Raw genomic sequence first — 288,358 nt, forward strand, 5'->3', positions numbered from 1 at the left:
TTTCCGTAAAATGGTATGGAAAAGCACGAATGAACTTCTTGGCCAGCCCAATATCTCTTGGAACATCTGTTTTAACAGATAAAGGAGAAACTAGAGACCAGAGATGTTATAGTCTCACCCAGCTAATAAGTAGCACAGCCAGAACAAGAACTCCCAATGCTTACCAATAAGTTTGGGGTACCTTTTTATCTACAAGGGTGCAATAGAGGGGCTGCAGAAACAGATTATCTGTGACCAGTTTAAATCCAACAAACAATTACTGGGCTCACACTTTGCCCTCGATGAAATTAAAATCTAGCTGCAGAATTAACATGGCCAACTAAATAAAAATTGACAGAAGACACTCAACAGGACTTTAGGAGACCCTAGGATTCAGATGAGGGAGAAGGGGGGAGACTTTTCTGGTGGGGTTGAAATGGGACAATGCAACAACTTACTGGGAGCACACCTGGCCACGACAAAGAATCCCTCAGTTGTTCAGTGAGCCAAAACTATATTTAGAGCCTTCACAACCATCCTAGGTCATTAGAGTAGACTATGAACTTACTGGTCCCTTAAATTTTAATGAACCTGAGCCCTTTTAAAGGTGGCACTCACAGCAACTTTAGCTGTGAAACAATTAAAAGGTTAATGGTGTTTCTACTATAAATAGATTTATGAAAGGAGAATGCTGACTGAGTCATTTCCTGGTCCCAACTTGCTACTGTCAGTTGAATTCAAGCAAGATGTGCTTTACAAGAGATTTAAGGCATACCTTTTAATGGCTGCTGCCTATTGTGTTTCCTATTTCAAAATTCATTTCATATTGCATATAACATGCCTAAAGCCCAGTACAAATACTATTCTGTTATCACATAATAGGCCAGTGTGTATTGCTGTGTCTTGAGTTTCTACTTGTTTTATTTTACATGTGGTATTTCAGTCCATTGAAAGGAAACCCGTGTTCATTTTTGCTCATCCTGATACAGAGAGAGTTCAAAAGTTCAAAAGATAAGAAGTGGTTCTCAGCATGAACAAACCGTGAAAGGCATTAGAAAATAAATTTTTGATGTCAAGATACATTCCCAGTTTATTCACGCTGAGAACAGTTTTCTTATCTTTGGGACTTTGTAAGCTAGGACAGCCAAAATTTGTTTAAACTCCACAATAAATAAAAAAAAGCAATACAATTTGACTGTTATGCTATTGTCACATACCTTTGTCTATAAATCAAACCCTTTACAGTATAATGAAAATCTGGAAGTACTTCAAATAAGATTAGTGCTTTAAGCTCCAGAGGAAAAAAAAATTCAAAATTAGGTTGCCTTTCTCCTGATCCTGCTCAGAATCCACTACGGTAAACCATGAAAATAGTGCTCTTAATAATTCAGAGAAACCACACCTCAAGTCTCCTCGGATGGCCTCTTCCCTCAAGAGTAAAAGCCACTAAAGCTCAGAGTTACTGTCGATTCTTAATTAACCATATCAGTGAGGAAGAACACTTCACACCACTGAAAACTGTCCGCTGAAGAGTGACAGAAAACATTTCCCAGATCATGAGTTGACAAGCCACATAATTTATGTACCAGGAGCTGATTTTACAAACAGTTGGCTGGAAAAGTCTTTACTTATTCCGAACATGTCCTCCTCATTATCACAGGGTTATCAAATAGATTTCTTCAAGAAAACTAGAAAGCTTCACGCCAAATACGAATGACAGCTCAGATTGCTGGGACAGACAGAGAGTCAGCTAATCATATCTGAGGGACCTGGAAGTTATCTGTGAAATAGATGACTTTTGTGCTGGGAAGTTCATTGAGAGTAAAGGAAAGTGTGGAGAACACTGGGGGCCTCTGGGGGGTACCCTGGTGAGGGGAGAGTTCCAAGGGCATGGGAGCAATGATGGCAACACCATTTAACCACAGTATCTGTCACCCCATGGAAGATACTCCGCCCTTCCAACAGCCTCTGAGGCCTTGCCGTGCTCTGCTCTCTTCCTGTAATGGATGCTCTTCTGCTTTGATTCCTACCTCGCCTTCAAATGCCACCGCTTCCATGAAGCTTTCCATGATTTCCTCTCATGAGTTTGGTTTCTCCTTCCTTTTTAATTACATTCATACTTTGGTCTAAGTCCTTTATAGTACTTAACTATCCCACAACAAAGAACACAGTTTTAGAAGTTGCTTGGGGATGGGGACTTTATCTTGCCCATCTTGACAATCTCCACAGAACCAAGGAAAATGCCTTGGCGATTGTGAGTTGATCTTAAAGTATGCCCCATCTGTAATTAATGCTGCTGGAATAGGACAGCAGGAAGTCCTTTGTCCTGTCATGTCTGGCAATGGGAATAGTGAGGCTGAGAATGATGGCAGACACTAGTCCAGCACGAACTCAGACACATGCAACCACTCTCCAGGAGTCTCCACTTCTGGTCACCATAACCGCAAGTGACGGCTGCCACAGGTAAGCTCTCAACTAAAACAAGGTCTTCCATCAAGTGTGTCTGGGTAACTCTAAGTCAATTACTTTTCAGTAGCGACAGCCTCACTTTCCATGTTCCTCTTTTGTTTAACGTTCTTGAGGCCTTCCATGGCATTTACACTCCCTTTTTCCTTCATCTCAGGCAGTTTCTTAATCTCCTCCTTGGGTCCTTTTTCATCTGTCCTCCTGTCATATATTACAATTCCCCAGGTTCCTTCTTCGGTAATCTTTTCTCCTCACGTTTTATACATATTTGTCTCCTGCTACTTCAACACCCAAATATAGCTCTAGCCCAGGCCATTTTCCTAGCCTCAGGCCCTTCTGTGGAGCTTCCCCAGAATGTCTCCATCTGAGATCCTACAGACACATAAGTGCCCACAGCGTCACTGCCGAACTCACCTTCTTCTTGCCTTTCCTGTGTTTCTGATTTTCTCTGTTACCCAGAGGTCACCTCAAGTCTTCTTTCTCTCTCACTCCCTTTCTTCCACACATTCACCAACTCTTCTTTGGAATCTGTCCCTTCTTTTCATCACCACCACTATTCCCTTTGTTAATAAGACTCATACCACTTCTCCCCCTACTACTGAAGGAACCTCCTAATTAGGCTCCCTACCTCTGGCCTCTCCCCTCTCCAGGCCATTCTTCATTCAATAAACACAAATCTGACTAGGTCCCTCCCCTGCTTTCAGTCAGTCACTTCCTGGCTCCTCCCTGGTCTACTGCTAAATCCAAAGCTCTCAATTTGATATGTAAGGTCCTTCCTGAGCTCTAACCCCTCTCAGCTGCCCTAAACCCATTTCCTACTGTGGCTCCTTTTATATTCTTCCCTCCAGACATACCATTAAGAAAATGATTTATGGTTTTTCCTAAAGGAGAGGAGACCTCCTTCTTCCTGCACATGCTCTTCTCACCAACTAGAACCCACCAGCACCACCTTTATCATCTATCTAACCTTTACTCAATGAATCAGCTTAAGAAAAATACACTCTTGAAAACCTACACTGAGGCCCTGGATTCTTTCTTCCCTCCAACTAGGTTATATGTTCCATCTCTGCAACTCGTTTTTCTTTTGACAGGTTCTAGTCTGTTCATTGATCTCCCCCCAGGTCTATGAGTTGCTCAAGGACAGAGCGTCACCTTATCCTCTCTGTATCTCCAAAGCCCAGCAAAGTAGTTGACATTGACCAACTATTTGTTAAATGGAAGTAACAAGAAAAAAAATCAGCTACACATTAAGCAACTAGGTTAGTGATTTGATTTCAGCTTCAGTGGAGGAAAGACAGATACTTGGGATTTGAACATAGCCCCTTGAGTCAGCTCATTAAACCTCTGTGTTCATCTAGTTCCAGAGTTTCCCACCTATTGAAAAAGAATTGGAAAAACAAGTGCTGGATTTAGCAAAAGAGAACAAAACTAGATTTAAGCTTTAGCAAAGCTCACGATGTTGAAATTGGGAAGGAAAACGTTAGGGGTGTTGGGAGACAATTCTTCAAGGTCTCTTACATTTCTTCATACCTTGTGAAGATGCTTTGATGGCTTTTGTTCTAGAAGGATGTCTGTATATAGCAAACAGCTTTGGAAGATTTAGAGAGTGTGTCCTGCCAGGGCTGAGGACAGAGTTGTTTCCTGAGCAGGATAATAAAGACGATGTCTCCCTCTAAGGGCAAAAGTTGGGCAAGGTTGCTAACAGCCCCCTTATAAGGTTGGAGATTTTTTAAGGCCCAGGTTCCTCAGCTGCGACATAAATCCACTATGTACACATAGTATCCATTTGGGCCACTCCTCATTGCCCCATGGAATTGGGGGTGGGGGGGATGGAAGCCTATGCAAACATGAAGCTCACACTACCTGCTCTGGCTTGATTAATAAAGTCTTTTGTCTCTGACCAGGAGCCTCATATCTTCTGTCAGCAGCCATGTACTGTGGCAAACTAACTTGTTACCTTGAAGGTAGAGTAAAATCTTACACACTTCAGAGTTCCTGACAAGGAGAAGGGAACTAAAGGAAATTTTTTTAACTATTTGATAAATGTTTATGAAATTGAATACTACCAGAAAGATAAAATCTTAAATAGAGTATAATTAAGAGCAAGTTAAGAGCAAGAATCTACAGTCAAACAGTCTGGGTTCATAGCCTAGCTTTTAAAATTATTAACAATATAAACTCTCCTGAGCTTTATACCTTTATATGCAATTTCTCCAGAAAACCTTAACTTCTCTAGATCTCAATTTCCTCATTATAAAATGTGGATACCAGTATTACTCTCTGATAGGGTTGTTGTGAGGATTAAATGAGTTAAAATATGGAAAGTACTTAAATTGTTCCTGGCATTTAATAAATGCTATTTAAGAATAATATTCTGATGCTCAAACTTTACTCCATGGACAATCAAAGTTTTTAAGAAAGGAAATGATGCTAGTAAGTCTTTGTTTTAGAAACCAACTTTGATGAAAGTTAAACCATATATATAATAAAAATAAAGAGGATCCAGAGAATATGAAACAAGACTAACCAAGAGATGACTATAGCAGTCTATGAGTAAAAATAGCTTGGCTGGGCTTTAGTGCTGGCAATGGGGAAGAGGACTAATTCAAGAGATATTTCATTGCTGGTGTTTCTAGAATTTTGGTACCCAATAGGAATATAAAAATTAATTTCTAGTTATCCAATTGTCATATAAAAAGACCTTTCCATAATCATCCCACCTAAAGCTCATAATATAACTACAAGGTAAAGTGGGAGAAAAGTGACAGATAAAGGATTTCAAATACGAAGGGAGGGGAAGATGAGGGAAGTACCTCAGAGGGACAGAACGTTGATAACTAGGGATTATCTAAGGACATTTTGAGTCTGAACCCAATGGTGATGATAAATCTATCGTTGAAAATGCAAGTATGTAGCTCTGAAGAGAACGGGGCTAGATGTACAGATCTGGGTCTCACCAGAATAGAACATATGATAGAAGCCAGTGGAAAGGAAGCGATAAACCAGGTAAAGTATATAGAACGGGAAGAGGAATGAGGATAGAAGGTGAGAGAAAGCAGGGGCCAGTGCAGGAGAACTACAGATGATACGGAGTGTACAAAGGAAAGGAACAAGTGCAGCAGTGGAGAAGTGGGAAACAGGAATAGGCAGTAATATCACATACTACGGGAAAATGAGAGTAGGGCGAGTCCTGGAAAAAAAGGCAGCCTCTGAGAAGGAATTTCAGCCAGACTGCAGTGGTTTAAATGATCAATGATAAGATCACTGATAAGCATCAAAGAGCTGTTCTTGAGAAATTGAAGATGAAGGAGAGAAGCAAGGTCAAAACAGATCCACATATAGACACAAACATATAAACATGGAACAGAAAGAGATGTAGATAAGGTGACTTGGACACATTGGGGAGAAGAGAAAAAAATAGTAGAAAGTAAAGAGTTGGCAATAAAAGAAAGAAAAGAGATGACTAATATAGAAAAATTTTAAAGGTGGGATGTGGAACATATAGGGAAGGGATTACCTTGAAGAAAGTAGAAAGTTATTCCCATGAGACACCTAAGAAAGAAGTAAAGATACAGAAAACAACATTGAAGCTGAGAACAGGGAGCCTGACAAAATATTATATATTAAATAATATAATGTCAATCTCATCGATAAAGTATGGGTTGAAGTCGACTGCTAAAACTACATGGCCGAGGTGAGGCTCAGGTCCACTAGAAGCAATAGGAGAAAGAGTAAACTACTGCTAAATATAAGCAGGAGGGTCTGGGAGGCTGGTAATTTGAGACCCTAGGAAGCCTAGAAAGGAGAGGTCAAGGGCAGAGGGACCATCACAAGTAACAGTGATTATGAACAAGTCTCTGGGGTTGGAATGGGTCCAAAGCCCATCCCGCCACTTCTCAGCTGTGAAACTTCAGACAAGTTACTTAACCTCTCTCTCTGCCTCAGTGTCCTTATCTGAAAAATAGAGATGATAGTATTATCTACCTCAGAGGATTGTTGTTAGGATGAAAGATATCAATAAATACAAATTACTAGAAATAATGCCTTGCCCATGGAGAGAACACCCAGCCTTCTCTCCTTCACTTTATACTCAGTGTGGCTGACTTCATGAAAAAGGAAAATATTTTTGAACTAAATTACACTGAGTAAATGACAGACCACAGACCATTCTTAAATTATTTGTAAATTTAAAAGTGGACTGTTATTAGCCCCAGACGTCTCTAATTGGCTCAATTTCAGGCTTTCTCAGAAGTAAAAAACAAAACCAAAATAAAACAAATTCCAGCATGGTGTGATTCTGAATTATTAAACCTTTTTACCTTTCTCTACTTCTAAATTTATTCATTATTTGAAAATCTAAATCTCTGCCACTCTGACCACAAGTTTCTACATCAGCTACAGAAGGCTGAGGTTAAACAGCTCTACAGGCATGTGTTGGATGTGAGGGTCGAGTGGATAAACTGTATCAGATCAGGCACATTTTGGATTTGTATGTCAACCTGTATTGGATACCTACATTAGGGAATGGATGTGCGCTGTCTTAAACAGTTTAGGAGACTGTTGAGTCACAAAGTGACCATACCTTTTTAAAATCCCCCCCAAGTGTCAGAGAATACCAAGTATCTCAAGTCCCAGGAGCTTCAGCTACTGGATCTGCCTTTATAGACTTCTGCCTGTGTGATATCTGTCTGCAACACTCTCATGTTTACTACATCCATCATGTTGTATACAATAATTATGCAAGTGTTTACAAGAGAGCATCACAAAGGATAAATTTTAATAGAGTGTATTACAGCCAGTCATTTTCCTTTGATGTCTCAAAGATGTGGAGTAGAGTTTATTTCCATCTATTTAATCCTTGAGAAAACATTTGCAGAGTACCATTAACATAAGTAAACTCTTCAATACCCCTTTATCAAAATGCTATCACCGGGACTTCCCTGGTGGCGCAGTGGTTAAGAATCCGCCTACCAATGCAGGGGACACAGGTTCAATCCCTGGTCCTGGAAAAGTCCACATGCCTCGGAGCAACTAAGCCCATGCGCCACAAGTCCACATGCCTCGGAGCAACTGAGCCCGCATGCCACAACTACTGAAGCCCACGTGCCTAGAGCCGGTGCTCCGCAACAAGAGAAGCCACCGCAATGAGAAGCCCGCGCACCGCAACGAAGAGTAGCCCCCGCTGGCTGCAACTAGAGAAAGCCCGCGTGCAGCAACAAAGACCCAACGCAGCCAAAACTTAATTTTTTTTTAAATGCCATCACCGGTTACAACTCTCCAATTCGTAATATACTTGCCATGGATAGCTTTCCCTATTCCACAATTCCCAGTTTAAGCCGAGCCCATTGCTTTAAGTGTTTTAAGTGTCTACAGCCATGAGAGAGCAGGAAATTTCTTATGAAGAGTCTCAGTGAGGAGAAAAAGCAGATCTTCCTTGTGTGGAACGATCTTACCCACCGCAGGACAATCAGCACCCCAACCCGCCTCCATACCCAGCACCAAACGCCAACAGAACCCTATAGCTTTCACAACAGTCAAAAAAGCCCCACAGGTTCCTCAATACGCACTAGGTAGAAGGTACTAGCCAGCCTCCCACTGAGAACCCCCGGCACTGATTACAAAGAACTTCTTAGAAACACTGGCTGGGCCTAGGTGTTCTGAAAGGGATGATATTTGTTAAGAACTCCAGCACTGGAATTCAAACTACCTGGATCCAAATCTCACGAACTCTTGGAGTGTGAACGTAACCTGACTGTGTCTCTTTCTTCATCATAAACGGAGATGATAATGATGCCTACCTTGTAGGGCTATTTCCAGGATAATATGAAATAATACATGTAAAGTAGTTAGAAATTTGCCTAGCATCTAACTAAGAATTCAAAAAGATTAAGTATTCATTACCTGTGATTTCCAACGTGGAATTACATAGGAGGTACGTAGGCGCTCTTTGTGAAATACTGACTTTATGAATCTGCCTAACCTTAGTTATACGGGGTTTCCTAAAAGTGATAAGACAAGGTTATCAGATCAATTATCATTAGAGTTGGAGGACCTGTAAGTCATACATTACATCTTTTGCTTCATTAGTAAAATCTCCTTTGAAAAGGAGCTTACCTGTGGAGTAATGTACCATAATACAATGCATTACGTTTAGGCTGACTGTTATTTAGCTGCACAGTCATTTCCTCTTTTCAGTTGTCACCCCGGCTCCAAAATCTGCTCAAGTACAAGATCAGCTACACAAAATTTTTACCTGTGTTAATGACCTATAAGTGCCAGTCAGTAGGATGATGTGTTCTCATTAGTGGTCCTCATCTCATTAGAAGCCTGCTCTCACTGATAATGGACCTCAGAGGTCAATAAAAATCTCAGGAAGAATTCTCTTTAATTTAATAGATGGACAGGTGTGTGGAAGCCAAGTGCTATACATGGTTTTATTGCACATGCCTACAACGATTGCAAAGGCATCTGCAGAAACCTAGCACTAAATCCCAACATGGTTCCTGCTGAAGAAACCATTAACTCTAATACCAGGGTTTCCCATCCAGATTTCAGAAAGTACTAAGAGTCATCAGAGTGATCTCAATAACTCCAAAAAAGAGCATCTCTATTAAACACCCAAGAATTTATATTGGTTTTAATATCCAATCTCATCTCACCTGATAAATGAATGAGCTGCAGCAGCAGTGTCCTTTAAAAAAAAATGCAATGTCATCCTTCCAGCCTTTTCAACAAAAGTATCAATACTGAAACATGAGTTAAAATATCTAAGCAATATGAAAAGTGAGGTGGTATTTCAGTTGTTTTTCAGTGTCCCTCCCCCAAAGGAATTTTTCTGTTTCATGTGCATGGGCCAGCCAGGGTCCTAATAGGCCAGCCAGGGTCCACTTCAATAACAGCGCTTGTAAAAGTAAGAGCATGGCTAGCCAGCAAGCATGCTAAAAAAGCAGGTGCTAAAAAGTGGAGGTTTATGCATGTACAAGATACCCAAAGTAAGATGTGTTTCCTGAGATGAACTGGAGAGGAAACGCCTATTCAGATAAACAAGACACATCTTATCAATGTAAAATAAATCACCTACCCAGAAATTTCTTGCATTTCTGCCGAAAAACGTATTTACAAACTATGTAGGCAAGTTGTTCTGCGATACCACCTCACTGTGGCCATGTCTCAAGATTTATGGTTAGTGACATTTGCAGTAACCAGGTAGTAAATCGAATCTCACATGAGAAGAATGAAATATGGAAATGTAAAGTGAATCCAAGAATAGTATTTTTTTGACAAGAAAAAGTCAAGACCCAGAAAGGTATGGATGGCCTTGCGTACTCCTCTAAACCATTTTTCTACTATAAAGCATTCACATTTCAGAAAATCAAAGATGAAGCAAAGAAGTAGCAAAGACGTTTAAAGGTTCAAAATACCCTGGCGTCTATTCATAACCGCTCAGGAGCAGAAAGGAAAATCAGTTAAATTTGGCTTCTCTCTCAGACAGTTCGATGATGATCCCCTGATGCTACAGAATTTAATGCAAACTTCTTCCGCCGGTCAAGGCGACCGGGCAATTGGGAAAGATTCACACTTCCCCTGAGCTTCTCACTACAGCTCACACAGGGACCAAGAACGAGTATCTCCTCCCTTCTTCACTTCTAATCTGCAAATGAAACCATGACCCACCCTCAGAGGATGCGTTTCAGTCATCTTCCTACTCTTTAGTTCTCTCCTAACCGGGCTGGCATCTAAGTGGCTGCGCATTCAGCCCTTGACATTCTCTCTTCCCCAGCTCCTCACTTCGGCGAATGAGCCGGGGTTCGCCTCTCGTCAAACCTGTGGAATAATCCACTCCTTCGGACTCGGAGATACTTCTCAAAAAAAAAAAAAAAAAAAAAAAGACTCTCTCTCTCTCTCTCTCTCTCTCTCTATATATATATATATAAACTTTGGTCTCTAGAAAGGGCATGTCAAGTAACGATTTCATTCAAAACCCTTTCAGAAAGTGGAACTTATTATTAGCCAATTACTCTTCCAAACAGGAAATTAACACACACACACACACAATTTGCGGGAAAATTCTGTCAGGCGCTGAGAAAGTATGTCAGGTGGAAAGCACCCAGCCCCCCCGGGTCTTCGTCTCTGACCCGAGGACCCGTTGAGGACAGCGTTCCCGCCGCGCTCTGCCTGGGACTGCTCGCCGACCCCGCCCGGTGCCCGCCTGCCCCTCCTGCCCTCCATCCCTTCCGGGAGGGAACGGCTGCGGCCGCCAGGGCTGCGGCAGGTCTGGGGTGGGCGGAGGCATACGGGGTCGGCTCTCCCCCCACGTCCCGGAGCGCGCGGGCGCCACTTACATGCCCGGACGGAGATGAAGGGCTCTGCCTGGCGGCCAGCCGGCGGCCACCCAAGCTCACCAGAGCCACACCAGAGCCACAGTCGCCAGGTCACCTCCGCCGGGCGGAGCTGCTCCAGCCGCCACGCCGACTGCGCGCCGCGCGCCACTCCGGCTCCGCAAGTCCGAGCCCCGCGCAGAAGTTGAGCTCGCTGGGCGGGCAGAAGTTGGTGTGCGGGCTCGCGGGTCCAACGAGATGCGTCTCCCTGCGGAGGGCGCGAAAGCAGCTCGGCCCCACTAGGCATCACCCGCGACGCGGAGAGCGCAGGTGGAGCGCCTTGGCGACTCTCCGAGGCGCCCGGGGCCGCCGAGATGCGCGCCCCTGCTCCGCCGGGAGCGACTGGCAACCTGCGAGCCCAGCAGCCCCGCAGCTTCCTCAGCCTCGGTGCCATGGAAACGCGCTCGCCGCCCTCCGGGCCCGGCCCCTCCGGAGCGCTTAAAGAGACAGCCCCGCCGCCACCGCGGCTCGACTAGCTGTTGGGCGCCCCCCACCCCCGCGCCCTCCTCACCCGCTCCTCTCTCCCGCGCCGCCAGGAGGAGGCGCGGCGGGGGCTGGACGCTGGGGGCTGGAGGGGCAGCTAAGAAGATATTTAGGGGGCTCTGCTCAATCCTCCCGCCTAACCCTGCTACCTACCTCTTCCTACCCACCCACCCAAGACACACACCCAAACCTCGCCAAAGAGACGAAGCGGCTCTGGCTTCCCCTCACACACCAACCTGCTCAGAACCAAGCCAGCTGTACATCTGCCACAAACAGAGACCAAAGGAAGGCTGACTTTTCATTCTTGCTTGCTCCGCTCGCTCCCAACCCGAGTTTTGGGAGTCGGTCAGAACACAGGCCCGGGGGGGGGCGGGGGGGGCGAGGTCGGTTTGAAGTAGGAACCAAACAGCAGTTGATTGAGTCAAATCTCCTGCCAAATCGACAGTTGCAGGGCACATCGTCGGCTCATCCAGAAATCCTCGTTACTCCAAATGGGATCATCTCCCTTCAGTTTATTTGGCCACCGTCTATCTCACCCCCTTCAGGCACCAGAGTTATGAGAAGGAGCCAACCCTTTTCCAAACCTACTCCCTTCAAACCAGCTTCCTTCAAACCAGCTCCTCTTCCCCCAAATTTGCTGAGGAGCAGTCAGTTGCGAGCCCCCAGAGCCCTTCCAGAAGGGAACGGCGTCTGCTCGGAACGGGAGGCATAGGCTGCGGTGCTGGCCCGCCTGCCTGGGACGCATAGCCAAGCGCCGCGCGGTCGCCAGCAGCTCCGGCCCGAAGAGATGCCTCTGCCCGGCGCCAGCTGCTGTCTGGAAGACCACAAACCTCTGGAGTCTGATTCGTGAAAATAAAAATCTATGGTGCATTGTGCCCTCCAACAAGGACAGCCCGGCTCCGAAGCCATAATCTGTTCAGCCCTGCAGGAAACAGATCAATCTGCAGCGGGACAACTTTGTTCTCTGATTCCTAAACTTACCAAAAGTGGCTCTCCAATGACTCACTCATAGTCAAACATTTAAAGTGGTACCACCTGATTTCCTCAATCCTAGGAGCCTTAAAAGGATCTACCCCAAATGGTGTTTGGGGCTTCCCTTTGCCCTTCATAGCTGAATTAACCATCTGGCTCTTAGTTTCAGTCTTCTGAGCCATTGTTTTCCCTTCTTTTCTTTCTTCTTTTTCTGCAACTGAAGAAGCAACTGGGCATTTACAGGGGAGACTGGGGAACAAACTTTTGGGGTTTCTATGAAAAGAAAGAAAAAGATGAGGGTGCGTTAGAACCATTCCACTCCTGAATTATTTCGCATTCTGTGACTTTGCCCTCCTTGATTTGGGGAGCTGGAGCTCACACCACCCTGCAGTCTTCTCTATTTCTCCTAGACATATTTATTCTTTTTACTTTTTTTTAAATTGAAGTTAAAGTGAAAAATCATAAATATACAACTAGATGATATCTCTATCTTTTGACAGACGTCTTTAACAAACAGAATTTTGAAGCAATTTGCACAATAGAAATCATTATTTGAACCCCTTATTTTATAAAACAGGGATTCATTCTTTCTTTTTTTTCTAAATGCTTGTTATACATGAACCAAACCTTCTCCAATCACAGAGCGGATTTCGGGAAAGTGCTGACATCTGTTGTAGAAATGCATTGTCACTTGGCTAACTCTTAATTAGTTCTGATAATGACATGCCCAGCATGGGTCGCTGAAATACATTGATAATTTTAACATCTATTTTTAACTCTTAGTTTTAACTCCTCCTGAACCTCTTTGTCACCTTTGTTACCAAGTGACAAAGTTGAATGCTTAATTTCACATCCTCTTCTTTCTCCTCTCCCTCTTCTAGTGAGGTGCTAATGAACAGTGAAATGACCAAGGGCAGGCAGGGCACAGTGAGGGCGGAAATAAAGAAAAGGAAACTGGTAATTCACAGTAATGGTGATTCCTGAACTGTGTGTACTAACTACATAAGGTGAGGCTGTTTTTCTTCCCTTCTGGATGTAAGTAGAGGTGAAAAGATTAACTCTTTCCATTGATTCAACTTTTAGTTTGTCTTTGGATGAAACCTAAAGACTCCAGGTTATTTCAATATAGTTTGATCTTAATTGTTTTAATGAAAATGTATAGCACACCCAAAGATGACAGTATAGCTTAACTGTACCCTGAAATTCATATGATTTGCTAAGCCTTTCTTTGCTTCTGGAATAGTTTTAACTCCGTAGGGCTCTATCTTCAACTAATCTCATTCTCTCCTGGAGTGTAAAAAGTTTCTAATCATTTTTTTTCTTTATACTACAGAAAGCCTTGCATAAATAATAGACCTTCGTTATTACAAGGCTAAATTTTATGTAAGCCACAGCTGAAACTCAGAACTATTTTAAGAGCTAAAGAATAATGGGGAAATACAGGAATGTATGTAAATTATCTGATTGCATGGTTGTTTAATAAAGGGCATGCTTAGTTTGGGTACAGGGGAAGTGAATCAGTAAGTTGAAAATCCCAAATTAGAAAAATTTCCTTTTATGTACATTAGTTTAAAACCATGTTTATTATAGATGAATATTTAAAAGCACTTCGGATGTGACGCTAAATGTGATTAGTGTATATTTCATAAAGTGAGGTTGATTTCGAATTATTGTAGCATGGATAATAATATAACACAATGCCATGTAAGCAATTACCATTAAATGAAATATACTCTTCCAGCATAGGGATTTAAAATTTTCCATGAACTGGGAAGCCCTAATTTGAACTCAGCTCTCCTTCTGCAGTCTGTTCATACAATTTTAAAATAACTGGTAATTTGGTTTTATTGGCTGGTTATGCTATTCTCCTAAAAAAGGGTGCATTATGAAACCTGTTAGTTACAGTCTTACACAGTAAAAAAGCAATGCAGTTTGGTTTGGGGATGCTATGAACACACAATATGAAGCCAGATACAGACAAAACCATTCATTCAGCGTTTATTGCCCAACATGAAAGAAATTTTAAAATTTAACAAAGCAAGGGAATGAGCCACATACACAAAGAATCAACTTTTTAAATCAAGAGAGAGAGAAGTTTTGTGATGATGGCATCCGTTGCTCAGACATAAATTTCATGGAGGAAAAAAACAGACACATCATGAATTGGGTTTTATTTTTGTGAATGGTATTTTACACTGCCAACCTGAACAGGTTTTTAAAAATGGGTTTGATATAGCAGACAAATGTTCTCTCTGAGAAGAGCCCAAAGGATTTGGGGGAACCTCCGGTGGGAATGCCACATGCTACCCCACTCTCTCCAGACCTGCATCAAAGGAGTGATAAATCTAACTAGCTTCTCCCTTGTAAGGAGGTGCTGGGGTAAGCCAATTTCACGCTTTATATATGCTCGTTGTAAAAAGGAATGCTTACCTAAAAAGAAATAGATTCTGACCAGATGTTCCAAAATCTTCCTCAGCTGCTGCTTGAAGCTTTACAGTCCCCGCATACTTTATCTTCTCGTCTATCTTCTTCTAATTGAGAAATTGTTGATCCATGCAGTTCGACAGGCAGGCTGCTGCAAAAACCTTCCTGCCAAAGCTTTTCAGCCCTGCTCTCCTGCACACAAAAACTTCCAGTGTCTGTATGGGGACAGGAAAAGAGAACAGGCCACTTCATCTGGCAGGTGTTGTGGGTGGAAAGAGGAGGAGGTCAGAAAGCAATTCTTCAAAGGACAGATTCTGTCACCTGAAAGTGTAATAAATTGCCATTATAGAAATGCCTACAAGCACTAATGAGCCATGTACATTGAAATCTTGATGTCAGGCAAAATAGAATGAAATTCACCCAGGAACCAACTGGGATTGTCACACCAAGATGTGAATAATCATTCTTGCTTTGGTTTCATCTGCCACTAAATTTTGTCCCTACAAACCAATAGCTCTCCTTTTAAGGAAAGTGATAAATTTAGCATAAAACTCCTAAGATATCTGTCTAGTGATTAATACATAATTTCTCAGTACTGTGCTACTCATTGGCCATAAAGACTTGACCAATCAGATGGGCGTTATAATAGAATTACCAACTCCAGAATTATGTATATTTATTAGAACATAATTAGAAGATCAGCCCATATAAACATTTGACTTGTACTTTTTTGGAAACTGTACTTTACACAGCTAATTTCGTGTGTGTGTGTATGTGTGTATGTTAAAAAAAAAAACATGTAACATTAAATTTACTCTCTTAACCATTTTTAAATATACAGTTCAACATTGTTAAGTATATTTGCGTGGTTGTGCAATAGATTTCTAGAACTTTTTCACCTTGCAAAACTTAAACTCTATTCCCATTAAACAGGAATTCCCCCTTCACCTCTCTGCTCAGCCCTTGGCAAACAACTTTCTACTTTGTTTCTATGCTTTTGACTACTTTAGCCACTTCATGAGTAGAATCATACAGGTTTTGTTCTTTTATGACTGGCTTATTTCACTTAGCATAATGTCCTGAGGATTCATCCATGTTGTAGCATGTGACAGATTTCCTTCTTTTTTAAGGTTGCATAATATTCCATTGTAGGTATATGCCACATTTTGTTTATCCATTCATCTGTTGATGGACATTTGGGTTACTTCCACCTCTTGGCTGTTGTGAATAATGTTGCAATGAATGTGGGTGTGCAAGTATCTCTGCAAGATACTGCTTTAAATTCTTTCGGATATATACTCAGAAGTGGGATTGCTGGATCATATGGTAATTCTATTTTTGGTTTTTGGGGAAACCTCTATACTGTTATCCATAACAGTTGCACCTTTTTATACTTCCACCAACAGCGCACAAGAGTTCCAATTTCTCTACATCCTCGCCAACACTTATCTTCTATTCTTTTGACAGTCACCATCCTAACGGGTGTGAGATGATATCTCATTGTAACTTTTATTGCATTTCTCTTACAATTTGGGATGCTGAGCATTTTTTCATGTGTTTGTTGGCCATTTGTATATCTTCTTTAAAGAACTGTCTGTTAAATCCTTTGCCCATTTTTTATCAAGTAATTTGTTTTTGTTGTTGAATTGTAGAAGTTCCTTATATGTTTTAGATATTAACCCCTTATCAGATATAGGACTTGCAAAGATTTCCTCCCATTCCTTAGGTTGCCTTTCATTCTGTTGATTGTTTCCTATGATGCACAGAAATTCTTAAGCCTGATGTAGTCCCCTTTGTCTATTTTTATTTTTGTTGCCTGTGCTTTTGGCATCATGCCCAAGAAATCACTGCCAAATGTAATGCCTTAAAGTTTTCCCCCTTTGTTTTCTTCTAGGACTTTTATAGTTTTAGGTCTTATGCTTAGGTCTTTAATCGATTCTGAGTGAATTTTTGTATATGATGTGAGATAAGGGTTTAACTTCAGTCTCTTGTATGTGGATATTCAGTTTTCCTAGCACCGTTTGGTGAAGAGACTGCCCTTTCCCCATTGTGTAGTTATGGCATCCTTGTCAAAATTGTTTGGCCATATATGCAAGGGTTTACATCTGGGTTTTCTATTCTATTCCATTGGTCTATATATCTGTCTTCTTGCCAGAACCATACCATCTTCATTACTGTTGGTTTGTAGTATATTTTGAAGTCAGGAAATGTGAGGACTCCAACTTTGTTCTTTTTCAAGATTGCTTTGACTATCTGGGGTGACTTAAAGCTAATTTTTGTATGTAAAGAGCTTCTTTACTATTATTTGCATAAATCCCACTTTTCCTAACATTTTTTTTTTTCTGTCAAAGAAGAAAAAGTGAATACAAAAATCCCTTCCCTGGAAGCTTTTATTCTGAATTCCAATTTTTAATGTCTGAGTGCCTTGGGTAACTGATCAAATCCTAACAGCCACTGTCAATGCCTCTACAACTAACCATGCTAATGTTGAACAGATCTAATCCTAAAGAACACACACATGGAGCAACACAGCCTGCTGCGTGCTTCATAGTGGGCCCAGTTATTTAGGCCCTGGCTGCAATAAGCTACTCATACTGTGCCATTAGCTCGCCTTTTATAAACTAAGCATTCACAACCAGGAAAGATCAAAATCAATCATCGATAGTATAGAATTTTCCATTCCTCTCCAACTCAATATGGATAAACCAGAGGAGGGTTTCACAAGAATGAATCACGGAGCATAGTAGTGACGCATGAACCTCAGTGTAAATAAGGAAAAAATATCCCCCTAAGGAAAAATTATCAAAGCTAATATGGTCTTGAGCCTATCCATTTAAACCCCACATAAGAAGATAGGAAACATTGTCGGCTATTCTCTGGAAGGATAAGCCCAAGTTATAGCTGAGGCTCTAAATCACCAACCCAAAGCTAGTGTATTTGAAAGTTCATTATCCTCCACTTTCATACAAACACAGTACACGCTTGCTCCTGGAACATTTTCTGTAGTTTTGACTGTGTGTTTTCTGAAGCATATGAGACAGACAGCTTCAGCTACGGCGCTATGGTATACAAAGTGCAGTCAGCACACTATCAGGAAAGTGAAAAGACAACCCACAGAATGGGACAAAATATTTGCAAATCACATATCCGATAAGGAACTGGTAGCCAGTATATATAAATAATGCTTACCACGCAACAATAAAAATGGGGAGATGATTTGAATAGACATTTCTTGAAGAAGATGCATAAATATCCAATAAGCACATTGAAAAGATGCTCAATATCATTAGCCACTAAGGAAATGCAATTCAAAACCACAATGAGGTACAGCTTCACTCCTACTAGGATGGTCATAACCAAAGAGACAGTAACAAGTATTGACAATGATGTGGAGACATTTAAACCCTCACACATTGCTGGTGGGCATGTAAAATCATGAAGCCACTTTGGAAATAGTTTGGTAGTTCCTCCAATCATTAAACACAGAGTTACGATATGACCCAGCAATTCCACTGTAGGAGGATGAAAAACATATGTCCACACAAAAACTTGTACAAGAATATTTGTAATGGTGTTACTTATAAAAGCCAAAAAATGGAAAGAACCTAAATGTCCATTAGTTGATGAACAGATAAACAAAATGTGGCATATCCATACATCATAATATTATTCAGTCATAAAAAGGAATGGAGTATTGATATATTCTACAATATGGATGAACCTTGAAAACCTTATGCTAAGTGAAAGAAGCCAGATACAAAAGGCCACATACTTATTTATGATTCCAACTATATGAAAAGTACAGAATAGAAAAAGCCATAGAAACAGAATGTAAATTAGTGGTTACCAGGAGCTGGGAGACAGTGGGAAATGGAGAGTGTTCATGGGTACAGGGTTTCTTTCTGGAGTAATGAAAACACTCTGAAATTAGGTAGTGGTGACGGTTGTATAACTTTGTGAAAACATGAAAAAGCACTGAGTTGTATACTTATTCAAAGGGTAAATTTTATGACAGGTGAATTATATATATTTTTTAAGTGCTGTTTGCTGACCGGTGCCAAACTGCAACGTGTTTCATACTCGTCCCTGACGAGATGAGAAGCTTTTGCCAGAATGAAAGTAGACTGCATCACTAAGTGCACTATTTAGTTCAGCTGATATATTTTAATGGCAAGACTTTCCCAGTGAAGTAGCAGTCCATTGATTTCCTTCTGAGGTATGCTTGGGACCAGGTGATGAAGAGTTCACAGATCAGCTACTTTGAGTAAAGCTGCTGTAAGCTGCACGCCTGACTTCAAGAATGTGCCTGCCAACGGTTACATGACACACTGAGGAATGAATGAAGACATTCACAACTTCTGAGAGAAACCGTTCCAAACCCATGTCCTATGTATCAACTGCACGTGGTAACAAAACTTCCGTTCATCATGCCTCTATATGTGAGGCAATGAGTCCCATAAGAGAATTGAAGAAGGGGAAAGAGTGGAGGTTGGAAACTGGAGGGAGAAGGGAGGGTGGAGGGGGAGGAGAAGAAGGTAAGTAAATAATAAGGCAGGTGCTACATGCACAAAGAGTTTACTTTCTTCTATGGAAGTCAGACATGTGACTTGTCCTATGTGATTAGTATAACAAGTAGCAATAAAATATAGAGGAGAGGGCTTCCCAGGTGGCGCCGTGGTTGAGAGTCCGCCTGCCGATGCAGGGGACGCGGGTTCGTGCCCCGGTCCGGGAAGATCCCACATGCCGCGGAGCGGCTGGGCCCGTGAGCCATGGCCTCTGAGCCTGCGCGTCCGGAGCCTGTGCTCTGCAACGGGAGAGGCCACAACAGTGAGAGGCCCGCGTATCGCAAAAAAAAAAAAAAAAAAAAAACAAAATATAGAGGAGAAAGGGGTTAGTTTGGGGGAGGCTATGCTTTCTATATGGTCTGCAAAGCCTTCCAGAGGATGTATACGGGGTAGGTGATAAAAGATGATTAGGAGATCAGCAGGCACATACTTCTGAATACAAAAGACTAGAACCAGAGTAAATTAAACCAGAAGTCCTTACATATAAATTGGTGTTTGTCAAAGTGTGGCTTCCAAGCCAGCAGCATCAGCATTGCTTGCGATCTTGTTGGAAATAGTTCTCAGGTCCATCCCCGAACTACTGAATCAGCCAGTCTGGAGGTGAGCAATAGCAATTCGTTTTAACAAGCCCTTCAAATGATTCTGATGCACACTAAAGCTTGAAAACCACTGTTTTAGATAAACTAGCAACTAGTTTAAAAAATAGATGCTCTGTCCTGAAAAAAATATAGTGTTTCAGTTTAATACAGTGAATTGATCATAATATTTTACATCTGTTCCCTCCCCAAATTTTACTAAATGAAGAGTAAAGAAATGTTTTTAGTTACTATCCTCCAATACGAACGAGAGAGGAGACAACTAGTCAACTATTTCAAGAAGAGTTTGGAAGATAGAAGCCTGATGCAGGATTACTAACTGCATTGGTAGATAGAAGTCACAAAAGTTACAAGGTAGGTGCCTGTAAAAGGCAATGCCTAGGAGGAGAGAAGTGAGCTAGTTCCCCAGAGAGAACATCTGAGAAATCTGGTGCTTGAAGAAACCTGGAAGGAGTGAGTGATGCCTAAAATGAGGGGTATGCTTGTAAAATATATTGGGTAGTTGATGTTCCCTCTCCTTAGACCCCTCAAGACCCAGGTGATGTATTCTCTGAAAAAAATTGAATTACAGGGGTTTATCCTTGACACAGTGGAAAACAGAGGTTGGCAGAGGGCTAACGCAAGAGCACTAGGTGGAAAGTCCACAGAATAAACTGAAGCCCTCTCATGGCCCTTCTCACTTGTGGTCCCAGAAAACCTATATCCAACTGTATATCATGCACCATGCAGGAGGTTGGAGGACTGTTTTCTGGAGACCCCAGTAAAAAGGTCAGTGATTGATAATCTTCCAGTTAAGTCTACCACTTGACTACACCCACCCACAAAAGCAGAACTTCTTTCTAATAATCTTTGTAGTGCTTACTCTTAAACATAATCGGCTAAGGGTCACCAGATATAAAGAAAGCTTCCAGTATGTAGAGACCACATGAAAATAACAGATAAAAGAAACCTGAAAGAAAAGGAAAAAAAATCCCCTGCCTCCCAAATTATAAATATTATCTTAAGAAAGTGGATATATTACATTCACATACACAAAAAAGTGTTTTGCTATGGAAAAGGAACACTGTGAGAAATATCTTTTTGAAATTAAAAATAGGATAACTGCAGTGAAAAAACATTCCATAGAAAGGTTAGAGAAAATCAAGGAAATCTCTCAGAAGGTAAAAGGAGAGACAGACGGACAGAGACAGGGAGGAAGAGAGAGAAACTAGGAAATAAAAGGAAATAAAATGAGTGGATTAATCCAGGAGAAGCAGAAAGAGAGGAGAAGAGAAAACAAAGGTGAGGAATCATCAAACAAAAAAGCTTAAGAACCGGAAGACGTGAATCTCCAGATGGACCAAGTACACAGAGTTTGTGGGACAACAACTCACAGTGATGCATCATCTTGAAATTCCACAACAGCAGAGACAGAGAAAAACTTCTAAAAGGGACAGAGATAGTACAATACGAAGGACATCATTCAGAATAGCATTGGGCTTCTGAAAACAAATACCAAGTGATATAAAATAGGGGAATAATAACCTCAAGGTTTTGAGGGCAATGGTTTTCAACCTAGAATTCCATACTAATCTGAACTATCAATCAAGTTTAAGAGAAAGACATTTCAGACATACAAAAGCTCAAAAAAACTGACCACTCACATATACTTTCATAGGAAGCTAGTGGAGGATATATCCCAGCAAAATGAGGACGTGAGCTAAGAAAGGAAAATACGGAAACCAGAAAATATGGAAAAGAGTATTCTCAGGAAGGTGACAAAGGGAAGCTTTACAACCCAAGCTGTGAGCCAAAATTAAAAAGCCTCCTACAGCCAGCGAGTAAGTAGAGAATATAGGAAAAATCTCTGGAAGATAAAAGGGGAGGAGGGTCATTTAATGTGTTTGAGAGTTACAGAAATGATTTCTAGGCATTAGAACACTTGGGGAGAAAACTAACTACTGATCAATGAGAAAAAAAACACAAGAAAATTATTAACTGAAGGAAAAACAAAGTTTACTGAGAAAGTAAATATCCTGACATTATTTGGTGTAGTTGCAAACAATATGCCATCTATAAAATAATGCAAATATTGACACAGATTTGTGAAACAACTACTGAAGGCATAGTGGAAAGCAAGGTTTGGAGTGGGGTATAATGGATCCAAAATAGGGAGGAAGTCCATAAATACTGCCTAATATGATAAATTAAGAAATAATAGAATAGGCTACTCTATCAGATAGATGTATATGCATGGAAAAATAGGAGAATGTTATAGAACAGAAAGAGAAAGGAGAGGCAGGCTATTGTGTAGTGTGATCAGGCCTTTTCTATGTCGATATCTGCATTCTTAGAAGGAGGCAGTCACACCCAACCTGAGGGACCAATATTACAGACAGAAGTAAGAGCAAGTGTTAAGAATTTGAGACAAGAATAAACTTAGTGTGTTCTAGAAAGGCAAGAAGACTGGTAAGCATTGAATGAGGTCAACAGTATGGGGAACAGTAGATGAAACATATCCAAATGGGAGGAAAAGCACTGGAGCTTCACGACCTGCTGTGTCTAAGAAGATTCCATGATTCAAAGAAAAACAAAGCAATACCATATCTGTTTATTTTAGTTCACGGATTTCTCCTGCCCTGCATTCTTTTATCCTACCTTCTTTACCACTTTAGTACCATCAACCATTAACACCACCGGGCCCTGTAATTGTAGTAAACACTCAGAGGGAAGTTCTTTTGACTAATATATCTGAATCGTTTGCATGTCTGGGAATTAGTTTATTACCACATAAATCATGGCCTCTCTGTTTCTCTACTCCATTTTGCATTTCTCAATGTCATATTCATCATCCCAAGTTCCTATTTGCATTTGAAATAGTAGTAACCTACAAGATTTCACATTTTCTGAAAATACAAGACTCTTGTGTAGAGATTATAATGAGGCTGGCTGGGCAATGTTCTATTATTAGTAAGAATTGTGATTTTTAGAGTTGTGGGTTAATTGCTAATAACTGTATGCAGTGTTTTCCCTCAAGATGTTTTCTATTACAGTAATTAACTGAGCAGCTGGGAGAGCAGACATTAACCATTTGTCTTCACAGTAGCCCTCACTGGGGACTCTCCCCAAACCTCTGCACATGACTTTATTTGCTGTTTGATGGATAATGTAAGAGGGAACCATAAAAGATATAGGATCTTCATACTTTGGAATGAATATCCAATTTTAAACAATTGTTTCTTGTTGAAGGGATTCTTTCTCACACCTGTGATGAATAGATTACAAGAAACATAGAATGTATTTTAGATATATGGATTTATTTGACTAGTTTTTATGTGCCTATTTCTCTTCGTATCCTCACATAATGAAATTTTGTCACAGAGATTGGGTCAGAAGCCTCAGCTACACTGAAGACACCATTGGTTTATCTGTTTACAAATTAGATTGGACCAGTGAAAGCTGGCTGATACTGAAGAAATCTGTTAAGAGCCACCTTGCCTGATAGCCCTGTTCTTTTTCATGACACATGAATTCCCATTTGATTATCAATGCGGGATCCTGATTTTAGTATCCTGAATCTCCCTCTGGGACTCTCGGCGCTTCCTTGTGTGAATTCCTGTTTACTGTGTGATGTGGCCCTGCTCTCAAGACTATATGCCAATCTGATGCTTGACCCCAGGTTCTCCCAAGCAACTCTGCTGTTGTCTGGACTCCATCAATGCCAAGTTATTTTCTACATCATGCCTTTTGTTAATGCAAAGATATTCTTCTGTTTTGTTTTGTTTTTGTTTTTTATAGATAGGGAACATTTTATTTAACATTTTTTTAATGAAATGTCCCAAACCACAAGCAGAGACTAAGTACAAAAATAAATAAATAAAGCTGTGCTTTTAGGAAATCGTTAAGTATATAATAATTTTTTGTCTTCTCTCTCATTGAATAAAACAATACATTTACTACTGTTCAGATCTCATTGCTTTTTTACCTTGTTTTTCCAGAAGCTACAATTTTCTTTCTTCTTAAAATGACTCCATTTCTTTAAATCCAGAAAAGCTCTGGTTTTATACTGTCTTAAGTATTTGGTTGTAAGAGCCTCAATAGAAAGAATGCTATCTGACTTATATTAATTCCACAGAAGTCACACAAACAAGAGTAGCCAGGGCCCCTGGCAAATGAGGCAGAGGCCACAGCTTTCCTTCTCCTTCCGGAAGGATACGGGACGCTGACCTCTATGCTGTGGTCGCTGGAGGCTCAGCATAACTTACTGGGGCCACTCCCTCAGTGTCAGTGCTCAAAAGAGAGATCCACCTGCTAATTAGAGACCACGTCCTGGGCCTGAATTCTGCAAGTCTCAAAGGCCCACCTGGTACTAGGAAGAGTATCATACACTGAGGGTTTGAACCCAACACATCTGGAGGATAATGGGAGGGAAACTTCCACACAGACTTAAATAGTGGAAATCCCACAAGAGCCTGGGCCACTGGCTGGAATGACCCTGGAGACTGGATGACGAGACACTCAGAGTCAGGTAGAACTTGGAGTCTGGTTACAGAGACATTCAAGAGGGCAAATTGCAAAGTAGTTAGAGGCAAGAGATCAGATAGAGAAGTGTAAGACTGTGGTCTCAGGGCCAGCAAGAGCTTCAAAAAAGGTAAAGCAGTAACCTGGGTGCCCTCAAGGAAGTGGAGTTGCTCTGATGACTTGGTTGTGGATGAGGGAGCTCTGAGTCACTCTGCCTCTTCTTTTAGAAAATCTTGACTCCATAAGCTGGTGCTCTCTGTACATCATTCAAATCTAAATGATGCTATCTTCTTACTTTTTTATAAACAGTGCCTTGCAATGAAATGCTTTAATCAATCCTTTTTGATTTACTGGTTGGTTGAACCAATTTTGGAAAAGCCCTGCAAAACACGAATTAAAATACAAGTTGAATTTAGAAAGTATCAACTTGCATATTCCAAAGAAGATAAGCCCTTCTTAACTCAACCTCACAATTCTTCCTCATTGCAAACTCCTTCTCAATACACTCATAGCAATAGCTAATATTGGAAGGCCAAACAAACAAAATCTGCAACATTTTCTGTCCACTTAAAAAGAATTTCATATGCTAAAATCTGAGTTGATTTTTTTCATATTAATATCCAAGTGTTTCAATTTTACTCTCCACTTCCTCCATCTAAATTTATTGTGCGCTCCTTAAGATGAGAAATATCTTATTTATATCCTTCAGAGTACCAGACTGTATCAGGTGAGGTCATGTTGAGTGATTGAAATGTTTTACCTAAAACTAACGTTTTCTTAAGGCCAGCCTAGAGAACCATTTAACAAATGAGCTGATTTATACTGCCATTATTATGTTAGTTAACAGATAAAAAAAAGGACGCATAAGATAATAGCAATGCCTCTCTGGGCTAAAATATAAACACCATCCCACTTAAGAAATGAGAACCAAGGACAAGTCTTGGCATTTATTGAGTCCTTCATAAAACAAGAAAACACATGAGATTTTGCTATAATTCAGGAGCCATTCTTGTCAGTGCCTTCAAGGATAGAAATTAAGCTATATTAAAGCTTGTCTTGGCTCAATTATAGAATGAAAGTGAGGCATCTATGTCATGGTTCCAGGACAGGTTTCAAATCAGTTTGGATTCAGCGGCTTGGTCCTTATTAGGACTTCAGGGGACAGCCAAGAATTACATTTAATTCATTATCTTGCTCTGAAAGTGCTACAGTGGCTGCTACACAAATTGAAAGCAGCATTTACACGGGCTAATACCTACGGTAACGTTCCAATTTATCTTTTGGGCATTATCACCTCCCAGTGTCCCTCCTTGAAAGTTTGACATGTGCCCTGAATTCTCATTTTGTAGGATGATAGATATTCACCCTGAAGAGAACACTGAAGAACCATGTTAAAATGCTAAGAATGCTACCTGAAATGCATTTTCTTAAAATTTGAAAATAGCTACAGTCTTGTGGCAGAAATGGCGTTACATATATACTTGCCTTCTAGGCAGTCTAATCTTTCTGGGTGGAAGCTGTGAATGGATTGATTTAATTCATTGCTGTTGGACTCATGTCCAGCAGCCTGGTGTAGTTTCACAGTGGAATTATTGGTTCCCTTTGAGAAATATTCAAAACCACTGATTTTTGTTTTCCATTGTTCTTAAAAAGAGAAAAAATAATAGACACTATGTTTGTCTCTGTGATGTGAAAGTAAATATAACCTGTTGAAATTCAAGATAGGAAAATGTTTCTTTAGGAAACTAGGAGAGATGATACAGGAAGAAATGTTGCCCACATACAGAGTGATATCTAATAGTTCATGATCTCATTGTTTAGCATCCCCTTTTAGAGTGTGCATTAACAAAAACCCTGCATGGATATTAAATAGACAGTATAATCTTAGAGTGTTTTATGTAACTAGACACTAGCAATAGAGAATACTGTATTGACTCCCAGATTTCAGGCAATGGAACTTCAAGCGACTCATATTGATGCTTTATATTGACATAAAAACTTTCTTCCAAAAAGTACAAAGCACTTTCTTAAAATTGCCTTATTGGGTTTTGTAACAACTCAGCAATGCACAGTATCTGAGACCACGGTGTGTTGAGCTGAGATAATACCTTAAGTTTCCTGATTTCTAATTTAGTATTTCAAACATTTAATCATTAGACATCCTTTCAGTTTCCAACAATGCCAAAAATTATGCATTCTATACAAGACTTGAGAAAGGTTTTACTTCAGAGACGATCCTTTTAGAGTCCATAAACCAGTAAGTAAAAGTTTAAAAATCAATTGTAAGAATTCAAGTGACTTCTTCTTTCAGCCAAGGATGTAAGTCTATTATATTCCATCCCAAAGAAGAATAACACAAATGTTAAGGAGAGATGAACAAAATAAATATTTTCCAATAACTACACAAAATATTCCAAAAGTGTAGCACACTCTCCACTAATTCAAAATGCTTGACTAATCTTTTAACTGCAGAAAAATTTCACCAGACTTTAAAAAAGCTAAGGATCAGCCATATTAGGAAGTATTTAGGATCATTTTGATATAGACAGCAATTGGAAAAGTAGTTCTTTCTTTTGGAAAGTAATCATGTCATACTTTCTTATAACATTATTTCTAGCCTTTGACTTAACAACATGCAGTGTCTAAATTATAAAATCTGCCACCAGATGTAAGGAATGCATCCAGAAATGAACACTAAAAGAACAAACTCTATATACAGGTACAAGGTAAAAGGAGCCTTGGAGGTTCAAAAGCAAGGTATTTGAGTCAAGGCCTCAACCATTAATTTGCCTTCTTATTTTGTTGAGTTTAATACGATAAGCTGAGGTCTAACCAAATGCACTGCCCTCCTCTGCTCTTCTAGAATACATGTTCCCTTATTGCCCTCTTATTCACTTGGTCTTTTAAAGATATTTACATCAATGGGGAGGAAAAACACTTTCCTAGAGCTAGCAGCTGACGGTTAGCATCTCACTGAAATTTCACACAGAGGAGCATTAAGCAAGTTCTTTTACCTTCAATTTTGATAAGATGCATGATAGCCTCACCAACCCCTGCCATTACAATTTTGTTTACCCTTTGGACTAAAACACAGCAAAGAAGAAAAATGCATACATTTCGTTTAGGTTCAAATGACCTCACACTAGCACAATCATGTGCCATCTTTGCCTTTTCTAGATTCCATACACTTTTTCTTTCATTTGGAACAACAGTGTGTTTGGTTAATAACCACACTGTTTTCTGCTGTTAAGTGAACTGAAGTACCATTAACACATATTAAAGTACCATTGATTCCATTAGTGCCGACAAGCACTAAATCCCAATTTCTTTTTTAAATAAGCATTTAGACAAATGCAGATGTCCTTTATGAACAAGTAACATACTGAGCAACCCTTACTGCAAGAGTTTAATATATGAAGGATGTCTTAAAGAACAAGTTAGCATCTTAAGGAGCTGAAATGCTAGCACTTGGGTACCATGAAGGACAGGTGAAGGAATTAATATGAATTTTCTACACATACAGGAATCTATCCAAAGGGCCATTTTTTCTCTCTCAGATTAGAGTCATAATCACTCTTAACCTTCATATGTCTCTGCATTTGTATACTGTGACACAGATAATACCACAGTAGTGAAGACACGCAAGCTATAGAGTACAATAGACCAATTTATGAATGAAGAACCTAAACCCAGGAAATGGGCGTGGTTTAGATGAGCTCTTACTCTGCGGTTTAATCCTGGTCCCCATGATTAGATGCCCCCACAGAATAGCAGAGCACTTTCAACTCGAAAGAATCTCACAAGGAAGATAATTATGTGCCTGGCCATTAGGCCTTCTTGAAAGATGTGCCCATTCTAGGAAGCTTTTCCGTACCCAGAGAACTTAGAAATTTTCAGCATAAACCTTAGAGCCAAATTTGCACCAAAAACAAGTATGTTTCATCTTTTGTATTAATCTCACCCCTACGCACTGTTCCCCTTTTTCTCTTTGTTTTTCATCTCTTCTTTACCTATATCTAGTATGGACTGTGCTATTTGTATGTATTCCTTGAAATCTGTTTTTAATATTTTTTTCAAATAAAGATGAAGATAAAGATACAACAATGAGAGATATTAGGTTGTGCTTGCTCCTGAATTTGCATATTCTGGAACAGTGCCTGAAGGAAAGGAGATGCTCAGTAAACATTTGTTGAATAAATGAAAAAAATGGTAGATGACAGATAAGTAGAGATGGATGGATGTATAGATAGATAGATAGATAAAACCGGTAGGAAGCCAGGAGGGAAGGAAGGGTAGAAGGGAATGCCCGTGCATTTAGGTAGATGTACGGGCTCACAGCTGTGGAGATTTTATCCTACTTAAATGAGTTTGACAGAGTGGAGGGAGGATGGAAGCAGTAGAACACTGAATGAAATAGCTATGCAAAGTGAGTAAGTAGCCTTCTGCAGTTCTGTGGTTGCTAGACACAAGACTCTCTGTCAGAAACCAGGGCCTTTATTACTCACAGCAAAAGCAATAGCAAACATATCCGTATGTATGTGCTGGTTCCCTAAGCTCCAAATTCCACAGGGCTATACAGAGAGTCAGATAGAACCTGAACACGGAGTGGAGTGTGTCACAGGAGATGAACAACAAGCTTAGGGAATCCATCACTTTTATAGCAAGCACTTTTATATGGTCTGGAAGGAGAGCAGATGTGTCGTAGGACCTGTGATTCATTACCTTGCTTTCCAAGATTGCCACTTTTAGGATTCCCAGTCCAGGAAGATGAATAAAAAGGGCAGAGGCATAATGGAAGATACACCTGCTACAGTACGTAGTTTCAGAGATAAAATTGTGTTGAGCTACAATGTATGATCAAGAGATAAGCTGTGATTGTGTGTGCCATCGGAGCTAGAAGACATGCTGAGAGGTGATTGGCCAAATAGATGAATAATAGCAGAAAATTATCAGCACATTCATCATACGGAATAGCCTTAGACAACTTGGAATACAGAGTAATGTCTCCACTCAAAAAAAACAAAGTGTGTATTATGGATGATTTGTACACAGACATAGGCACATATGGAACGCATTGGAGTGTTATGTAGAGTGTGACAAGAGGTGCTGGCCTGGAGTGACAGGGGAGTGAGGGAGTGTCTTCGGGTATAATTGGTAGGTTGCTTCATTGGAAAACACTGAAGCTAAAGTTGAGTTTATTTCCTGGTTGTTCAAAGGAATGGTTCCATTGCAAAGGTTGGGGGAGTGAAGGTAAAGTTTGGGCATCTATGTCCACAAAGTAATGTTCTCTCACCAGACCTCTCTGGTGGCTCATGTGAGCTTTCTGCAGGAGGTTTTGCACTAAACCCCTCCCTGGACTCTCACTTCAGGGTTTTCAAGGTTGTCAGTATCTGCCTCCGTTCTTAAAGAAGCTTTGAAAATATTCTGAGTATATTCTCTTTAGGAAAAAAAAATGTGCCTCACTATGTTTGATTTTGACATGTAACTACTTTCTGAAGGATTTTGTTGGACAGCGGGGAGGCTGGAAAAGGAGACACAATAATGAAATTTAAAAAGAACACCTTTTTATCTCTCAGGGTTTTAGTGGCTTGGGTTCATCTCCTGAAATTCTAACTTCTTTTTGATATCCAAATCTTAATTTCAATTCATTGGCTTATCAAAAACAAAACAGAGACCATGCTCTTTCAGCTGAGGAATAAGCAGCAGGCTAAATGAATTTCTCTGCCTACTTCCCTTGAAGTTTTTGTGGTCTATAGTTAATACCTTGCTATTCAGCTTGCTTCAAACAAACAAACAAACAAACAAAAAACCCTCAAAACTACTATAGCTTCACACAGAAATTCAGGTGGAGTAACCGAAAAACTTTTACTACAAATCTTCCAGATTTGTATTTCTACACAGGTTTTTCTAGGTCCAGCATGCATCTGTCAGCGCATTTACTTTTTTACTTCCGTGGGCTGCACGTGTCATTTCCATCACTGTAGGTATGGGGGGGGGGGGCACATCCTAAGTAAGTTATAAGGGTCTCCCAGACTGTGCCTCTGTTCCTCGCTACTAACTTACTAGAAATGCATGAACCAAGCAGTTGTTTGGGTTTGAATTTTAAGATAAAATAATTACAAATCTCCAAGACATTCCACAGATACAATTTGATAAATATGCCCATATATGTTTACAATATGTTAGATGACTTCGTTCATTTAGCTGTAAATAAATAAATCTAATAGTAAAAATTCTAGAAAGAAGCAAACAAGAAGCTAATTATTATCCGTAGCACAAAATTAGGCTTCTTACTTCACTCATAAGTTTGCTTTTATCTTGAATCTCACTGAAAAGAGCCTTGAATGTCTTCACATGGCTGTAGACCTGGTGATCATTCTGTCTGGCATGGCTTTACTACTACTTAGCCAAGGGGTGCAAGGTCTTAAATTACTTTAATTTGTTTAAGTTTCAGAGCGTCTTCTTTCAAGTTATCCTCCAACTGAAACACCCTGAAGTGGAATGTCTCAGACAACAGGGTGAACACCTTCAAAAGTGCATGAAGTAAGAAAGGAGTAAACATCCGTATTTTCCATTTATACTTTTTCTAATTAATTATTGATAAATAACAAGCTCAGATAATAAACTACACAAAAGTTTGCTCCATACTTACTTAAGGGGAAAAAAATCTATAATAAGGCAAAAAAAAACCCACAAAAAACCCACGTCTACTTCTCTTTCTTTTTTAAAATTTTTATTGGAGTATAGTTGCTTTACAATGTTGTGTTAGTTTCTACTGCACAGCAAAGTGAATCAGCTATACGTATACACATATCCCCTCTCTTTTGGATTTCCTTCCCATTTAGGTCACCACAGAGCACTAAGTAGAGTTCCCTGTGCTATACAGTAGGTTCTCATTAGTTATCTACTTTATACATGCAGTATGAATAGTATATATATGGGTACATATAGTGTATCAATAGTGTATATATGTCTAATTCTCAAACATGCTGGTCAGAGGCCAGAGTGGCAAAAATCAGTGAAAATTAAGTCTTTCATTTCTTTACATAGGACAGTCTCAAATGACTATTTTCTTATTAACCCCTATGCAAAACTGAAGAAGGTAATAGTCATATGATGACCATTTCTATAATAGGTTTGGTCTCTATCCAATGGATAGGCTTTCGAAGGCCACCAAAACCAGTTAAACAATTGCTGAACTACAAAAATGAGCCTGCTACCCAGGGGGAGCCACGGGGATATGGGCCAGCAGGAGGCAGGGAGTGTATCTCTGGCTCGAGCTCTCTCCCTGTCTCTGGCTGCTTGGAGTTATAGGCAAAGGCCAGACTTTGAGCATCCCTCTGTTTTCACAGTGCTTTCTCTGGTATAGGGTTCCTCAACCTTGACACTATTGACATTCTGGGCAGGATAATACTTTATTGTATGGATCTGTGTAACAGCATCCCTGGGCTTTACCCACTAGAAGTCAATAGCATCTCATAAGTCATGACTATCTAAAATGTTTCCAGACATTGCCAGATGTACCCTAAGAGGAAAAATCCCCTGCCTTCCCCCACTTCAACCCCTACTACTGAGACCAACTGAGAGCTACTCTGTCCAGGTTTATTAACAGCTTCCTCCCATTGCCCCTTCAGTCCTAGGGGTAGTAACACACCCCTCATTGCCAACACTGCAGTGCCTCTCTATCCCTGGTTGGTTCCCTTTGCTTTGTAAATAGCCCTTTTGTAAAAATTCTCCTCAGTTGCCTCATCTGAGTGTATTATGTGTTTGCTCCTGGGATTCTGACTGATATACTCTCCATCCTCCTCCAATCCCACTAATCTACTTACTGTCCACCCCAGAAAACGTGTTCACTTTCTTTGAGTTCTTATACAAGTCCTGCTTATAAGAGAAACGAAGGCAGCATTAATTGAGAGCCCACTACCTGTCAGATACGGTGCTGGTGCTTACATATTGTGGTAAATATTAGTGGTTGATTGTCTCACCAGCATCCATTTTCTCCTTCCAAAAAGTACCTTAATTTGGGTTCAAGTCCCACCCCTCCCACATATGACCCAGGTGCTTCAGGCAGAGCTGGCCCTTCTGCTAGCTTCAGAGACTGATTATTCTAAGGATAATCCCTTTGTCCCTCAAGTGACGGGCACAGGAACCCAGGCCTTGAGCAGTCAGTGCACTGCATTAATTGAGAGTTTGACTCAAAAATGAGCACGTGTTACAATTTGGTCAAATGAGACAAGAAGAGAACCTTGATGGGAGTTCTGGGAAAGATATTTCCTCACTCCGAAGATAGAATCACCAAAAATGTCCTCTTTTTCTCTGAATTTTCTTTGTCTAGGACTCTTGCAGCCATCAGTACAGCTATGAAGAAGTCAGCATGGGCAGGAGGTCAAAGTCAGAGAATTACAAAAGATAAAAAAAAAAAAACAAAAATAGGGCTATCAATTCAACCATAATTAATCATTGCCAAGTTTCTGGACTTTCTCAATTATGTTATCCTATATATTAAAATTTTATTCATCTTGAAGAGCATCTGAGTTGGGTTGTCTGCCACTTGTAGCTAAAAGCCTCTTGGCTGAGACATTCATTCAATTCATTCAACAATTGCTTATAGACCAGTATAAGCACTCACTATAGACCAGGTCCAGTTCTGCAATGACCCAAAGAGACCAAAATTAATGAGTAGAGTTATGTAGTTAATTTTTATATTGCTCTAAGAGCTAGATGTAAGTGTCTGAGGCTGAGAGAAGAATTCTCAGCTGAGAGGTGTTAAATGACTTGTTTAAGGAGAACAAACTAGAGAGTGTTGGAACCGGATGAGGTCTGTCTGACCACATGGTCTTTCTAGTCCACGCCTCTCAGTGTGAATCATCCACATTAAACCATTCAGCTGCCACTTACTCTAGACCAGTGTGCATTCAGAAGAGACACAGTTAGATAACCCAGGAGTCTGGAGCAGTTTCCATGAGTTCAGGGGAGAGCTAAAATAGCTGTGGAGTTGCCCTCCCCTAAGGACTTGACCCAGCCTTGGTTCTCACTGATTCAGAGCTCTCTGAGTCCTGTCTATATTCTCCACTTCATAGCATCAGAGTAAGCCAACGGCTCTCAACCTTCTGCTTTCTTGTAGGGGCCAAGAGAACATCTGCAGCCTTTCCAAGTCACGTGGAACTTTGCACAATTATTACAAGCAGGACACAAACGTCCTGCTTCCACTTTTACTCTATTCCTATGTTCCAACGGGAGACCAGAGTACAGCTCTGCTTTCAGATTTCCTCTCAAAATGGCTGCCACTGTCCCAGATGTCCTCCGGGGTATTCAATCCAGAGAAAGAACGGCATTGCAACTATGTCTCACCAATTACCTCCCCTCATTTTTGTGTGTGTGTGTGTGTGGTACGCAGGCCTCTCACCGTTGTGGCCTCTCCCGTTGCGGAGCACAGGCTGCGGACGTGCAGGCTCAGCGGCCATAGCTCACGGGCCCCGCCGCTCCGCCGCAGGTGGGATCCTCCCAGACCGCGGCACAAACCCGTGTCCTTTAGCATTGGTAGGCGGACTCTCAACCACTACGCCACCAGGGAAGCCCCCACCTCCCCTCATTTTGTAGCCTTTTCTCCTTCCCTTTCCTACATGAGGTGAAAGGGGCCGGTTTTACACATCTTTGGGTTTGTCAAGTGTTTTTCTATTTCACATCCCCGACTTTGACCTTTGCTGGGACCACAGGGCGGACCGTGTGCAGAGAGAAAAGCAACTTTTCTGATAATATTCCTCATGAAGCATTCTAAAAATATTTCCCTCATATCATTACAAATGCCAAAATACTGACCAAGTGGAATTGTTTCCAAAATAAAATGAGGTTGTATAAATGCTGTTGATAAAATGTAAGGGACCGGGCTTCCCTGGTGGCGCAGTGGTTGAGAGTCCGCCTGCCGGTGCAAGGGACACGGGTTCCTGACCTGGCCCGCGAAGATCCCACATGCCGCGGAGCGGCGGGGCCCGTGAGCCATGGCCGCTGAGCCTGCGCGTCCGGAGGCTGTGCTCTGCAACGGGAGAGGCCACAACAGTGAGAGGCCCGCGTACCTCAAAAAAAAAAAAACACCATAAAACGTAAGCTCTCACAGTATCATTGTTAAGTCACAAAGGAAACAGTCACTTAGCCCTGTATTCCAACTCCAATATATTTCTGTACTGAAAATAAATTATGAAATTTAAAGATGCCAACTATATACTGCTATAGTCTGGAGTAAGAAACCACTCGATAGATTATATCAGTAAGTTATTAGTAAATCTTTGACTCATCGAATTACACTTTAGAGTGAGATGCTCTTATGGGTTCTCAGTCAGTGGCTCTCGGCCCTGGCTGTACAACAATCATATGGGGAGCATGGAAATCACACTAATGTCAGGCCCTTCAAACTAACGAGAATTAAGCGTTCCTTCTTGAGAAGAATGATATCACATGAAAGAAATAAAAGAATCTAAGAGTTATCAATACACAATTTTAACTTTTAAAGTTAGAGCTCCTCTGGAAAATCAGGACCTCCACATAGGTGAGTAAACTACAGTAAAAAACCTGAGGGCACTTGGCCAGGCTATAATCTTATTTTGGGGGCTGGAAAAATAAAAAGTGATTCTATCTAGACATAGTTTCATTCTTAGAGAAAGAAATATGAAGACTTTGCCAGATTTGTCCAAAGTTTTCCTCTATAACTCACATTCTACATTTCTTAGATTCCACCAGGACTCTCAAAGGCAGTGACGGTGTCCCTGCCGGAATCTCTGCCCTCTGACTCAGGCATCTCGGCATCAACACACACTTCTCTGCCCCTCACCCAAATGAAAGCACTACTTCAGACAAGTATGAAGTAGTTTCAGTTCCTCCTCACACTTAGATTGGCCTAACACATGAGCTGATCAAAAACACAGATGCCTGAGATAGAAATAGCCCTGTCTCCCTGGCTCCCAGGGCCAGAGATAAATGGGGTGGAGGCCAAAGCAGCAAAGGAGGTGCTGTTGGAACCAGCATCCCAGCAGCAAAATGAATTATCGCTGCCATCCAAAACGTGTCCAAAAGAAACCAGAGCTTAAGGGGAAAGGAAGCGGGTTTTTTTTTATCCCGTGACGCCATAGATGGTGGTGAAAACAGCTGTGCTTCCTCCCCTTAGAAAGTCATTTTAGCATTAGATTTTCCCTAAGGAGGAAGCAGATGGAGAGAAGCTTGACTTGCACATATGTGACTGCTGCTGGCTTTCTTACTGCTGTTACTGACCCCAGATTAGATGGAGAAACAGGGCTTTGGAGGAGGGAAAAGATGATTATTCAAGAGGCTCTTTTCAGACCTACTGACCTAAACCTCCAAGGATGCATTAATATTAGGGGTTAACTGTGTATTCTTTGAAACTCTTCTAAAGATGGTGGCAATCGGCTATCATTTTGTGTGAAATGATGATACCTCCTGATTCCCTAGTAAACATGACAGGCATGACAGGTGTAATAGGCAAGGTAGCTACAAAGATGAATAGCATAGGGTTCCTGGCCACAGAGAGGTTATAGTCAGGTTTTCTGGCAGCACAATGAATTGAATTATAGGCTATGTTTTGGCATAATAACCAGCATATTTTCTTTTTGCAGACGGAGTATTTCTCACCCTCACATTATCCTACAGAGAAGCACCAAGTCTGTGCTGTGCATATTACTGAGAAGAGTGACATAATTGGGTGAAAAAAGCAAAGAAGAAAAAAAGTCTTCCTTCTTTCTGACTTTGCTTCCAAAGATTTAAGCCTAAAGGACATAGTGAGCTCCTATAATGGATAAAATATTTGCTTCAAAGATAAAGATTCTCCTTTTCTTTCAGGGAGGAGAGATGAAAGGGGAAAGGATGAGGGCAGAGAGTTTAATGAGAAAGGGAAGAGAGGGCCAAATCCACTAAAGCCATGTGAACTGAAATATATTTCCAGCAAAGGGCAACTATGGCATTGTTCAGGCATCTGGGAGATGAATGGGAGCTGAATTTTCATCCTCAGACTACCAGGCCTGCAAAACATTCCACACTCTCAAGATAATGCTAACAGTTCCTGCCACTGGTAACTGCATCTGTAGAGGATTTCGCTTCATGGGCAACCAGCACTTTGTCAAGGGGAAACACAGCAGTTGACATCTGTCCCAATCCAGAGACTTAGCTTTTACCCTTCCTATGTGCTTCACATAAACATACCTTTGCTACATCCCAGAGAATGAGAGTGGGCACTGGTACCCAGCAGGGATTTAAGGAACCATAGGAAGTTTTCACACCTACTGTTTAGCAATACTTGGAAAAATCTGGTCAAAATCCTTACTCCCCTGAGTAAGGAGACTAGTAAATATATGCCATTATAGGCATTACAGAGAGAATGACATAAGCATGAGTAGAGTAGAATGGGAAAGAAAAAGAAAGGGTCATCCATGTTTCTGGGACAAGAAAAGGAACCACTTCTTTGAGGAAGTGACACTGGGCCCCAGTCTAGAAAGATGAGTGGGTAGAGGCCCTCCAGGTGGAGAGTGAAGCAAGAAGAGCATAGAATCCAGACCAGTAGAAGAGCCAGAACGTTGTATGAAATAAAACTCAAAAGAAGGAATATGGAAGTAGGGGTAAATCACATCAAACACATCCGAAATTTCCTAAGAATCTATTGGACATGAAAAGTGTCCTTTAGACTTAGCCATTAAGCACTGGATTTAGCCATAGGAGAGCACTGGTGACTCTTGTCAGAGCAATGTCAGTAGATGGCGAGGTTGGAAGATAGACTGTGCTGTACTGAAGAGTGAATGAGAGGAGACTGAACAGTGCACATGAAGAGCAGTGGTTCTCCAAGTGCATCCCCTGTACCAGCAGCATCAGTATCACAGGGCAACTCGTTACAAATGGAAATTCTCACACATACACACATATTCCCCAGCCAGTAATCTGGGGTTCACAAGCCCTCCAGATGACTCTGATACTTCCTAGGGTTTGAGAACCACTGATTCCTGTGAGGAACTTGAAGTGGTTATTTAATAATAGTGAGGAGGAATTTATACTAAGTCTTTACTTAAGAATATGGAGTGGGGATAAATTAAGAGTTTGGGGTTAGCAGGTACGAGCTACTATATATAGAATAGGTAAACAGCAAGGTCCTACTGTATAGCACAGGGAACTATATTCAATATCCTGTAATAAATCATAATGGAAACGAATATGAAAAAGAATATATATATACATATATATATATACATGTATAACTGAATCACCTTGCTGTACACCAGAAATTAACACAACATTGTAAATCAACTATACTTCAATTAAAAATTTTTTTAAAAGAATATGGGGGGTGAAACTTATATTAAGATCATCCTGATAACCAGTGAAATACTTTTTAATGATTTTTCATAACCGTTAAGGAAGCTCATCCAATAGATGAGATCAGTAATAGGTACATAAACCCAGGAAATTCCTAAGAACAGATAACTGAGGAGTTAAGGAACCCACCCCAAATCCAGGCAAGGTGACTCAGGGGAATTTCCAGATTGCAGACCTAAAATTTATTTGATTAAAGGTAATTGATGTTTGTCCTTTCTGGAAACAAGGATCTGAGTGTCCATATAAAGCTTTCTGGGCAGAGTGGAGGGGCAGGAGAGTGTGGGATGGTGGGGATTACTGGTAAGGAGATGGAGGTGAGCAGTAGTCCAGATGGTGGGGGTGGAGGAGAAGTGAGTGGTGATGAAGCCAAACTAGCAAGAGCTGAAGCAAGGACAGAACAGCTGAACGGCACTAATCAGTGTTAGGAGGGCCCCTACATTGTGGTCTGAGTCAAGGTCACCAGCCTAGAGCACCTGAGACAACTTAAGTCTACTCTGGGCATCTGGGCTGGATCTAGCATCATGTTCTGATTGCCCAGGACCCTACAGTTCCTACCTAAATGGCTCCAAGTTTGCCACACTAGTCTGTACTGTCTCTTCCCTGGGTCTCACCTCCCAAAGCCAGGCAGAGGAATGGCCGGTGGGTGGCTGTTTGCTGGTGGAACGGATGAACTTGTGCTTGTGTCAGTTGAGGTGTTCACAACATACATGTGAGATGCTTGGCAGGCCATGGAAAGATCCAGGGATGAAAAGAGATGGGTCAGAGGCTGGCGAGCATAGGCATGGAGGCTGGGAGCCATGAAACTGGCTCCTCCCCACAAGGAAAGTGAAGAATTCTAATCCTAACCTGGCCTTCTAGATTATAACGAAGGTACATTTGTCAAGGTAGGAACATTTGTCAAGGTAGGAAGACAGAACATATTTTGATCAATCATATATTAATTTATTACTCCTAAACATTTACATGGTACGTGGGCCCCGATTAGTACCCCCGTCTCAGCCCCACACGGTTAGGGGTGGGCCTGCTAATACCAGGGATGGTTAGTCATAGATATTCTTGTGATAAGAAATATTTTCTATTATAAATTAGTATATTGGCCTTCTTACTTGTAAAGAAATCCCTAGTGGGTCTCTTGATTGTGACCCACTTCCTCAGCATCTAGTCAATTGAGTCCCCTAGTCCTGTGTCCTTGAGAATGAGATCCAAACCACGGGCATCATATAAGACAATGGCACCCATGTGCTTTGCCTAAGTGCTGGCTGACATCTTGAACGACATTGATCTTGTCTATAAGTAGGGTAAGAAAGAAGGGCAGAAAAGAGGGATAAACTAAAGGAGAGCTGAAGCCAGATACAAAGAACTCTTCTTCCTAACACATAAAAAAGAAAAATGCCAGCCATTACTCAGCCTCATTTTTAAGGTTTTAGAATTAATGGTGAAAAACAAAAGTTCTGATGCATCAATCTGGAAAAAGCTGTTATCAAGTACTAAGTGTCCCTTAAATAAAATTATGGAAAATTGGAATAGAAATTCAATATATTGCACTAATAGAAAATTATTTAGGAGGCATAAAAGGAATGTGTTAGTATCTACCTGAACTCTAAAAATTAAGAATATCCTACTGAAACCATTTCTTTACTGCCTACCAGAGACCACTTAAAGTGACTAAAGCTGACAACATCTGTGGGAACTGTAGTGCTGTTAAGGCCGAGTGCATGTGGAATTGCCCCAGGGCTGAGGCAGGGGGCAGTGGAGATCAGTGACAACTCCTGCCAGCAGAGGCAGATCATCTGCACTGTTCTCCTCTGCAGACTCTCCAAGCTGAGATTGTTTTAAATGGGAATTGTTTATCATAACGGCAGAAAATTTTAATACTTTTCAAAGCCGAAAGGAAGCAGTTAGAACTTGTAACGTGTCAGAAGAGTACATTGGTCTCTGGCACACACAGCTTGAAAACACAATTTTTCCATCTGAGCTAAAACTCACAAGGAGTATTTTAGACCACAGCTCAGTTTCTCACAGATAAATATTTGGGCACTAGCGGCTACAGATTGATGGAATACCATCCCTATTTGTCAACTCTAATTTTTAGAAATATCCCCAATATTAGCTACTCTACCCTGTACCAATTTCATTTGAGAAAGTAAGCAGAGAGTAGAGAAAAAAAAGTAACAAATAGGAAAGGGGAAAAAAAGTATAGGCAATATAGTAACACTAATAATATCTCACACTTGGATATAAAGATTCTCCATTTAAAGGATCTTTACATAAGCCCGTTATTTGTTTGTTACAACTAGTGCATGAGGTTGATATTACTACATTCATTTTACTGAAATAAAAAATCTGCACCCAGAGTTAAATGACTTGTCCAAGATCACACAGAACAGCTGTGTGAAGATAGAGCCAGAATCAGTGAAATAATTTCCAGGCCTGCAGTCATAAGATTAATGGTGATGATACTTAACATGGTTTGATGGATTGTTATGGGTTGGGCATTATAACATTTAATCTTGCAAAGCAATGGGATAGGAATAGTCAATGTCTCAATTTCACAGACATGGGGATAGAGGCTAAGTAACTGAGTCACCCAAGCAGCAAAGAGTCAAGAAGCCAGAACTGGCCTGTTCTGCCTGCCTTTATTCATCATTACAGCCCCATGTGCGGTGCAGATAGGTGAAATTCACCTACCTATCTTTGGTTTTCAAACATTATGAAGGAACAAGCCATGGTCATCTTTTTCTTTTCCTTCACGTTAGTATTCTTTCCTGCGCCTCTACCTTTATTCCACACAAGTCAACCTCTAACCCTTTTAAAATAAAAAATAGCTTTCTTGGTGCACTTGGGCCAAACATCAACCTCTTCAACATTCCCGGCTAGAATTTTCAACCATCCATCCATTGCTCTACATTTCCCTCCAAGATCTTTTCTTTATACCCTAAGCAGTTAAATATGGAATCTTTTTAGAAATGCATTTTCCTATTCCGCTCTACATAGGCTCTGCAGAAAAGTCAGTGTAAGGTAGAGACTGCCGGTCACCTACCAATATCTCTAAGTCTTTCCTTCTTCCATACAAATAGAGAACTGGTTTCGTGACCAGCTAAAAGCTGTATTTCCAAGCATTCTCGAGATAGGGATGGTCATCAGACACAGTTTGGGTGAAGAAAATGTAAGCAGATGCCTGGAGATATCTGGAAGAGCTTTGCTTTCCTGATAAAGACACCACCCTTTCTCCATGTGGCTTTGTTCCTCCTCCACTTGTAATGCTCAGGAAAGGCTAGAGATCAAACATCTGGGATTCATGAGGTGACCAGGCGGATAAAAGTCATAAGCCAAAAATGCAGGAGCAGAAAGAGAGAAAGCATCTAGATTCTGATGTTAACGAGAGCCACTGTAAAAGTCCTGGCTGGCTGATCCTGGTCTATTTTCTATGAGAGAAAAAGAAACCTTCATTTGGATAATCGACTATGATCCCTTTTATGCAGTTGAAAATTATCTGACACAGTGTGTTAATGCTCAGATAATAGTGTAGCCACACCGGTACAACAACAACAAGAACAAATCTAATAGCAACGAAATCAACAGCAATTATGTCAGAAGAGTACACACTGTGGTCTCAGGGGTGTGAGTTTAGACTCCAAAAATGAGAAATCAAAGCAGATTCCTAAGGGTATGTGGGAAAAAGAGACATTTATTTATTTATTTATATTTACTAGGTCTTTATTGGAGTATAATTGCTTCACAACACTGTGTTAGTTTCTGTTGTACAGCAAAGTGAATCAGCCATATGCATACATATGTCCGCATATCCCCTCCCTCTTGAGCCTCCCTTCCACCCTCCCTATCCCACCCCTCTAGGTGGTCACAGAGCACCGAGCTGATCTCCCTGTGCTATGTGGCTGCTTCCCACTAGCTATCTATTTTACATTTGGTAGTGTATATATGTCGATGCTACTCAAAAAGAAACATTTATTGACAGAGATATAATGAATAGAGAAAACAAAGGGACATTACAAGAAAACACAAGTGTTAAAAAATGATGTAAAGTATACAACAAACATGTCTATTTTATTCCTACGTAATTTTCCTATGCATGTTTAAGGCCATAGAGGACTAAAGCAAATATCAATAAGCTAAATTCTCTGGGAAGAACTCTGCTTAAAGGCAAAATGAATTTTGGAAATGCTTCCACTGATGCCCTTAATTTCTTTCCTACTTCCCTACTGATTTCTGATAACCTCAGCCCCCTCCCAAACCTCATGACTTCTGATATATCAATAGTATCTTAAATGTGTGTCCTCTGGCTCGGCCGAGGAAAACACCCAAAACTCATTTGTTCCATTTTTCAAACCTTCAGGACTCTGCACTTTCCTAGGAAGGACATGGATATCCTAAAGCTCCCTAATATATTAATTAGAAAATATGCCCCCATCCTCCACTTGTGTAAAATATCCATGAACACTTAACACGTGACTAATCACAGGAGTTTCAAGGCACCCCAATGAGGCTTCCAGTTCCGATTTTAAGTGACCCTCTGTAGACAGCTGCCTATTCCCATTTGCAGAGCCAGCCCTGTCGCCAAAGGAAGCCATCATGCAGGTGATGATTTGACAAAATAGCATCCATCACTGACCCCTGTCCCATGGGCAAACTCCTTCAGGATACCCCAAAGTTGCCCTTTCCTAAACTTTTCCTTCTGAGCTCTGCATGGGTCTCTGGTGGCCACTGCGTAACTGCAAAACGCTCTTACTTTGGTCTTTTAGCATCTAATCCTAAGCTTAGAAAATCAGAATTTTCTATAATTCAATGCACCATTTTCCTTCACTGACTTTTGCATCGTGTTAGTTATTACACTTGTTTTTTGAGTCCCTTAGGATGTATGGATTAAAATGACTATGAGAGGAACTTTCATTTCTATTTAATTGTAAGTTACTGGTCATACAAGTGGCCTAGGTAATTGTTCACATGAGGTATTAAAAAAAAATCCATACTGTATTTTCCCAGACCTAAGCAGATCTGTATGATTTTCTCTTACTTTGATATGCACTTCTTTTTCACACAGACCCTGAACTAAATGACCTTGCCAGTCTAGTTTAAAGCTCTAACTGGGAAAAGAGTTTTTTGCTCTTGAGGTTCTTTTGTGACTTTAGCCTTTATTTTTTCAATTGATTAATGGATGAGAATTTTGAACATTCATTTAAAGTCCCTATGATGGATGATTTTAAAAAATCAAATAATTCTAATTCCATATGGTTCTTCTTAATGACTCTTTATAACTGCAGCTATTTTATCCATTGTTCCCACTTCTTTCTCCCTTCCAAGAATGAAATTCAGCATTTGCTAAAGCAAACTACCCGATGAACAATTACACTTAACGTGTATTTTCTCTTTTTCTGTCTCATAGTGTATTGAAGTTATGGATTCAGACAGAATCTCTTTGTAAATGTGGACAGCAGGCTGCACTCTGTCTTTTCGTGCTGTCATATTCCTTTGTTGATATCTCTGTTTTAAGATGAGTTTGCCCCATGCATCACCAATTGTCTTTTGTTTTCACGCTGCAGGGAAGACTGGGCTAATCCATATGTCACTATGAAACTTCAGGCCTCTCTGTTTGACAGGTAGCAAGGCTGACAGCAATCTATTGAAAATGCATTTCAGACTATCACTTTTTCAGTCTAATTTACTCTTAATAAAATGACTTTGAAGACAAGGGGTCCACTCTGTGTTGGTTTGCTTCTTTCAGGTAATTGCATTTTGAGAAAGATGCATTGACAGTTTTCACAAATATAAAATGATGAAATTCCTTTAGGAATAAAACAAGATAGCTTCACAATAAGTAGCATCTTTTAGCCTAAGTGATCCCAAAGCACTTTGGGAACTGTGGACATTCAGATGACTCCCTAGGGTAGGGAAGCATCTAGACATTCATCCAAGCTCTAGAGCAAGACACATTCTATTCTGTGCAGTGGAAAAACACAGCACCACCCCCCATGCACACACACCTTTGCAAAACAAGGAATATTTATGTACTCTATGTATATATATGTGCGTGTTACAATTGCTGGCCAGCCAAATTTTACAAAAGAGTATACATACGAAATATTATAAAAATATATACACTAAACTGAGTTAATATCAAATTATTTCTTAACATGTTTTCCTTTTAAAAATTCACTTCCTGCTGTGCATTTATTCATTTCTTTTGCCTCCAAAGAAGAATCAAAATAGTAAATTTTAACATCTATTGTTTCTTTACCCATTTTCCATCCCCTGGCAAAGTCTTTAATCAGTACCCAGATCTCCAAATTTGAAAGAACAAATCCTTATAGATATTTCCTCATATGAAGTTTTGACTAAATTTTGCCAGATAGACATTTGATCACCCAGTAAAAAATGTTAATTTATAAGGGGTGTGGTATTTTTTAAGCCACTGAAATATTAATAACAACAACAAACAACCCTCAAAGTCTCTTAAACTGTCATCAACAACATAATTGTTAATTATGTTGATTGAAGAAAACACTATCCCACAGTTAGAAGATAATACCAAGAAGATATGTTCATTTCATTAACTGTTTTAATCATTTAAATGGTCACTCATACTATTTTTGCTATATTAATGATAGCTAAATGTTGAAACGGAAAAAAATTACAGTTACATTTTAAAACTAGAGAAAATGGTTAATTTTACTCTTCTGTTTAACTAGGATGCTGGATGCATACATTTGTTTTCACTTAATCTTAATTATTACTTTGGGAAGAGGGAGCTATTGTATTTCTATTCTTGACATGATGTTCTGTAACAAGCAAAGCTTTAGCACTAAGAAAAGGACAGTGAAGGAAACACAAGTGAAAATGACAGTGTCCCTGAAAATATTCATGTTCCTCATTTTGTAATGTCCATCATAGTCTTTTATCCAGAATCTAAAGAGCAGAAAATAAAAAATAAAGATTGTTTACTGAGAAAGGTGTTCTCTCTCTCTCTCTCTCTCTTTCTCTCTCTCTCTCCCCCTCTCCTCTCCCTCTCCCTCTCCCTCTCTCTCTCTCCCCCTCTCCCTCTCTCTCTCTCCTCTCTCTCTCTCTCTCTCCCTCTCCCTCTCTCTCTCTCTCTCTCCTCTCTCTCCCTTTCTCTCTCTCTCCCTCTCTCTTTCTCTCTCTCTCTCTCCCTCTCTCTCTCTCTCTCTCTCTCTCTCTCTCGACAAAATCCAAAACCAAATATTCTGGGAGGTTCGAGTGGGAATTTTAATTTCTGTTGAACTGGCACCTGGGGCTCTGCTTTATCATCTCGTAGTAGTGAAACCTTCGGGCTTTCTTGAAGGTGTACTGAGGGCCGAACACTTGGAATATAATGTTTTGGTGCCATCTGGTGGATAGTTTTCAGGTTAGCAGCTTCACTTGAGAATCATGAATTGTTTCTGAGGAAGGACAGAGGGAAGGACCAGAGGAAGGAAGGAATTATTCATCTCCACTAGTCATATAATGTGGATCCCTCCATAAGACATGCTGGGAACTACTGGGAAGGAGGTGGAGAGGAGGTGGCAAGCAAGACATGGGCAGAGGGGAGCCAGTGATGATAAAACCAAACCAGCAAGAGTGAAGCGAGATAGGAGCAGCTGGACAGCCCTTATCAGCACCAGGAGGGGTCGCACGTCGTAGTCTGAGTTGAGGTAACAAGCCTAGAGCACCTGAGCTATCTGAGGTCTACTCTGGGCAGCCAGGCTGGCTCTGGGATCTGCAGGAGGGAGAGGTTGAATCTGAGGGGCTATAGGGCATGTCCAGTGAACGACTGGACAGCAGCCCTTGACTGTCAGTCTGTGATGACCCAGTTTTCACACAGGATAGGAACTGAGCCAGGAATGGGGAAATTAGAGGTAGGGTACTGGTGGGATAAAGTGTAAGTCAAAGCTAAAACTCCATTACCAAAAATCTTTGAGATCTGAAAGGTGATTTAACTCAAAATTCATGGTCTTCCCTGCTACTCTCAACCCAATCCTTAACAAAACAAAACAAAACAAAACTATTGCTAGCCTTCCTTTTTTCAATGATTGCAAACCATCCAGTTTCCAAGTCAGAAACATAGAGTCTGCTTAATGCCACCCCTGTTTCTCACCCCTCATATGGAGTCAATCCCAAAGTCCTGTTGATTTCACCCCTTAAACGTCTCTTGAATCCCCCCATCTCCCTGCATCACTGCCACCCCCTGGTTTAAGCAATGCCTCTCTCACCTGGCTGACTGAATAATCTACTTCTTCCAACTACTTCCACTTCTCTCGCTTCCAATCTGCTCCCCGCAGGGCAGCTAGGGTTGTATGTTCAAAATGAAATCTGAGCATGGGGCCACCCCTGCTTAAAATGCTTCATTTTAAAAGTCAGAACCCCTTGCCTTTAGGAAAACTATCTACCTCGGACATGTACAGCAAGACTCTGCATGACCAGGCCCCCACCTTTCCAGTCTTGCTCTGTACATTGCCCCACTCCGGTATGCTCAGATTTAGCCACTCAGGCCCTTATAGCCCATTCTTCTTCCTACCACAGGACTTTTGCATATGCTGCTCCTATTGCCTGGGCACTCCTCTCTTCCCGCTTCATCTAGTTAACTCTCATTTATCTTTCAGAACTTGGTTCAAAGTCACTAATTCTCCCCTGGCCTTTCAAATCAAAGCTCCCACTTTAAGCTGTAATAGCTCAAATTTCCATTCGTTTAGGTAAAAGTCACACTTGCAATTTTAATCTTAGAAACTATTTAAATATCTATCTCCCTCCCACCTGGAGAATATAATTCCCATGAGGGCAGAGACTGCATATATTTTGGTTCACCATTATATATCCTGGGACTAACACAGTCCCTGGATTAATAACAACTTGATAAAAAAAAAAAGAAAGAAAGAAGGGAGGGAGGAAGGGAAGAAGAAGAAAGGAATGGCAGGAAATTATTAGAAGTATTATATAGTGAAAAACGGTAAGTTTTTCAAAGATTGATGTACAAAATTAAAATTTTTCTTATGCAGACCATCCTGAACCTTCTTTATGATCCAATGTGTATTGTGAATGCCACCTATAACCCCTAACAACTAAGGGCCCTGCATAATGCAGTAGTTAGGCATGGTCCTGCCCAGGTCAGACAGCCAGATCTAATCCCATGTCCTGCCCTCTCCAGCTGGAAGAACTCAGGCCACTACCCTCACCTCTCTAAGGCTCAATGTCCTTATGCATAACAGAGGGATACTCATAGTACTTGCCTCACAAACTTGAGAAGAATAAATGAAGTAGTCCAAATGAAGCACTCAGGAAATCCTCAGTCAATACTAGCTTTAACTTTTACCTGTAATCAACCTCTGTTGTAACACACTGTCACTCATGAGTATTAGCTCCAGACACATTTCTTTTGCCTCTGGTTTCCCACTCCTTCCCCTTCCCACCATCTGGGCCTATCATGGTAAAACCCTCTTCAAATTCCAAGGCTTAATTCAAATGCTGCCTCCTTTCAGGAAGCCTTCAATGCCCCTTTCATAAAAATCCACATATATTTAGTTAATGAATCCTATGTTGGCCCATTCATACTTTGTAAACTCATGTATGGTACTTACAATAGGTACATGGGAAAAGCATCAAATTGTCAAATTTTCATTTAAAGAAACATTCTTAAAATGTATCTATAAAACAAATGTATCTATAGTATAAGGTGCCTAATTTGGAACTAGATAAATATGTCTTTTCATACAATCCTCTCAAACCTGTTATTTCCAACTGTGGTGATAATAATGACATTTTTAAAAACACTTACCATGTGCCAGCATGGAGCTGTTTTAAAACCTACCCCAGAGGACTGTCTGGGGAAGTAACAGGACAGAAGGCAATAGAGTCTGCTCTGTGGACCTCCAGAAGAAAAAAGAAAAAGAAAAGAAAACGGGGACTGAGGGAGTGAGGGAGAAAGTGGCAACTGGAAGACAAGGTACGGCTTGTACTGGTAAGTTCTCATGGGGGCACCGAAGGATATATAAAATGGCCAAGGAGTCATCCATACTTAACTGCCAGGCCCAGTGTGCACAATGCCATCTTACAGCAGTAGCAAACAAGGGAGAGCTTTCCTTCCCTCCTTTCCCATCTTTCAGATGAAAGCGAGGAGAAGATTGAACTATAAATCAAATTTGGAGTTTTTACTGGTATGTGGGATCAGACCATATTCAGAATTAAGATTATGTTTGCAACCTTGAAATCTGAAAAAGGTCTTAATATCTAAAATGAAGTCGAAAATTCATCCATCAGCCTGTGTTTTCAACCAGCAGCAGAAGAAGGACTTCTCTTCTAAATAAATTTTAAAAGGATAGTAGGAAGTTAAAATAAGGATGATTTCTAATTGTATCTCATGCATCTTGCTTGTTCATCATACCAGATATACACATATTATTTACTTTAATTCTCATAATACTGAAGTAGGCTTAGTATTATTAAGTACCATTCCCTGTTTTTTTGTGGTTTTTTTGCGGTACGCGGGCCTCTCACTGCTGTGGCCTCTCCCGTTGCAGAGCACAGGCTCAGGACGCGCAGGCTCAGCGGCCATGGCTCACGGGCCCAGCCGCTCCGCGGCATGTGGGATCTTCCCGGACCAGGGCACGAACCCGTGTTCCCTGCATCGGCAGGTGGACTCTCAACCACTGCGCCACCAGGGAAGCCCCCATTCCCATTTTAAACATGAAGAAACTGATGCATTGAGAGTTTACATGTTTCCTCAAGACTCACAGCAAATAAATGTGTGATTCATGGTCTGAACTCAGTAATTGAAACCAGGTTATGTTAAACCACTCTGCTATAGGTACCTCGATAAAATACTATCTTATGCAAGGAATTAAGCATTTTAAGTTTATTTTTTATATCCATAGTTCCTTGTCTTCCCTTAAAACGGGATTCTACACCAAAGTTCATCTTATTGGCTGACTGAAATTTTTGGAGGCTTCCCTGGAAATCTCAGTGCCTGGGATCCCACCTCCCTAGGGCACCATGAAGTCACCTCTCTCCTCTCCATCAACCCAGAGGCTGCCATGAGGCTGTGGGTAAAGATCTCTATTTCTATAGAGCGCACAAAATTATCTTCCTTTCTGAACCCAGGAAAATCCCTTTTTTTGTCTCGGGGAACCTATCTCTTCATCTAGTTCTCTTCTCCCAAGTAGGCTGGGGCCGGTAGTTCTTTGTACCAAAAGTTGGATTTCCTTTAGAAATTTGGACGTCTGGCTTCTCTGGGCTCACAAAACGAAACAAATCTGGGGCAGCGCAGCAGATGCCTTCTTTATGCAAACCACATGCCCTCCACTCACCACAGAGCCATCCAGCTCACTCCTCCCATCACTTTATCTGCCAGACCCTTCTAAGTGTTTGGATTTGTTCATCTTGGCTTAGACTTTTGGAAACAAAATCCAGGAAGGTTTGCTGTGACTTCTTTGGGGAGTGTCACAATCCTCCTTGGAAGGGATGAAGCAGAATAAACGACCTGACTTTCTGGATGACAGGGAGAAAAGATTCAGGGCAAGAGAGGGGGAAAAAAGTCTCAACATTTCTTCTACCTGCTACTTCTCCCTAGTAAAGGAAATGTACTTTCCTTCTTGTACTGCTGTGTTTCCTTTATGAAATGCACACCTGCACCCTGTGAAACGCAATGGCTATATTCAGCGTTGGGCAGCATAAAAAGCAGGTCTTCAGTAAATGTTTCCTGAATCAAGTGCCCCAGTAGATTAGTACAAAAGTATTTAAGATCGGCATCCATGCCTAAACACAGACAAGAATTTGTTCTATAAATGTTCTCTGTATCCAGACTCCCACAGTGCTAACAAGTTTGCCAACTCCCATCCTTTGCAGTTGCCAGGTATACAAATGAGAAAGACAGATTTGATCTGTGGGTAAATAATTAGTTCTCTGGGCCCTAGAACATTATTAATGTGTCATCTATACAGATCAAATCCACACAAAGTAACAAAGGATTCGGAAGAGTTTTGTGGGTAAATTCAGTAACCTGGCATTTCCTCTGGGTAAAGATGCTCCTGACTTGTCAATAAAATAAGGGCTTGCGGGCTGCCCAGTGGTCCCGGGCTCGCCTGGCTGAGGGGCGTGAGAAGGCTGGGAGGCGAACTCGACGAGAAGCCCCGCGCCCCAGTGAAAATCAACCCGGCTACAGCAAGCCGGGAGCTGGCTCTCTGTGAGGATGGAAGGGCCCGAGCTGCTACTCGACTCCAACATCCGCCTCTGGGTGGTCCTGCCCATCGTTATCATCACCTTCTTCGTGGGCATGATTCACCACTACGTGTCCATCCTGCTGCAGAGCGACAAGAAGCTCACCCAGGAACAAGTCTCCGACAGTCAAGCCCTCATTCGAAGCAGAGGCCTCAGGGAAAATGGAAAATACATTCCCAAACAGTCTCTCCTGGCACAAACATATTACTTCAACAACCCAGAGGATGGATTTTTCCAAAAAAACTAAAAGGAAGGATGTGCCTCCTTCTCCTGTGATTGACCTCCCTCCCCGCTATGCTCATAGACATGATGAAAGGCAACGCCATATGTGTCCTCCCTATGATTCTTATTGGTGGATGGCTCAACATGACGTTTTCAGGCTTTGTCACAACCAAGGTCCCGTTTCCACTGACCCTGCCTTTTAAGCCCATGCTACAGCAAGGAATTAAACTACTCACATTAGATGCCTCCTGGGTGAGTTCTGCATCCTGGTATTTCCTCCATGTCTTTAGGCTTCGGGGCATTTACTCTCTGATTTGGGGCCAAGATAATGTTGCTGACCAATCGCGGATGACGCAGGAACAGATGACTGGAGCAGCCATGGCCATGCCCGCAGACACCAACAAAGCTTTTAAGACGGTGGGAAGCTTTGGAGCCGACCGACCACCAGTGGGCACTAGATGGCGTCAAAGAGGAGCTCGTGGCTGAAGACCTCCACTTTGAAGGCATGTTCAAAAAGGAATTACAGACCTCTATTTTTTGAAGACCAAGCAGGGTTTAGCTGTGTCAGGAACTCAGAGTAGCGCTTAACCTTGTAACTTTTGTTTTGAGCTGGAGCCTCTCGGAATAAAAAGGGGGATGCGCGAGCTGGCGGGTGTGCAGCAAGGATTGTTCTTGTCTGAGCCGGCTTCCCCTTTATGTTTGAAACCAGAGGAAACATGAGGAGTGTGTGCTGGGTGACTTGCCCAGAAACAGCTATTTTTGAAATACTTTAAATTTCCCTTCTGGTGACTCGAGTAATAAAAGTAAGACAGAGGGGGGAAACTCAAGCTAGTGATAATGTATAAAACTTAGCAAAAATTCAGAAATTTCATAAAAAGTGTTGTCAATTAAACCTAATTATTATGTACCGTCATTCTGACTTCTAAACCATAGTAAACTCCTGTTTTTTTGGGATCCAAAAAGAAAAAGAAAGGCTCTGGTCTTCGGTTACATTTTCCACGTAATTCAATGTATGCATATATGACCCAAGAAAGAGAAAATGATAGAAAGGAAATGCCGAAAACAACGAGCGCTCTATAATATGAAGAAGTTTCAGAGGATCCATTGCCCTCACAGTTAATTATAGGCTGCCTCTCCAAGAATCCTCTCTAATGCTGGCTTTTGCTACCAGTCTAGATCAGCTGAGCAATACACTGCCAGCTCTCCAAACCACCTTCCTTCTTCCTTTTTTACTTTTTTCCACAGGACAAAAATACTTCAAGGATTAAATCATATGTGGCCTTTAAGAACAAATACTAGACCCATTATGTTTTCAGATCTCACTTGCTGTTTGGAAGCCCAGATTTTTACCATAGTAGTTGTACTGGCTTATCATCCGGGTTTGGTAAATACAGTAGTAGGTAATAATAATAACTGGCATTCATTGATTATCTATCAAGTGCTAAATATTTTGCACGTGTTTTAAATATTATATCACCAAGTCTCACAACAACTCCTGGGATCAAATCTCAAAAAGGCAAAGTGACTTGTTCCAAGTCTCACAGTAATTGAACTATGAGTTAAAAGCAACTCCTCTGCTTTTACCTCATGGTCCAATTCACATAGTATCCCTGAACCCAAGGCCTCCACAGGAGTCTTTAAAACACTCTACGGAGGCACAGAGAAGAGTTCCGGCATTATGGCTTTTGATTAAGGGATAGGAAGAAGATACTTTGTTCCTATACTTGCTTGAAGGAAGAAATGAAATCTGAAATGCAAGATCCGTAGGATTCATGGCAAAAAAGCAGTTTGAGTCAGGGAAGGCAACCCAATTACCTCTGATGTTAGCCTGAAGCCACGCCCTTGACTGAGGCTGGAAGTACACATAAGGTGCTTTCGTCTAATCATTTTAAAGTACTTAATTAGCATCGCCTAATTACACATTTTAGCATACATGACCCGTCTTTCATTTTATCTTAACTCAGAAACAAGAATTACTGAGGTCAGGGCTTCCCTGGTGGCGCAGTGGTTGAGAGTCCGCCTGCCGATGCAGGGGACATGGGTTCATGCCCTGGTCCGGGAGGATCCCACATGCCGTGGAGTGGCTGGGCCCATGAGCCATGGCCGCTGAGCCTGCGCGTCCTGTGCTCTGCAACGGGAGAGGCCACAGCAGTGAGAGGCCCGCGTACCGCAAAAAAAAAAAAAAAAAAAAATTACTGAGGTCTTCTGAGAACAGAAAAGAAAAAGAAAAGAAAATGAGATCCAAATTTTTTAAAATAACAGTTACAAAATGTCTTACTCAGAAAAGAGAGATTTATCATTATGTATGTGTAGGGATACTTTAAGCCTCAGAATAGGGAGAAAAGTGTCTAGGTTGAGATTCAAATGCAGGTTCTCTAAGTATTTCAAAGTTTGGACTGTGGTCTCTGGAGATACATGGCAGGTAGGTTCTTCTTTCACATGCAAATCTAGGTTGGGCCATCACATTTCCTGAATTGAGATTGAAAGGAGAATGAAGCTGGGGAAAAATGGGAAACTTTGGGCCAGATAAACAGTTGTTTCTCCCCAGACTAGAAAAAAAGTAATAGAAAAGAATTTCTCGAAATGGGCATCTCTTACCACTTGTATCAGGTCACCTGGGAGTGCTTATTAAAAATACAGCTGCCTAAATACCAACAGGCACAAAAGGGGAAATCGACAGTAACACATTCATAGTAGGGGACTTTAACACCCCACTTTCACCAATGGACACATCATCCAAAATGTAAATAAATAAGGAAACACAAGCTTTAAATGATACATTAAACAAGATGGACTTAATTGATATTTATAGGACACTCCATCCAAAAACAACAGAATACACATTTTTCTCAAGTGCTCATGGAACATTCTCCAGGATAGATCATATCTTGGGTCACAAATCAAGCCTTGGTAAATTTAAGAAAATTGAAATTGTATCAAGTATCTTTTCCGACCACAACGCCATGAGACTAGATATCAATTACAGGAAAAGATCTGTAAAAAATACAAACACATGGAGACTAAACAATACACTACTTAATAACGAAGTGATCACTGAAGAAATCAAAGAGGAAATAAAAAAATACCTAGACACAAATGACAATGGAGACACGACGACCCAAAACCTATGGGATGCAGCAAAAGCAGTTCTAAGAGGGAAGTTTGTAGCAATACAAGCCCACCTTAAGAAGCAGGAAGCATCTCGAATAAACAACCTAACCTTGCACCTAAAGCAATTAGAGAAAGAAGAACAAAAAAACCCCAAAGTTAGCAGGAGGAAAGAAATCATAAACATCAGATCAGAAATAAATGAAAAAGAAATGAAGGAAACAATAGCAAAGATCAATAAAACTAAAAGCTGGTTCTTTGAGAAGATAAAAAAATAGATAAACCATTAGCCAGACTCATCACGAAAAAAAGGGAGAAGATTCAAATCAATAGAATTAGAAATGAAAAAGGAAAAGTAACAACTGACACTGCAAAACTAAAACAGATCATGAGAGATTACTACAAGCAACTCTATGCCAATAAAATGGACAACCTGGAAGAAATGGACAAATTCTTAGAAATGCACAAACTTCCAAGATTGAATCAGGAAGAAATAGAAAATATGAACAGACCAATCACAAGCACTGAAATTGAAACTGTGATTAAAAATCTTCCAACAAACAAAAGCCCAGGACCAGATGGCTTCACAGGCGAATTCTATCAAACATTTACAGAAGAGCTAACACCTATCCTTCTCAAACTCTTCCAAAATATAGCAGAGGGAGGAACACTCCCAAACTCAGTCTACAAGGCCACCATCACCCTGATACCAACACCAGACAAAGATGTCACAAAGAAAGTAAACTACAGGTCAATATCACTGATGAACATAGATGCAAAAATCCTCAACAAAATACTAGCAAACAGAATCCAACAGCACATTAAAAGGATCATACATCATGATCAAGTGGGGTTCATTCCGGGAATGCAAGGATTCATCATATACGCAAATCTATCAATGTGATAAACCATATTAACAAATTGAAGGAGAAAAACCATATGATCATCTCAATAGATGCAGAGAAAGCTTTTGACAAAATTCAACACCCATTTATGATAAAAACCCTGCAGAAAGTAGGCATAGAGGGAACTTTCCTCAACATAATAAAGGCCATATATGACATGCCCACAGCCAACATCATCCTCAATGGTGAAAAACTGAAACCATATCCACTAAGATCAGCAACGAGACAAGGTTGCTCACTCTCACCACTCTTATTCAACATAGTTTTGGAAGTTTTAGCCACAGCAATCAGAGAAGAAAAGGAAATAAAAGGAATCCAAATCGGAAAAGAAGAAGTAAAGCTGTCACTGTCTGCAGATGACATGATACTATACATAGAGAATCCTAAAGATGGTACCAGAAAACTACTAGAGATAATCAATGAATTTGGTAAAGTTGCAGGACACAAAATTAATGCACAGAATTCTCTTGCATTCCTATACACTAATAATGAAGAATCTGAAAGAGAAATTAAGGAAACACTCCCGTTTACCATGGCAACAAAAAGAATAAAATATCTAGGAATAAACCTACCTAAGGAGACAAAAGACCTGTATGCAGAAAATTATAAGACACTGATGAAAGAAATTAAAGATGATACAAATAGATGGAGCGATATACCATGTTCTTGGATGGGAAGGATCAACATTGTGAAAATGACTCTACTACCCAAAGCAATCTATAGATTCAATGCAATCCTTATCAAACTACCACTGGCATTTTTCACAGAACTAGAACAAAAAATTTCACAATTTGTATGGAAACACAAAAGACCCTGAATAGCCAAAGCAATCTTGAGAAAGAAAAATGGAGCTGGAGGAATCAGGCTCCCTGACTTCAGACTATACTACAAAGCTACAGTAATCAAGACAGTATGGTAGTGGCACAAAAACAGAAATATAGATGAATGGAACAGGGTAGAAAGCCCAGAGATAAACCCACGCACATATGGTCACCTTATCTTTGATAAAGGAGGCAAGAATATACATTGAGAAAAGACAACCTCTTCAATAAGTGGTGCTGGGAAAACTGGACAGGTACATGTAAAAGTATGAGATTAGATCACTCGCTAATACCATACACAAAAATAAGCTCAAAATGGATTAAAAACCTAAATGTAAGGCCAGAAACTGTCAAACTCTTAGAGGAAAACATAGGCAGAACACCCTATGACATAAATCACAGCAAGATCTTTTCTGACCCACCTCCTAGAGTAATGGAAATAAAAACAAAAATAAACAAATGGGACCTAATGAAACTTCAAAGCTTTTGCACAGCAAAGGAAACCATAAAAGACAACCCTCAGAATGGGAGAAAATATTTTCAAATGAAGCAACTGACAAAGGATTAATCTCCAAAATTTACAAGCAGCTCATGCGGCTCAATAACAAAAAAACAAACAACCCAATCCAAAAATGGGCAGAAGACCTAAATAGACATTTCTCCAAAGAAGATATACAGACTGCCAACAAACACATGAAAGAATGCTCAACATCATTAATCATTAGAGAAATGCAAATCAAAACTACAATGAGATATCATCTCACACCAGTCAGAATGGCCATCATCAAAAAATCTAGAAACAATAAATGCTGGAGAGGGTGTGGAGAAAAGGGAACACTCTTGCACTGCTGGTGGGAATGTGAATTGGTTCAGCCACTATGGAGAACAGTATGGAGGTTCCTTAAAAAACTACAAATAGAACTACCATATGACCCAGCAATCCCACTACTAGGCATATACCCTGAGAAAACCAAAATTCAAAAAGAGTCATGTACCAAAATGTTCATTGCAGCTCTATTTACAATAGCCCGGAGATGGAAACAACCTAAGTGCCCATCATCGGATGAGTGGATAAAGAAGATGTGGCTCATATATACAATGGAATATTACTCAGCCATAAAAAGAAACGAAATTGAGCTATTTGTAATGAGGTGGATAGACCTAGAGTCTGTCATACAGAGTGAAGTCAGTCAGAAAGAGAAAGACAAATATCGTATGCTAACATATATATATGGAATTTAAGAAAAAAAATGTCATGAAGAACCTAAGGGTAAGACAGGAATAAAGACACAGACCTACTGGAGAACGGACTTGAGGATATAGGGAGGGGGAAGGGTGAGTTGTGACAAAGCGAGAGAGAGGCATGGACATATATACACTAACAAACGTAAGGTAGATAGGTAGTGGGAAGCAGCCTCATAGCACAGGGAGATCAGCTCGGTGCTTTGTGACCACCTAGAGAGGTGGGATAGGGAGGGTGGGAGGGAGGGAGGCGCAAGAGGGAAGAGATACAGGAACATATGTATATGTATAGCTGATTCACTTTGTTATAAAGCAGAAACTAACACACAATTATAAAGCAATTATACCCCAATAAAAATGTTAAAAAAAAAAATACAGCTGCCTAAGCTCCATCTTCAATGTTCTATATCCGGATCTCTGGGGGAGGGGCCTATGAAACAAAATTCTTAACCAGAACCTCCCTAGTGATTCTAATGCACAGTAAATTCTGAGAATCTCTGGTATAGAGAATATTTAGAACATTTATTGACTAGAATGGCTTGTCTCAAACCATATTTTGATAAATGGCAAAAATTAGTGTTGGTGATAACTCATGTTAAAATCAATTTTTGAAATATACATATCAGAAAAACACTGAACAGTTATTTGTCATCATTACATGATTGTCATTACATGACAATCTCCCCCATAAGGAACAGTGTGCAACATAAGAGAACACAAGGAAAGCTCATGAACAAAATCATGTGCGCGTAGATATGAAGAGTTGGATGTGCCGAGTTTTGATTAGACACAATTTGCTAACTACCCATTGCATTCTATCCATCCGTTTTTATTTGATTATGTATGGTTATGCATTTGAATGAACCAGCCCCAATTCTAGCGCTAAGGCCAAAAATAATGGTCAGTATCTGTAGAGCAATTCTCATTCTCATGTAAATCTCATGCTTCACACCCATGAGATTACGTAATTTCCACAACCCTCGGAGGTGGATTTCATCATTAGCCCCATTTTACAGATAAAGAAGCTAGGAATTAGACAAGTTAAATAATTTGGACATGCTCACACAGCCTAAGGAACTGTAGAGCTTGCACTCAAATCCAGTTCTGCCGACTCTAGCCTTAAGATGAACTTCCTCCTAAAAATAATTTCTCCCTCCGCTCTACCCCATTTCTCACTCTGAGCCATATATCACTGTGGAAATTCCACCATCCAGAATTCTTTTCTGGGGGGATGGTATTGCTAATCAAACACCAGAATTCTTCCTTTGCATTAAAACACTGATTGGCCAGGGATGCTAGCTGTCAGTCCTTCATACCTTACTGTGCGTGAGTCATCAGCGGGTCCTGCACCACTTGCTGAACTAGATGAAAGGGAAGTGCACTGAGGGGCAGAGGATGGAGGCGTGGTCACGGGGGCACTGCCTTGCTCAGGGAGGGGTGGCAGAATAAAACCCTCTTACTCCTGAGGAAAGTTTGCAGGTCCTGAGTGCTTGGGGTCCAGGGAAACGAGGTGAGAATCTGTAAATGTGCCTCCTGTGATTTGCCTAGGTCCTATTTGCGTGAAAGTAATGTTCTACTTTCAAACAATGTTTAAAGGACTTGGGCTTGAGACCTAGCTCTGCCATATTGCAAGTCGGTAAAGTTGGGCAAATCTGTCCCTATTGTTGGAACCCTCACTTGGGAGTCATGTTTTTTAAGGTCTGGACCTGTTTTTAACAGTCTTAGGGGAGCAAATGGCCCCATAATATGTAAGATACCATGGGAGTAGGCTAGCCTTATCTTAAGCCTGACTCATTTTTATGGAAACTTTCACTAAGATTTTATTGATGAGAACCCAACCTACTTTTTCAAGATTGTCCCGCATAGCTACCTAATCTTATCTCTCCTGTGTCTCTGCCAGTTGCCACATCCTATATTCCAAAATGAACAGTAGTAAGTAGAAGCTTCTGACATTTGCCTTTTCAAAACCTCATCTTTCTAACCTCCACAGCGTATAATGTTATCAAAAACAAAACAAAATTTTAAAAAATACATAGCCTAAAACCAATCTCAGCTTTTTTCAAATTATTTAGTTTTTATATAAGATACAGGAAACGTGGTTCCCTACAAGGGCCATAAAAGGATATAGCTAAGGAAAATACAGAATATAGTACTAGTAGTCTAAAGAATTAGCGGAGAATATAGAAGATCTCAAGTTTTAGGGTCAGATGGCCTGGGTTGAACCCCGTTTAACCATTTACTAGATGTACACTCTGGGGTAAATTACTACCTCCACACTTCAGTTTCCATGTCTGTATTATATACCCACTTAGGGTACTATGATGATTAAATGTGCTAATTAAACGTTTTTTTATAAAGCTTACAAGTAAGCTTTATACTAGTAAGAACTCAATAGAGTAAGAATTAAAGTAAGAACTCAATAGGTGGTGGCTAATATTATTAAGAGATATAAGCAAAGGACAAACAGCAATATTTCTTTCTCTTATCCCTCCCAGAGTTACATATCTTTATCCACTTACCAGGAAGAATTATGGAATACTCATAATAGTCTCCTTTCTCTACATGTCTTCTTATGAGACCGTGGGTAATCAAATGATCCATTTCAAAAAAAAATGAGACAATAGGAATAAAATTATCCTAGCAAGCTCATCTAATCTTTCTCAATTTCCTTTTCCATAAAAAGGAGCAGGAACACCTATCAGTGTTTTATAGATAAACTTAGTTCACATATGCAAAAATGCTTCCTAAATTACATGATACAGTATAAGTTATTTATTATTTGGGATAGAAGTGGCTGAAGATATAGGACATGGTTTTTTGTTTGTTTGTTTGTTTTTTGCGGTACGCGGGCCTCTCACTGCTGTGGCTTCTCCCGTTGCGGAGCACAGGCTCCGGACGCGCAGGTTCAGCGGCCATGGCTTATGGGCCCAGCCACTCCGCGGCATGTGGGACCTTCCCAGACCGGGGCACGAACCCGTGTCCCCTGCATCAGCAGGCGGACTCTCAACCACTGCGCCACCAGGGAAGCCCATAGGACGTGGTTTTAAATATGAGAACAAAGCACACTGAATAACTGCCTCATCAAAAAGTGGCATTTTCTGTATAACTTTATCCTTATTAATAACTCAAGGCTAACCTACATCACCTTTTTAAAAAAAACTTATCAATGGCAATGATAAATTATGAGATTAAAAATATATTAACCACTGGGAAAGAAGAATTATCACCACAGGGTCTCATTTCTTTATAATATAGTTTCCCAGGTATGTTTGATGAAGAGAAAATCACTCACCTGCCAGCACCTATATCAGCATTCTGGAATAGACCTTTGACCAACATCCTTCCCCCAAGAGACAACAGCTCCTTTAGTACTTAAAGATAACATGGACATTTGCTTAGCTTTTAATATTTAGATGAAAAAATTTCTGTCAAAGGGGTATTTTACTAGCACCAATTTGAAATCTTATTTATTTAATTGTTTTACAATATAATGAAATCTGGCAAAGTGAGCAGTTCTACAGAAGAATGCATTTTCATCTTATGTTTTTACCTAAAAAAAACAAAAAACCCACAAACCTAATACTAAATAAACCTCCTTCTAAAAAGGCTATCTTGTGTCTGTGCAGAGCCCAGGTGGGCTAGGTCCCTGACTAGGTCTTCACTAGGACTCACTTTGCCAGGCTGATGAGAATATTATAGACTGTACTTAAAACTTGAATGTTTATGTATCACAGTTTATTTATTGAAGGAGGTGAAATATTTTTAAACTCGCACTCTCGTTTTATAGAGGGCACAATTTTCCTTGGAGAGAAAGACTGTTACTAGAATGAAAATTAAAAGGTGTGATGATTTAAAAATAGCACAGTGGTGAAAAGAGCAAATTCTAGGGTCCCACTGCCAGGGTCTGAATCAGGCTCTGCATGCAATAGCTGTGTGACTTTAGGCGACTTTCTGAACCACTCTGTGCCTTGGCTCTCCCATCTTTAAACTCTTGTAGCATGTATACACAAACCCTTGTAGCATGTCATAGACTTAATCCTTAAGCTGAGTGGTTAAAGATAAAGAACACCAAGGGCAACAGTGAGAATTTATACACAAGCATGAACTCTTTGTGCAACCAATTCAACATGATACTTTTCCTTTCCACTAAGAAGGCAATAGCTTATTCAGCTTTGCTCAGTGTAGGCTTTTTAGTTAGTGTCTAATATTAGAGCTAGAGTAATTTCTTTTAGGAGAGAAGTGAGAGTCATTACCATGTGGTAGCATGTTTTAGTGGTGTTTATATACACAGTGTTTGCTCCTGCAAGCAGGTTTTGAACAAAGCTGTTTTCTTCCTGTTGGTTTCAAGAACGTCTACACTGAAAGAACTGTGAGCATTTATATGTTGTCTTCTGTGTGCCCTGCACTCTCTGAGAATTACATTTTACATTTCACAGGTAATCCTTCCTTCAAGGGGGGTAAACTCCTGCCCATGGACCAAATCGAGCTCACTGCCTATTTTTATATAGCCTACGAACTAAGTATGATTTTTATTAAATGGGTAGGGGAAAAAAATCTAAACAATAATGTTTCATGACACATGAAAATTAACATTTTGGTATTCATAAAAAAGTGTTATTATTCCTTTACATATTGTCTATTGTCCTGGGTGCTTTTGTGCTACAACAGCAGAGTTGAGTAGTTAGGACAGAAGTCATACGGCCACAAAGCCTAAAATATTTAGTGTCTGGCCCTTTAAGAAAATGTTGCTGACACCCCCCCCCCCACCATTTAGCCTAAATCTATCCTAGAAAGAAAGGAAGATTGGCACTCTAACAAGATCATAGCCAAGGTTTTCCTAAGTAGAAGATAAGCTGGTATTTATCTGATGACTGTAGAATAATCTGCTTCAAGAGAGAAGGTAAAGAGGACCAGTTCTTCGCCAACTGAGAACTTCCACTTGATTTTGCATCATAAGAATTTTCCCCAAACTGTCTTCCTTACAGTGGTAATTTGATCCTAATTATACAAAATGGGGACTTGCTTTGGTTATTCCATCATAATATCACAAAGACAGCAAGTCAGAAATTCAGGCAATAAAGAGCAAATCCAAGCCCGCCCCATATCCCAGGCAATTGATGACATGTTAAATGTCTGCCAGGTTCAAACCTCTTCTGGGAAAGTGGTGTAGAGAATCCCTCCCCTAGGAAGAATTGCCAGGATGGGAACCGTTTAACATTCATCAAGTCACCTTCTACTCTGTTCCAGGCATTACTCTGAATTCTGAGGCTACAGGGATGATCAGAAAAGCAATGACCCTGTTTTCATGGAACTTAAAATGCAATAGAGGCAACAAACAATAAACAAATGAATAAATAAGAAAAGGCTGAAAAGTGCTATAAAAACGCAGGGTATAAAATACTGTATGATTCTGCTTACATGAGGTATCTAGAATAGGCAAATTCAGAGAGACTGAAAGAGAATAGTGGTTGCCAGGGACTGGGGGGAGGTGGGAATGGGGAGTTTATATTTAGTGGATAGAGAGTTTCAGTTTTGCAAAATGAAAAGAGTTCTGGAGATGGATGGTGGTGATGGCTGTACAACAATATGAATGTACTTAAAACCACTGAACTGTACATTTAAAAATAGTTAAAATGGTAAATTTTATGCTATTTGTATTGTACCACAATTTTTTAAATTGGGAAAAAAAACACTAGAGATAAAGAGATGGTCCTAAAAGGGGAGGGGCAAAAAAGACAGGTCTCCTACAGAAAAAAAAAAAAAAAAAAAAGCACATTCAGTTTCTCATCAGAACACCAGATACTAGAAAATAATGAAGAAAAAAATCTATTCAAAATTCTGTGTTAAAATTATTTTCAACTTAAACTTCTATACTCAAATTATTAACTAACTGTGAAGGTGGAAGAAAGTCATTTTCAGGCAAACACATGCACAGGGAGAGTGATGGTGGCTGGCCAAGTGGCTGCTGCTCATGTTAATGTACTTTCGGCTTAAAAAATCACTTAGAATAGGTGATTTATTCACATGCTTTAAAAAATCAGAATTTATAAAAAGATATATGGTAAATCTCCCCTTCCAATGCTCACCTCCATTTTCTCAGGTGTTCTCACTGCTCCTTCCCAGATGGAACCACTGTTGTTGGATTCTCATGTAACTTCCAGAGTATCAGTATGCATGCATAAACACATCTGAATATAGATTATTTCTTTTTCTTCCCTTCCTTTAAATGCTTGGTTTAAAAGGGGTAATTAGGTATGGCCTGAGTAGCAGGAAGATTGAACCAGATGAAGAGGAGAACATTCCAGGGAGAGAAAAGAGAGAGAGAGACCAGAGGCTCCAGGACAGAAATTGGTGTCTTGTATCTAAGGATCAGAAGGAAGGTCAAAGTGATGGATGCAGAGTGGATGAGGGAGGGTGTGGCAGAAGAAAAGGAAGAAAAGGAAGAAGAATACATCATTCCCCCTAGAATAATAGTGCAGAGCTGTCCAACCCTGTCTTCAATGAGAAACTATCTACCATGGTAGCCATCCCTGCCCATTATGTGCCATTATGATAGTTGGACCTCAAAAAGAGGATCCCATGGACCCCAACTTGTTCCAGGAAATAGCCACCTCCAGAACACCCCTGCTCCCAACACTAAACACATCTTCCTCTTTAGAAATGTCCCTGGGTGGCTCACTTGCCCCCTGAAGCCAACCAAGGAATTATGAGTGTGCCTGGAGTCCAAGCAGCAAGTCCTCCTCACTTGCAAAAATCCCACCTCCAGAGAGTGTTTCCAGTCAGAGGCTGTGTTTCCTCTCTTTACTCTGTAAACGTATTCTCCTTTCTACCACCTTAGAACTCCTGCCGAAATGAAAGCAATGACAGATGGGTTCCCTTGCCCAGTTTATGAATCAACAGCCTTTGCTCATTTTGTCTCTGATGCAGGTTTGTCTTTGACATCATGAAACAGTTCCACCTTGAGCCTAAGTTCAGGTCCTATCTTACCCCACCTCCCAAGATGAAGAGGGAAGAGGGGAGAGAGAAATCAGAAGATGCTTTTTTATTTTATTTTATTTTATTTTAGTATTCTGTGTTTCTTAAACTCTACTATCTCCCAATACTATTTCCAAATATTTATTTTATTTTAGTCCCAAATTTGGCATTTAGAGAGTTCATTTTTTTTCTCAGACTGAAAAACTCTATTTTGTCCAATGCATACATAGACATAAACTCATGAAAGTTTCCAAGCTTTACTTAAATAGTTTTCTGATGTGGTTTCCATAAAGCAATACTATGACTCAGTGTTCATATTTAGAGAAATGATGATGATTTCTTTTAAAATTCTAATTATAGTATAAATGATCTAATTGCTATTCAAAATTAGACACATTATATGCCCAATTCAACATACTTCTTTAAAATATTGCCAAGGATTAAAATAAATTATAATGTACAGTGCATAATTTCACCTTAATTACGTATTTCTGTGATTAGTTTCCAGATTCACATTTCTGTTATCTTTGTAAACCATCTTCCTTCTCCACCATAATTCTTGCTTGATAAAGGGGTAATGCTGAAAAGATGAGACTCTTAAATTTTTAAAATGTTTTTTATTATTAAGTAATGGGTACTTATAAAAATTTAAAACAGTATGGAAGTGGGTAAGTAGGAGGTAACATTTGTCCCTGTCCCCATGAATTCTACTGCCATTAAGTAATCAAGATATGATATGTGTGTGTATTAAATTAAAATCAAGAGTGAGACTGGGAAGAGTTTAGCCAACTGTAAAATTAGAGAGCACACAGAATACACAAACCACCCTCATTTCTGACACCAACTGCAAGTTTGTGGGGATCCCAGAACCACCCTCAGTTTTGACAATTTCTAGATGGACTCACAGAACTCACTGGAAAATGTTATACTCACAGTTAAAGTTTATTACAGGGAAAGAATACAGATGAAAGTCAGTCAACAGAGGAAGCACACAGGGTGGAGTCCAGGGAAGTACCAAACATGGGGCTCCCACTGTCCTCTCCCCATGGAGTCAGGACACATTACTTTCCTGACACCAATATGCGACAAAACACATGGAGTGCTGCCAAAAAGGGAAAGTCAGCCAGGTCTCAGTGTCCAGAGTTTTTATTGGGGCTCCATTACATAGATACGATTGATGGGCTCACTGCCCATGTGGTTGTCTGACCCAGCATAATTCTAAATGACATTGCTGGGTTTTCTAGTGTGGCTGGCTCCACCCTAAGACTATCTGGGTATAGCCAGTGCCCACTGTGTAGCATAGTGCTAGACTATCTGGTGAACCAAGGCCCAGGAAAATAAAGACACTTTTTTCAGGCCTGTAATTCCAAGGGCTTAGTGATTACCTCCCAGAAGCCAAGGTCAAAGGCCAGAATGCTTTTTGAACAAGGTTAAATTCTTTACTACACAGGCTTCCTAGTGGAAAAAAAAAAAAAATTAGAGGAGCAAAGCATCCAAACTGATTATTTTCAATTAATTTCAGACATTATTTAATGATGTCCCTTAAAGGAGAGAACCAGTAACTGTCTTCTTGCCACCATACAGAGTGTCAGGGATAGTAGGGGAGAACATATTTATTTGTTTTATTCTTTTCCTCTTTGTCATAATAGGTCTCTATTCCATTTGATTCCCTTTCTCTCCTGCTCCACTTCCACTACTGTTAGTTCCGATTACTACGATTAGTCACTCTGAGGTAGGGATCACCTGTAGAAATACCCACAGAGGTGAGTAAAGGAGTGAAGCTCCCATTTGATATTGGTTCAGCGTTGATATACTTCATTTACATATTAAACACAAAAGAATATCCTTCTTTTCCATAAAGGAAATGGGTTTCCTCACTTTTCCACTAACCCCTCCTTTCTTCTTGAATGGTTTAGCTCTCTCAGCAAATATTTTATTTTCTTGCTTTTGATGGAGCTCGCAGAGAAATAGCTCTCTGCTACAATACAGTCAAAAGCTAGGGCATGTAGAATCTTGGCCCTGACTTTTACTCTCAGACTCAAGTCAACAATTCAGGGTTTGGGCTTCCCTGGTGGCGCAGTGGTTGGGAGTCTGCCTGCCGATGCAGGGGACACGGGTTCGTGCCCCGGTCTGGGAAGATCCCATGTGCCGCAGAGCGGCTGGGCCCGTGAGCCATGGCCGCTGAGCCTGCGCGTCCGGAGCCTGTGCTCCATGACAGGAGAGGCCACAGCAGGGAGAGGCCCACATACCGCAAAAATAAAAAATAAAAAAATAAAATTCAGGGTTTGGCAATGCGGTCCCTAAAGCACATATTCTCATCTAAAGCTTAGCTCTAGCTGACAGTTACAATAGTGAGAATCAGAGAGCAGTTTCCCAAGAAAGGTAGAAAATCTGAAATCACTCCATTCATTCATCTATGTGAAATTCACATAGCATAAAATTAACCATTTTGAAGTGAACAGTGGCTTTGAGTACTTTCACAATGCTATGCAGTCACTACCTCTATCTAGTTCTGAAACATTTCCATCACTCCAAAATAAAGCACCATACCCATTAAGCAATCACTCCCTGTTCCTCCTCCTTACAGCCACTAAAAACCACCAATCTGCTTTCTATTTCTACAGACTTATGTACGCCAGATATCTCATATACATGGAATCATATAGTATGTGATCTTTTCTGTCTGGCTCCTAAAATTACTCAATGTTAAATGTGGTCACAATACCAGAAAACAATGAACAACAACACTGGGTTAGATAAACCAAACACGTGTGAGGGAGAGTATGGCCCACTTGCTGCTAGTTAATAGCCTCTGCCCTGATACAAAGAGTGATAGAAGAGGGCTTCCCTGGTGGTGTAGTGCTTGAGAGTCCGCCTGCCGATGCAGGGGACACGGGTTCGTGCCCAGGTCCGGGCAGATCCCACATGCCGCGGAGTGGCTGGGCCCATGAGCCATGGCCGCTGAGACTGCGCGTCCGGAGCCTGTGTTCCACAATGGGAGAGGCCACAACAGTGAGAGGCCCGCATACCGCAAAAAAAAAAAAAAAAAAAAAAAAGTGATAGAAGGGATCATAGCTAGACATTGATTAAGAAGAAGGAGCCTGGAAAAGATGTTCTCTAGGAGGCCAAGTTATTAAGCTAGGTCACCAACGATTCACAAATCCGGTCAAGAACAATCAAGGACACAGAATTCAGTAGAGAGAGCCTGTTAGAATCATGGTTTAGACAGCCAAGCCAAGTCCAGTGTTCTAGAAAGTCCTGGAAAGTAGAGAATTCAGGAACTTTATTTGCAACAACTTTGTGTCTGTGTCAGGGGGTGCTGGAGACACAGTTTGAGGCCAGTGAATCCCCTCAATCAGAATGCGTAGGTTAAACAAAGCTTTTAAAAGGTGTTTTTAAGCACGTTATATGACCTCAAGGTTGTTGACCTGGTCATCTCATGCCAATCAGTAGCTCTGATTGTCAATCATGTAGACTCCAGACTTAAAAAGCATGCAGGATAAAAAGGGAAGATTATGGGGTAAAATAGAAATGTTAGGGATGATGCCAGTTGGAACTCAATGTGAAGCACAGCCTTGCTTTGATACTTAACATTTTAGTCTCAGTTTCTCCAACAGAAAAATGAGTGTAATTACCCATTGTGCTGGCTTGTTGTTAGAATGATGTATATTGTCTATGCAATATATGGTGCAAAATGAAAGGCAGTAGGTATGAATTATTATAATAATGAGACTGATATTGACGAACAATTTAAACCACTAATTTTAGGATAGACATTTGCTCTCGGACTTCCTCTCTGTTCCCTGCTGCGTGCAGGTGAAACATCATACACAGGTAAGGCAGTTCCTCAAAGGGTTTAGTAGGTCGTCATTATAAGGATAGAAATGTATCTTACAAATGGATATGAAGCAACTGTACCACTAGTTCAGGGGAATGGTCATGGGTTTTTTAATTAAATCTAAAGTAATTTTACTCATTGGAAAGGATGACAGATGGACAGTGTGACCCCCTGTAATCCTTTTTAGTTGTGGAAATGGCAGTTGGTTGGAGGGATTAGGCCTGTCAGTGTCACACTGCCAACTGGACAGATCTCAAATTTAGAAGGACAACTCTTGTGTCAGACTAAGTAGGTCAAATTTTTGTGGCTTTTCTATAAAGTCCTCTCTGCCAAACAGAAGGTGAAGATTCAGGGGCGCTTGTTGGTTTGACAAAATTTAGATTTAACTTTTTCAAATTCCTTTAGTAATTATGTCAAATTTTAATGGTAATAGAGAATTAAGTCAACATGTCCAGAGTACAAACAATATCTTGGTCTATTTTAAAGCAATTTTGCATCATAAAGAAAGAGATTTAAGACATGATACCAAGTCTCAACTATTATATAATCTTACATCATGTATTTTTTTTGAAAAATGCAGTGTGCTCTGTATAATGTGGAAATGAAGGGTAGGACCATCTTTCACTCCTTAAAATTCTATTTTATGATTAGCTTTGTGTACATTAATGATAAAAGTCTAACATCCTTTTCAGAAATTGCGTCTAGTGAGTTAAGGAGAAAAACGTCTGATTTCTAGAAATCAATATATCAAAGAAAAGAAAATCAGGTGTGAAACTGTCATTTCTCTCTCAAAAAAGGAAACCCATGGATTTGTCACGTGCAGTCCTTTCTTTAGGGATTTCTGTGGTCCTTGGGTGGATGTTGACAAGATGGATGTAGCACCTACAGGACAGATTGGGACCCAGTAATTTTAAGAAGCAGGGATCTTAAGGTGAGCCAGTTTCTGTTAGATCCTCGGCCTCAAGAAATTTATATGGCTATTGACTGGGCAGGGGTAGGAGCAAAACTGCGGGGAGTAAATTCCTAGTTTCTGATTGATTAACTGATTGATTGCTTGATTAGGCTAGGACTAGCAGGGGAGCAGGAAGCAGAAATTATTTAAACAAGTATTTCCAAAAATATAGCACTTACTACAGGTATTAAACAGGTAAAATTAGATCACATAATACATGTACATTAATAATTTTAATTAACCTCTCTATGACAAACGACACTGATTTTCTGTTTATATTGGTGATACATAATTTTGTTTTACATTTACTAGGCTAAGTGAAAAAAGTTTTATAAAACATGACAAAAATTATGAAGGTTGTATATGAATGACTGGTTTGTGAGACATTTATTTCAACTTAAATAGCAGATATCTTTTTTTTTTTTTTTTTTTTTTTTTCGGTACGCGGGCCTCTCACTGCTGTGACCTCTCCCATTGCGGAGCACAGGCTCCGGACGCACAGACTCAGCGGCCATGGCTCACAGGCCCAGCCGCTCCGCGGCATGTGGGATCTTCCCAGACCGGGGCACGAACCCGTGTCCTCTGCATCGGCAGGTGGACTCTCAACCACTGCGCCACCAGGGAAGCCCCAGATATCTTGTTTAACTGAAGCATGTCTAACCTTAAGAGGCACTGGGCATGTGAACTGACATTCCGAGATTCTGGGGTAAAAACCTGTCAGAACCACTGGATTTGGGGGGAGGTTGATTGGGATTTTTATCTTTGTGTATTTTAATTTTTATATCCTATGAATGTAGCCCAAAAGATAATAAACAGAAAAAGATATCATTTTCCCAATATCCAGGATGAAGATGAATCAGAAAACACCAGTACAACTTGATGCCTTTGAATATTAGCTAGAATGAGATATAATAGAAGTCAGCTACCATAGCACATGGTAGAAACAGCTACCATGGTAAATAGATATCTGTATCTACCAAACTGATATTTTGGTATTTGCTTAACAAATTTACACATTATGAACTGAGAATTATATCTACAGTAATATAAAATCAATTCCCAATTAAATACTATGTTTAATCTAATTCAATTATGTTAATCTTATTTCAAAAATGAATTCATGTGATGGCTTGAGATACAAACAATAGAACAGAATATTTAAAAGGTGGCTGAGAACACTGGCATAAAGGAAAGATGACATGAGTGGGGTGATGTACAGCTTGCATGCGGTGTGGTCCATGCTGGAAGCGGACTGCAAAGTTGGGTCTGAGCTTCCTAACAGCCAAAACAAGTACAACTGTATAATTAGTTACAGCAGGGGTGGCAAACTATGGCCCTTTGGCCAAATTCTATCTGCCAGCTGATTTTGTAAATAAACTTTCACTGGAACACAGCTGTGCTCATTTGTTTCTGTATTGTCTATAGCTCTTTGTGGGTTACAATGGCAGAACTGAGTAGCTACAACAGAGACAGTACCGCCTGCAAAGATGGAAATAGTTGAACTCTGGTCTTTAAGAAGAAGTTTGCCAACCCCTGAGTTACAATATTACAGTATCCAAGACATTTTTTAAAAATTCCCTGGCTCAGTGAATTTTTTAAAAACCTGTTTTTCATTATTAAAAGCCATTGATATTGATTAAAATTTTAATAAAATTGATATGATATTTTTGCCATGAAATTTACGTTTATTTTTCCATACCAATGGCTTAGTCTTAAAAGGGACTGCCTCCACAGGCCCAGATCTAAAACAAATCCGTTACCTAACAGTTATCCTTTACACAGAATTTTCAACTACAGTCTTCCACCTTTTAAGCTGCATCACATTAATCATTAATTTCAGAGGAAAGGAAATCTCTTATTGAAGGACATTTCCTTCTGCTCAGTCTTAAGGACAGATCAACAGCAACAGTCATATGATGAATTTAGGGCAATACACTGGAAGAAAAGGATGAGAATGTCAATAAAGCTTCTTTTAAAATCTTTCTATCTACTTGGACTTCAGAGAAGGCAGAAAGAGAGAGTAAAGTTCACAGTTCTAGCTGTGAATATGTGAAGTGTCCCTTCTTAGTTCTGACTTCTAGAAAACTAAATTTGAAGCCCACTTTACTACCTGAGCATACTTTTCTGATCCAAGAGTGGACCTGACATAGGCTGGATGGTCAGATTCTCTCTCCAGAGAATTGAGAAGAGACTGGGATGCTGGCGCTGAGACACATCGGCAGTGGCATCCAGAAAAAGGAGCCTCAAGCTTAAACACTGAAACTTCCCTGATGCCCGCCTCACTGAAGCCTGGTTGTTCAGATCTTCCTTAGATCCTGATCCTTTCCTAATGTCTGTTACTTGTATCCAAAGGAACTTTATTTAACTTGCCCAGATGGTACATTTTCAAATACTTAAGGATATTTATCATATCCCTCTAAACTTCCCTTCTCCACATAAAACATAATTAATCTTTTCTTCAAAATTATTCTCCTGGGGGAGAAAAATCCCAACCGTCTAAAGAAATGAATTTTTTAAAATAGACCTTAATCCCAAATCCAGACCCCAGCCTCTTTAAAATCTTGTGTGGAGAACTGAACACAATGCTTCAGGCATTGTGTGATTAGCAAAGAGTAGGACAAGACTATCACCTCCTTTATTCTAAACACTTTACTTCTCTTAATGCAGCCATAGGTCATATTTACTTTTTTTGATAGCTACATCATACTACTGACCTTACATTTAACTAAATCAAACTTGTTTTTATCATTAAAGCTGATACTCAATTTTGTTATTTTTTAATCCAAATATATAAGTGTGTATTTATCCCTAGCATATTTGATCCTATTAATATACTCATTTTTCCAGTTTGCCAAGACAACTTTGGATTAGTAATAACTAATTATATAGTTTCTGTGTGATAGAAAACATGTTAAGCATTTTATATCTTTTATATTATTGCATTTTTTCACAAAAATCTTACTGGAAATGTGTTTATTTGTTCCCAGCTTCCACCACTCTCTACCCCCTCACCCTTGGAAAGAAAAACATAACTCTTTTGATTGAAGTTAATTTTCTTAGTGGAGGTGAACAGCAATCTTACCATAATGGAATTATATAGATAACTGTATATTAAATAAATAAATAAGCTTCATGAAAAATGTGTCCATACTATGTAAATAGATAAGAACAGGTAGGAAGGTCATAATTAAAAAGATAATGAGATGCCAAAGGAAGAAGAAATAACTGATAAGCTGGACTTCATTAAAATTAAAAATTTTATGCTGCTAAAGACAGTGTCAAGATAACTTAGACAAGCTACAAACTGGGAGAAAATATTTGCAAAAGACACATCTGATAAAGGGCTGTTATCCAAAATATGCAAAGAACTTTTAAGAACTCAACAATAAAGAAAACAACCTGATTAAAAAATTAACCAAAAACCTTAACAGACACCTCACCACATATCTACATAGGACACATAAGCATTTGAAAAAATCCATACCATGTCTCATCAAGGAAATGAAAATTAAAACTATGAGATACCACTACATGCCTATTAGAATGGCCAAAATCCTGAGCACTGACAATACCAAATGCTGACAAGGATACGGAGCAACAGGAACTCTCACACATTGCTGGTTGGAATGCAAAATAGTATGGTCACTTTGAAGATAGTTTGGTGTTTTCTTACAAATCTAAACATATAATTTTATCATATCATCCAGCAATTGTGATCCTTGGTATCTACTCAAAGGAGCTGAAAACTTATGTCCACACAAAAACCTGCACATAGATGTTGATAGCAGCTTTATTGATAATTACCTGAACATGGAAGCAAGCAAGATGCCCTTCAGTCGGTGAATGGATAAACTGTGTGTATGTATATATATATATATATATATATATATAGACAATGGAATATTATTCAGCGCTAAAAAGAAAAGAGCTATCAAACTATGAAAAGACATGGAGGGAACTTAAATCATATTACTAAGTGAAAGAAGCCAATATGAAAAGGATATATACTGTATGATTCCAACTACATGACATTCTGAAAAAGGTAAAACTATGGAGACAGTAAAAAGATCAGTAGTTGCTAGGGATTGGGGAGAGGGAAGGGTGAATAGGCAGACCACAGAGGACTTTCAGGGCAGTGAAAATATTCTGTATGATACTATAATGATAGATACATGTCATTATACATTTGTCCAAACTAATAGACTAAGAGTGAACCCTAAGATAAACTATAGACTTCGGGTGATTTTGATATGTCAGTGTAGGCTCACCAGTTGTAACAAATGTTTGACTCAGGTGGGTAATGTTGATAAAGGGGGTGGCTATGTGTGTATGGGGACAGGGAGTATATGAAAAATCACTATACCTTCCTCTCAGTTTTGCTGTGACCCTAAAAATGCTCCAAAAATGAGGTACTTTTTATTAAAAAAAGAAAGGTAACGAGATTAAGAGAGGTTAGGTGACCTGGCCAAAGTTACAGAGCCAGCAAGTGGTGAAGCTGATCTTTAAAACTGAGTCTGACTCCAAATCCCATGCATCTAACTACTACTATGTTCTGGTGCCTCCAAAGTTTAGCCAAACAATTGCTTCCTAGATGTCAGTTTTCTTAATCGTTAAGTTTTCTAAGAAGATTTTCTATATATTCATTTATATCATTGATTTAAAAAAATACTATATAGAATAGAGCCCAGTGGCAAGCTTCTAGAAACCCTGTCTAAAGCTGACGTCTTTATTTTAATCAGTACCCCTGGGTACATTAAATTCATTTATTGAACTATTATCTACTCTGCATTTCACAAACTTTTCCATAAGGATGAAATAATTCTTTTTTTTTTTAAAAATAATTCTTTTCCAAACCCTTCTTTACATCGAGTTACATTACACCTGCTATTTTTCCTTGATAGAACAATCAAATTATCTGCCAAAAAGAAGTTGTATAACCTTTCTGGAAACCAATTTAAAAGTATATACCAAGGCTCACAAAAATCATCTTATAAAATCTCCCTTCAGGAATATATACCAAGAAAATAATCCAACATTATGTGCATAAATCTTTTTCTGGATTTTACATTCTTTTATATTTCTTCTATTTCTGTGTTATTTATAAAGGTTAAAAAAGCAAACATAAAAATAGAATTATAAATTACATTATAGCACAAAATGAGCTACTATACAGACTTTTAAACAATGATTTTGAAAAATATATATGGACATGGGCAAAATGTTCATGATAAGACAAATGAAAAATAAGGATGCAAATAGTATAATCTAATTTTATAAGTATATTTAACATGTATAAATAATGGTATTATATGTACGTGTAATAAATAAATAGACTTTCCTATGCTTCATTAGTTTGTAGATCTAATATATATTTTTTATATATATATATATATATATACACAAATTTGTATTACCTAGTCTCCTACAAAATTTTCCCTGAGTATTTCTGAGAGTAACCTGGAAGTATACATGAATATGTTCACTTTAACTACCACTATGCACTCCTTCACAATGTTTTCTTTGGGATTGCCCTACTGAGAACTGAAGTTTCTGCCAGGAATTGCCACCATTACCTTTTATCAGACACTATTCCCAAATGACTAAATAATGCTCAAAAAAAGAAAAGCTGTACACTCCCAACAGCCACAAAGGATAATAAGTTTCACCTTCCCCAAAATGTTCTAGATGCCTGTTTTCATGTATTATTTTCATGATGGTTTGCTGATTGTCTGGAACCTACAGTTCAGACTATTGGAAGACTTAGCAAATCACTGAATCCCAAAAACATTTGAACTCTCAGATATTTGACAAAGATTGTGACCTATATTTTCTCAGGATTTACGCTCAGCACTTGTTTGGACACTGAGCATCTCATGTATTTCATGGCATCAGTCAAGGAACAGTGTTGAGATTATATCACCAAGACATTTGTTCATTTGCCTGCAAGATATTTCTAAGATAATTATATCATTTATTCAAGCTTGTTCTTCCCAATAATTCACATCACTAATCATTTTTTCCATGAACCACTGGAAAGTAGTAGCTGGAATCACATCTTTTAAATTTTGGTAGAGCCCCATAGGAACGATGAGTACCATCTTGACCTTCTCTTTCTTAGCCATAAAGATATGAAATATTATTCTGCTCTGTACAGTTGTATAGGTTGTACACTGCTCGACAGAAGCAGCACAGTATCTAAGGGAGTATCATTTACATCCTAGTCACTATAGATTTATATAAAATGTTTCATTATAAATAAATCATTACACAATGGAAGTTATTATATATTGTTTTAAGAAGTACAATATCTCATAGAAGGAAGTGACTTTGTCTAATTTGCAAAAAGGCGTTGCATAGACCTTCAACAGCCCTAGGACTGATTGTAGTCACTTTTAAGTCCAACTTGGAATGGCCCTAGCTAACACTTGAGTAATGAAGAGAGACTGGGTTTATGTTGAATGACTCCACTAACTGAAACAGAGAGGGAAAGGAAGAAAAGGATAAACTACACTTCAGCATTGGAAATATGAGACTGGAACTCAGTAGAAAAGTAAAGTGTACAAGTCTAGGGAGTTGAATTTGTGAGAGTGAATGAGACTACCCAAACAGACGATGGGCAAGAATATACTCAGGAATAAGAAAATCAACAACTTGCCCCAAAGAGACAGAAAGGGGAAAATGTAGTGAGAAACACAAATAGAAAATGGTCAGGATATTAAGAGGACTAGAAGAAAAAGTATCATAGAAACAAAGGGAAACTCTTAAGAGAAATAGGCAATCAATACTATCAAGAGTAAAGATGAGTCAAGGGAAATAAGGATTGGAAAGAGGTCATTAGCTTCCATAAATACAAGGTCTTTGGTAGCTTCAGCAAGAGTAGATTCTATGCAGGGATTGGTGTGGAAATTAGATTGCAGTGAGTGAGGGAGGAATAAAAAGTGAGTAACTAGTGGTAATAAATGTAGCCTAGATTCTTAAGAAATCTGGTTTTGAATGAAGAGAGATTATTATTTCAAATGCAATTTCTCATGGAAAAAATGCTACATTAGAGGTTAATTTCCTAGGTCAGCCTACAGCACTTATCTAGTTCATAGTAAAATGCAGAAACTGCAGATTTATGATTCAAGCTGGAGGAGAGAAATGCTGTTGCAACACTTGTAATAAAACAAAACCAGAATAATAAATCTTAACAATAAACTGTTTTCTATGTGTCTTGAATGCTGGTAGGTGGGGAAGATATATTTAATTAAAGAATTATGACTTCGCAGATATTTTTATGTAAGGATTCTGATATGGACTTCCAGAAGATCTTAAGGTCTTAAAGTTTTCTTCACTGTGTTTAATTTCAGTTCTAAACAAATGATCATGCTTTACTTTGATTCTCTGTCACTGGCATTAGTTCCATAGTTTCCAGCTCTATTTGTCTCAAGATAGACTGTCTAAAGCCAGTCTCAAGATTAGTGTGGAGAACAGAAGTCTCTGTGACTCAAAGGCATTTATTTTTTTAAGGAGCTTCCTATCCAAGGTGACCAAATCTTGAAACAGCCTAGATTCCAATTTTTACTTAGAAAGAAAAGGGTAGAAAAAGCAAAATGGTGCAAGATGGGGTCAAAATTGCAAGTGAAGGAAGAGTGAGAAGAAAAGGGGCAGCATTCAATTGACCAAGAAATTAATTTTCCAGAATAGATGTCTATTAATAAGATAATAAGAGTCTCATAAGCTCTTACCATGCTGCTGCAATAAGATATTATACTTCAACTGACCATTGGGTAAAATGAAAAGTGATGAAACCTAGCTACCTCTATTGTCATGGAGAGAAAAGTCAACTGGCGAGGGTAACTTCTTGGATCTTAATGGTTTGTAAGCTACCGGAAAACTGGACTCTTTGAAGACAAAACTGAGTGTGGTAGTATTTGGAAGACTATAAATATGAGACATTACAAAAAAAAAAAAGAGTTGACCAAAGTAAATTACTTAAAATCTGCAATTACTGTACTACTGTTAAGGATCTCAACTTGAAAGCATTTAATGGGCCTGAAGATATTAACATCAACAGTTGCTATAGAATATATAATAAGAAATATTAAAGTAACAATTTAGAAGAGTCTGTCTTACTTCCCCTATCCTTCTCCCCATGCCATCTTCTCTCCCCCCACAAACAAACCCTCCAGTCTCAGATCCCTCACAGATGAATTCTACTTAATATTTAAGAAATAGATAATACTAGTTCTACACAAACTCTCAGAAAATAAAAGAGGAGGAAACACTTCTCAACTCATTTTATAAGGTCTGCATTATCCTAATCTTAAAACTTAATAAACGCATGATAAAAAAATTTATGCACCCATATCCTCATGAAAATAGATGTAAAAATCTTCAACAAAATATTAACAAATGGAATTCAGCAATATATAAAAAGATAATATAGCTTGACAACTGGCATCTTTCCCAGGAATGCACAATATTAACAAACTAAAAATGGAAAATCTTATGATCATATTAATAGATACAGAAAAAGCATTTATAAAATATAAGCCTATTTCTGATTTAAAATTCCCACCAAACTAAGAACGAAAGGGAACTTTCTTAATCTAACATAATATTTAATAGTGAAAGAGTAAAGATTTTTTTCTCTAAGATTGGGAACACGGCAAGGATATTCACTCTACCCTTACATTCAGCATTATACCCAGGGTCCTCGGCAGTATTATAAGGCAAGAAAAAGAGCTAAATGGCATATAAACTGGAAAGGAAGAAGTAAAACTGTCATTATTCACAGGCACCATGATTGTCTATGTAGGAAATCTTAAGTCATCTACAAAAAAATTGCTAGAACTAATAAATGAATTTGACAAGGTTGCAGGACACAAGCTCAGTAAATAAATCAATTATAATCTATATACTAACAAAGAACAATTGGAAACTGAAATTTTAAAATTTTGCAGTAGCATCAAAAATATAAAATACTTAGAGGTATATTAACAATAATGTGCAGAACACATACATTGAAAATTACAAAACATTGCTAGTAGAAATAAAAGAATCCCTAAGTAAGTGGGGAGATACCAATTTTGTTAAGGTGTCAATTCCCCCTAAATTGATCTGTAGATTTAGCACAATCTTAAACAAAATTGTAGCAGGCTCTTTGTTGTTGAAATTGACTAGTTCATTTTATAAGTAGTGTGAAAATAAAATGAAGGACAAAGTTGAAGGACTTTCACTGATGTAAGGATAGAAATATAGATCAATGGAACAGGAAAAAAATGTCCATAAATGGATCCACAGACATATGGACAATTGATTTTTGAAAAATATTTGAAGGCAACGCAAAAGGTAAAGGATAAAACTTTCAACAAGTGGTGCTGGAACAACTAGATAGCCATAAGCCAAAAATCAACCTTGATTGTTACTTCACAACATATACAAAAATTATAGTAAAATTTATCATAACCTAAACATAAGAGCTAAAACTATCAAACTTCTAAAATTAAACATAAAAGAAAATCTTTGAGGCACTGGTTTAGGCAAAGATTTCCTACTTAAGACTCAACAAGCATAAATCACAAAAGCCAAAAAAAATCAATAATTTGAACTTCATCAAAATTTTTAAAACTCTTACTTTTTATATCATTTTTTTCTTCCAGTTTTATTGAGATGCAGTTGACATACAGTGCTGTATAAGTTTAAGGTGAACAGCAGGATTTTACTTACATACATTATAAAATGATCACCACAATAAATTTAGTGAACGTCCATTTTCTCATATAGATACAAAATAAAAGGAAAAAAAATGTGAGAGTAGGATGGAGAGACGGGAGTTGGGAAGATGTTACCAGGCAGGCCCCCACAAACTGTTGCTGTAACCCCTGGAAAGAAGAAAACACAACAATATGAAGAGCTGCATGCTCCAGCTCCACCACCGCCACCAGTGGCTTCCTTCATCACAAATGAAGTAGACATGCGATATTACAATGATTTGCTGAATCTAATCTAATTCATTTCTGTGCCCTTGATACTGCATTGTATGCTGGAACAGGTTGTGGCAAGTGAAGAAGACCTTGTCCCACGGAGTCTGGCGGAGCCGCCTCCCAGAACAGATGGCCTGGACCACAGAATTGCAGCTCACATCATGTCCATTCTGCCCTCTCTCTGTCTGACAGAGAGGGAGAAAAAGAATCTCCATGAAATATTCTTATCTGAAGAGGAAAATGAAAGCAAACCAGTGCCCAGAGCCCCTCTCCTACTGAACTATCACGATGCCCTCGCCCACAAGAAATATGTGCTAAAGGACCTAAAGAATTTTGACCTGGTTCAAGTTGAGCAGAAGATGCAGTCTAAGTTGCCACTGTGGGAATTCCTTGAATTCCTTCTGCCCTCCGCCATGGAACAGCACAAAACGTCTAGCTACAATTCATGAGCTCATGCACTTTTGTACAAGTGAAGTTTTGAGCTGGAATGAAGTAGAACGAGCCTTCAAAGTGTTTACTTTTGAGAGCCTGAAACTCTCTGAGGTTGATGAAGAAGGGAAACTGAAGCATTCTAGAATGATGTATGGGACAGATTCTGAGATGTTCAACATACCATGGGACAACCCTGCTAAACAGATAAGGCAAAAGTACATCATGAAAATGAATACCCAAGAGACCAGACATCAAAAAGATAGTGGAATCAAAGACAGAATTTTATTTCTGGATCAGAATTGGTCAACATCTATGCCAGATGATGAGATCAACAAAGAACCTTCCAATCCTAGTCAGCCTGATACTAACAATATGAAGTATTCTGACCTGGATAATAGGAAATCCTTAGACTCTGATTACAGAGACCCATCAGCGCAGAACAGCTTGAAGTCGCAGCTCCAACCTGAGCCTTTGAAGCAGACCGTGAACAATGAGATCAAAGATAAAGCGGTCACAAATGCTGATCCTCTTGAAAAGAAACCCAAGAAGATGACTGTGGAAGCAGAGTTACAGGACATAAAGAAAATGCAGCAACGCAATCTAATGGACTTGAGTTTTACAACATTTTAAGCCAGAAGTTCTGCTTCAGGTTCTTCAAGAAGCCAATCAGCAATACAGGTGTATTGATTCTTATTACCACACCCAGGATAACTCTTTACTGTTGGTCTTTCCTAATCCAATGAATTTGCAACGTCTGCACTGTGAACATTGGAACATTGCTCTTCACTGTAATGTTGGATTCAGGAATTATTTGGAACTTGTTGCAAAATCCATTCAAGATTGGATCATAAAAGAAGAAGCTGTATATCAGGAAGTTAAATGGCTGAGGAAATCAGTAGGACCAAGAATGAGTTGGAAATAAAATCTGCTGGTACCAAAATTTCTTCTACTAGCAAAATTTATTCTATTAAAAAATCTAAAACTAAGTAACCAGTTGAACTTATACGTAAGTCCAAAGACATTCTATTTATTAATTTAATCAAGACAGTGAACATTTCAGGATTAAAAAGAGTTGTCCACAAAATTTCTGTGACTCTTCACTTTCCCTAAAAAGTAGAATAGCTGCATTCTAAATATGATGAAAATATTTGTTGTATATTGATTGATACTTGTCTTATATTGACCATACTTCCTGCCAGATCTGAAAGATTCAATCTATTCAGATCCAGTGTGATGCTGAGAAATGCCAAATGTCTTTATTTTGCTGGGATTGATAGGTTCGCCTATCTAAGTTTTGTTGGCAATACGTGAGTCAGATTCAGAGTCAGTATGTCTCTGTAAGAATCATTATGGCTTCCAAAGTGAGATTAAAACAAGACCTTCCTTAGAAGAGTAAACAAAATAGTCCCGAGACTAACTGGGAGTTAGAATTTAAAAATGAAGGAAAAACGGATTATTGGGGGCCTGTGACATGGACTCGACAGGATGTTGGATCAATAGATACTTTCATTTTTGTTCTTGTCAATTTTCATGGCTTTGATGCTGTCGGTCAGTGAAGAGGGTGAGAAAAAGAGGAAGGATACTCGATAAATAAGTGAAATGTTGAGGTAATTCATCTGGAAAATAAAGATATTTCACTGGGTTCGTAAAAAAAAAAAAAGAAAAGAAAAAATATTTCCCTTGTGATGAGAACTCTTAGGATTTACTCTCTTAACAAATTTTATATAGACATACAACAGTGTTAATTATATTAATCACATAGTACATTACATTCCTAGTACTTATTTATCTTATAATTGGAAGTTTGTACCTTATTGACTATATTCCCTATACTGTACATTTTGGCCCCATGATTCATTTATTTTTAACTGGAAGTTTGCTCCTCTTAATTTCCCTCACCTATTTCACTCATCCCTCTCCCTCCCCTCTGGCAACCAACTCTCTTTTTGCAGATAACATGATTGTCTAGAGCTAATAAATGAGTTTAGCAAGGTCATAGGATACAAGATAAACACACAAAAAAATCAATTACACATCTAACAAAGAACATGCAAGAAACAAAATTAAAAACACAATACCATTTGTAATTGCCCCAAAGAAAATGAAATACTTAAGTATATACTTAAAACATATAGAGAATCTATGTGCTGAAAATTACAAAATGCTGATGAAAGAAATCAAGGACCTAAACAAATGACATACTGTGTTCATGAATTAGAAGATTCAGTATAGTATAGATGTCAGTTATACTCAAATTGACCTATAGGTTTGATGCAATTCCTACTAAGATCCTAGCACATATTCCCATAGACTTAGACAAGATTATTCTAAAATTTATTTGGAAAAGCACATGCCTAGAATTGTTAAAGCAATCTTGACAAAGAAGAATAAAGTGCAAGGAATCACGTTATTCAATATTAAGGTATACCATATAGCTACAATAATCAAGACAATGTGGTATTGGTGGAGAGGTAGCCATATAGATCAGTGGAGCACAACAGAGAGCCCAGAAATAGACCCATACAAATATTTTTAACTGATTTTTGACTAGTTTGTTTTCTGTATCTGAGAGTCTGCTTCTTTTTGGTTATACTCACTAGTTTGTTGTATTTTTTAGATTCCGCATATAAGTGATATGATAAGGTATTTGTCTTTCTCTGTCTGATTTATTTCACTTAGCATAATGCCCTCCAAGTCCATCCATGTTGCTGCAAATGGCAAAATTTCATTCTTTTTTATGACAGAGTAGTATTCCATTGCATATATAAACCACATCTTATTTATCCAATCATCAGTTGATGGACACTTAGGTTGCTTCCATACCTTGGCAATTATAAATAATGCTGCTGTGAATATTAGGGTGTGTGTATCTTTTCAAATTAGTGTTTCTGATTTACTTTGGATACATACCCAGGAGTGGAATTGCTGGATCAATTAATATATTCTCATGGGGTAAAAACTGGGGTAAGAAACTCACATTGCACACCAGACTGCAGCTTATCACCCTACAGAGTCATTCTCTGAAATACTTAAGGGCAAGAAACAAGTGAATAGAGATTTATTTCCAGACATATTTCTTAAAGGCACCAACCTAGTTATTCCTCCCACTCTTCACCTCCACATTCAGGGTCAACATGTTTGGTTAGGCAAGACTATTCCCTACACCAATGCACTCAGACAAGAGGTGGGATGAAATCTAGACTACGCTCTATTCCTCAAGCTGTGTACCCAGGTGTTGCCTCTTCCTGTAGGCGCTGCCTTTGTCTCATTTTCACACGGGTGTTGTTTGGGCTGGAGGAGATTGGGGCTGCCAAATAAAGTTAGTTCCACCACCCAGTGTCCCTTAAATTGACCAAGTCTTCTCTAGCGCTCCAAGTCAGCATCATGTCTTCACTTACACAGACCACTGAGACAGCCTTCTATTTGCAATGCATACATACAAAATTATTTAGCGCAACATACAAAATATTTTGCAAAGGGGCCTCATCTCCCTTTGCTGTCCAACATGCAGCCTACGACCTAGTCACACAGGGCTATTTAACCATAATGTGCTCTTCTGTGCTTCAAGAAAATGGGGCAGAGGAAGCCCAAGGGAAATCTGGAGAATCTGAGGTCAAAGGGACCTGTGACCCAGTTCCTAGATAAAACCAAGGGAAGAGGCTTCAAGATGCCAGCGTAAAAATGTATGTTCGTGTATCTAAGCAGATAGGGCAGTAGACAGCCCTACAGGAGCAGCAGAATGTCTGAGAAGGTAGCTGAAGTAGATGAGAAAGAGGCAGACTCGAAGAAACCTATGTACAGAAACAAGCAGATTTTTTTTTTCCAGCAGTGACTTATGAGGGCCAATGTCCAAACAGCAGACAAACAAAACCATCTCAGCCGAAGACAGCAATGCAGAGCGCTAAAATGCAGAGGTCTCACTGCAATTAAACCCTAGAGCTCAGACCCAACCAGGGCAAGGGGTGTAGAGGCACTAAAGTGACGAAGGGTAAGTTCTCAGCACCAAATGAAATGGAGGTTTAATATAGATATTGATTATGTTATAGAAAAATAAAGTGGGAATTCTTGGACATCTGGGTTTGTGGGCTTAACTGAAAATCATTACTACATGATTCCTAGAACTTATTAATGTGCCTGGTACATAGCAGGTCCTCAATGATTGTTATTGAAAGAGTGAATAAATCTCATAATAATTATGTTAAGCCACCTCCAAGTTCTGAAATCCTGTTGTGGTTCATTTTCTCCGAATCCTCCAGTTTGCCACTAGGTGGCGTCCATTACCTGGAGTTCTTTCTTTCCTGGTTGCTACGGGGGTCTTTCTCCCCAGTGACCCACGGTTTCTTGTTTGCAGTTGGCCAACGTCTTTTACTTCACTAGACTTGTACATTTTCTTCTTCTGCAGAACTAGTGGGTTTTTTCCCTTTAATCTTTCCCAGGCTGCCTCTCTAACTGCTGAGGGGAAAGACTGAAGAATTTAGCTTCAGCTCGTTTAAATACCAGAGCAGATGCAGTAAACACGTCCGTTTCACTTTCTTAAAAATGTCCTTTGGACATAGATTTTGTAGTATTTTTCTCCCTTCTGCATGTATTTATCAGGTTTGTCTCACTTTTAAGCTCTTCATCCCTATTTCTTCATCAGAAGTAATATTCTATTTTAACTTTTTTTTTAAGTTTTCTATTTAGAACTGTTTGAATTTTGGACAAGAACATAAGAAAACAGTTATGAGAAATTCCAAAGAAACTAGACAATCCTAATTAGAAAACAACATTCTTGAAATGTAATTAAAAATTTTTGAACATTATATTTTTACCCTCCGAAAAACAAAACTGAGAGAAAAATCTCAGTTACTTGAAGGGGAACAAATGAAGGACTAGAAAGATCAGTGAAAAATCTTGGAAAAAGTAGAGAGAACAAAATAAAGCTTAAATATGTTGAATTCTTCTGGCCTGGACCCTGGTAGAACATACAGGTTATATCACTTAATTGTCAATGAGCTTTGTGGAATCTTGTAGTTTCTGAGGATTCTTGTCCTCATTCTAATCTACACACTCCGCTGAGGCATCATCCCAGGCAATTTTTGTCACCCACAGATTCCAATGCCTGAAGGCCATTCCCTGCTGACTCGAGCCATCTCTCGATCCCAGAACTTACTCCCCAGAAACAGACAACCTAGTACATCTCCGCCTGGATATCTCCCGTGGAACTGAAATTCAGTAGGCTCAAAGCTTGACTCCATCACCATCGCCCTCTGTAGTCCTGTCTGGGCAATGACATCACCATCCACTCAAGACAGAAACTTAGGAATTCCCCTCAAATCTTCCTCTTCTCCACCTCATATGTAGTCAATCAATCAGCCAGTTCCGTCATTTGTATCTACCCTACATCTCTTCTTCGCATCCTTTCCACTCTGTTCCTAATATCTTTCTTTTGGTTTAATATTCATCAGCTCTCACTAGGAGTAATGCTGCAAGCTCTTAAATTTCTCTGCCTCACCACCCTCCAACTGCTCATCCACTGTCCCCAGATTGGTCTTTCCAAAACATAAATGTGATCATGCAGCTAACTCCTCTGCTTAAAACCCTGTTCTATCCCTAGAATAAAAGCCCAAAGCCCCGAGTCAGCCCTTGCCTCCTATAATATCATCTACCACTGCTCCTGACCTGAACCCTGCATTCCAGCCTTCAAAACAACTTACATTCACAAAGGGGCCCTACTCTTTCATGTCCTGTGCTTTTATTAATGCTCACGTTACATCCTTTCTCCGGAATGTCCTCTTTCCTTCTTCTCCCATATTTATTTAGAAAACTCCTGATCATTCTTCAACATCCCCTCAATTGATCATTTCTTTCTCTGTTCCATCCTGGTATCTGGCATATAAATCTACTACAGTGCCATTATATTATAATGTCAATACTGCCAGTTCCCTGATAGGAGGGACTGCTTCTTATTTTTGTGTTGTCTAGTGACAAGCACTGTGCCTGGTCCTACTCAGAATATCTCAAACAATGAAAGAATGAGGAGGCAGGATATTAATGATCATAATTTACTGACTGCTTAATGAGACAAGCACTGTGCTCAAACCTTATAAACATTATCTCATTTAATTCTACAGCCCAATGAGGTAAGTTCGATAATTATTCTATTTTGCTGATGATAAGTTTTAGGAAGTTAAAAAATATATGCAAAATCAATATATGCAAAGGAAGGGCTCCGATTCTTTGTTTTGTTTCCTGACCAGAGCTCAAACTCTTAACCTCAAATGTAGGCCTCTTCCCCAAGGACTGAACACAGGAAATACTATTCTGACTGTCAAAAAACTTTTTAAAGTCATGGATTATGCAAGCTAGTCACTTGAGAGTTTTATACTGATTCCAAGAAAAAAGTAAGAGTGACTCTCAAGCATGGTTTGTGAACACTTCGTGAGGGAAGTCTTACTAATGCCCTTGGGCATTACCAGGAAGAAGGATGGTTTCTCTAAGAACAAGTAATCCCAAAGCAACTTCCGTCCCTTCTGGAAGACAGGATTACTTGACAGGAAAACCAGGGAACTAGAGTCGGTGTGGGGGGGGGTATGACTCCCCAGCATCCTCCCCAGCCCTGCCCCACTGCATAGCAGTCATGCCGTTCTGGGTGTTGACCGAAGCTTCAGGGATAAGCACCATTAGGTCTAAACCAGTGTTTCTCTAAGCCCTGGTGTGTAGGACCACCATCTGCAGTGCTTGATAAAAATTAATTTCCCATTTCCATGCCCAGAGATTCTGAATCAGTAGGTTTGGTGCCAAGGAATCTGCCCCCAGTGGAATCCGATAGACCACAGCCACACTTCAGAAATGTGTGCGCAAACCAACCATGAGTGCCCATCCTTTTGCCAATGGGTTAAGACAATCAGAATCAGGTTTTATCCTGGTAATGGTCACCGGTCTACGTGTAGGGGCTAGGGTGACCAGCTGTCCCTGCTAGCCCAGGATCTTCCTGGTTTTAGCACCAAAAGTCCCATATCCTGGGACTTTTTTTTATTCTATCCCTAGAATAAAAGCCCAAAGCCTCACTCCCAAGCACATCAGGATTGCTGGTCACTCTAAAGGTCATGTAGGAGGTTGTCCTAGTCAAACTGAAAGAACAGTCTTCTATTCACACTTTCTCCCCTTTCCACCCTCCCTCTGGACACAAACAAGGAAGCACACTCTCCCCACTGCTGTTGGCAGTCAGCGTATATCCACAAAGGAAACTGGCCTGAGGACAAGACATGGGAGAAGGTAAACTACAAACAGCAGAACAGAGTCTCAGCCCTGGTTGTGCTGTGCTTGGAGTCTTCCCTACCTCTGTGCACTAATAAATGTTCTTATTGTTTATTCCAGGCTGACTCAGAGTTTCACCCTTGCAGGCAAAAACATCCTAACCGATGCAGTTTGGCAAATTATGATGTTAGGAAGAAATATGACCAAGTCCCTTTCAGACAAAATGAAGATCTGAACTAAAAAACAACACATAGGGTAAATCTGTCACTTTTGAATGTGCATAAGTAATTCCTCTGGGTTCTGTCTTATTGAAAGTTATAGGGGAAATGTGTGAAAACCTGCATCAGTACGTAAAATATTCTCTGAAACTTGATACCATGGCCTAAATCTAACAAGATTAAATTTAATAGCCATAATTGTAAAGCCCTACTTTTAGGCCCAAAACGGTAATTAATTTCACCAGTACAACATGGCAGAAACATGACTTAGGAGCAGCGCGTGTGAAAGATTTAGGGATTTTGGTCGACTGTAAGCTCAATATAAGCCCAAGGTGTGATGTGTTTGCCAAAGATGCTAATTCGATTGCAGGCTGCCTTACTGGAAGTGTAACAAAGATTTCCCCCAGGCCACACCAGCCTCAGTAACTTTTTATAGAACAGGGCTTTTCTGCTTCTCCAACCACCTGTGTTCTCCTGTTCGGCCCATGAGAATTCTAGATGCCCTCCCCCGACCAAGTCTTTCTGGGACGTTTTTAGAATCTTATTGTAAACTTGTCCCTCTACTTTCTTTTTGGACATTATTTCTTTTTGGACAGCCTGGATTAATCTGGCTGTCTGCTTTTTACGTTCTTGTGTTTAAGCTACTAATCGCTGAAGAGAATCAGATATATGACAGCACCACGAACTCTTCTCGGTATCCCCAGCCAGGCCCTCTGCACTGTTCAGCAATCTTTCATGAGCCCCAGACAGAGCTGTGTCCTATTCCCCATTAATTTTCCCTCCTCTCCTCAAGACCCACACCTCACCTCTCCCGGGGATGGCCTAGCCTCTCTCTTCATGAAAACGTAACCTGCATTAAGATAGCCCTTGCTTTCATCGGCTCCCTCAGGACTTCAGCCCCATGATTTCCTGGACAACCGCATGGAGTGTCCACCCCAAACTGAGAGATACAGAGACCTGTAGAGGCCGATAAGCATCTCAAACCGGCATCTTCTGAGCATCTCCACGTGTTCCACGAACCCGTTTGGTCCCAGGGCTTCTGTCATTGCAGGGCCAGGAACCAAAGTGCCGGCAGGGGTCCTCTAGGTGCCAAGTAAGGCTGTGTCCAACTAACACTGTCAGCTGGTGCCCCCGTATCTCAAGAAGAAGAGCTCCTTCAGCTTGCTGCTAACAAACAGAGGAGCTGGAAGTGAATGCCTTTTCTCTTTTCCCATTCCCACCTTCACTCTCCCCTCCCCCACACCCACCAGGGGCAAAAAACACTTCTTCATCATTTCACCAAATAAAAAACTCTTCTGGAAACTGACTCATATAACTGACTGCTGCAGAGTCTGTTCCCGAATTTACCCATCGTTCCTAGGCGTGCCTCAGCCCAGCCATGAACACAACCCAGGCCCAAGATTAGTCTCCTGCCCTGGACAACTAGAGGCCAGTGAACAGAAAGTCAAGTTCCTGACTGCACCTTGGAGCCTCCCACCTCCGCAGATAGGGCTCTCCCTGGCTTCGCCACTGCTCTGTGTGTGACACCTCTCACCTCTTCAGAGTTTGTTTCTCTCCAGAATCTTCATCTTCTCTCTCTGGACTTTTTCTTTTTTTGGATCTAGACATCCTCAAGTCTTTCCAACCCCTCCAGAAATAATAAAACAAGAAATTAAAAAAGAAATCTCTTGACTCAGTAGCACAAACTAATAAAAATGTGTCCCAGAGTAGAATCTCATAGGAATCCACCTCCATAAATGAGCTCACATCTTTCTTTCTTCTTGGAGTATTGCTAGTGGGATTGGCTAAGCAGGGACAGTCTTTCGATGGAGGGGGTGTTGGGGGAAGGACAGAGGGCTCGATGTGAGGAGTACAGTGAAGTGAACAGAGAGAGAGGCCCAGGGTACATTTTCCTGCTTCTCCTCCTTCTTCAGTGCTGGAGTTGGGTCGCAGAAGAAGAGAACGTAAGCTCAGTCTCCGGAGCCTGATTGCCCCCAGGCAGGTGGGCACTGAGCGATCCCAGCTTGGCCAGCCCCTTCTGTGTGTTCCTGTGGTGGCTCAGCACTGACGCATCTTTGTTCCCTTTAGTTCCTGCTCCTGGGCCTCCACAGAAGGCCACCCTCACCCCAGCAAGGACCCTGATTCATAGCCTCTCTGCCATCAGCTTAGTTTTTCCAGTGTCACTATGTTGTAGCCCCCATTAGCTTTTGCCCAACTTTCCAATGTCCCCCAACCCTTCTCTCCTCAACCAATTTTGTGTTCCACCGCCACCCCAATCTATGGAAACCTTTCTCACTGAGGTCCCTGATGACCACCTTGTTGCCTAATTCAGTTAATGTTGTCTGGGGCCTTTATTCTTGAATTCTCGACAATATTCAATGCTGGCTTTATTCATCTTTTCTTGAAACTTTTCTTACTTGGCTCCCATGAAATCACTTGCTTTAGTCCCTCTTTCTACCTCCCAGGTCATTTAATCTCAGACTCCTGAGTTGTCATCTCTTATTTCCGTAAGTATTAGTGTTTCCAAAGACTCTGGTCTTTTCCCTGTATCTTACTCTCCTCCCCCCCGATCCTTGAGTGATTGCACCCAACCCCATGGTCTCAACCACCACCTACAGACCACCAACTTCCAAAGCTACATCTTTTATCAATCTCTCATCTGAGTTACGAAGCCATTTCCCCCCTAAATATATGTTAGAGGCTTCAAATTGAACCCCAAATCATGCTCCCTCCACCCCAGCCCTAGGCCTTCTCCTCCTGTGACCTGAACCGGTGTTAATGATACTGTGTTCAAGACCTGGGTGCCTTCTGCAACTCCTCTGTTTCTGCCACTCACCCACATTTCTTCTGTGGGTTAAAACCTCATGTCTTCTCTAAAGGTTCAAGTTCCACTGACTGAGTTTAATGCCTTTATCACTGTCTAGATGATGGTGATATACTCCTAAAATGTCTCCTTACCTCTATCTAATGCCCTACCCTCTCCCCACTACCTGGCTATTCTCACTATTACCAGATAACATTTTTTCTAATGATATGATCATCTCATTCTCTTGCTTCAAGTCCTTTAGTAGTGGCTTCTCACAGACTTCAAGACAAATGCCAAATCCTTTATCAGGAACTGTAAGGCTATTATCACCTGCTCTTGCTTCCCTTTCCAGCCTATTTATTTATCAGCACTCTCCAGCTCGGTCCTCATGCTATAGCAAAAAGAAGCTACAGTTCTCAGTACCATGAGAATTATCTAGCACCATGAATGAATAAATAAGTCATTGAATTGGAGAAAAAGCCTTCTTCCTTGTCTTAAAAAACATCAGCTTAACCCCAAACATCCTTGTTAATTGCATACCTGTATGTTTCTCCCAACACTAGATTGTGTGGTCACTAAAGGCAGTAGTGGGTTTTTTTTTTTTTTTCATATTTCTCTCTCTCTCATGCATAGCCTGGCCTGTTGTACTGTTCAATAAATGGATGGAAGCAAAAACAGAAGAGAGAGAAAAAGGGAGAAAAAGAGAGAAATAGAAAAGGCAGAAGTGCAAGAGAAAGAAAGAAGAGAAAATGGAAGTGAAAAAGAGAAGAAAGAAAGGAAGGGAGGAAGGGGAAAAGGGAGGAAAGAAAGAAGGAAGGAAGGATGGGAAGGATGGGAAGGAAGGAAGGGAGGGAGGAAGGAAAGACAGGCTGTCCTTAAATAAGGGCACTATTTTACAATTGCTTTCAAATAATATTCTGGTCTTGGCCTGACTCTGTTTTACAAACACACGAAGCCCCTAAAGCTTACCATATAATTTTTTAAGTCACGCAACCTTGTAAGAGAATTTCTGTTTGAGAGACAGAAAGAATACTTTGCCTTAAGCATCTAAGAATCTTTTTGGAAAGTAAGCATCTAAGCATTTGCAGACATCAGGGGATTTTTTGAAGAAAAGGAGAAAAGGAATTGAGCAGCATCATTAGCTTTGTGTCTCATTAATATCCAAACCAGGTATATCTTTAGCAAACAGGAGAGAGAATATTAAATTTCCCCTGTCTTCTAATTGACTATTCTAAGTACCCTAGACTCCCAATCTAGGCAGAATGAGGAGCCTGGAGTAAGAACTCCTGCAAGATTAAATAAGGTTAGATTCCCTTCTTCCAGGTTCCTCGTCTATAACTCACACCATGTAAGAGCCCTTTCCTTTTGTCTCAGGAGCTTCACCTTTCCTCCAGCTGATATGTGGGGCATAAGGCATCCTAGATAATGGGGAAGGGATTTGAGTGCCAAAGTGTCCGGGAAAATCCCCCATTGCTAAAAGGCCTGTCATTAGATGTCACCAGCTCATATAAAGATCAGAGGAACTTCCCAGGAGAAATTCCATGGACTACGGTGAAAATCCTTGGGATCAAGATAATGCGTTCTCTCTCCCAACAGCACTCATGTAAATTGGGAGCTCATAAGCTGATGTTAGGAGGAAAAATATTACATGTTTGACCTCTAAAGGCTTTGGCCAGAAATGTATACTTTCAAGAGGTTTGATTTGTTCATTGCTTATCTCTTGCTCATGAGGAAGAAATAGAGCTGAACGCTCACAAATGGCTCAGTGAACTACAATCAAATGGGATGAAACATGGCTGCAAACGGCATGAAGTGAGTGGCTCAAGTGAAGGAGGGGAATGGTTGGCAGGAGCCAGGGTGTCTTCACTGGGATGGAGAGGGCTTTGGACTTGACTCTGTAGGCAGTGAGAAACTACTCATGGCCGAGATATTAAGCTCAAAAGTGAAAGAGATCTAATTTTAGGAAGGGGATTCTGGCAGCAAGTAGAAGAAAGAGAATGAAGACCAGGAGATCAGTTAGGAGGTTTTGGCAATAATCCAAGGTAGGTATAATAGAGTCCAAATTTAAGCAGCAAAAATGAAGAGTGGTGGTGAAAAGCTGAAGGAGAGAAAGGGGGAAATTAAGTAAGAGAAATAGTCATGGTAGTAGGAGACCTTTTCCCGTACTTCACCTGACTCCAACCAAGTTGTCTAATTTCATTAGCTGCTCCCCAACCTTACAAGCATGCAGGGGAGCACATCTTTTCTACTCTCTACAAATCTCTGCATTTAAAGCAGAACTTCTCACCAGCATTGCCCATTAGCAGCATCTTTTGAACTTTTTAACATTAATGATTCCTGGGCACTGTGCCACTTTCTCTCCTTGTTGTCAGTTCGGTGGGGTACTCTTGGTCAGCAAAATCACTGCTTTAAAATGAAATCACATCAACAAATACATGCTCCAGACATTAAAAAGATGAACACTCCTTAACTCTTCAGGAGCCTTGCCACACCATGCCTTTTAAATTGTCCCAATACAAAAATAAGCAACATATTTGCCTGTTCAAATATGTGAAATGCACTTCCTGTTCTGTGGTTATGTATGGTGTTCTGTTGACTGCTTATGACACATTTTCTTTTGGATATAATTGAAATAAGAATCAGTGAAGAATAATGAAAAACAGAAACTTGCCAGATTACTAAAATGATTTCATATAAAATAACACACTTATTCAGTTACTCTCCCACCTGATGCCTGTCAGAATTACATCTGGTGAGTGTTAAACTCTGGGGCCTGTCTCTAGAGATTCTTATCCAAAAGGATTAGAGAAGGAGCCAGAAACTGAATTGTATTTAGCTTCCCCAGGTACTTCTGATGTGGGTGGCTCACAGGCCATGCTTTGGGAAACATGCATTCTCTGTCTTGTACTTGGTTCATAGTGTATCAGTAAAAGGTGTCCAACTTTTGCTTCATCTACAAAGATTTTTGACTCCTCCCTCACTGAATCCAGGTGTCATTAGTTTGGAAATCAGCCTCCTCAAAACCATAAAGAGACTGATGTCAGTGAGCACCATGGTGGCATGAAAAGCTCTTTTTATCCCTCTCCTCTTCAATCTATGACATGTGAAGGATCCAGAATCCAACAGAGATTCCTCTGCCCAGCCCACCAGGACACCAGAGAGGTCCACACATCTGTACACCTGAAGGTGGGTGGACTGAAATTCATGGACGAGGCAGACTGGGGAAGCAGTGCAGGCAGTGCCCAGAAGCCCAGCCTCCTGACTGCAGTGGCTGAGCTGCAGCCCCAGAGAACCCAGTAGCAGGAGAGGAAGAGGCACATGTTACTCCAGCCTCCTGGCTACATCGGAACCTGTGAGCACAGTGAGCTGGGCAGTGCAAGCAGCAGGGCCCATGACCCTGGTTCCTCCAGCTGGGGTACCACTTTCAACTCTAGTCCTCCACAACTGCCACTGCTGGCAGCACCCACAAACCCAACAACCCCAGATGTGGTAGAGGTACTGGTGACCCTGACTCTTCCCCCACCCTTCCCCTCCCCTTGCCATGGCATCAATGCCCTCAATCTAGGTGACCCTGGGTGCAGTGGAAGCTCCTGCCATCCCAGTGTCCCCAGCTGCAAAGCCAGCAACAGTAGTGACACTAGCAGCTGCAAGGCACCAGTGACCCAGAGGTACAGGCAATGATAATGATGACACCAGTGACACCTCTGGCAGAGGCAGTGGAAGGTGGAAAGTGCCAGTTCTCTAATATAGCCAGAGGCAGTTCAGGTAAGAAATCAAAACTTTGTGCTATAATGCCACCTGCTGAAAATCAAAAGAAAAGTTTTAATTACCAACCAGTTGAGTTGTTAGAATCAAAATTTTAAAAGCTTTATCTAAATAAGAAAGGTGTTTGCTGTTTCAAATGTACCAATTGAGGAACAACTCATCAAGCACCATGAAAAACCATGGTAACATAGTTATCACAAAAAGAAAACGACAGTTCTCCAGAAATCAAACTTAAAGTCACAGAATACTGCAATCTGACTGAAAGAAAATTCAAAATAGCTGTCATAAAGAAACTCAGTGAGCTACAAGAAAACTAAGAAAGGCAGTTCAGTGAGCTCAGGAGTAAAATTAATGCACAGAAGGAACACTTTACTGGAATGAGCTCTTAAAAAAAAAAAAAAAACACCAGAATTTCTGGAGCAGAATAACCCAATAAATGAGTTGAAGAATGCATTAGAAAGCATTGGAGAGAGGACCTTCAAGATGGTGGAGGAGTAACACATGGAGATCACCTTCCTCCCCACAAATACATCAAAAATACATCTACATGTGGAACAGCTCCTACAGAACACCTACTGTACGCTGGCAGAAGACCTCAGATTTCCCAAAAGGCAAGAAACTCCCCAGGTACTGGTCTGTGTGGCTGACAGGGTCTTGGTGCTCTGGCCGGGTGTCAGGCCTGAGCCACTGAGGAGGGAGAGCCAAGTTCAGGACATTGGTCCACCAGAGACCTCCCGGCCCCTTGTAATATCAGTTGGCAAGAGCCCTACCAGTGATCTCCGTCTCAACGCTAAGACCCAGCTCCACTCAACATCCAGCAAGCTCCAGTGCTGGACACCCCATGCCAAACAACCAGGAAGACAGGAACACAACACCACCCATTAGCAGAGAGGCTGCCTAAAATCATAATAAGATCATAGACACCCCAAAACCCACCATCGGATGCGGTCCTGCCCACCAGTAAGACAAGATCCAGCCTGATCCATCAGAACACAGGCAAGGGAGGGTGGGAGGGGGAAGCAAGATGGAGGAAATATGGAGATATATGTATACATATAGCTGATTCACTTTGTTATAACACACCACTGTAAAGCAACTATACTTTAATAAAGATGTTAAAAAAAAAAAAAAAGAACAGAGGCAAGAGTCCCCTCCAGCAGGAAGCCTACACAAGGCACTGAACCAACCTTACCCAATGGGGGCAGACAGCAAAAACAACAGGAACTATGAACTTGCAGGCTCTGAAAAGGAGACCCCAAACACAAAAAGTTAAGCAAAATGAGAAGACAGAGAAATACACAGTAGATGAAGGAGCAATGTAAAAATCCACCAGACCAAACAAATGAAGAGGAAATAGGCAGACTACCTGAAAAAGAATTCAGAGGAATGACAGTAAAGATGATCCAAAATCTTGGAAATAGAATGGAGAAAATACAAGAAACATTTAACAAGGACCTAGAAGAACTAAAGAGCAAACAAACAATGATGAACAACACAATAAAGGAAATTAAGAATTCTCTACAAGGAATCAATAGCAGAATAGCTGAGGCAGAAGAACGGATAAGTGACCTGGAAGATAAAATAGTGGAAATTACTGCAGAGCAGAAAAAAGAAAAAAGAATGAAAAGAACTGAGGACAGTCTCAGAGACTTCTGGGACAACATTAAATGCACCAATATTTGAATTATAGGGATCCCAGAAAAAGAAGAGAAAAAGAAAGGGACTGAGAAAATATTCGAGGAAATTATAGTTGAAAATTTCCCTAATATGGGAAAGGAAATAGTCAATCAAGCCCAGGAAGCACATAATAGGAACATACATATTGATAATTACCTTAAATGTAAATGGATTAAATTGTCCAACCAAAAGACATAGACTAGCTGAATGGATACAAAAACAAGACCCATATACATGTTGTCTACAAGAGACCCACTTCAGACCTAGGGACATATACAGACTGAAAGTGAGGGGTGGAAACAGAGATTCCATGCATATGGAAACCAAAAGAAAGCTGGAGTAGCAATTCTCATATCACACAAAATAGACTTTAAAATAAAGACTATTACAAGAAACAAAGAAGGACACTACATAATGATCAAGGAATCAAGCCAAGAAGATATAACAATTGTAAATATTTATGCATGCAATATAGGAGCACCTCAAAACATAAGGCAAATGCTAACAGCCATTAAAGGGGAAATTGACAGTAACATAATAATAGTAGGGAGCTTTAACACCCCACTTTCACCAATGGACAGGTCATCTAAAATGAAAATAAATAAGGAAACACAGCTTTAAATGACACATTAAACAAGATGGACTTAATTGATATTTATAGGACATTCCATCCAAACACAACAGAATACACTTTCTTCTCAAGTGCTCATAGAACATTCTTCAGGATAGATCATATCTTGGGTCACAAATCAAGCCTTGGTAAATTTAAGAAAATTGAAACCTTATCAAGTAACTTTTCTGACCATAATGTTATAAAACTAGATATCAATTACAGGGAAAAAAATGTAAAAAATACAAACACATGGAGGCTAAACAATACACTACTAAATAACCAAGAGATCACTGAAGACAACAAAGAGGAAATCAAAGAATACCTAGAAAAAATGACAATGAAAACACAATGAACCAAAAGCTATGGGATGCAGCAAAAGTAGTTCTAAGAGGGAAGATTATAGCAATACAATCCTCCCTCAAGAAATGAGAAACATCTCAAATAAACAACCTAATATTACATCTAAAGCACTTAGAGACAGAAGAACAAAAAAAGCAAAGATCTATAAAACTGAAAGCTGGTTCTTTGAGAAGATAAACAAAATTGATGAACCATTAGCCAGACTCATCAAGAAAAAAAGGGAAAAGACTCAAATCAATAGAATTAGAAATGAAAAGGGAGAAGTAACAACTGACACTGCAGAAATACAAAGCATCACAAAAGACTACTACAAGCAACTCTATGCCAATAAAATGGACAACCTGGAAGAAATGGACAAATTCTTAGAAAAGCACAACCTTCTGAGACTGAACCAGGAAGAAATAGAAAATATAACAGACCAATCACAAGCCCTGAAACTGAAACTGTGATTAAAAGTCTTCCAACAGACAAAAGCCCAGGACCAGATGGCTTCACAGGCAAATTCTATCAAACGTTTAGAGAAGAGCTAACACCTATCCTTCTCAAACTCTTCCAAAATAGTAGAGGGAGGAACACTCCCAAACTCATTCTAAGAGGCCACCATCACCCTGATACCAAAACCAGACAAAGATGTCACAAAAGAAGAAAACTATGGGCCAATATCACTGATGAACATAGATGCAAAAATCCTCAACAAAATACTAGCAAACAGAATCCAACAGCACATTAAAAGGACCATACACCATGATCAAGTGGGGTTTATCCCGGGAATGCGAGGATTCTTCAATATCCTCAAATCAATCAATGTGCTACACCATATTAACAAACTAAAGAATGAAAACCATATGATCATCTCAACAGATGCAGAAAAAGCTTTCAACAAAATTCAACACCCATTTATGATAAAAACCCTGCAGAAAGTACGCATAGAGGGAAATTACCTCAACATAATAAAGGCCGTATATGACAAACCCACAGCTAACATCGTTCTCAATGCTGAAAAACTGAAACTATTTCCACCAAGATCAGGAACAAGACAAGGTTGCCCACTCTCACTCCTATTATTGAACATAGTTTTGGAAGTTTTAGCCACAGAAATCAGAGAAGAAAAAGAAACAAAAGGAACCCAAATCGGAAAAGAAGAAGTAAAACTGTCACTGTTTGCAGATGACATGATACTATATATAGAGAACCCTAAAGATGCTACCAGAATACTACCAGAGCTAATCAATGAATTTGGTAAAGTAGCAGGATACAAAATTAATGCACAGAAATCTCTTGTATTCCTATACACTAATAATGAAGAATCTGAAAGAGAAATTAAGGAAACACTCCCATTTACCATGGCAACAAAAAGAACAAAATACCTAGGAATAAACATACCTAAGGAGACAAAAGACCTGTATGCAGAAAACTATAAGACACTGATGAAAGAAATTAAAGATGATACAAACAGATGGAGAGATATACCATGGTCTTGGATTGGAAGAATCCACATTGTGAAAATGACTATACTGCCCAAAGCAATCTACAGATTCAGTGCAATCCATATCAAACTACCAATGGAATTTTTCACAGAACCAGAACAAAAAATTGTACAATTTGTATGGAAACACAAAAGACCCTGAATAGCCAAAGCAATATTGAGAAAGAAAAACAGAACTGGAGGAATCAGGCTCCCTGACTCCAGACTAAACTACAAAGCTACAGTAATCAAGACAGTATGGTACTGGCACAAAAACAGAAAGATAGATCAATGGAACAGGATAGAAAGCCCAGAGATAAACCCACACACATATGGTCACTTTATCTTTGATAAAGGAAGCAAGAATGTACAATGGAGAAAAGACAGCCACTTCAATAAGTGGTGCTGGGAAAACTGGACAGCTACATGTAAAAGAATAAAATTAGAACACTTCCTAACACCATACACAAAAATAAACTCAAAATGGACTCAAGACCTAAATGTGAGTCCAGACACTATAAAACTCTTAGAGGAAAACATAGGCAGAACACTCTATGACATAAATCACAGCAAAATCCTTTTTGACCCACCTGCTAGAGAAAGGGAAATAAAAATAAAAATAAACAAATGAGACCTAATGAAACTTAAAAACTTTTGCACAGCAAAGGAAACCATAAACCAGACGAAAAGACAGCCCTCAGAATGGGAGAAAATATTTGCAAACGAAGCAACTGACAAAGGATTAATCTTCAAAATATACAAGGAACTCATACAGCTCAATATCAAAAAAACAAACAACCCAATCCAAAAATGGGCAGAAGACCTAAATAGACATTTCTCCACAGTAGATATACAGATTGCCGACAAATACATGAAAGGATGCTCAACATCACTAATCATTAGAGAAATGCAAATCAAAACTACAATGAGGTATCACCTCACACCAGTCAGAATGGCCATCATCAAAAAATCTACAAACCATAAATGCTGGATAGGGTGTAGAGAAAAGGGAACCCTCTTGCACTGTTGGTGGGAATGTAAATTGATACAGCCACTATGGAGAACAGTATGGAGGTTCCTTAAAAAGTAAAAATAGAACTACCATATGACCCAGCAATCTCACCACTGGGCATATACCCTGAGAAAACCATACTTCAAAAAGAGTCATGTACCAAAATATTCATTGCAGCTCTATTTACAATAGCCAGGACATGGAAACAACCTAAGTGTCCATCAACAGATGAATGGATAAAGATGTGGCACATATATACAATGGAACATTACTCAACCATAAAAAGAAACGAAATTGAGTTATTTGTAGTGAGTTGGATGGACCTAGAGTCTTTTGTACAGAGTGAAGTAAGTCAGAAAGAAAAACAAATACCACATGCTAACACATATATATGGAATGTAAAAAAAGAAAAAGGTTTTGAAGAACCTGGGGGCAGGACAGGAATAAAGATGCAGACATAGAGAATGGACTTGAGGACACGGGTAGCGGGAAGTGTAAGCTGGGATGAAGTGAGAGAGTGGCATGGACATATATACACTACCAAATGTGAAATAAATAGCTAGTGGGAAGCAGCTGCATAGCACAGGGAAATCAGCTCGGTGCTTTGTGACCACCTAGAGGGGTGGGATAGGGAGGGTGGGAGAGAGGCTCCAGAGGGAGGGCATATGGGGATATATGTATACATATAGCTGATTCACTTTGTGATGCAGCAGAAACTAACACACCACTGTAAAGCAATTATACTCCAATAAAGATGTTAAAAAAAAAACAAAAAAAAACATTGGAAATAGAGCAGACCATATGGAAGAGAATTAGTGAGCTCAAAGATAGAAATATAGAAATGATTCAGGTAAAAGAGGAGAGAGAACTATGATTTTTAAAAGTGAAGAAATTCTACAAGAACTATCCAACTCCATTACGAAAGGCAACAGAAGGATACTGGGAATCCCTGAAGGAGAGGAGAGGGAGAAGGGAGAGAGTTTATTTAAAGAAATAACAGTTAAAAACTTCCCAAACCTCATGAATTAACTAGATTTACAAGTCCATGAAGCTAAGAGATCATCTAATTTTCTAAATGCAAAAAATAACCTTCTCTAAGACATATTATATTAAAGCTGTTAAAAGTTATTGATAAAGACTTTTCAGTTTGGGTGGGGGGGGGAGGCAGTAACCTACAAAGGAACCCTATTAGGCCATTAGCAGATTTCTCAGCAGAGACTCTACATGTCAGGAGAGAGTGGAATGACACATCCAAATATTGAAAGATGTAAACTATCAGACAAGAATACTCTCTCCAGCAGTTATCCTTCAGATATGAAGGAGAAATAAAGGCTTTCTCAGACAGACAAAGGCTGAGTTCATCCCCACTAGACCTGTCTTATAAGAAATGTTGAAAGGAGATTTTCTATGGGAAATGAAAAGGTAAAAGTACACAAAACTATTAGTAAGTTGATAAATAGACAGAATCAGGAAACTGCAATTCTATATCAGAATAGATTGTTAAACACATAATTATAGCATAAAAGATAAAGGGAAAGAGGCAGTAAAAATTCTTTAATTTGGTAACAAATGCACAATATAAAAAGGGATAATTTGAGACAACAAAAACTTAAAGGGGGAAGAGTTAAAAGACAGAGCCCATTTGCCAAATGAAGATATGATACTATCTGCAGAAAAGGGACTATTTTATCTATGAGATATTTTATACAAACCTCATGGTAACCACAAAACATGAATTTAGAGCACAGACACAAAACATAAAAAGAGGAAACTGAGAAAAACATCATGAGAACCACTAAACTAGAAAGGCAGACAGAAACACAAGGAAAAAGAAACAATGGAGATATGGAGCAACCAGAAAACAAAAGATAAAATGACAGTACTAAGTCCTCACTTATCAGTAATCACCCTAAATGTAAATGGCTTGAATTCATCAATCAAAAGACATAGAATGGTTGTTTGGATTAAAAACAAGGCCCACCTATATGCTGCCTCTAGGAGACTCATCTCAGCTCCAAAGACAAACATAGGGTCAAAGTAAAGAGATAGAAGATGATACTCCAAGCAAATGGCAGCCAAAAGAAAACAGGTATATCCATACTCAGACAAAATACATGTCAAGCCAAAACAGGTAACACGAGACAAAAGTGGACATTACACAATGATAAAGGGGACAACCCATCAAGAAGCCATAACATTTATGAATACATATGCACCTAACATGAGAGCACCAAAATACATAAAGCAATTGTTAATAGACCTAAAGGGAGAAATTGACAGCAACACAATAATAATAGAGGACTTTAACACCCCACTTACATCAATGAATAGATCATCCAGACAGAAAGTCAACAAGGAAACAGCAGCCTTACGTGAAACATTATACCAGATGAACTTAATAGATTTATATAGAACATTCCATCCAAATGGAGCAAAGCACACATCCTTCTCAAGCACACATGGAACTTTCTCAAGAATAGACCATATGTTGGGACACAAAACAAGTCTCAAATTTAATAAGATTGATATCATATCAGGCACCATTTCTGATCACAATAATATGAAACTACAAATCAACTACAAGAAGAAAGCTGGACATTACACAAGTACATGGAGACTAGACAACATGCTATTGAACTATTGGGTCAATGAAGAAACCAAAAGAGATATTAAAAAAAATACCCGAAGACAAATAAAAATGAAAACATGATATACCAAAAATCTATGGGATACAGCAAGCAGTAGTACTTAGAAGGAAGTTTATAACAACAGGTTAACCTCAAGAAATAAGAAAAATCTCAAATAAACAATCTAACCTTAAACTAGAGGAACTACAAAAAGAAGAACAAATGAAGCCCAGTGTCAGTAGAAGGAAGGAAAAAATAAAAATCACAATGGAAATAGATGAAATAGAGACTAAAAAGACAACAGAAAACATCAATGAAACTCACAGCTGGTTCTTTAAAAAAAATAAACAAAATTGTCATAGCGTAAGCTAGACTTACTAAGAAAAGAAGGGACCCAGATAATAAAATCAAAAAAAAAAAAAGAGGAGAAATTACAAAGGATACCACAGAAATACAAAAGATTATAAGAGAATACTATGAACAGCTATATGCCCACAAATTGGACAACCTAGAAGAATGGATGAATTCTTATAATCAACCAACCTCTGACGACTAATTCATGAAGAAATAGAAAATCTGAATAGATCAATCATTAGGAGATTGAAATAGTAATCCAAACCTTACCAAAAAACAGAAGTTCAGAACCAGATGCCTTCACAGGTGAATTCTACCAAACATTCAAAGAAGATTTAATACATTATTCTTTTCAAACTCTTCCAAAAAAATTGAAGATGAGAGAACACTTCCTAACTCACTTTATGATTTATAACAAAATCAAACAAAGAGAGCATGAAAAAAGAAAATTCAGGCCAATATCTCTGATGAATATAGATGCAAAAACCTCAACAAAATATTAGCAAACTAAATACAACAATATATTAAAAGGATCATACACCATGATCAAGTGGGATTTATTCCAGGTTTCAATATCTACAAATCAGTTAATGTGATATACCACATTAACAAAACAAAGAATGAAAATCTTATGATCATCACAATAGAGGCACTGATGCATTTATGATAAAAATTCTCAATAAAGTGGGTACAGAAGAAATATATCTCAACCTAATAAAGGCCATATATGACAAATCCAAAGCTAACATCACACTCAAATGAAAAATTGAAAGCTATTTCTCCAAGATCAGAAACAAGATAAGGATGCCCACTCTCACCACTTTTACTCAACATAGTATTGGAAGTCCTAGCCACAGAAATTAATCAAGAAAAAGAAATAAAATGCATCTAAATTGGAAAGGAAGAAGCAAAACTCACTATCAGCAGATGACATGATTTTACATAAAGAAAAAACCTAAAGACCCCCACCAATAAACTATTAAAAATAATAAACTAATACAGTAAAGTTGCAGGGTACAAAGTCAATCTGCAAAAATCTGTTGCATTTCTATACAATAACAATGAACTAGCTGAAAGATAAAGAAAACAATCCCATTTACAGTCACAGCAAAAATAATAAAATACCAAGAATAAATTTAGCCAAGGAGGTGAAAGACCTGTACACCAAAAATTATAAGACACTGTTGAAAGGAACTGAATAAGACACAAATAAATGGAAAGATTTTCTGTGCTCATGGATTGGAATAATTAACATTGTTAAAATGTCCATATTACCTGTAGCAATCTACAGATTCAATGCAATCCCTATTAAAATCCCAACAACATTTTTCACAGAAGTAGAACAAAAAATCCTAAAATTTGTATGGAATGATAAAAGACCCTGAATAGCCAAAGCAATCTTTAAAATAAAGAACAAAGCTGAAAGTACACTTCCTGCTTTCAAATTATACTATGAAGCTATAGTAATAAAAACAGCATGGTATTGGAAGAAAAACAGACACACAGATCAGTGGAACAGAACTAAAGCCCAGAAATGAACCACACATATATGGATAATAAATTTATGACAAAGGAGCAAAGAACATACTATGGAGAAAGGACAGTCTCTTCCATAAATGGTGTTGGGAAAACTAGACAGCCACATGCACAAGAACAAAACTAGACCACAATCTTATACAATACACAAAAATTAACTCAACATGGATTAAAGACTTCAGTGTAAGACCTGAAACCACAAAACTCCTAGAGGAAAGCATAGGCAGTATACTCTGACATTGGTCTTAGCAATGTCTTTCTAGATATGTCTCCTCAGGCAAGGGAAACAAAAGCAAAAATAAACAAATGCGACTACATTAAAATAAAAAGCTTCTGCAGAGAAAAGGAAGCCATCAACAAAACAAAAAGACAACTTACTGAATGAAGATTTTTGCAAATCATATATCTGATAAGGTGTTGATATCCAAAATATATAAAGAACTCAAACAATCCAACTAAAAATGCGCAGAGGATCTGATTAGACATTTTTCCAAAGAAGACATACAGATGGCCAACAGGCACATGGAAAGATGTTAATCATCACTAATTATTAGGGAAATGATAATCAAAACCACCATGAGATATTTCTTCACACACGTTAGAATGGCTATTATCAAAAAGTCAAGAAACAGGGGCTTCCCTGGTGGTGCAGTGGTTGAGAGTCCGCCTGCCGATGCAGGGGACACGGGTTCATGCCCCAGTCCGGGAAGATCCCACATGCCGCGGAGCGGCTGGGCCCGTGAGCCATGGCCGCTGAGCTTGCGCGTCCGGAGCCTGTGCTCTGCAATGGGAGAGGCCACAACAGTAAGAGGCCCATGTACAGCAAAAAAAAAAAAAAAAAGTCAAGAAATAACAAGTGTTGGCAAGGATGTGGAGAGAAGGATGCCCTCATACACTGTTGATGGGAATGTAAATTGGTTCAGCCACTATGAAAAACAGTACGGAGATTCCTCAAAAATTAATAATACAACTACCGTATGACGCAGCTAGTTCACTTTTGGGTATTTATTCAAAGAATAAGAAAACACTAAGTTGAAAAGATCTATGCACACCTATGTTTACTGAAGCATTGTTTACAATAGCCAAGATATGGAAACAATCTAAGTGCCCATCAACAGTTGAATGGATATAGATAGATAGGTGTTGTATATACATATACACACACACACACAATGCTACTTAGCCATAATAAAGATAAAATCTTGCCTTTTGCAGCAACAGGGATGGACCTTGAGGGTATTATGCTAAAGTCAGATGGAAAAAGACAAATGCTGTATGATTTCATTCATATGAGGAATATAAAAATAAAATAAATAAATGAACAAACAAAATAAAACCAAATACATAGATACAGAGAGAATATAGTGGTTGCTAGAGGGTAAGGGGAATGGTGGGGGAGGGTGAAATGGGTAAAGGGGGTCAACTATATAGAGATAGATGGAAACTAAGCTTTTGGTGGTGAGCACACTATAATGTATACAGAATATCTAAATATCTAAATATTTAAATATTTAAATATTTAAATAAATATCTAAAATAAATATCTAAATATCTAAATATCATATTGTACATATGAAACATAACATTTAAACCAATGTTACCTCAATTTAAAAAACTGTAAAAGAAAATCTTTTGATATTCTATTTATTTGGGGGAGAAAATTATGACGTCTTATACTGTGGGTAGGGCTGCACGCTAGTTATAGAGATTGGGTGCATCTGTTCTCAGGCAGCTCTAATGCTAACTTTTCTGAGAGTGGGCTGGCTCTGGCCCCAACATGCGGTGATTTACAGAAAAAGCACTCCATGCTCATGGGGGGTCACACGAATACGGCATCTACCGTCAGACTTAGTCCAGGATCCAAGGGGTAACAAGTTGCGATTCATGACAAGGGTGGGTCTGAAGTCCAGGGCCGAAAGGTGGGTCAGGAACCAGATGAAATGGTCAGAAGATCCAGAGTGTAAAGAGGGAAACCAAGCACAAAAGAACTATAATAGCCTTGTGTGGACCCTAGAGTCATCTGCAGAACATAAACAAACAAAGAAACGAATGTCCAGATCTCCTCCCAGACTAACAAAATCAGTAACTCTGGAGGTGGAGCCATGAATATGCATTCTGAAAGTTCTCCAGGTAATTCTATGTGAAGCCAAGTTTGAGATTCACTCCTCTAAATATCTCCTTTCTCTGAATAACTTGTGGCCCTGAATGATGATGTTCATTGGCCTAGTTGCAAATGAAAAGGCTCAAATTCTAGTGCCTTTGGTTAATACCTATTAATCTTTCAAGACTCAGCTCCAATACTATGTCTGTAATATGTCTTTCCTGATTCCCAACCCAACCTCTTTGTTGCTCTGTGCTCTATTATACACAGTATATATATATATATATATATATATATATGGTTCTATCATAGCACCTATAAATCTCATGCACTTTATTTGTCTCTTCCATTTGGCTCCCAGGGGATATGATTTATGTGTCTTTGTATCCCCAGCCCACGTGGCATATAGTCTGGCACGTGACAGACCCTCAAAAAATGTTTATTGAATTCTTAAGAATTTATTTATTCTTAAATACATATTTAACCGCCATGTAACTTATTTTCAACAATTACAAAAGGAAGAGATTGAACTGCATTGTCTCTAAATCTTTATCCCTTTGAGATCTAAAATTCCTGATTGTTTTCCTCCCTATATCACAGAAAAAGTATATATATGATCCCAGAAATAATGCTTGAGGCTTGTGTTTCCCAAACTTTACATGCTACTTACCTGGGGATCTTCTTAAAATGCAAATTAAAATTTGGTAGGTCTGGGGTGAGGTTGAGATGCTGCATTTTTCATAAGCTCCCAGGTGATGTCGGTGCATCTGGTGAGTAGCACAATTTTAGGAGATGGAGACTGGTCGTAGCCCTTACTGGTGTGTTCACATCATACATTAGAAGGCAGATAAGGTTCTCCTCAGCACCAGACTCCTTGGGTTCAGATCCTGGCCCTGACACTTCTGTGAGACAAGGAATCATCTTAGCATATTTGCACCTCAACTTCCTCATCTGTAACACAGGGACAATGATAGAGTTTTTGTGAAAATAATGACATGATTCATGCAATCCTTATAATGGTGCTTCACGCATAGTAAACACAACACATGTGAACTCTACACTTTCACTCCTTTTCAGTCTGCTTGTTTCAGCAGTGATCAGTTCTATAGGCTCAGGAGCCCTGATATTTTTTAATCTTGAAAACAGTAGAGAGAAAATATTTTCCCTTCCTTACATTGAGAAGGTAAATACATCCACACACCCAGAAAGGATCAGAAGAGAGAAGAAAATTTAACTTGTCATTCTCCAGTAACATCATTCTCTGTCTTTTTACTCCATCGCTGCCCCAGTTGCAGCATTGAAAACATTGTGACATTTTACCATTTCAGAAAAGGTAAAATGCAGGGATTAAGATCCATGATAAAAAGAAATTTTGGCCAGAATATATGAACTGACAGTCAGTACAGCATAAATATCAGCACACACACACACACACTTTTTTTTTTTTTGCGGTACGCGGGCCTCTCACTGTTGTTGGCCTCTCCCGTTGCGGAGCACAGGCTCCGGACACACAGGCTCAGCGGCCATGGCTCACAGGCCTAGCCACTCCGCGGCATGTGGGATCTCCCCGGACCGGGGCACGAACCCGTGTCGCCTGCATCGGCAGGCGGACTCTCAACCACTGCACCACCAGGGAAGCCCACAAAGACACTTTTAATAGCAAGAGGCAAAGCTCATTTCCTGACACTAAGGTATAATTTAATAGCAAGCATAGGGCTCAGTTTCAGAGATGGAGGAAAGAATCAGAGAGAGAAAAGTAAAGGACAACAAAAACAGAAAATCTGACATTAGTAGCCCTCTGTCAGCATAAAAGGGAGAAAGAGAAAAGGAAGAAAGAGGTTCACAGCAATCATTATTGAGTCCTTACTATGTGCCAAGTGCTTCAGTATATGAGTTTTAAAAAAACAGTAACACTCTCCGTGGAAGATGTTAGGAACCTCATTTTAGAGATGAGGGACTTGGTGTAGGAGGGTTACACCTGCCAGACCTAGATTTGGCAGAGCTGAGATTTGAAACTGCTGCTGGTGGATACTCTACGACTCCAGTGAGTCCCATCTCCTGAAACAAACTTTGAAAGAATCTCCAGATCTGGGCTTTCTCAAGTTTAAATCAAGTTTAAGGTCACATAATAAATCACAAGCTAGGACAAAATGAAGTAGGAATGAATACATAAAACAGCTGAAATTATGCCAAAGATACATTCCACCTTTTAATAGCTTTCACCAAGAGTAAGTCCTGGGACCCAAACAAGTTAGTCAAACTTGTTACCTACCAGTCGGGTCAGCTTAGTTTACATTTCCCCTGGATTCCAGCCAGGTGCAGAATGGTATGCACTGTCCCTTCTTTTGCTTTAAGGTATATTTGGAGAAGAATGTCTGCCCTGCTGAGTGGTCCAAAGTACAAGACTCACCAGTAACTTGTATTCTGCCCCTGGCTTCTTCTTATATTGAAACAGAGGCTGTTTGGTTGCCGGCACTGCTTTGATTGGTGTAAATTCCATGGGGCCTCTGAGCCCTTGTTAAGTGAAGGAGGTTAACTCAGTGGCATTAAGAGAAATGCCAGGTTAATTCAGGGTCTTGAAAGATGGCTGATTTACACCCAGAGTTTAGTTAACCTAAAGTTCAGCCTATTTACTTATTTCTAAGCAAAACAGAATAGAGAGCCTGCCCTATTGGTTTGATCTCTATCTCACCATGAGTCAAGATCCTTTTTATATCCTGATTTATATACATTCACTGATTATATTACCTGCTTTTAATGCTGAACCTAACATGTTGCTTTTGGTTTTCACTACATTGAAAAAAAAAAACTTAGCCCTAGTTAAGACTTTCAGAGAGTCTATTTTTCATGCTTAGAAAAGTACAATTATTTCTTATTCAATTATAAGCTCCTGGATTAGAAGAAAGTCACTAATAGTGATACTGTTAAGGGGATCTAATAACTTGAACAATATTTCATCATTTAGGGGTCTCCTAAATAGTAAACTATTCAAATCTTTTCACTTTAACTTTTTTTTCCCACAGAATATATGAATAAAAGGAAAATAAGTTAGTCATATTCTATAATAATTAGTATGTCAGGAATTTCAACAGGCTGTAAAGAAGTACTTGAAATGGAAAATGACTGCAAATTCCAGGGTTTCTTTTTTTAACATATCCTAGGAATAAGGTATTCTAATGTATAGAGGATTATTGTCTATATTATATAGAGATTAAATATTGTCAAAGAATTACAATTTTCTAGATACTGAAGTGCCTTGGAAAATATAAATAATTTAATCTTTCTTTGATAAGTCAGAGGGTATTTAAAAATCTTACACATTTTTGGGGTCACAATAATAAATACCAATTATCACATTCTAACCTATTACTGCCAAAACACAAATGTCATTATTAAGAGAAATGCCAGGTTAATAGAGTGGCCAATAAACCATATTTTACTGTAACACACAATATTTTTTTTTAACACACAATATTTTGGAAGATGTGTCCACTCTTTGTATTTTCATTTAAACTGTATTATTAAGAAATAACTATTTTAGTGGTCATGAACCTCCACACTTTAGAACTAATCAAATGCAATTGCATATGATTTCTTGCCTCCTGCATGTCGTCATTACAAAAGGGGGATTTGGGGACTTTCCTGGCGGTCCTGTGGTTAAGATTCCATGCTTCCACTTCAGGGGGCATGGTACGATCCCTGGTCAGGGAACTAAGATCCCACATGCTGTGTAGTGCAGCCAAAACAAAAACGGCGGGGTAGGGGGAGGATTTGGCATGACAAATATATTCCTTATTCCTTACTAAAACCCATGTGACATGAAGAGCCAAACCAGTTATGAGCCACGTTTCAAATACACAAATGCAAATCTTAGAGATTCAACAATTTCTCATAAATCAATTCTCAACCTAAGGAGAGAAAACTTCCCATTCAACTTATAACTTGTAAGGAATCAACCAATTTTTCTATAGAAACTGGAAACAAACAGGTATACTTTTAAAATTATTTTAAGTCATTATGACTCCTGAGAGAAATGTGCTTTTGCAATATTACAAAAGGAACCTCAACTTTCTCATTTGGAGGATTTGGAGGATTTACCTGGTAACTAATATTGATATATTGACTATAAAATGCAGCTATTTTGTAAATGGACTGCATTAATGCAACCGGTAGCATTCACTGAATGCAATAAACATCCACCAAACTTTAAAACAGAAATAGTGACTGGAACATGCTCATCCATTATTTTCACAATAAAAACAGACATAGTCTTAACATTTCAGTCATAGAGAGATTTCTAAAATGTTAAATGCTTTTGTAATAAAAAATAATTGGGTGGGGGCTTCCCTGGTGGCACAGTGGTTGAGAGTCCGCCTGCCGATGCAGGGGACACGGGTTCGTGCCCCGGTCTGGGAGGATCCCACATGCCGCGGAGCGGCTGGGCCCGTGAGCCATGGCCGCTGAGCCTGCGCATCCGGAGCCTGTGCTCCGCAACGGGAGAGGCCACGACAGTGAGAGGCCCACGTACCGCAACAAAAATAAATAAATAATAATTGGGTGGGAAGCTGTTTTGAGGGTGGAGAATAATAAAAACATTCTGCACGTCAAATGGATCAAAGGGAAAAACTCTTGAAAACCACAGCCTCTTAATTATGGAACAATGATAAAAAAAAAAACCAGAATTGCTACATAATCATGGAAGAACTTCATGAAACCAGTTATCTGGGAAGTAGTTCTATAACTGTGCTCTCAGCAAGGTCTTCACAATTTATACAAATGTACTGGTTATAGTTCCACATCCCCATTGTCATCTACACTACTTATTTCTATCTTAGCTTCCTGAAGCCAATCTTCAAAATATATATATTTAAAAGTATGTTTATAATTTCAAACATCATCTTCTAAGAATATAATAATGTTTATATAACCAACTTAAAAAGATGTATTAGTTAACCAAAAGTTAAAAATAAAGCATATTAATATTACAATTTTTTCCCTATTCTTAGTTTTATTTTTGAATAAGCAAGTCATTCACATACTATAAGATTTAGAAGTTAATAATATTTTACAAACTTCTATATATTGTTGAGAGACATGACTATGCCCCAAGCAAGTCCTAAAAATAATAAACTTCCACTAATATCCTGTCTTGCTTTTCTTCCACATCCTGTTATAATATTTTAGCCCTCTAGTTTTAATTCTGCATCTGTATCTTCAGTATTTTGAGGCACTGCTTTAGCCAATATGCAGAATTTCATTATGACATGCTTTATAAACTGTGTAGCATTTAAATTTATATTTACAGACTTTATGCCATCTCTAGGAACTAAAATGGCTATCAAAATAAATTGCTTCTCCATCTCATTTGTGGCTAGAAGCCAACAGAATAGATAATACAGCTCTACCACATTTGCTGATTTGTTTGGTATTTGGCGTACGATAGCTTGAAAAGTTAATTACTTTTCATGAGTAGATGACTAAACTCTAGATTGCCAGCTCCTATGTTATGGGAATACTTGCATAGGAGAACAAGTATTCAGTACTGGGGCACAAAAAATTTGATAGAAAAAAGCATCACGTACAGAGGTTATTATAATACCTTGTTATTAGGGTTAAAATAGAAATGCGAGCCCAATGCTGGGTCAGCTCCACAGTGCTCTATTCCTCTCATATATCTCAGACCTGCTTCTATTACATTGCACCCAAGGAAGAAGGTAAGATACTACCCAAATAATTGAGAAATTATTAATAATTATAAATATGCTAAGTAAAGTAGAAGTGTATTTGGGAGTTCATAACTGAGAAAAACTCATCTGGTATGCCAGTGAAATTTAAAACAAGACCTGAAGGGAATGTAGGACAAAAGAAAATAGGGGAGAGAGGAATGTTCTAGGCAAAAAAAAAACCAGCCTGTGCAAAGGCCCTCAGGCAGGAAGAAAGGGCCCTGAGAAGCTACCTAGGAGCCTACGGCCTAGCATGTCCTCAGCACAATACACAGGGCTTCATTTAGAACCTAAAGAAGTGAAATGCAATGAAAACGTACTGTGTGCCTATCAGGGAATTTGACCACAGAGTCCGAGGCTGAGGTTTGACTAAACCTCTGGGTCTGGTCTTAATGAGTTTCAGTGGCGGTGGGGGGTTATACTCTCTTCAATCCCATAATCTTTGGGAGATGTGACAGAGCTAAAATCTCCTGCATTCTTTCCCTAAAAATAGGGTTTTATGAGCAGACATCTGGGGGAGAGTGAGGTCAGTCCCACTTGCTTCATGTTTGAGAAGTCAGAGGTGCTAGAACATCATGTTTAATGATGCAATCATTGATGATCAATTCCTTGATTAACTGTCTTGATATTAAGATTAAAACAAACTGAAGGAGAGCTACCTTCTAAATAGGAACAGAAAGCCTAAGAATAGAATGAAAGACAAATAAAGCAGCTATTCAAAGTCCTAAGTTGTCCAAACTTCCAATTAATTAAATGTGACAGAAAAAGTCATGGCAATGCTGCTACAGTTATTTATTTTTAATTTGTGTCTCCTACACTCCCAAAATCAATGGAAAAATCTCTAACGGCTGCACTGGTGTGATTACAGCAGAAAGCAGTTTCTAATTTTGAGTTCCTGCTTCTTATTATTCAGACAAGCTTTGGAATTTTTCTCCACAACTTCAATCTTGGTTGCTGCCCTGTTACTTAGCCAACATTGCATGATTTTAATTGAGTATGGCTGTATCTAAGAGGGAAAGGGCACCAACTTTGAAAAGCAAACATACCAGCATGGCTCAAGATTGCTAGCTGTTCTGCTGGCTGATACAAAATTTCTACAAATGTTGGAAACTGAATCACTATGGAATCAAAGTCCCCATTAAAATGCTCTATTTATCATGCTGAATCAATAGGATGCAATAAGTTAATACTGGTTTCCCAATGCAATGAATCATGAAATATTTTGAGGTTATATATTTAATTTCTTGTTCAGTTGAATTGTGAGTTTATCCAATGACTGCATAAGCACTCAATTAGCCTACTATTCTGTGTCCAGAATTCCTGGGACACTCTCCAACACATTTTTCTCTCCCATCAAAATAGTTTATTACTAGGAGGTTATATAACCTAACAGCTTAAGTGATTATTGAAACAAATTTCTTCTTTATGGAATTTAAAATATAAAAATATTTAAATTACAAAAACCTTTTCTTTTCTATAAATAGGTCAGCACCAGTCGCAACTCCAGTACTGTTAACAATAACAACAGTGACAAACAAACCTATATTGCACGGGATTCAAGACCTTGCTACTGCAAAGCCCTTCTCTCATTCTTCTTTGCCAATGGGATCCCATTTTGGGGGGCTTGCCCAAAAATTTGTTAAAAGAACAAAAAGGGAAAGAGAGGGGTGGGGGAGGAAGGAGGGAGATGGAGGAAGAGCAAGAAAGAAGGAAGGAAGGAAAGAAGGGAGGGAGGGAGGGAGGAAGGGAGGGAGGGAGGGAGAGAAGGAAGGAAGGAAGGAAGGAGAGAGAGAAGGAAAACAGACTTTTCCTTCCTGCCTGGCGCCCAGAAGTGGAGGCTGGCTATGAAGCAGCCATCCTGCAACATTGAGAGGAAACCTCCTATTACAGAAGACTGAAACAAGATGATCCGTGTCTTTGATGATTCCTTTTGAGCAGCTGTGCATCAGTTCTGGACTGCCTCCTCCCAAATTTCTTATTATCTGAGAAAAAAGTAACCCCTTTATGGTCAGGGAAGAGTGGCCAGGATTTGTGACATAGCTAAAAGAAATCCTCACTGGTAAAATACCACTCTACGTGTCCAGTGTGGTTGGGTTACACAAGTCCAGTAAGCATCATTTATTTGTATCCTACACCAGGGGTCTCCAACCCCCAGGGCACAGACCGGTGCCAGTCCGTGGCCTGTTAGAAACCAGGCCGCACAGCAGGAGGTGAGTGGCAGGTGAGTGAAGCTTCAGGAGGTGAGTGGCAGGTGAGTGAGCAAAGCTTCATCTGTTTTTACAGCCACTCCCCTTCGCTCGCATTACTGCCTGAGCTCAGCCTCCTGTCAGATCAGTGGCGGCATCACATTCTCACAGGAGCACGAACCCTAAGCATGTGAGGAATCTAGGTTGTGTTCTTCTCATGGGAATCTAATGCCTGATGATTTGAGGTAGAGATGAGGCGGTGATGCTAGCACTGGGGAGCAGCTGCAAATACAGATCATCATTAGCAAAGAGGTTTGACTGCACAGAGACCATAATAAATCAATTGCTTGCAGACTCATATCAAAACCCTATCAGTGAGTGGCAAGTGAAAACAAGTTCAGGGCTCCCATTGATTCTGCATTATGGTGAGTTGTATAATTATTTCATTATATATTACAATGTAATAATAATAGAAATAAAGTGCACAATAAATGTAATGTGCTTGAATCATCCAGAAACCATCCCCCTCACCCCCAGGTCCGTGGAAAAACTGTCTTCCACGAAACCGGTCCCTGGTGCCAAAATGGTTGGGGACCGCTGTCCTATACAACCGCATGGCCCTATAGCTGTCAGATGCTAAGCATGTTCTGAGGATTCAAAAATTAGTGAAATATGGATTCTGCCTTTCAGAAGCTTACAACCTACTGAGACAAATTTGTAAACAGATAGTTACAAAATAATGTTACCTGTGAAGTCAGGGTCTCATAAATGGTGTTCCCTGGGACAGCACTCAAGTTAAAAAATGGTCTGTCATCATATCAGTTTGGGAAATGTACTACATCTTCCCAATGTACTCTGGCATATTAAAGCCTCCGAGGAGTACTGTAAATAGCCTGTACAGCCATTTAACTTTCTTTGACCTACTGTTTCCTAAAACTATTTAATAATAAGACCCTTTCCCCCCCCCCCAAGCAGTACCTCCTATTATCCCACAGACTAGTTTAAAAAACACACTTGAGGAAATGTTGCACTAAGTGATTTAATAAAGTTATAACCTTAGTCCTATGGCAAGTGTTACTTGTGGAAATAATTCAACCATATTTAAATTAGTCACATATTAGTCCCATTTTTAAAAAATCATCTGTTGTGGTTTAAATTGTGTTCTCCTGAAAGACATGCTGACATCCTAACCCCTGGTACCTGTGTATGTGATCTAACTTGGAAATAGGGTCTGTGGAGATGTAATTAAGATACAAGTTAAGATGAGGTCATACTGGATTAGAGTGGGCTCTAAATCCAACCACTGGTGTCCTTATAAGAAGAACAAAGGATACCAGACGCATAGAATAGAAAGCCGTGTAAAGACAAAGGTAGAAATTGGAGAGATACAGCTGCAAACCAAGGAACGCCAAGGAATGCTGTCAACCACCAGAAGCGAGGAGACAGCCCTAGAACAGATCCTCCCTCTGAGCTCCCAAGAAAGACCCAAGCCGTCTGACACCTTGATTCGTACTTATGGCCCCCAGAACTGTGAGAAACTAAATTTCTATTGTTATAAGCCACCTAGTTTGTGGTACTTTGTTTCCTCAGCGCTAGGAAACTAACATACAATCATACTTCCTATTTGGCTTCTATCAATTCTATTTGTTTGATAAATTTGTCTTTGTATTTTCTCCGCAGTCTAGCGGCTGGATTGGGAAAAAGGAAGGGCTTGAAGTCCAAAAGAGTTTGAGCCCTGACTCAACTTATTTTGAACTCTGAATTTAGGCAAGTCACTCAGATGTTCCGATTCTCGGTTTTCTCAACTATGAAATAGGGATAGAAACTTTCATTCATTCATCAAGTCATCCATTCCTTTGGCAAGTACTGATTCAACAGATACTGTCTGCTAAGCACTGTGTAAGGCACACAGATAGATATTAAATAAGCAATTACTAAATTCTGCAAAGGTAAATCAGGTGTTAAGGGAGGGCATAATTTGACCACATAAGCTAACCTTGAGGTGGTTATGAGGATTCGATGAGAAGTATGTGAATGTGCTTTATAATCTGTACTTTAAATATAAACAAAGGTATTATTATAAGTATATAATAATATAAGTAGGATCAGACGGATTAAAGAGAATGGGTATCTCTGTTCCCTCTGGTCAAACTGGTAAATATTAAGTAAAAAAAAAATGTGTTGGTGGGATTTCAGAGGACTGGCAGGAGAAACTGTTGGAGATCATAAGAGGGAATCAAAGTATTTGAGAGATTTGTGAATTTATTCATCACTCATTCAGCAAAACAGACCTGGTCATGCTCCTCATGGAGTTTAGCCAAAGCCCACCAATCATGTATTGCAATTAAGTGAGATGGTTGATAATTGATCCTTTTTTCTTCCAAAAGGAGATAAAATGGATGTTCATGTTGACTCATTAAGTGGTATACATATAGGAAATAATATCAGTATATCAATAACAGGAAGGTAAAGTAGCTATTGGTGTTACATTGGGAAAATGTGTAATAGAACAGAACAGAATAAATTGTCTTATATCAAACATCTCTGAAGTCAGGCAGCTAAATATCTGAAAGTTCAAGCCACTGGTACCTGCATGATGATGGTGCAAAAATCTCCTCAGTGAGCATGTCAGGGGTCGTCGTCTGATTTCTTTTGGAATCAGCCAGCCACTGGAAAGACTCCCCCCTTGGCATCCAGAACACGTGACTCTCCCACTCTCATAAAGTAAGTAGCCAAGAGTTTTCCATGCAAGCACAAGTACTGTCCTATTAAAACTTTATGAACTGACATACAGTCGTCTTTCAGAAACCAGTCATGCAGTTATTCTACATGAAAATTCCCAACACAAAGGTTCATCCTCTAAATAAAGATGATACTGGAGTACAGAAAGAGTCACAGAGCCGGGGCTCTGGATATATACACTGACCACCTCAATCTACTGGCCCAACCCTCGGACTTTCCAGCTCAAGGGTCAATAATTTATCTTTCACTTTGTCCCCCCAAAGTTAAAAAAAGAACACACGAACAAATACTAAAACAATGATAATATGTGTTGGTGTAAATAAATACACAAAAGTTTATATTCCTACCTATTTCAAAAAAGGCTTTGGAGCTGGTTTTTTTTTAATACTTTTGATAATAAAATACTTAATTCTGCTATCACAGGACTTATATTAAGTCCTATAATATATTATAGGTTTTATTAAGAATATTAAGTTTTTAATATCACATATAAAAGTTTTAATATTATAACTAATATTTTTTCATGTTAATTCATGGTATAAATTTCTTAAAAAACTCATATTGGATTTCTTTCATCTATTCAAGATTCAAAGAAGAGTAACCATAGCTCCAAGCCTTGCCAGCAATAATTCAAAATAAACTACCTAATCAGCAAGAAGAGATTTGTTTCATGGACTCTGAGGGAATTCTAGTTAACAAGGCTCATACGCCTAATGGGCATCAAAAAATTGTGAGGAAAATATAGCAGCATGAATAGCATTTTAGTTATAATTATATCTACCTTAAAATATCTCAATTATATTTATTAATTACCCTAAGATCATCCATACTTCTGAAGCTTTTCTGCTATCGTATATTCTGGCCTCTAGATCCTCTTCTTTAACACTTCCATGGCGCTTCTCATAGGGTTGACTGGTCCAGCTGAAATTGAAGTGGGCAAATGGGGTTTGAATATGGGAAAGATATGATTGAACAACAAGAGACAATTTGAGAGCCTGAACATTCTACTCAGAGATGGCAAGTGTGTGTAAGAGAATATGGACATTTAGAGAAATCGCAAGGAATCACAACAGGATCTAGAAGGATCTAGAGACATATGTATATACACACACATATATACATTCAGCTAAGAGGCAAAATATGATATCTAATTACTGTTTCAAACCTCTAACTTCAGTTATAAAATGTTAGTGTTGAAAAGGTATAAGAGGTAATCTGTATACCTCATTTTTCTCAGTTTACAGTCGTCTTAGTCATTTCAGGCTGCTATAACAAACTACATAAACTGGTCGCTTAAACAACAAACATTTCTCATAGTCCCGGAGACTGGGAAGTCCAAGATCAAGGCACCTACAGATCCAGTTCTGGTGAGAGCCCACATCGCATTTGCAAAAGGCTGCCTTCTCACTGTCCTTGCAGGGCAGAGAGAGAAGGCTCTGTTGTCTCTTCCTCTTCTTATAAGGGCACCAACACTATCAGATTAGGACCTCACCCTGATGACCTTAATGAGCCTCCTCACAGTCCCTATCTCCAAATACAGTCACGAGGGGGGTTATGGGCACAACTTATGAATTTGAGGGGATACACACATTCAGTCCATAGCAACAGGTGTGTAACCAAGAGCAGGAAAGGTGAAATTGCTTGTTCAAGGTCACAGAGTACGCAGTTGGTTGGAAGTGGGCAAGCGAAAACCTGAATAGCCCATCGTTAGGACAGGAGCCTAGACATCACTGAGCTTGGAGAAGAGGGACTGACCTGGAAAGATTATGCTCCTGGAGAAAATTCTCCCCTTCTCTTTCCTTTTCTCCCTTCCATGGTCTACGTGCTCCTCTCAAACTACATCACCAGCCACTTAATTTCACTCCACATTGTACTTACTGATAGTGCAAGGGTTCATATTTGTTTGTTTTTTTTTACTGGAAACTAGCACATCAACTAACAGTAAATCTCAGCAATTTTTTACTCATCTGTGTATGTCCAACAATTATGAAGACACACTCTTTTATTTATTTGATTGCGTGATGAGAATCTAGAGGTTTTTCATTTGCTTTTTTTTCCTCCTGTGCATTAAAATTGTGCACTCTTCAAGGGGAAACGTAACTGAGAATGTATATGAACAAACTAAAGTTTGATTTAAACACTACCATTAGTTTTCTTCTATCGACTACTCATAACTGTTTTTTTTTTTAAAGTAAGTAATTTTTGAACTCAGTATCATCAATATAATAAAATAAAGGCACAGGGCTGGCGTGTTTTGTGGCCCTTCAGCCTGAAAGGTGTCTTGTCTTCTTACTTTTTCTCCTGAGGCTCAGTCTTTGAAGAGAACAAAGTAGTTCTGGAGTTTCTCTTCCTTCCCCAGAGTCATTATCTGAAGAGCAAAGAAAATAAAGCAGAATGTTGCTTCACCAAGGCACTCCTCAATCTTTCATGCTTATTTCATCTTGTGATAGTGGTGGCGTTGTTCCAGGCTACGGGGAAAATAGGCTCTTACATTAAGTGCTTAAGCAAAGAGTAATTTATTAATACTAACACAGATGAGTACATAGGCGCTAAAAGAAATAAACAAAAGGAAGAAGCCCTTTAGGCATGCTTGCAACAGTAAAGCACTATTCCCTCAAGGGCCACCCTAAGAAACAGTATTTTCTATCAGGCCCTTGTCTCTAAAATTTCACACCTTCTACTGCTTTTTCTCAGTGCCCCAGTTTATTCCTAGGTGAACTAGGCAGTCTCTGGTCAGTCACAACAGAAGATTAGTATTAGAAGTATGTAAAATAGGTTATTTACTGCCTCACCTCAAAATGACATAATTGCTCCCTGAAGATTATCAAATTTAACACTGGTTTAGTTTTTCAGCTTGCAATACAAATTCAATATAGAAATGCCTATCTGGTGATTCGTATCTCATCAATCACCAAGGAGAGAAAATTAGCCCAGCTATTTTTTTCTCAGATGTCGGACAACTATAATTTCCACACAAAATTTTCTATTTCAACACATTTTAAGTGGAAATCTTTCTAAAATGCGTAAGAAGTTTTCACAACTCTACCAATAGGGTAAATACAACATAATTTAAGTTGTTACTAATCTCAGGATTATCCAAGTGGGTCCTAGTCTTCCAGATTAAGACACTGCTTTGTCAAAGAGCAACATGGCCTCTCTTAAGTGAACTGCAGCAAGCCAGGCAGCTGCTAGGTAGAAAGGACTCCTATGAGTCTAGGCCAGTGGTTATCAGATACTTGGCACCAGGACCTTCAACTGACATGACTATTCTCAGAAGTTCTGGGAAAGATTCCTATTTAACTCCTCCAGAGCAAAGACTTGGCATGAGACCACAGCTACCCCAGAGTTACAGATGGGGCTGTCTCGTGATTCTGTGGGAAATTTGCTTCTTTACTTGGCACGTGCTGCACAGTATGTCATTTTCTGCCCACAGTTTGGTGAAAAGAGAACTCCTAGAAGCTCCTCTTTAAGCATGTACATGCAATGCAAAAGCTAGGCTTCTGAGTGCCAAGTATAACTGAATAAAGGACGAAGGAATAAGATCGTCTATTCTCTAAAAGTACCTTGCGTAATACAACCCAAAGAATGCGCTCTACCTTCAAGCCTATGGCTAGTTCAAATAAATGTAGTCATCACTACCCTTGAATTAAATGGATAATAAAAGGTTATAAACATGTTGTAAAATAATTCAAACTCAGTCATAGCAATGATTTTTCTATGTTTTGGGCAAAGGGTTAATCTCTGAAGAATACCAATAGTATAAATGGTTAAAATATCTATAAGAAAGATACTAATTCAAACCCCTTCGCCTACTTGGATATAGTTTTGTTGACAGATGTTGACAGAGATACTTAAGAAAACATTATGAACAAAAAGATGTATAAATGTTATAGTTCAAGTATAATTCATACACTTCCTTTCCCAAGTTTCTTCATTATACGCTAGCTTCAATTTTTTTTTAATAGTAGGTGTATTTTACAATACTTTGATCCTCTTCAATATTCTGGCATGACTCCCTTTTTCCTAATGAAGCCCATATTTTAGCATTCTTAAGTTTATATATTACAAATGTAAGAGTCAGGTCTCTCAGTTGCAAAATAACAGAAACCCTCCCAATTCAAAGTGGCTTAGTTCCTAAATGGGGAATTTATTGACTCATATAAACGGCCAGTCCAGGGATGCAGCAAACCTCAAATATAAAAGGATTTATGGGCTCAAAGAATTTCATTACAGTTCTCTCTCTCCATCTCTGTACTCCTTCTATATTTCTTTGTCTTCATTATTTAAGGAGATATTTTTCCCTTGGCAGTCAAGAAAGGCACCAGCAGCCTCAGGTCACAAACTCCAGGAAAGAAAACCATTGGCTCTTCTTGGGTTTCATAAAGTCATACCAGATACAGAAACAAAAGCATAGTTTCCTAATGGAACTCAAAGACAAAAGAAGCATGCTGGACAGTAAAATAAAAAACCCTACGAAATTACACTGCAAATTACAAATTAACTTTTTAAGACTCTACAGACAAACATAAGGGTTAGCTTTATCATTTTTAAATTTTAGTGAAAATATCAAATCAACAAGCAAATATTATATGACTGTGTATTATGCTTAAGGGATATAAATGTTATAAAAGTCAAAGTTTCAACCACTGAAGAATCATAGTCTAGTTGGTGGTTGACAAAATTTGATGCATGACAAACGAATGAATGGAAGATGGGATTTTAACCAAGTGCTAAATATTACAGCACATATTATAACCTTAATATTAATTCAGGAAAGAAAGGATGATTGTGGAGTAGAACAATCATTGAAAGTTTATAGAGATGGTGAAAACTATTTTATTTCATAAAAGATGGATTGTCATTGTTGGAAGAGGGTGGGAAAGAGTGAGGGTTGAAGGAAAAAGAATGAAATGGCTCCGAGGTGGGCATTCATATATGTAGAGACCTGATGGTAGACAACAGCCCACTCATAATGGAGAATTCATGTTGAGGATAAGGTAAGATGGTTACAGAGAAGTTAGCTGACGGAAGATTTTAAATACTGGGTTTGAATTTGAACTAGTTATAATTTCTCGATATGTAGGTTTACAGAAGAATAGAGAGGGAAATCCAGCTGCAGGTCATGATATAATTGGAGTTCAGAGGTTGGAATAATATTTCTGCTCTGAGACAGGGGCCGTCGCTTCCATTTATGCAGGTTGTAAGCTGTACAACACTAGTGGGCACCAACCACGTTGCAGTGTGAACAGTGCTTCTGAAAGTTGGGAAATACACTACCCTTATAAAAATATACAGTCCATCTAGATGACTTCAAGAAACAAAACATATCAATTTGAAGGGTTAGAAGATAGGTAGGTACTAGGTAGAAGTTACAGAGAAGGTTGAAGAGAAAAGTGGAGACCAGATTATGGAGTGCCTTGAATTCCAGGCTAAGAAATACAAACTTTATTCTGCGTTTAATGCAGGGAAATTGGGGAGCTATTGCAGGATTTTGACTAGAATAGTGAAGTAGCAATCAGTGTTTGAGGAAAATTAAATTTAGGCTACAGGTCCAGGATTGATTCAAGGGGGCAGAAATTAGCAAAATAGAGAACTATGAAAAGATCATTAGAGCAGTGCAGGAAAAAACTGGACCATAAGATAGAAAGCAAAGGAGATCTTTGGGAGGTATTTTAAAAAGAAAAAAAAGATAAAAAGAAAGAAAGGCAAGAAAGTGGAATTTTGTGAACCTCTTACAAAAGAAACATATGCCCTGGGACATATTATTATTATTTAGGTAGAGAATAAAGAACAGAAATTACGTTTCTTTCAAATCGCTCCCAGTGACTTTACTGTTGGCAGTTATATAGTTCTTTAGAGTTTACACAGTAATTTCAAATATATTATTCCATTTGGATAAAGATATTTTTTGAAATTATGAAACTAAGCACTGTCCTAAGCTTATATATAAAGGTAACATCTAAACTACAGAAATTTTTATCCATCACCTATGATAGAATGCAATTTAATATTGCAATGACAAACTTCCATGTGTTTATTTGGACCAGAAAAGAATGGGCAGTAATACCAGCATGTCTGAAACCAAACTTTCCATGTACTCTGGATCTTATTTCTTTCTGATCTCATTCTTCTTCAGGGACCTTGTTCCCTGTCTTTCCTCTTCCCATCCCTGATCTTCCCTTCAGCATTTTAGAAGAATATTCTTTAACCTATTTCCATTCTGAGTCATCTCTTCACTTTCCATCAATCTAAGCTGCTGACAGCGTAAGTATATGTTTCATGTCTCTACCTCCTCTGCATTGGCACTTCTCAATCCATCCCACCTCTGTAAGGTTTTCTCCCTGGAGATAACACAAACCTCCTATTTGCTATTTTTGTTGGACGTTTTTCAGTATTTACCATATTTGACCTCTTGGCAGTGGATGATAGTTTTCCTCTTCTTCATTCTTGAAACTCCTGCCTTGGGTTCCTGGTCTCATTCTGTTATCTTGCCTCTGTGACTTTGACTTTCTCCTGTCCTTTCATATTTATAATCCTCCTGGGTTCCATCCTTCACCCTCTACCCTTTCTTTTTATACACACTTTCTCTGGGGAATTTCATCCTCTCCTTCTAAAGCTTATATACTGACCACTGTCAATTCTGTATCTCCAATCCAAATCCAAAGCAGTATATTTACAATTGGATGACCCATATATGCTCCACAAAACATGTCCAGCACTAAACTTCTCACCGGTACCTCAAGTCTGCCTTTCTTTCCATACTCTCTTCAGAAATTATGGACCTGTTCACACAGGGATCTAAGGTAGAACACAGAGAACTGTCTTTGATTCCTTTCTTCTTCATCCTCCATGTGATGGTTAATTATATGTGTTAACAAAATTGGACCACAGGGTGCACAGATTTTGATTAAATATTATTTCTGGGTGTGTCTGTGAGGGTGTTGCTGGATGACGTTAAAATTTAAATTGGTAGTCTGAATAAAGTAGATTGAGCAAAACTACTTTCTATGGGGCTGCATGTTTGCCATCCTTCCTGAAATTATATTGATTTTTCATAGGAATTCTTCCTAATGACACTCTTGCACACAAATCCTTTTTTCAAGGTCCCTTTCTGAGGATTCCAAGTTAGAACAACAAGTTTTAATGGCTGGTTAATATTTTTATATACCATTTATACCAGAATTTAACTATTTCCCAATAGTTCAGTGTTTAGATTGTTTCTATTTTTTTCTACAATAACTAGCTTTGTAATGATTATCTTTGTATGCAAAAATGTTCTCATGTGTTCTAGATTGCTTTCCATGGATGTATTCCTAGAAGGGAAATTACCAAATCAAAAGGCATGAAGGCATATTTTACAGTGCTTGATCTATCTGTATTGCTTTCAAAAATATTTTTACCACAATATGCCAATCTTAATGTAAACATTTTAAAAAACTTATTTTATTAGTTATGAGATTATTAGCATTGTTTTCATTTCTTTGATCGCTGAGATTAAACATTTTCTTACATATTTACTGGTTGTTTACCTTCTGTTTATAAACTTTGCAATTTTAAATTATCCTAGTGTTTTTTAACAATATACATATAATTATATAACTTAAAGTTGTTAAATCTATGTCATTCATGCAATTATTTAATCTATGCAAATATTCTGTTTGCTTTTAAGTTTTTAAAAATTGCTTAAAATACAATAGTTTTGATTTTTGAGTAATCCAATCTATTTGTTTTCCTTTGTGATTTCTTCTAATGCTTCCCTACTCAGAAAGTTGTCCTGCAATTAAAATCAGATAAATTTTACCTTACATTTTTTTCTCGAATTTTTTCTCTCTTTCCTATGTCTCTCTTTAACATTTATCTTGTGAATCCCTCTGTTATTTACTTTGACACATGGCAGAGATCGAAAATAGATTCCATCTTGTGTGCCAGGTTTATTCACTCACTCAATAAAAATATATTCAGTGTTTACTATGTACCAGGCACAGTGTTAGGCACCATCGTTAGAGGCAAATGTTGAGAGGGATACTGAAGTCACATTTGAAGTCACTCAGTGGGAGAGTGCACTTAACTGATTGCCAATGGGAGAGAGAAGAGGGAGGGGAAATGTGTGGCCCCGTAGCCTAGTGCTAGGGATTTTGCCCTCTTTTTGCATGTTGTGCTATCAACTCACTCCTTGTAGAGAAACAGATCTTATGATCAGGGGATATGCTCAATAATGTTAAAAACTGCAAATGAGTCAAAAGCATAATTATCCTGAAAAGAATAAATAGGTTTTCAGGAGTAAGTAAAAATATCTGCTCCCCCCCCACCCCACTGCTTCATTTAATCACTCAAAAGTAGTAAGATATAACAAATTACCTTTTCTATAAGTATTTTAACATGGTTATAATCATATTGTTTGTACAATTTTATGTTCTACCTTTTCCATTTAACATTATAAAATATTTGCATATGCCATAAGCTTCTTAGTAAACACAATATCTGATAGTGATACCTAACAGGTTTCAATGGACAAATTACTCTTTTCAAAGCAGAGTTAGTTTCTTTTCTTAAATAAGTAGACATTTTTACAGGTTCTCTACTTGAGATATTATCAGACAACCATGCCCATTTTTTCAGGTGTACACATTTAATCCAAGTGAATTAATATAAGCACACACTACCTTACGTCCTCAAGCAAATTTCTTTTTCCTTTAGCCAGACAGTGTTTTCAATGTTCTTCTTTCTGGTAACTCTGAAGACCATTCATTCCATAATTTATTGAGCCTCTAAAATGCAAAATGATCTATAATAGGGCACTGCCTTAAGAAATCATGTTCCATATATTCCAATATATTTAAATGTAGCCCTTTACATTCTTAACCTACTCCTCTCTACTAGCTCCTTTCTAAAATTTTTAAGTGTATGGTAATCCAAAAACAAAACCCCAAACTCCAAAACCAAACTTCTTCTCAACCTAATTTCTTCCTCAAACTCCACCCAATCTATCTTCCTTCTCAGCCAAACATAACAAAAGCAGAGTCCACTCTTACTATTTCTCTCCCCTTAATTATCTATCACCCATTTATTCCCCAAGTACTGCAATCTTCCACCCCAACCCTAATCAGTTAACTTTACTTGACCTCTCTGTAACTCAATCAGAAAGACTCCCCTCTCTCTTCAAAGTACTCTCTTCCCAACACCTTTGCTTTCACTGTTACTTCTCTCACATACCTTGTTCTTAATCACCAATTCCTCCTTTTATCTCACTAGCCTTTGAATGTACAGTAGAAGCCCTTAACTCCAGGTAACTAATTCACAGGATTAGAGGAGACTCTTCCTCTCTCTGTAAATGGGTTCCTTCCCCACCACACTTCAGGGCTGAAGGCTACTGGCACAAAAAAGTGAACCTCCAATCCATCTGTGTATACTTACTGACCTATATGCTCAGTCAGTAGAGACAAATAGTTTATTCTAAAAACTGTTTATGCAATTACACTTGCTGTTTTTATCATGTAATTTAATCAAATGTTATATAAACTAATGAGATATGAGAGTAAAAAAAGAGTTGTTTCTATGAAAATTAATATGAGTGGTTTGGAAAAGCTTCATAATGGTTGGTAGCTTAAAGAAAATTTGCAGTCAAATTAGGTGAAAAACAAGGCCAAGAAAAATATTTTTCAAATCTAGACATATTTTACATTGAGTGACCTTACCATGCATGTGTCTTTAAGCTCTTGCACCACTCAACAAAGCTAAAACTGGAATCTGAATGATGCTCTATGGCTTAACAGACGAAGGTGAGCTCCAACCAACAATAGATCCGCACACAAAGCAAAAACCTTGACCCTGCATCAAGAGAGAATTAAAGGAAAGTAGATTTATGTGTTTTAAGATGTTTATGCATCATTTATTTTTCCCAGCTGTAACTGACTCTATTGATTAACCTGTCCCAGTTGCCTTGTCTAAGAGGCATTCGTTAGAAATATCTTGATTACATCACGAGGCCTCTTCTTTCCTTGCTTTGTGTCTCCTTGAGAAATTTAATTTCCAACCAGAGCTTCAGTTGAGCCTTTAGACAAATAACACCACAGCTGCAAGCTCTTCACAGAAGGGTCCAAGATTCATTCATCATCAAATCTTCACCTTCTGCTGCCCTCACTGCATTGTGTCTTGCACATAGTAACTACTTCAAAAATTATTGAGATTTAAAGCATAATGAAAACGTTAGTCCATAAGTTACAACCCAAGAATTAGAAATCTGGTTGAAATTGGTGTATTACAAGAAAACTCCTCTGTTTTGAAGTCATAATTTACCCCCTCTCAACAATTAAAGGAAAGAAACTCAATCGATAATTATAATCGGAAAACTATCAGTTTTAATTGGGTAGCTGAAGCTAATTTTAAAAATCAACTACAGTTTTCCAGAAATGTACAAACAAATTTGGTGGACAATGACAAGTACCACTACAGCTTTCAATTTTATCTAAATGAAGGCTAAAGTTTTGCTAATCTCTTGAATCCTGTGGGTTTATTCTCTCTGAAGCAATTTCCTCTAAGCTAGATAGGACAGATATGATTATCTCTTCCATTTGACAAATGAGAGAATTAATGGTTCCTGACTTACCCTTGACCTTATAGATAGTTTGTGACTTAAATGGGATTTGTACCCAGGCATTAGGCATCTTGAGTCACCTTTTAATTTTTCCTAAGCTCCTTCATAATTGGGCAGGAGAATCAGGAAGTAAATAGTGAAAAGCCAAACTTTTCTATCCACAATTATCACTCCTCTTTTTACCAGGCTGTCTAGGATTATGCCTTTAGAGTTCAGTCCTTTAACACATTTTCCCACAAAATTCTTGGGAGGAATAATAAGTTAATAATTCATTCTTTAACATCTTTCTATTAATTAATATATCCAATTTGCTTTCCTTCGATTAAGTAATTACCTGAGGAAAAGGAAAGGAAAGTAATGGGTATTTTGAGAAAGAATTTGTTTCTTTTTTTTTTTGCATTTTTAAAAATTGAGGTTTCTTGTCCCATTTCTTTTCAAACCCTTATCCTGATCTCCTGTTGAAGATGGAGCCATCTTTGGCTTCCAGGCATCATTCTCCATCTAAGATCAACAATGTGCTTACTACAAAGAAAACTAATGTTAATTGAAACTGTTTCTTGTTTCATTTTTTTCTTGCTATTTACATTTTGCCTATACCTGTTTGTGACTATCATTCTGTCCCTAGTCCATGAATGTTTTTCTCATGCTTTCAACAGGAAACTCTCATCATCATAATACAATTCCTAGTCACATATCGCCTTTTTTCTGGCATTCCTTTAATCCAACTCTTCCCCATCTCATAAACCTAAATTTACTTATCACTTGTGCTAGAATAACAAATACATCACACAAGCCAAACTTAATTAGCATATTTTCTGAAATTATGTGATGTTGAATGAAAAATTCTGCTAACGCACATAAAAATTAGTATAACTATTCAGACTACGAAGTTGTTTATACGCTGTCTCAGAAATAGCATTCCTGCGAATTTATCCTTAAAAAATATAATTAGCAGATGTGAAAACAAACAAAAAACCAAATACAGCATTTATAAAATACTCACTGTTAATTATTTTTAAAAAAAGCTATCCAAATGTCCAAATATAGGAGACCAGCTAAGTACATGTTACATCATTGAATAGGATAGATAGGTAGACATTTAAAAGTATAATGATTAAGACTATATAGGAAACCAAAATATTATAAATGTGGTGGTAATTAAAAAGCATTATATAAAACAATATGCTGTTTTATAATTTTAATTAAATAAAATATAACTATGCAGATCAGAAATAGATGGTAACACGCAAAAGTGGAAATAGTTGCTGTGCTAAATGAAGGAGTTGTTAGTGAAAATTTTTTTCAGAAATTATTATTGTCGCTACTTTGTTTTCTGTTTGCTTGACTTTTAGCTTTATTAATATTTTCAATTAATAAACAGTGTTAATTTCATGTAAAATTTTGAGGTTTAATTGACATATAATATTATATTAGGTTCACGTGTACAACATAATGATGTTATATTTATATATACTGTGAAATGGTCACTGCAATAAGTCTAATTATCATCCATCACCATACAAAGTTACAAACTTTTTTTTCTTCGTTTGATGAGAACGTTTAAGATTTATTCCCTTTGTGATTTTCAAATAAATAATACAATATTGACTACAGTCATCATACTGTACATTATATCCCCATGACTTATTTATTTTATAACTGCAAGTTTGTACCTCTTTATCCTCTTTACTCATTTGCCTCACCTGCCACCCACTTCTGCTCTGGCAGCTACCAATCTGTTCTCTGTATCATGAGTTTGGTTTTTTTTTCTGTTTTGTTTGTTCATTTGTTTTATTTCTTAGAGTCCATGTGTAAGTGAAATCACGTGGTATTTGTCTTTCTCTGTCTGGTTTATTTCACTTAGCCTAATACCCTCAAGGTCCATCAATGTTGTCACAAATGGCAAGTTTTCATTCTTTGTTAGGGCTTAGTAGTATTCCATTGCATATGATACCACATCTTCTTTATCCATTCATCTATCAATGCACACTTAGATTATTTCCATATCTTGGCTATTATAAATAATACTGCAATTATAGTGGGGTTGCAGAGATATTTTGAGTTAATGTTTTTATTTCCTTTGGACAAATACCCATGAGTAGAATTGCTGGATCATATGGTAGTTCTATTTTTAACTTTTTGAGGAACCTCCAAACTGTTTTCCATAGTGGCTGCACCAATTTACATTCCACCAACAGTACACAAGCGTCCCTTTTCTCCACATCCTCACCAATACTTGCTATTTCTTGTCTTTTTGATAAAGCCATTGTAACAGGTGTAGGATGGTATCTTATTTTGATTTTGATGTGCATTTCCCTGATGATTAGTGATGTTCAGCATCTTTTCATGTGCCTGTTGCCCATCTGTATGTCTTCTTTGGAAAAGTGTCTGTTCTGGTCCTCTGCCCATTTTTTAATTGGATTTTCTTCTGCTCTTGACTTGTATGAGTTCCTTATATATTTTCAATATTAACCTCTTATCATATATATGATTGGCAAATACTTTCTCCCATTCCATAGGTTGCCTTTTTCTTTTGTTGATGGTGTCCTTTACTGGGCAGAAACTTTTTAGTTTGATGTAGTTCCACTTGTTTATTTTTGCTTATGTTGCCTTTGCTTTTGGAGTCATACCCAAAAAATCACCGCCAAGACCAATGTCACTTATGTTTTCTTCTAGAAGGTTTATGGTTTCAGGTCTTACATTCGAATCTTTAATCCATTTTGACCTAATTCCTGTATATGGTGTAAGATAGTGATCTAGTTTCATACTTTTGTGTGTTGCTGTCCAATTTTCCCAACACCATTACTTAAGAAACTGTTTTTCCCCATTGTGTATCCTTAGTCCTTTGTCACAAATTAATTTATCATATATGCATGGGTTTATGTCTGAGGTCTCTATTCTGTTCTATTGATCTATGTATCTGTTTATATGCCAATACCATACTGCTTTGATTACTATAGCTTTGCAATACAGTTTGAAATCAGGGAGCATGGTGCCTCCAGCTTTGTTCTTGTTTCTCAAGATTGCTTTGGCTATCTCGGATCCTTTGTAGTCCATACAAATTTTACAATTGCTCTATTTCTGTAAAAAGTGCCATGGGGGCTTCCCTGGTGGCACAGTGGTTGAGAGTCTGCCTGCCAAGGCAGGGGACATGGGTTCGTGCCCCTGTCCGGGAAGATCCCACATGCCGCGGAGCAGCTGGGCCTGTGAGCCATGGCCACTGGGCCTGTGAGTCCAGAGCCTGTGCTCCACAACAGGAGAGGCCACAACAGTGAGAGGCCCATGTACCGCAAAAAAAAAAAAAAAAAAAAAAAAGTGCCATGGAATTTTGATAGAGATTGCAATGAATCTGTAGATAGCTTTGGGTAATACAGACATTTTAACAATGTTAAATGTTAACATCGTTAACATTTTTATCTTTATTTTTATCTATTCTTATCTTTTTGGTTAACTTTATTTGTAGGTATTCAGTGCAATCGTAAATGGTACTATTTTCTTAATTTCTCTTTCTGATAACTTATTTTAGAGTATAGAAATGCAACCAATATTTGTATACTGATTTTGTTCTCTATAACTTAGCTGGATTTGCTTATTAGTTCTAACAGTTTTTTTGGTAGAGTCTTCAGGGTTTTCTACATATAAAATCATGTCATCCACAAATAGTGACAGTTTTACCTCTTCCTTTCCAGTATGGATGCCTTTTATTTCCTTTTCTAACCTAATTGCTGTGACTAGGACTTCCAATATTATGTTGAATAAAAGTGGCAAGAGTGGGCACACTTCTCTTGTTCTGGATTTTAGAGCTGAAAGCTTTTCACCTTTCAGTATGATGTTAGCTGTGGGCTTGCCATGTGTATGTTTAGGAATGTTCCCTCTATACCTACTTTATTGAGACTGATTTTTTTAACCATAAATGGGTTTTGAATTTTGTCAAATGCTTTTTCTGCATCTATTGAGATGATCATATGATTTTTATCCTCCATTTTGTATCATGTTGATTGATTTGCAGATGTTGAATCATCCTTGCTTCCCTGGAATAAATCCCACTTGATCATGATGTATGATCCTTTTTATGTATTGTTGAATTCAGTTTGCTAGTATTTTGTTGAAGATGTTTACATCTATGTTCATCAGGCATATTGGCCTATAATTTTCTTCCTTTGTGGTGTCCTTGTCCATTTTAGGTATCAGAGTAATGCTGGCCTTGTAAAATGATTTTGGAAACATTCCCTCCTATTCAATTTTTTCAAAGAATTTGAGAAGGATAGGTATTAAATCTTTTTTGAATGTTTGGTAGAATTCATCAGTGAAACTGCCTAGTCCTGGACTTTGTTTTTTGAAAGGTTTTTGATTACTGTTTCATTCTCCTTACTAGTAATCAATCTATTCAGATCTTCTATTTCTTCATGATTCAGTCTTGGAAGATTGTATGTTTCTAGGAATTTATCCATTTCTTCTAGGTTGTCCATTTTAATGGCATATAGTTGCTTGTAGTAGTTTCTTATGATCCTTTGTTTATTGTGGTATCATTTGTAATTTCTCGTCTTTCATTTTTGATTTTATTTATTTTGGCCTATTTTTTTTCTTAGTGAGTCTTGCTAAAGGTTTGTCAATTTTGTTTATCTTTTCAAAGAACCAGCTTTTAGTTTTACTGATTTTTTTAAATTGTTTTTTTAGTTTCTGTTTAATTTATTTCTGCTCTAATCTTTATTATTTCCTTCCTTCTACTAACTTTGGGCTTCATTTGTTTTTCTTTTTCTAGTTCCTTTAGGTATAAAGTTGTTCATTTATTTGAGATTTTTGTTAGCTGAGGTAGGTCTGTATCACTATGAACTTCCCTCTTAGAACTGCTTTTGCTGCATTACATAGATTTTAGTATGTTGTATTTCCATATTCATTTGTCTTAAGGTATTTTTTTAAGTTTCTCCTTTGATTTCTTCATTGACGTATTGGTTGTTCAGTAGCATGTTGTTTAATCTCCACATATTTGTGAGTTTTTGCACTTTTCTCCTTGTAATTGGTTTCTGCTTTCAAATTATTATGGTTGGAAAAAATGCTTGAAATGATCTTCTTAAATATATTGAGACTTGTTTTGTGGCCTAAAATATAATCTATCCTAAAGAGTGTTCCATGTACATTTGAGAAGAATATGCACTTTGCTGCTTTTGGATGAAATGTTCTCTATACATCTATTAAATTCATCTGGTCTAATGTGTCATTTAAGGCAAATGTTTCCTTATAGATTATCAGCCTGGATGATCTATCCATCGATATAAGGGGGTATTAAAGTCCTCTATTCTTATTGTATTGCTGTCAATTTTGCCCTTTAGGTTTGTTAATATTTACTTTATATACTTAGGTGCTCTGATTTAGGTGCATAAATATTTACATATGTTATATCTTCTTATTCAATTGACCACTTTATCATTATGCAATGCCCATCTTTGTCTTTCAGTACAGCCTTTCTTTTAAACTCTATTTTGTCTGATGTAATTATAGCTACCCCAGCTTTCTTTTAGTTTCCATTTGCATAAAACATCTTTTTCCATCTGTTAACTTTGAGTCTGTGTGTCCTTACATCTGAAATGAGTCACTTGTAGGCAGCAGTTAGATGGATCTTTTTTTGTTTTTTAATCATTCAGCCACTTTGTGCTTTGATTGGAGCATTTGGTCCATTTATATTTAAAGTAATTATTGATAGTTATGTACTTATTGCCATTTTGTTAATTGTTTTCTATTTTGAAGTTCCTCTCTGTTTTGTTCTTCTTTTGCTCTATTCCTTTGTGGTTGGATGACTTTCTTTAGTGTTATGCTAAGATTCCTTTCTAATTTTTTTGTGTGTATAGGTTTTTTACTTTGAGGCTCACATATGACAGCCTGTGCTTGTGTATGTGTGTGTATATACTGATATATATATATATATATATCAGTCTTTCATAAGTTGATAGCAAGTTTGAACATATTCTAAAACTCCACATTTTTACTCTCTTCCAACACATTTTGTTTTTGATGTCACATTTCACTGTATATCCCTTAACTAATTATTGTAGTTATTGTTATTGTTATAACTTTTCTCTTTTAAACGTCATACTAGCTTTATATGATTAATCTACTATCTTTACTATATATTTACCTTTACCAGTGAGAGTTTTACTTTCACATGTTTTCTTGTTATGAATTAGTGCCCTTTCTTTTCAGCTTAAAGAATCCCCTTTAAAAGTTCTTGTAAGGTCAGTTTAGTGATTATTAACTCCTTTAGCTTTGCTTGTCTGAAAAACTCTGTCTCTCCTTCAATTCTGGATGATAAATTTGCTAGGTAAGGTATTCTGCTTGGAAGTTTTTTTATTTCAGCACTTTGAATATATCATGCTACTCTCTTCTGGCCTGCAAAGTTTCTGCTGAAAAATCTGCTGATAGTCTTATGGGGGTTTCCTTGGATGTAATAAGTATTTTTATCTTTATCATTAACTTACTATATCTTAATTATAATGTGTCTTGGTGTGGATTTCTTTGGTTTCATCTTATTTGGAACTCTCTGTGATTCCTAGACCAGCATATCTGTTTCCTTCCCCAGGTTAAGGAAGTTTTCAACAATTATTTTTTTCAAATAAGTTTTCTGCCCCCTTTCTCTCTCTCTCTTCTCCTTCTCCAACCCCTATAATGCAAATGTTATTCCACTTGATGTTGTCCCATAGGTCCATTAGGCTATCTTCAATTTTTAAATTTCTTTCTTTTTTGGGGAGGGTGCTGCTCCATTTAAGTTAGTTCCACTACCCTGTCTTCCAGGTTGCTGTTTCTGTTCTTTGCTTCATCTAGTCAGCTGTTGAAGCCCTCTAGTGTACTTTTTCAGTTCGGTTGTTGTTTTCGTCAGTTTTGTGACTTCTGTTTGGTACTTCCTTACATTTTCTGTCTCTTTGTTGAAGTTCTCACTGTTGTTGTTCTCATCCATTCTTCCCTCCAGTTTGGTGAGCATTTTTATGACCAGTACTTTGAACTCTTTATCAGGTAGATTACTTATCTCCATTTCAGTCCTTTTTCTGAGGTTTTATCTTATTATTTCTTTTGGAACATATTCCTCTGTTTCCTCATTTTGCTTGGTTTTTATGTATTAGGTGCAACAACTACCTTTCCCAGTCTTAAGGATTGGCCTTGTATAGGAGACGAACGTTTCTAGCTCAACCTTGTCCTAGCTCTTGGTTTTCTCTCAAACATTTTGATTGTCTGAGTAGCCTTATTTATTCTTGATAGGTCCCATTTGTTGAGCATGTGTGGAAAGGAGAAATCTCAGCCAGCCTGTTGGAAGCCAGACACTCAGGCAGCATTTTTTAAAGTATGCCAACATACACAGTCTTATGAATGGCACCTCATTTGTAAGCCCTGCTGGCCTCCAGACCAGGTGATCTGGAAGTGTCCCATGGGTTACAGTTGCAAAAATTGGGGCTTTAGATGAGTGTATAAGCTCCTTTCTGGGACGTACTAGTGAGCTGTAGTGAGGCCAAGGGAGAACGGAAAGATGGCTCCTCCTGCCTCATTCCTGAGAGCTCCTCTGTAGCCTCTAGATGTGTGGCAAACATGAAGCCTGACCCACAAGCTGACGCTCTGGGACAAGTAAACAGGCCTTTTTCACAGGCAGACTTGGGGTGTGTTTCAGTCTGATGTCTGTGCAGTGCCCTGGGACTGGTAGCCTGCCAAGAATTGTCTCTCCAATTGTTTCAGTCCTGTGGGGCCCAGAAATGCAAGCTCCAGCTACCAGAGCCAGGCAATCAAGGATCGTTTCCTGTGTGAATCACGTCTGCCTACAGCTTTAGCGAGGCAGCAGGGGAGTGCAGGGTCAAGGCATGCCCACCAGCTTTATCGAGGCAGTGAGAGAGCACAGGGTTGGGGAGCACCCGCTGTTTTTTGCAAGGGAGTGGGAGAGCATAGGCAAGGGACACACCCTCAGGCTTTAGTGGGGAAGCTGCAGAGGGCTGTGATTGCACATGCCTGTGGTGCTAGCAAGGTAGAGGGAGGGTGCAAAAACAGAGAGTGGGGGGTCAGGCCCCTGACCCTAATGCTTTAAGATTAGCAAATGAACCTCCTTCACATTCAGCCTACAAGCTTTTCAAGTTGCTGCTTTTGCGCTGGGTCCCTGGGAACGTTAGTTTGCACACAAGCCCTTTAAGAGTGGAATCTCAGTTCCCTACAGCCCTTTGGGTCTCCTGGATGTAAGCCCCATTTGTTTTCACAGCCAGACGTTTGGGGGGCTCTTCTCTCTGGTGCAGGTCCCAGGGGTTAGGGTGCCTGATGTGGTGCATGAGCACTTCATTTCTCAGGGAAAAGCTCCATATTTGTGAGATCCCTACAGATTGGGGCTCTCTGTGCAGGGGGTGGGGTTTCTGGTGAGATGTATCTCTCCCTCTCCTACCTGTCTCGATGTGGCTCTTTTATCCTTTGTTGTGGAGGAGCTGTTCAGCTAGTTTTCAAGTCTTTTTCAGAGGGACTTGTTCCATATGTGTGTCCATGGGAGGAGGCGAATTCAAGATCTTCTACACAGCCATCTTGAACTTTCTCTCAAGACTGTGGAAGGATTATTTTAGATTAGTATACTTTGTCTTCAAGAAGGAAAGTCCAATGTATTATATGTACATGGGTGGGTGGTGAGGAGTGAAGGGCACAGTCAAAGGCAAGGATTCTGGGAAACTAAAGGCAATCATTAGGATGTTGGATGCCAGGATTTGGAGTTGAACTAGAGAAGGAGCAGAATAACACAAGACAAATGTTTCTATTTCACAATTTTAATTTAAGCTGAACTTAATCCTGAGGTAACTCAATTCTTCTTATTTGAAAATTTGCTTTACTTTATTTCTAAGTAAAAACATTGATAGTCTCTTTATTTTGACTCAAAATGTTCCTGGAAACTAGAGCATAAAGAATGTTTATGAAGCAAGTTATGATTTCCTTTAGGAACAGTTCTGAAACTGAATATAGAATATCTGACCCAGGACTCAGCATTAGATACATCATAAATATGACCGGCCATGTCTCATGACGATTAAGAAATTACTATAAATACCTACATATAACATATAAAATTAAAATACCAATTCTAGAAAATGGTCATGGATAAACCAAACACCTCTTTAATACAAAGGACTCCAACAAACTATACGTTTAGAGGGGAACATTTAAAGATGTATGTTTCATTGGCCACTGATCTTTTCTGTGGTCCATCTGCTTATCTGAAGTGTCTGAGTTACTGAAGGCAGTGAGCTAGTGAAAAGCTGCCTGAACCAGGCAGCAGCAGATTGGGGAAGTTCGCTTCACTTCTGAGTCTCACAGTCCCCTTCCATTCATTCTAACATTCTATGGAACTAAACTACTTTCTAAAATTAATATGTTAGCTATAATAAACATTAAGCAACAAATTCAAAATAATTTCTTGTGCCATCTTAGAATTTGGAAGACTTTAGGGTATGTTGGAGGGTCCTGCTTTAGAAGGTTACAGAAGTTTGAAATGATAATTTCTGTTTCTTTAGCTACACATCGGTGGCAAGTAGAACCTTCTAAATCATTTTCCTCCATTATCAGAGTGCGTTCACAAAGTATTTACCAGTGGTGCTGATGGTGTGGTTTCTGTTATTGAAAAGCATTTTACTTTTCATCTAATCATCTACTTTCCCCTTTACTCTCCTCTAACTCCTTAAATAGTTCAAAGTTACCCACGTGGCAGCTTAGAGACAGACCAAAGCAAGGCACCAAGACACATTGAGTGGGGTTTCAATTGCTTTGTTAAGCGTTTAGCCACAGGCTTACCTTGTTAATCTGCTAACAATTGCCACCAGGTCATTAGCAAAATCTTGTAAAAAGGAGTTATAAAAACATCTCTCACAGAATCCTCAAAAAGACAGAATACCTTGAATGTAGCTTCCTTTATCCCTTGTAACAGGCAGGTATAGGTGGCATGCAGGAAGCCTGTGTGCTAATTAGGTGATAGCCAAAAGGCAGAGACAAAGAGTGAAGTTTCCTATAGAGAAAAAAAGATAGTTGATTTCAGCAATTTTCACATGAAAAGGTTAAAACTCATTTATTAATACCGAAACGCCATTTAAAATTTTATTTACTTATTTTTAATTGAGTATAATTGACATACAGCATCATATTAGTTTCAGAGGTACAATATAATGATTTTATATATGCATTTATTTGAAATGAGCACTACAATGTCTAGTTAACATCCATCACCACACCTAGTTATATATTTTTAAAATATTATTTAAAATTCATCATCTTAAGTGTTGATTTCTCTTGCAAATTAAAAAATATTGAATTCAATTTGTAAAGAGATTTAAATGAAAAATTTGCTCTAGGATCCTGAACATTATTAATTTAAAGTCATCTATTTTTATAAATTGGCTGTATCTCTTGACTATAATTTTCTTGCCTTCCCCTATTTGGAAAATGAACAAATTTTGTTAGAATGACAAATTTACTAAAACTGGAGAGAATACTAAGGTTCCCAAATGTTGCCTTAGCCCTTCTCAAATGTAAGATCTTGAATCTGTTTAATTTCTTCCTGTCTTAGGAATAAAACATTAAACTGGTGAAATTCCTCAAGATTTACAATTTTTAAATTTTACATACTATATTGTTAAATATATGGCATATAGAAATATAATTATATAATACTATTTTTTAAATGCTAGAAACAAAAATAAGATAGAACTTACAACAGAGCTAGCAAGACCAGAATGAATAGCTCATCTATTACAAGCTCTGCCCAAAGGCAATGTCATGTAAATTCAATTTATAGACGTTGAATAGCTTCCCCAATGTTGGCCTTTGAAAAGCATTACACTGATACTTTCAAGAAACTAGCAGCACACTCCAACCTGAAAAAGTAATACTATGAAGACGCTGCCATTAGTGATTTTATGTACTTCTACATACCCTTCTTGAATTTGAAATAATGGATAAGTTCAGTAATAATTTTTGTTCTCTTTCAAATTTTATGACTTCAATATTGAATTGTGTTTTATGACCTACACTTATTATATTCTGTAGAGTCAGCCAGCAGCTTTAGGCAAAGAATACCTTCGGAGTCTGAAATCAGACTTTGGGAAGAAATCAGAGGTTTAAAATGAGTAATCATGTATTTTGGAAGCATAGGAATTTTCCAAAGATTTTGAAAAACAACCAAATACTGCATACTGTGTAATATATGAGCAATAATTTCCCAATCCTCTAGACAGCTTCTTTTTCTTTTGTGGCTAGGATAATTATCTATTCATGTACGGGCAAGGATTGTTGCTATAAAACTTAACTTCTTCCAGAGCAGTTTTGGTAGTTTTTTTTGGAGGAAGAGTTTGTTTAGCAAATTGTACACTGACAACGGTGAGGAATTTTTAGTTACGAGGAATTCTGACAAGGTCACAGGAATTATCCAGTCTCAGTTTCCAGTCTTGAGTCACATTGAAAGAGTGAAATTTAAACAGTGGTAAATTCAATAACAAGTAACGTTACATAATATTTACATGACAGGACAAAAACTAAAACTTCAGACCTTTTTCTCTTTAAATTAGGTTCTCACGCTAATGGACCAGATATAATTTGTTTATATAACTTGCTTAAAAAGAATGAGAACCTGGCTTCTATAGGAGAAAGAGATCGAAAGAGGAAGATTCTGACCTGGGTTATAATCCTGTTGCGCTCCTAGCTTTCAAGAAGGTCTTAGAGCTATCACAGTACTTTGATAAGCTTTGCTTTCTTTATTTACCAATATGTGAGCCAAATATTTAACCTGGCTGTGATGAGATAGTAAATGAAAGCATTTAAAAAATATAATGTAAGTTATTTATTAGGGAAAAGCACATGCCAGGCACATTTAGTTTTCATGGTAATATAAACGTCACAGGCTGGCTAGGTTGTAAATTTGGTTACTTTTATGGCTTTTAACACTAAAAAATTTCTGCACCAGGGGCTGTCTTTAAGTTGTATTTGTGGCTAAACAGATCTACCCTCATTTTGAGTACTCACTGGCCATTATTAATAGTGATAACTAAAATCTGGTTGAAGTATCTTAAAAAGTATGCAGTATGTGATAAATTCCATGACATGACTGAGGCATTTGACAAATATTTACTTTTTTAGAATTTAGGTCAAGAGCAGAAACAAAATTATAATTTATGCATAACCTCAATTTTTTTCCCTCAAGTACATAGAAAGAACAAATGTACTACGGATTTTCTTTGAAGAGGTTTGTAGTTACTATGTTTGTTTTACTTGTGTTTACATAGGGAAACTTTGTTGGCCTTTAAAATGTAACTTAGCTGTGTAACTGATGTATTTTTGCCAACAATAAAACAAATACATATGACAAAATAAATGCATACTTATTTCAGCCCGTAAGATTTGTTTTAAAATTATTTTATTTGCAGACAGGGGAAACATACGAGATCATTTCTTTCCCCTCTGCCAAAGACAAGCTGATTTCCCCAACCCACGTGTACAGTTGAGCAGTAAGTCTAGCATGCTAGCGCGCTCGAGTCTCCGGACTTGTGTCTTGCCATCTATGGGGACACACGCATCCGTGATAGTGCACTGGATGGGGCAAGACTCAGTAGGCAAGGCATCTCCGGTTCACAAGAAAATTGTGCTGACCGTGTAGCTATCCCGTGTGCCTGCCGCATCTGCCCACTGGACAGGGAAAAAAAGGGTGCTTGGTGTAGTGTACACAGCTGTTCCTATCCACTCTCTCCCACTTTATACACTGTACTCCTCTCCCCACGTGCGTTCCAAGGGCAGGATCACAAACACACACACACCCGTATCTCTCCCAGCCGTCACCCGGGACGCGTCTCCCGCGCACTCCGATCTCCCCGCCGCTGGCTCCGCGGCCTCTCCCAGCCACCACCACTCCACATGGGCGTAACCCCGCGCCAGGCGGCCGCGCGGCCCACGGAGGCCCTAGCCGGCCCCCGCGTTCGAGGGAAGGCGCGGCCCCGGGGTCGGACGGACAAAGCGGGCGTCCAATCGAGCCCGGCACTGCCTCCCCGAAGGGAGGGAGGGGCGGCTCTGACGGGCCCAATGAGCGGGGAGCCCGAGTGGGACTTCCTCCCGGAATCCCGTTGGCCAGAATAGCTGGGCCGTGGGTGACACGTAAGTTAAGTGGGAGGCGGCGGCGGCCGAGGCTCCGCAGCCCCGTCAGTGACACCGGCCCGCCGTCCCCCCAAACCCGGCCGGGGCAGCCGGCCCCCACCCAACTACTCACCCCCGCGGGCCGCGCGCTGAGGCGCCGCCTGGAGCCCGGCTCCCTTTGTTGGGCGCGCACCCCTTCCTTTTGGTGGCAACAAAGTCGCGCAGTGGGAGCTGCCGCGAGGGGGCGGGGAGCGGCAGGGGCGGGACTCCGAGCGCCGCCGGGGGCAGCCGGGCCAAAAAGTGGGGAGGAGGGAACAAGGCAGGCGGCATCTGCGGACCGGCGCGAGGACAGCCCGCTCAGAAGTATGCGGAGGGCCCCCTCCCGGGCCCAGGCACTCAAGGAGAGTCAGCCTCGCCAAAGTTTGGCGGCGGTGGCTGCCCCGGCGGCGTCGATGGCTGCACGCCCCGCGGCGCGCGGAGGCTGAGCGGGCGCCACTTACCCTCCGGCCCAGCTTTTGTGTCTCGCGTCTCCTCCTCATGCTGCGTCCGGCCACCTCCTGCCGCGGCCGCTGCTGAGGCGCCCGCTCGGGCCGAGGGGAGGAAGGGACGGCGGCGGCGAGGACGGCCGCGGCGCGGGGTCCCGACGGGACTATGGGAAACGGGATGTGCTCCCGAAAGCAGAAGCGGATCTTCCAGACGCTGCTACTGCTGACCGTGGTGTTCGGCTTTCTCTATGGCGCGATGCTCTACTACGAGCTGCAGACACAGCTGCGGAAAGCCGAAGCGGTGGCACTCAAGTACCAGCAGCACCAGGAGTCCCTTTCCGCCCAGTTACAAGGTACGGTTAACGGGACGCGCGCGGCCGGTGGCCAACTTTGCCCCGCGCCTCCCGCCCTGACTGGAAAAGTGGTTTTGATGAGCTGTTGGCACCGCGGGCACCACCTCTGACCTTCAGGGACATCAGAGGCAAGCCCCGCCGGACCCCGGAGTGTCAGAGATGACACATCCGCATCCTCCCGCTTCCTCCGGTGGTTACATTTGAAATTGGCAGCGCCAGCCCAGGTTCCACTGGGCGATGGATGGGCGGGTACACACTGAGTCTTTTACCCCAGCCCTTGTCAAAGGCCCGGCTGCAACCCGGGCAGACAAACCAGGATCCCTGCCTCCGCTCCTGCCAGCCCATCCGGAGGGGCATGGTTTCCTGGTTTCTAGGCATTTGCTTTCCACTTGACGTTGTCAGTAGCCTAAGAAATGGGGAGTTTGGCCGAGATTTCTCAAACTGCTGTTTCTTCAAGGGAAATTAAGCCATGACCTGGTGGTCCAAACTAATGGCCCAGTCGAATGGAGCCTAGACCTGCTAGTTGCTTATCTCTGTTAACTCAGTAGTGTGACTTTAGAGATGTTGGATGTGTTGGAAAAGTCCACGCTACTGTTCACCATACTGCAGGTATGTTTTTGGAAAAAGAAAAAAAAAACTTTATTAAACTGAGTAACTTTCAGTTTGTCCCGGAGAGGTGCAAGAGGAGAAACCTGGTTTTTCACTTTGCCAGACACACAGCAAACACAACGTGAGCAATACCTGCAGAAAGACGGAAAGCTCCTATCCTTCTATTTTAGAATCCCATTTAACGTAAATTTCAGGAACATAAATGATGCATGACTGCAAAGTAAGCACCATGTGGCCTTGTTAAGAGCAGAGTCATCCTTTACATATTTTTTGAAAACTTTTTCTTATACTTGTGGTTAGTTTTCAACACTTATGCAGTCCTCTCCCCACCAAAAAAAGTAATAATAGTAAAGGGCTCTGAGTAGTGAAATGTTGACAGTCCTTGCTGATCATGCAAATATAGCTTATTTCATATTTCTAGGAAGATACAAGCTGCATGGATAGTTTCTGTCATTGTATATTTATACAAATATAAAACAGATACCTTTTCGTTGCTTTAGCTATTTTGAATGTTTTCTGATTCTTGGTCTTATTTGCTTTTCCCAACTTAGAAACAAAGGAAGTATTTTTAGCTTACTGAAGCTGTATAGCCACAGGCAATGAAAATACATGAGCTGGGCTTTGTTCAAAAGGAAAATCTGTTTTGATTCAGTCTTACTTTAAAAATGTTTTTCTTTAAAACTTGTTGAAATTTACCCATGAGTTATTGTTGGTATGCAAAATATGGATATTTATTTATTTACTTGTTTACGTAGAAGACACCAGCGGCAGTTAGACCAAGGGAAAAACTTGCCATCCAGTAGTACAATGGCAGGACTGGATTTTCACACACGTGACTGGAAGGGTGTATATGGTGGATTATGCAAGGTTGGTGCCTTGTTCTCTTAGTTCAGGAGACTCATGAGAGCAGGTGCTGTCACATTCACCAATACATCCTCAGCACTGCACAGTGCCTGACACTCAGGAGGGGGTCAATGTATATATTTATTCAGTCAACAAACAAAGTTTAACTGTGATGAGAAAACTAGTTCCAATCACTTTTGTCTGCTTTCTCAGACTTCACTTCCTTGTCTGCTTTTTGAAAAAAACCAAGTAACAACAATGAAATATTTTGCCCAAGTAGCACATTTGCTTAAACTCCCAGTGCTGGAACTCATTGACTGAGGAGGCCCTGATTTCTGAGTCATGGCCTTTATTTGCAGTATTCCATTTAGAAAATCCATCTCAGTTTTTTTTTCCCCTTTTATTTGCCTTCTTTTGGTGGTGGTAGTGGGGGAGAGGGGTGGTAAGTGGTAATACAAGACCATTAAAATACACAACATTTGCTTTGCTGCAGGAGATGAAAAAAAATGTTGTAGCTAGTTTGAACAAGTGGCCTTACAGTCCATTTTTTAATTTAGTGTTTTGCCATTTCCTCTTGAATTGTGGTGCTGCACAGTTGCAATATGATTATGTGTGAAGAATGATTTCCCAAGCAGGCTACAGTTTCTTCTTCTTCTTCTTTTTTTTTTTTTTTTTACAATTCTTATTTTTTCACAATTCTGTTCTGTAGCATTTATTTTGGATTTCACATCTGCAGGCCATTTAATGAAGATTTTCTGATGGTACGCAGCTTTTGCTTCCCCTTTCCAATGACAAATGACATTTTACTCAGCGGTGCTATGTACACATATAGATTTGTTTTTAGGACATTAAACTCTCCATTCTTAAGACTTGTTTCGTTATGTGAGGTCTCTTGACCTGGCTTGGATTAAAATCAGAGTTAATTATGAGTGTTCTTTTTTTTAAAAAATGCCTCTTGAAAAATGTTAAGTAATTTGGCCATGTAATCTGAAGGTATACATTTGTTAAATGAACATATTTAGGTCATCTTCAGTTTAATAATGGATTGTCACCAGACATTATTCTGAAAGTAGGTTATGTCTAACTCCAAGTGTATTTTGGAGTAGAACAGTTCCATAAATAGGAAATGGCAGGGGTTACATGGGGAAAGTTCCAGACTTTGGCAATGCTCCGTCCACTAAAAACAAATGTCTGTGTCTGCCAGCCTCTCTATATTCCATCCATAGTGTTTCTTAATTATATTGAGGAGTGGGGCAGAGGTTACCTCTGGTGGCAGAGGCAGTAGTAACAACCTTTGACCAGCACAGTGTTAGTTAACTTAAAATTTTTTTAAAAAAACTGCTTTGGGGACTTCCCTGGCAATCCAGTGGTTAAGTCTTGGAGCTTCCACTGCAGGGGGCGCGGGTTAGATCCCTGGTCAGGAAACTAAGATCCCATGTTCCTCACCAAGCAGCCAAAAACAAAACAAAACAAAACAAAAAAAGCAAAAATGCTTTTGGGGCCATGCTCCATTTTCTGTGTCTATAAACAGTGGTTCTCAGCTTTGACTGCCCATTAGAATTACCTGGGGGCAACTCCCAGTTCAATTAAGTCGCAATCTATGGGGTGGAACCCACCTGGCAATCTCCCCAGGTGAATGCAATGTGCAGCTGAGGTCAAGAACCACAGCTCTGTAATCTTAAGACTCAGCTGATTCGCACATTTACTTCGCTGGCTTGGCTGCAAAGACATTTGAGGCTTTTTTCTTTTACCCCAAGCATGTGATTCAAATTCTAGCCCTGCAACTTTTTGCGTGATCTTGGGCCTCATTTTTCTTATTTATGTAATGGAGATTAGAGTGACCTATTTTATAAAATATTGTGAGGATAAAATAATTAATACCTGTGAAGCTCCTAACACATACCTAGCACATAGTAGGTACCGCTCATTCAACATTAGCTGTTATCATAGCAGTCCCTGTTTGAGATATTTGATCATTTTCTCTTCCCAGGGTTGCCATGGGTAAAATTTTGAAATTGGCAGAATTTGTTTTTATAATTAGCTCCTTTTTTGTTGTACCTAAATGAACATCAAAGAAAATAGGCAGACTGGAATAAATCCAAGTACTTTACTCTGGATAAGGGACCCTCCCTGACAATTTAAATTTAGAATTCAAGTCTGGTTACTAATTAACTCTCTTTTTATATCATGTCAGATTAGGAGAGGGTGTGATTGCCAGAGGTAGACAGTAACCTTGTGCAATAAGATCTGGGAGAGGGATGTAACTATTTAAATTTGGGGGGGGGCAAACAGTCCCTCATTCTTTTTTTTTAACATCTTTATTGGGGTATAATTGCTTTACAATGGTGTGTTAGTTTCTACTTTATAATAAAGTGAATCAGTTATACATATACATATGTTCCCATATCTCTTCCCTCTTGCGTCTCCCTCCCTCCCACAGTCCCTCATTCTTAAAACATTGTATTATATTATTGCAGTGCTCTTGGTCTTCCCAGTGATGAGCAGAAACCATCAAGAAAAGGTTCATAGGGCTTCCCTGGTGGTACAGTGGTTGAGAGTCCACCTGCCGATGCAGGGGACACGGGTTCGTGCCCCGGTCCGGGAGGATCCCACGTGCCACGAAGCGGCTGGGCCCGTGAGCCATGGCCGCAGAGCTTGCGCTTCCGGAGCCTGTGCTCTGCAATGAGAGAGGCCACAACAGTGAGAGGCCCGCGTACTGCAAAAAAAAAAAAAAAAAAAAAAGAAAAAAGAAAAGGTTCATATGATGTCTTCTATGCTCCTATTCCAGATAAGTGTATTACAGTTATTTAAAACAAACACGTTTGGTGCTTCTAAGGGTGACATGGTTATTCAAGTTAGTTGTCCTTTGCATTATGTTCCCTTGAGACATAGAATGGCCCATTTGCCTGAGCATGAAAACATATTGTATCTGGTTTCTTCTTTGTTTTCAACCTACCCTGAATTTGCTTTTAAAAAAAAAAAAAATGTTCTCCTTCAGCTCAGGACCAGGCTTTTAAAAAATTCTCTCATCTCCAGTGCTAAGTGCTTGGCATATACTGTAGTAGGTGATCAATAAATATATAGGTCTATACCTATATATTCATTGGCTCTCTGCCAATGAATGTGCTTCTATATGGTGAGCAGTGAAATGTAGTAGATGTGGGCTGAGGAGTCAGAGCTCTTGGATTTGATGTCTTGCTATATATATATGTATATTTTTTTTACCAGCTGGGTGATCTTGGGTTACTTAACATCTCTGTGATTTGCTTTCATCATATGTAATAATCAGGATAATGGTGTTTATAATAGTTTGTCATAGGATCAGTAGTGTTAGCGGGTGTACAGTGCTTAGAAGGGTGATACTTGCATTTTGGAATACTGGGGAACTTCATGTACAACAGAGTGGTTCACAGACCTCAGTAATTTAGCCCCACGGGTATAGGCAATGCGTAGTAGGGATACTCGTTTTCAAGTGCAAAGTTAGGACACACAAACATCAATTAGATGTTGTCTATTAAATGGACATTTTCACTGAAGTACATACATCGTGCAGTTAAAAGGTGAAATTTATCAAGCTGTTTTTGTTTAATTCTGTTCTATTTTAAAAATGGAACAGACATAAAAACTCTTTATGTAAAACCCTGCCTTAAGATTTATTTCCTGAATAAAAGATAAAAGCTTCTAGATAACTTTTGAAAATATGACTCAGTTAAACATTCTGTTAAATATATGTGACATGCACGAATATGTGTGACTCCACACACTGTACCTGCCTTAGTCGTCCCTGTAAATTGGAACTCGCCAATATTGGTTCACGAGGGAGGAGAATTGCTCAGTATCTGTGAGCCTTTTGGTTAAGTCTGAGGTAGAAGACCCAGGCATGTTATACAGTTCACTACATCCAAGTAGATTGGAAAACTTACCTTGACCTTTTAAAATTCCCTCCTGCCTTACCAAGAGCTGGGACAGGAGACCAGGTTTTAGAGACTTAAGGAATGAGTGAATTGGAGTTTGAGAATGACGACTGAAGCCGGGAGGACCAAAATGCAAATGACTTGAGAGAAACTAGAAGACGTGAGAGAGAGAGAAGGGGACTAACATCAGTTTATGACATTTCAAAGCATTGGGGATGATTCTTGCCCACATCTGCATGTCCTAAAAAGAAAGAAACAGGGACTAGCGAAGGGGGAGTGGGTTTGGCATCAGATACTGTTAGAATGCAACTCTGGTGTTTACCAATGGAGTGACCTTGAGCAGGCAGGTAACCCCTCTGAACTTCGCTTTCTTCCTAGTTCGCTGGGGATATTTTGCACACTTGCATGCACTAGAAATAATACATCTAATGTGACTAGCACAAATCCCAGAGCGCATCACTATGACATTTACTAGGTAACCAGGACTGCTGTTGCAAGATTAATATTGGGCTACTTTTTATTTTGCCCACCGTGTATTACATCTAGTAGGTAATAGAGGCATTATCTGTGGTCTAATTGTGGCTCTTTTCAGAGCCATATGCCCACCTTGGCTGAAAATTTTACTTGATTAAAGACACTCTCACTCTGTCTTTTCTACTATATTGACCCTCTTTTGGTAAGAAAGGACTTGAGAACGCTTTGCATGGTAGCAGCTAAGAGTTCCTGTTTTTCATTTTGACAAATAAGTGTTCTTATTTTATCACTGAGGACAAAATGTTTTTGCTACTTTTGCCAGTCAGTGGTTTATGGGTTTTGTAGCTTTGTTTGGAAGTGAAATATGTATAACTTTACTGTAAAATAAAAATGGCCAACTGTATTTTTTCTTTCGAGCCACTCTTATTTGAAACAAATTTATTTTGATAGAAATTTGAAAATTTCCTTGAAAGAATTAAATTATGTTAAATACATACCATTTATTGAGTGTCTGCCACATTCAGGTGCTGGGCTTAAGCACTTACATGCATTTTCTCACTTAACCCTGACTGAGCACTTTGGTGTGAAGGAGTAGTCTGCGGCTCAGAGGGGTAAATTAAGTTGCCAGTGTCAAGGTCGAATCTAATGAATCTGCACTTGGAACCCCAATGTGATTTCCTAGCCTGTGTTCTTTCCACAGTACTCCATTGCCCTCAAAATTATTTTAGTGTCTCTGTGACAGTATTAAAGGTTTTGAGAAAGTGGGTTAGGTGGGTCATGTGAGGATTCAAGATAAAATTTAGAATCAGAAGTAACAGGTGTGATTATTTGATGCAGCATTTCCAGAGTGTAGGACATTTGGTGCTGTTGAAAAAGGTGATTTTAGTTGATACTGGAGTTGATTTTAGGTGATCTGCAGATGCTGCATAAAATAACATCAAATCACATGAGAAACTTCTGCCCTTTTGAATTCCCTTTCAGTGTTTTCTTGACAGTCAAGGAGAAACTCTCAGTTTGATACTAGAGCCTCTCTCCTAGATATAGTTGCTCATTTGTTTTCAGAGAGCCGACTTCAGGCAGCCAACGGCCTGACAGCTAGACTTTAATAATTGTTTTGTTGTTTTATTGTATTTAAATTTTACGGTTACTACCCATTAATGGCACGTTAAGTCAGATTTTTCATTTACAAAGTAGTAGTGTAAAGTTTCCTTTTTAGAAGTTTATGTTAGGGTAAAAAGTGAACATCTGGCCACCCATTGTACCTATGCAGGTTTTGCATGTATAAAATAAGAACTCATGTTATGAGTACCTGCATGTCTGACGTTCAAGAACGCATCACTTGGTGATACAGACACTGAATTTTACAGTTAAGAAAACAATCCTGAAGAGGATGAATCACTTAGCATATGTCTCAAGCTAAGCCCAGAGCCTACATACGCTGATTTCCAGAACAGCGGAGCACTCCTCACTGCGCTCAGCTGCGTCTGCAGACTGGCAGCACCCTCCTCTTGGTCTGAGCAGCATGGGTGTTGCTATTTTTAAACAATGCTGTGTATTTCTGAATGGCACACTTGTGTTCTTTGTTTTTATTGGCCTGTGGGTGCTTTTCCAGAGGACATGCCAGACATTGCCCCACGCTAATAAGGCTCACTAAATAGGCTCATAGCCTGGAGGGACATGGGCATGAAATAAATTGCTCGTTATAATAGTATGACATTTAAAAAATATTGCTTTAGCTATTTTTCACATATAAAATGTCACAATATGATACGTAGTGAATAGAAAAGTGAAAGATGTGCTGTCATTCTGAAGGATGAGGCATTTTAGAACATTTGAATGACACCATGTCCTTTCCTTTGAGAGTAAGTGAACTTAAGAAAAATATATAATCATTTTAGGAGAGTCAAACATTCTATTTCCCATTTCACCTCTCATTTAAAGCCCTTCTTTAAGTGGAATTTTTGTAAAAAAAAAAAAAAAATTCTACAAATCAAGGTATGTAAGAGAACTTTGACGTTGTTTGTATGCTCTAGACAATAGCTATGATACTATAAAATAAGTATTCTAAATGTAGATTAATATTGGACAGCTGATAAATTGCTTGATTAGTTTGGTTAGTGTAGAACAGTTTATCAAGTTTTACGTTAGTGAGATTTAATATTGTAACTCTATGCTTCCTACTGCAATAATCTCTCAACCTATTAACAAACATTTAGAGGTAATTTTTAAAAGGACTTTATATCCTTTTTAAAGGTTTGATTCTGTAAAACACATTAAATAGTACTGATGTCAAACATCACTTTTATTAGAAGATGAAAACTATATCCTCTTTACTAGATAGGTGAGTATCAGCTCAAAATCCAGAAGTCATCTAAGTTTTATCCGGGTGTGGGTATGGCTCCTTGGATATGGTTCCTCAGGTACAACTTCCCAAGTATAGTTCCTCTTCATTGGTAGATCTGTGAAACTAAACCTCAACATATAAGCAACATACAACAGTGGGGCAGGCATACGATACCTACATATTCTTATTCAAAATAGCGGAAAGTGCAAGGTGTGTAGGAGTTGCTGGTCCATGAAAATTCTGAAATCCAGTTAGGCAAATGTTCCTCAACTAGGTCCAGGCCTGGGAATAATTCTCCATGGTTCTTGATTCTACCCTATGGACTACTGAGTCATCCTTCCTTTTTTCACAAAAGGTACCATGTGTTGGCAGCTGAGTTTTCTGTCTGCTTCCTGCCTGTAGAATTTGGGGGATCTATGGCCTTTCTTCATTTAGGACCATCTCCATTCCTTCCAGTCCAAACTGGCAGTGTATCTGCTGGTAAAATCCTCTCAAAATTTTTGTGGGTCTCCTGTGAAACTTGTTGAGGTTTACTCTGTTAGACAAAAATCCACACCCATCTTGGAGATGATTCCTTCTCTACCTTGAGTTTCTGCAGAGGCAAGGGAGAGACAATGCCCTTTAACTTACCAAAGGCCTGTTGAGAGTATCTGTGAGTCACACCCTTGAAGTTGTAGGAGATCCTGTGGTCTGATTGAATAGTACTCTGAGATGCCACGTTTCCCAGGGCTTACCAAAAGGATTTCAGAAGCTGCACCGTTGATCTCATTTTAGACCATGTTTTCTCAGACAGTTCCCTAGAAATGATCTTTGCTTGGAAACTGTTTCTTAACTTTAGCATTGTTTGCTGTCTAGAGAGACTGAGGATTTTCAAAACCTTCAGGTCCTGCTTCCTTTTTTGTTTGGTAGTCCCTCCCCCGATTTATATTCTCATAGTTTGCTATAAACAGCAAGAAGAAGGAACCAGGTAGCATCTTCAGTACTTTGCTGGGAAAGCTCCTTAACTAAATCACCCAGTTCATTTGGCACTTTGTAAACGTCTCATATAAATGCATGGGTCTGCAGGTCACGTAACTACACATAAGTGTCGTATTGTTAAACCTTTTGCCACTGTGCAATTTCTAGTTTCCAATAAGATTTTCCTCACCTTCATTCATGCCTTTAATAGAAATCTCTTCAAAGTCCAAAATTCTGTGAACAATGTGTCCAAGGCACTTTACACTGTCACTGGCACTCTTCTTAGGCCCACTACATGGATCCAAAGCCTCTACCACCTTTTAGGTTTTTGTCATGGCAGCACCCCACTTCTAAAATCTGGATTAGTTATCCTGTTGCATAGCAAATTACCCCCCAAACTGAATCAGCTTAGAATGACAAATATTATCTCACAGTTTTTGCTGGAAAGGAATCGACTTAGCTGGGTGATTCTCTGAAGATCTCTGTCTCACGATGTTGCAGTCAAACTGCTGATCAGGGTTGTAGTCATCTCAAAATTTGACCGGGACTGAAGGATCTGCTTCAGAATTCACTCATGTGGTTGTTGGCAGGCCTCAGAAGATCCACTTCCAATCTCACTCATCCAGGCCTTTCTGAAGGCCCATGATTCCAACCTGGAACTTAAAACATAATAGCTGGCTTCCCTCAGGGCAAGAGATCCAAGAGAAAGCTAGAGAGTGTGTATGAACCCAAGATGAAAGTGAAAGTATTTTAATAACCTAATCTTGAAGGTGATAACTCATCACTTTCTGCCATATTCTGTTCATTAGAATCTAATCACCAAGTCCAGCCTGTGCTCAAGGGCAAGAATAACAGAAAGTAAGGATCACCTGGGGCCATCTTAGTAGCTGCCTCCCACAAGGTGAGAACGACATTGTCATTGTTGGCATTCTTCGAGCACTTGCTATGTGCCAGGCACTGTTCTAAATTATATTCTTGGAATATCCAACATAATACTTTTGTAAAAATGTTCCACTATATATTAAAATGTGATTTACCATTTAATTTGACATATATTAGTGAGAAGTGGCACTTGAAGTCATGGAACTACAGAGGGAAATTATCTGCTGTTTAAACCATCTGACCTGGAAGAATTAAAATTAAAAGAGGTTTCCAGGTATCTCTCTGAAGTATAAACCTAACTAGGAGGCTGTTAGGGGAAATCCCAAAGTGGAAGCCATCCTGTCCTTGGGAAGTTTCAAAATCCATTGACAATTTGTGAAAATTTCCTACTCCTACAAGTGACTATTTCTTTGGCAAGTAGATGGGAATGCAGTGCAGTGTGTTTGTTCATACAGTATTTTCATTTGCTTCTGAACGTTCCTTCTGATTTCACATAGCCTGCAGTCCTTGGTGAAGACCTCATTATTTGATGATCAGAAGATATATTTTTTAATGGAGTTCAAGTGGTCTTAGAAAGATAAATATCTTTGATTTAAAGAAAGAGCATTCATTGCATGACTAGTAATTTCAACTTGTTCATTCATCCCTATTTTGAAAGTCAGGTTTTAAATATTGCAATACATGAGGTATTCTTTTGTGATGTCGATAAAATAAAAAATAGAGCATATGAGCATATTATGAAAAAGTCATTAAATGTTTTATGAACAATTGTAATTTCAAATTCACAGTATGGTCTCACTCTTCCAAACATACTTTAATAATTAGAGATACATGAGATGAATATTTCTGTTTTCCATTTGGCTTCCATTGTACTTTCCTAAACATATTTCTGTAAGAAATTAGATCGGGAAGTGGGTAGAGAATATTTTGTCAAAATGTTTGAGGCCATACTTGATTCACAGATCAGGGAGAGTTCTGTTCTTGTCAGTGAGAAGTTGCTGTTGAATTTCTAGGAAATCAGTGATTCTCTTCCTGCTCTCCTGCTGTCTATGTGGGTGCCAGATTGCTGCCGTGATCCTCTCTGTTAGGCTAGGTTGCTGGGGACTTCTCTTGGTGATACTCAGTGATTGTAAATCCCTTGGGACATGTGGTCTCTGTTATCTGTCCCAAAAACCAAAATGGGAAAAGTCCCTACGTGTTCTACAGTATAGTTCTAACATGTGCAGTGTGGTTCTTAGGGACACTTAACAGGCTGCATATTGTCTTTGTCTCGTTTACCTTTTGCTCCCTGGGTTGGTCAGGGTCCATATGGATTAAGCTAGCAGATGCTCTTTTCTGTTGAAACTGCCCAAGGAAGCAGTAGCTTCTAACCCAGTTAGCTAGAATGATGGTATTTGTGAACACATGTGAGACCCCTTTTTTAGCCCCCGAGAAGTGTTCATCTGAGGGTCCCACGGTAGCAATACTTTGAGCAGAGACCGAGCCTTTAAAGAAAGACTGCTTTGTTTTTATTTCAGGCCTCCAGCTGTTCTCAAAACTGCCTCCTACCTGGCAACAGCTCAGTCTAAGACCATGTCGTGTGTCTTGTTTGTGACCCTCTCTTCCCTGAGGGTGGCATTTTCAATTTGGGATCTGTGGGGTCTCTGAATTTTCTGAAAATTTATGTCAATTTTGTATAAGTGCCTTTTTCCAAGACAGGCTCTATAACTTTTATCAGATCCTCAAAGCATCAGTGACCTGAAAAAGGTTAAGAACCCCTGCTTTCGGGCAAATTCCCCTTTCTGGGGTTTTTTTAAGTCCATCTTGGAATTTGACCTCCCCTGGTTCCATGCCATGAACCCTCTAGAAAGTGGCCAGGTTTGTAATGGAGTCATCAGTGCTGACTGCTATTCCTCTAAAGCCCAAACCCACTCCACCTCCCTCAAATGTAAGAATCCTGATTAGAGATTTAAATGACATCTAATAAATTGCATTCCTAGAATCCACTAGTAATTGCTTAGTAAATAATAAATAAAAATGCCTTGCTATCACATGAGACATTTATGCTTTTCAAATTGCTTTGTATTCATGATATCATTTGGTCCTGAAAACCTGTGATGTTGAGTAAAGCAATATGCAATATTATTACCATTTTGAATCTGGGGAAACAGAAGTCACACAGCAAGGCAGTGACACACTTGGGATTGATGCTCAAATTGCTTGAATCCTAACTCAGGACTCTTACTAATTCTCAGTTTCCAAGGCTCCCTCACCCTGGAACTAAAAGGAGGTTTTGACAGCACCTATTCCAAAACAGAGTTTTTTACTTTGCCTCCTCAGAGTTAAGAGTATTCCCAGATGGTGACGCAGCTGGACTTGAGAACTGGCCTCCTTGGGGTCCACTGCCATCCCCCACCACTTCCCATCTCCGTGTCCTCGGAAGGTGCTGCTGGCTGCTCACGCTACCACTTGCTGCTTCACCTCTGCAGCTTTCTACTGTCACCAGCATGTTCACCGTGTCCCTCTCTGCGTCTCATGCCCTGAAGGATGGAGGCAGGCTCCACAGGATTGGATCCCAGGGCAATAAGAGTGATAGTCAGTGTGGTGAACTTGGCTTCACCGCCCTTTCCATCTCTCTCTGGCACATTGTCCTTGATCCAAAATTAGGGGCTTGGGCTGTCCCTAACCTTCAGATGATTCTTTCTCAGACGCCTCTGCAACCTGGGGTGTAGACATGGCACGGGCCCACACCGGCATCCTGCTAACTTTCACCACAGGCTCTGTAGCTTCACCTTGACTTCACAGGGGGGCTTTGAAGCTCACCACTCAACTGATTCTCCAGCTGTGTTTTTTAGTTTCCAGATGTAGAAGCCAAATCACTCCTAAATAAATCACAGATTGGAAAAACAGGAAAGAAGCTTTGTAGAACCCAGGTTGCAAAGAGCAGCATATGGATATGTTTTGGTTTGGCCCACACAGTGCTCGGAAAAATTTCACGGTAGTTGTCTACATGGAAAAAGAAAGATATTTTATGTGAGCATCCGGATTTCCAACTTTGTCTGAAAAGTCATAGGATCCCTCGGCACTGCGCTGCATTCCTGCGTGGCTTGTGTTTTGAGTGGGGCATGTGGGCTTCCGTTGGCAGACACTTCCGCTGGGAATTCTTCCTCTTGAATACCTCCTTTAGTTTATCAATGAAGAAAGCGAACCTCAGAGAGATCGAATGACTTGACAACTGTGCTGTCCAGTGTGGTAGCCACTGGTCCTGTGTGGCAGAAGCACTTAAAGTGCAGTTAGTGTGTGACTGAGGAATGGAATTTCATTTTTTTTTTTTTTGTGGTACGCGGGCCTCTCACTGTTGTGGCCTCTCCCGTTGCGGAGAACAGGCTCCGGACGCACAGGCTCAGCGGCCATGGCTCACGGGCCCAGCCGCTCCGCGGCATGTGGGATCCTCCCGGACCGGGGCACGAACCCGCGTCCCCTGCATCGGCAGGCGGACTCCCAACCACTGTGCCACCAGGGAAGCCCTGGAATTTCATATTTTAACTAATTTAAACTTAAAATTTTTAGCCAAAGCATTGTGAAATATTTTTCTGTTAAACACAGCTTTATTGCCTTGGTGGCACTACATTTCGATGAAGTCTTGGGTTGCATTAGATCTTATTGGTGTATTGCAGTGCACATATACTTCCTACCTTTTAAAATGTGGCTGCTAGAAATCTAACAATTACAAGCGTGGTTCACGGTGTATTTCTGTTGGACAGTGTTGACCTGACAGAGCTCACACAGCTTGTTGGTGGAAAGTCTGGAATTTGTCAGCAGATATCCACGGTTCTAACCATTCTTTTTCTCTATTACTACACTCTTGCCCAACTTTCCTTCTAATTCTCAAAACCTTTTCATTATACTAGACAATCTCATAAACCCCTGTAGGAGTTTATTTTGCCTCATTTTTGCATGATACAGAAATGATTTTATGTAAATGACAATTTAGCTTTGTGTATTATCAATGATCATATAATAAAGGTAATTTTAAAGATAATATAATTAATATTCATGATATATAAAGACTAAAATTATTTTTCTTATTTTAAGTGACACTGACCATTTAGTTGTCTCTGAATTATTTGTCTAAGAAAACAATTTTCAACACATTCAAAATAACATTGTATTTGATTTTCGACACAGATGTATATTAAAATGTAGTCTAAAATTAGTTACATACTGTAACTCTAAAACTAGACAAATTACTTTTAGACTTAATATATTGCATTCCTATATTTGACATGAGAAGAAAGAAATCAAACACTTCACAAATAAAACAATGGGCATGTGAATAGCCCAATCAAGTCTAACGTTTACTTTCTTTTTTTACATTTTAGTTATTGTGAATTGTGACATACATAAAAGTGTACAAATTGTAAGCAAGGCAGTTTGATGAATTTTCACAAACACCTTTGTATAATCAGCAACCTGATCAAAACACATAACAATACCAGCACTCCGGAAGTTTCCTTGAGCCCCTTTCAGTCACTAACTGTCCCCCACCCCCTAAGGATAATTGCTGTGAATTGATTTTGCCTGTTTTTTTACTTTACATAAATGAAATCAAACAATATATAATCTTGTTTCTGACTTCTTTTTCTTTTTTTTTTAATATTTATTTTATTTATTTATTTGGTTGTGCCGGGTCTTAGTTGCGGCAGGCGGGCTCCTTAGTTGTGGCTCGCGGGCTCCTTAGTTGCAGCATGTGGGCTCCTTAGTTGTGGCATGCAAACTCTTAGTTGTGGCATGCATGTGGAATCTAGTTCCCTGACCAGGGATCGAACCTGGGCCCCTTGCATTGGGAGCGTGCAGTCTTAACCACTGCACCACTAGGGAGGTCACCTGACTTCTTTTTCTTAACGTTGTTTGTGAGATTCATCCAAGCTATTACATGTAGTTATAGATTGTTCACTTCTTTTAGTGTGTCATCTTATATGTCTATCACAATTTATCCATTCTACTATTGATAAGCATTTGAGTAATAGATCTGCTGCTATGAATGCTCTAGTTCCTTTTGACTTCTTTTTTTTTTAAGGGCTAGCGACTTCTTGATGTGCTTGATGACTATTTTGAGTAAGATAATGCAACTTAAGGACTATTTTGAGTGCATTTGCAAAATTGTTATTTTATTATTTCCCTTCTACTAGTGAGTGCTAATTTAATATCCTTATGCATCCTGTCTGTATGCACTGGACTATTATCAGTGCAAATGTAAAAATACGAGCAAAAATAAAAACAACTAAAACCTAACATTCAAAATGCAAATATTGGTGTCATTGCTCCGCCAAGGATAAGGATAAGCTGCCCAAGGGTCCATCCAGATGTGAGCTGACTTGTCTGTTCTCTATTCACCATCATTCGTGCTCTTTTGATACATTCTTTTCCCATTTGTGTTGTGTAAAAGGGTCATTTTTAAAGTAATTATTTTATTTAAAAAGTGGAAATTACAATAGGCCTGATTACCGCCTTTTGCTAACTTACTGAAACAGGTTCACAATCCCCCTGATTTGGGAACACTGCCTCTCACTGGAAGGGTCCAGAGGATAACTGAGCATCTGGGAGCAATGTTACAGAGTTAACTCAAGTATCTGGTGGGTGGTTGAACTAGCCTTAAGAATCTTGTTTTTATATTCTGTGATGCTAGCTTTAGTGCACAATAATGAAAATAAGAATTATTTGTAGTGACTCATGCTCAGCAAATTATTAATATACAGTTTTCACACTGTATATTAGTTTTGCCTTATTATATATAAATGGCTAAAAAGGCAATGACGTTCTTGGAAGTGATTCATGAAAATCTCATTGCTTTTATAACTTAATTGAATCGTGTTAGGCTACAGTTTGTCTTCATACAAATTATGACAGAAAAAAATTAATAAAATATTTGTGTAAACAGAAATCTACCCTACTTTTTAAAAGAATAGATTTCTAAATCACTTAGCATAAAAAGGAAAAACATCCTCCTAGCCACAGAATTAACAGATGATTCCTATCTTGTGATTCAGGCAGACCCTAAAAGTATTAGTATTCAAAATTAATAAAACTGTACTTACTAAACTCTTCTTTAATTGAAGATTTTACTAATTTATACTGGTTCCTCCTCCTAACACTACTTAGTTCACACCTGTGAGGTTTAGAAGGGAAGCTATTCAGGAACTGCTCAAAAAACCAGATGAGCGGTTCTGGAGTATTTCAGATAGTTAGGGAGATGGGTTACTTTCATTTCACTTAGAGAACTGCTTGGTAAATTGTAGACACATCTGAGGTTACAAAATTATAACTTGAGTTTGTTAAAATATAGTTTATTTGGTATATCGTAGTTTATTTCTGAAAATTAAACTTCATAGAATGTCTTTCCATGACAACTTTTTCTTTAAAAATTCCTTTATTAAAAAGATTTCTGATTCTGTTTTCTGGAATAGAAGATAGTCAAAGAAAATTACTATTATTAGGATAGGTAATCCAAGGAGGTGTGGTTTGATGCAACTAATGTTACATGAGTAGCCATATAAAGATACTGAGCATTGATATATTTTTGTTTTGTAACAATTTCAAAATCTCAGTTCCTTAAAAGAACAAGCATATTCATGGTCACAGGTCTGTAGCTTGTTTGTGATTTGACCATTGTGGACTGGGCTTGCCTGGGAGTGATTTGTCTGGATCTAGGCGTAGACAAGCTTGGAACTGGCTCACTGTCATTTCTATTATCCCATTGACCAGATAAGACACGTGGTCAATGCCAACATTGATGGATTGGGGCGTGGAAGAACAGTCTGCGCACAGCTAGGCACTACTGCCTATGTGGCAGGGTGTGAGTATATAATTACAGTAGTGAGGGGTGAAAAATTAGGAGTGATGACCCTATGTACCATAGTCAATTTCAAAATTGGTACAGTGTGAGATAAAAGAAGAAAGCTTCCTTCATTTGAAGAATTATTTTACAGTGATTTGACGTAGACTTTTAAAAAGGTTAACATAATTTTAGTCATATTTGAGTTTTCTTGGCAAAAGGAATGAGTTCATGATGAAAAGGAATGTAGCCTAAGTTATAAACAAAAGGCAACGAATATATATTTTCTTTAATCAGCAAACTTTTTCTGAAGCACCTGCTGTCCACAGGCTTTCTTGGGGGATATAATAATTTTACAGGGGCTGCCATTAAGAGATAGAATGTAATTGAAGTATCCTTTAAAGCTGAAGGCTTTTCTGTCGGATTTTTATGACTGCTCTTTCAGTGACATAGAATAAGAAGAACTTCTCCACTGAAGTATTTCAACATTTAATATGCTGATTTTAGCAGCAAAAGAAGATGTGATCAAATACAGGATTTAATTTAATACATTGATTTATGTGGGTTAAGAAAAAACTAGAACAATATAGAACATGGACCCATGGATAGGCTTGGACATTTAAATTTTTTTGTAGACTTCTCATGAATATGCAAGTAATGCTTGGTTTTTTAAAAATATCCATTATATATTCACTGGGATTCTTTTCTTTAAAAAAATTAAATGAAAAAATTATTCCAGGGCTTCCCTGGTGGCACAGTGGTTAAGAATCCACCTGCCAGTGCAGGGGACACAGGTTCGAGCCCTGGTCCAGGAAGATCCCACATGCCGTGGAGCAACTAAGCCCATGTGCCACAACTGCTGAACCTGCACTCTAGAGCCCGCGAGCCACAAATACTGAGCCCACGCGCTGCAACTACTGAAGCCCGTGTGCCCAGAGCCCGGGCTCCGCAACAAGAGAAGCCAGCGCAATGAAGAGTAACCCCCTGCTCGCCACAACTAGAGAAAGCCCGCGTGCAGCAACGAAGACCCAAGGCACCAAAAATAAACTTAAAAAATTATGCCATTAGTATTTACTTGAAGGTTCTAGTGCCTACTACAGCAGCTATATATTTTTATACCCAAGGTCTTGGGGAAAAAATATGGAAAATTTAGAGAGATGGGTGCCCTGTCTTTTTGTCAGTATTTCTGTCTTTTTAAAGATTTATCTAATTTTAAGCATTTCTTTAAAACACCCTTATTTTTCAAGTTGCATATTTATTAATTCCTCCATTTAATGTGAGATGTATATATATGTATATATATGTAGTATGTATGTGTGTGTATGACTAGTAAGTTAAGAATTGGTCTTCTGTAGTAAGATAATCCTAATAATAATTTGTTTATATTTTTACTTTTTAAAGCTTGATTCTTCATGTCTCGGCTTGAGAATATCAGAACTTTTTTTTTTTTTACCAGAAAAGGGAAGCCGAAGGCTGGTCCCCAGGTACAAAAATACGGCCTTGATTTGGAAATAAATATTTCCTGTGAGTCGTCCTGACATGCTTTTTGTGCATACAATGGAAGCCAGCAGTAAGAAAGGCAGGTTTTTTTGACAAATTACTTCTGTACTTTTTGTGAACAGTGCCTGCTCAGAAAATTTTCAGAGTAGGAACATGTAGATTCTTGTTAAGCCCCAGTAAGTAAAACTCTAATACTCTATGAAACCAGTGAATAATTGGCCAGTTACCATGTATTTGTTCTTTAACTTAAAGAAATACTTCCTGTCTTTAACTTTGTCCCTTTGGAAATATGTTGATGTGGAAAGAAAATCTGACTTTATTTTTGGTTTTCCTTATCTCTGTTTTATTACTTAATTTTTTTTAAACTCTGCTAGTTGATTGCTTAAATACTTTTTTTTTTAAACACTCTGGTTGGCACCAGTTGGACCAGATGCCAAAGAGAACATTTCTACTGACTGCTTAATTATTTTGTAAAGGGAAGAGTCTTACCAGGCCCCCACAGCATTTTAACTGCACGAAATTACGATTTTTAACCATCACACCAAGAATTATGTCTTGAATTTTGAGTTGTGTCTCATTCAATCATATCTAATTTCCCCTCTTTCTAGGTCTGTTCTGGTGTTATCCAGGTGACACAAAAACCTATTGGCATGGTGTAGACTACGTGGATGCTTTTTATATAGTTGTGTTGACTCCACTTTGAAAATACATTTCCTGAATCTTACCAATCTGTGATATTTCTATTTCTAACATCATAGTCTGATTACCTGTCATCTCTTGACTGGGCTAGTTGCAGTAAGCTCCTGCTTGGTTTTCTTGCTTCCACCCTTACCTCCCACATAGTAGCTCAGTAGTCTATAAAGATTATTCATTGTAAAACATAGGGTAGGTAATGTTATTTCCTATCTCTCTTTAAGGAAAATTTCACTTTTCTCTTACCACTTGGTTGTGCTTCACCAACAAGTTTCCAACCACATGGGCCTTTTAGCTGTTGCAGTGACACCCCAAGCTCACAGCCTTCTCAGAGTCTTTAAACCTGCTATTCTCTCTACCTGGAATCTTCTTCCCTAAGATCTCTTCATCATTGACTGACTCCCTTTTATTCAGGCCTCAGCTCAGATGCCAACTCCTACAAAGGCAGCAGTGTTAGCTGTCTATTGCTGCGTAACAAATTACCCCCGAACTTAGCACTTTCAAGTAACAAACATATGTAACCATTAACTGTTTCACATAGTTTCCTGAGGGTCATGAATCTAGGAGCAGCTTGGCTGGACAGTTCTGGCTCAGGGTCTCTCATGAGGCTGTACTCAAGCTGTTGGCTGGGCTACAGTCGACTCAGGATGGGCTGGGGGAGGATCCACTTCCAAACTCGTTCACATGGTTGCTGGCAGGCTTCAGTTTCTCACTGTTGGTCAGATACCTCTGTTTCACTACAGAACGCCCCTCCATAGATTGCCTGAGTGTCCTCATGATGTGGCATCCCCCACAGAGTAAGGGATCTAACAGAGGAAGAGCCCAACACAGAAGCCAGGCTTTTATAATTGAATCCACTTGCACTGGATGCTGTCAATCACGAGACCAACCCTGGTACAGTGTAGGAGGGGAGTGCACAAGAGTATGAGTACCAGGTGGTATGGGGATCATAGGGAACCATCTGGAAGGCTGGCTACTACAGCAGCCCATGGGAATTTCACTGGTTACTTTTGAGAAGCCCGCATCTTTCATATTTTTTACCTCTGAACAATCTTTAGAAGTCATAGCTGCGTATCTTCCTTGATATAAGGGAATAAGCTGAAAAATGATGATAGTTCATTCACCTAAGTACTCTCTATCCCATTATCCTACATTATTATCTTATTTGCACCAATGACTATCTGAAATCCCATATTGTATCTCCTTGTTAATTGTATCTTGTTTGTCTGTCTTCTCTATGAGAGTATGAGACCTTGAATTCAGAAAACGGGTATTTCATGTCCACTATTTTAATCCTTGGGCTTAGAACAATGCCTGAAACGTAGTAGATCATTTTGTGATAAATGAACACATAGGTTACCTTTTCAACCATTTCGTATGGAAGTTGTTTCTACAGGCATCCCTGTATTCTAAAACTGAGTGTACTGAACATAAATTTCATTAGTTTAAGTAATATTTGCTGAGTTTACCTTATGTAGAAGGCACTGTGCTAGATACTCTGCAGTTACAAATGAAATAATCTTACCCGCAAATGGTCTTTACCTCCAAGGAGTCCTTTAAGTAAGGAAGGGTATGTGCCATATGAGAACAAGTGAAATAACAAAGTAAAGAATGAGTAAAATAAAGAAGAGGGAAAAAATTGCAGTGCGAGAGGCAGGGTGAGAATTGGAGGAGGCTTCACGATAGAAGGCCCTCTTGATGTCTTAAGGTCAGTATGTTATTTTGTCCTGTAATATTGTGTTTCTTTTAGCATTCTCAGAATGTAAGAAGGAAAGAAACCATATTTCCTGAACAACTAAAAAGTCAGGAAGCCTGGTCTACAAGAGTATTATAGATATGGTAAATTGTTTAGTTATGTATTTTTAAAGATCACCTTGCTGAAATGACTAAAAATAAAGGAAATCATGTTTCATAATGTGTGGTTGTCATCATATATAGAGCAGTTGCCCATACTTTAAATAGCCTTCAATCAGTGTATCTTGGCAATTAGTTCTCCAAGTAACAATTGTATTCTTGTATTGTATAGTATTCTTCACTGTTACCAGCTTCTTATGATAGTCATTCTGTCTCCCTCGTCTTAAAAGTTGCTTCATCTAGGGCTTCCCTGGTGGCGCGGTGGTTGAGAGTCCGCCTGCCGATGCAGGGGACACGGGTTCGTGCCCCGGTCTGGGAAGATCCCACATGCTGCGGAGCAGCTGGGCCCGTGAGCCATGGCCGCTGAGCCTGCGCGTCTGGAGCCTGTGCTCCGCAACGGGAGAGGCCACAACAGTGAGAGGCCCGCGTACCGCAAAAAAAAAAAAAAAAAAAAAGTTGCTTCATCTAATTTTGCTGTGGACTTGAAAGCCCAGTAACCACGCTTGATAGAATTATGTATAATAAGAATAAACGAGACTATGAAAGAGTTTTCAAGTAATTAAGTTTTAAGGGAGGTTTTCTTTTTAGTTTAGCTCTTTGTGGCTCATTTTTTCATCTTTCTGGTACTCATCTGTGTTTTAACAACTTCTCTTAATAGACAAGATGCTATTTTACTTACGTTTGCTGTTGAACTTTTTGTCTCTGTTCAATATATCACAGTTGGCTTTGAAGTCAGACTGACTCATAAGTCTGCCAAATTTTAGTTTTACGTCCTTAAATTGTTGTATATTTCTGAGTCTGATTTTTAAAAAGTTGTATCTTACAGTGTCGATGTAAAGAGTAAATATGTTAAAGGCCTAGGACGTTACTGGCATGGATTTTCTTCCGTCCTCTCTTCCTTCCCCAGTCATCCCCACCAGGTTGAATGGGCTTCACACTCTACCACCTGGTGCCTGGCAACAAACGCCTTGGTAAGCAGCATCTATATGCATGCCACTTTGACAAGGGTGTCCTAGCTTATACCCAGTGGTGTAGAGCTAGACTCGGAGGACCAGTCCTGCAGACAGCTTGCTTTCCTAAGATTGTCAGCACAACTTGGGGAGCAATCCAAGATTGAGTTTCACGGCAGACTGGTACCAGTACCTTGGCCCTATGGAAAATTCACAGTCCAAGACTGACTGTAAAATTAAACTGACTCTCTAAGTATCCTTTAGAGATTTGATGCCCTGAAGCAGGTATTAGCTGCTACACGGTATTTCACTCCCTGCCTGGGGTTTACAGCAGTGGAATTCAGAGGCAGCTCAGCCCTTGAGAAGTATAAGGCCGTGGGGCTTTCATGGGGGGATGTATCAGTCCCTGTACATACTCAGAGTTAACAAAACAGTCAGAGCAAGGAATTTTTTAATTAAGTTCTACGACATCCATGTAATTACTTACATTTTTCCACTCCCTCACATATTTTCTCAGTTTATCCACCCTTGTGACTCATTCAGTAGCAAAAGCAGTGAAATCAGCATTCTCTTCTAGTCATCAAGCAAAATGGGTCATCTCCCTGGCCTGCTGGATTGTCTGGTGTGCCCCAGAGAATCTCATTTCAGTTTAGGCCTCTTCCTGCTGCTCTATTTCCTTGTTTCCTCTTGGGTGGTTTCCACTGACCGTCAGGAGCTTCTCACCATGACCGGTTTCTTCACTCCAGGTTGCTCCCTTCTGAATGTTGCATTTCTTGCATTTATTCATCGTTCATGCCTTGAGAGTCCTGCCAAGATTCTGCCCTTTTCTTGCTTTAACTTCAACTGAAATTCACTGAGTACCTATTTTGTACCATACATAGAAATAGGCCCTAATATTTACATTATGGAATAGAAGAGTGAGGTCCAGAAAGGTTTTGTGTTCAGAATGACAAAGGTGGTATATGAGAGAAGGAATTTGAATGAAAATCTGCCCACTCTAAATTCAGTTTTCTTTCCAATTTAGCACAACTCCCATTTTCTCTAGGTGTGCCAGGGCACTGAGAAACTCTGATGATGTGAGCTGGAAGGCTTCATTAGGTCATGCTTAAGTCTGTGCCGCTGGCCATCATCCCTCTGCTGACGCAGGAGGCTGCTGTAAGCACATGTGGCAGATGTGCCCTGGGCACCATTATCTGGGTCCACCTTGAGTCTGTAATGCCAGCTCCTGGCCTGTAGGATGAAGAGAAAGCTGCTGTTTTCAGTGTTGATTTTTTTTTTTTTTTTTTTTAAGAACTGGTCTTAAAAGTAGATTTAACAATTTAGGGTAAAAAAACCTCCACTCACTAAGAGGAGCGAACTTATTAAATGTAAAGAAGTCGGGGAGCTCCCTGACCTCAATTTTTTCAGAGTATGGTTTTAATCTTTAATCAGAAAGGTGTTATATTGAATAGATAAGCTTTCCCTTTCAGGTTATAAAGCCATGTGCCTCTGTCTAGGCAGGCCGCAGAAACTGTTTTCTTTTTTTAAATTACTTCTTTAATAACCCTAATGAAAATGAAGGTTGTTTCCGTGAGTTGAAAATTAGGCCATTATTGATTAATTTTATCATTGGAAGAGAATATTAAAAATAATTCATTTTGAGTTTTATAATGTGTTTTTAGAGGTCCTTTGAATCTGTATTTGATGAGGCAGACGATTACGTCAGAGACTTTAATGAAGCTACAGTGTGAACACCCAACTCAAGAAGATGAGGAAACTATGCACTTTCCCAAAATTTGGAATGAGTGTAGACCAGGGTTCAAATCTGGACTCCATAATTAAATACTTGGATGATCTTTGACAGGTTACCTAGCCACTCAGCCTGTTTCATTGCCTGTTTGAACAAAGATTATACTTGCTCTCTGAAGTTATGAGTCTAATGAAAACATCTATTCTGTGCCTGGTACGCAGTAGATGTTTTGAAAAAGGTAGTCAGCTCCACCCCACTTTAATTAGTTGATAAATTACGACTTCTAGAAAAACAAATTAAAATACTCGCCTTACTGGTGGTGAGTTAGTAACTTCATCTTTCTATACAAAGGCTTCATAGTTGAAAACTACCTATATTACATCAAAGTTTTCATATAACACCAACTTAGAGCTTTATGTCCTATTTTTATTTTCTAATGACACCCTTTTAAGATCTCCATTAGGGAAAGTAAGTTTAGCATATTAAAAGACATGATGCTTTTAACAGGCATTCTTATTTCTCTCATGAAGCATATTTTGGAACGATCTTCGAAAGGCTGCTGCTTCAATCGTTAATTCATTTTACTCAGAGACTGTGAACATCAAAGCAATAAAATTCAGTTAAGTGGAAGAGTCAGGAAATAGAATATTCTGGTGAATTCAGTTGTCAGTGCTAAATAAAAAACATATTACCTTCTCCACCCATGTGTTTTCTGGTGTCTGTATTTAAATCATTCTATTGAATTTGAGGTTGTATTGAAAACTCTGTACCAAGTTATTTTTCTGGTAAAAGAGAAATCAATTAAAGAAAATACTTTTTGTTTCATGTTATATTATTGAAAAGCATTTCAAACTGTATTAGTTGCTTTACTTCATTGTTAAGAATGGCCATCATTAAAAACAACAGTTCTCCTCTAGGGATGAAAATGTAGATCAGATATGAAGATTCAACTAGATGTATATTGTCCCTTGGCCATGGCAATGAATTTATCAATAGATTTTGATCTTTCCCTTTCTTTTAGAACATGAATACAATAAAAAAATTCCACTTAAGTTATGGTAAAATGAGCATTAACATAATTAATTATTATGATATAAACTTAAGAGTAGTTTATGGTTGTGTAGAAATTTGAAAAGTGCAGAAAAAATTTTGAGACAAAGTCACTCATAATTCTTAACAACCAGCACAGTCTCTAAAGTTTTAGTGTTTAGTCTTTATTTATAGAATCAAAGACAAATGGATGTGCAGTTTTCTTTGACTAGTTTAAGCTTTTTAAAATCTGTTTAACTTGATGTTTTGCTTTATCTAGTCATATTTCCACTTTAAGTTTTAGAACAATTTACAAACGGATGAAAAGAACAGAAATGAAACTTCTCTTCGTGGCTTAAAAAATCTGTCCTTAATCAATATTGCATTGGGGAAACAGAAAAAAAAATAACAGATTATTTTTAAACGGTTTTTAGTCTGCAAGAAGTTGACATGTAAAATAGTAAATCAGGTACCTGCTTTCAGAATTCGGGAAAAAAGTTTCTCTGAAAAATAGAACCATTCAGAAGCCAAATTTTAAGAGGTTTTTTTCCACTTATTTTCTGACTTGGAGTATTGAAAGAAAAGTTTTAATCACAATAATTTTTTGTTGGCTTGCTTTCAGGTCTTTCCATCACAATAAGGAATGTAAGCCTAACAGAAAAACGCAGCCATGAATTATCAATATTTTCTTTATCTTACATGGGGTAATTTCTGATAATTGACTTTGTAAGGAAAATCTTGTGAAAATTCTTTCAATTCTATAATACAGTATTATCAGATACATATTTTCATCAGATATATATCATACATAGTGATACTTTATAAACTCATTTAAATTCAGAGTGAGAAATTAAGCTCATAATAACATCTTTTATTTCTTAGTTATGAAGTTAAGAAATTAAAAAGTTATTTTTGTATATTCCTAGTGAAACACCAGACCAGAAAATATTAATGTGCTCTTGTTAGATTATCTATGTTCTTTTCAAATTCATGAACTCTGAAAGACAAAATGATGGAAATACTCCCTTTTTGCACCTCAGATAAATATCATGTATATTTGGCATGTTGATAATGTAGAATTGTCCTTTCTGCCTTACAGGAATCGGTAAGGGCCTAATTTTCCCCCTCAAATGCCTGTGCTGTTTTCTCTCATGCTTTTAGTATGGGGATGATTTACTGAGTTCTGACAGTACATTGGCAACAATGTTTAGATCAGAGGGTTTTTTTGTTTGGGGGATTTTTTTTTGGTTTTTTATATCGTGTGCTTGTGTGTGTGTGTGTTTGATAGCCTCAGAAGAAAAACTTTAATAACTGTTTAGTGCTATTTTTTTGTTTGCCTACATATACTGCTAAATGTATTTATGCTTAATGTGTATTTCTAGGTTTATTGTTTTGGATCAAGAGCTACAATTCCTAATTGATAAATTTGTGGTGTTGAAGGGATAGACTACTTGGGTACTGTAGTTTTTATTTCGGCATTGAGTAAGTAACAAAATAGCACAAAATTATCTTCATTAAAAGTAGAACTCAAAAGTGGGTCCTTTAAAATGTTAAAAAATTTACCTAGTGAGTTCCCAAGATGCTAAAGCAAAGATGAAAGAACCAAACATGAATATTAACTAAAAATTGTCCCAATTCTCCTATGATAATTCATATTCAGCAGTAATTACAAAAAAAACAACATTTCTTTTATCTATATACTTAAATTCATACAGCTTTATGGTGGAGTGATGGGCATGTTGTATCAATGATTTAAAGGTGAATTTACAGATAATAATTTCTTTCTCACAATCTCTTGAATGACAATCAAAAAATTACCGTAATAAATGGATTCCTTTTCTTATGAAGAATCTCCCCAGAAATTCAGAATAGTGGAACAAGAGTACACTAAATCACTAAAAAGTTTAATGCTTCTTAAGTAAATGTCTTTTCAGTACTGAGCTAATGGCTAAAGAAAGGTCGCTGGATCATCTAATGAATAGATAGGAGTAATTTCTAATTAGCACCTGTTCCGCCACAAATTACATGTGAATTGGGTGTAAAAAAGCTCTTTGTATATAAATTGTAAAGGACTATAAAAGCATAGTTTTGCTACCAAAAGTGGGTTTTTTTAAAGGACACTGTTTTCCCCTGAATATATTAACACTCATCTGCAAATGTATTTAACCTCTTAGTGACAGGTTTATCTACAAGGTGATAAAGAATAGAACCGAGATCTTTAGTGGAATAACTGTTTGCTCTTCCAGAGAAATTCTGATTTACACTTTGTCAATGGGGAAATAGCATAGCATCAGAGGTGAAGTGTTTATTATGCTAATGAATCTTGTTTTAAGTTATGGTTATAATTAGTTTTATTCTATATTGCTTGAAAATCAAAATGTAGTGTAATAATAAATGTCAGCTACCCTTGTCCAAATTACTATAAATATCGAATTGTTGGAATCTGGAACCAGTGAGGTTATTCTGTGCCTGCACTTCCTGTTTTCACCCACCTCCCAATTACTTGCAGCTGTCAAAATAATTTTAATCATTTTCAGATACTTTGCAGAAGAAAAGGGACTTAAGCCCTTCAGCCAAAAAAGATGTTGCCCCTCCTCTTGTGGTCTTCTTTTATAACCCCGCTGGGTCCCCCTAGTCTAGTCAGGCCAGCATTCTTTCTGAGCATCACTATTATGCTGTAAGATCTTAAACATTTATCCAGGTCATTCCACAGTTCTGATTCTGTTTCCTTGCTTGTTAAACCACATCAGAGAATCAGAGAATCTTAGAGCTGGAGGAAGCCTCAGAAATCAGTTGCTAAGCCCCTTTAGTTTACCAGTGATGAAATGTATGACATTAAATAAATACCTTTCAGATTAAAAATTAAACCCAAATCTCTGGACTTCTAGCCTTTGGCCTGTTCCACCAGGAAATGTTGCCTGCAGATATGTGCAAGTAGACACATGCAAAAATCTGCCTATTCCAAAGAATACCTGATATTTGCATTCTCCCACCTCTGTGTCCAGGCTGTTCACCACATATGCTTGGTTATGCCCTAGTATGGGAAAGAGCAAATTGAAACATGAATCAGGCAGGGAAAAAAAGGGGCAAGCATGCTCCTTAGACCTGTTTGCAATGGGAGTAGCAATTGTAATTGTATGCACTTTACTGCTTTTATTAGTCATTCAGTATCAAAGTTCATTCAGTATCAAAGAAGGATAATGTGTCTGTATCTTTTAGAGTTGTACCTGTAGAAAAGGAGAGCCCTACCATAGAACACCTTAAGTATGACACAGGGTCTTAGTTTATATATAATGGTTTTCAACTTATTGAAAATCATAGGTGACAGATAAATCTGAAATAGTACTCTTTTGTCAAAAACTTTTTCCTAAAAAATCAGCCTTTCCCAGCATTCTGCTAAATTGAATCTTTCTTAATCAAATGTATTTATATTTTTTAAAGATTTTTTTTTGATATGGACCATTTTTAAAGTCTTTATTGAATTTTGTTACAATATTGATTCTGTTTTATGTTTTGGTTTTTTGGCCATGAGACATGTGGGATCTTAGCTCCCCGACCAGGGATCAAACCCACGCCCCCTGCATTGGAAGGTGAAGTCATAATCACTGGATGGCCAGCGAAGTCCCTAGGTTTATTTTACTGAGAATATACAAATCCACTTTGAAATGATTAGTGTATCGCTGATGCCACCTACTCTTCTCCTTTGCTTTAAATATGCATATTTAGGATTTTAGCATTGGAAGGACCTTGACGACTCAGATGTCCAACTACCTCATTTTATTGCTGAGGAAACAGAATTTGAAAGGTGAAGTTTCTTAGATGTGAGCACAGAACTGGTTAGTGTCTGGTAGCATGGAGCTCAGGAATCTTGGCTCAGGCCACTGTTATTTCCCCTAAATTACTTGAAAAATTCTCATTAAATTGTCTCTTGGCTCCATCTGTTTCTGGCTGTTTCTCTGTCAGTCTGTCTCTTTTTTCTCTCTCTTTTTTTCTTCTTCCAGGCTAATCCATCTCAGTTCTTCGTAAGTCATTTTCAGTGGATTTAATGTGAATACTAACTATGGAACGGGTTGAAAAGAAAAACTGGAAGTTTAACTCTAATTAGAATGCTGGTATCATCAAAGATTTTTTTCTTTCTTTTAGCATCCATTTATATATGCACCTTTCTACAGATCTGGACTGTCTGTTGATTTTACTCTGCTTTCAAAGATCCCCATGTGCTTTGTCAGTTTAAACAATATAGATATTAGATATATTGTCTCTACCTTTCATAGAAAACCTTTAGAGGTTGCCAATGAATTCCTATGCTTATTTTGGTATAAGTCAGCTGTATCACATTTAAAGTTTCTTAAAGCTGGACTCTTAGGAATCCATCTTGATATGGAACCAATTACAAGTTTTATATGTAAATTTTGTGAAATAATTGGTATGAAGAGTACACTGTTAACGTCACGTGCTGATTATCTTGGATCAGTCATTTAATAAACCATCAGCAGAGGTATCCACTTTGTACCAGACCCAAGGCTAGGTGACAATCTGCACAGATTTGACTCTCTCATAAGTAATTCCACAAAGTCGTAGGAGTGACAAATCTGTATGTTAAGTATTATAATAAGACCACGGATAGGGATTTGCTTAGGCCCCCATGGAAGAATAGACGTGGGGCATCCATACTGCCTGGAGAAGCCTCTGGACCACAGTGAAGGTGGACGCTGATCTCACATGTCGGGTTTCGCATCGTGGATGACTGTTTACGTGATGGAGGCCGGTACAATCGCAGTACCTCAAGGGCTACTCACCAGAATTTCACAAAACCCTCTGTGTCCTCCTCATGTCACATCATCATCAGAAGTCTCCTGCTGGCACCCTAAAATCCACACGTCCTGATACGTAATATACCCTTTCTTGTTTTTGTTTTTGTTTTTTTGCGGTACGCGGGCCTCTCACTGTTGTGGCCTCTCCCGTTGTGGAGCACAGGCTCCGGACGCGCAGGCTCAGCGGCCATGGCTCACGGGCCCAGCCGCCCCGCGGCATGTGGGATCCTCCCGGACCGGGGCACGAACCCGTGTCCCCTGCATTGGCAGGCGGACTCTCAACCACTGCGCCACCAGGGAAGTCCTACCCTTTCTTAAAGGATGAAGAAAAGATAATATTTTTATTTGACCTTGGAGGGTCTCAATCAGTGAGCTCAGCCTTTTACTCTTAAGGTCTTTGACGGGCCGTGCAGTGAGTGGAGATTAAAATATGACTGTTGCCCCGAATCAGGCAGTGCCCAGGATTTCAATGCAGGAGACATTCTTATTTAGAGTCACATATGATCTTAGCAAACTGAAAATATTCATTGTTCTGTAGCAAATATAAGGAAAGAAAAGAAATCATACCTAATTATACTACTCTCTCAAAAGAGAGCTTAAAATGTCCAAAAATGGAAAGAGAATGCAGGATATCACTAAGAATTTTAATCAAACTGGTGAAGCAGGTTTTAGACATCTGGTGTTGACTTTGTCCCCACAGTATCTTACCTTCTTAAGTTCCCTCAGTGGTAACTGGTATAGGTAGTTAAGCAGTTTAGTTGTGGGACAAAAAAAATATGTCAGGAAGCGTACGACGTGGCTGTGGAGGGTAGGCCGGCGTTTACCTCAGAGGGGTCCTTGTGTTGGGCCTTCTTAGACTTGTAAGTGATAATGAAATAGACCTTCCCAGCAGTGACCTTCTAGCTACTAGCAACTTGAGTGTTTCTTAGATTACTCTTCCTACTTCCCTGCACTATCTTGGTATCCCTCTCAAGCATTAAACGTGTCCAACGTGGGATGCAGGGTGCATGATGCCCTGCCCCCACCCACAGAGCTCCCACTGTCCTTCTTGGTCCTGGACCCTCCTTTCACGCAGTAGCATAAACCGGAAATCTTTGCACCATCCTTGGATCCACTTTCGTAACGTACTTTGAGTCAGTCACTGAGGCATTTTGCATTTATTGCTTAAATACATTTTGCTTCTGTTCCTTCCCCTCCCTCCATCAATGATTATGGCATATACTTGAATATTATAAAGCTAGATTCCCTTACCCCTGCAAAAGTACTCCTCAGAAAAGAGGGGGTCTTGTAGTGGAGTGAGCATAAAGCCTCTGCTATTTCTGGGAGCCCTCCCAGTTGCTTCATTTTAAACCGCAGAGCGCTGTGTGAAGGAGACACATTGGCCCAAAATGGCCTCGTTTAATGCGACTAGATATTTATGAAGGGCACCTGACAAAAATCTTCTTTTTTGGTTTTAAAGGATGTGGCAGCATTTAAGATAGTGTGGGTATTTATTCCCAGGAATGTGATCTCACAATGGTAAATGCAAAATATCTTTATAAATAAGCCTTTTCACTACCCTCCCCCCACCACTGCAAAAACAAAAGAAAACAAAAACACCCCCAATACGTTCAGGAGTTAGGGCTACCAAAACCATGAATCTGCACCTCCAAGACAAATGGAGATGTCAGCTATCCTAATTTTTACCAAATATATGTGACTTAGGACATTTCCAGTGACCGCATCAGACAGAGATTCCACTAATGCTGTATTCCAGTGAAGATGGGTATGCTTCAGAAAACTGTCAGAGGACTAAGATGCTGACCTGAGGTGATGCAGACGCAGATGTCAGACATGCCTGTGAAGAGTTTGAATCAAATTGGGGAGACGCGGATGGAGGGACAAAAGTGACCTATCTAAATGTTTTATATTTCACTATTAATTTCACTTATGTAACTGAAAATAACAAGGACCGTGATCTTATGTAAACACTTGTACATTCAGAAAAGTACATGAATCTTAAGTATGGAGCTCAGTGAATTCTCACAAAGCAGACTGTGGAATCAGACCAGGAATCAGACAGTTACCAGCACCCAAAAATGCGCCCTCCTGCGCTCTTCCAGGAACTGCCTGTCCACCTACCACTGCCAATAGGCACGGTGTGAACAGGTGTGTCCTCCTCTCGCCACGGAATAGTTTCGCTTATTTTTGAATTTTCTGTAAGTAGACTCATTCAGTAAGCTCCACTTTGCTGTCTGGCTTCTTGTCTCAACATTATGTTTGTGAAACTCACATGTGGCTTCATTCGGTTTCTCCACGTTGCTGAGTGGTATTTCATTTTATGAACAACCACACCTTATCCATTCTCCGGGGATAGATGTTTGTGTTGTTTCCAGTTGGGGAGTGTCGTGAAGAGTCTCGTTCTTCCGAGTCTCCTCTGTGACTTCTGGTGACCGCATGCCAGCATTTGCTTGGGTACCTATGTAGGAGTGGGATTATAGACCACACAGGATACCCCTCATCAGCTCCGACGGGTGCTGGCAAACAGGTTTCTGAAGTGGTTGTACCAAGCTCCACGCACATCAACAAGGTAGGAGGGCGCCTTTCTGCATATTCTTGCCAGCTTGGTACTTTCTGTCTTTTTTATTGTAGTCATTTTGATGGGAGAATAGTGGTATTACGTTATGATTTTAACTTGATTTTCCTGATGACTTAACCCAGCTGACCACTTTTTCAAATATCTAACCACCATTAGGATATCCTTAAGTGTCTGTTCATATTCTTTTTCACTCCCCACTCATTTTCACTTCTCTAAAATTTTGTATATTCCAGTTGGAAAAGAAATCAACTTTTTTTTTAATTGGATTATCTTATTGGCAAAACTGGAGATCATCTTATATTGGGGCAATATGGAAGTCATTGAGGTGACCTCTTAACTGATCCATCACCTTCTGCTCTCTCTCAGATGCTCTACTCCGTCTTCCGTACTACCCATAAAGTTATTTTCTATATGCAGATCTGATCAAGTCAATTGTAGCCCTATCCCACTCATTCTCTCCCCTCCCTGATTACCTACCTTCCTGTCGACGCTGTGCTAAACAGAGTGTTTCCAGAACCCGCCTTTGAAAGGTCATGGGGAGGAGGAGTTGGGCGGGTTCGAGGCACACTTGCTAAATATTCAGATTATCAAGGCTCTTCCCTGGAAATTCTGATTCAGTAGCTTCCAGTGGGGTCAGGAATCTGTGTGATGAACAAGCACTCCAGGTTTCTCTTATTTTCAGGGAAGTTTGAGGAATACTACAAACAGGTTGATTTTGGTTTTGCCTCAGTGCTCTTACATGTTCTCTGTCCACTGTCTGGGTTATTCTCCTCCATTGGAAGGAAACATCCTCACAAACGTTGCCTCTGGGAATCCAGATTGACTCCTACAGGCTGAGTAAATCACTCTGTAGTCAATGAAGTCTTACCCCCGGTCTTCCTCATAAACCTAGTCCACGGTGGCCTTCCCCATCTCAGCTGATTGCATGCACTGGTTTTACCTTCAGTTTAAATTCAGAATCGGCTGCAGCTTGCACACGGTCCTATTCTCCCGTTACACTCGGGTCTGCGTGACTGCACATGCCTGCTACTAGCTAGCTTTCCCGCTTGCATCTTGCACCCATGTGGTCAGAGTGATCATTATTTTAAAATCTAAGTTAACATCACATGTTCCTGCTCAGAACGCTCCAGTGGCTCCCCATTTCTCTCAGAGTAAAAGCCAAGTCTTCATGAGGTCCTACAAGACCCATCGCCATCTGCCCCCTTCCCCACCTTCACCCTTTGACCTTCTAGGCTCACTCTGCCTCAGTTATTCTGGCCTCCCTGCTTTTCTTAGAACATCCCAGGTATGGTTGCACTGTAGGGCTTTTGCACTTCCTGTTCTATCTATCTGGAACACTTGACCTGAGGCGACTGTAGTACTAACTCCTTCACCACGTTTTTCAAGTGTTGGCTCAAACGTCTCCTCAGTGAATCCTGTCTTGACCACCCTATTTAAAAGTGAAACGTGATCTATCCTTCCCACAACTCCAATCTCTTATACTCTGTTCTTTTCTCCCCGTGGCATTCACTAACTTCCAGTGTACTCTTAATTATGTTTATCATTTACATCTTTCTGCAGAATATGAGTTCCCCAAAGGCAATATTTTCTACTGTTGTGCTCACAATATATTCTCAAATATCAGAACAATGCCTGGCGTATAATAAATGCTCAGTGAATATTTGTTTGATTTGTAGATTGTAATATTCAGGATGCAATAGAGAAGAGGCCTTACATAGTATCTCTTTATAAGCCAGGTTTTTTATGAAGCCATTTCCAAGATATGTTGCATACCTTCACATTTTGAAGTGAAAACTTGACACTGGCAGTTTGGATGAAGATGGGGTTGCTTGTGTATTGCTTCATTGGTTTGAAGGAGAAGCCAATTGCAGCCCAGCTCATGCTCCCTGAGTTGTGTGTATTCTCTGAGATACAGGTTTATACAACAGGGTTGATACTTGAGTCCTGGATTTTAGGTTTTTCTCTAAAACATGCCAGCAAAGATGCTGGCATTACTTGAAGTGTCCATAGAAGCAGGTTTCCATGAAGAAATCAGGTAACTTAAGAAATGTCTTTTACGTTTGGATCAAGCACATCGATTTTGAAAAGTTTATGCATAAATTCTTAGTTCCATTATAGAACCAATGTGCTTTTGCCTATTTTAGCCCATCTGAAGAGCATTCTTATATACCCTTGCATCAGTTTTGGGTGACCAGAAACCTAATCCTCTCTCTCGTGCATTATTTCTTGAAATGCTGTGATGCAGTCCACCTGAAATCTGATTGCTAGATAAGCATATTACTCTAGAGGGTCTATGTATATACATCTGATGTTAGAATAACTTTTACTTCTCTTACTGTGAATTCCTAAGTTTCTAATGTATACACATATGTACTTATTCATGCCTTTGAGAATGTAACTTTTACTTTGTTGAGTCCCGTATTTTCATGGGACAGGAGGATAATTTTTCTCTTAGCTTACCAAGAGATTATATGTAAAAATCTGCTGGCTCAGCAGGCCATTCTGTCATCCTGGCTTACCTAACCTTTGGTGATCTCTAATTGTCTTCTTACTGTTTTTACTGTCTTAGCCTCCTCTCGCAACCCAAATTTGTTGACTAGAAGCTTTTTATAAGAGTAATGCCTGTACTTTAGTGTCTCCCAGGGGGCCTGGAATACTACTGGTGCTATGATAGCTCTGAGCAGCTAAGAGTAGAATTATTTCATGAGGAGTGAATAGATTTCCTCTAATAGGAAGAATGATTATTAGTAGCTCACCACTTGAAAGAATGCCAAGAAGAAGACTTGTGTGAAGACATATATCTTAAGTCAGCTAATATAATACTTGTTTGAAAAAGCCAAATCTCAATTAGATAGTGTCATGAGGGAAAGCCTTTGTATAGTTTTATCCAAAATAAGAAAGGCAGTTAGGAACCAATTCAAATCATGTTTAAAATTCCATTTAAATGACTTCATAAACTGTATGCATTAGCAAACTTAAAAATAGACACTTTATGAACTATTATAGGAACTTAAGTGTGCAGTAAAAAAATAAATACAGCAGGGGCTTCCCTGGTGGCGCAGTGGTTGAGAGTCTGCCTGCCGATGCAGGGGACGCGGGTTCATGCCCCGGTCCGGGAAGATCCCACATGCCGCGGAGCGGCTGGGCCCGTGAGCCATGGCCGCTGAGCCTGCGCGTCCGGAGCCTGTGCTCCGCAACGGGAGAGGCCACAGCAGTGAGAGGCCCGCGTACCACAAAAAAAAAAAAAAAAAAAAAAAAAAAATACAGCAATTGCCACGAAGTAGAAAAATACCTAATCAGACTGTCCTTTTTTTCCTCTCAGCATTCTGAAAACTTCTATATTTCAGGGCTCTGATTTAACTAATGCTAATCTTATGAGCCTATACATCAACAGATAAATTTATATTTAATCTCTATTCTGTCATCTGTCTATTCTCTGGGATATGTGAGTACTAATGAGCCAACAAATATGGAAATTCAGTTAAAAATGCTGGGACTTAAAGGATGGCAGGCAAATGAGGAAGAGAATGAAATATCTTCTAAATGCATTCATTTATTTCTCAAGTATTATTGAATACCACTAGATATTAGGAGCTGGGGGATTGGAACTGAAGTGGTAGTAAGGGCTGGGAATATAGAAGAGAAGGAAAGAGGAGCTAGCCAATCCCAGCCTTCATGGCACACATAGTTCATTCATTCATTCATTCATTCATTATCTGTTGAATGCCTGTAACTCACTGTAACAGGGATACAACACTGAAATAAATCAAACGAGAAATTCTTGCCCTGACTGAGCTTATATTCTAGTGAGATAGAAAGGCAATAAATAAGGCCCCCAAAAGTAAAAAAAAATTAATAGAAAGAGTTAAGGACTAAGGAGAAAAATGAAGTGGGGAGGGAGCCTGGAAGTGTTGAGGGTGGGAAGCAGGTGGCAGTCTTAGGTTGTCCAGGAAAGGATCTGATGAGAAGGTATCTTTCTAGTAAAGACCTGAGGGAAGTGAGGGAGCTAGTCACACAGATGCCTGGAGGAGGAGCAGCGGGGCTGCCAGGAAGAGGCAGTGTGAGGTGCTGAAGTGAGAGCTCGCCTCGCATGTTCGGGGGATGCTGAGGAGGCCGCTGTGGCTGGAGCAGGATGGACGATGGGGTGAAGCCTCGTGAGGGCTGTGGGTTTCGCTCAAGTCGTGAAGAGAGGCCATTGGGAGGTTTTGCCCCAGGCCTGCGATGTGACCAAGGGAACTAACCATAATTCAAATTCAGCCATCAATGGTCAAGCAGACCGGAAAGGTTGAATTGTACTGGAAGTTGTAAAACCGGAAGGGGGTGAGAAGCCAAAGCTGGACTTAATGGTTTAGGAGTTACCTGTGAGAAAAACGCTCCATGAGTCAGGAGGATGGGGCAGACTTTGTGGAAAGAGTGGGGTGGAGACACCAAAGTAGAGCCTTAGGGGTGCCTTTGCCCACTCACGGGGGCTGCAGGGGGGATCCAGTGTGATCCTCAAAATGGTAATAGGTGTCCCCCTTCTTTTGTCTTTTTACTTGTTTTATATGGGTTGTTTTCTAAGAAGATCTTTGGTATTCTTTCTCAGACTTCTTATGAGGTGAAATGATGAAAGAAGGAAGGAAAGATAATTGGAAAACTGTATCTATGATGTTGTCTTCATGTTAATTACCAGCTCATTGTGCAGCAGATGAGGTGGGTGGGCAAGTGGCTGGCCTCCAGCCCACTTCTGGCCAGTTAGAACCACAGTTGAGAACTGTTCGTAAAGACATAATAAATATCTACGATTTTAGGCCTAAAAAACCAAAATAAAGCAAAACCTCAAGAGTATTATCTTCTGAGAACTATAGTGATTTCAATTTATTTTCCTTTTTTGTCATCGCTCTTGCTATCCTACTTAAGTATCTTCAGCCACAATTATCAAAACACTTATTTGTTCATTTCAAGTTTTATCACCTGTAAAATGATAAAGGTACTCGCAAATCAATGTTTTCACAAGTTGAATTGTGTGCCTTTCATACCAAGACTCGGTTGTGTGTTTTGTTTTTAAAGATAAAACCCTGTGTTGTCGTCGGGACTGAAAGCAAAATTTCACAGGCTGTTGCTTCTGCCAAAGAAACCTTGCCCTCTCTTGGCTTAAGGTGTTAAAACACTTAGCAGTGTTTTCTGTCTAATTTTATTTATTTTTATTTTTTATTTTTTGCGGTACGCGGGCCTCTCACTGTTGTGACCTCTCCCGTTGCGGAGCACAGGCTCCGGATGCACAGGCCCAGCGGCCATGGCTCACAGACCCAGCTGCTCCGCGGCATGTGGGATCTTCCCGGACTGGGGCACGAACCCGTGTCCCCTGCATCGGCAGGCGGACTCTCAACCACTGCACCACCAGGGAAGCCCTTCTGTCTAATTTTAAACTGTTGTTTTCTAATTCTGAATTGGAGCAGTTTGTCATAGATGAAATGTCATAGATATATATTTTACCCCTAAGTGGATGCCTGCACCTAATTTCTCTGTGCCTTTTGGATGGAAGTCAGAGTTAAAGTGGAAAATTGCTGTCGGAAGCTGGCATATTTTTAAACTCTTGAGTGAGTTAAGGGGGGAATAAAAACTCTTTCCACCCTTGACTGCATGGAAAATATTAAACTCCTTGTCAGTAAGCAGGGGAGATGATGAGTATTGTGGATTTTCATCCTTCTCTCACGAGTTCTTATGATTCACATCCTATCCCTGTTGTAGTGTTGGTCTGCATTAACGATCTTGAATGCTGAGACTGAACCATTATTTTTATACTTATTTTTTCTTTAACCTGATGGGTGCTTTGAGAATATTAATTATACACCTTTTTTGTTGCAAAGGATCTAGCAGTTTGGCTTCATCTTGACTGATGCCCTTGACTTCCGAGTATAAATAGAAAAAGAGATAGGTGACAGGGATTGATTAGCAATCCTCCTTCTGAGCAAAGCAGTAAACCTATCTAGATAAATAACCAGCCCCAAAGCCTGGAGAATGCATGCTAAAGAATTAAGGGTAGCGTGTGTGTGTGTGTGTGTGTGTGTGTGTGTGTGTGTGTGTGTGTTCAATTGATAGGGAAATTTTCTAGAAGAGCCACAAGAACACAAAGATTCTATCTGGTCCATTTTACTGTTCTTCAATTGTTATTAGAAAATAGGCTTATAGGTTTTACTAAGCTATTAGAATGATTATTCGCAACCTCCCCCCTTTTTAAGGGAATTTTTTTTTTTTTTAAGTAACAGGAAACTGAGATCAGTATTTCATTGCTGTTTCAAGTCTCTCTCTCAATGTATATGTGTATTACTTTGTTATTATTAGACTTTAATTGTAGGGTTGAAAGAGCTCAGGGAATCACCTGATTGATTCTCTGGCACTTTGAAGCCATCACAGATAGCTGAAAAAATATTTTAGTATTTTTCTGGCACTTACTCTGTGCCTTGCCGTGTTTGAAGCACTTCACATCAATTAACTCATTTAGCCCTGACATCCACCCAAAGGGATGGGCACTGTTTTTATTCCCATGTACCATATAAAGAAACTGAAGCACAAAGAAGTTCGGCAACTCTCCCCATAAGGAATGAATCTGGGACTTGAACCCAGACACCAGAGTCTGTGCTCTCGACCTTTACATACCGCCTGCCTCTTTCCTTCTCCCATTCCTTCTAGAGTTGCTAATTCTAAGGGTTAATTTTTACTCTCACTTTCCTTTACCTAACGTGGTTTCCTCAGCCTATAGTTTAAGGTTCCTTTTCGGTTTGGGTGTTTTTTTTTTTTTTTTTCCTTTTTCTGAGCACTTCTCCAGCTTTCCGTCAGTCACTGCTGCTCCATTCTCTCACCTTCCTCCTCGGTGATGTTCTCAACCCTCAAACCATTTCTGAATTCTTAGGTTATATGTCAGGACTAGAAGCTGGTGGCTGTCATAATGACCAGTTCTGAGTAAGATAATATTAATAGTACAGTTACCTCACGGTTCCTCACATATAGCCTCTATTCCTGTTTACCACATCTTTTTTCTGCTGCATTTGCAAAAGCACGTTATTCATGCCTTAGGTCATGCTATGAGTGATGCCATTTTATGGATTCATGAATAGTCTCAGATTTCCCAAGACCTTCGGATGTGGACTGTAATCCATAAACATGCTCTCCTCTTTGTGGACATCGTATAGCATCTCTTTAGGTGATCTAGGAAAGTTTCTAACTGTGTGTCCTCGGATCTTCTAGCTCTTGAGACACGTTGCTCTTAAGATGTCGAATGTCTAAATCCCCATGATACATACAACTGTCAAAGACAGTTTGGTCGATGGGGACTTTGGACCAGCCGGTGGCACGTTATCCTCCTGGCTGAATCGCAGGGAAGAGAGTAAAGCACGGAGCACCGTCTCCCCTGCCCCCCACATAGAGCGCTCCTCACTCCAGTCCCCACACCCGCTCTCCGCTAGGTGGAATCTAGTGGACCCTCCGCCCTTATTGAGGATGAAATCCTGCAGGTGAGTTTTCTGCTGCCTAAACCAAAGGTAAGCGTTCCGCGGTCAGCCACTGCTGCTCCATTCTCTCATGACGTGCCACGTGACATTGAGTGACCGCTGCCACATTTTATTAAGTCAGGAAGGATTTCACAGGATTACAAGTTGTACCTACAACGTTTGCCGCCATCCTTACCCTTCCGTGATAATAGTTAACATCTAGAGTCTGAGGTGGCGGCGGATGGTGGGAAGCAGCCCCCCACATGTGTTTTCTTGGCTGTGCTTCTGCTGGGTTTTTTTGTTGTTGTTATCTCGGGTGTTGCTAGGCTGGATTGTCTCCCCATAAAGGTCCTGACCTCCCTTCAGAAGCCCCCTAGACTCAGGACCCCTGCTGCCACTTTTGACTCCATTAGAGCAAGATCTTGACTACTTTGCCTGTTGACCCTTCTTTGAAAGTGATGTACATGCTTGCTGAAATTGTCCTGTTAGTGCACCCAGATTCCCTGTTACCCGGCATGTTTATGTTCCTGTGACCTTCTTCCCAGACCGTGGGAACTTTGGCCAGTGGATTGGAGATGAGGGAGTGTTGTTCCTTCCAGCTGGGGAGCTTAGGTGTTCCCATGGCATCCTGTTCTTGCCTGTGTATATCATGATCACACCGTAATTTATCTATTCCCCTGCGAGCCTCCACTACCTGGCGGAAATTCTCAGACTATGGGCAGGCAGTTCTGGGTCTGGCTTGGTGAGGCTCCCCAGCTCTAGTCTTTGTTTTCCCTCCCTCGTTCCAAATGTCATTCAAGATGGTAGTGTTAGTACCAATCCAAGGAACCTCTTGGTGTTAATAGGCTTTCAGGAATTGGCCGAGAGACTTATCTACTGTACACCTATATGGTTGAAAAAAGTCTAATTTCTCAACAGTGGACTTGGAGCCAAGCTTTTTGGAGCACAGCTGCCTTTAGTCCAGTTCCAACACCTCTGTGTCTTTGTCCCTGTGATGTCTTCCAGCAGTGCCCTTCTCCTGTGGGGCTCCCATCTACCAAATCGTTCTTCACTCCCAAAGCCAGCCAAGAGATTGTCACCTCTGAGAATCTCCCCTCACTCCTCTCCCATCCAGAGCTCACCCCTCTCTTTCACTGGGCTTTTAGTATGCCAAATGCATTTGGCTCTAATTATTTAAAATTACCTAATCTATCTCCTGTGTTGGACTAGAGCTTCTTGAGGCCAAGGCCCATGTCTATTCATTTTGCATTTCTGCTCCTAATATGGTGCCGGGTACATCGCAGCAGCTCAATAACTGGGGAGTTGGATTAGATCCCTTTGTAACAATAGCACTGGGGGAGTGGGAGGGATCATCTGGTGAACAGAATAGGAACCCAAGTGGAGAAAGGGAATGGAGCAGCTCATTATTTCGATGACTAATGGGAGGCTGAATTGAGGGGAAAGATGAGTTTGGGGCAGGCATGCCATCAGGGGATGACACCATACCAGTTTGGCTGGTGGCAGGCCTTCTAGGAGTTCTGGACTGAGATGTTAGCAGAGGTGTGAGGAGAGCTAAGGGCTGTGGGAGTCGTAGATGGAGCCCTGGGAATGGCAGGTTTCTATGGGACACCAAGATGAGAGATGCGGTGTTGGGAGAAGGGGAAGGACCCTGGAGATGATGGGCGTGTTGGAAGGAGGACAGAGATAGCTGGTAACTGGCAGGGGTGGCAGTGGAGAAGGGGTGGGGGGAGGGACGGGGCAGGGGGTCCAGCAGCAACGAGCAGATGTCAGGGAGGGGAGTTGCTGCAACCATGGCAACTCTAGGCGGCCGGCAGTGTCGGGCAGCTGTTGCACTGGACGGACAGTCAGCGGCTGGTGATTGACTTGTATCTTAGGTAGTCATGGGGAGCTAGGGCTGGTAACAGAACCAAGTGACAGGCTTGGCTGAGCTTGCAGGGAATGAGATCATTTGGGACCGTAATGCTGAACAAACAGGATTAAAGGGCGCATCAGAAACGTAACTTTGTTCTCTCCTTCTCTCCCCTATTCCAAACACTCCGCGGAGCTGGGTTTTCTGTCCCTGCATGAAATCTAAGACAGACTTCACTACTTTACAGCTTCTCTCAGATCAAAGAAAGAAAAAAATCTTTCGGTAACTTTTATCCATAAACACAGTCTTGGTTTAGTAAGGATCGTGTCTAGTCTAGTCCAGTGTAGTAATACAAATTTTTTTCATTTAAAGGTAAAGCTTTTCCCACTCTTGCAGCTCCCATTCGCTGTAGATGTGAAGCCTGTAGTGTGGGAGAGAGTCCCGATGGGCTTCTGCCTATTTTCCCCCTAACACATCTGCTCTCTCTCCTGCACTCCACGGGCAACTGCAGCTACTTCAGAGTAGATGGGGGAGGTGGGGTTGGTAAAGTGCAGGAAGGTCCTACAGCAGGACATCAGTTTGCCTTGGGTTTCCTGCCATGGCAGATGTAAACCTGACTTGTTCCTTTGTGGGCACTTGTATAAGTTCTTTAGTGGGGAGAGTCTCTCCCTCCTTCATCTCTGTGGCTATCTTACCTAAGTTTTTCCTGACATGGCGGAATCCACCCCTTCTTTCAGCAAGCCTTAGTATGCTGCTGAGGTTTCCTCACCCACCCAGGCATCTTTCACTGAGACTCACGCAGCTCATGTTGACTTGGCAGTACTTATGGGATATCTGGGTGGAAATCCTCTCCTAGCACCTGAGAGAGAGGTGGGAGCTGGACACACAGATGTGAGGGTAAGTGCCGTGTAGATGTTGGCTGAAGTCGTGAGCGTGGACACGCTTGTCCGGGAAGAGACCTGGAGCCTCACACAGACCCGTGTTCCAGAAGCATGAGGACAAGAAGGTGGAAGCCTCTTCCAGAGTGTTGGTTTTACAGAGGGGCAGACTGCATAGGAGTCAGCCCAGAATTATGCCTCTTATCGTGTCCATCTTTTACCAAGAATGTGGAACTTAAAATGCATACGTTTTAATTTTAATTGTGAAAGGACTCTAAACTGTCTTCTTCCTGTTTTGAAAATTGATGTTAATTTTACCTTAGAATTTCTAATTCTTTGAAGATAAGTTTTAACTTTTTTTTTTCCAGTTGTGTATGAACACAGATCAAGATTAGAGAAATCCTTGCAAAAGGAAAGACTTGAACATAAGAAAGCAAAGGAAGGTAAATAAATAATGTAATTCGTGTTCTGTGTTTTTATCATACTCTTCTTTGAAGCATCACGTACTTGCTTTACTATTTTTTTGCTAAGAAATTTGTCAGATCGCCCAAAGTCAGTTTCATTTGGTGGATGGAGAAGGAGATACCAAGCAATATGCTATACATTGCGACAAAATAATTCCTGCTCAAGACTAGATTTAGACTCTTTCATTCAGTTGGTGCCACTTTGAGGTCATTCATGTATTGGTTATATGTATTGCTTCAGAAATAACACACAGTTTTTCTTTGAATATTATCAATGCATACGTTACTAACACCTGACTTCCGTCCAGAGGCATCCAGGAAAAGTAACAGCATGTGTTGTCCAGAATATGACAAACGTTATATAAACGTATATGTATACATGTACATTTAGAACGTAATGAATTGATCTTATTGTACAATGTCTTTTAGGTTATACACCTGTTTTCATCTTGTGGTAAAGGCTTTATTGGCACAACTGATTGGTTTGGTTTGAAAAATCAACATTTAGCACAGGTATTAGGCAATGCTGTTGATTTTTATCAGAGTTTTTCTATAAAGCATGGAGCTTATACAGGTTGTGGTTTGAAATTACCTGCATTCTTTTTTTTTTTTTTTACATCTTTATTGGAGTATAATTGCTTTACAATGGTGTGTTGGTTTCTGCTTTATAACAAAGTGAATCAGTTATGCATATACATATGTTCCCATATCTCTTCCCGCTTGCGTCTCCCTCCCTCCCACCCTCCCTATCCCACCCCTCCAGGCGGTCACAAAGCACCGAGCTGATCTCCCTGTGCTATGCGGCTGCTTCCCACTAGCTATCTACCTTACGTTTGGTAGTGTATAGATGTCCATGCCTCTCTCTCGCTTTGTCACAACTCACCCTTCCTCCTCCCCATATCCTCAAGTCCATTCTCTAGTAGGTCTGTGTCTTTATTCCTGTCTTACCCCTACGTTCTTCATGACATTTTTTTTTAAATTCCATATATATGTGTTAGCATACGGTATTTGTCTTTCTCTTTCTGACTTACTTCACTCTGTATGACAGACTCTAGGTCTATCCACTTCATTACAAATAGCTCAATTTCGTCTCTTTTTATGGCTGAGTAATATCCCATTGTATATATGTGCCACATCTTCTTTATCCATTCATCCAATGATGGACACTTAGGTTGTTTCCATCTCTGGGCTATTGTAAATAGAGCTGCAATGAACATTCTGGTACATGACTCTTTTTGAATTATGGTTTTCTCAGGATATATGCCCAGTAGTGGGATTGCTGGGTCATATGGTAGTTCTATTTGTAGTTTTTTAAGGAACCTCCATACTGCTCTCCATAGTGGCTGTACCAATTCACATTCCCACCAGCAGTGCAAGAGTGTTCCCTTTTCTCCACACCCTCTCCAGCATTTATTGTTTCTAGATTTTTTGATGATGGCCATTCTGACTGGTGTGAGATGATATCTCATTGTAGTTTTGATTTGCATTTCTCTAATGATTAATGATGTTGAGCATTCTTTCATGTGTTTGTTGGCAGTCTGTATATCTTCTTTGGAGAAATATGGTCACCTTATCTTTGATAAAGGAGGCAGGAATGTACAGTGGAGAAAGGACAGCCTCTTTAATAAGTGGTGCTGGGAAAACTGGACAGGTACATGTAAAAGTATGAGATTAGATCACTCCCTAACACCATACACAAAAATAAACTCAAAATGGATTAAAGACCTAAATGTAAGGCCAGACACTATCAAACTCTTAGAGGAAAACATAGGCAGAACACTCTATGACATAAATCACAGCAAGATCCTTTTTGACCCACCTCCTAGAGAAATGGAAGTAAAAACAAAAATAAACAAATGGGACCTAATGAAACTTCAAAGCTTTTGCACAGCAAAGGAAACCATAAAAGACAACCATCAGAATGGGAGAAAATATTTGCAAATGAAGCAACTGACAAAGGATTAATCTCCAAAATTTATAAGCAGCTCATGCAGCTCAATAACAAAAAAACAACCCAATCCAAAAATGGGCAGAAGACCTAAATAGACATTTCTCCTGCATTCTATTTTTATTTATTCATCTTTTTGGTAAATCTTGAGATTGAAGTGAGATGTTCCGTCTGATTACCTTGGTGTGAAGTAGAAGGAGGGAGAACAGAGGAGGGCAATGTAGGCTAGGATGTTTTACTGAGATGTTTCAGATCATTAAAATGCTTTGATAGGATTTGGATTTCCCTTGTCTTCAAAAGCAGAGTGATTTTATAGAGCCATCTAGTGGATAATAAAGCCTTAAGAGCATTAAAGATGGTTTCCACGGCTTGATTTCCTTTTCAGGTCCTGAATGATTTTCGTGTGCCATCTAGTGGCTGGCAATAAACCATCTCTGTCCTTAGGTGCACTTCATGTTTTTTTTCTCCTTAATTTCAAGGACGGTTCATCACCAAGTACACATTCTAAATGCACTTTTAATCAGTTGGTTATAGTGTGTATTTTGTTGATACAAGATTCACAACTTAAAGGTAAAGAGGAAAATTATATAACAGTTTTTTTCAACTCTTGCTAACGCATTAAAAGACAAAATATATAAGTCACCAAGTAGATTGTCTTAAACCTGAAACATTTTTTAGGTCTGAGTAAAGTACGCCTATGTTCTTTTAGATGTCTAAAAATGCCACAGTGAATTAACTTATACTCTATTTTCTCCATTTTGTATTTTCTAGATTTTCTGGTTTATAAATTAGAAGCACAAGAAACACTAAATAAGGGAAGGGTGAGTTTTTTTTTTTTCTCCCTTAATTTTTTATTTCACGAAACTTGCAAGAGGGGGAAATATGGTCGCAAAACCTTTTACTCTGTTGATCATTAGGATTGAAGGGCTGAAATACATTTCCCTCCTTCCCTCCCTCCCTTCCTCTCTCCTTTCCTTCCTTCCTTGCCAAGAGATTCTCAGAGGAAGACCTAAAAACTGCTCTTTTAAAACCTACCTTCCTTTGTTTATCACATTACTGTGATAGTGATAAATTGGAAATAGCCTTAATGTTCAACCATAAACATAATCTCTTCATAAAGAGATTATTTTTATTCACTTATTTATTCATTTGTAGTCTCTCTTTTCTATAGAATGTGATATTTATTTTAATTTGCCTTTGCAGGACGTTACTGTCACTTGCATAGACATTGCTGGGTAATGTCTGACACGGTACCTGGCCTAGAGTTCCCATGTTCAAAAACATTTGTGGAACGAATGAATACATAAATGATATTGGCAGTTTAAAAAGTTTTTAAGTCCAAATTAACTGGAGAAAAACAAGTTTTTCTCTTACTCTAAGAAAAATATGTAAGCATTGGTTGAATAAAGCATTGGTGTTTTGGGGTATTAAAACTGAGAAGAGTCTGTTCCTTGAATAACTAGGAGGCTGTCAGCTTTCGACTCTTACCTGCTTTTAAAAGCCCTAGCCAGAACTGTGTGTGTTCTGTTGTGCATTTTGTAATGTAATTTATTACAAATTAAAATGGCAAAGTGATAAAATAAAATGATAAAATGCAGTTCATTTTAGAAGCTGCAAGAATATGAAAGAAAGAAAGAATTGAGGCTGTGCTTGTACCGGTGACGGGTAAAGCAAGGAGTGGGGCACATAAGATAGAACAACACAGCAGCCTGGGGAGAGAAAAGTTTCAGGTGGTTTGTGGTTTGCACACTCACTGGTTATGGTTGCCCAGGGCTGGACTTGTGTGAGGTCCAAATGTGAAGATGCTCCACTGGCACACAGAGACACACTCCTGGAGCGCGTGCTTCAGCCATAGGTGTAGGCTCAAGTTTTGGTCCTGGCTCTGCTACTAAAGGAAATGTTTGCCCTGGCCTGTTCCTTAGCCTTTCTGTTTCTCACTCTGTGAGTTGGATTCTAGCTGGGTAAAGTCACGTATGTAGAATTTCTTACCCGCTGAAGCTCGAGGCAGGAAAGTGCCTTTTCTCTCCCTTCCCGGAAAGCCATGCGAAGCTTGTGAGGCCTGGTTTATCTCCTTTTCCCCTTGGAGCACCGGGCACAATACATCAGCCATGTGCGGTGCTGCATCTCAGGACAAGTTCCCCTGTGCCCCTGGCCTCAGTTTTTCTTCTCAATATGAGAGTGGAAGTAAATCACCTCCAAGGGCCCTGTCAAGCTGCTGTTTCATAATTCCATGTCCTGAGTTTTCATTATTAAAGTCTAGCAAACTTAGAGGAATGTGAAAACTTCATTTCTGCTATTAAGTAAAGAGATGGCCTCAGAATTGTCCTGTTTCGAGCTTAGAGTTCATTTTCACTTAACACAAGTGAAATGAGTGAAATCCTTCCATTAAGACCTTTAAGCTCTGGTTAGCAAAAGAGCCAAATTTGTTATTTTTGTGTTAACTGTTTGCTTTTCAATTTACAGCAAGATTCTAATAGCAGGTACAGCGCGTTGAATGTCCAACATCAGATGTTAAAGGTGAGTAATTTAAAGTTGTTCTTCGTGAGCGAATCAAAGGATTAACTGAGTAACTTAAGTGATCAAGGAAAGTTTACAGAAAGTTGATTTGTGTTGTGATATGGTATATTAAAGTCATTTCTGGCTAAAAGTGATATATAATTATAATGCTCCATCATGTTTATCACCTGATTACAAAGAACATATTTAGCTCATTACACATTTTTTATAAATCAGGCTCTCTGGTCACCTAATTTTTAATTTTGTTCTCTATCTTTTAAGGATTTTTGTTTGTTTTTTAAATCTAATTTCTCAGAGTCGTTTTTCTTAGAGATTTTCTTTTATCTTAGTCACGCTGGAGGCAGTAGAAGTATTAAAATGCTGCCTTCCTGTTACTAATGTGCAATAAGTGTTCTGCCTACCACAGGAGCACACTTTATGTTTAAAGATTCTCCTTCCTTGGTTCTTGGATAAAACTCATTATTGTGTCAGGAAAATTGAAAAAAAGAGAGAGAGAGAGAGAGAGAGAGATGCATTATTTCTGTTCAGGCCAGAAGAGATGAGCAGCAGACATTATGCCACCCTGCACAGCAGGGAAAAAAACCATGCCACTGTCTTCAGCCCCTACCCCCCAGCTTTTCGTTTGGTGTTGTGTTTTCTCCTATATCAGTAGGGCATATGCTTTTTATTGAAACCGGCATCTTTCCTATTATCAAGAAAGCAATACATGAATTAAAGCAGACCACCCTTTCATATTAAGCATTTGGAGACTATAGAATTTATCTAGATTGTGATTACAGTGTTATAATCAGGAGTAGTATAAGTAAGAATCATTCTATAAACAGTCGATTTATTACTTCCCCCAAACGGAAAAAAAGTCTTTTCCCCCCCCTTCTTTAAACTGGGTTACCAGGAAGGCTGAAAATCAAAGAAAGGAAATAAAAAATGTTGCTGGGAAAACATCGGATTGAAAGAGGCAGTCTAGAGTATCCATGGAGGGGTAATTTTTTCGTTAGCTTTACCCTGTTTCCACAGTAACTTGAGTCCCTGGGAATTTCCCCAAATCCCTTCCTTTTCCATCTCTCATGCAAACTTCCAACTTCTTGTTTTTCCTGTTAATGTTAAAAATTCAGGAGAAAATTATTTTTGGCCATGATCCCAAACTATTCATTTGGAATGGAAGGGAAATGGAAGGGAGCTGCACAAATTCAAAGCAGTCCGAGGAAAACGAAGCCTGCTTCTTCATTTGTGCTGACTTTCTGGCAAGAGAAAGGCTACGCTATTGAGAGACAGATTCTGATATAATTTAGAGAATGTACATCCCTGCTAAAGTTTTCATCTTTGCAGAGTCAACATGAGGAGCTAAAGAAACAGCACAGCGACTTGGAAGAGGAACATCGCAGGCAAGGAGAAGACTTCAGTAGGACATTTAATGACCACAAACAGCGATACCTGCAGCTGCAGCAAGAGAAAGAACAAGAGCTTTCTAAGCTAAAAGGTATTTGGAAACCTAATTAGTCAGTGTGCATGGAAATGAATACTCATATTAACGTCTGAATAGAACAATAGACTTTTGTTTTATTTTGTTTGTTGCTTGCTGATTGATTACCTTACATGTGGTCCTTTACCAGTTACTTCTTACTTCTTTATGAAGTTTCACACTTATCTCTTTGGGTTTGTTTTGGGAAACAGAATAGAATACTTAGTGTTTCTCAACGGGGCACATTGGCCATGTTGGGCAAGACAGTTCTCTTTTTTTAAGTGTGTTCTGAGACATTTAGCATCTCTGACCCCACCCACAAAATGCCGTCAGTGCTCCCCAGTTACAGTGATGCATTTCCAAATCTCCACAGGGGCATAAAGACTCCCCGTTGATCGCTAATAGTAGCTTCAAAAAGCTCAGGCTCTGGAGTCAGACTGCCCTGGTGAATCTTGGCCTCTTCAATGACTAGTTTATATATGACCACAGGCAAGTTGTGTAGCGTAAACCGTCCTCATCTGTAAAAGCGGGATATTCATAAAAAGTATCAACCTTGTAGAGTTGGTATGAGGATTACATTATGCAGAGCACCTAGAACAGTTACTGGTACGTGGTAGACCTTCAATCTATATTAACCACCACCAGCATCAGCATCAGGTATTTTCATAGTAATGTGGAACAAAATATATCACTTCTGAGTACATGTGAGTTCTGGAAAAGGGCAATAGCATATTCTACAATCACCTATCCAGGTACTAAATAAGTCTGAAGTGTGAGATTTGGTTTAAAAACATACATGGTGCTTGCAGAAACACGGGTGAAATCCTGGTGCTTTGCAAACACACGGGTGAAATCCTGGTGCTTTGCAAAAACACGGGTGAAATCCTGGTGCTTTGCAAAAACACGGGTGAAATCCTGGTGCTTTGCAAAAACACGGGTGAAATCCTGGTGCTTTGCAAAAACATGGGTGAAGAACAATTTCCTGGTTTTATATAAAATGTCATCATAGAAAGAAACCATGTGAAGGGTCCTTTGGATTTTCTATACTTTTTTTTTTGCAATGTTTTGTCTCGAAGTGTTCCAAAATAATAGGCTAATAACAGTATTCCAAAATAATAGGAATACTTTGTCTGTAAGTATTCCAAAAAGGCACCTGGGAGTTAAATAGGCACTGAGGCAGTTTACAAAGGGTTGAGATGGTCTTGATGGAGCCAGATGTCAGCAGAATGATACCCAAGAGATGTAGACATGTAGGGGCCTTGGCTTGTTGGTGGTGAGCCGGGTGGTGAGGAGTCAGTAAGATAACAAAATAGAGAAAGGAAGAGACTAAACACTGAAAGCCCCTACAAAGATGGTAAAAGGAAGAGAGAACCAGAAGACTCCAGTACGCAGACAGCACTTGCCACCCTGGGGATGCTACACCTTTGTGTGGTGAAGGAGGACATTTGACTTGTAGGATCCACTGTTCAGCATTTTCAAACCTGAGCCAAGCTGAGGAAATATATTTAATTATATTGATATGAAGGAGATCCATTAAGGAGTGAGAAGTGAAATTTTCTAGGTGTCTGACCTTGGCATGCTTTACATAATTTAGTTCGTTCAATTTTAGTAATAGCCCTAAAAGGCATATTATCTTGTGTCTACTCTATAGTTACTCCTTTCTTTGAAACCAAGTCCATGTATAGTAAAATGTTAACAAGAAATCAGAACCATGGAAAAAACTTGTCTGTGAGTTCTGCATACTCAGATAGTTCAAGCCTGATGGCCTGGAACCCAGAACAAAAGTAGAAATACAGCAAGTGATAGGGCTCTTGTCATCAGAAGACAGAATCTACTAATACCTTGGTGGGTAAGGGAGCGATAGAGAGAGACAGAGATGGAGACAGAGGGCAAGAGAGAGAGAGAACGGTATTTTTGATATCAATTAATTTTTGGAAGAAGTTTCTCAGAGAGACTTAAAACAACTTAATGTGACAGTGCCTTTGATGACACTTTGATAAGTGATTTTCACATCAGCACTTTTGTTTGATTATGGTTCCTGATAGTAAATTAAAGATAGATGCATCATGGTAGACGCGGGTCTGTAGCAGCAAACCTATGACGTGTGTAGTCTGAGTAGTCTTTGGCAGGTTACTATGACACGAGGAGGGAGTTTAGAATTTAGAATATGGATAGCTATGAGCTGATAGCATATATAAACTTAGATGATTATTCTTCCCATTATCGTTATAATAATAGCTGACACTTAACAAATGTTTTCCATGTGCCAGTACTGGGGGAAATTCTTTGTACAGGTATCTTATTTAAGTCTCATAACAACCTGCAAGGTAGGCATTATATTTAGTCTAATTTAACAAGTGAAGAAATTGAGGCCTGCTAAAGTTAGGTAACTTGCTCAGGGTCACACAGCAAAGGCACAGGAGACACCGTCATTAAGGTTATAAACTGAATTCCTTTAAAAGTCAGCCAAGTTCGGGTATTTCAAGTGCATGTGTGCCTGTGTGTAGACTGAGGGCCCATCCAGCCGATGACACACTTGTGGTCCTCTTCAATTGCCACAGTGTCCCGTTTTTGTTTTGTTTTGTTTTGTTTTGTTTGCTGTACGCAGGCCTCTCACTGTTGTGGCCTCTCCCATTGCGGAGCGCAGGCTCAGCGGCCATGGCTCACGGGCCTAGCCGCTCCGCGGTATGTGGGATCTTCCCAGACTGGGGCACGAACCTGCGTCCCCTGCATCGGCAGGCGGACTCTCAACCACTGCGCCACCAGGGAAGCCCCTGCAGTGTCCTGTTTTGACCTTTGAGAAAATCCGGTATGACATGTAGGTGGACAACCCAACCACTGGCCACATTTCCCACCTTGTTCTTGATCTCTCCCCAAACCCAATCACGAAGCCAGTGCCCGGGGATCAAGCAGGGACTCTAGTGGAGTGAAAGTGGACAGAAAGTATGAGGCGGGATGGTGACTGGAACTTGCCTTCTGTGCTGAGGGCCACCCTGGAGACATAAAGTTCTGCCTGCAGCAAGTGGCTGCCACTTTGGGGACTGTTTGCCCAACACAGTGCAGGTCCACACCTGCTGCTGTCCCAGCATAATTCTTAACAGCACCCCTTTCACTCTCAACAGTATCTCCCGTTGGAGATGAGTCATTATGGTCACGCAGCCACCATTTAACTTCTGCTGAGTGCTGTCACATGAGAACTGGCCTAATGTTGCCAGAATCTTATTAGACCCAGATTCTGGATTTTTAAATGGTGACAGCTCTTCAAATGTGGAAGACACTATGTGTAGGCCAACACTGCAGGGGCCGAAAACAATGTTTGTGTGTTGTATTTAGCCCAAGCGCTGCCAGTTCATACCATCCAGATACTGAAAATGTGGGAAAATTAGCAAGAGGTTGTTCCCCGAACAGTGGAGCTTGTGGTTCAGGAGGTTTTAAGACTTCACTCTGATTGCTACAGTCTCACATGGTAGCCCTGGAAAGAACTGTCCTATAGCTATTGGAGGGAGAATTTGGATCCGTCAAGAACTCAATGGTGGGAGAAAGAAAATATATTTAGAAGTTTTGAGCAGATGGGGTGTCTCTCTGTCTCTTGTTTATTTCTTGAGTTGCTTTTGTAACTGAAATACCTTTTGGGGACTGTGGAAATTATTCATGCTATGAGAAATGTGGTTTTGCTTTTTGATAGCCCTGTTTTTAATTTGTGAAGAGATCAAGATCTTAGATGACCCCTACCCATTACATTTCATTCCTAAGGGTTTGCTTATTAACAGAAACATTTCATTTTTAGCACAGGACTAATTAACAATCCTTAGCTTCTACGACGTGTAGCTTGTTTAAATGTATTGAAACCACTGAACCAGATTGTATTGGGTTGTCCAGCTGAATCCATGCCACATCCCAAAATGGTATAGGTTTTGTTGATTTGGAATATGGTACTGTCAAAGGTCAAAACGATCCTAGAAAAAGTTATGTGAGGCTTTAGATGTGAAAATAATAGAATCAAGAGCCCAAAAGGCCCAGGGCTTTACGCATGATTTCCCTTTTTCTAAAATAGAATCCGTGTACAATTTGAGAGAAGAGAACAGACAGCTGAGGAGAGCGCATCAGGACATGCACACACAGCTGCAAGATGTCAAGGTAAAAAAAATACCCAGCATTTGACTGTTTAGTGTTTGCCTGCTTTACTTTGTAGAGTGACCTTAAAAGTTGTTCCCTATTTGACATGCTTTACAATGCACACTGTTATTTTGGGCTTTGCATAAACCGGACCAGGCCCAATACTTTTACCACTTCTGTATCATAAGCTAAACGATGGTCTGGAAATCCCAACATTTCCATTAGTACTGAAATGATTCTTTTGCTAGATGGTTCAATCTTAATAAGCTTTTTTTTTTTTTTGGCAATACAGAAATACCTTTAATATCTTAAGTGAAAAATAAGTACATGAAGTAGAATTCAGGCTATTATGATAGCTATATACAATTATGTAGAGAAGACCGAAAGGAAACATATAAAATCGTTTGTAACTTATTTAAGGATAGTGGGATTATATATTTCCCCATCTATTTTTCAAATATTCTGCACTGTTGTTATAATGTTTTTATAATAAAAATGTTAATTCAAATATTATTAATAATATTTTTCACTTATTTCCAGTATGGCTGTAATGTTGCAGGTTTGTTAGATTAATAAGCTTTTTATTTACAAAGGTTTATTAATAACAGGTATTTTTCTTTGTGTGTTGATTTCACTGTAAGTGATTGTGATATTTGGGTAGCACATTTTAGATTGTGGAATACATTAATCATAGTCTTCCCTCTACAAAGATTTTGGAACTTAACAAATACTGCACAAACAAACAAACCAGCAAGCAAGCAGCATCTGGGTGCTCATGCCACTGTCTGCCCAAGAGGAGTTTGTCCTAGAATGTTAAAACTCAACCTGTAAAATTCTTTTCTGTGTAGCAACAGCATAAGAATTTACTCTCCGAGCATGAACAACTTGTAGTGACTTTGGAAGACCACAAGAGTGCACTAGCTGCTGCACAGGTTAGAAGGGTAGCGGCCTCTCTGGGTTCTTTTTAAGTCTGCTTAACATTTCTGAATTCCTCTGTGCGTGTAGTCTCTTAAAGGCCAGGCTTCACTGAGTTCCTTAGGACAGAGCTTTCCTGATCCTGAAGATCATGCATGCTTTCAAAACTCGATCAAGAGAATATTAAATAAACCTTTGATTTTTTTTTTTTTTTTGCACTGGCAGTGTGGTGCATATTACTTTTTCTACCCTCCTCCAGCCCCTGCATGCAGTAGTCTAATACTTGTTTCAGTCACAGAAATTATCCCACATATGTGGTCTTTTGCCACCGTGTGACCTGTATTGACGCTTGCTATATGAGCTGTAGGATTTTATGATGCTAGCTACCTAAATAAATTATTGTCAAGCTCTATATTTTATTCCTCCCTCCCTTGCTCCCAGCTTTACAGCCCGCACACACTGCTTTGGGGACTAGGCTTATGTGTTGTTTGGTCAAATTACAGGAAATAAGAAGAGCTCTCAAGTCAATAGAGAAGGAAAATGAGGGTCGTAAGCTTCATTTGTTCAAAGCCTAGAACAGTCCTCGGCACAAGGCAGGCCCTCAGTAGACACTTACTGAATGAACAAGTGAACAAATACAAGTGTTGGAGAGCTTATTAAAGTAATATCACATTGAGTGTTATACAGCTTTCTAGTCGAAGCAAAGAAATAAGAATGGCTAGTTTAGTTGCTATGTCTTCTTAATCACCGGTCTTCACTTTTCTTCTCTTGGAAGAACTAAAAGAAAAGGGCAAAGGAAAACCAACTATCTGTGCTTACCAGGAGACCATGTATTATCTTTTGTCTTTATAAAATTATTAATAGAATCATATGCTGGGCCCTGATTCATCTCAGAGGCTGTAGCATCTGTGTCTCTGGGACCCTTTTTCAAGGCAGTCATTGATTATCTCCCTACAAAACTGTAGCTGTGTGGTAATTTTTTTCCATGGGTATAAATTAAATTGACTTTAGAGGATATTATTACATTCAAAACCTTCTTTATAAAATTTTTACCAATTATTATTATTTTCTGTGAGGCTGCTTTTCATACTGAAAAATATGACAAACCAATTTGAATATTCTATGTACTATAATAGCCATAAATATTAGACTAAGCAACAATTTGAAAATTCAGAAAAATATAAGTAAAATAGTTCATTTAATGACCAAAGCCAGATTCTGTCGTAAGCATCCTGGGAGTATTGCCGACAAGGTTTTGCAACAGAAAAAATATTTTTATTTAACTTACATATAATTTTCTATTTCTTTCAATAGCTTTTTGGTTCTTTTGGGTGGGGCCTCCAAGTTTCTCCTGCTCTTTTACCTCCGTATTAAAACTTTCCCCAGAGCTGCTCAGAAAACAACTGCTATTTCAGGCATCTACGTCTCTCATGTAAATCATCTTATGAGATTCTGTCTTGACAACCTGATTTTTTTCTTTTTTTTTGCGGTACGCGGGCCTCTCACTGTTGTGGCCTCTCCCTTTGCGGAGCACTGGCTCCGGACGCGCAGGCTCAGCGGCCATGGCTCACGGGCCCAGCCGCTCCGCGGCATGCGGGACCTTCCCGGACTGGGGCATGAACCCGTATCCCCTGCATCGGCAGGCAGACTCTCAACCACTGCACCACCAGGGAAGCCCGACAACCTGATTTTTAAATGGAATAATTAAGGGCGGGAGAAAGCAGGAACAGAGTAGAATTTGAGAGTTTACAATTTATCAGGGATTATCATAATGACTTTATGTACAGAATTTTATTTACTATTCACAACCTACTGAGTCATATAATACTGTATCCTTTTTATATCTAAATAAAGTAAGGTCAAAAAGGAGTACTGTAGCTGGCCCCAAATCATTGCCCAGAACCAAGCTGGAAGCTTAGGGACATCAAAGTCACACTTAACTCTTCAGCTGGAATTTGTGGAGACTCCCTGTATCACAGTTACCTGGGCCTTGCTCCAGACCTATTGAATCATCATTTCTAGGGTGGGGGGTCCAGGAGCCTGCATTTTTAACATGATCCTTCCATAATTTAACATGATTCTTAATGCACGCTAGTATTTGAGAACCACAGCATTGCTGCCTTCAAAGGTTATGTATCTAGGAGGAAGAGAAAGAAAAAAAGACTAGAATATTTATCTTATTAAAAGTATCATTGTGTGGATGTCATCTTTTTTTCTTTGACCTCCAAAGTTGGTTTGCAAATGTTTGGTAGATTTCTGGGCTAAGGGCTATTGTTAGCCGTTTGGCATGCCTTTGTTCAAATGATAAAGAAGCACTCCCCCGAGACAGATTTAGCAAGCAGACTTCTTCACCTCTGTGTGAATTAGAAAAAGGCAGAAAAGGGGTGGGAGAGCACTGTACAGGTGCACAGCTGTGGCCGCAGGAGCACGACTCACCAGCCTCGACTCCCCGTCTGCTGTGCACACTGAGGGCAGCGGCCCTGGCCAGCAGGCTCTTTCTTTCAGAAGAGATTTCTGGGTTCTTTGTGTTCATGGAGTGTGTGTTTACACACACAGTATTTCTGTTTTAGGGTTACGGTGTTGGTGCATATGATGAGCTAAGTAGAGTCTCTTGGTTTTCCTACTTAAAGTGTTTGATTTTTTCCGTCTTTCTAGCTTCTTGTATTAAAAATATCACACACACACACACACCCTATCACATATACACACGGGTACACACATATGAGTATATGAGTATATTCTAGACCTATGCCTTCATTAGTGCCTTTGTTGCTCTAGAAGAAAAGGACATTCAGAATTGAAGAATAAAAACCAGCCTCATTTCATGCCTATGCTATTGCTTTCCAAAACTGCAGAGCACAATACAGGAAGCGCTCTGGAGAGGAAGGGACCCTTTGTGAGCACATATTGACTGGAAGAAGAGGGTGGCCTGAGTGATTTTACATGTATATTCAGTTACTTATTTGAAGCCTATGGTTCTTTTCTGCTGAAAAGTATTACTCAGACCATATTGGTAAAAGATAATCTGCACTTATATTTACATAATTGTGCAATTTTAAAATAGAGTTTAATGTCATAAAACTGATTGCATAGCTGTCTTACTTTTAACAATGATATTTAGACTAGAAATTTATATATAAAAATCCTGACTTAGTTTCATGTAGCACGGGAAACTAACATCTGTCTTAGATACTTTTTCTCTGTTCCCTTTAACTCTAATTTGCATGTGCTTATAAATGGTTGAGCATGTCCAAGTAAGTATAGCTAATGCATGGAAACAGTCTGCGTATTCTTCCTTTCTTGCATTTAGGTATAATATTTTTGTCCGGTCTTCCAGTGAACCATCTATGAATGATATCCTTTTCCCTCCTCAAATTGTGCAATTTGCATCCAATTGTGCAATTTGTATGCAGACTCAAGTTGCAGAATATAAACAACTGAAAGACACTCTGAATAGGATTCCAAGCTTTCGAAAACCAGAACAAACAGAGCAGCAGAATATTACCCAGGTGGCACATTCTCCACAAGGTGACAGCGCAACAAGGGACAAGTTACCTGGAGAGCCTCGGGAGGTAAGAGGCATGAACTGGTCATCTGTGGTCAGGTCGCTTTCCCTGTCAAGCTGTCCTCAGGTGAACTGCTCTAAATATTGCCAGCTCTAACTGCAGAACACCGGTTCTCACATTTTAGCATATATCAGAGTCCCTAGCAGGGCTGTTAAAACAGGAATAACTGGGCCCCAGCCCACAGTTTACAGTTCAGTGAATTTGGGGTGAGGCCTGAGGATTTGCATTTCTAGCTGATTTCGCTGGGCTGGGGACGCACACTTTGAGAACTGCTGTTCTGTTTCCTGGAAAAGACTGAACTAGTTTTGTCTTTCTTCATGTGGGTATATTTGTTTGAAAGGAGCTGTCATGTCTGAATATTTTAGGGGTTTTTTTTGGGGGGGGGGTAGAGTGAGAAGGTTAAATGATCATGAGGATATTATATGACAGTCAGCCCACTTAAATATTAAAGCTGATAATATATTTGAACTTGATGCTGTACTTGGTCCATACAAAATATGTCGAAGTTCGTATTATATAGCCTTCATAAAACTACAAGAGTATAAGTGCTAGTCACAGAATCCATTTTTTGTATTCCTGTTCTTCATAAAATTAAGCCTTGTTGCTTAAGAATATCTCCCAAGTGAAACATCAAAAGTGGTGTCGCCCATATGATTAATTCTTACAGAGTTGTTTAGGCAATCACACCTGTAATAAAAATGGCAAGTATGATTATCTTTCCCCCGACAAAGTCGTTTTAAACAGTGAATGTTTGAGAAGACTTTCCCCAACTCACCTTCTCATCACCTTATGGGAATAATTAAGTTGAAGTGAGTGGACTTCGTTTGAATCTTCAGTCTGAGCAAAGCATTCCTTCACAGGTTCTGTATCCTCCTGGATGCTTGTTCTTTGTCTGGGTCTTATGTTGCTCCTAACTTAAGAAAACACAACCAGAGCCCTGGTGTGGAAATTGGTTCTATTCTCTATCTAAGTTTAACTACCAGTTTACTGGATTAAGCTTTTAAAGACTCAGACTTTTTAGTTCTTCCATCTGGGAGGTGGAGATAATAGTCATCTGCTCTAACCTTTCTCATGGGGATGTTGTGGAGATAAGTGACAGGTGTTGGAAAGCACTTAGGGCCCTTCAGAGAAATATTTCCTGTAAAGCCAGGGCAGTATCAATTCAAACTTGTCAGGTATGCAAGGACTTGGTAAAATGTACACCTCCAAAAGCCGTCCTCAGATGTCTGAGAAAGGACTTTTTCCCTTGGCTTATTTGTTTATGTATACAATCCAGTTTCTAAGTTATGTTTCTGCTAATTTAAGAACAGGGCTTCACATTTATTTCAATTATGGGACAGCAACCTGACCAAAGAAAGTATTCTTTCTGCTAAAGAAGGTTGGTGGGAGGGAGGACAGTGACACATTTTCCTATTGATATTATACCATCTCTCTTTTCTAAGTAATGAAGACCGTATAGAAATCTCTGAAACTTGCAGAGAAAACTGATTTAAATCAACCAGTTTTAGAAGAGGAGTTCTCTGTGAAAAGACACATCTTTTTTTTTTCTTCAGAGTTTTCTGTGTTAATAATATAAAGTACTCACAAAAGACTTCCTCTGGTTTACAAAGAAATACCACTTTAATACGTCAGAAATGTTTAATTGTACCTGATTTAATGGGCACTATTATAGCCAACATATGGGTGTCCATTAGTAATGGCATTCTTTTTTTTATATTTGCTAACAGAAAACAAAGCTAGCTCATCCTCTACTTGATCTTATCCTTTTCTTTTCATATAATTATTGAAAACAAAATTTACCTTGAAGAAAATTACGTATTTGATCACTTGAAGTATGAGGGTTTTTCCCTTTTTATTCTAAGGGAGAACAGGAGTTAGATTGCTTTTGAGGGTAGGGTCTACTGAGATGTGGTCACTTATAGGCTTTACTTTTAGGTTATTTACGGTATTCTTTCCACGATGAAATTTTGCTCACGTTGTCTCTATTTTGTAGGTGAGATCACACAGTGAGAAGAGTTAAGTGACTCCACTGCAGCCATACTTTTCAGTCAGGACTCTATATTTCTAGACTCCAGGATTTTGCTTATGTTGTAACCCCGTAGACATGGTAATAAAGAGATTCTATCACTGCTTTCGAAATAGAAGAGTGTCATTTCCAGTGATGTGCTTGGCCTAGGTGTCCCGAAATAGCGAAGTGTGGCAGAACCATGAAGCAGTCCCTGGAAGAACGGAGGAAACAGAACCTTACCCTCCCACCCAGAAGGAGGCAGGATTCCAGGCGCCCGCAGAACTGACCCGGCGAGAAGCGGGCCGCGAGGAGCCCGAGGGGCGGCCGGTGGAGGAGGAGCACAGGAGGGCCCTGGAGGAAGAGGCGATGGAGCAGGTCGGGCAGGCCGAGCACCTCGCGGAGGAGCACGACCCATCGCTGGAGGAGCAGCGGAATCGGGAGTGGGCGGAACGGCGTGAGCGGAAGGAAGCCAGGCTCCTGGAAGGGCAGGCTCGCGCTGGGGTACGAGGTCATCCAGCCAGTTGCCTGGGATAAGGGGTGCGCCTTTGTGTCTACGTGCAGTTGACCCTTGAGCAGGGCAGGTTTGAACCTCATGGGTTCACTCCTACCAGGATTTTTTCAGTAGTAAACACTGCAAGATCCGCGGTTAGTAGAACCTGCACGTGGGGAACTGCCCAGAGGAGCCCCTATAGGGAGGGAGGCTATGGAGGAACCCTATATACAGGGGGCCGACTGAAAGCTGTAAGAAGATGCTCCACTGCACGGAGGGTCAGCGCCCCAGCCTCCCACGCTGTTCAAGGGTCAGCTGTGTTAAGGAAAAAGCCCTCGTGTATAACAGTCTATAAAATAAAATTGGGGTGATCTTGCTAAATGTTACATGTACCTATTTAAATGTTCTTTTGTGATGTTAGTAGCATAGCTACCTTATCCCAGAAAGACGGTTGGGGAAAAGAGAAGGTGCTATGCATGTATGTATTGTCTTTGTCAAGAGTGTGCAGTGAGAGAGACTCAGTCACACCCCTTTAACCGAGTAGGAGAGTAGATGGGCACCTCATCCCGCACCTTCCAGTCTGTGCTCGAGCCCCGTGGGCATCTTGAGGCCGAGAAGTGACGCATTTTCTGTGGTCAAGGGTACTTTTCTCCCTGTTCACTTACTTACTGTCAAATCCTATGTTGGCTTTTGCACGCTCACCTTCAGGGTGGTTAGCAAGTCATCAGAAAGCTGACTTAAGGACATGCCACTAGGTGAGTGAGTGTGTTTAACCAGTCCCACTGAGCACTCCCCTCTCACATAAGTAAGACTCATAAAAACATCCATTATTATTATAAATGAGACTTTAAAAGAACTGAAAGCAGCCCTGAGTGCAGCCAGGTGTACCTTCCTTACACAGCCTCGAAGGTGATACCTGACGGTAGGCTACCTGGCCCTTACATGGACGCTGGTCACCTTTTATTTATAGCTCTGAAGCTTTGTTTGGCCTCGAACGTTCCAAGACTTCAAGCCGCTAGAGGCTTTGGCTGGGCAGGTGTGAAGGCCCCTCTGCGGGTGCACTCTTAAATTGTTGCAAAGGTGGCATGAAGAAGCCTCTCTCCCAGTCTTGGGTCCTTCATAGCTTTCCTCAAAGGTAATTCCCCACTAGGTTTAATTTCCCTCAACCATGCACCCTGTTTCCTTTGGTGAGAACTGTGTGGACTTGTATTAGTTGGGAGAGGGGGGCGGAGGAGGGAGTGGTAGACGGCTTAATGGAAGCAGAGTAAGAATTCCTGTATCAGGTTTTCCTTTAATCAGAAAGTTCTCTCTTCTCATCCATTTTTGGTTTCTTTGAAGAAAAACGGTTCTCTGCTTTTCCACCCTAATCTGAAATTTGACTTGTTTTGGCTCCGCTTAGCCTGAGATTAGTATATGCATTGCGAGAGTTAATTAGCTTCCCTAGGTCTTTAGGCTTCATGGGAAAGCCTTAGCCTCAGCCTCAGCTCACAAATCGCCCCATTTAGTCTGAGGTTATTATGTGCCCACATATACCAGAGCCTTCTGAGCATAAATTTAATTAGGGTTGAAACATTTCTTCTGTTGCGTCCTCCTCCATTTGAGAGGGAGCACATTAAAAATCTGCCTTAATGCCAACAAATGGAGAAGACCAGTTGATGAAAGAAGCCAAGGGTGATTCAGAGCGTTGGGAGACAGGAGTGGAGTCCAGCCGCGGGGTGGCTTTGGACCATTATGACAGTTGACCTGACAGGTGTTCACAAACCAGCCCTGCCTTCTGCGCGTGTCGCGCGAAAGGGACGAAGGGAGGACCCAGGGGACCCGACAGTTCTTGCTCTGCAGCGACTCTCTGTTCCCCAGGTGTATCCCTCGGGCAAGCCGGTCGCCAAATTCCAGTCGCCGTATGAGGAGCAGCAGAGGCTGGCAGTGCGGCGGGTGGAGGAGGCCCAGCGGCCGAAGGAGCGCCACGAGGCCCCGCCCCAGCAGAGGCTGCAGGGGCCCTTGCCGCACCAGCACCAGCCGCAGCTCCTCGCCAGGGAGACGGCCCAGCAGAGGCAGGCTGGGCTCGCCGAGGGCCGGCCGCAGCGCCCGGAGCAGACACGGTAGCCTCCTGATGGGCCTAGGCAGCCCGCCTCCGGCGTTCACAAGCAGGATAGAGACGGCTTCCTGTATTTGTTACCCGTGAACTTGAGGGGCTCCTGTTGCTCGTGTAGCTGAGGCAGAACCACTACCTGAAAACTACATTCCAAACATTGAATTTTCAGAATAATCAACATTTTTTTCCCCTGCTTAAAAATGACAGTGTAGGGCTTCCCTGGTGGCGCAGTGGTTGAGAGTCCGCCTGCCGATGCAGGGGACACGGGTTCGTGCGCTGGTCTGGGAAGATCCCACATGCCGCGGAGCGGCAGGGCCCGTGAGCCATGGCCGCTGAGCCTGCGCGTCCGGAGCCTGTGCTCTGCAATGGGAGAGGCCACAACAGTGAGCGGTCCGCGTACCGCAAAAAAAAAAAAAAAAAAAAAAGACAGTGTATGTCTCAAAATAACCTATCAGGTTTTGTGCTAACTTCATTTTATTTTATCATTTGAAAGGCATTTTATCTTTTATAAGGCATGTTTTGAAAGTATCTGGAATCTTTATTAAACCTAATTGGATAAGTTTAAGAAATATTTTTATGGCTTTTCAAAAAGTGTCGAAAAATTCATTGATAACTCTCTTTAAAGATAAATGACTTATGTCAAACTGTGCTACTTAATTTGTGTCCCTGAGGTGATGATTGTTTGTTTCCCTTGCAGGCAGCAAGCTCGTTATGATGCTGTAGATAATGATGTTGTTCAGGGAGCAGAGGACCAGGGCATCCAGGAAGAGGAAGGAGGTGGTGAGCTTCTTAGATGATGAATGTTTTAATAAAACTGCTTGGTAATATATAATATCAACTCAGAGTTACATGTGTATCTGCATACTCTCTGAAAGTAGAGCGTTCCTGTGAAACCTTTTGTAAACTGAAATGGTGTAAAGCAAAGAAGCCATCACCATAGGACACATCTTGCTAAGGGATACACAGAGTAAATCGAGGTAAAGCACAGGTGCTCACAGGCACAGTTCAGAGCTCTGGGGGCTGATGCTGAGCCGCTGAGTGTAGGTCCTGGGGAAGGAGCTGGACGGATGATGCCACTCTCACTGCTCTGCTCTGGGTGTGTACGGTCTCCACGAGACTCTCTCTCTCTCTCTCTCTCTCTCTCTCTCTCTCGCTGCAGAACCAACACTAGTCGCTATTTTTGCTTTTCACCTTTTTCCATAACATTGGTAATCCTCTTCCGAATTCTTTCGGTTACCCAAAACAGGTACTAATGTAGGTCTTTCGGAAAAGTGAGGTGACATAAAACGAACTTTCAAAAAGCGGAGGATACCTGTACGTACTACCATCTGTCTTTTGTTGTTGTTTGTATGCTTTTCTTAATCCTCCCAAACAGTTCACATTGGTAGCCTAAATCACGCAAGATAATCCGTTTGTTCTCTGACATTTTAGAGAGGAAATGGTAGTTTAAGCGTTTTGTATGCTAAGTACTTATTTCTAACACATTGTCATAGGACTGTTATACTTTGGGAAACTTCTACATTTTCTTCTTACCTTGGAGGTGTTTAGATTATTGCCTTGAAAGTTTTTCAAATTAAGTCAGTAGTAGCTTTCATTTGCAGGGCGCATCTATGTGTCATTTATCAAATACCGCTTACTGTGATGATAGGACTAGACAGTAACCGTTTCCCTGGCAACACTAACACTTAGCTCTGTATCCTTTCCTAAAGAATCTAAAGGAAGGTGATTACTCAAACTCCCTCTACAGCCTGTTCTGATATTTTATAGCCCTTATCGTCAAGACATTGTTTTCCTTATGTTCCCCCATGCAGCACTTTAAGCTTTTTGGTTCCATTATCAGTAAGACTAGAGAACCATTTGTTCTCTCTTTTATTTAATGGATCCCTTGGTGCGCTTGAAACCTGATGGAAAGTCACCTGCATCTTTATTTTCTACAGGCTGAATACTCTCCCTATACTTAACCTTTCCTCTTGCATCTTACCGAAAGAAGTTATTTGTTCCTCTCTTTGTGTGCTCTTATCTATCAATACATTCTCTTAGTTGAAATAATTTTGTTCAAAACGTAGCAAGTAAATGTGTGTGTGAGTATAAGCATGCAGTGCTTGTGGCATCATCATTACCGCCAATTCAGAGAACACAGGATGACGGGCTGAATTTGTTTTTTTAGCTCCACAAATGGGGTTGTTATTTCTTTCATTTCCTGAAATAGCATCAGTTTCTTCTTTCAGTGCCTTGCCATTTTCTCTGACATTACCAAGAATTAGTTGATAATTTTAGCGATGTCCAATTGACTGGGCTTTATCTTATCAAGAAAGTTTTGATCGTTGTTTTTGGCATAATGGGGGGGGGGAAATGCCGCTTTTGTTGTAAACATTTGTTTTGGGAGAGTTAGAATGGTGTCACTTACCCACACTGTCTCTGTAGACACAAGGCCTTTCCACACTATCTCTGTAGACACAAGGCCTGGGGAAAGGGCATAACTTTTCCAGAAAAGCTGAAACATACACCTTATCTTGAGCTAACCTAGCAGGAGGAGAGAGCGGGTGAAGTGGTCTGCAGGAAAGCCCGCTGGTGTCTTTGCTTTGCTTTCAAAGGGAGAATCCTGTCTGGTTTGTTTGGACTGATATTAGTTCCTTTGATTTGCTAGCCTATGAGAGAGACAACCAGCACCAAGACGAGGCAGACGAAGACCCAGAGAATGGACATGAGCTTCAAGAACAAGGGCCCCACGAAGCTGACCCAGAATCCGAGGCAGATGTAAGTGTCCTCTCTTCCGGTCGTGACACTTGGGAACTCACAACGCAGAAAGGAAACGTGAAGGTTTACCCGACACCGTGACTCTGGCTCCAGATATGTCTGTTATTTCATCAGCACAGAAGGAAGGTGGCTTACACAATTATATGATATGAGCAATGTTGTTAACTGTAAACCATGAGGGATGTGTGTGATGAGAATGGGTTAAAGGTTACTCTGGGAAAACATCCAAGGAGTTTCCCTCTGGGGACTTTCAGATTAGTCAAATTAAAATAGAAAAGCAAAAAAGAGGCATTGAAATATGTAGTAGTTCTGAAAGATGGAAAAAAAAAAAAAAGCAAGTGTGGGAGTTGGAGAGAGAACCAGAGAAAGGAGATTAACCACTATGAAACATGTTGAGCAGTCTGCTAGGGTGTGAATGTGTGTCATGTGACTCTCTGTAATCTCCCAACAGTCCAGTGACTATTTTAATAAATACACAGATAGGATTGTGAGGTTTGAGAAATGAAAGAAAAAAATTTCCCAGACACCGTGATGCTATAGAAAAGTTAGAATATTAGCAGTTAGAGATACAGTAACCAGAAATGTTCTTTTTGTTTACTCAAAAAGGACCAAGACTCCCAATTCAGTTGGGTGGTCTGTGGCCGTGGCCTTGCCTGCAAATGAGTGTGTCCTTATGCTTATGTGTAGGTGATTTTCACAGTGTAAAATCCTAGCTCTCCTGTCATCTTTTGCTAGGAAATCCACCACCATGTTAATAAAATTCAGTCTGTGCTGTCCTGTGGGCCCTGCCTGTCCATATTCTTCCTTGATAAACATTGAGAAGGTCTTCCTGACAGATGCTTGAAGCCACCCTGATGGAAACAGCTTTTGCACATAACTTGCACTGAGAGGTGGCAGAACACATTTACCCACCAGCCCCTGAATTGGCATTTCTCAGAGTATGCTCCAGGGAACCCTAGCCCTGAAATATTTTCAGGAAAGAGCAAGAGCTATAGATAGCAGGAGAGTGTGAGAGAGCCAGAGGATGTGAAAGAGCAAGAGAGTGTCCATGAGAGAGCAAGAAAGCGAGTGTGCAAACGCCTGAGAGCAATGGAGGGGACAGAGGAAGGGTGGGTATTCCAGTCACTGACTTTGGGAAACGCTGTATGTTTCGATTGCTTACCTGACTGCATAATTCTTTACTCTCCTTTCATCAGTTGACTTGCTCTAGATAACACGCTGGGAAACGCTGGCCTTTCTACCATGCCTTCTCTTAATTAGAAATTATTAGCCTGCTTGTCCCTCTCTTTGTCTCATACTTTATCCATTTATTTTTAAAGTAAAAACATTTTTGTCCAGCTTTACTGAGATTTAATTGATCATCTAACTATTTTTTGAACGTAACAACTGTGCCTATTAAACGTTTTTTACTACTTGGTTAGAGTTGGAACTAATGTGTACATTTTCACGTACTCTTGCAAAAGACATCTTGTACTTTTTTTCTGAAGAAAATGTGTTACATTTTTCCTATATTTCCACACAGTTTATTGATAACGTACAAAAAGTGATCCATATAACAAGATTGTGGAGAATTGGAGTTTAGTGTGAAGGTTATGATTTGTCACATTCCCAAGAAAAGTGTGATTTTGCTCTTGAACAAAGTACATAGCCAGGGATGCGCAGATAATACATCAGCTGAGACTGCAGCGAGCTCTTGTACATGGTCAAGGCTCTGAGGTGAATTGAAGTAGAATTTTGTGGTCTGGAGACTAAATCTCACTCTGAGGCTTCACCGTCTCTGGGAAGCATTTGCCGCTTCAGTGAAGTGCCCTATTGATGACCCTGGTGTGATCAGGGAAGCTCTTGCAAGCATCGCCATTTCTGCCCAGCTCAGGCTCTAAGATCTGAATCTTTATGAGGGCATATGTTATTTTGAAAGGTGCTTTGGGAGCATAAGTGGGACATCCAGATAATTCTAAAGTTGATAATGTGAAGGGCATTCACTGAACACAATAACAGAATCACTACTTGAGAGGTGGGGTGGGGAGGGGGAGGTATTTTTCAAACTATATGGCCGGAGGCTGGGTTAGCCCAGTCCCTTTTCTCCTGTCTCTTGCCAGTGCAGCCTCTCTCAGCTTCATGGTAGTGTCCATTATAAAGAAATGTGGGGGCTTCCCTGGTGGCACAGTGGTTGAGAGGCCGCCTGCCGATGCAGGGGACACGGGTTCGTGCCCTGGTCCGGGAGGATCCCACGTGCCGCGGAGCGGCTGGGCCCGTGAGCCATGGCCGCTGAGCCTGCGCGTCCGGAGGCTGTGCTCCGCAACGGGAGAGGCCACAACAGTGAGAGACCCGCGTGCCGAAAAAAGTAAAAATAAATAAATGTGATCCACACTAGAACGTGATCGTCTACTTGTGAATTAGCCTCCTCTTGTCTCCTCGTGGGCCCTCTTCTTGGGTCCTTTCTGGTGTGGGCTTCCTCTCTCCTCAGCTGCTTTTCACTCACTTACATGTAACAGCTGGTTTTGCAAAGGATAACTCGTCTGTCAAAAAAATCAACATACCAGTGAAAGAAGTTACTATTTGCCTATCTAAATCTCTCATTTTAATTATTTCTCCTACTTGATCCTTTGGCTTTCATTAACTGTTTTTCTTGTCATCTAGTTATGTTCATATTCCTTGTGATAATTAGAGTTTTGAGAACTATTTTGGAATCGCTTGCAGGAAAGAAATGCTATTTGAACTTAATTCTGACGCATCAGTCTCTGACACATAAAGCAGAGGCTTTATCTTTTGACAGTGGGACGAATACTTGTGAGTCTTGGCAAGGATAGATCTGAACAATCTGGTGAAGGACAATTTCATTTTCTGCCAGTGTCTGGCCTTTCAAATGAAATTAAACTTGATCCTGGAATTTGAAGTGGTGGTTGCTTTTCATTAAAATTTTACAGAGGGCAGCTGTAGAGGATATAAACCCAGCAGACGACCCTAATAATCAAGGGGAGGATGAATTTGAGGAAGCCGGGCAAGTGAGGGAAGAAAACTTGCCAGATGAAAATGAAGAGCAGAAACAAAGTCACCAAAAGCAAGGGAATGCAGAAATGGAGGAGCATTTGGTGGTAAGCAGATGCCACGAAGGAGGGTGGTTTTAACTCGGGTATTTTAACAATGCCTGGTTTTACGCAAAAGGGTAGCCATAACCTCATGGACAGGAGGTTCACCTCTTTGGGTTTTTGGGGGGGGGTCATCGTGTGAAATGCCCACCCTCAGAGAGAGCAGGTGATGGGCATCCTGGGCTTTGTGTTGAGAATGGTTAGTCATCATTTCCTGGCCCCTGATGCATTGAAAGTGTAATCTTCATGGTGGCCTGCCTGTTCTTTGTCCCAGAGGACTGGACAACCCATCTCCAGTGTTCGGTAACCTGAGCCTCCCCTTTTGTTTCAACAGATGGCAGGAAATCCAGACCAGCAGGAGGACAATGTGGATGACCAGTACCAGGAAGAGGGGGAAGAGGAGGTAGGAAGGGGGAGGGCAGGAGGCCAGACTGTTTGGGGCCTCACGCTCGCCTGCAACAAACCTCGGCCGCGCGGGCTTCTGTAGAAAGGTTCAGAGAGCCGTAGGCTGGGTAAGGAAGGGTGGTTTCAAGGGGAAACGGACCAAGGCTGTGGAGACATTTGGTTAGAAGATAGCAAAAATGTGGTGATAAAATCCTCCTCTCTGGTTTACCCTAGAAATTTTGAATTGAGAAGACACTTGGCCTTCCAGAAATGGCGAACTTAGGTTTATGTGATCTTTGTAAGAATATTTTCTCCCGTCTCTTTCCCTCACAAGAAAGAAAAACAAAGCTCTGCACACTGAGGGTCTGGACTATCCCCAGAGACTTTCCCTGTAGACATGGTCACAGTGCCTGTGTCACAGGGGCACCCCCAGACACTTAAAAAATTTTATAGCCTCTCCTTTTAGCCTCTGCCCTTCTAAGAATTTAGCATCTTAATCAAGTTTAACAAAGAAGCAAAGGAAAAATATGTAAGGAGCTCTGTTGAGTAAAATGCACTTGGGTGGAATTTCTTAGCATTTCATTTTAGTTTGCTTCTTATTGTAAACCTCTGGCATATCGTTGTTAATTAGGTTTATAGAGCATCTGCCTTGGTGCCACAATCACGTAATTGACTGATGAACGCTGTTGGTTGTAGCTGGTTAGTCACGGCGGGGTACTGTATGGACCGCTGAAGCTCAGTTCTCGGGAATATGATACGGATGAGGCCAAGGCCCCATGTTCAGTCTCTCTCTGGACCAGCAAATGGACCAGCAGATTAAAGCCCTGGTTCAGAGGCACCTCTCAGCCAGGCCTCTTGCAGATGTGTGGCTCTGACCCTAAGGGGAACGGCAGGAGAGGTCGGACAAATGGCAGCCTGAACAAACCCCCCACAACCCCTGAGAGCCTGCTCAGAAGGCACGAGCTGCCACACTCACGGGCATGGTTCCCTTGACTAGGTCTGCTGCCTCGTTTAGATTGCATTTATCAGCTTTTCAGGGCTGATGCTGAAATTTGTGTTTATACCGGGAAAACAGAAAAGAACCTCATTCTTTGCAGTCATTGGCAACATACACCTCTAGTCACGTGCAGTCTACCTGGCTTGATCTTCGTATTCTCTCTCCTTTTTCTCACCCTGCTGTTCATCCTAATGAAGCCCCTGAGCTGTGTTATCAGAAGAGAGTGTTAGAGAACCCAGCAGCCTTGAATATTAAGACGTTTGGCAAGAGAAAGATATTCATCTGGACCTCTCTTGTCACAGGATGTCTAGACTAATAGTACTTTGTTTCATTATGTCAGATGCCAGGAATCTTTGGGAGATTAAAAGAGAAGAGATTCACCTTGGCTCCTTTTTAAAAATTCAGAAGGGTAAACATAAAATTTTAATCAGTATTTACTGATTTTTTTTTTAACTTCTATATTCTATCAGGTAAGGTGGAGAGAGAAATCCTGGGATCCAAGAGGGATCAAAGATAGAAAGAAAACAAAGGCAGAGAGGCGGGAGGGAAGGAGGATGATGACCAGGCAGAGCCTGGTGCCCGACGCCGGGCATCTGCTCCCCAGGCCGCTGTCCCTCCTCCCTCAGGGGGCCTGACTGACTGGAGCCCTTCCCCCTCCCTGCGCCTGACCCCTAGTTTCCTGCCCAGAGCTCCTAGCTGTGGCACCCCGTCCCCACTTCCCAACCCTCACACAGAGGCTCCAGGTCACCACGCCCTCTCATTTAGGGTGGTTGCCACGTGAGCTCTCAGCAGAAGACCAGCGTGCCTCTCTTCTTCCTGGGTACCTTTCCCCTCTGCCCGCTAAGCGCCCCTTGCTCAGGCTGTGTTATATTTTTCTGGTAGTTCCTGTGGTGATTAGTTACTGGATTTTCCCACCTCTTTCCATTGTTCTCAGCTCTTCCCTTGAGGAGGGAGAAGCACTTCCATGTATCAGGCAAGGACTAGTAACAGAGACAAAGTTCTCAGCAGACTGCAGCAAAAGAAGAAAAACAAAGAGGGATGCAATACGTGAGAACACATAGCGTGTTGTTTACAAGTGCTGTGTGTGTGAGCACTGAAAACCATAAAACGCTGTGTGATTTGCATCATTCTTATCTTCCTTAAGCCTCAGAGTCTTCCACTGCCTCAGCTGACCCCTGGGATGTAAGGCCCATTGCTGCCGTCGGGTCCCCTCCCTTCCAGCCCACAGTCAGCCTGACTTCTGTCACATTAGGGAGGAGCTGCATCTTGCCAGGGTTATACCTGTTCAGAGGTACAGCCCATCAGACTGATTGAACTATGAGAGTAGAGGACCCAAAACAAGTGTGCATTCTCCCTGCCTTCTCTTATCTGAGTGCAACAGTGTTATCCTTCTGAGACATAAAGACGGATGGCTATTAACACACATTCATTGTTTACTATTTGGGATCCTTAGAGTCAAAGACATTCATGTGGTGAGCCCATCCTCATGTTGCTTACTTTACAGATTTTTTATATCCTTATGAGCAAACGAGACAAACTGTGACATTGCCAAAAAGTACTATGTGTGCTTTAAAATTATTTATTTCTTCGAAGATTTTTAATCACAGTTTCAATTTCAGTGCTTGTGATTGGTCTGTTCATATTTTCTACTTCTTCCTGATTCAATCTTGGCAGGTTGTGCATTTCTAAGAATTTGTCCATTTCTTCCAGGTTGTCCATTTTATTGGCATTGAGTTGCTTGTAACAATCTCTCATGATCTTTTGTATTTCTGCAGTGTCAGTTGTTACTTCTCCTTTTTCATTTCTAATTCTATTGATTTGAGTCTTCTCCCTTTTTTTCTTGATGAGTCTGGCTAATGGTTTATCAATTTTGTTTATCTTCTCAAAGAACCAGCTTTTAGTTTTATTGATCTTTGCTATCATTTCCTTCATTTCTTTTTCATTTATTTCTGATCTGATCTTTGTGATTTCTTTCCTTCTGCTAACTTTGGGGTTTTTTTGTTCTTCTTTCTCTAATTGCTTTAGGTGCAAGGTTAGGTTGTTTATTCGAGATGTTTCCTGTTTCTTAAGGTAGGATTGTATTGCTATAAACTTTCATCTTAGAACTGCTTTTGCTGCATCCCATAGGTTTTGGGTCGTCGTGTCTCCATTGTCATTTGTTTCTAGGTATTATTTGATTTACTCTTTGATTTCTTCAGTGATCACTGCGTTATTAAGTAGTGTATTGTTTAGCCTCCATGTGTTTGTATTTTTTACAGATCTTTTCCTGTAATTGATATCTAGTCTCATAACATTGTGGTCAGAAAAGATACTTGATACAATTTCAATTTTCTTAAATTTACCAAGGCTTGATTTGTGACCCAAGATATGATCTATCCTGGAGAATGTTCCATGAGCACTTGAGAAAAATGTATATTCTGTTGTTTTTGGATGGAATGTCCTATAAATATCAGAATGTGTTACTGTCGATTTCCCCTTTTATGGCTGTTAGTATTTGCCTTATGTATTGAGGTGCTCCTATGTTGGGTGCATAAATATTTACAATTGTTATATCTTCTTCTTGGATCGATCCCTTGATCATTGTGTAGTGTCCTCCTTTGTCTCTTGTAATAGTCTTTATTTTAAAGTCTATTTTGTCTGATACGAGAATTGCTACTCCAGCTTTCTTTTGGTTTCCATTTGCATGGAATATCTTTTTCCAACCCCTCACTTTCAGTCTGTATGTGTCTCTAGGTCTGAAGTGGGTCTCTTGTAGACAGCATATATATGGGTCTTGTTTTTGTATCCATTCAGCCAATCTGTGTCTTTTGGTGGGAGCATTTAATCCATTTACATTTAAGGTAATTATCGATATGTATGTTCCTATTCCCATTTTCTTAATTGTTTTCAGTTTGTTATTGTAGGTCTTTTCCTTCTTTTGTGTTTCTTGCCTAGAGAAGATCCTTTAGCATTTGTTGTAAAGCTGGTTTGGTGGTGCTAAACTCTCTCAGCTTTTGCTTGTCTGTAAAGGTTTTAATTTCTCCATCAAATCTGAATGAGATCCTTGCTGGGTAGAGTAATCTTGGTTGCAGGTTTTTCTCCTTTATCACTTTAAATATGTCCTGCCAGTCCCTTCTGGATTGCAGAGTTTCTGCTGAAAAACCAGCTGTTAACCTTATGGGGATGCCCTTGTGTGTTATTTGTTGTTTTTCCCTTGCTGCTTTTAATATGTTTTCTTTGTATTTAATTTTTGACAGTTTGATTAATATGTGTCTTGGCGTGTTTCTCCTTGGATTTATCCTGTATGGGACTCTCTGTGCTTCCTGGACTTGATTAACTATTTCCTTTCCCATATTAGGGAAGTTTTCAACTATAATCTCTTCAAATATTTTCTCAGTCCCTTTCTTTTTCTCTTCTTCTTCTGGAACCCCTATAATTCGAATGTTGGTGCGTTTAATGTTGTCCCAGAGGTCTCTGAGACTGTCCTCAGTTCTTTTCATTCTTTTTTCTTTATTCTGCTCTGCAGTAGTTATTTCCACTATTTTATCTTCCAGGTCACTTATCCGTTCTTCTGCCTCAGTTATTCTGCTATTGATCCCTTCTAGCATATTTTAAATTTCGTTTATTGTGTTGTTCATCGTTGTTTGTTTCATCTTTAGTTCTTCTAGGTCCTTGTTAAATGTTTCTTGCATTTTCTCTATTCTATTTCCAAGATTTTGGATCATCTTTACTGTCGTTATTCTGAATTCTTTTTCAGGTAGACTGCCTATTTCCTCTTCATTTGTTAGGTCTGGTGGGTTTTTATCTTGCTCCTTCATCTGCTGTGTGTTTTAATGTCTTCTCATTTTGCTTATCTTACTGTGTTTGGGGTCTCCTTTTTGCAGGCTGCAGGTTCGTAGTTTCCGTTGTTTTTGGTGTCTGTCCCCAGTGGCTAAAGTTGGTTCAGTGGGTTGTGTAGGCTTCCTGGTGGAGGGGACTAGTGCCTGTGTTCTGGTGGATGAAGCTGGATCTTGTCTTTCTGGTGGGCAGGTCCACATCTGGCGGTGTGTTTTGGGGTGTCTGTGGACTTATTATGATTTTAGGCAGACTCTCTGCTAATGGGTGGTGTTGTGTTCCTGTCTTGCTAGTTGTTTGGCATAGGGTGTCCAGCACTATATCTTGCTGGTCGTTGAGTGAAGCTGGGTGTTGGTGTTGAGATGGAGATCTCTGGGAGATTTTCGCCGTTTGATATTCCATGGAGCTGGGAGGTCTCTTGTGGACCAGTGTCCTGAAGTTGGCTCTCCCACCTCAGAGGCGGAGCACTGACTCCTGGCTGCAGCACCAAGAGCCTTTCATCCACACGGCCAGGTACGTGGGGAGTTTCTTGCCTTTTGGGAGGTCTGAGGTCTTCTGCCAGCGTTCAGTAGGTGTGATGTAGGAGTTGTTCCACGTGTAGATGTATTTCTGATGTATCTGTGGGGAGGAAGGTGATTTCCGCGTCTTACTCTTCCACCATCTTCCCCCTCTCCCCGCCATCTTCCCCCTCTCCCAAAATTATTTAAATGTTTAAAAATATATAGAGACTAAATGACCACTTTGCAAAACCCGAGTGCTCAGTTTCTCCCGTCTAACTGAAAACAGATTGATCTGAACACTCACGCAAGAGCAGGTACAGGGTTTCCTGGCTCCCTTTAGTGGTATGTCAGCCTGTGAATCACCACATCAAGAAGCTGTCCAGATAACAGAAACTCTCCTATTAAATATTCGCTGGTAAGCAGGGGTGTTCACCACCATAGTGGACATTGTTGGAAGGCCCTTCCATTGTCACATCCCATACACTTCTTTGGATTCCAGGATTCTTGACTACTTTAGGTGCAGCCTTCTGGTTCCTGGCTCATCCCGTAACACCTTTGATGCATCAGAGAAAGGTGCGAATACATACAGGGACTGGGTAGCTAGCCAAAGCCCATTTCAGATTCAGAAGATCTGTTTTATCTTGTTTAGTTTTCGCTATTTATTAAACTTTGCCACATCACATAGGGACCATTGCTAAAATGCCTAAAACATTAGCTTTCAGTAATGAGTAATGAGGAGCGGTGTAGGAATATATTTAACAAAATGTTTGCGTCGGCTTTAGCACGATAGTAAAGAGGGTCAAGTGTGGAAGACATAATTGGCGTGTCTACATTGTAAAAGAGTCGCATTTGGCTTCTGGTTATTAGTGTAAGCATATTTTAAAATGAGAAACTCCATATCACTTGGTCCCATTTCAGCAGTGCCTTTAAGATGGATTTGAATTACTTTTGCCCCAAACATGAAGCATATATTACTAGAATAGAAAAGGTACATTTATAAATTTGAAAAACTACAAAATTTTCTTTTGTGCAATCCCTAAATTAAAAAGTAATTTAAATCAGTGGTTCCCACCTCAGATTATATTGACAACTGGTCAACAACCTAAATTTCCTACAATAGATTCCAAGAGAAGACAAGACAGAACTCATAAACAGGTGTTTATCTCTCTAGCCAGAGACATTCATTGTCACTCAAGCGAATGGCTCTCAGGCTTTGCTGTGGCTAAGAATCACCTTGGAAAGTGTGTAGAAAGTACAGATTCCTGGATTAGACCTTACCCTTGGAGATTTTGATCCTATCTGTGTGGGGTAGAGGAGTTGGAGTTTTTCACAAGCCCCCCAGCTGATACTGATGTTTCAGGAGCACACTGTTTAGAGAAGCACGCCTACGACAGGTCAGGTCTGTAGCTAGACTTTGGGAAGTCTGAACCTCCTGAAACTTCCATGCAAAATTATGTATACCTATGCCCATTTACTAAAGATTTCCTAACCAAACTGTTAAAAGGGTCCATGACTCCCCCTACCCGTCCCCCACCCCCCCCACACACGGAGAGAAAATTAAAAATCACTGCTTTTTATCTAACCCTTTCTTTGACAGATAAGACATTTGAGCTTCAGAGAGGTTACATAAGTTTTCAGAGGCCACACAACTTGTTATTGTTAGAACCATGATTAGACCCTACCCAGGTCTGCTTTTAAAAGCTACCATGATTAAATATACTAAGCACAGTAACTAAAGAGCTGATATGGGCAAGTTTTTCTTTATAGAAGTTAGTCAATACAGAAGGAATGATGGAATTAGAAAGTCACCCGTTTTGTGACTCCTAATTAAAACAGTTGATTTAAGAGCAGTCATCAGTGGATATCACCAGATAGGTGGAGGTCAGGGGATTTTACCATGGAGGGATCAGGCTGTAGCTATCTGAGCTCACTGGCCAACCTTAGCTTCACTAAAAGTGGGACAAGCATTATATGCCTCCTGATGTGATGAAAATATGAAATCTACAGCATCACCTCTGAAAAGTCCTTGTTTTGCAGATTGAATCTGAATTCATTCAAGCCCTTAAGCTAACTTCCTTTTATAAGAAATGTGGAGGCTAAAAATATGAGTTAAGTGATACCTTAAAGAAGCAAATAAATCCAGAATGTGGGTCATTTTACTGGACAACAATTCAAGATAGCATTAAGGGAAAAAGAGGGGAGCGGAAATGGTGTTAGATGTGGCCTTTGTTTGGATCATGATTAGAACAAACCAACTATAAATAGACATATTTAAGACGATCAGGAAAATGTAAGTAAGGACTAGACACTAGATGATACCATGGAATTATTTATCAGACGTGATAATGGCATTATGGTTATATAAGAAAAGTCCAGTGTGTTTAGAAATACATTCCGAGATGAGTAGGGGTGAAATTACATGCTATCTAGAATTTTAAGAATAAATTCATCAGAAAATAAAGAAAAGTGATAGGTGATGCAAGTGTGGCAACACTGAGGTAACCTTTGAGCCTTGGTGATGGCTGTACGGAGTTTATTGAATTATTGTCTTTATTTGTGTGTGCCTGAAAATCTTCACAGTAAAAACAAGTGACCTTACAGTCCATACAACCTGGAGAGTTGAGGAGCGAAGGTTTTAACACAGGTCTGTCTGACCCCACGGTCTGCGTTAGGGGGCTGGCAGACTAAAGGCCTGGGCCTATTTTACAAGTGAAGCCTTATTGGAACACAAGCCATGCCTTTTGGTGTACATGTTGTCTAAGGCTGCTGCTGCACTAGAGTTGGGTATTTGCTAGAGACCTTATGGCCAAGAAAGTCTGGATATTTACTCTCTGGCCCTTTGCAGCAAAAGTTTGCCAACACTGGTCCTTTTCACCATACCACAGTTTCAAGGCAGTTCCCTCCCAACCCCAACTAAAGCATGTTTAGTGTTCACTAGTATATTTTCATTATTAAGGCTGTAGAAGACACGTCTGTTCACGGAAATTGACTGGGGACACTTCGGCAGTTTTCAATTAGTGAGACCTTAATATAGTCTGAAATAAGTGCTTCACTGTTTTCGTTACAATGTCCTGGGAAATGCTGTGATGAGATTCCATGACTAAGGGCAGAAGAGATGTCATTGGCCACTGATAGAAACTGCAGGTAAAACAGAGGTGTCTTCTTTATAGCTTGCTCTACCAGGACACATGAATACAAAGTATACTCTATACCTGTCCCCACAATGTATTTATTTGGTGCCAGCGTGGTGTAGGGGCTGAAAGTCCAGCCAACAATTGACTGGTTAGAAGAGGTTCGTGAAGGCTGGGCTCTGTTAGGGCATCTCTGAAGGGTCATCTTTGTAAGCTCCTAACAGGCCAGGGTCCCTCCAAAGTGAGTCTGGTGGGTTGCAGTTCATCCTGCTGAACCTGGGCTGGACACCTTGAGGCAGCCCTTAATTAGTCATTCCTTAATTATAACACCTGCATACTTTCCTCCCCTTGCCCATTTCTGGGATATTTATCACACATACACCCCGCCGCCCAAAATTAGGTAATTTTGTGTGTTATTCAAGAAGACTTACTTTTATGCCGCTCTCCTCAGAGAGATCAGGGTTCTTTCTGGTACCTGGACACTGCATTATGCTTAATTGGCAGTCAGCGATTTTTTGAAATGTATTCAAATGACTTAAACCTTTTGGCATATGTATAGTTTTCAGAATCGTTAAGTTAGAAAATATTTTACCCTCTATTTGTGTGGAATGTGATCGTTAAATAGAGATTATTTCGCAAAAATATTTGGATGCTTTCTTTGATTTGCATTTTGAAAAAAAACAATCGGAATCAATGACACATAATAGTAGTAGCATACACGAAGAAAACTACTTAAAACAGGAATGTGTTAGAACACTAAAGAGATGTAGGGATTTGAGGTAGCTTAATAACTATTATAGATAGGTAGTGGTGCCTGGTTTCTGTGCCTTTACAGAGCAGCTATATTTTGCATTGATTCATTCATTGACTCATTTCATTCAACAGTATTTATTAAGCAATTGCAGTGTGCCAAGTACGCATGTAGGCATGGAAGGCAGTTAGTTGAGTAAGACAGATGGTTCCTGTTTTTACAAGAACTTACATTCTGTCAGAGCCTTCAGACTTCCAACAGTTCTCCCATTTAATTTTATAAGGTGAATTTCTTCAGGTGTTATACTTGGAGTGTTAAACAAATCAGAAACACAAAGGTCCTAGATTCTGAATCACATTGATTTTTTTGTAGTAGGTGTATTATACATTTCTTCATGGCTAATAGACCAGTCAAATCTCTGACTTTCTTTTCAGATTTATTTTTAGTTTGATTTTGTCTCTGCTGCTTTGAATGAACTTTTGGGAAATCAAAACATGTTGTTGCAAGTGTTGAAATGATCAGGGTGTCACCTGATGTCTCTGGTTTGTTTTAGGTTCAGGAAGATTTGACTGAGGAGAAAAAAAGGGAATTGGAGCATAATGCTGAAGAGACCTACGGTGAAAATGATGAAAATGTACGCGTAGATCTACCTATTTCTATTGCGCTTGTGTGCCTGTGCGCGCAAGTATGGGAGATACGTATGTATAGTTGGAAAGATACCAGTGGGTACATCTAAGGTGCCGTAGAGTTTAACAGGCCAACCTAGAACTAAGAAAATCTGTGACAACCTGAAGATTAGAAAAGACTGTAGCACTCTCGCCTGTTGGAACATTTTTCTTGTTTTCTTTCTCCAAAAATGAGTAACTTCATACTGGTTTTTTGGGGTGTTTTTTTTAGAGGGAATTATTTATACCACTAACTCTGTGCCCTCTCTCTTAGTTTTCCTTTTTTTTCTTTTTAACTTCAAGGCCGATGAGAAAAACAATGATGGAGAAGAGCAAGAAGTTCGAGATGACAACCACCCCAAAGGCCGAGAGGAGCACTACGAGGAAGAAGAGGAGGAGGAGGAGGACGGAGCCGCTGCTGCTGAGAAATCTCGGCAAAGAGCTGAAATGTAGCCGTGTCCGATTTCACAGACAGAGCTCAGCCGACGGATTCTTTTCAAGCTGCTCAAAAATAAATCTGCCTACTGAACTCTAGGATATTTAACTATAAAAATTAAGAATTTAGACTTCTTTTTTAACTTTTGTATTAGAAATGCTCATACATTTATATGAATATATTTTGTTAACCTAGGTTAGAGCTTCTTTTTATATTCAAGCAAAACATGAACGAGAAGAAAAACAATAAAGCAGACCTTAGGCTCTGAATCTCATTTTTCATAGATTATGTGATGTTGAAGAAGACATTGCTTTTGTATATGTTTCAACTTGTTCCTTCTCTGTCTTCTATGTTCCAAGCATTCTGTTGTTTGCCTTTGATGAAATGCAGGATAAAGAATACTGAAAAATGCTGTACAGACATTAAGGAGAATGGCCAGTTTACTAATTGCTGCCTTTCCGAGGTTCTTATGCATAGTTCTGATAGAATTTTCACCAGTCTGTGTATCTCTAGCATAAGATTCATGGACAGAGTGACATACAGTTAGAAAGACGTTTTTGCTATAAAGACATTTTTTTCAGGCTTTTCAGATCAGTTAGAAAAAATGTTTGGCTTAAAATCATAGCTATTCCTCTTGAGAGGAATTAAATTTAAATGTGAGATAGAACTAAAACTCACTTGACAGTATTCTAGACTTAGATATTTCAGGATTCAAACAAGGTATGACACATCAGCGTATTAACCTTTTTGAAGGACTGACGCCTTGTTTAATAACTAATTTAGTGTGTATGGGTGGCATTTTCCACGTGAGCACCCCTTTTTTTTCTGTAGTCACCCAGTGATAGCTTTGTTTTAGTATCTAATTCTCCACAGTAATATATATTTCCCCTGTGAGCTCTGTGCCTCTGTATGTAATCACTGATGACAAGCATGAATATGAAGACATATCAAATTGTACAACTGAATAGGGTATTTTTCAAAAACGATATGGTAAAGTACACATGGTGGTATGGTTGACCCTCATGACTTTTCTCTGTGCTGGGAATGGGTCTACTTTATGCCCATGGATAGACTTTTAATGATTATGAATTATACAAGTCCCTTAAAATAAAAATATTAAAAATCAAAAATTTCCCATGGGATAGAGACATATTGCAGTCTCCAGTATAAAGATTTTTAACTAAATAGAATTAGGTTATATCATTCTTCTGTGTGTGGTTTTATAATAGTACTTTCAAATCAATAAAAACAGATTTCAATTTCTACCATTATCGTATGAATGTAATTTTATTTTTTAATAACCACACTCATGTATGGTTTTGATTAGCCCAGTTGAGTGATTATGTATGTATGCATAGGAATGTTTTGTTCAAATGTATTTTGGGTTTTCGGTAATCATGAATCAAATCTTACCTTTATGTATAAAAACCCTTTATGTAATGTAAAATGTATAATATTGTACATAATATTCAGAATACAATTATTTTGGTAAATTAGTTTGTATTTTTAATGTCCCAATTGCAGTATTTAATTATTTGAAACTTGGTAATAGTCAATAAAGCTATAAAAAGCAAGTGATAAATCTGTGAAAGTATGTGATTTTTTATTAGTTTCTGATCCTGTAACATTATTCAGTTCTTTTTCATAAAAGGAAAAAATTTTAAGGGGAACCAATGTATATTAATGAATTATAAAATGCCTTTCCCAATCTTTCTCGACTTGGATTGGCACGAGTTCCGCCCCCCCCCCCACTTTTCTAAAGGAAGAGCTAAGAATTTTTATTTTATTTGAGCTAGTTCTGGAGGAAGAATAATGAGAAATGTAAGAGAGTGTCATGTGCAAACACACAAACAAAAAAACTACTGAATCCTCCCTGGGAAAGCAAACGGAACAATCGCAAACCATTCTACTCTGTATGGCGCCAAGTTATAGGGCTGTTTAACCTAATGTGTGAAAGAGAATCACCCAGAACTGATCTACTTTAATGAGATGAGCAGCAATAAAATGTCACTTGTATTTACCTTGCCAATTAATCTGTGACTTTTGGTGCAACCCATATGTCAAAGGATTTGGTACCAGTGACATAATCAGAAGGGGAAAAAAAGTACTTTTTTTAAGGCCAAGTACAGTGGAGTACAAAAATGCTGCATTAGTACAGATGTAATGACTGGATATTTATGAGTGACTGAGTAAGATCTAGGAGTAAGAGTATAATCTGAGCCACGTGGAGGTCACAGTGACTCACTGTTATAAAGGAAAATGATGGACACTTACTGAATGCCTTCATAGTGTGAGAAATGTGAAAAAAGGACCCACTTTATCCCCTCAGTGCTCCTTTAAGTTTGATGGAATTCCTTCCTTATCTTACAACCAAAGAATTTTGATTTCTTGAAGCTTTGAGTTGTTTTGTTTTTAATTCTCATTACCTTGTGGTACATTGTCGTGTGGCATGTTGCACAGCATTTAAAAAAAAAAAAGGTCAATTTCTACTCTTGAATTATCTTCTTTTGGCTTCCCTTCTACTATCTATTCTTAGTTTTCTTCTAACCATCCTGGCTACTCTTTCCCAACTTTTTTTTTTTTTTTTTTCAGGTATCTCTTCTTCTGCCTGCCCCTAAAATATCTGTTTTTCAGCTTTTGTCCTGGAGCCTTTTCTCTATCTAGCCTACTTCTCTGTCATGTCTTGGACACATCTCCCAATCCATCTCCTCAACCTAAGCTTTCTATGACCCGTCCTACCTTAAATTTATAATTTTCAAAGTTGAATTTGCCTTCTTTCCTTCCTAAAACTTACTTCTCTTTCTAGGTTCTGAATCTCAATTCACTTAAGTTTCCCAAAACAGAAGCAAAGTTTGTCCTTGATTCTGTCTTCTCTCCCTATTGATGCTACCAAAATATCTTTACATTTGCCCATTTTTTTCATCCCTACTGTCCTGGCTCAGGTCCTTGTTATCTGTTACCTGGACTATTGTAATAGTCCCCTAACTTGTCTCATTTACCCTCTCCTATCCCTAAAATCTGTGCTAGTGTGATATTTCTAAAGATAACACTAACACTACCCCCCATTATAAAATTATTTAATAAATCCCTATTGCACATAGGAAAAGTTCCAAACTCCTTAATATGACTACATAGTTCTTCATAACCCATCTTACTTCTTCAGCCTTATAATTTGTACTCTAATTCTGAATCATAATAAATATGACTCATCTTTGTCAAGCACCATTGTCTTAGTAACCGGCCTTGACTCCTGTCTTTGGGTGGGAAGTTGATTTTGACCAGAGCCAATAATATTACCCCATATCCTGGGACAAAGTGCTTGATCCAAGATGGGCAGGTGACCCAAGACACACCAATTCAATTCCTTCCCTGGGATTTTGGTTGGAGGGCAATTCTCTGTGGTGTTTCTACACATACTGTGACAGCTTTTATCCTGGACTATCTTTTCAAGGATATTTGCCTATCAAACAGCCAGACATTAGAGATACTAATTCCCTGTGGGTCAGAGGACATTTTTGTTCCCTGGCTAGAATAATAAAGATAATGTCTCCCTGCAGGGTGAAATCTGAGCAGGTTTGCTAGCAGTCCCTCTCTAAGATCGAAAGTTTCTTAAGATCAGAGATCCTTAGGGGTGACACAAGCCCACTGTGGGTGCAACATCTACCTGGGATGCTCCACATCGTCCCCATGATGCTAGGGGACCAAGGGGGAACTGATGTGAACAGTAAGCTCACACGTTGCCCCGCTGTGCCATGAGAATTACATGTCTTTGAGCCAGCAGTCTAGAGTCTTCTGCCAGCATCCATGTAACTATGACAGGCTAACTTGTTAGCTTGTAAGGTAAACCTCAGACCCTGCACAATTACTGACATCTTTGCAGCCTGGAGCAAATGGAAAATAGCACCTCTCCTTCCTTTTCGATAGCAAAGCTACCGTTTGTAAATTCACATCACTTGGTATCTATTTTCTCAGTTGTGTGGAGAAAATAATCTACAGAAGTAGAGAATAAACCTCACCTGCAAAGACAAGCAAAAGGCAGGGGCAGAGATGAAGAGAACTGTGTCATTTTTTTAGTCTTCATGTCTTGCTATCCCTGATGCCAGCCAAGTAGACCCACAGGTTGATTAATGAGCCAGTAAATTCTGCTTTTTCAGTTGAGCCAGTTGGAAATGCATTTCTGCCACTCACCACCTGAAGATTCCTGACTAATACTTGACTAACGTTCAGTTCCTTTAAATCACCATGCTCTCCTCTATTATGATAAATTTGCTACCCCCAAACACTATTCACTGTTCAATCACTATTCACTCTCCTCTCCTTTCCCTGGCTCATTGCTTTAGGTCTCACCTTAATACCAATTCTGGGAAGTGTCTACTTCTCACCCCCTTCCCTGTCTAGGCTGAATATCTTTTCTATGTCCCCTTATAGCATCCTGTGTTTCATATCGCAGTACCTCCCACAGTACATGGAAATAGTCTATCAATGTGTCTATACTCTCCTTGACATACACGTTCTGTGAGGGTGGAGAACTTACTTCTCTTGTTCATTGTTGATATCCCAAGCACTTCAATAAATATTAACTAAATGAAATCTTATAATCCTCATCTATGAAATGAGAGTATTATTTAAAGATCATACAACACGTAAGTCACAGAGCTAGGATTTCTTCCCGGGCGAATCTGATTCCAATGTTAATTCTAAATATAGCCAGGGTTGTATGGATCATTACCCACTGTCACATTCTGAGTTTTATATATTAAGAAGATGTGTTTTAAATTTGGCAAAAACAAATGTTACAGAAGTAAAAAAAATACAAACAAAATAAACAACAAACAAAAACGAGTGAACTCTCAGCCATAGGGTCTTGAGGAAGAACCCTATTCCAAGAAATTGGAATTATTTGCCCTGAGAAAGATATGGTCAAAGGAAAACGTAACACTGTATGTCTATCTTCTATGAAGCATCAAGTATAGCATGAAGGATAAAGAATTTCTTGAGAAACAAGTGAATGGAGTTGTGAAACCTAGAGAGGTTTTCAAATCAGAATATATTAAGTAATTACGATTTACAAGAGCCATGCCTAAGCCAATGAACAGATGGAATATCCTCTTAGAATTTCCTTGGGTCTTGTCACTATTACGGCAGGGCCAGTTGGTACTATGGAGTAGGCTGTGTCCATCCATTGCTTGTCGTTTTGTCTTCACACCATTTCCTCTTCTGTTCTTCATCTGTAGAAAGGCTTAACCCTGTAACCACTGGAGTGGGTCCCAAACCAATCATTGTACCTCATCTTCTGGGATTTCTATACTGAAGTTAGATAAGAGAAATGATCTCTTGGCTGCTCTAGTGATGAGAGGAATCATATATTTGGAGCTTCCAGGAGTCACACTCCTTATGACATGGAGAAAACTCAGTTGCAGCAGAAAAACTGAAGCTAACAGAGAAAGAGGAACAGGATTGGGGTGTAGGGGGGAGCGCAGGAAAGGTGGGAAAGGGAGACAGAATCATAAAGAAAGAGAAGAATGGTGTTCAAATTCCCAGGTTCTGACTCCCTTTAATTTTATTTGCCAATAAATGTCTCTCCCTCTTTTTCATGAAACCAGTTTAAGGTTCTTTTCTATCAATTACATACTAAAGAGTACTGACTTACTTCCAGATTACATTTTTACTTATGGGATGAGAGGAAATACTCTCATTAACTTTTAGTCATATTGCGCTAAATGTAGCAAGTTTTAATAAATAATGGCAGGCTTTTTGCCAGTCTCTTGATCATCATTTTTTCTCTTAGATCTGTCTCTAAGCCCAGAGAATCTATCATAAAAGCTTTGGGATTACTGTAATGAAGTTAATAATGCTCATATATCCCCATCTTGAGTCTATAAGATTGGCAAACTTTTTCTGTAAAGGGCCAAATAGTAAATATTTTGGTGTTGTGGGCCATAGAACCTCTTTTGCAACTACTCAGCTTTGCTGCTGTACTGTGAAAACAGCCAGGGTAAATGTGTAAAGGAATGAGCATGGCTGTGTTCCAATAAAACTTCATTTACATAAACAGCAGGCCAGATTCAGCCTATAGACTGTAGATATCTAGTCTAGATGATCCAAATGCTTGCTGTAAAAACAATTATTTCAATAGAAAACAGCATTTTGAGATCTTCTGGTATCAAGGCTTTCTAGTTCTTTCCTATAATCCCTTCTATTTTAAGTTGGCAAGCACTCAACATTATCCTAGCTGCTGCATTTGTACACTATTTTAAGTGATTGGAAATGAAGTACTTTTGTCCTTTACCATCTTGGCTGACCTTGTTCTCACCATTCTCACTATTCCCTTGTTCTCACTAATGGAGCCTGAAATTAAACGTCATTTCTGTTTATCTGTTAACAACATGCATAGCATTCCCCATAAAGTACATGTCTCTTAAAGAACTGATTCACTGTAAAACCGGGGTTTGAGCAAGATGAGATGACTTCTTTTGGTCTGGTGTGTTCTTTCTCCTTCTTAAGACTTACGTATGGGAAGCAATTGCCGTGGCTGCCCATTAATACATTAACAATCATGAAATTTGTGATCTCAACTCCGAGAGTTTTTTGCATTCTGTAGGTGTCTGATTACTGTTAAGTTGATGCATCCTAGTGGAATTCGACTTTTTTTTCATAAAGGCAATGTAAGCACATTTTATATTCCCTTAGCCCTATCCAATTATCTTCTGTGGTGGTTTTAAGATTTGTCCACAAGATCTGACAGTTTTCCTTCAAAAGGTGGAGTCTAGTTTCCCTTCCCTTGATCGTGGGCTAGACTTAGTTACTGGCTTCTAGCAAATAAAATTAAAGGGGGTTGATGGTGTGTGACTCAGAAATTTGGTCAAAAAAGACAATGCAGCTTCCTCTGTGCCGTCTCTTAGAAGCCGGCTACCATGTCATAAGGGTATTCAGACAGCCTTATGTTGAGACCTACGCCCATGTGGCAAGAAATTGAGGCCTCTTGGCAACAGCCACATGAGTGAGTTTAGAGTGGACCCTCCAGCCCCTGTCAAGCTTTCAGATTACAACTTGATTGTAACCTCACTAGAAACCCTGAGCCAGAACTACCCAGATAAGTCATTCCTAGATGCCTGGCTCACACAAACTACAAAATAATAAATGTTTATCATTTTAGATTTTGGAGTAAATGGTTACACAATAGTAGACAACTAATACATCTTCTAAGGGTATTTATGGCTCCAAGCAGAGAGGCCAGTGGTGAAGGCAATGTGCAGCTACATGGTATAAATAAGCATCCAGCCAGTTGCTCAGCTGGAAGCCAGGCCCAGATGTGCAGGTGAGGGAAGACAGAGTTCAACTTAATGAGGTGAATAAATTTAAGCCAATTTATTTGTTCAAAATTATTAGATTATTTTTGCCAGATATCAGTGGCCTCTAATACAGTGGTTCTCAGCCTTAGCTACATATCTGAGGAATTTCAAAAGTATCAATAGTGATACCTGGATCCCACTCCCAGAGACTCTGAAATAATTGTAGTAGGCTGTAGTCTGGGTATCAGGATTTAAAATTTCCCCAGGCATTTCTAATGTACAGCTAAGACTGAGAACTACTGCTTTAAAAGTTAGAAGTTGGAAAGCGTAATGTTTTCCCCCAACGTCTCTCTATCGGATGGTAAATTACAAAGAAATCAAGTCTCAGACCAAATTTGCAAAGCAAACAATTAGAGGTAAGCAGAGACAGACATCAAACTTCTCTGAAGTCTCAGTGAAGTCACAGATATCTATCCTTTTAGGCACTCTAGACAGCCATGAGGCATAAAGGATTTGCTCATGCACATCCTATAATACTCTAGGGACAGAATTCAGCTAAACGTCTGGTCAGATCCTGCACCTGACAATCTTCCTTGACGAGGCCCATGGTCTTCTGCAATGGGTGATGGGCTCACCAGGTGCCCAGTCCTCTCTGTGGGGGGTGGGGGGAGGTGCCTGGGCAAGACTTCTTCCAGGTCACTCACATATTTTGAGCACCATTCATTTCTACAATGAAAAAAAAAAAGTCTTTAATATCCATGATCCCAACTAAACACATACTGCAGATTTGAGCTGAAGTGAGTGGAAGATCTTGTGATAGCAGCCTCGGGAGTGTGGGCTGATAAGGGCACCAGCTTCTCAGCCCTGGAAGCACATTAGAGCCACCGAAGAAACTTTGAAATAAAGACCCCAATACCAACCCCACTCTAATTTAATCAGAAACTCTGAGGGCAGAGCCTAGGCATTGGTATTTTTTAAAAACCTCTCAACAAATCAAGATTGGCACTGGACCCTGAAGGGGTCGTAATACACACAAGGGAGTTTTTTGGGTGAAGAAACTCTTCTATGTTCTGATTGTGAGAGTTGTGTACAAATCTGTACATGTATTAACACTCATAGAACTATACAACAACAACAAAGGAAAAGGTCAATCTTATTGTATGATAATTTTAAAAATAAAATATTATACCTATTAATTCTTTATAAAAGTCTCAGAGGCTAATGTACAGCTAGGGTTGGAAGTCACTGGCTTAGATTCTTTCAAGGGCGGATCCACCATCTCTGAGACGAGCATTCACAGTTAGCATACCACCAGCGTTAATTTCTTAAGTTAACAAACCTCCCCTCACCGTACATATGCACATGTCCACATATATAAACTCACCACATTGTCTATGCGGAAGTATTTTAAAGTAAATTATAAATACTGTAATAGTGAGGTAGAGCTGTCTTTTGCAGATTCACACTGGGGAATTTCAGAATATTACAGTGCGGAATTACATGAGTTAATAGTTCTATTAATCTCTGCACTTGGAGAAAAAAACTCATAATGCAATTGCTTTGCCTCAAAACAATGTTTCTCAAACCCATAAACTGCGGTCTTTATAGAATAACAAAGAATCCCCAAAAGAGAGTAGTTTGGCAGTTTAATTAGTTTCATTTCTGAGTAGGAAGAAATAGAGACAGTCTCTATCACAAAACAGTATGCATGAATATGTGTGTTTATATTACATAAATGAAACAAAAGTTTCAAGAAACAACTCATGCCTCTCTTACTTTATTCCATGGCAGTGTTGGTCATGACTCAGTATCTTGCTATCATGATGCACTAATGGTGAGAAAATCACAGTTAAAACACTGGGAGAATATAACCAGGTGCCTATGCTTCTTCCTGCCACCAGGCAAGGAGACAGATAAGAATTTGACCACTGGCTGCACCATTCTCTAGCTTTCTGAAGTTAGACAAATTTCTAGATCTTTGTGTGCCTCCATTTGCCCACTCACAAAATGGGAATAATAACAGAAAACTTCATGCTGTGCTTGCGATCACTGAATCCTCATCTGACAAACGCAACTCTTTTCTCTCCCTCTACATTTAAGACTCACGGAAAAAGAGACAGGACATGGACACCCTGAACTATTTCTGAGTTTGGAGGCCAGAAGGCTAAACCTGAATTTATCGTCTTTTTCCTTTGATGAATGATGAAAGTCTTATATGTGAAATATCCAAAGGTCTAAAAACCAGCATGAATTCTTTAATCTCCAATGATTTGAGACACTCTGGTTGGCACTCTGCTTGGAGGAAGAAGAATAAATTAAGCAGTTGTTCTGGCCAAAGAGAACTGAGCAGTGATCTAAGTTGATCTGTACCATCCACATCCTTATGTTAAAATAACCAGGAATATTTCACTTCTATAAATTTACCTTACGGAAAACCAACAGTATATAAGGGAAAATGAGATGATTATCCTAGCTAAAGAAAAAGGCGTGCAAACAGTCTCAGTGGAAGGGCATGGCCACACAAACAGTTCTGGTTGAATTCCTCACCATTCACTCACCCCCAAGGCGTCCCAGGGCATCTGGGGACCTAACCGACTAAGCAGAGTTTATTCACATATTCACCAGGGCACTTCCTAAAACTTTATAGACATGGGAAAATATGCTATATGTATAGAAATATAAATCATGCAAAATACAAGTGAATACTAAGAAATAAATCACAAGGCAGGCAACACAGCTACTTCGTTCAGCCTCTTACTTCTGTTATTTTGGGCAAGGGCTGGGGGATGGGTAGATGGCGGTTGTCTCACCGGCAGCCAGTCCTGCTCTTAATTCACACCTTGGGCAGAAGATCTAATTCACTAGCATGTGCTGTTCAGCCTAATGTCTGTTCAGGCCAAGACCAGAAACTTCTCCAAGTCCTGGAGGAAAACAGTGACCCTGATGCAAATTTCACGGCTAAGTTAGCGTAGGTCAATACATTTAAATCTCTAAACTGGCATTTAGATTGCAAAAACTATCAAAAAGATTGCTAATCCTGAGAGAAAAGCAGGTGTTGGTTCACAATTCTGGGAATCGCCCCACCCCACCCTGGGGGTAACATCTGAAACTGGCCCCTGTACACAGAGGGCGGGGAGAGACTGCCACTCCAGATCGGTAAGTGGCAGCTTTAATGACCAAGGAAACTTACATTGGAGGCTTGTCTCTGGCGGCCGCAAAATGAGCAATCTCGGCACCGGACCGCCAGAATCTTAAAAGTTTATACAGGGCTTCCCTGATGGCGCAGTGATTGAGAGTCCGCCTGCCGATGCAGGGGACACGGGTTCGTGCCCCGGTCCGGGAAGATCCCACATGCCGCGGAGCGGCTAGGCCCGTGAGCCATGGCCGCTGAGCATGCGCGTCCGGAGCCTGTGCTCCGCAACGGGAGAGGCCACAAAAATGAGAGGCCCGCGTACAGCCAAAAAAAAAAAAAAAGTTTATATAGAGGCTTTAACTGGGTCCAGTCACGTTTTCAGTCCGGATGGTCTCAACACCACATTGCTTTCTCAAAGCTGCGTCCTGGAAAACAGTTCCTTGTGTGGGAAAGCTGGGCAGAAGGTACTTTCCAAGGGCGGGGAGTGGGTGAGGAGCCGCCGACTTCCGGGTCCAGCTTCCGGGTCAAACAGCGATCACATCCTCCCCACGACCTCCTTCAAAAGCCGGAGCAATAGGTTCTTTGAAGTGAGACAAAATTACTAAGGGAGCTAAAGAGCAGAAACCATGCTTAATAAGAATGAAACTGAATTGGGAGGAAAATTAGCTATAACGTACATTTAGAAAGGGAAGAAACGTCAGTGTTGAACCTGAAAACGATCATTTTCAAATTACGCCTGGGGCCACGCACGAGGGGACTGCAAAATGAAATCTTGGCTTCTCACTTTGAAAATGCACTGGAGTTTGACATGAACGTACACATTTGACTTTTGCATTCTGCCGGTTGGTTACACCACAGGACAGCCCGGGTCAGGGACATCTGTGTCTGAAAGCACTGGAAACCTTCACCAGGTCTCTCGGAGTCTTTCTGGTCCAACATCTCACAGCGTTGCTATAACTTCAATGAACTATATACCAGGTAATCCTCACTTGTTCTTTTTCCTTTTCCTCCTTGGTTTTCTTCTTTTTTTTTTTTTTTTTTTTTTTGCCAACTAGCGTACTAAGATTTGAAATGTCCTTAACTGAACAGGAGGACTTGAAGCCTTCAAGTCCTCAATGAGGAATGAGTGGTTTAGTACAGGGTTCTGTCGGGATGAAGTTGGTTATCCACCTCCAAAATCTCAGGTAACTAAATGTGTGTCACTGAATTCTGGTGGTTTGGGGTTGGAATGCTGCTACGTGAACAGCCAGAGAATGCTGGCTGCCTTGAGGCTGGAGAAGGAGGAAGGAGGGAGCAGATCGATTTGCCTAAAGCCTGCTCGCCTTGTTTGCCTTTAGCTGTGAGTAAAGTAAAAAAAAAAACAATTAAAAATTTTTTTAAAAATTTGCATTAACGTTCTAAGATTCTGACCCTTTGCAAAGTCTAGGAGTGGTACTTTTATCCCAGTGGATTGCAGACCTTGATTTCTTAAATGGATTACTTAGTAATTTTGTCCTGCACCCCTACTTTGGTGTGGGTTTTAACAACCCCTGGGAGCCTCTTCTATTCTGCCTCTTCATAGTATCTTGGCTTCCATTGTCTCAGAGCTGTAGGAAGGCACATGGGCAAGGTCAAAGCTAATGGAATGGAGACCATGATTCCGATTCCTTTCCTCAGCTTTTTATACTTTCCTCTGCTTTTTACTCCTTGGGCTCCACGTCTATAAATATTCCTGATTTTGAGGACAGACATCTGAATTAATAAAAACCTGTGCATATGCACATAGCACAGCAGGGACATATGTGGGCTTTAATCCTTTGGCATTTCCCTGTTTTCAGCTCTTGAACTGACCTTTGCTTCCTGTTCAGAGGCAAGCTTGGCTGAGGCCCCTTTCCTTGCCATCCCACCACCTATTCTTCTTACCTCGTAGCCTGGTAAAGGCAAGATTCTGTGAGCCAGGATTCAGTGTGAAGGACCAGCTGACCACTGGCCAACATCCTATGGTTTCTTGACCTTTGTACTATTTTTAAAAATTTGATACCATAAGGGTAACAAATAAGACAAAATTTGCATTAAGCCAGGAACCGGCTTCTGGAAGGAATCTTAATGTTATACTTCTTTGTTTTTAGATAGCTTAGAAAAACAAACATCCTATGGCTGGAGATCAGTACTAATTTTTATATAACGTCTATGTTCTAGAGAGTTTCCTCATTTAATATAGAGCTCTCGATAGCCATTTAAGATGGCCATAGACATTAGTAAATATATTCCAGAAAAACTTCACAGTATAGCATTAATTTTGTTTATATCTGAGAGCCTGATATAAGCATACAATCTGTTTTAATGAAGAGGTAACTCGACAAGCTCATCCACATATAGAATTGATGAATTAAGAGGGACTACAACATTTACTTTTGTATATTCCCCAGCCCACAATTTTTTGAACATATATCACTATTTTGCCTTTTTAAAAACAGTATCGTTGTGAATTACGAGTCTGTAAATGGTAATTGTTTGGTTCTACTTATTTTGAGGTTTATTAAAATGATTGTACATCCTAGTTTTTTGACATGCTTTTTTGGTTCAATGTTATACACCTGACATTCATCCATATTGATGTATATAATTGTTCTTCATTCAGTTTTGTTGATGTATAGCCTGCTTTTAAAATTTATTCATTCATGGCTTTGTCCAGGTATTTTGGAATAAAGGAATAGAAGGGGGAAAAAAGGAAATTCAGATTTTTGCGAAGAAATTTTTAGAGAGCAAAACTTTTGCACATAGGGACGTCACCAGCCCACAATTTGAGATCATTCAGTTATAATACTACCTCTTTAATACTTCCTTTACCTTACATATGAAAAATTAATGAACTGTAATTTATATTTTGATAGTTAGAGAACTAGTTGTCACCTGCATCTCACACTCTTCTCTCATCACTTTCTCTGTGTTAGTTATTTCCCCAGGGATACAGTGCCTGTATGTCTTTAAATCTATAGGTGATGCCAACAGCAAGTAAGCTTTTCTAGTGACTCATACACGCTTAAGTCCCAAATGAAAAATTTGAAAAAAATTTCAGCTGTAAATATTACTTTTATACCAATTGAAAAATCATGTATTTCTTCTCCCTGTTGCTTGGAAATGGCACTCAGCCTCTTAAGTGGTAGCTCTTAGAGAGCCAAGAAATTGCTAAAATAAGAAAAATAATTAGTAGTTCTAGGTTTCAATTAACATTGTCATTATATTAAAGTATATTTAAGTTGTATTTTCAGAATTTAAATGCACTTGCCAAGTAGTATCAGAAGCAAAATCTAAATATGAATAATTTTTCTTTGTTCTTATTTCAAACTGAAAATATTCCTGGGACTTGTGCAAGTAAATAGAACAAATGGTTAAAGTGTTTTGTATAATTACAAGTGGCTTCATGTAGTCAGAACTGACTTGAGCAATTTTTTTGTCAACTTAGTTTAAAATAATTGCCCAAAATTCATTATTCAATAATTTAACATTTAATTAATAAATTGATTAAATGTAGCTTTTGAAATTGTTTCCAAAGCACTTGTATTATCTTTTAAAAACAACCAAGAAGGAAAGGTCATTATTTTGAAGAAAAAATGGGGTAGGTCTGACTTGCCTTTGACTAAAGTTTCTATCGAATGAATTGTAAATATGAGAAGCCCAAAGCTTTATCTGTTAGGCAGGAATTAAACAATCTATTGTTAATATTAATGGAAAAAATATAGAACTAGTTCACATCACTATATAGCAACAAATCATTAACTGGCAGAAATTAAGCTTATTAAAAAACTTAAATACTGCTTCAAAAAGTGGTCATTTTAGATAAATTAAGACCATGTATGTTTACAACAGGAATAAAAACAGTGATATTTATAAAATAGTTTTCCTTGCTGATATCTCAACAATTGAAGCAACAGCAAATTTCTATCTAATAATGAATAAATACTAAAATTTGACTTTAGTGTCTACCTTAGTTCCCTCGGGCTGCCATAACAAATTACCACAAACTGGGTGGATTAAAACAATAGAAATTTATTCTCGCACAGTTCTGGATACTAGAAGTCTGAAATCAAGGTGTCTGCAAGGGTTGTTCCTTCTGGAGGTTCTAAGGGAGAATCTGTTCCTTCCCTCCCTCCTGGCGTCTGGTGGTGGCCGGCAATCCTTGGCCTTCCTTACATTGTAGGTGCATCATTACAGAATCTACCTCTGTCATTACATGGTGTTTTCCTTGTATTGTCTCTGTCTCTGTGTAGGCACACCACCTTCTTATAAGGACAAATCTAATCTAGTATGACTTCATCTTAACTATTTACATCTGCAAAGACTATTTCCAAATAAGGTCATATTCTGAGGGTCTGGGTAAATATGAATTTTGGGGGGACACGATTCAATTATTCAACCCAGTATCTCAACAACTGCAAAGAAAAAATTAACAGTTCAGAAAAGTGGCTCAGGGCTTCCCTGGTGGCGCAGTGGTTCAGAGTCCGCCTGCCAATGCAGGGGGCACAGGTTCGTGGCCTGGTCTGGGAGGATCCCACATGCTACGGAGCGGCTGGGCCCATGAGCCATGGCCGCTGAGCCTGCGCGTCCGGAGCCTGTGCTCCGCAACGGAAAAGTGGCTTAGAATATATTTTTGGTACTCATGTACTTGAAGTGGCAGTTAAGTAATTTTGGGGGGGAAGTGCGTTGCTTAGTTTTTATTGAATTTTATCAGACTAAAGAATGAGGAAGTAATAATACTTACTATTTTTAGGAAATATTGGCATAGTCTCCATATACTTTATTAGAAAGAGCCAACAAATATTTATTGAACTTTTACTATGCTCAAAGCACCATTTTATGGAATATCACTTTCATTTATCTGAGACATGATTAATATTGATTAAAATATTTATCATATCTCTTCTTGATTGCTTGCAGTACATAAAGAAGGACATGAGGTATTGGCAAAAGGAAAACAGAAAAGATATAGTACTTTTCTTGAAAAGCTTTTAAATAAAGATGTACTATATTATAAAGAGAGAGGGGCAGTTTGGTAAGTTGGGGCATTACAGGCTGCTACTGACTAGCCAGGTGAGTCAACTTCTCTGCATCTCAGTTTCCTTATCTGTAAATGAAGGCAGTAATACTTGTACCTGCCTCCCAAGACTTTTAGGAGGATTAAATGAGTAGATGCATGAAGAGTGTTGAGAACCATGCCTGGACACAGGAAGCTTGGTATAAGTGTTAGCTACTGTTACAAGAAAAACTAGTACATGTAAATATTTAAGAATAATGCAGGGGCTTCCCTGGTGGCGCAGTGGTTGAGAGTCTGCCTGCCAATGCAGGGGACACGGGTTCGTGCCCCAGTCCGGGAAGATCCCACATGCCGCAGAGCTCCTGGGCCCGTGAGCCATGGCCGCTGAACCTGCGATTCCGGAGCCTGTGCTCCGCAAAGGGAGAGGCCACAACAGTGAGAGGCCCACGTACCGCAAAAAATAATAATAATAATAATGCGGGACAGTATTGGAAAGCCTTTTGGGCCCCAAATATTTTCCAGAAAATGGTTTCCAGAGAACACTGGATAACTTGGTAGTAATAAACAAATTATTTGTGAAGATTATTGATTTTCTTGTTGACAGGAATCGTATGTCTATTTCAATGTAATGAGTGGTTTTTGCTTGAGTAGTATAATAATTTATTCTGGAGTTGAGTTTCCTGTTAAAAGTTAATCAGAAAAATCAGTAAATGGAAAAACTTTTGAAGAATTTGAATTGTATTGTTTTTCTTTTTTATATCATGTGGGTTTATTTCCCTGTGTGAGGTCTTCTGACAATGGTCACGATAAAAGTCTGGACTTTCTGTTTTTTACCCCACTTTAAAAAAAAAAAACACTGAAATAGGAAATAAGACAAAATAGGACAGTCACCTTGAGCATACCCTGGTCATGGGTTCTTGTCTCTAAAGAGGAAGCTTCTACTGCCATCGATTTCTCAGACCAACTATACTTCCTTGAACACCTACTGCCACAGACAAAAACATACCGAACCAGAGCAGTTGAATTACCCTGATTTTAATGTTTTCTTCCCCAAATCCAGCCAAGACTAGTAGGGGAACTGAAATGAAAGCTGAGTGACCATAAATCTTGCATGAGTGCAACTCCACCATTGGCTGTTGGGCAGTGCATTTTGTTTTGCATTGACCAGCAATATTTAAGGAGGAAGTGAGTCAAGGTGGTTAAGTCATGCAATACCTGCTGCTATAGCTGTCATCTGCTCTGTATATTTGTTAAGATGCCGCTGAGCTGGGAAACCTGCGATAAGCCAGGTTCTACCAGTCGCTGGAGGATGGTGGGCCAGATAATAACGGAGCTACAGTTTCACAATGTCTCCAACCAGAAAAAGGCTACACACTGCATCCTTCTCCTATGTGCTTAAATGTGTCTTCATTTTCTTCTACCACATGTACTTCCTGCAGGTGCTTTTTAGAGTTGCTATGAAAAGAAGAACAGGACTAAAGTGTCCAATATTGTCCCAGGCAAACATGAATGTATGGTCACCCAACTTATTATATGTCATATTAGATCCTTGAGGGTGATAATAAATATTTGCTTAGGAAGGAGATAGTGTATAGCACTTGCAAAAAATGTTTGGAACACATTGAGTGTCTAGGTGGACCACTGTTTGTGAAACGTTTTATGAAACAAAACATGTTTGTGAAATGGATTTAAATGTTTTCTTAGAAACAATGGATTCTGCATCTTCATCCTCATTCAGATTTAAAAAGAAACTACGTAAAAACCAAAGGAGGGAATTATCACTTCTATATCAATTTAAATGCCTATGGATGATGTTCAGTTCTTTACTGAGGACCTTAATTGTGTAATACAAATCTTTGGGATTAAAGGTTTCTAAGGGTGACTGATATCCCATTAACGTTTTAATAATGTTACAATACCTCAGGAGGAAATTAGGTCTGTCCCTAAAGATCATTAGAACAGTCTGCCTATTTTGCTTACATTTTCATCATGGTGACTTTTGATTCTAAGAGTCTTTTATGGTTGTTTCAGGAAAATGGTTTATTGTAAGTCCCATTCATTTATGGGTATAAGATCATTTAAGTGCAGATTTCCCTGTTGCTGGAAGTACCCCTCGTATAATTCTAGCAAGTGTTCCCAATTTTATAAGATGATAATGAGAGTTTAATGGCTCTCTACCCCCTGGAGGAAAAACGGTTTCTAGCACATTAGAGATATAAGGACTTTGCTTTCTCAGGAAAGATAAAAACCAAAATTGACCCCATTCTCAGACTTTAATCCTCCAGTGGTTAATTGGATATTATTCTTAGCATGTTTCAGTCTGTTTTCAATGCTTTCTTATCACATCTGCTGTAAACTGCTTGATGATTTTAGAGATATTAAATTATGGAAAATATACGCATCTTCAAATAAATAAAACTTATTATCTGCCTTTCCAAAATAGAATAGACCCAAAAGGAAGGTAGAGAGGAAATAAACCCTATGAAGGTTCAGGGTGTTGTCCTCATCAGTGTAGGTTATAGGACTCCAGTGGCCTGGGGCATGTTGCGATATCCTCTCAGAAATAAAGAACAAATGGTTATATGTTGCACCTCTCCCCATTTAGAAGGATCCGTGATGCTTGGTAAGCCACTTCAGCTTCTGGAGGCAGTATATTCCGAGGTTGGAATATGATTCTAACTCACTTACCAAGTGACAGAAAAGGCTGCGAGCACTGATTGAAACGTGGCCTGGGAAGGGTTTCTGCGGCAGACCCAGGCTGTGGTACAGGATGTCTGCTGCTGGAGCTGCCCCACCCAGAGCCTCTTTGGTATTAGAGGGACCATCTGTGGGAAAAGATAGTTAGGGTTCGGGAATCTTCTCTAAGGAAACACTACTTAGAAATAAAAAAAGAATGAGTAGGAAGAGGAAGAGCAGCAGAAGAGGATCCTATACTTAGATGTTTCTCACCATATATATATATATATATTTTTTAAAATTTTTCTAAGTGTCCGTGCATGTGACTCCTCACCATGGCTTTGCCAAAGCTATCCTTTTACAAACTAAAATTTGCAATATCAATCTAGTATGGACACATGACAACATTTCCAGAGAGGTGAGCTGCTTCGCCCTCAGACATCAATAGTACGTCAATTCAAATATGGTTGAGAGTAAGAAGACTTATAGTAGTTTTATTAAGTAGCTTTTCATAGGATATCTAACAAAAGTAAATCTATTGTTTCTCACAATACTAGTTTTTTAAAATGTTTTTAAAATGTATTTATTTATTTTTGGCTGCGTTGGGTCTTCGTTGCTGCGTGCGGGCTTTCTCTAGTTGTGGTGAGCGGGGGCTACTTTTTGTTGCGGTGCGCGGGCTTCTCATTGCGATGGCTTCTCTTGTTGCGGAGCATGGGCTCTAGGCTCATGGGCTTCAGTAGTTGCAGCACACGGGCTCAGTAGTTGTGGCTCACAGGCTTAATTGCTCCATGGCACGTGTGATCTTCCCAGACCGGGGCTCGAACCCGTGTACCCTGCATTGGCAGGCGGATTCTTAACCACTGTGCCACCAGGGAAGTCCAGCAATACTAGTTTTATTATAAAAAATTAAATACAGCTTAAATGTCAAGGATAGGAGAATGGTTAAGCAAATTGCTGCACCTTCAGACTTCGGGGTACTACGTAGTAATTAAAAATAGTGTTTAGAAAAAATGCTCATGTTAAAATAAATATATATATTCTTACTAAATATAATCTCTCTATATATATCTATATACATATGTCATACTATGTATACAGTAGGTGCATAATAAATTATTAACATCATCATCATCAACATATTCATGATAGCAACAAAGAACAAAAATATCAATCATTTATTCATTCTACAGATAGTTTATTGATAACATAATGCCTAGGCACCAATTGTCAATATAGTATCCATGACAGTGGAATTTTTCTCCTTTGTTTCCATATTCTCAAAGCCGAGAATAGTGCCTGGCACATTTTTAGGAGCTCAGTAAGTATTTATTAAGTGATTTCATTCAATCTTTATGACAGTATATGAGATAGTTTTTAATTGTCCATAAGTTTCTTTAAAATACTTTATCCTAGACAGTGGACTGTAAGTGTGTATATTGGTTTTTACTTCTAATCCAAAGACATTTGGTCAACAATTCAATATTCAGATCGGAAATACACAATACAGAGGTGATTGGTAATATTTGAAAGGCGTTAACCAGGAATCTCTACTGCAGGGCTATCTATACCAGGTTTCAGATATCACTATGTGATTTTTTTATTAGGGAGTTCGTTAGTTAACATAAGGAATATTAGTGCTTATTTCTCATGGGTGAAATGAGTGGTGTTCCAACTATGTTGATCAGTTAGAAATACTTTATATTCACCTATAAATTTGCATGAACGATGTATTAAACCTGGAAAGCCCAGCAGCCTAACATCTCCGGAGTAGTGTTTTAGATGTCATCATCTGTTCCCACTAGAAGGATAGTCGATCCTCATCTTAGAATAGTGTTAACATCTTTGCCTTGGAGTGTAACTTCCAAGAAAACTGCTGGGAGGTTACCTAAAGAGACAGAGAACTGGTATTCCTGGTCGTCGTGAAATATTCGTATGTTTGACAGAAATTAGTCTGAGCTTTGCTCTCATTGCTACAGATCTTTTGACAGCCAGAATGTTGGCGAGGAGTTCTAATTATGGTAGATTACCAATATTCACCAAAAAGAACCTGAAAATTGTGAGGACATATACTCAGGTCAGATCACAATAGACAAATGTCAGTATTATCCCCACTTTATAGATGAGAAACTGAGGCTTAGAGAATTAAGTGATTTGTCAAGGTGACAAAAATAAGTCAGAGGCAGAACTTATTGAGATGGGATTTTAAATATCATTCTAATGTCCTTCTCCTTGTACTTAAAACTACTAAAAAAAAAAAAAAGATACCAAATTGTATTATTCTAACCATGGGGGACAAATAACACCAAACCAAAAATTATTCATTAAAAAAACCAAAAGGAATTATACCAAAAATATTACTAATAGTGGTTTTATGGGCAATTATTTTTCTTTCTACTTTTCTGTATTATACGAAATTTCTGCAGCTAGTATTTTTCATTTATAAAGAGGGAAAAACCCAAACTTTATTTTTCTTTAAAAAAATGTCTGGCTAAAGCAAACTGTTCTATTGATGTTCCTCAAAATAAGACATGTAGAGATAAAAATACATTCATAGGCCAAATAAAATTCTTCTTGTGTCATAGTCCTAAAATATACTTATGCTGTTGACAGAATTTTTGAAACTCACACAGAATCCCAGCCACTGTATTATTTTTTCTGTTGTTAGAATATTTTTAAATTTTCTAAAATTCATTTTGTAAAAACAGAATATTGGTTTTATTGACTAAAATATAGTGTTACTCATTATTTCAAAACCACATCGGAAGACAGTGTTGAAAAGGAGTAGAAATAAATCAAACCTCTACATTCTACTTTAAATTTCCTTTTGCATAGTTTGTGTAAATATAATAATAAAATGCATTGCAAATCTTCCTAAGGACACCCTGGATGAAAGAGAGGGTTATATTTATGTTTTCTGTTGTTGTTAATAATGTGAGAGCTCTGCTATGTTTCACTTAAATGCTGTTTGGAATTTCCAAGCTGATGAATTGGAACATTATAAATACGTGTGTTATTGACATGACAGGTAAATAACACCAGTATAGTGACAATCATTTTCCAAAATTGTTTTCAGTAGAGCAGTTGCACACTAAGTTTTGTATTAAGTAACTTTGCAATGTGTGAGATATTTTAAAATGTAGGCTTTTGGTTATGCTAAGAAAAAAAAATGTAAGCCAATACGATAGTAGGATTTTGTTTGTAAAATAAGGGGTGGGTGGAAAGACCACCTCTCTTCTTCTGATGCTTCTTTCTCCACTTATATATGTGTATAATTATTTATGTTTACATGTGTGTGCTTGAACCACATTTTTGTATTATTTTGATTTATTTCAATAAGCATATTGTCTAATGTTTGAGACATGTTCTGATCTTGGTAACAAACAACAACAACAAAAATGTTATAATACGAGTTGCTAGAAATGCTAGACAATGTCGTTTGGACTATTTCTATTTCTTCAATACAAAAGTAAATCAATACACTGATTATGTCATTCACCTAATATATTAACAGGTGTATAAGCCCTGTTTTTTTGTGGTGGTGGTGGTGGTTATAAAATATGGAAGAACTCATCTGAAACAAAGAAATGAATGAAATTGCCTTTAGCACTGCCAGGGAAGGAGACTAGCCTCAGTGAGGGTTCATCTGACGTATGAGAGCATACCTCTGGCCAAGATGGGTCACTGAAGTCTCTACCATTGTTTAGATTCCAAAGATTTTAAAGTTGCCTGTTCTAGAATGTGAGAATACAAGCCTGGGGAAATAATAAGCTAGTCTTTGGCCTGTTAGAGTAAAGAATGTCTGCTGGACTCCCTGGGATGCTAAATACCTTCTCACCATTTCACTGTACTGTTCCCTTGGAAGCCCTTCCATATGAAGCAAACATTATACTATGAACTTAGTCATAGAGCACTTGTGGTCCATTAAAATTCTGCTTAATTCCTGGCCAGCCTAAAAAAAAAAGAAGTTTTATGCCATAAATGAAAGTTACACTAATTTTTTGCTTAAATAACTATGGAAGAAAGGCACTTTATCTTTTAGATATAAATTTATCTGATTAGTTCTTTGAACTAACAATACCAATGGACTTGTTTTCTGTTTTATTAAAGTTGGAAGAACTTTCAAAGTATAACTAATTTGTACCTTGAGTTCTCTTTTAGTAGAACTAATAACTATTTTTCAATGTTTTATACATTTCTTTAGCTTGTTTTTAAGATGGCTTTTGTGTGTGTATTGCATTATTTGTTTTGAAAGATTAATCTCCAGTTCCCCAAACATGTCTTAGACTGTATTGTGTCATAATTAGTTTTTGCATATTTCTTTCCAAGTAGATTGTTAAATTCCCCGAGGGGAGAGATGATTTCTAAATTTTTTAATCTTTATAATACCACTAATAGAGTCCTATACCTAGCTGGACTTCAACAAATACTTGCTAAATTTAATTGAATTTACAGATTTAAAAAGAAAGGGAGAGAGATTGAGAGGGTTTGAGAGGGAGGGGGAGAGAGAAAAGTTGGAGAGAGGCAGAGGACAACCAAGATATTAATAGGGGGAAGATGCCCTTTTAGAAAAGGTCAGAGGAAGTGGGATTATTTTGCTTGTTAAGGAAATAACCTCGTTATAGGTTTCACACGTAAAAAATTAAGATGGGCTTCCAGAGTAGCAGGCAAAATGACCTGAGATAATGAAAATTTTTTTTGACCAGAAAAAGGGTTAGAATGGTAGCCCAAAATAAATGAAATGGCAGTGATCTCTATGCTTTTGACCTCCATTAGTGTTTAGAGAGAAAATTAAACCAGATGCAAGAAAGATTGCTTCCAGTATGGAGAGAGGAGAGAACAGGGAGGATTCACAGAGGAGACCATTAAAAGGGTCTAGAAGAATCCTACAGACTTGGGCCCTCAAAGAAGAAAGGGAGGCAGAAGGCCTGAAGCAGAAGGTTCAGCATGAGCAGAGGCCTAGGACTGTGGTGGTGGAGGGGTGTTGAGTAGGGTACAGCTGATACACAGGTGTATCAGGGTTTGAACCCAGGGCCAAATGTTAATTCTCTTCTGTAACTTCAAACTTTCCTCTTAAATGCTCAGAATTCATTTTCCCCGAGTCTCGTAGTGTCAGAGTATGAAGTTAATGGAGATGGTTTTTGTATAGAATTTCTAAACTTAGAGAACGGATGGAGTGGGAAAGTCAGGTGGCAAAACTTCTGGGGTTGTCAGTGTTTGTAGAGACCTTCTGGTTCTCCTCGCTCCTTTCAAAACTGTGCCCATTAAAGCTAAGAGAGGTTAGACAGCGTGGAAAAAACAAACAGCTGGTTGGTGCAAGACCCCCATTGGTCTGCTGTGTGCTCCACGGACCTTTCTTTAGGGAGGGCACAGTGGTGTCATGGGAAGAGCCCGGATTATAGAAGGCTGACAGGGCTGGGTTCAAACCCTGTCTTCATTACTCATTACTACATGCGAACTAGGAAATTTCACTGAAAGATGGAGATAAACTTATTTGCTTCATGGATTTGGTTGTGATGAAACACTATATCATAGTGGTTAAGGATGTGATAAATTTCTGTGCCTTGATACCTGCTATGGACTGAATGTTTATGCCCTGCCCCCCCCCCCCACCATGTAAGGACACAATGGAAAGACCTCCATCTGTGAACCAAGAAGCAGGCTCTCGCTAGACACCAAATTTGCCTCCACCTTGATCTTGGACTTCCCAGCCTCTAGAACTCAAAGACATAAATATTGGCTGTTTACGCTACCCAGTCTATGGTTTTGTTATAGAAGCCAGAACTGACTAAGACAATGCCATCATATCTAATGGGAGGATAACAGTACCCACCCATAGAACTGGTGTAAGGATTAAATTGGTTAATTCCTCAAAACATCATTAATCCATGGAAAAAATTTTAGGAGAGTGCCTGATACATAGTTAGTGCTCCGTAGGTATTAGTTATCATAACCATCATCATTATTGGAGCAGGATCTAGGGTTTGAATCCTCCTTCCATCACTTCTTACTTTGGGGACCTTGGTGAACATCTCTGTGCTTCAGTTTCCTCATCTGGAAAAAGTTAATAACAGTACTTGCTTAATATGGTTATAGTAATGATTAAACAAACAAATATAGCAAAAGGTCTAGAGCCTGCTTGGTACATGCTAAACACTCTATAAAACTGAGAGCTGCTATTAATTGTCTGAAAACCACCAAAAGATTGCCTTGTGGCTTTCATTTAATATGTAAGTGATATAATTTGTGGAATCTACAAAAACTGTAGAATGACAGGTTTAGAAAGAGTTTTAATGTAAATATTGAGATGAACTAAGGAGAAACACTTAACACACAAAGATCTGAGTAAAGAGTGATGCAAATCCCAACTATTCACCATATGAAAAGAGATGGCATTTTTAAAAACATTAAACTGGTACCAGTAAGTGCTTATTCTGAGGAATTAATAATTGCTTCTCTTTGCCCTGAGGCTCTTCTCTCATTAAAACCGAAGCAATCGTAGCTTCAGGGGAAGGTAGATACTCCAAAATAATTGCTCAACTTGGAGCAATTTTTAAATAAAATTATATAATATTTATATACACTTTTTTTAGAAAAAAGGTTTATTTAAAAAACTAAACGAATGTTTTTGAATATAAAAAATGTATTTGTAGGTTTTACAGTCACATGGTTCAAAAGTCAAGAAGTATAAAAGAATATCTGGTGAAAATTTTTCCTCCCTCTTCTGAACTTTATTCCCCCACTTCCTCTCTGCACAGTCAGTCAGTGTTATTGGTTTTGGTGTAACCCTCTAGATATATCATGGAGATTTTACACATCAGTACATGAAAAGCCACATCATTACTTTTCATACTTTCATTATATTCCATTCATGATTTGCCATAATTTTTATTTAACCAGTGTCATATTGATAGTCATTTAGGTGGTTTCCAAATTTTCACTGTTACAAGCAATCCCATAATGAATAATTTCATTAAAAACTCATGTATCTGTAGTATAAATTCCTAAAGGGAGAATTGCCATTCAAGGCCATGTGTTTTTAAAATTTGGTAAATATTGCTAAATTATCTCCCACAGAGGTGGTACTAATTGATATGCCAACTGGAAATGTATAGGAAATCTTCAATCGAGACTTTTTTTTTTAACATCATTATTGGAGTATAATTGCTTTTCAATGTTGTGTTAGTTTCTGCTGTATAACAAAGTGAATCAGCTATATGCAAACATATATCCGCATATCTCCTCCCTCTTGCGTCTCCCTCCCACCCTCCTTATCCCACCCCTCTAGGTGGTCACAAAGCACCGAGCTGATCTCCCTGTGCTATGCAGCTGCTTCCCACTAGCTATTTTACATTTGGTAGTGTATAAATGTCAGTGTTACTCTCTCACTTCATCCCAGCTTACTCTTCCCCCTCCCCGTGTCCTCAAGTCCATTCTCTATGTCTGCGTCTTTATTCCTGTCCTGCCCCTAGGTTCATCAGAACAGTTTTTCTTCTTAGATTCCATATATATGTGTTAGCATACGGTATTTGTTTTTCTCTTTCTGACTTACCTCACTCTGTATGACAGACTCTAGGTCCATCCACCTCACTACAAATAACTCAATTTCCTTTCTTTTTACAGCTGAGTAATATTCCATTGTTTATATGTGCCACATCTTCTTTATCCATTCATCCTATAATGGACACCTACGTTGCTTCCATGTCCTGGCTATTGTAAATAGAGCTGCAATGAACATTGTGGTACATGACTCTTTTTGAATTATGGTTTTCTCAGAGTATATGCCCAGTAGTGGGATTGCTGGGTCATATGGTAGTTCTATTTTTAGATTTTAAGGAACCTCCATACTGTTCTCCAAAATGGCTATATCAATTTACATTCCCACCAACAGTGCAAGAGTGTTCCCTTTTCTCCACACCCTCTCCAGCATTTATTGTTTCTAGATTTTTTGATGATGGCCATTCTGACTGGTGTGAGTTGATACCTCATTGTAGTTTTGATTTGCATTTCTCTAATGGTTAGTGATGTTGAGCATTTGTTCATGTGTTTGTTGGCAATCTGTATATCTTCTTTGGAGAAATGTCTATTTATGTCTTCTGCCCATTTTTGGATTGGGTTGTTTGTTTTTTTGATATTGAGCTGCATGAGCTGCTTGTATATTTTGGAGATTAATCCTTTGTCAGTTGCTTCGTTTGCAAATATTTTCTCCCATTCTGAGGGTTGTCTTTTCGTCTTGTTTATGGTTTCCTTTGCTGTGCAAAAGCTTTTAAGTTTCATGAGGTTCCATTTGTTTATTTTTGTTTTTATTTCCCTTTCTCTAGGAGGTGGGTCACAAAGGATCTTACTGTGATTTATGTCATAGCATGTTCTGCCTCTATTTTCCTCTAAGAGTTTGATAGTGTCTGGCCTTACATTTAGGTCTTTAATCCATTTTGAGTTTATTTTTGTGGATAGTGTTAGGGAGTGTTCTAATTTCATTCTTTTACATGTAGCTGTCCAGTTTTCTCAGCACCGCTTATTGAAGAGGCAGTCTTTTCTCCATTGTATACTCTTACCCCTTTATCAAAGATAAGGTGACGATATGTGCGTGGGTTTATCTCTGGGCTTTCTATCCTGTTCCATTGATCTATATTTCTGTTTTTGTGTCAGTACCATACTGTCTTGATTACTGTAGCTTTGTAGTGTAGTCTGAAGTCCTGGAACCTGATTCCTCCAGCTCCGTTTTTCTTTCTCAAGATTGCTTTGGCTATTCGGGGTCTTTTGTGTTTCCACACAAATTGTGAAATTTTTTGTTGTAGTTCTGTGAAAAATGCCATTGGTAGTTTCATAGGGATTGCATTGAATCTGTAGATTGCTTTGGATAGTAAAGTCATTTTCACAGTGTTGATTCTTCCAATCCAAGAACATGGTATATCTCTCCATCTGATTGTATCATCTCTAATTTTTTCATCAGTTTCTTATAGTTTTCTGCATACAGGTCTTTTGTCTCCTTAGGTAGGTTTATTCCTAGGTATTTTATTCTTTTTGTTGCAATGGTAAATGGGAGTGTTTCCTTAATTTCTCTTTCAGGTTTTTCATCATTAGTGTATAGGAATGCAAGAGATTTCTGTCCATTAATTTTGTATCTGGCTACCCTACCAAATTCATTGGTTAGCTCTAATAGTTTTCTGGTAGCATCTTTAGGATTCTCTATGTATAGTGTCATGTCATCTGCAGACAGTGACAGTTTTGCTTCTTCTTTTCCAATTTGGATTACTTTTGTTTCTTTTTCTTCTCTGATTGCTGTGGCTAAAACTTCCAAAACTATGTTGAATAATAGTGGTGAGATTGGGCAACCTTGTTTTGTTCCTGATTTTAGAGGAAATGGTTTCAGTTTTTCATCAGTGAGAACAATACTGACTGTGGGTTTGTCATATATGGCCTTTATTATGTTGAGGTAAGTTCCCTCTATGCCTACTTCCTGGAGAGTTTTTTTTTTTTATCATAAATGGGTGTTGAATTTTGTCAAAAGCTTTTTCTGCATCTATTGAAATGATCATATGGTTTTTATCCTTCAATCTGCTAATATGGTATATCACATTGATTGATTTGTGTATATTGAAGAATCCTTGCATTCCTGGGATAAACCCCACTTGATCATGGTGTATCCTTTTAATCCTTTTAACGTACTGTTGGATCTGTTTGCTAGTATTTTGTTGAGGATTTTTGCATCTATGTTCATCAGTGATACTGGCCTGTAGTTTTCTTTCTTTGTGACATCTTTGTCTGGTTTTGGTATCAGAGTGATGGTGGCCTCTTAGAATGAGTTTGGAAGTGTTCCTCCCTCTGCTATATTTTGGAAGAGTTTGAGAAGGATAGGTGTTAGCTCTTCTCTAAATGTTTGATAGAATTTGCCTGTGAAGCCATCTGGTCCTGGGCTTTTGTCTGTTAGAAGATTTTTAATCACAGTCTCAATTTCAGTGCTTGTGATTGGTCTGTTTATATTTTCTATTTCTTCCTGGTTCAGTCTTGGAAGATTGTGCTTTTATAAGAATTTGTCCATTTCTTCCAGGTTGTCCATTTTATTGGCATAGAGTTGCTTGTAGTAATCTCTCATGATCCTTTGTATTTCTGCAATGTCAGTTGTTACTTCTCCTTTTTCATTTCTAATTCTGTTGATTTGAGTCTTCTCCCTTTTTTTCTTGATGAGTCTGGCTAATGGTTTATCAATTTTGTTTATCTTCTCAAAGAACCAGCTTTTAGTTTTATTGATCTTTGCTATTGTTTCCTTCATTTCTTTTTCATTTATTTCTGATCTGATCTTTATGATTTCTTTCCTTCTGCTAACTTTGGGGGTTTTTTGGTTCTTCTTTCTCTAATTGCTTTAGTGTAAGTTTAGATTGTTTATTTGGGATTTTTCTTGTTTCTTGAGGTAGGATTGTATTGCTATAAACTTCCCTCTTAGAACTGCTTTTCCTGCATCCCATAGGTTCTGAGTCATTGTGTTTTCATTGTCATTTGTTTCTTGGTAATTTTTGATTTCCTCTTTGATTTCTTCAGAGATCTCTTGGTTATTTAGTAGCATACTGTTTAGCCTCCATGTGTTTGTATTTTTTACAGTTTTTTTCCTGTAATTGATATCTAGTCTCATAGCATTGTGGTCAGAAAAGATACTTGATTCAATTTCAGTTTTCTTAAATTTACCAGGACTTGATTTGTGACCCAAGATATGGTCTATCCTGGAGAATGTTCCATGAGCACTTGAGAAGAAAGTGTATTCTGTTGTGTTTGGATGGAATGTCCTATAAATATCACTTGAGTCCATCTTGTTTAATGTGCCATTTAAAACTTGTATTTCCTTATTTATTTTCATTTTGGATGGTCTGTCCGTTGGTGAAATGGGGTGTTAAAGTCCCCTACTATTATTGTGTTACTATCGATTTCCCCTTTTATGGCTGTTAGTATTTGCCTTATGTATTGAGGTGCTCCTATGTTGGGTGCATAAAGATTTACAATTGTTATATCTTCTTCCTGGATTGATCCCTTGATCATTATGTAGTGTCCTTCTTTGTCTCTTGTAGTAGTCTTTATTTTAAAGTCTAATTTATCTGATGTGAGAATTGCTACTTCAGCTTTCTTTTGATTTCCATTTGCATGGAATATCTTTTTCCATCCAGTCACTTTCAGTCTGTATGTGTCTCTAGGTCTGAAGTGGGTCTCTTGTACACAGCATACGTATGGGCCTTGTTTTTGTATCCATTCAGCCAGTCTGTGTCTTTTGATTGGAGCGTTAATCCATTTACATTTAAGGTAATTATCGATATGTATGTTCCTATTACCATTTTCTTAATTGTTTTGGGTTTGTTATTGTAGGTCTTTTCCTTCTTTTGTGTTTCTTGCCTAGAGAAGTTCCTTTAGCAGTTGTTGTAGAGCTGGTTTGGTGGTGCTGAACTCTCTCAGCTTTTGCTTGTCTGTAAGGTTTTAATTTCTCCATTGAATCTGAATTAGATCCTTGCTTGGTAGAGTAATCTTGGTTGCAGGTTTTTCTCCTTCATCACTTTAAATATGTCCTGCCACTCCCTTCTGTCTTGCAGAGTTTCTGCTGAGAGATCAGCTGTTAACCTTATGGGGATTCCCTGGTATGTTATTCGTTGTTTTCCTCTTGCTGCTTTTAATATTTTTTCTTTGTATTTAATTTTTGATAGTTTGATTAATATGTGTCTTGGCGTGTTTCTCCTTGGATTTACCCTGTATGGGACTCTCTGTGCTTCCTGGACTTGATTGCCTATTTCATTTCCCATGTTAGTGAACTTTTTGACTATAATATCTTCAAATATTTTCTCAGACCCTTTCTTTTCCTCTTCTTCTTCTGGAACCCCTATAATTTGAATGTTGGTGCATTTACTGTTGTCCCAGAGGTCTCTGAGACTGTCCCCAATTCTTTTCATTCTTTTTTTATTGTGGTCCCTGGCAGTTACTTCCACCATTTTATCTTCCAGCTCACTTATCCATTCTTCTGCATCAGTTATTCTCCTATTGATTCCTTCTAGAGTATTTTTAATTTCGGTAATTGTGTTGTTCATCACTGTTTATTTGCTCTTTAATTCTTCTAGATCCTTGTTAAATGTTTCTTGTATTTTCTCCATTCTGTTTCTGGGATTCTGGATCATCTTTACTATCATTACTCTGAATTCTTTTTCAGGAAGGTTACCTATTTTGTCTTCAGTTATTTGGTCTTGTAGATTTTTACCTTGCTCCTTCGTCTGTAACACATTTTTTTGTAGTTTCTTTCTTTCTTTTTTTTTTTTTGATGGCTGGTTCTGTATTCCTGTCTTACTGGTTGTTTGGCCTGCGATGTCCAGCACTGGAGTTTGAAGGCAGTTGGATAGAGCCAAACCTTGGTGCTGAGACGAGGACCTCTGGGAGGCCTCACTCCTATTAATATTCCCTGTGGTCTGAGGTTCTCTGTTAGTCCAGTGGTTTGGACTCAGAGCTCCCACCACAGGAGTTTGGTCCTGACTTCTGGCCTGGGAACCAAGATCCCACAAGCTTCATGGCATGGTTAAAAAAAAAAAAAGAAAAAGAAAAAGAAAGAAGAAAAGGAGCAGTACAATATCAAAGAATTAAAAAATAAAATTAGAAAGATAAAAAATATATTAGGAAAAATAAAACTACAATTGAAACAACTGCAACAAGGTAAAATAAAACCACAACAGAAAAAGAAAAAAAAAAAGGAAAAGGAGGGAAACAAGACAAAGGAAGAGAACAATAACAAAATATAAAGAATAAAATAAAATTAGAAAAATAAATGATTTCTTAGAAAAAATAAAAGTAAACGAATCAATAGCAATGAATCAAGAAGGTAAAAGAGAACACCAATCTAAAAGAGGAAGAAAGAAAAAAAAGCCTTGGCTCTGGGAGCGGAGTTTAGGCAGGGGTGGAAGTTAGGCAGGGTTGGGGTTTAGGGTGGGGTGGGACCTAGGCAGGTGTGGGGGGGTGACATTTGAGTGTGGGGTGGGGTCTAGGCTCAGGACCCGGGTAGCTGGAAAAGGCCCTGGGGGTGGAGCCTCTGCTTAGGACCTGGGGAAGGGAGAGGTAGTGCATGGAAAGGAGGGCCTCTGGAGTGTGGGGTTCTGGAGTTTGGAGGTAGGGCCCTGAGTGAGGGCGTGTGGGTGGGGTTTAGGCCCAGAGCGTTGGAGGGGGTCTCTGACGGTAGAGGTGGGGCCCTGGGTGGGGGTGTGGGGCGGGACTTGGGCTCTGCATGGCAGGAGGGAGGCTCCAAGGGCAGAGGATTAGGCCCAGGAGCCAAACAGTCTTCCTGGTGCCTAAGTGGACAGGGAAAGCACTGGCCCCGTTCCCTTATGTTCCTTCCCACCCCTCCCCCACCATCTCCCCCAGGGTCTCCCCCTCGCTGCTGGACCCCTAACCGTGGGTGGGTCCTTCCGGGTGTAGGAACTCCTCCCCTCCCCCAGCCACTCCTCAGGGGTGCCAGTCCCTGTAGGTCTGGCCTTTACTTTTGCTCCCCCTTCCCTCCCTCCCACTCCCTCAGGATCCACGTGCCTGGAGGGGGCCTCGGTGGGTAGAGCATCAGGCCCGGGATCTCAGCAGGTTCCTGGGGTCCCAAGTGGGTAGGGGAAACCTGGCCGCGCTCCCTTTTGATCCTCTGCCCTCCCAGTGGTTCCCCAATTTCCCTCTTCGGGCATGGGATCCCTTCCCCTCCCCCAGCTGCCCCTTAGGGGCGCCAGTCCCATCCCACCTCCACTTCTCCCTCTTCACTCCCACCACACCCCACGTCCTACCTGGCCGCTGGGGATTCCTCCTGTCCCCCACTGGTGCCTGAGGTGCCCTAGTTGTGAGGAGACGTGAATTCCGCATCCTCTTAGTACGCCATCTTGACTCCGCCCCCGAGACTTCTTAAAGTCTACATCAAGCGTCAGTTTTTGGCTTCTCCAACTTGATTTGAAATTCAGGAAAGAGGAGGGGTGGGGACAATGGAATTATCATTCAAACAGAATGTCCAGTCTGGTGCTCACTGCCTGACCATTTCCTGGTGAAGTGACGAGCCTCCAGAGAGTTCCCAGTTCCCATGGCTCTGGATTGCACATGGCACGCTGGCAGTAGCTGGACAGAGTTTCCAGGGCTCTGGGTCTGAGAGCAGCTTTGAAGGGTACCCCTCACACAAACGAGGCATGGAAGAAGCCCCTGAGAATTTCTGGGACCCACATAAGGCTCAGAAATGCTCAGAGGAGCAGGGAAAAAGAAGAGGAGTAGATCTGGGACCAGGGAGCTGCAGAGAGCAGAGATCTTGTAATCAGCAGTGATGGCCAGTCTGCTATTATCAGTAACAAGTGCAGAAGGGTACCTGACAGCACCTGACAAGTCTACAGCCTTGTAGACTGTCTTCTCCTGGGCCAAGCGAGGGGGACAGGGGACATAGAGGATGAGATAGCCAGCCAGAGACCAACTAGGACCAGACACCCATCCTCTCTCTAATGACAGAATAGTGTATAAACTCGAATCTCACCTGGGGATAGGACAAGCACTCTAGACTTTTCTGCTTCATCTCCTCCTCTCAGATATTGCTTTAGCAATTTGCCCAATGTCTTTACCTTGGATCTCTCATTTCACTATTTCCTTAGGTAATTTATTCCTAGCTGCAGACTAGGAGCTACTCCAACTAATTTAAACATAAAGAGACTCATAAAACAGTCTTGGGAAACTCACAGGAGCTCCAGGATTCCTGGGAACTAGGCTGAGATGTAAAATCAGCAGCAACAAAGCCAGCAGAAAAGACCAATAGCAGCCATAGTCACCATTCTTATCACTCATACTGCAGGATGCAGAGGAAGGGATGCCGGAAACTCAGCTACAGCTATCCTAGAAGACCAGGGACCTCTCCACCATGCCTGGCTGTAGTAAAACTTCTTCCTGTGACTGGCAGCTGCTTCTCGTTGCTGTTGGAACCAGGCCGCATGTGGAATGCTAGCCAGAGGGTGCCTGGTCTATAGCACAAGACAAGCAAGATAGGTATCAGAATGGGTGTTGTATAAACAAGAGCGTCTGCCCCACTGTGACCTTCGTTGTTGAAGAGTTCCAGATCTATCTGTATCTATGCCTCAGATCTGCGTTTCCAGCTTCCTCCTAGACAGAGAAAATGACTGCTCACGGTGTGGAAGCAACACCTCTTTTGAAGTAACACTAATTTTTTTAGTGATTCTTTCCCCAAAAGCTAGCCTTGTCCTCTTATATTTAGCATTTTTAGATGAGGTCTCTGAAGACATGTTCTCACCACCCCATTTCTGAGTTTTCATTTTGAACAGGTTCCCCTGAGGTGCAATCGTTCCCCTGAATGCCAATATCATGGTTACTGTGCTTCAGCTGGAAATGAGTGAAAGAATGAACATTTAAAAAAAACAAAAAAAGGGCTTCCCTGGTGGCGCAGTGGTTGAGAGTCCGCCTGCCGATGCAGGGGACACGGGTTCGTGCCCCGGTCCGGGAAGATCCCACATGCCGCGGAGCAGCTGGGCCCGTGAGCCATGGCCGCTGAGCCTGCGCGTCCGGAGCCTGTGCTCTGCAACGGGAGAGGCCACAGCAGTGAAAGGCCCGTGTACTGCAAAAAAAAAAAAAAAAAAAGACATTTGAATTCTGAACCAACACATGAAACACAAGATGATTAACCATTTAATGTTCTTAATGTTCTCCTCCCCCACTAAACTCAGACTTATTTATTTTTTGTGGATTTTCTGCCAAGGTGGATTTACAGGGGTCCACCCTGGGGGTCCCTTGATAGCATACAGAACAGTGGTTCCCACCAGGTCTGAGCAATTTTCTAGAATATTCTGTTCATGGTCTCTTTCTACAAGTCATTTCCTCATTTACCATGTAACTTAGCTTCTTTTTCTGTTTCCTTTCTCTTCATTCACATATGTTCAAACACTTCTTTTATCCATTGTTTACTGTTCTGCTGTCTTATCAAGTAAGATAAGTGTCTGCCTATATACATATATACATATATATGCATGTATATACACATATAAATACATATACATACATATATATGTATATACATATACACACAATATATATATGCATATATACACATATATAGGCATACCTCTGAGATATTACATGTTTGGTTCCAGGCCACTGAAATAAAGCGAATATCAATAAAGCAAGTCACACAAAGGTTGTGGTTTCCCATATGCATATAAAAGTTATGTTTACATCATACTGTACTCTGTTAAGTGTGCAATAGCATTATGTCTTAAAAAATGTACATGCTTTAATTAAAAAATAATTTATTGCTGAAAAATGCTAACCATTATCTGAGCCTTCGTCTAGTCATAGTAGCAACATCAGTGATCATTGATCACATATCAGCATAACACACATAATAATAATGAAAATGTTCAAAGTATTGCAGGAATTAGCAAAATATGGCACAGACACTAAGTGGGCAAAAGATGTCAGAGAAATGGCACTGATAGACTTGCTCGATGCAGTGTTGCTACAACCTTCAGTTCATAAAAAATGCAATAAAGTGAAGCACAATAAAATGAGGTATGCCTGATATATATGCAACAACCATAGCAAAGATTTATTCTCATTCATACTGCATATCTCATATAGGTCGGTAGAGACCTCTGCCCCAACTTCCTCATTCAGGGACTTCGGCTGTGGCATTTGTTCTGGGAGGGAGACAACTGGAAAGCCATCCCTGGGCTCTTCTATGCTTCAGCCTGTAAATAACACAGGGGTTGTTCACAGTTCATTGGCCGGATCTAGGCCAATGGCTCCACCTCAGTGCAAGAAGGCTAGGACATGGGGACGAAGGCTTGGGGAGCAGCAGCATTTATGCTTCAGCTCATGTCAGAGGGGAAGGAGGAAATTAGTATTCCTAGGCATGCCTTTCAGCTCCATCCTCCTCCCTTTCACACACCCACACAAGCATAGAATCAGAGAGCATAGGGTATCAGATCTAGACAGCCCACCCCTCCCGCCCCATTTACAGATGGGGGAACTGAAGCAGAGAGAGGATTTGAGGACTAGCTCAGCCTCCACAGACGACTCCCTGCTAGGCTGCCTCTGCCGGCTGCTTTCCAATGTAGCAAATTCCCCTTGGTCTCTCCTGGTTTGTTCATTGGCTCCCTCTCCCTTGTAATTTTTATTTCATTATTCTCCTCCCCTCATCCTGCCTCACCACATATTTTAACTGTGACCTTTATGTTGAAGAGTTCCGTGAAGCGTATCTGAGCCTCATATGTGCATTTTCAACTTGCTGCTTCTGAACTTCTTTTGGTGGCTCGGATGCTCCAAATAAACTTTTATAAGTACAATTTTATACACAGAAGGCAAGAAGTGGACACACACTGCAGTAAAAGGAATCCTGTGAGATACAGGTATAAAGGGAACCTTTGTCCTGAGGGCTGGACCATAGGTTTCCAGAGTCAGTGCAACGAAAAGCATGATCGTGAGAACACAGGGTTTCATTGAAGCATCTATGCAAGTGCCTTTAGATGCAAGAAACGCAGCAGCTTATATTAGCTAATGCTATGAGCATCGTTGTCTACTTTTTCATTTTAATAGCTACTGCAGATTTTTGAAGCACCTAGTATGGTGGAATCAGGCTTAGATGACACAAGCTAAAGGTTACTGGTGGTTGTGAAATGTTGACTTCTCCCTCTTTGCATTTCACCTTATTTCATTTAAAGAAAATATTGTGTACTTTTCTTTGGTTACCTGCCTGTAGCTTTTGAAAAGCTTATTCTAACAACTGCATTGGCATTTTGCCCGCTTGAGGTCCTCAAGTTAAATGATACTTTATGAAGTGCAGTCTTTCTCCCACTTTCTCTCTCTCTCTCTCTCTCTCTCTTAATTTTCTTGGCTAACGTGCACTTCAGTCTTGATTGTTTAGTAAACTTTGTGAAGAATTATTTAAGGTCTTGGATATTAGGAATGGTGCATTAATTACTTCATTTTCAAGAAACAAGACTTTTAAAAGAATGGAACATGAGTAATTTCCACTTATTATTTTTTAAAGCTTCTCTAGAAAATGCCCTTTTCTCCCTAGGCATAGAAGCTTGTTGTTTAAAGCTACAAGGATGAGTGATTTTATTTTCACTATGGGATTGCTCCTGCAAAAGCCAGATGTTGATTCTTTTGTCAGATATACAGTAAAGTCATTTTTAAAAACTTGTTCCTTCTTTCACTTTAAAGATGAGCATTTTAAATGTGTGTTTCTGCTCCTTCTGATAAATCACTGCCTAACTTAAGTTCTCTACATCATTTCATACTTTTTGTGTGTGTGGCAATAACGAGATAGAAAAAGCATTCGGAGAAGTGAATACAGAAAAGACTTCTCTTGTGTCAAATCTCATAAATATTTTTCCTAAGGGCTTTAGTGAAGCCATTTTGCACAAAGCCCTACCAGTGAGATAAAGAAGTTGCAGAAGAGATTTTTAGTCAAAGAAGGCTTTTTACTTACTGAAACAATAGCAATCTGTATCTATCCTGTAATTATTGAGGAATAACAGAAAACAGTATTTCTCTCTAACACAGAACAGCACATTTATATGACTATATGACAGGATAGCTATGCATTTTAATTACAAATATATACTTCAGACACCACTGAGGCGAGTGCACATTGGAACATTTGTGGAAAATGGTTTGGCATTCTCCATCAAAATTTAAAATACACATGACTATAGATGCAATATGTTGGGTTAAATAAAAATTATGGTACACCCATAGAGTGGATTACCTTGCTAGCATAAAAAAAGAGTGGAAACACTGTATGCACCACTACAATATGATTCCAATGTGCTTTGTTAAGTGAAAAATCAAGGGGTAGAACAGCATGTAGGAAATGTTACTGTTTGTGTTACAAAAGGAGAAATAAGTAAGTGTATATATTTATTACATGTAATATATTGTTGGTAGTCCAAATTATGTTTGGGAAGACATCCCAATAATCCCAAATAATATTAGTTGTATGTGGGGAGCAAAATTAGGAGGCTGGGTAGAAAATTGAGGAGGGGGGAAGTCTTTTACCTTGGTGTTCTGGTGAATGTTCAACAAGTAGGTGGGGTTGGGGGATTAGATTTATAGTGTTTGCCAATTTCTGTAGTGTAAATGCTCCCACTGCATCCACTCCAATACATGAATGTGATGTCCATACATGGAGAGTTGGGAGGAGATACTCAACAGCAGCCCTGTGATCCAGCCTGAGCCATCTCGGGCACAACCCTGCCGTTCACTCTTTACCATGTTGCACCTTCTGAATTTTGAACTGGCTTTGAGATACAGTTGACATAAAACAACGTGAATTTATGATCTATTTAGAAATAAGTAAAATTTAAAATCTAAGTGTTCATGCTATTTGTTATCTAGTAACCACATGTTTTAAACATCAAAACCAAGGCTTTGTAACAGCAAGAACAATAATAATGAACCTAAGAAAAATTATGTATTTTTTCACTAAACTTCAAATATTACTATTAGTGCTAAAAAAAAAAAAGGTAAATCTGAGAATTTTGAAGAGGTTCTGAGATTTCTAGTTTTGAAATATTTAACATCATCTTTATTAAATTACATAAATATTCATTGGTTTTTGTTTGACATGTAAACAATCCTGGCTCAAATGGAGAGAATTATCTTAGTGAGCCTTTTCATGTGCGTTTCCTATACTATTTCTAGGCCTGAAGATTCACACTTCCTGGTACTTGATACTATTTTTCCTTCCCAAGGTTTTTAATTCTTACCCCACATGGAAGGGAAAAACAGAAATTTAGAGGGCGTCTCCTGCAGCCTGCCCATAACTAACTCCTCTGCAACCCACATTTTGTAAGCACTCTTCTCTAGCTTAAGAGTACAAGTATGTTCATGCCCTTTCTCTTTTTTTAAATGAAATCATCTGAACCGTCATGTAATAGGTTTTCAAAAAGTTTATTATCCCTAATTGTTTCCCAATGAATCAAGAACCCCAGGAGCTTACCCAACCTAAGGAACCTAGATTTGCTTCCAAATGTCTCAAGGAGAGACGGCCATAGAAACAGTTCACTCAAGTTTGGGGATGCCATCTCTCCTGTTGCTGCTACACTGTGTTAAAATGAGCTAAAACTAGTTCTGCACAATACAATACATCCTTGCTTACTCCTGCAGTAATGCTTATGTTAATCACACCCATGCCTACCCCAGAAGTGTACCGTTTCGGGGCTTCCAAGATTTCAGCTTTTTCATTTACACCTTGTAGTGAAAGCTGTTAGTGTCCCATGTACCTTTACAAGGCTGGTGTGTTCATCCCACAGCTGTTGTGAGTTTGGATTGCTAAGCACTCAAAACTGCAACCTTCTCCAAATACTGACCTTTGAGATATAAGAGCATCTTGTCTGGGAAGTTACACTTGAGCCTTCCAACCCTGGGGCAACCCATAGGCAATCACACTGACTGATACTAGAATACAGAGGGCCAGCTCCCTTGCCTCAAAATGAACTGACTCTGGAGCCAGCAAAAGGCCTAGAACACAGTAGAGATTCAGTAATATAAGGTGATGAATGAATAAATAAGAAGATACTTTAATATATATTCAAAGCAAATATTTCACTAAGACAATGTGTCGTTATTTTCTTTGGTTGCTAAGTTACAGAGCATGGTAAGGCAGATCTTCCCGTTAAAAGCTTAGTAAAAGATTTTGTTCATGTTTAAGTACTTTTAAGATTTCTTTTTCTACAATCAACCTACACTTGGGTTTGTTGTTGTTGTGGCTAACTTGGGACATTATACCATGAGAGCTTTATATTTAAGCTGTGGTGGCCTCCAAATTTGAACTCAGCTGGAGCAAAACTTAAACAGAGCACTTTTTCTTTCTTGGAGGTGGAGTGGGGCAATGGTGGGTGAATGGGAGCTGATTTACGTTGCCTCGCATCCATAACTCCTATAGAAGAGGATAGAATTTAAGCAAAGGTCAGTTTAAACCTAACACTATCCCACAAAGAAAAGGTGAGGGAGAACAAAGTAGGAATTTTTTAGGTAGAGGGAGTATCATTACATGGACTCTGAGTTTGGGAGGATGAATATTTGAGCAGCTGGAAAAAGGCCAGAGCTGTTAGTAGTGGAGATGATAAGAGGTGTGAGATGAAACACGTGAGATAAGCAGGGGTCAAATCATGCAAGATCAAGGCAAGAAAATCTAAAATATAAATGTGACATGACAGCATTATTTACAATAGCCAAGACATGGAAACAACTTATGGGTCCATTGACAATGAATGAGTGAAGAAAATGTGGTATATATAAACAGTGGAGTATTTTCAGCCATAAAAAGAAGGAAATCCTTCCGTTAGTGATCACATGGATGAAGTCCGAGGGCACTATGCTAAGTGAAATGTCATACAGAGGAAGATAAGTACTTTATGGTAACACTTATATGTGGAATCTAAAAAAACAACTCCTAGAAACAAAGAACAGATTGGTGGTTGCAAGGGGGTAAGGGGTGGGGGAAATGGGTGAAGGTCAAAGGGTACAAACTTCCAGTTATAAGATGACTTAAGTCCTGGAGATGTAATGTATAGCATGGTGACTATAGTTAGCAATACTGTATTGAAAATTGCTCAGACAATAGATTTTTTTTTAAATTTTTTTTAACATCTTTATTGGAGTATAATTGCTTTACAATGGTATGTTAGTTTCAGCTTCACAACAAAATGAATCAGTTATATATATACATATATTCCTATATCTCTTCCCGCTTGCGTCTCCCTCCCTCCCACCCTCCCTATCCCACCCCTCCAGGCGGTCACAAAGCACCGAGCTGATCTCCCTGTGCTATGCGGCTGCTTCCCACTAGCTATCTACCTTACGTTTGGTAGTGTATATATGCCCATGCCTCTTTATCGCTTTGTCACCGTTTACCCTTCCCCCTCCCCATAGCCTCAAGTCCATTCTCTAGTAAGTCTGTGTCTTTATTCCTGTTTCACCCCTCGGTTTTTCATGACATTTTTTTTTTCTTAAATTCCATATATATGTGTTAGCATACGGTATTTGTCTCTCTCTTTCTGACTTAGTTCGCTCTGTATGACAGACTCTAGGTCTATCCACCTCATTACAAATAGCTCAATTTCGTCTCTTTTTATAGCTGAGTAATATTCCATTGTATATATGTGCCACATCTTCTTTATCCATTCATCCGATGATGGACACTTAGGTTGTTTCCATCTCTGGGCTATTGTAAATAGAGCTGCAATGAACATTTTGGTACATGACTCTTTTTGAATTATGGTTTTCTCAGGGTATATGCCCAGTAGTGGGATTGCTGGGTCATATGGTAGTTCTATTTGTAGTTTTTTAAGGAACCTCCATACTGTTCTCCACAGTGGCTGTATCAATTTATATTCCCACCAACAGTGTAAGAGGGTTCCCTTTTCTCCACACCCTCTCCAGCATTTACTGTTTGTAGATTTTTTGATGATGGCCATTCTGACTGGTGTGAGATGATATCTCATTGTAGTTTTGATTTGCATTTCTCTAATGATTAGTGATGTTGAGCATTCTTTCATGTGTTTGTTCGCACTCTGTATATCTTCTTTGGAGAAATGTCTATTTAGGTCTTCTGCCCATTTTTGGATTGGGTTGTTTGTTTTTTTGTTATTAAGCTGCATGAGCTGCTTATAAATTTTGGAGATTAATCCTTTGTCAGTTGCTTCGTTTGCAAATATTGTCACCCATTCTGAGGGTTGTCTTTTGGTCTTCTTTATGGTTTCCTTTGCTGCGCAAAAGCTTTTAAGTTTCACTAGGTTCCATTTGTTTACTTTTGTTTTTATTTCCATTTCTCTAGGAGGTGGGTCAAAAAGGACCTTGCTGTGATTTATGTCATAGAGTGTTCTGCCTATGTTTTCCTCTAAGAGTTTGATAGTTTCTGGCCTTACATTTAGGTCTTTAATCCATTTTGAGCTTATTTTTGTGTATGGTGTTAGGGAGTGATCTAATCTCATACTTTTACATGTAGCTGTCCAGTTTTCCCAGCACCACTTATTGAATAGGCTGTCCTTTCTCCACTGTACATTTCTGCCTCCTTTGTCAAAGATAAGGTGACCATATGTGCGTGGGTTTATCTCTGGGCTTTCTATCTTGTTCCATTGATCTATATTTCTGTTTTTGTGCCAGTACCATACTGTCTTGATTACTGTAGCTTTGTAGTATAGTCTGAAGTCAGGAAGCCTGATTCCTCCAGCTCCATTTTTCGTTCTCAAGATTGCTTTGGCTATTCGGGGTCTTTTGTGTTTCCATACAAATTGTGAAATTTTTTGTTCTAGTTCTGTGAAAACTGCCATTGGTTGTTTAATAGGGATTGCATTGAATCTGTAGATTGCTTTGGGTAGTAGAGTCATTTTCACAATGTTGATTCTTCCAGTCCAAGAACATGGTATATCTCTCCATCTATTTGTATCATCTTTAATTTCTTTCATCAGTGTCTTATAATTTTCTGCATACAGGTCTTTTGTCTCCTTAGGTAGGTTTATTCCTAGGTATTTTATTCTTTTTGTTGCAATGGTAAATGGGAGTGTTTTCTTGATTTCACTTTCAGATTTTTCATCCTTAGTGTATAGGAATGCCAGAGATTTCTGTGCATTAATTTTGTATCCTGCTACTTTACCAAATTCATTGATTAGCTCTAGTAGTTTTCTGGTAGCATCTTTAGGATTCTCTATATATAGTATCATGTCATCTGCAAACAGTGACAGCTTTACTTCTTCTTTTCCGATTTGGATTCCTTTTATTTCCTTTTCTTCTCTGATTGCTGTGGCTAAAACTTCCAAAACTATGTTGAATAAGAGTGGTGAGAGTGGGCAACCTTGTCTTGTTCCTGATCTTAGTGGAAATGCTTTCAGTTTTTCACCATTGAGGACGATGTTGGCTGTGGGTTTGTCATATATGGCCTTTATTATGTTGAGGAAAGTTCCCTCTATGCCTACTTTCTGCAGGTTTTTATCATAAATGGGTGTTGAATTTTGTCAAAAGCTTTCTCTGCATCTATTGAGATGATCATATGGTTTTTCTCCTTCAATTTGTTAATATGGTGTATCACGTTGATTGATTTGTGTATATTGAAGAATCCTTGCATTCCTGGAATAAACCCCACTTGATCATGGTGTATGATCCTTTTAATGTGCTGTTGGATTCTGTTTGCTAGTATTTTGTTGAGGATCTTTGCATCTATGTTCATCAGTGATATTGGCCTGTAGTTTTCTTTCTTTGTGACATCCTTGTCTGGTTTTGGTATCAGGGTGATGGTGGCCTCATAGAATGAGTTGGGGAGTGTTCCTCCCTCTGCTATATTTTGGAAGAGTCTGAGAAGGATAGGTGTTAGCTCTTCTCTAAATGTTTGATAGAATTCGCCTGTGAAGCCATCTGGTCCTGGGCTTTTGCTTGTTGGAAGATTTTTAATCACAGTTTCAATTTCAGTGCTTGTGATTGGTCTGTTCATATTTTCTATTTCTTCCTGATTCAGTCTTGGCAGGTTGTGCATTTCTAAGAATTTGTCCATTTCTTCCAGGTTGTCCATTTTATTGGCATAGAGTTGCTTGTAGTAATCTCTCATGATCTTTTGTATTTTTGCAGTGTCAGTTGTTACTTCTCCTTTTTCATTTCTAATTCTATTGATTTGAGTCTTCTCCCTTTTTTTCTTGATGAGTCTGGCTAATGGTTTATCAATTTTGTTTATCCTTTCAAAGAACCAGCTTTTAGTTTTATTGATCTTTGCTATCGTTTCCTTCATTTCTTTTTCATTTATTTCTGATCTGATTTTTATGATTTCTTTCCTCCTGCTAACTTTGGGGTTTTTTGGTTCTTCTTTCTCTAATTGCTTTAGGTGCAAGGTTAGGTTGTTTATTCGAGATGTTTCCTGTTTCTTGAGGTAAGATTGTATTGCTATAAACTTCCCCCTTAGAACTGCTTTTGCTGTATCCCATAGATTTTGAGTCGTCGTGTCTCCATTGTCATTTGTTTCTAGGTATTTTTTGATTTCCTCTTTGATTTCTTCAGTGATCACTTCGTTATTAAGTAGTGTATTGTTTAGCCTCCATGTGTTTGTATTTTTTACAGATCTTCTCCTGTAATTGATATCGAGTCTCATAGCGTTGTGGTCGGAAAAGATACTTGATACAATTTCAATTTTCTTAAATTTACCAAGGCTTGATTTGTGACCCAAGATATGATCTATCCTGGAGAATGTTCCATGAGCACTTGAGAAAAATGTGTATTCTGTTGTTTTTGGATGGAATGTCCTATAAATATCAATTAACTCCATCTCGTTTAATGTATCATTTAAAGCTTGTGTTTCCTTATTTATTTTCATTTTGGATGATCTGTCCATGGGTGAAAGTGGGGTGTTAAAGTCCCCTACTATGAATGTGTTACTGTCGATTTCCCCTTTTATGGTTGTCAGTATTTGCCTTATGTATTGAGGTGCACCTATGTTCGGTGCATAAATATTTACAATTGTTATATCTTCCTCTTGGATCGATCCCTTGATCATTATGTAGTGTCCTTCTTTGTCTCTTCTAATAGTCTTTGTTTTAAAGTCTATTTTGTCTGATATGAGAATTGCTACTCCAGCTTTCTTTTGGTTTCCATTTGCATGAAATACCTTTTTCCATCCCCTTACTTTCAGTCTGTATGTGTCTCTAGGTCTGAAGTGGGTCTCTTGTAGACAGCAAATATATGGGTCTTGTTTTTGTATCCATTCAGCCAGTCTGTGTCTTTTGGTGGGAGCATTTAGTCCATTTACATTTAAGGTAATTATCGATATGTGTGTTCCCATTCGCATTTTCTTAATTGTTTTGGGTTCGTTATTGTAGGTCTTTTCCTTCTTTTGTGTTTCTTGCCTAGAGAAGTTCCTTTAGCAGTTGTTGTAGAGCTGGTTTGGTGGTGCTGAACTCTCTCAGCTCTTGCTTGTCTGTAAAGGTTTTAATTTCTCCATCAAATCTGAATGAGATCCTTGCTGGGTAGAGTAATCTTGGTTGCAGGTTTTTCTCCTTCAACACTTTCAATATGTCCTGCCACTCCCTTCTGGCTTGCAGAGTTTCTGCTGAAAGATCAGCTGTTAACCTTATGGGGATTCCCTTGTGTGTTATTTGTTGTTTTTCCCTTGCTGCTTTTAATATGTTTTCTTTGTATTTAATTTTTGACAGTTTGATTAATATGTGTCTTGGTGTATTTCTCCTTGGATTTATCCTGTATGGGACTCTCTGTGCTTCCTGGACTTGATTAACTATTTCCTTTCCCATATTAGGGAAGTTTTCAACTATAATCTCTTCAAATATCTTCTCAGTCCCTTTCTTTTTCTCTTCTTCTTCTGGAACCCCTATAATTCGAATGTTGGTGCGTTTAATGTTGTCCCAGAGGTCTCTGAGACTGTCCTCAGTTCTTTTCATTCTTTTTTCTTTATTCTGCTCTGCAGTAGTTATTTCCACTATTTTATCTTCCAGGTCACTTATCCGTTCTTCTGCCTCAGTTATTCTGCTATTGATCCCATCTAGAGTACTTTTAATTTCATTTATTGTGTTGTTCATCGTTGCTTGTTTCATCTTTAGTTCTTCTAGGTCCTTGTTAACTGATTCTTGCATTTTGTCCATTCTATTGTCCATTCTATCTCCAAGATTTCAGATCAACCTTACTATCATTATTTTGAATTCTTTTTCAGGTAGACTGCCTATTTCCTCTTCATTTGTTAGGTCTGGTGGGTTTTTATCTTGCTCCTTCATCTGCTGTGTGTTTTTCTGTCTTTTCATTTTGCTTATCTTACTGTGTTTGGGGTCTCCTTTTTTGCAGGCTGAAGGTTCGTAGTTCCTGTTGTTTTTTGTGTCTGTCCCCAGTGGCTAAGGTTGGTTCAGTGGGTTGTGTAGGCTTCCTGGTGGAGGGTACTAGTGCCTGTGTTCTGGTGGATGAGGCTGGATCTTGTCTTTCTGGTGGGCAGGTCCACGTCTGGTGGTGTGTTTTGGGGTGTCTGTAGACTTATTATGATTTTGGGCAGCCTCTCTTGTAATGGGTGGGGTTGTGTTCCTGTCTTGCTAGTTGTTTGGCATAGGATGTCCAGCCCTGTGGCTTGCTGGTCGTTGAGTGAAGCTGGGTGCTGGCTTTGAGATGGAGATCTCTCGGAGATTTTTGCTGTTTGATATTATGTGCAGCTGGGAGGCCTCTTGTGGCCCAGTGTCCTGAAGTTGGCTCTCCCACCTCAGAGGCACAGCACTGACTCCTGGCTGCAGCACCAAGAGCCTTTCATCCACAGGGCTCCTTAATTTGGGATGATTCGTTGTCTATTCAGGTATTCCACAGATGCAGGGTATATCAAGTTGATTGTGGAGCTTTAATCCGCTGCTTCTGAGGCTGCTGGGAGAGATTTCCCTTTCTCTTCTTTGTTCTCACAGTTCCCAGGGGCTCAGCTTTGGATTTGGCCCCGCCTGTGCGTGTAGGTCGCCGGAGGGCGTCCGTTCTTTGCTCAGACAGGACGGGGTTAAAGGAGCCGCTGATTCGGAGGCTCCGGCTCACTCAGGCCGGGGGGTAGGGAGGGTCACGGAGTGTGGGGCGGGCCTGCGGCGGCAGAGGCCGGCGTGACGTTGCAGCCTGAGGCGCGCCGTGCGTTCTCCCGGGGAAGTTGTCCCTGGATCCCGGGACCCTGGCAGTGGCGGGCTGCACAGGCTCCCCGGAAGGGCGTGTGGCTAGTGACCTGTGTTCGCACACAGGCCTCCTGGTGGCGGCAGCAGCGGCCTTAGCGTCTCCTGTCTGTCTCGGCTCCGCACTTTTAGCCGCGGCTCGTGCCCGTCCCTGGAGCTCTCTCAAGCAGCGTTCTTAATCCCCTCTCCTCGTGCACCAGGAAACAAAGAGGGACGTAAAAGTCTCTTGCCTCTTCGGCAGGTCCAGACTTTTCCCCGGACTCTCTCCCGGCTAGCCGCGGTGCACTAACGCCCTGCAGGCTGTGTTCACGCCGCCAACCTCAGTCCTCCCCCGGCGCTCCGACAAAAGCCGGAGCCTCAGCTCCCAGTCCCGCCCGCCCCGGCGGGCGAGCAGACAAGCCTCTCGGCTGGTGAGTGCCGGTCGGCCCGATCCTCTGCGCTGGAATCTGTCCGCTTTGCTCTCCACACCCCTGTTGCTGTGCTCTCCTCCGCGGCTCCCAAGCTCCCCCACTCCGCCTCCCGAAGTCTCCACCCGCGAAGGGGCTTCCTAGTGTGTGGACACTTTTCCTCCTTCACAGCTCTCTCCCGCTGGTGCAGGACCCGTCCCTATCCTTTTGTCTCTGTTTAGTTTTTTCTTTTGCCCTAACCAGGTACGTGGGGGGTTCCTTGCCTTTTGGGAGGTCTGAGGTCTTCTGCCAGCGTTCAGTAGGTGCTCCGTAGGAGTTGTTCCACGCGTAGATGTATTTCTGGTGTATCTGTGGGGAGGAAGGTGATCTCCGCGTCTTACTCTTCCGCCATCTTCCATACAAAATTTCGACAATAGATTTTAAAACTTCTCACCACACACACACACACACACACGCACGCACGTGCGTGCACGCGTGCATCAAATTATAACTATGTGAGGTGACGTGTGTGGATTAACCTTATTGTGGTAGTCGTTTTGCAATAAATACATATATCGAAATCATTATATTGTACATCTTAAAATTACCTACTGTTTTATGTCAACTGTATCTCAATAAAGCCAGGGGAGAATCGACACGGGCCGATTTGAATCTAGCAAATGATCTAGCTGCTTTGTGGAAGATGAACTGACGTAAGAAGCAATAAAAGCCTAAACCAGGGAAGTTGCCGTGGGAGTAGAGGACGGATGAAGAGATAGATTGCTAAGACTTGAAATCCTTTGGTTGTTGGGAAGGAGAAATAAGGAGGAAAAGGTAACCAAAATTTTGAGCCTGAGTTGGTTGCAAAGGAAGGAGGAAAGAAGAGCAGTATGAGAGGAAAGTTGGTAGGGGGCTGTGGCATATCTAGGCAATTTAGAATGTGTGGCTGCAATTCAGAAGATAGGATAAGAGAGAGAGAGATTTGGGAGCCATCTTCACAGCTATTATCCTGTGGTAACAGTAAGGTCAGAGGGGTTCTCCCAGAGAGAATGAATATTGAGAAAATAGAGAAAAGCCCCAGATTCCCAATATGCAATTATAACTTGGAGTTTCTGTGCCTTATTACTAACATGTGTGACTGATAAAGTCTGAATATTTCTTTTCCAGCTTTCCAGTTTAAGCAGAAAGGAGAAATAATTATTTTAGAGTGCTTGTAGCTTGCAACATGATTAGAAATTTAATAGTACATTTATGAGATGTGGATGTTTTGTTTTGAGAAATGCAGAAAGCAGGTCAGACAGAATAAATATTGCTATAAATAAACATACAATAGGCAACCCCAAAGCATCCTGATTTTGGAAATCAAACCATCAAGCATCTAATACTTTTGGCAGGAAGAGAGGAGACGGAGGCCAAATGAGAATTGGAAAGAACAGATGGCTGTCCTCAGGTGATAAATATTTAACACGAACTATAGCAGGCATTCTCAGTAGGCTGACAAGATCTTAATGACCTAAAATTTATTTTAACTTTCTCTACTTCGATGAAAGGGAACACCCACCTCGTCGGGCAGCGTATTGTGATAGATATGGTTTTGAATATAAAATATTGACCTGAGCCATATTGACAAGTTGGAAGAGGGCTGCAGGGCAGAGGCTACCAAACTTTCTCTACTCATGGGGCCCTTAGTGTCTCAGTATTTCTTTTTTTCCACAGCATCCTTAGGCCAAAATAAGTACCTGAGAGTTCAAAGTGTAAGTAGTTAGATCCAAACAACTTCATAAGTATTTATGTCCTAGCAATTTAGTAGCCACATGAAAAAGTAATACACATAAATTGAAAGAAAATTATTTTATATCATTCTTGAATAACCACAGTTACCTCCTAATGGGATGTGTGCATCTGTGGGGTACTGCACAACTTCTCAAACCTTGGAGTCAGACTGGATCCCACTATCCTCACTTCCTGTTCCTCATTAGTTTTTCTGCAGTACTTGCTGCAGAACCCCAGCTTCTAAAATATGATTTCATCCGAAGGAATGTTGTGTGGTCTGAAAATTACTTCAAGCTTGTCATTCATGGGCTGTCTGACAGATGCTCAGTATCACTGTGTTTCCATTAAAAATGTAAAAATTCCACAGCTCCCCTATAAATCTTCTGCCACCTTGAGATGGCACACAGTTAAGGAACTGCAGCTTTAGGGAATTAGGAGGTAGTCACAAATCAGAGTGGGATCAGGGAACAGAACATTTAGATCATCTCTTTGGATAATCAAGTGGTTTCCTCTCTGTGAGAAACTAAGATTCATTGAGTTCCTAAGAGGCCTCATAATTTGTTCCCAGTTATGCATTAACATGAGTTTGCATAACTCCCTTTCTAAAGAATATAAATAGTTTGTAGGATAAAACAATAACCTCTTATCCTAAGATCCCATGAGAATTCTTGAGTAAAATAAGATCAGATTATGTCAGTGCTTTCGTGGGCAGAATCCAGGACACGTGTAGGTTGGACAAGGTGTGATTTGTTCCTCTTGGAGTATATTGAGCTGTTCCTCTGGTGCTTTGTTAAAGGACACAGTGTCAGAGCTATTATCTACTACAGGGGCCAGGAAATGACTCTGCGTCTAATCACTACCAAGCCTGGAGATATTTTACTAGATGAATGAAATATTAGGCTCCTATGTCACTTATTTGTGCTCCAAATTGGATCCCAAAGTTAAATCCTTGTTTCCTATTATTGCTTAACTTGCTTTTTTTTTTTTTTACTGCTATGATAACAAATTCATTGTAACCTATAATTTACCAACTGTCTAATATAATCATTAGGTAGAACAACAAGATTACCTCTAGCTCCTAGGACAGTTATGAAGAAAATTACTTCCCTTTTCCCATTTTCCCTGGAATCAGCCTGATTCTAGAATGTGTCATCTGTGAAAGGAAGAAGGAAAGGAAACAATTACCTCCTTTTTTCCGAATGTCTGCCTGTTTTGTACTCTGCACTTTTGCTACTTTAGTGAATTGAGAATTCGCAAGAACTCTTGAAGTACACAGAACAGTCTCTTTTTAACTGGTGAGGAAAATCCTCCTCAGAATTAGTGAATTGTGAATATGCTTACTCTTTAAAGTTTATTTGCAATTCTAAGGTCAATACTCAGGGCACTTTCCTGGTTGTTTGTGGACATGTGCAGAGTGGTGAAAATTTTGAGTCACATATTGGCAAACAAGGCCATCCTCTGCTTTCTTGTTTCAACTTTCATACTGTAAACAAATGTCTTTTTCACAGTCAGTGTAGTGCCACAATTTTCACATTTTTGTGCTTTTGTTTGGTAATTTTGCTGTTTAAATGGTCCCCTAGTGTATGCTGAAATGCTGTTTACAGTTCCCATGTGTAAGAAAGCTGGGATGTGCCTTCCGGAGAAAATACACATGCTAGATAAGTTTCATCCAGGCTTGAGTTATAGTGCTGTTGGCTGTGAGTTCAATGTTAATAAATCAACAGTACTATATATCCAGAGAAACGGAGAGGAAATTCACTGACCTGTATGTGAGGCTGCTCTGGAAAATGCAAAAGTAACATCTACAGTTCATGACGAAGCTATGGGAAAGATGGAAAAGCAGCTAAATTTGTGGATTCATGAGATGATGACTGATTAAAAGAAGCATAGTAGACAGCATTGTTGTGAGGTTGAAGGTCAAAGAAATTTATGGTCATGTTACCCAGCACCAGGATAATGTTCTCAGCTAGTGTTTTACTATAAAGAAACACTGCATATGATTAAATAAAGTTATATATTTATCAGTTGAAGAAAATGTTGTGACCAAAAGCTTGCAGGAACCTGATCCTCTATTTCCCCCAGGAGCAATGGCTCAATATACATTTATTCAGTGTTCCCAGTGACTTTGTAACTGTGAACTGTGATTTCCTCTTATTTTAATTTACATATCTTTTATGGTAACTGAAATTAGCCTTTTTATCTTTAATAACCATGTATATTTTTTCTTGGTCAAAAGGCAGTATAATGTAGTAGTTAAGAATGTGTACAATGTCTGAAATGATATCCTGGTTCCACATTAACTTGATATCAAGAAATCTGTGTTCTGAAATGTTTTCTTCCATACATATGTGACTGTTATTACTTTCTGAGCTTTTCTTTTCACTTATATAAAATGAAGGTATGAATTTTTCCAATTCTAAGGTCTTTGGTTTTATAATCTATAAAATAAAGGTGTCACATTCCAGATCAACTCTAAATTTACTTCCACAATGTGCATTTGGAAATCAATGACTATTATAATCTTTCTAGAGGCAGAGCTTAACTGCTGGCATAGTATCTACATTCTGCAATTCTATTTTGGAGGTCTGATGTGTCTGAAGAATTTTAGAGTGATACTATTTCTGGAAGTTGTTTTATATATCTAATTTTGGATTGTTGGGCTAGCCTAACTTTTTGGCATTTGTTGACTCAAATTACTCAACAAAATTTGGATTTTTATTTTATATTATTACAATATTATTATATTATCTCTACTGTTATTTATGTTGTCACTGTCTCTAATTGTGCATAATTACACTGGAGACAAATATGTTTACTTCTTAACGTAGTTGACTATCACATAATTGCTGCTAATAAGTGAAGTACTTTATGATAATTTTAGCTAAAGAAAAATACAATCACCAAAACTAATACTTAAGATGCTCAATCTCCAACTAAAGTAAAAATAATCTTTAGTGTGTAGTATGCAGAAGAGAAAACAGAAGACCCTCATTCGTATGACAGAATTTGTAACTATTCCCCAAGATACCAAGTTTTTTATCTGATTTTCTACACCTTTCCATATAATCAAATGTTTCTTACTCCTGCCTTACTCAGCTGCCTGTTCAAGCTTGCTTTCTTATAGTCAGGCCCAAAATCTATACTCACATTCTTTGTACATGTTGTGCTCGGATATCTCATGTCTACAAGGATACATAATAAGTTCCCAGAAGTTGCCAATCCAGAATCATAACATTTTCTTAGCATTTTTTTTCCAGAATTTTCAATGATGCTTAGATTAAAATGGTCAGACATTAATGAAGAAAATCACACATTCTAGGAAAGGAATTGATTTATCTAGATGTAGCGAACATTTCTCATTTGTGGCTGTCTGGTATCTTTTGAGTACCTTCTCTATATTTTGATAATTGCCCAAACTTTGAGTTTTGTGTCTCTAATGGAGAATCAATTTCTAGTCTCCTTTACCCCGGACTAAGGGCATAGCATCTAGAGTCTATCATCTACACTCTGGAAGACATGCAAAAGTAAGCAACCAGAGTATGTAAAATCCATTTTTTCTGGAATGCTAGCTGGGATATGCAGCTTTTGGCAATAGAAGTTTCTTTATTGGCCAAATCTCTGTGTGTTCCTGGGTGCTTGACCTCTACCCTGTTTCACTAACCTGTGTAATGAACCTACGTGTTCCCTAATATCCTTTAGCAAATTGTTCCTCTGCTTAGATTAGGCAGAATGTATTTGGTTATTGCAAGTTAATTAAAATATGTAAAGTTTTTATCAAAATGCTATACACATAGTTTTTAAAAATAAAAAGATTATAATAAACGTGAATCATCTCTCTATCTTTCTTCATTTCCAATCCCATTACCCAGAGACATTCACTTTCAACAACTTAGTTGATTGGGCTGGTATTTTCCTCTCCTCCATATATAAATTTTATATGTATATAACTCTTTATTTATCACATCTAGATATTACCTGTTGACTATGTATTTCTTTTTTTCACATTCACCTCTCTTCCCTTCCCTATCTTCTCCATATCATTATAAAATATTTGCTTAGATCATTGGTCAGCATTTACTATGTAGATACTGTTTATTAATAAGCCAAGTAGTACACTATTGTTATATTTTACTTTTTTTTAGCCTTTTGCTTTTCCTGGACTCAATAATTGCCTTGCTCCCCCTTTGTTTTGTTTGATTTTCAATATATCTTTTTAAATTCTCTGTGAGAACACTCAAATACTAATTACTACAATTTTTTCAAATGTTCAGATAAATCAGTAGTTTGGAGGCCTTACCCTTCTTCACTGTTTTAGTCTTGGTTCCCTTCTAGCCTAAGGCATGGTTGTCCTGGTGGGACTCCATTTTGTAGCTTTCTTGTGTTGGATGCTCTATTTTCTAGGCACCAGTCTGCCTCTTTCTTGTTTTACTGCCACATTTTGCTAGAGCACATCTTACAGTATCTTCCTGAAAATGAATATATGGGATTTTGAGTCCCTGCACTTCTGCAAATTCTCTATTCACTGCTCACACTTGATCATTTGGGTATAAAACTGAGTATTTTTTCCCATAGCATTTTTCTGTGAACAATACTTCTCTTTTTGATAAGAAAGAATCAGTTTTCTCAATTGTTTTTTACTTGTCATCTTATGCAAATTAATTATTAACTCATGGCCATTACTGAAGTGGGTATAACTGGTGTCTGCAATTTTAGGTTAGTATTTTCATATCTGAATATATTTTGCCACCTTTAAAAGGAGTTAAGTAGTTTACAGTGTCAAATTTGTTAAAGATTTTGCATATCATCAAAATAATGTGAAGGATGTTAATTTACAGTCCTTTGGCTATCTTCTTCCAGACCCAGGAAAATTTAGTGAACTATAAGAAGAATTGGACTTATAATTTGGTATCTGTTGCCAGTTGGGAGGATTAGAACTCTGTTTTGGATGTTGTCGTTTCTAGCAAAATTTGCCAGATAAATGATGAGGTGCATAGGTGTTATGATGACTTTTTTGTGCTTACTGCCAGAACTCCTGGCTTCTCCCATTAATCCAAAGACTTTTTGAAATGAAAATTCCAAGAACATTAACTTTATTTAAATATTAAGATAAAAAATGTTAAATAAAATATAACATGTAGTTTCTATCAAAGTGAGCTTTGATCCTGAAGAAAATTCTGGGTCAAGCTGTATAAACATCTTTATGAAAATAGCAATCCTTAATGCTCTGTTTTATTTTTACATATTACATCACTCCGTGTTCTGATATATCCTTATGCAGCATTGTACTCAATAAATGAGAGGAGGCACTCAATAAATAATAGTATATAGAGCAAATGAATGATGAGAGATGTGGTAAATGTTTAAATAAGAAAGTTCAGAGTTTTTTTTGCAGTGGAACTCATGTAATGATATAAATTCTACACTAATAGTAAATAAGAAACTTTCAGTATCTAAATACTTCACTCTCTCCTCCTTCTTTTTTTTCTCAACATCTTACTCAGGCACTGAATTATATGTCTTGTCACCATCTCTGCCACTTGGTTGTGAACTTTAGGTCTGTGATTAATTCATCTTTTTATTTACCTCAGGAGCTACCATTTTATTCTGCACACAGAAGGTGTTCAGTCTATGTGTATTAAGTCATTAGTGAATCTTTGGCTGACTGTCTACCAGGTTCAACAATGTGATAGTACCTTTCCAATAAAGGAATAAGAAATGGAAGGTACATGGTAAAAGACAATAAGGTAAATGTTTGGACAATAATGTACAGAGAGCATGGATAAATAATAAGGGTGCATCTTTTAAGAATTCACCTAAAAATTTCACAAGAGTTTAATGCCTTTGAGTTCTTTGGCAGATACTTTTAAATAATACAAGGAGGATATTGATTTTAACCAACAAGGGACTCAATTAGTGCCCTGCTTTTGTTAGGATTAAGACAATACCATTCAAAGAATGTTCCTTCACAAAAGCCTTTTTAAAGAAACATATAGGCTTTTTGAAGCCTATCCAAGCAAATACTTGAGGTTAAGAAACATTAGAAAGTTGAAAAGGTAACTTTTTCTTCATGAAAAGATGAAAAATGAATGATAGAATCTGAGTAAATGTAAATATGTTAATTTGAGGAGAAAGTTAAAAAAACAGAATGCTAAAGGATGACCTAGGTCTTGGACCCTGATGTCAGGGAATTTAATTCATCTGGGAAACCTACTTGAGCTCTGTTTGCTCTATCATCATCTCATTGTGTTTGCTCTAACAAGAGTACTGGCTCATTATAATTTCTTATAATAACACTGATATGAAGCATCATGAAATTCACCTCTAGAAATAGTGCCTACTCAAATTGACATCTTTTCTTGCTTACCTCTTTCCCTCAATCTCCTTGGCTGCTAAACAAAATGCAGATTCTTTGAGGGCAGGACTTGCTTACTTTACAGAAGCCTAAAATTATGCCAAGTACATAGGGCATTAAGAAGTAGTCTTGCAACCCTCAGAATGGGAGAAAATATTTGCAAATGAAGCAACTGACAAAGGATTAATCTGCAAAATATATAAACAGTTCACGCAGCTCAATATCAAAAAAAAAACAACCCAATCCAAAAATGGGCAGAAGACCTAAATAGACATTTCTCCAAAGAAAATATACAGATTGCCAACAAACACATGAATGAATGCTCAACATCATTAATCATTAGAGAAATGCAAATCAAAACTACAATGAGATATCATCTCACACCAGTCAGAATGGCCATCATCAAAAATCTAGAAACAATAAATGCTGGAAAGGGTGTGGAGAAAAGGGAACCCTCTTGCACTGTTGGTGGGAATGTATATTGATACAGCCACTATGGAGAACAGTATGGAGGTTCCTCAAAAAACTAAAACTAGAACTACCATACAACCCAGCAATCCCACTACTGGGCATATACCCTGAGAAAACCATAATTCAAAAAGAGTCATGTACCACAATGTTCATTGCAGCTCTGTTTACAATAGCCAGGACATGGAACCAACCTAAGTGTTCATCAACAGATGAATGGATAAAGAAGATGTGGCACATATATACAATGAAATATTACTCAGCCATAAAAAGATATGAAATTGAGTCATTTGTAGTGAGGTGGATGGACCTAGAGTCTGTCATACAGAGTGAAGTAAGTCAGAAAGAGAAAAACAAATACATATGCTAACACATAATATATGGAATCTAAAAAACAACAACAAAAAATGGTCATGAAGAACCTAGGGGCAAGACGGGAATAAAGACGCAGACCTAGAGAATGGACTTGAGGACATGGGGAGGGAGAAGGGTAAGTAGGACAAAGTGAGAGAGTGGCATGGACATATATACACTACCAAATGTAAAATAGATAGCTAGTGGGAAGCAGCCGCATAGCACAGGGAGATCAGCTCTGTGCTCTGTGACCACCTAGAGGGGTGGGATAGGGAGGGTGGGAGGGAGGGAGACACAAGAGGGAAGAGATATGGGGATATATGTATATGTATAACTGATTCACCTTGTTATAAAGCAGAAACTAACACACCATTGTAAAGCAATTATACTCCAATAAAGGTGTTAAAAAAATTTTTAAAAAAAGTAGTCTTCAATGTTGATTAAAGTGGGACCTTTTTCTATTCCTATTCTATTTGATTACTTACAAGTTGCTATTATATACATCAGAAATTCAGTGGTTATGAATTTTGTTAGCTTCTGAACTGTTTAGGAGACACTGAATGTTGTCCCTGGATCAATGAGTTCAGTTAAAGGACAGAAGCTATGAGAAAGGGTCCGATCCCGTTAGTTACTGGTTTGTTTTCCCTTCACACAGGGAAAGTTTGTATCCTGATATAAACTGTACCCTATTTCCAAGTAGGTGATATGCAAATATATGTGAATGGTTCAGAACAATTTGCCTGCAAGTCTGAATAAGCAGCTCCAGTTTCATGACTCTAGGTTAATAGTGTAATTTTTGTAGAAGGACAAGACTTTACCAAAGCCATAGTCACACTTACTGAGCAACAGGGTCAAGTTTAAAGCTGAATAAAAAATTACCACCTCCCTTTGTCTATTGGTTGCTTATAAACGTTACAAAACTGGAAACAAATATATTTTGTGTACTCTTAAAATTTTAATATGGTTCTTTTCTTCCTGAACTTTTACTAAAAGGGTTAAATGAGAGGCAAGTATGTCTATTTATTAATGATATCATTACTCAAAAATTATTTATTGTAAAAAGCATTTCCTGCTACTCTGTGCAAATTATAAGACAACACCAACTTTGGAAATTAGTTAAGCCTTTCTATCTAATTTCTCTGCTCCAGTAAGCATGTTGTAATGTACCTATTTGGTAGTAAAGTATTGATAGACATAGAAATAACAATTTTTAAAAATTGTATACTGGAATAATCTAAATGAATGAAAAGAGGAGTACTATAGTTCAAATGGTATCTGCCATTTTCAAGTTTTAGAATGTTAAAATATTTTTCTAGGATGATAAAGAAAATTAAAGGTAATTTTCTTTTTAATCATGCTTTCTTTTGATTAAGAAAATAAATGTTGGGTATAAAAATTAGAAAAGCAGAAAATTATGAAGAATAAAGCTAAAAGGCCTACTCATATCCTGTGATAAGACTGTAACTTAAACATTTTTAGAGAGCAATTTGGAAATAACTATTTTAAAAAGCGTATAATCTATATAGCGATCACCTTCTAGGAATTTAAGAAATAACTCTCTCAGCAAGTGAAGAAATATCTGTAAAGACAGCCTTGAAACATTTCTCTTTATAGCAAAGAGCACAAACAAAAATAGCTCATTAATAAGAATGTGGCAAAACAAGTTATGGGTTTACATTATTTTGAACTTGAGTCATTCAACAGATTCCTATGTTAGGGCTGTCCTATGCTCTTAGATATAGCAGTAAACAAATTTTTTTAGCCAGTGAAGCTTATGTTCTAGGGATAAAGCAAACAACAAATATAATAAATTAGTAAATTATATAGCATGGTAGGAGATGAGCAATGTTATGTAATCAATAAAAAGAATGAAATAGATGAGGGAGATGGAGTCAAGACGGCGGTGTGGGAAGATGCTGAGTTAGCATCTCCCCACAACTAGGGCACCTACCGGCCGCTGGTAGGGGACTGTGATGCCCAAGGAGATGGGAGGAAACCCAAAGTGAATGGTAGGACGTAAGGGGACTGAGGGGGGAGGAGAAGTGGAGGCCATACAAGATCAGTGCCCCTGAGGCCAGGGAGATTAGGAGAGGCAGTGGAAGGGACTCTCTGGGAGGAGCAGGAGAGGAGCAGTGGGCTATCACCAGGCCCACTTGGGCCAGGGAGCCTGCTGATCTCCCAAGCCAGTAACCCCGCCCTCCAAAGCCCTGTCCAGGACACATGGGTCCTGGGGGCATAGGAGGGAGGCAGGGGAGATCAGGAGAGACAGGTGGGAGGGGCCATACAAGAGGAGTGGGAGAGGAGCAGAGGGTGATTGCCTCTCCCACTTGGGCCCAGGAAGCCTGCTGAGCTCCCAGACCGGTCCCCTCCCGCCCCCAGCCACATTGTTCCTGGGGGCATAGGAGGGAGGAGCAGGAAAGGAGAGGAGGGCCTTTGCCCCACCCACTTGAGCCCAGGAAGCCTGCTGGGCTCCCAGGTGAGCTGCCCTGCCCTCTGAGACCAGAGGTGGGGGGCATGCCTGGGCCCCTTCTGTTCCTTGAGCCTAAGCCCCACCCCCGGAGCCCCTAGGGCCTTTTCCAGCCCTGTGGATCCTGAGCATTGGCCCTACCCACCACCCAAAGCTTGCCCTTGCTTAGGCCCTGCCCTTGGCCCTTGCTTAGGCCCTGCCTTGGCCCTGCCCAGCCAAGGCCTTCCCCCCGGCCCTTTTTTTCCCCTCCTCTTTTTTACTATTGTGGTACTGATGTACCTTCCAGTTGTTGATTCATTATATTTTTATTTTTATATTCTTTATAACGTATCTGTTAGTTTTCTGGTCTAATTTTATTTTTTACTTTGTTATTGTTCTTTCTTTCTTTTTTTTTTTTTGGCCACCCCATGCAGCTTGCAGGATCTTGGTTCACAGGTCCTGGGTCAAGCCGAAGCTCCTGCGGTGGGAGCTATGAGTCCAAACCACTGGACTAACAGAGAACCTCAGACCCCAGGGAAAATTCATTGGAGTGAGGTCTCACGGAGTTCCTCATCTCAGCACCAAGACCCAGCCCTACCCAATAGCCTACAAACTCCAGTGTTGGAAGCCTCAGTCCAAACAACCAGTAAGACAGGAACACAATCCCACTCATTAAAAAAGAAAAAAAATGAGATGGCAAAAATATATGTCACAGGTGAAGGACCGAGGTAGAAACCTACAAGACCAAATAAATGAAGAGGAAATAGGCAATCTACCTAAAAATGAATTCAGAGTAATGATAGTAAAGATGATCCAGAATCTCGGAAATAGAATGGAGGCATGGATTGAGAAAACACAATAAATGTTTAACAGAGATCTAGAAGAACAAAAGAACAAACAGGGCTTCCCTGGTGGTGCAGTGGTTGGGAGTCCGCCTGCTGATGCAGGGGACGTGGGTTCGTAGCCCTGGTCCGGGAGGATCCCACATGCCGCGGAGCGGCTGTGCCCGTGAGCCATGGCCGCTGAGCCTGCGCGTCCGGAGCCTGTTGCTCTGCAACAGGAGAGGCCGCGATAGTGAGAGGCCCGCGCAACGCGATGAAGAGTGGCCCCCGCTTGCTGCAACTGGAGAAGGCCCTTGCACAGAAACGAAGACCCAACACACCCAAAAATAAATAAATAAAAAATAAAGGAATTCCCTTAAAAAAATTTAAAAAAAAAGAACAAACAAACAGATGAACAAGACAATAACTGAAATGAGAAATACACTAGAAGGAATCAATAACTGAGGCAGAAGAATGAATAAGTGAGCTGGAAGACAAAATAGTGGAAATAACTGCCGAGGAGCAGAATAAAGAAAAAGAATGAAAAGAATTGAAGACAATCCCAGAGACCTCTGGGACAAAACTAAATTCACCAACATTCGAATTATAGGGGCCCCAGAAGAAAAAGAGAAAAAGAAAGGGTCTGAGAAAATATTTGAAGAGATTATAGTTGAAAACTTCCCTACCATGGGAAAGGAAATAGCCACCCAAGTCCAGAAAGCACAGAGAGTCCCATACAGGATAATCCATAGGAAAAACACACCAAGCCACATATTAATCAAACTAACAAAAATTAATTACAAAGAAAAAATATTAAAAGCAGCAAGGAAAAAACACAAAGTAACATCCAAAGGAATCACCATAAGGTTATCAGCTGATTTTTCAGTGGAAACTCTGCAGGCCAGAAAGGAGTGGCAGGACATACTTAAAGCGATGAAAGGGAAAAACCTACAACCAAGATTACCCAACAAGGATCTAATTCAGATTCGATGGAGAAGTCAAAAGCTTTTCAGACAAGCAAAAGCTGAGAGAATTAAGCACCACCAAACCAGCTTTACAACAAATGCTAAAGAAACTTCTCTAAGCGGGAAACACAAGAGAAGAAAAAGACCCACAAAAACAAACCTAAGACAATTAAGAAAATGGTAATAGGAACATACATATTGATAATAACCTTGAATGTAAATGGGTTAAATGCCCCAACCAAAAGACACAGACTGGCCAGATAAAAGAAAACGACCCATATATATGCTGTCTACAAGAGACCCACTTCAGACCTAGGGACACATACAGACTGAAAGTGAAGGGATGGAAAAAGATATTCTATGCAAACGGAAGTCAAAAGAAAGCTGGAGTAGCAATACTCGTATCAGATAAAATACACTTTAAAATGAAGACTGTTACAAGCGATAAGGAGGGACACTACATAATGATCAAAGGATCAATCCAAGAAGGAGATATAACAATTATAAATGTTTATGCACCCAACATAGAGCACCTCAATACATAAGGCAAATTCTAACAACCATGAAAGGAGAAATCGACAGTAACACAATAATAGTAGGGGACTTTAATACCCCACTTACACCAATGGACAGATCATCCAAACAGAAAATAAATAAGGAAACATAAGCTTTAAATGACACAATAGACCAGATAGATCTAATTGATATTTGTAGAAAATAAGTGAACATAAATAGAACAGAGTAGCTGAATACACTTTCTTCTCAAGTGCACATGGAACATTCTCCAGGACATCTTAGGTCACAAATCAAGCCTCAGAAAATTTAAGAAAATTGAAATCGTATCAAGCATCTTTTCTGTCCACAACACTCTGAGACTGCAAATCAGTTACAGGAAAAAAACTGTAAAAATACACAAATACATGGAGACTAAACAGTGTGCTACTAAATAACCAAGAGCTCACTGAAGAAATCAAAGAAGAAATGAAAAGAATACATAGAAACAAATGACAAGGAAAACATGATGACCCAAAACCTATATGGGACGCAGCAAAAGCAGTTCTAAGAGGGAAATTTATAGCAATTCAATCTCACCTCAAGAAACATGAAAAATATCACATAAACGATCTAACCCTACTAGAGAAAGAAAAACAAAGAAAACCCAAAGTCAGTAAAAGGAAAGAAATCATAAAGATCAGAGTAGAAATAAATGAAATAGAAACAAAGAAAACAATAGCAAAGATCAGTAAAACTCTAAGCTGGTTCTTTGAGAAAATAAACAAAATTGATAAACCATTAGCCAGACTCAACAGGAATAAAAGGGAAAGGTCTCATATCAATAAAATTAGAAATGAAAAAGGAGAAATCACAACCTACACTGCAGACATACAAAGGATTTTAAGAGACTACTACAAACAACTATATGGCAATAAAATGGACAACCACGAAGAAATGGACAAATTCTTGGAAAGGTACAGTTTTCCAAGACTGAACCAGGAAAATTCGAAAATATAAACAGACCTATCACAAGTCATGAAATTGAAACTGTAATTAAAAATCTTCCAAGAAACAAAAGTCCAGGACCAGATGGCTTCACAGGCTAATTGTATCAAACATTTAGAGAAGAGCTAACACCAATCCTTCTCAAACTCTTCCAAAAAATTGCAGAGGGAGAAACACTCCCAAATTCATTCTGCAAAGCCACCATCTCCCTGATACCCAAACCAGAAAAAGATATCACAAAAAAGAAAATTATAGACCAATATCACTGATGAACATAGATGCAAAAATCCTGAACAAAATACTAGCAAACAGAATCCAACAGCACATTAAAAGGATCATACACCATGATCAGGTGGGGTTTATCCCAGGGATGCAAGGATTCTTTAATATATGCAAATCAATCAATGTGATACACCACATTAACAAGTTAAGGAATAAAAACCATATGATCATCTCAGTAGATGCAGAAAAAGCTTTTGACAAAATTCAACACCCATTTATGATAAAAACTCTCCAGAAAATGGGCATAGAGGGAACCTACCTCAACATAGTAAAGACCATACATGACAAACTCACAGCAAGCATCATACTCAATGGTGAAAAACTGAAAGCATTTCCACTAAGATCAGGAACAAGACAAGGACGTCCACTCTCACCACTTTTATTCAACACAGTTTTGGAAGTTTTAGCAACAGCAATCAGAGAAGAAAAAGAAATAAAAGGAATACAAGTTGGAAAAGAAGAAGTAAAACTGTCACTGTTTGCAGATGACATGATACTATACATAGAAAATCCTAAAGATGCCACCAGAAAACTACTAGAACTAATCAATGAATTTGGTAAGGTTGCAGGATACAAAATTAATGCACAGAACTCTCTGGCATTCCTATACACCAACAATGAAAAAACATAAAGAGAAATTAAGGAAACACTCCCATTTACCATTGCAACAAAAAGAATAAGATACCTAGGAATAAACCTGCATAAGGAGGCAAAAGACTTGTACTCAGAAAACTATAAAACTCTGATGAAAGAAATCAAAAATAACATAAACAGATGGAGAGGGCTTCCCTGGTGGCGCAGTGGTTGAGAGTCCACCTTCCAATGCAGGGGACACGGGTTCGTGCCCCGGTCCGGGAAGATCCCACATGCCGCGGAGTGGCTGGGCCTGTGAGCCATGGCCGCTGAGCCTGTGTGTCCAGAGGCTGTGCTCTGCAACGAGAGAGGCCACAACAGTGAGAGGCCTGCGTACCGCAAAAAAAAAAAAACAAAACAAAAAACAAAACAGATGGAGAGATATACCATGTTCTTGGATTGGAAGAATCAATATTGTGAAAATGTCTATACTACCCAAAGCAATCTACAGATTCAAAGCAATCCCTATCAAACTACAAATGGCATTCTTCACAGAATTAGAACAAAAAATTATACAATTCAATTCCTATGGAAACACAAAAGACACTGAATAGCCAAAGCAATCTTGAGAAAGAAAAATGGAGTTGGAGGAATCAGGCTCCCTGACTTCAAACTATACCACAAAGCCACTGTAATCAAGATGGTATGGTACTGGCACAAAAACAGAAATATAGATCAATGGTACAGGATAGAATGCCCAGAAATAAACCCACACACATATGGGCACCTAATTTATGACAAAGGAGGCAAGAACATACAATAGAGAAAAGACAGCCTCTTCAGTAAGTGGTGCTGGGAAAACTGGACAGCTACATGTAAAAGAATGAAATTAGAACACTACCTAACACCATACACAAAAATAAACCCCAAATGGATTAAAGACTTAAATGTAAGGTGGAAAAAAAAAAAAATGTAAGGTGAGACACTATAAACCTCTTAGAGGAAAACATACGAAAAACACTCTGGCATAAACCACAGCAAGATCTTTTTTGATCCACCTCCTAGTGTAACGGAAATAAAAACAAAAATAAAATGGAACTTAATTAAACTTAAAAGCTTTTTGCACAGCAAAGGAAACCATAAATAGGACAAAAAGACAACCCTCAAAATGGGAGAAAATATTTGCAAATGAAGCAACTGACAAAGGATTAATCTCCAAATATACAAAGAGCTCATGGAGCGCAATATCAAAAAACCAAACAATCCAGTTAAAAAATGGGCAGCAGACCTAAATAGACATTTCACCAAGGAAGACATATAGATGACCAAGTGACACATGAAAAGGTGCTCAACATCACTAATTATTGGAGAAATGCAAATCAAAACTGCAAGGTATCACCTCACACTCGTCAGAATGGCCATTATCAAAAAATCTAGAAACAATAAATGCTGGAAAGGGTGTGGTGTAAAGGGAACCCACTTGCACTGTTAACGGGAATGTAAATTCATACAACCACTATGGAAAACATTATGGAGGTTCCTTAAAAAACTAAAAATAGTACTACCATATGACTCAGCAATCCCACTACTGGGCATATTAACCCTGAGAAAACCATAATTCAAAAAGAGACATGTACCACAATGTTCATTGCAGCTCTGTTTACAATAGCCAGGACATGGAACCAACCTAAGTGTCCATCGGCAGATGAATGGATAAAGAAGATGTGGCACATATATACAATGAAATATTACTCAGCCATAAAAAGATATGAAATTGAGTCATTTGTAGTGAGGTGGATGGACCTAGAGTCTGTCATACAGAGTGAAGTAAGTCAGAAAGAGAAAAACAAATACATATGCTAACACATAATATATGGAATCTAAAAAACAACAACAAAAAATGGTCATGAAGAACCTAGGGGCAAGACGGGAATAAAGACGCAGACCTAGAGAATGGACTTGAGGACATGGAGAGGGAGAAGGGTAAGTAGGACAAAGTGAGAGAGTGGCATGGACATATATACACTACCAAATGTAAAATAGATAGCTAGTGGGAAGCAGCCACATAGCACAGGGAGATCAGCTCATTGCTTTGTGACCACCTAGAGGGGTGGGATGAGGAGGGTGCGTGGGAGACACAAGAGGGAGGAGATATGGGGATGTATGTATACGTATAGTTGATTCACTTTGTTATACAGCAGAAACTAACACACCATTGTAAAGCAATTATACTCCAATAAATATGTTAAAAAATAAATACTAGTATAGTTTTAAATTTGATAGAAAGTGAGGATCAAGGAGTGCATGCAGCCCCTACTCAGTAATAAGGAGGATTATTCCATGGCAATCTTGGTAATATTATGAAACATAAATGGAAATTATGGAGTGTTTGAGGTACGGTTAGCGTAGCCTAATAGTATAGGGCAGCTGTGCTTCATTGCTAAAGACAAATACCCCCTGGGAATAAGTGCTATTCTGCTTCACAAATGTTCAATCAGTCGATTTTAGAATACGGGAAATCAGCCACATTGAGTCTTAGCCCATAGCTGGAATTAAGTGACACAAAACTATTCAAGCCATTTTACGAGCGTGACTTCATTCAGGTAGTTCAGCTTGTGTGTTTCATGAATACCACCGTGGGGCTGTTAGTTTGCAAAAGGATTTCAGTTTTACAGTTAACACAAAAATTTAAATGCCATATTCAGAGGACATTTATAAGAGTGTTCTTTTCTCCGTCATTTCCCACCCATCATCGAAACTTGACAGGTAGCCTTGTGATGAATACTTTAAAGGACTGGTAAGGTTATCTTTCACTAGGAAATGCCATCAATGGAATGAATCAGATTTTGAATAAAAGCCAGAGCTTTAATTATGGATGATATTAGGAATACTATTCATATCCTGGGTATGGCAAAATATCTTGGTTGACACATTAATGAATAAATTAAGTTTATTACAGGTTTACTGGAAAAGATTCTGATTTCTTTTTGAGGTTTCACTTTACCTGATCTCAATAATGATAGTAATAGTAATGATGATGAGAGCTAACTTAAAGTAAGCATGTACTATACGAGAAGCTGCTAAATGTTTTATATGATTATTTATTTGACAAAAACACACCATGTTAGGAGGTAGATAGTGTTGATATTTTCATTTTATATGTGAGGAAATGGATACTCTGTGTATGAGTTTTCTGTCGCTTCATAACATATCACCACAAGTTTAGTAGCTTACAACAACACCCATTTATTAGCTCACAGTCTGTAAAACAGAAGTCCAGGCATGGCATGACTTGGTTCTCTGCTCAGGATCTCACAATGCTAAAGCCAAGGTGTTGGCTGGACTGCTTTTCTCATCCAGAGCCTCAGGGGAAGAATCTCATTTAGACTGTTGGCAGAATCCAGTTCCTTGAGAATGTAGAACTAACTGAGCTCCCAGTTTCCTTGCTGGCTGTCAGCTGGGGTCACTCTCAGCTCCCAGAGGCTGCCCACACTCCTTGCCATTGTGGCTTCTCCATCTTTAAAGCAGGCAATGGGAATGTCTCATGTCAAATCTCAGACTTCTTTCTCTCTGACTCCAAGACCCACATTTCAAAGGCTCAGGTGGTCACGTCAGGTCTATCCCTTCTTAAAGTTTACTAACTTTCTTAAAGCTAACTATGCTGTGTGACATAATCTGATCATGCCAGTGATCCTCCTGTCATGTTCACAGTTCACACCCACACTCAAGGGGAAGGGCGTTATACAAGGGTTGAGTCATCGCAATAGTAGGTGCCTACTACACCCTGATAGCATAAATAACTTTCCTAGGTAACCAGCTAAAAACTGGTGGCACCAGGATTTGAACTCATGGCTGACCAACTCTAGAGCTTTGCCCATTTTTCCATATTGGCCCTGATTTTTTAATTTAAAGCTACAGATTAGTGGGGAATGTCTGACCATTATATTGCTATTGAATGGTACTCCTTGGAGTTCTGGAGTGAGTGGTCCTGACCAGACAGTATTATCTCTTGCCTCATTCTAAACCCATATCTATTTCATAATTTTTAAATTTGATCACCATGATACATGCATTTAGTTTAAAAAGTAAGAGGGCACCATAAAGTTTATTTTTTTCTTTTAAAACAAATCTAACTTACAGATAAGCTGCAAAATTTAGAAATCGCATATACCTGTCACCAAGGTTCCCTAATTGCTAACGTTTTACTACATATATCTTATCAGTCTGTCTCTATACATGCATATTATTTATTAACAGCTTTATTGAGATATAATTCTCATGCCATAAAGTTCACCTGTTGAAAGTCTACAATTCGATAAATTTTAGTCTATATATGGAGTGGTGTAATTTTAGAATACTTCTGTCATCCCCCAAAGAAATCTTATATCCATTATATAAGGATGTAAGGTTTCTTTCCCACTTAGCCCCAACCAACCATTAATGATCTTTCTGTCTCTACAGAGTTGCTGATTCTGGCCGTTTCATATAGATGGAATGTGCTGCTGCTGACTTATTTATCATGGCATTCGTTTAGGGGAAAAACTAACCCCAAAGTGGTTTAACGAAGAATGTAATTTTAAAATCTTTTACAAAGATTTGTTTCTAAATCCTTCGATACATAATTCCTAGGACTTCGGGGTTTCTAGAATTGACGTATTAAGAATTTACCTATTTCTCTGACTTCAATAAATTTTTAAATATCTTCAAAGTTTTAATGTCTTTATATATATATTATTATGATTCAATAGGCTTTAGTGTTCTTAGATGTAATTTGAATTGATGACAGTTTTCTTTCTTATTTTCTCTTTATATACCATGTAACAATTCTTTAAACATATAATCAAAATACAAGCTCAAAAAAAAAAATGCGGTCTTTAGTGACTGGCTTCTTTCATTTAGCATAATGTTTTTGAGGTTCATCCATGTGTAGTACCTACCCATACTTAATTCCTTTTTATGGCCAAATAATATTCTATTTTTACATTTTGTTTATCCATTCCTTAGTTGATGGACAGTTGGGTTGTCTCTACTTTTGGTTATTATGAATAATGCTGCTATGAACATTTGTATACAAGTTTTGTATAGACATATATTTTCATTTGAGGGGGGTAGATACCTAGAAGTAGAATTTCTGGGTCATATGGTAACTCTATGTTTAACTTTTTGAGGAGCTGACAATCTGTTTTCCAAAGCAGCTATACTATTTTACATTTCCACCAAGCAATGTGTGAGGGTTCCAATTTCTCCACATCCTGGTCAACACTTGGTATTGTCTATCTCTTTAATTATAGTTTTCCTAGAGTGTGTGCAGTGGTATTTCATTGTGATTTGATTTGCACTTCCCTAACGACTAATGATGTTCAGCGTCTTTTCATGTTCTTATTGACTTGGTTCTCTGCAAAGGTATACCTTTGTAGAATTGTCTATTCAAGTACTTTGCCCATTTTTAATTCAAGTTGTCTTTGAGCTGTAAGTTCTTAATACATCCAAGAGTTCTTTATGTACCAATAGTGTCTTTGAAGCATAACATTTTAAAGTTTTGATGAAGTCCAATTTATCTGTATATTTTTTTCTTGGCGCCTTGTGCTTTAGGTGTCATATCTAGGAAAACATTACCTAACTCAAGGTCATAAAGATTTACACCTTCAAGGAATGTTACAGTTTAGTTCTTACATTTAGGTCTTTGATCTATTTTGAGTTAATTTTCATCACGTAACATAGAAGTCCAGCTTCATTCTTTTGCATGTGGATATTTAATTGTCCCAGCACTATATGTTGAAAAAGATTTTTTTTTCCCCAATTAATTGCTTGGTATTCTGTTGAAAATCAATTGTCCATAAATGTTAGGATTTATAACTGGACTCTAAATTCTATTCTTTTGATCTATATGTCTCTCTTTATGTCATTACCACACATTCTTGATTACTGTAGTTTTGTAGTAAGTTTTCAAATTGGGAAGTGTGAATCCTCCAACTTTATTTTTCTTTTTCAAGATTGTGCTATCTGAATCCCTTGTATTTCCACATGAATTTTAAGATCAGCTTGTCAATTTCTACAAAAAATGCTGCCAGCTGGGATTTTGAAAGGGCTTGCATTGAACCCACAGATCAATTTGGAGAGTTTTAACATTTTAACATTAAGTCTTTCAATTCGTGAACATGGATGTCTTTCCATTTATTTAGGTGCTCTTTGATTCTTTTCAGCAATGTTTTGTAGTTTTCAATGTATGTCTTACATTTCATTATCTTTACTCCTAAGTATTTTATTCTTTTTTGATACTATTATAAATGAAATTGTTTTCTTAACTTCATTTTCAGATTGTTCATTGCTAGTGTATAGAAATGCAACTGATTTTTGTACATTAACCTTGTATACTGTAATATCGCTGAATTCATGTATTAGCTCTAATGGGTTTTGGTGAATTTCTTAGGATTTTTTACATAAAAGATTATTTCATATGCAAATAGAGATAGTTTTACGTCTTAGTTTCCATCTGGAAAAGCCTAATTTACCTGGCTAGAAACTTCCAGTAATGCTTTTATATTAAACTTTTTTTTTCTTCTAGTCCAAGATTCAATCCAGGATTATGTGCTATATGTACCTATAACAATTCATTTGTTCACCTCCAATCTCTTTGTTTTCCTCAATGTTTTCTTTTCTTTTGTTGCCTTGATATTTTATTAGATCCAGGTAATTACTTTAGGTAGGAAATCCACAGAAATTGTTCTGTGTTCTCAGTGAGGCACATCACGTTGCTTTGCCCCATGGGCAAAATGGTGTTAACTTTGAACATTTGGGTAGAATGATATCCACCCAATTTCTTCACTGTAAAGTTAATAAATAAGTGTATACATCCTGTCATTCAACAAACTTTCATCCACTTGGCTTAACATCCATTAGTGATTCATTCCCAAATCAGTCATTTCTATGATAGTTGCTAAATGGTGCTCAGTGCAGATCTTGAGACTTCTTAGCCTCCATAATCACATGAGCCAATTCCTTATGGTAAACATATATACAATTATTTATATTTATATTTATTCTATTGGTTCTATTTCTCTGGATAACGTTGACTAATACAAATTTATTAAATTTCTAAAGCTCTTTTATTATTCTCTCAATATCTCTTTTAAATAACTTCTTGTTCTTGTTTTATAAACATTATGTTTTACTTTATATCTCTGGAGAATTAATTCCATTTTTTTTTTTTTTTTTTTTTTTTTTTTTTTTTGCGGTACGCGGGCCTCTCACTGTTGTGGCCTCTCCCGTTGCGGAGCACAGGCTCCGGACGCGCAGGCTCAGCGGCCATGGCTCACGGGCCCAGCCGCTCCGCGGCATGCGGGATCTTCCCGGACCAGGGCACGAACCCGTGTCCCCTGCATCGGCAGGCAGACTCTAGACTGCTGCGCCACCAGGGAAGCCCTCATATTTCCTTTTGTTCCCTAATTTGTCCCTCTTTCCTAGAGTTTCATTGTTTTCTTTGGCTTCTTTGTTTTTTATCAGAAGCCCAAATGCCTGAAAATTCTTTCCTATCTGTTCATATTTAAGAAAAAAATCACTAGAATACTGATTCGGCATGCATAGGTGAAACTTATCTACTGGTGAGGTTACTATAAGGTGATCTTTAGGGGTTCTCCAAATGTAAGTATTTATCTATCGCTATTTCTTATTAGGCTTCTCAGTTTCCCCAGAAGAAAATCGACCTTGCTTTCCCCTTGAGGATGAGTTCTACTGCCAATATTTTGAGAGACATGCTATGAAAGGAGCTAGAGGGTATTATAGGCTAACCATTTGTGTCTCTCCAAAATTAATGTTGAAGCACCAATCCTCAACGTGACTATACTTAGAGATAAGGCCTTTATGGAGGTAACTGAGGTTAAATGAGGCCATAAGTGTGGGTCCCCAATACTGTAGGATTAGTGTCCTACTTTATAAGAAGAGACATCAGAGAGCTTGTTCTCTCTCTCTCTCTCTGCCATAGTGAGAAGGCGATTGTCTGTAAGCCAGGAAGAGAACTCTCACTAGAAACCGACCCTGCCAGACCTTGATCTTGGACTTCTACACTACAGCACTGTAAGATAATACATTTCTGTTGTCTAAGCTACCCAGTCTGTGGTATTTTGTTATGGCAGCCCAAGCAGACTAATACAGAGTGTCTCTCTTTCTCTTAATACCTGTTTTTAATATGATGCTTTCATGCCTCATATGTTGCTTGGCTATATCTGGTGCTATATCTGGCTATACTGTGAGTTTTCTGCTAAGGAAAGGAAGGGGTACCATGCCTGGCTGCGCTGGGTGTGGGAATGGATGCGGAGAGTTAAGTGCCACATCTAAATACTTTCAACAAATTCTCCTGTTTTCATCCCCGCCCTGCAACCTTCCCATCAGAGTGACAACTCCAGTTTATGCTTGTCTGAGGTTTTGCAGCTTGAATTATCTCATTTCTAGAGAAAATTTTTTGCTGTCTCTTTCTACTGCTGTTTCCTGTCTTGCTCTCTTTTTCTTGGAAATATATGCCTTTTTAAATTTTCTAATTGTTGTTTTCTAATTGTCATTTTCTAACAATCATGTTAATGGAGTCCCTTGTAGGGACGGGACACCAAAAGATCATGGGCTTGATCAATGTTACCAGTTCCCCAATCCTACAGAGCCATTTACTGGGACTGAACAGCATGAGCTTGCAGGATGAACAGTTTGCAGGAACTGGAGAAAGAGGTCAAATCCAGGTCAGAACTTCTACTCCAGGGAAGGGAATGAGGAAGCCTGTGTCCCATGATAAAGCTTATATTTAGACACTGGCATCTTACAGGAATTAATTGGCCAGACAGCGCTAAGCAACAGTGACAAAGAACAAAAGAGGGCTGCCGTCTGGCTCTGAGATATCATATATGCCCTCCCCTAACTCTCCTCCTCCTCAACAGCAGAGAAAGAAACTCAGAGAAGGTGAAGGGAGAAATGTGGGCAGAGCAGACTATACCTCTTCTTTAAGCTCCAAGAGAAATAGACAGCCTGCAAAGGGGAAAAGGAACAAGGCATT

General features: G+C 39.5%; 1 protein-coding gene, 1 long non-coding RNA gene and 2 pseudogenes across 5 annotated transcripts; 3 read left to right on the forward strand and 1 right to left on the reverse strand.

The window, feature by feature from the left end:
* Positions 1 to 14,333: 14,333 nt before the first annotated feature.
* On the reverse strand, positions 14,334 to 139,360 carry LOC132597261 (uncharacterized). The gene is made up of 9 exons (XR_011377429.1): positions 139,024 to 139,360; positions 135,303 to 135,413; positions 133,815 to 133,966; positions 124,512 to 124,644; positions 123,480 to 123,584; positions 117,110 to 117,184; positions 115,630 to 115,737; positions 104,836 to 105,116; positions 14,334 to 15,023 (listed from the first exon to the last, which is right to left on the reverse strand). It is a non-coding gene; the product is annotated as an uncharacterized lncRNA (long non-coding RNA).
* LOC115857246 (ER membrane protein complex subunit 3 pseudogene) lies at positions 49,922 to 50,713 on the forward strand (annotated as a pseudogene).
* On the forward strand, positions 77,840 to 79,403 carry LOC115857578 (sperm-associated antigen 17 pseudogene; annotated as a pseudogene).
* On the forward strand, positions 138,551 to 219,215 carry GOLIM4 (golgi integral membrane protein 4). Of its 4 annotated transcripts, none has more exons than XM_030864082.3 (16): positions 138,551 to 139,361; positions 181,910 to 181,984; positions 184,725 to 184,774; positions 186,417 to 186,470; positions 187,797 to 187,947; positions 191,984 to 192,066; positions 192,894 to 192,977; positions 196,374 to 196,532; positions 198,703 to 199,035; positions 200,882 to 201,123; positions 201,814 to 201,893; positions 203,764 to 203,873; positions 206,801 to 206,968; positions 207,297 to 207,365; positions 217,092 to 217,172; positions 217,507 to 219,215. In XM_030864082.3, the coding sequence occupies exons 1-16, from the start codon at positions 139,175 to 139,177 to the stop codon at positions 217,654 to 217,656; spliced, it is 2,076 nt and encodes a 691-aa protein (XP_030719942.2). In that variant the 5' UTR covers positions 138,551 to 139,174; the 3' UTR covers positions 217,657 to 219,215. The 4 variants fall into 4 exon arrangements, with proteins under 4 accessions (XP_030719942.2, XP_030719976.2, XP_030719935.2 ...); XM_030864075.3 differs by having other exon boundaries at positions 138,552 to 139,361; positions 201,814 to 201,896; XM_030864116.3 differs by lacking the exon at positions 192,894 to 192,977.
* The last annotated feature ends 69,143 nt before the right edge of the window (positions 219,216 to 288,358 follow it).

Source organism: Globicephala melas, chromosome 4 (assembly GCF_963455315.2).
Source record: "Globicephala melas chromosome 4, mGloMel1.2, whole genome shotgun sequence".
Classification (NCBI taxonomy): domain Eukaryota; kingdom Metazoa; phylum Chordata; class Mammalia; order Artiodactyla; family Delphinidae; genus Globicephala; species Globicephala melas.

Coding starts and splice junctions, on each gene's coding strand:
- GOLIM4 (XM_030864075.3), top strand. CDS start 139,175: ATGGGAAACGGGATGTGCTCCCGAAAGCAGAAGCGGATCTTCCAGACG. Junction 187,948..191,983: donor AGAGCTTTCTAAGCTAAAAG/GTATTTGGAAAC, acceptor TTTCTAAAATAG/AATCCGTGTACAATTTGAGA. Junction 192,067..192,893: donor CACAGCTGCAAGATGTCAAG/GTAAAAAAAATA, acceptor TTTTCTGTGTAG/CAACAGCATAAGAATTTACT.